The sequence below is a fragment of the Amphiprion ocellaris genome, chromosome 13, assembly GCF_022539595.1.
Source record: "Amphiprion ocellaris isolate individual 3 ecotype Okinawa chromosome 13, ASM2253959v1, whole genome shotgun sequence".
NCBI classification, from domain to species: domain Eukaryota; kingdom Metazoa; phylum Chordata; class Actinopteri; family Pomacentridae; genus Amphiprion; species Amphiprion ocellaris.
The window spans coordinates 16,717,410-17,005,767 of NC_072778.1; the positions used below are offsets into that span (position 1 = coordinate 16,717,410).

Here is a 288,358-nt window from a genome sequence, read left to right on the forward strand (position 1 = left end):
TACAGAGAAAATATTTCAGATAATTACACATTTAAAAAAAATACTTTTTAAACAAGAATAATATTAAACATTTTAAAAAATACGTTTTGAACAAGAATAATATTAAACATTTAAAAAATACTTTTTAAACAAGAATAATATTAAACATTTAAAAAAATACAAAACATTTAATTAGATTATTAAACCTTTAAAAAAAATTTTTGAACAAGAATAATATTAAACATTTTAAAAAATACAAAACATTTAATTAGATTATTAAATCTTTAAAAAAACACCTTTTGAACAAGAATAATATTAAACCTTTAAAAAAATACTTTTTAAACAAGAATAATATTAAACATTTAAAAAAATACAAAATATTTAGATGATTAAACCTTTAAAAAAATACCTTTTGAACAAGAATATTAAACCTTTAAAAAATATTTTTAAACAAGAATAATAAACATTTTAAAAAATACTTTTTAAACAAGAATAATATTAAACATTTAAAAAGAAGTTAATTTTCTTTTAAAAGTTTTATTGTAATAATTTTTCCCCCTTTGATTTAATTGCTTTTTGTTATGCAGTTTATTTCTTTAATCTTTTTTTTCTGTCAAGATTTTAACCCCAACATTAAAAATGAAACAAACCCTTAAATCACAATGAAAATACTTCTGTTGTCACAATCATGAGTTAGTCGGTTATTCAGTTTATCAATTCAACTTTATTTGTTTAGCACCTTTCACACAGATGACAAAACTAAACAATAGGGGAAAAAAACTATGCTAAAACTATAATTAAAACTCAAAAACATACTTTAAAAAAAAAAAAAAAAAGATTTAACACGGTAATAAAATATGTTGTGTCCAGGGGATGGAGGGAGTTTATTGAAGTCTTCTTGGGCTCACATGGGAAATCATTCAAAATATAAACTTGATATTCAGTCTAAGGAAACTGCAGAGTGACAGAAGAACCAACAATATCTCCTGTTTTCTGCTTTAATGAGTCGATTCTTGTGCTTTTAGACCAAAGAACTACAGACTCTTCACAACCTGCTCAAACTCTTGGTACAGGACCTCACCACACGGGTCAAGAAGGTTTCCGTCTCATTTCTACTCTGAAGCTCACCTTCTCCTGCTCAAACTGCTGACAAATGTTTCTGCTGCTCTAAAGTCTGCTCTCCAGAACTTCCTAAAAACTCTCAAAGTCTCTTCTCCTGCAGGTTGCTTTGTAGAACTGTTGTAGAAAACCTTACTAAACCACATGGAGGGGCCTCAAAATAGTCGTCCAAATGAAACAGTACAAAAACCAAACTAGCACAACCCAAACGCTAAAGTCTCCTGCAGCCTACCAGAGAACCTCTGAGAACAGAGAATCAGGACAGGAACTCTTACCTTCTGGACAACCAACGCTGGTTCTCAAACAAGAATACAGAATGTATCTGACCAAAAACCTCTAAAGACTCAGTGCAGCCAAGATAAAGACACAACTCAGCTGGAGCAAATCCACTAATCACTGCACACATTAGCACCATGTGCTAACTGTGGCTAAAGAACCACATTTACCAAGACAACTATCCAGTACAAAGCCCTAAAACACACCAAGAAACACATTAAAGACGATTTTACTGCTGGAAGCTGCAAGCCAATGCCTAAAAAAACAAACTAAAGCAACAGAGTCAAACCCGGTTCAGTGGTGAAGTGAAGCAGAGGAAATGTTTGGCTGCAGCTAAATAAAGCAGGAAGACACTGAGCTGCTCAGGTGTTCCTGATAACACCAAGCTGCTCAGGTGTTCCTGATAACACCAAGCAGCCACCTGGACAGCCAATAGGAACACAGCTTACTGGAAGTCCAGAGGACTGGGTTAGTGAAGGAAATTTAGTTTAAAGTTGAGGCAGAAAGTTAACAAAGAAAGTTGAAAACCACCTTCTGATACCTGAAATCTCTGAGTTTTCACACAAAGAACACCTGAACATGTCAAACTGGTTCCATAGTAGAACCATCATTGTAAAAACGTCATAGTATGGTGTGTTGCTCAAAAAACATTATGACCCGGCTGTCTGGGCTCGCCGAGGAGCAACACAAAAACAGGACAAATGCTGGTTTCCAGGGGGTTAGGCCGCTATTTATTTGAAAGAGGAAGTTTACAACAACACAACATGTAAGCAGAAAAATCACAAAGTCTGTCTTTAGTTCAACTGAAAATATTAGTTTTTGTCTTTTTTATTGACCAAAATTTTCAGGAAGTAGACGAAGAATAATTAAAGCTCTCATGTAGAAGTCCAACTTATTTTGAATCCTTGTGGAGAGTTTAATCTTAGAGTTTGTACAGCTGTTGAGTTTTTAGAGTCACATGGATTGTTTTGACATTTAATAACGGAGTCCTGAAATAAAATTACAGTTGTGGATTTCTGTCATTTAGTCTGGACTAAACAAATAACAGCAGCATAAATCTCAAATGTCATTATGAGGAATCTGGATTGAGGTTTCTCACTTGATAATGATCAAAACATGAAATTTAGGTTGGTTTAAAGGAATATTCCACCTTAAATCTTTGAATGTTGACCTAAAAGGTTGGTTTCAGGAAGTATTCCACCTACAAGGTCCTCAAACATCCACCTTATAGGAACATTCCACCAAAAATCCTTGGACATGCACCTAAAATGTTGGTTTAACCGAGTATTCCATCCAAAATCCTCAAAGAGACCTGAGGGGCTGGTTAAAAGGAATATTCCACCTAAAACCCCAAATATAGACCCGAAAGGGTGGTTTAGAAAAAATCCTTCAATGTAGACCAAAAAAGTTAGTATGGAGGAATATTCCACCTGAAATGTAGACCTGAGAAGTTGGTTTGGAAGAATATACCATCCTAAACATCCTTAAATGTAGACTAAAAGAGGTTTGGACGAAAATTCCACCTAAAATCCTCCAATGTAGACCTAAAAGTTGAGTTCAATGGTATATTCCACCTAAAATTCACTACTGTAGGAACACAGGAACATTCCATAGCTGTTGGAGTTCTTCCTGTCAGGCTCGTGGTAGAACAGCTCTGAAGAATTTTGTACTCGTCTTATCTGGAACAATCTAACAGCCTTAACTGTTAACAGCAGTGTAAAGAAGCAAACACACAGGCATAGATTAGGACTCAAACTAGACTTATTTTAGAAAACAAATCAGCTTAGAGGCATTTGTTCACACGTGGCTGAACAGGAGGCCGTCCAATCAGATTCGAGGTCTTCACTCTGTAGGTTGGTTGTTTGGTGAGACTCTTGGACCTCCATCAGCTGATGTGGATGTTTGATGGTCTTCCTCTCTAGTGCCAGATGATTCATCCATGAATTCAGCAGCTACAGACTGAAATGAAGCTCATGCTGCCGTTATTGAATTCCTGTTCCAGATCAAATGTTCAGAGCTCACCTTGAATGCAGCCGTCTGCTGTCTGATAGTTTTTCTCACTGTAGTCTTCAATAAAGTCTTTTTCCTCATGTCAGGATGTGGTGAGACTCTTTCTCAGTCTCTGCAGACGTCCCTCATTGTGCATCTCCAGAGAAGAAACAGAAAAACTGGTCACTGCTTCAGCATCACAAACACTCTCCAGCATTGAGAGTGTTTTAGGAATTAATTCATTGTGTTGTGAACTTTGAAGGAGCAGAAACTTTACAGCTGCCAAAGATATGAGCTCCAATTCTGGATGTTTTAGGAAATGAAGTTCATCAAATGAACACTTGATTTTTGCTGATAACTCTCATTAAATTACTGAAGAAATCTAACAAAAACCTGTAAACTCTCAGTCAGCTTTTGTTAAAGTTTGTCTATAATTCTATCATCATGTTCTGGAACCAGGACTCTGCAGAAGTTCCTTCAATCAGATACTTGTGTGTTTCTATTTAAGGCCTCAGGTTTCAACGTACAGCAGAGGATTAGAAAGGAGTGATTTTAATATTTAAATCAGTCCAGTAAATGTTTGGCGTGAAAATTATTAAAATTTTGATTTAGATAGATTTGTGTAAAATAATATTGTAGAGTCTCACTTAAATATATCCAAATGAGTTCAGTGTATTTACATTTTATAAAATATTTGATTTCTTAATCGCAATACTGTAGGGTCTGACCCTAAATACTATAATAATGATGTAAATTTAAGTAATATTTTAGTGCAGAGTCATTTGTTTAATCAGCTAAACTTACATAATAAATATCACTGTACAATCTTAACCTGAACATTCATATTATTGAGGTAAATTTACATAAATCATAATATTCTAGAGTCTTAACTGGAATATGTCTAACATGAATATTTTTGTATTGTGCTGATAAACAACAATAACTCGACTTTCAGATAATATTTGTTGTCTGTGATTGAGACTAAATTCCTCCACATTCTGGAACTGGACTGCATTTCCCAAAATGGAAACATGGACAGAATTTAACACTCATGTATCCATGGCAACGCTAACGTTTCTGCTTCTTACCAAAGTTCACAACACAAGTAAAGATTTCAATGTAAAACTTCAGGGATGACTGCTGACCATAAGTATTCTGATCAATACTTCATGATCAATATCAGGACAGATGTTACAACTCCAGCTGTTCATTAGACTGCAGTTATTCACAGAGAAATTAAAACATCACTTTCCTCATAAAAACTAGATAGGACTTTTATTAAATAAAGTGTTGGTGAATAAACAGTGTAAAAAGTGCAAAGCAGCTCCATTAAATCAGGAGATGTGAGACTTCCACAGCATGGATCACCATCTGCTGTGTTGATTCATAGCTGAATGTCAGAATGAACTGAGCTAGAAAAGCTGCTTTGAGCTGCAACATTACGGTCTGACAATCCAACACCATCACAGTTTTCATCTGGGTGTTTTGCTCCATCATGCTGTGAAGTTCAGTTTTTACCTGAATCAATACAGAGATTCTATTTCCAACTAAGACTGGAATAAAAATTAGAATGTTATGAGGTTATTAATGCAACTAAATCCTTTCAGATGGAAGGATTTACTTCTAAGTTCTAATTCAACTTTCAGTTGGAGCACATTGCATTCACAAAGAAAAACAGCAATACCTTCATAGCAACATTTAATAAACCTAAAGCTTCCCTGTTGGCACATTGGTGGAGTTTGTTACTGAGCATCTGAACCTTAAATCCAGTGAGACGACCATCTTCAGTCGAGGCCAGTCAGAGAACTTCAAGACCTTCCATCAGCTGGACCAGATGTGGCATCATCTCCCTCTGAACATCTGGATGACAGGAGAAAAGACAGAAATCAAACACAGATCACAGAAATACAATTGATTCACTTTCATCATTTTATAAAAGTAGCATGAACTTTATTAAAACTTGACAATATCAGTAATGAAAGTAAATGTTTTTATCTTGTGTTGAAGCTAAATTTAAAGTAAATTTTAATGACAGTTTATCCTGAGAGGAGTGAGAATGGAGCTTTTCTTTCCTTTTTAGAATATTCCCTCAAAATATTCTGTTTATTATTGGCTTTAGAAGCATTTTTCTTTACTTATTTATTTTTAAATACCTCAGACTGATACACTTTGCTGGTTTGCAGATAATTTCATGTACAATGACAATAAAGATCTTCTATTATAACATATTTTGCTAAAACAAGAACTGCAAACCTTCTCAACCATCTCTCAGGCTGCAAAATTCCAACTGCGACCAAGAATTATCTGATGTAGTTATTATTATAATCTTTACTGAACTAGCCCTGGAATTAATAAAAATCTGTATATGGCTATGATTTTCTCTGATGGGACCACTATAGAAGCCATAGTAATAATTAACTATCCTTTGAAGGGAAAGATTAGGTCTTCTTCAGGTGGATAAAAAAATGCTCTCCCTTTAAAAAAAAAAAAAAACTGCATCCAATAAAGTAAATCTCTTCTGCACTGCACACATACTACACTTTTGTATAACTCTGGATGTCAGAGTAAAGGCAGACAGATCCACCGATCAGCCACAACATTCTGACCACTGACAGCTGAAGAGAACAACATCCATCATCTTGTTCTAATGCAACGTTCTGCTGGGAAACCTTGACATTCATGTGGATGTTTGACATGTACCACCACCTAAACACTGCAGGACAAACAACCCCCTAGTCTCCATGGCAACAGCAGTCCTTGATGCCAGCTGCCACCCTCAGCAGGACAAACTAAACTGCTCAGGAGTGGTCCGAGGAACATGACAGAGCTAAGCTGTTCACCTGGGTTCCACACTCCCCACATCCACATCTGATGGAGCATCTGTGGGATGGTCCAGGATCAGCCTGGTCTAGATAGGACCCACCCTGCAACCCACAGGATCCACAGAATCCACAGGACATCCCCAGAGGTTCTGATGAACCACTGGGTCAGAGGAGTTTTAGCAGCATAAAGGGACCAACACAGTATTAGTCAGGTGGTCAGAATGTTATACTGTTATATTGTCATGCTGATTATATGATCAGTAAATGTTACCATCAATTATAACGTCCACATTGATCAGGAAAAAACAACTATCAGTTCATTCAGAAACTGTGGGGTTAAACCTAAAAACACAGACCTCAACAGCAGTTTGTTTCAAAGCAGAACACCAGCTGGTTTTCACTAAAGAAGCTTTCAGAGCAACAATTAAATGACAGTTTTGTTCTCATTGAGTTCAGTCAACCAAAATAATGTACACACATCAGGAAAAGAAAAACTTTTATAAATATTTCATTTGTATAAGTACTTCTACACATATAGATACCTCTTTCTAAGTTTGATCAAATCATGACAACTCTGTGTCCTGTTGTACGATGTTTTCCCAACAGATGGCGCTACCCTCATGAATGGAGCATCAACAAGTGACGTCTACAACACAACAGAAATGTCTGGAAGCCAGTGGCCACCACTTTGAGCACCTCTTGTAATTGTAGAGGCCAAAGATAACTTTTATTAATCTTTTGATGTCTGAATAAATTTGGTATTGAAATATTTATGTAAGTTTTTCTTTTCCTGATGTATGTAAACATTATTTTAGCTGACTCTGTATAATGGGTTTCTGACAAGTCACCAGGCAACATCTTTTTATAATAATGACAAACATACCTGCATTCTACAGGAGTGATTTTCCTCATGTGCAGGTAAAGATGTATGAGGAGCTTAGAGATGACAGGAGCAGGAGTCATCCTCGCTAATTCAGCTTCCACCTAGAAACAGAAAGACCACAAACACACTGATATACTCTCAAACGTTCAACCTCACAGCCTCAAAATATCTGTTTAGGAAGTGTTGTGTTTCTAAATTCTGCTGAAAGCATTGACAGACATTCTCTTACAAGGTTGTGTAAAAAGCAGCCTGTCCTCTGAGCTACTGAGAAATCTTCCTGAACAAAGTTTCTACATGTAAATCGGCTCAACAAAAACTAAAGCCTCAGTCAGAGATAACAGGTATCACAAATTATAAACAACTTTCTTTGTTAACTCAGACTTTCTGCTTCAACCTCACATAAAAAGGGGAGTTTAACTCGTCAGGTGACTGAAAATGAATGGCTTGTGCAGTTCTAGATCCAAAAGTAGGATGTTTCAGCTCATGTTTTACTACAAATACATGCAATAATAAATATATACAATGGCTGGTTGTTAGTTTATTCACTATTAATGTCATTTTATATACTGGATTGAACTTGAGCAGTGGAAGAGAGAAGGAATTTAATGAAATTATGGAGATTCAGAGAGGTAATGTTGCGCAATGTTAAGTTAAGCGTGGTTTAATTCAAACCAGCTGAATGATAAACTTCAGTGCAGCTGAACGGGTTTCAGTTAACCTTAAAGTAAAATAACTTTTTTAAAAGCTAAAATACACAGCAGAGAAATACAGGTTGAGAAGTTCATTCTAATAATGAGACAGCTGCTGCAGCAACTAACACAGGTGTTCAGACATAAGTTAGCCACCTGTAGGGTTGCCACCCGTCCCTTAAAATACGGAATCGTCCTTTATTTGACAATTAATTGTTGTGTCCCGTGTTGAATCAATACGGGACGCAAATTGTTCCGTATTTTCATAAATGCTCCATACACGTCTGTCACACACTCATCAAAACTGTCTAATGAACAAAATAAAACACAGGAAATATTAAGGGCAGCCAATTTCTTCCACGCAGGATCTACGTAGCAAGGACCCGCGAGGTCCAGCGGATAGATCTCAGAGTTCTCTGCGTGCCCAGTCCTGCCCGGTCCTGTCTCTGGTTACCTGGTTACAGACGGTGCTGCACCCGCGCATCTAAAAATGTCTACAAGCGAAACTCCACCATGTTCAAAGAAGCACGAACATTTTCAAAATTGCAGACGTGATTGGGAAGACTGGAACCCCTCGCAGTGGGTACGAGACAAACTGTGTTTTCTGTTGCTCAAGGACTGGCTGAAGTAAGGCAGCATCAGGAGACCAACATGTAAGAACCATGAGAACAGAGAGAACCCAACCAGCAGGTCACAGTTTTTCATCCCCAATCATCTCCTGAAGCTGATATGGTAAGGGACATCAGTATATGGTTGTGAATTTACCAGAGGATGCTTATAATCCTACTGATTTGGCCACAGACTCTACAGTATTTTAGTGACAATAAATGCCTAAGTTGTTTATTATTTTTTAAATGCTTTTATAGTTTTTAATAAACATTTATTAAATAGCCTATATGTACTCAATAAATGGATTTGCCTATCTTAAGAAAAACTCATTCAGCACTCTGATATGTTAACAGTACGAAATAAAACAATAAATACATGCATACACATAAATATGTCAATACATTAACTGTATTAAGATAAGATTTAGATGAAAAACAACTGTCTGCAGAGAATTTCTTTGTACAGTATTTTGCATTCAGTTGTTAATGTTTTTGTAGAATCCAGTATTGCCCACTGGTTGCTCATTACATTTCATTAGTTTGGTTTCACTGTTTAAAATGATGCCACTTATTTTCAGACAGAACCTGTGATAATAAAACAATACAAAATTCTTAGTATTGTGTTAATAAAGCACTTAAAGCATTATGTATGGCTAAATGCTTTTTTCAAAATTAAATATACCACTCCTTGGGTGGTAGTGACCCCGAGTTCAGTAAAGTTGGAAAGATATTCACAGATTCAGACTTCTGACATCAATAACTCATTAGATATACGTTGTCAAAACATAAACGATGCCTCTTTCCCATCGTTGTAAGGTGGACAATGTGCTACATGCCAAGTTTAATCAAAAGTAGCTGTCTTTCAAGCTGCACAAATAACCTTGGTGTCTATGGAGTGCACAGGGACCATTTGCAAATTGTAAAACCGCTGCAACAGTGAAGAGAGACAGATATTCAGTAACTTCACTCTGATTTTGTCACCAAAATCACTGCAGCCTTTAACTGGCTCCTGTTGACACCAATGTTATTCCTGCAACTTGAAAGACAGCTACTTTTGATAAAACTGGGCTTGTAGCACATTGTCTACCTTACAATGATGGGAAAGAGGCATCGTTTATGTTTTGACAACATTTATCTGAGTTGTTGATGCTGGAAGTCTGAATCTGTGAATATCTTTACAACTTCACTGAACTGTGGCCTCGGCAGCCGTGGTGGGTGTCCTTTATTTTCATTTCTGAAAGGTGGCAACCCTAGTCACCTGCGTTAATTAGCCCGCTAGCTAACTTAGCCCCTTAGCTAGCTAACGCGTCCGGACCAACTGCTCAAACACGACAAAACACAACTCTTCACAAGTCGCTGACTTAATGTACAACAAAACAACGCTCCTAGTTAGAAGTATTTATCTTCTTACCGTGTTTTACTCCAAAAACAAGATCAACAGCAGCCGGAGATGCTACCAGACGTACAGACCATAGGTATACATAGACTAGATACGCTAGCGCGCTGTCTTCTATCTTTGGTCTGACCAATCGCTGTTCTCTGGCTCCACCCTCTGAGAATCTTGTTGTCGTTTGGCTCCACACTTGCTGATGACCACTTCCGGTCTCAAAAAATTTAAAAAAAAAAAGACCTTTTTTCGTTTCTTTTATTGATTTTATTTTTTGTTATTCTAAATATAAAATGAAAATCAAAGCATTTTTAAAATTTCGTACATCCCTTTTTGATCATGAAAAGGAAAAACGCCTTGTATTTCAATTTTAATTTTTGTATTTTAAAACGAAGAACAAATAACCACTCGTTTTTTGTTTTTCAATACCCGTTTCAGAACGGAATATCCAATTGCCAGATAAATACACGGACCGTACACGGGCCACTTACCATTCTGAAAGAACAAATTACTTTTTGTAATGATTCAGATATTGATGTGGACATTGTGAGTAGTTTAAGTTTTGTTTTGTTTTGGGGTTTTTTGGTCAAAAACAATTACAACCGTTTTTGTTTCTATGATTTTGTTAGATATTTATCTGATTCTTTCAAATAACATCAAATGTTTGTAAAATTATATTACATTATTAATTAAATCTGATTTAAATGCAAATGAAATAATATTTTTATGGTAAAATGTCAACAAATGAATCACCATTTGTCAAAATGCAGATTTTTGATGTGGATGCTATTTAAAGTTTTGACTTTTTTTTTTTTTTTTACAGTGAACATGTAAATTATTACTTTACTTTTAGAGTGATTTTAATTGTTAATATCTGTAACTTATCAATATATGGAAATTCTGTAAAATACTAGTAAGATGTTAAAAGAAACTATTGAAAAGCTTTTATTGCATACTATTTACACATACATATATATTTTGCTATTTTATACAGTCATTTTTTCAGCAACAACATGATCAAGGGAAAATGCTTTGTACATATTCTGAATAAATTTCTCTATCTCTGCTGAATTCCTCCTCCTGCTGCTGCTGCTGCTGCTGCTGCCATCATCTGTTCCATCATAAATAAAGATCAGTGATCCAGCTCCAGAAGTAGCCGTACATGCCAGGCCATGACACAACCTCCTGCATGTTTCACTGATTTAAAGCCACTGTTGCATTGCCTTACATGAAGTATAGATTGGCATTTTACAAAATCTTCCAGATCTGTCATTAGAATAGTCTTACGTTCTTGGCATTGCTATCCGTCCATAGTGTTTATTTTTCATTCCTCACAGCACATCCCTACCAGAGAGCATCTCTAACCCTGACAAGGCAAGACACGTGGGTCAAGGACAGTTATTTATATCATGAGCTGTGTCCAATTAAGACAGCACATCAACCTGAAAGCATCTGCGGCTAATGGGCTTCCATCAGCATGAAAGATGGCTTGATAAATATCAAAGATGAGGGAAGACAAGAGAGGATACAGCTTGACATTAATGATAATGCAGAGCATCATTTAAATGGTAGTGGCTGTTGGTGCATGAATCAAATATGCATGGATCAAAGCGTCCTCATGGTTCACTACACAAAATTATCAGCTGCTTTTGCTTTTGACTGTGATCTCTCCATATAGAAAGAGTTATGTTGTGGGATTTAGATAATCAATCACTAACTTATGCTGCGTTTATGTGCCTAAAGGCCTCACAGCTCCAGAAAGGGGCTTTCTTTGTATTGCCTGTAATTACTGTAAGGGATGCGTTAACAAAGCTCACTTCTCAGCACTTAACCTCTAAAATCAGTCCACATTTACTCTCCATACCATGGTCACTCAGTGGAAATTTATTCTGCAGAAAGAGGTTGTTAACAACTGGCTGTGGAGTTCTAATGTTTCCATTTGCTGCTCTGTATAAGCTACTTGAACAAAGGTTATTCCAGTGATCCTCACTATCCTGCAATAATGTACGTGAGCGTATGCACAAATACTGACTTTGCCAATGTTTTTTATCTCCAGTCATCCATTTTAAAATAAACTGTAAACTGCAACCTCCAGATCCTCGGTAAGACAGAGCTGAGTGTATTTTCTTGAATCATTAACCTGTGAAAGTGGCTGTAGGGGATGATGAAGAGCTCCTCTGAGACTCTCTCCTCTCTAGCTAAACCAAAACCTCTTCTTGATTGTTTCATCCAAATAGAAGCACTCAATCTTGAGGACAGCTTGGTCAAAACATTGCACTCTGACTGCAAGTGAGGCTCACCAGTAGGTGTTTCAGATCCACTTTTATGGAACACAGCTGACAAAATAATGGGTAATTGATAGTTGAATCATTTTATCCTTCCCAGACACCTCAGATAAACCAGTAGACCCCATTAAAAGTAACAGTTAGGTGTATGAAGTCTGGAGAAACGTAATGTTTTGATATTACGATAAAAAAAAAAAGCCGCAGAGAGAGAAGATAAAGAGAAAGTATTGACTGTTCAGCCCACTTCGTTAACTGTCATGCTTTTCATTTTTGCACAGCATTCATAACCATGACAGTGCAGGATTAATGTCACATTTTTCACTCAACAATGAGTTCTTCATTAAAGGCTGTTTTAGATAAAAGAGAGCTATTCATTTAGCCAGCAAGCACTGATTTGTCGGTAATTTTGTCACTTGTTATTCATGATTTTAGGCTGTGCTCATAAAAATCTAAAACCCTAACTGATTTTATATCGGCCAACATGCAGACCAAAGTTGTCTCCTTGGGTGGGGATTTTTAACACTCCCTGCAAACCCCAAAGCCTGTCAAGCCTCATCTGTGACAGGCAAAGTGTCAAAATGGCAACGTGGCAATGGTGAGTGGAGAGCAACGGTTGTGTTGTTCTGACCAAAAACACATGCATGATCACCATACTGCGACTGGGTGCACAGTGAACAGAGCACCCATATGCCATCGCACCACTGTTCAGGTTGTCTTAACTGTTCCCCCATCAGACTTCCCATTGGATTCCTGGTGCAAAACCATGTGATTGTTGAAGAAACGAAGGAGGATGCTCTTGACTCCTGACTTGATGCAGTTTGACCAGTCTTGGCAACTCTGAGCTCCTCCATTGTAAAAACTGCTCTTTCCTCTCTACATGGTAGCTGCAGATGCCTCCTCTCATCAGCAATGATGCGGTCTGGCTTACCGGATGTAGATTGTGAGTATAAAGTTGCCATTGGCCTCGCATCTCAAGAGGCTTTCTTCTAGCCCTTCTGCTATGTACCCCCTCAATTCCTTTCCTTGATTCCTCTCCTCCTGTCTTGGTCCCTCCTACTAGAGATGTGAGCAAAGGGCACAAGGATGACACGAGGAGTCGAGTTAAAGGGCATTTAATAAAATGAGACATCCTTGTTTTGTTTTAATACAAAGTCAATTAAATATTACATGTGGGATTTTGTCACAGTTGTGGAAAAGATTTCATCAATCATACATCGGAAATTTACCTGTGCATCCTTGCTCATAGCTCCTCCAGCAGGCCTCCTTGATCCTGGATAATCATTTCTGGAGATACAGTTTTAGGAAGTGAGATGCCTTTTGTGTCCAGCTGGAGGAGATGAGGAGGCTGAAATTAGCAAAATAAGAGGAGATTTATGTGCTATCATTTTCAAAATTCCCTTCACTATGAGACACAACAACAATTTGTAGGTGACCAACGTACCACAATGAAAATTTAGAATTTTGTGCAGTGAGGCAGCACTGCTAGTTTTTAAGGTGAGTCAGACGTCTTACTCACCTCCTTGAGTGCAAATATTCCATCAGAATAATTCCTCCATGAATGTTTTGAGGGGAATGTTGCTGAATCTAGGGCGTTGCTACATCCAAGTAAACTGTGATTGGTTTAAAAAAAAAAAATTCTAACAAGCCAAAGCTTGTGACAGCATAAGAGAACAGTCTGGCTGTGTCAGACTGAGAGGGATAATCCTTAACATAAAAGTCGACTCATCACAGGCTGCTGACTGACACGATGATGTTTTCTCCTCCTCGCCTGGTCGCCGCCTATGAAAAAATTGCAAATGTGCATCGACCAAGTGACACAAAACGTGTGCAACATGTTGACAATGCAGTGTCACATGGTTTCCTCGTGACTCCGCACATTTGTGGCTGTGACACACTGCATGTATGTACACCACAACACTTGTGTTGTATTGTTGGTTTTTAAAATATTTCCAGCTGACTTGTTGAATTTTGCAAAAGGTGTCTTAAATATTTACTTCATGGCTAATGTTGCATGTAGTATTATCGTTAAAGGCAAAAGCAGTGTGTCCCAGGAAAAGTAAAGATATGGAAATAAGCAATAGTACAACTGGGCCCATTATGGTGATAGTATAAGAAGGAAAAAGACATATCAGACTGTTATTTTGTAGTGCTATGAGCCAATTTGAAAGCTTACGGTGTAGGACTGCAAGAGTGTTAACTGCAAAAAAGGATAAAAAAAGAAAATTAGAACTAATGGTCAAGAACAGAGAAAATGAACCCATTAACTCCCATCCCGCCCACATTTTCTCCACAGATCGTTCATCAGTGTGCCAGTGAGGGTAACAATATCTCTATGAAACACCCTGTCATCTTCATGTGGAAAGATGGAGGGGAAGAGATTTCTGCTGAGATCTCTCTAAAGCACCTGGACATATCACTCTCTTTCAGCAGGACCATCAAGCCTCCAGGGCTCCCTGAGATGCCAGCGGGTCTGTTGATTGATTCCACCCTCAGAGATTAATCTAGATATTGACTATGTGTGGTGGGAGCGTTAGAGCGTGCCTGGGTGTTTGAGTCTGAGCGAGAGAGAGGCTGTGTCTGATAGAGACAGAGCCAGTGGGCTCGGTGATCTACAGCCTATTTAGACCCTCATTTCCCAGAGTTCATAGCTCTCTTCCATCAACCCACAGGCAGGGAGCCAAGCTTTGCTCTCTCCTCCACGGTGGTCTAATTCATCCTCACTTAGTAAAGGTAAAGGCAGCCTCCGTCTGCCTCAACAGGTCCAAAGGCAACTCATTTTTATCACTTCACTTTGATCTCTGTTCTCTGTTTTTTCTCATCTTTGATTTATTGCGTGATGTTGCTTTTTTCTGTTTTTATGCTTCATGCACTCTGAGGAAAAGGAAAAGGATCATCAGTCTCTAAAGAATTTTCTCAAGCAAAGGTTAAGTAGTTGAAAATGAAGCCAAGAAAAGAAAACAACCTTATTGCGAGACACGTGCAACCACCCACATACAAGCAGGCACAAGTATGCACAGAAAACACACTCAGGATTGGGTACACTTGCGCTCCTACACACACTGTCAAAGCCTCCCATTTGAAAGCAGTTCAGTCTCTAATTCAGCCATATTTAAATAAAGTGTATGCTTTTCTCCTAAGCAGATGGTAATGAAATTAGTCTTTTTTTGGGGGGGTAGTGCTACGCTCTGGGCAGGTACTTTAGGTGCAGCTGGAGCAGGTGTGTGATGGTGAAACAGTGCCAGGGGCTTGATGCAGATTTGTAGTTCATTATATCCAGCTGTGCATTTGTAGCTCTGACAGACCCGAACTGCGCTGACACATTGCTGACACACACAGATGGTCCTTCACAGCTGACGACAAATCTGGCTGAATTTTGTCAAGGGGGCTAGAATTAAGTGAATGGTAATAGCACATTTTAATATTGGAGAGAAAACGCTGGCTTGCTGGAAAGACAAACGCTGCAGTGATTGGCCCCCCCTGCATTTAGCCTCTTTTCTACATCGGACGATGTGTATCGAAAAGCTGAGGAAGGGATAAAATATGCTAATAGCAGCCTAGTGATTGTGGGTGTGCATTGCTCTGTTAATGAGTGTTTGCACAATTTATTAGGTTATTGATGAGTTTGGAGGAAACACTATTAAGCTTAATATTGTGGTAATGGGACACTGTGGGGCAGCAGCGTGTGTGTGGATTTTCTGATTAATGTGTACTGTTTTCAGTTTATCTTTTATATATATATATATATATATATATATATATATATATATATATATATATATATATATATATATATGTATGTCCCTTTCAAATAAAATACAAATAAATAAATTAATAAAATCTGCACTGTTTATAGAGCTGTCACATTTGCTGCCTTGAATGAGCAATCAAGAGTATATAATTTCACACCAACTATGCCAGAGAAGCTGTAGCAGCAACAAAACCAACATCTGCAACATTAATGTCCTACAACTGACTGAGCTTTACAATGAAATAAACTCCAAATATCACGCAGCATAAAGTACTGTTCAACCGCAGAACGGCTGAGAGATAAATTTTTGCATCCTCAAGAAACAGGCAGTGCTTTGGCCTGTCTGCTGTCATGCCAGGAGCTTAACAGAGAGCTAAAGTCAGTTTCATCTGTGCAGATACTGTGTGGTGTGTCACAAGGGCTCAAGGGGACTGTAGCACTACCAAAAGATGAAAAACTGTGGCAGCAAAACTTGTCTTGTTTATGTTTTGTTCCTGTCATTCAAGAAATGCATCTGCAGTCCGTCCTGCTGCACCTCCTGTATGTTACTGTGGAGCAGTTCATAAAGGCAGAGCAGTTACTTAAAAATGAGTCATGTGACAGCTAATGGGACAAGGAAAATGTAAAGAAATATTTTGCTAAAACTACTACTACTACTACTACAACAGAATTCTGAGTTGTAGAGGTATAAACCTGACCTACTGTCTTTTATTTATTTATTTATTTATTTTGGCAGACCAGATGGGAGAACATTACAGTAATCTATTGCCTGCTGGTAATAAAAGCATACATTAGACTTTCACTGTTCTCTAGAGGGAGACATAACTTGAACTTGCTGTGTTTCAAAAGGTGAAAGAAGGCCAGATCTCTAACACTGTGGAAATTTAACCTCACATGTTGTGAGCAGAAGTTTGCAATCAGAATTTCTCTGCTTTCTCTATTGGCATCCCCAGTGGACAAAGCAATTACACAAGCATAATAGCTTATAATAACAATAATTATAATAATAATGATAATAATAATAATAATAATAATAATAATCAGGCGGCGAATTGATGACATATATATCAGACAAAACTCGGTCCACAAGTTGTGAAATGCTCCCCACCATGAAGTTTTTCAGTCTTTGTAATTAGGGAGTTGTTGTACGCCACATTAGAGGCTCTGGTGACAAATGACTTAACGAGCTACACAGGGAGTCGTAATTATTCTGCAATTAGAAATGTAATTACAGGTTGCTCCAATGGCTTGCTTGCTTGCTAGCTGGCTAGCAGTGTGAGGGAGCCCAGGCAGAATGAGCATCGCATTTACCTGCTGGCTAATCGGTCACACATGGAAAGGTAGACAGGGCTCCAATCAAAGGCCCAACACTTAAACCTGTTGACTGAACTGGATGCTGTTAAGTAACTGAGGCTTGTAGTCCATCACCACAAACCCAAACTGGGTTTAGAACAGCACAAAATGCTGTGCAATACCGAATGTAATAGGTTCCTAAACAGGTCTAAATACTGTGTGTGTGTAATATGCTTTTTGTAAACTTTTGAGGTGGAGTTGGAAGGTGATGATGTTGAGTGCTAATAGGTAGAATGATGTATTAACTATATGTACTATATATGTTGATTACCAAAAGGTTATCTCCTGCTTCACTTTAACATGAGTAATTGTAAATATAGCATTTTTTAATTTGCCTTTCCATTCTTCATATATGATGAACTCTGTCAGTCTGTAGACAATCTTCACATTTCCTCAGGGATATAAGCAACTTTTAAGTAGGAGTAGCAGTTCAGAGTTTGCTGAACAACATTCTCTGCTTTCAGTACTGTGTATTAGGGGATTTGTCATACAGCAGGGGCCATACTCCCCATTCCTGATATTTGAAAAGTCATGAAATGCATACAAAAGCTGAAAGAAAGCAGATATTCTCTCCTCAATGTGAAAGATTAAACCAAGTCTAAAACAGGCTGGTGCTTAATGTTGGAGTTCATGAACACAGCAGCTGTGTGCCACTTGCAAGTGAAGTTTTTGATCATTTTGAATTCTCCACGTGCCCTAAAATAATACGAGTTCTGAAATATAATACAGGTTAAAAGTTACACAGCTGCTGCAGGCAAAATCAGGAATTAAAATTAGCAAAAATTGCCAACTGTGTGCATGCAGAGGCTAATGGCTTTATCAATATCACTGCCCCATCACGAAAAGCCCAAGTATATCTGACTATAATGTCAGTTATATATTTCTTTAAATTAGTGTGTTGCTTAGATGTATCCTTTGGGAGTGTAGGACAACTGATTTATTTGCTGGCAACCCTGGTGGTGTTAAACGGTCTTTGCAACAATGAAAAACAAAAAATATGAATGATTATAATTCAAACTTCTAAGTAGGCACACTTATTAATCTTAAAAGGTCAATAACTACAAGGTTTTAGTACTTTGTCTGTTTAGGGAATATATTCATATGTAGACGATTGATATAGTCACTGTGACATAGCCTGATGGTTTGTAGAGTATGATTCTGAAGCTTCAAATTTGAAATTTGGTGGTCTTCTTGTTTTTTTGAACCTGAATATGATGAGTGAGGGATGAATCTGACTGAGAACTTGAGGACACGATGCCGACCATATGGCAGCGACTTGTCAATCACAAGATAGTGATGCGGTAAAGCATACCTTGCTTTATCACTGATTTTACTCTAAATTAGACCATCATTTACAAAATGAGTTTCATACTGTACTGAATTAGACTTGAAAATAGTGACTGAGATCTGAAACTCTTGGAAAATATTTATTGAGGTAACAAATCAAGTGCGGTGTAGGAATACTTTCTCATTGACTTCAATAGTCTTGCTTCTTTTTGCAACCAGAAGAGTCACCCCTTGTTAATTAGAAAGAATGCATTCTTAAATTACTTCTGCATTGGCTTAATTTGTCAGAAGTTGATGCTATGTCTATCTTTCATGTATCGTGGAAGGTTAAATTGCTAGACAGTGCAATATAGAGCAATGAAATGTTGACTATTTGAAATCGCTTGTAGCACAAAAAACTCTCCAAAGACACTTGAAGAGTATCTGCAGACTGAGACTCTCTAAGAATGGAGACACTTTTTAAAAAGTGCTTTATACAAGTTTTTCTGTTGTATTGAAACAAAACCTGCTCTGAAACAGTGTTGGTGTGCAGCAGAAGTTACCATGGTAGTAAGACGTGAACTAGATTTTTTGCTATTGGCAGAAATCGAGGATCACAGGACCAAAATGCATGCGTGACACCATCACATTATTTATCTATTTCTACATTTATATTTTTTTTATCATCTTATATGCTAATGAGTATAACCTTTAAATGTTTTAAGCAACTGAGATTCTCTGGTTCCCTCTTGACATTGTGAGAACAGTCCGGCTGCATCATCGGAAAGAAAAAAAGTAAAATAAGTGAGCATATTGCTCATCGTTTCAGGGTCAGTGCATGAGTGTGCCATGCTTGCAGGCAGTGTTGGGACCCATGCTCTGTAGTACTATGCAGTAATGAGGAACTTGTGCCAGTGCTGACAGATGAGGGCTAAGAGGGTAAAACCCCAGTAAATTCACCCTGAGCTCTGGACGACCTGCCAGCCTGGAGACCTTACTATACAATCATATGATCCAGGGCTCGGCCCCTTTGAAAGCTTTGGGTTGTGTTTTAAATTGGTACACAAAATACAGAGCAGAGTTTGGAGGCCTCTGTGAGCTGTCCAAGCACTGTTTGTGTATGATGTACCTCTTTATGCCTTCATAAACCAAACACCAGTACATTAAAGCCATAGTGTAACACGTTGAGAAGTAAACGTATTGCCTTTCTTCCTGGGAATTAGATGAGAAAATCAATATCCCTCACATTTGCATAATAAATATAAAGCCACAGGAGCGATTTCGATCCCTCTTATGGATTCTGTTTTCAACGCCAAGTACAAGTTGATTTCCCAACTGTGTCTTCTGCAAGTTGGAGGCAACACAACTGAGGAAGAGTCTTGACTCGAGTAGTTTTGGGATCAGACTTTTAATTGGACTTAAATTCACATAAATAACATTGGTTCATATATATTTTGTATATTATACAACTTTATATAATATATATTTCCCCCTATGATTTACATTCCTCTCTGGCTAAAATTATCTCAGTTATATCTATGGAAACAGAAAGCATTGCATGAAGGCAAAACTGCTCTTTTTGTGCTGTTCATCAAGGTCCAAATGCCAAAGGAGAGGAGCGCATTTCTCTTGAGTTGTAAAAAACAAACAAAAAATAACAATTTCCCAAGTTACACAAACAGAAAAGCAAAAAGGAGAATCTATTGCATTGTCTCTAGGGTATTACACTGCACTACAAGGAGTGGGTAGCTATTGAAAATCATTCACCGTATATATTTTACTGTATTGACTTGTGACACAAAAAAAGAGCACTGCAAACGATCTGATATGCATGGCAATGAAACGTTGTGTGACTGTTTCTGTCATGTTCTTTTTTTCCATTGTAAAAAAGAAAACAAAAAAAGAGAAGAGAGAATATGTTCGACTAGATAAAAAACCCCATCATGAAGATAAGGAAAGAGTTACGAACCTGTAGCAAGGTCACGTAATCATGCAGTGACCCAGCCAAGCACACTTGCACAGATGAGTTGAGCTTGTCGTTCCAGATCACAAATCAAAACTTGATCGTTCTGAGACTGGGTGGATATGGATGGACATCCGGAAATCAGGTAACATTCAGTAATCTCCCTGACGGAAAAAACAAACAAACAAAAAAACACCCTCCTCCTCATTCTGGAGCTCCCCCTGCTACCTCTGACCAGTGGATTATCACTGTAATGGACATCTTCATCAAATAATCAAGACTGATGCATCATTCAGTCTCCATAAATGAACACTGCAGGTTGAAAGGTGCACAGATATTGTCAGCCATTGCATGTCAGATCCTCACTGCTTTGCCTCTGCAGAGTTTGCTTTTTAAAGCTACGAGAAAATGATTTAAATAAGTATGAGTTTGCAGGGCTTTCCTGCTTTTTTTAAGACAATGAAACCGCAGCCTGTCAGAACAGAAATGCTAGATGACAGTTAACATTAAGCACAAACCTGGTGATGAGTTCAGGGAGTGAAAATAGCCACGAGGTGTAAGGATTTCCACGTCAAAACTATGATAATAATCTTTTTTCCAAACACAGCCTCCAGTGTCACAATCTCTCTGCACTTTTCCTGTGATACAACTCTTAAATCATCACAACCTATCACACACGTATTTGATTGTCTGAATCAGTGCCGCTACCTGAATATCAAACCACCGATGCCCACACGAGGCCTTCAAATCCAAACAAAAAGCAAGCAATGGCTCCAGCAACAGCTATTAGTTAAATAGTTATGGAGGACAAAAACAGTTTGAGGTCAAGCCTGTTTTAAGAAAATGTCCGGAAAACAAGATTTGGTAAACAAACTTGAAAGAGTTACTTAAACTACCCAGTGAATCGTGGGATCCTACAATGTATCATGCATTTACCACGACAAGGCCAACCTAAACGGAACATGTGTGGGTGTGTGGGTGTGTATGTGCATATGTGTGTGTTAACAAATCACAGAGGAAAAACACAATCATGCCATGACGTCGCGACAGACAGCAAAGTTAAGTGTTAACTCCCTCCTTCCCTGAAAAAGTCAACAACAGAGTGAACTTCTTAAAACAGTTATTAGTTCATCATCACATCATTGTGATGAAAAAATCCCATAAACATCATCATAATCATATCCCTTTTCTAAACAAGATACTTTTGTTATATGCTTTTGAAAAGAGCAATGGGGAGGGAAAGTCGCTGGTTGTGTTGAAAGAATTATTTTTTATTGCAAAGACCTTTGAGTGTCCAGATAAGATGACGGCAAAGTTTTAACAGTGTTTTATTGCAATAAACTTTATATGCTTAATATGATAATTATATTTAGTTTCTGATCACAAATTCTTTTGTAAAGATATACAGGAAAAAAAGGTGAGTTAACACAACCAGCAGCAGTGGTAACTGTCACTTCCCCTCCCCAGTACAAACCTGCCACTCAGCTCCATCTATTTTAATACTCATAGAGGGGAAATAGTGTTAATTAAAAAGTGCATCATGAATATGTTGCGATTAACAATAAAAGTAAACCATCTTCTTTGTCATAAATAACACTTTTTTTTCTCCTTTAGAATTCAATAAACCTCTTATTATACAAGTCGAGTAGTCACATGATGCAAATCTACCCCCTATGATCTTGTTAATACAGTATCTGGGAGCAACGTTAACACTTCCTGACACTCGGAAGCTGTGACCCATCAATGCAAACAGGACTGATGGGTCAACTCTGGGAGGAAGATCAAGGAAAAGACTTCAGCAACAACCACAATGACAGCCACTAAGGATACAACACATGAACAGTGGCAGCAGAATATTTGGAATCCACTTTACTGTAATGCCCCACAGAAAGTCCACATTGAGCAATCATCGGAATTAGCAAAATGGCAACATCTAGCAAAGCAGATTCAAAGAAGATACATCTAAATTTAAAGAATTAAATCCTACTTTCCTTGCCTGAGGTCTAAAAGAGAATCGATACCACTCTTGTGTCTGGACATTGGGTCATTGAGTGTTGCATTGCGTCAGTACACCAGGACCTAGAACTCTAAATATATCGAGTATTTGGAGTTTTGGGAGTGAATGTCACATTAGCATGACATGTACATATTATATCGAAGCAATGTGCATCATTTTGCTCCCAAAAGGTTATGTTGTCAGCTGCATAATTTGTGAAATTAAGAATTAGTTTTACTTAAACTTTCAGTGATACTTGTGTTTCATGCATTGTTTACAGTAAATACACCACAACTTGAGTGGAAAATGTATCAGTCAGTCACAACCTTGCTGCATGAAGCAAAAGCAAATCTCTGTCTCATAGCACTGAAGTGAATGTTGGAGGTTGTGAATTTCTTTCATACATGACTGCCAATTAATTTTGTATTACATAAAAGTAGCGAAAATGAAATTTTTTGTTCATTTGTACAACTTTGAGTGCAAGTATATGGCTAACTTCTGGAGGCTGCATGTTCTAGTGTACACCTGGTACACAAAAGTAGAAACCATTTATTTGTTCATTTTAGGCCCGCACTAGCCCATCCTGGCTCTTTGCAGCATCTCAAAATCTTATCATTTTTATTTGTAATACTTTGTTTGGTCAGTCCATAACAAAAGAGAAATGACAATTTGACACGTTGTGGTCTTCTAGGAGGTTTACATGATGGAGCTGGAAGGTTAAAGTTTTCAGTCTTAATGCATTAAGCTTATCTGGCTGCTGGTGCTAGCTTCATATGTGGTGCACAGACATGAGAACGGTATCGATCTTCTCATTCAACTCAAAAGATCATTTAAAATGTGTCAAATCTTATTACTTCCCATATCAGTTAAGCTTAATGAAACAGAAATATGGAAATTTAAAATCAATTTAAACTGTCTGGAGTTGCAGAATTCCAGTTATTTTAATGTCCTGATTCCTCTACATTATGTCATGTATTTTCTCTTTTTAAAATCTTTTCGAAAATCCATCTCACTGCTCATATGTTGCATTTTGACACTTTAAGTGGCTGACATGAGGATTTCCACCTTGGTCTTCTGCCTAGGGTCAAATCAAGAGGACAACAAAAGAAAAAGGAAGACCTTAAATGGTCCTGAAAACCAGGAGTCCAGCCCTGCCTAATGACTGATCAAAGCTCTCTGTCACTGACTCCGGGGCATCGCATGAATTTCACTGATGTTTGCAGTCAAGAGACCTTGTTCCCATTCACTGATGGATCTGCAAAAACATTGGATGGCCATAAACTAACAGGACTGACATTTTTCCAGACTGGTGTGCATATTTTCAACACTTTCTAAATCCGTAAGAAAGTAACCAGTTCACTCGCAATGACTGGAGAAGAGCTCAGTCACTCCATTGTCACCTTTCAGCTCACCATCGACCTTTCAGTCACCGCACCAGTCAGTGGCAGGTCTTCATCCCGGTCAAGTACGGCGATTCTTGTCGGCACAGGCCCATTTGCTGTTGCTGTTGCTCTTGAAGATCTGAAGCCACACCGTCGACAAAATCGGGGACAGGTAGCCCTGAGAGTATCATAACTGACTTGTTCCAGATCATGAAAGTGGGTACAACTGGCAGAAGGAAGGAGATTTCAAAGGTGTGAATGTGCTGGGAATTCATGGCATCATAAAAGGACAGTGAGTTGTTGTCGTAGTCCAGCAGGACGCCCAGCCGCCTCAGCTGCAGGCTCGCCTCCACCAGCATCTCCTTCCCATCGTGGCGCACCATAAAGTTGTTGTTGCAGCGCGAGAACACCCATGAGGATGAGTTCTTGCCGCTCCATTCGTTTTTTGGGGCTGATTTGTAAGCCACGCCGATGGCATACCTGCAGGGAAGGAACATTTTAGAGCACATTAGTGATCTGAAACTAGTGTCCTCCTTAATGACTTTACTTGCATAGTCAAGCTACCTCATGCTGAGGACACACAAGATAGGCACAGGCCCTTTGGGTCTTTCCTGCACGAAGAGGTCTACTTCACAGCCAATTAGTGAAAAGAATATAATTAGGATAAGAGTATACGCTGTGTGTGGTGTGCGTCTGTTGTGTGTGTGTGAGGGGAGGTTTGCATAACAGCCTAGATTTAAACTCCCAAAAGAAAGATATTTCAGTTTACCGAGCCTCCTTGCAGGCTTATATAATGCACTCGTGTGCGTGTTTCTTACCACGTGGATGCTCCCAGCAGCACCTCCCAGTAGTGGCACCCGCTGTCAATAAAGACATTACCGGCAGCTCCATAGGAGCCTGTGCCGCTGAAACGCTCGGGGGTGTGGCTCTTCTTTAGCGAGCTCTCGTCCTTCTCCATGGTCAGACAGTCATTGGACAGACGGAGCTTCTTGTGGGCTGTTTTTGGGTCCAACTTGAAGGGTTGACCTGGAAAAATTCATAGTTGTGTACTTTAAAGGATTTATTACTGTATTTTGTGATCCATAGCAAACCAGCACATTTTCCTGAACAAAAAGCACAGTAACATGATACAACATACGTATAAAACAATTAAGCGCATCATGATTAAAATAGGGTTTTCGCTATTCGTCAGCATAACCAATGACACTGATGCATTTCTAATTTTTTAAACCAGTTACACTATTTTTATTTTGTTCTAAACTGCTTCACCTCATTATAACAAATGTGTTTTGTTTCTGTTACTACATGACTACTGTGTCATGATGTCAGCCGTTCAGCCTTCAGTCATTGGTTAGTTGCACTCCTCAGGGCAACACTATTTGAAAATGGCAGCTGCAGTAGAATCTAACTTGGTTTAGAGTAAAAGTTTCCAAAGACAAAAGGCTTTGAAAGTGTGGTAATACTGTACAAAGTTTTGGTAGAACTAGTGCAATGCATGACCAGCTAAAGAAAAAAAACCCCACCCACACACAGGCGTTATTGTGGATGATGCACCACAAGAAAAGGCAAAACCAGGCTAAATGTTGTCTATTCAGTTGTAGTACGCTTTTTTAGACAAAAAATACTTAATCCAATAATCTGCCAAATAGTAGATAAGATTCATTGATAGAAATATTGTCTTTATCGGCAACCTCGGGATAAAAGTAGAAATGAAGATAAATCACATAAAACCAAAACAAATAAAATTGCCTGCATGTTCTTTATAATAATAACTGCACATCACAACTTTTTTTCCCCTGTAAATTTTCTGTTATATTATGAGATATTTGCTTCTTTCCTTATTAATGTGTAGGTATTCTGAGAAACTCCCACTACAGACAAGAGCTTTCTGAGTGTAGTCTCTGTGTAAACTTTCAAACTAAAGTTCTGTTCATTTTACTTACTATAGCTGTTGAAATTATGCTCTGTTCTTTATTAGCTGCAGAGCCTCAGGCATTATTGCAAATGTATTCTAAATTTTGAAGAAGCTGTTTTTGGCAGGCTTTTTGGGGCAACAACATAATCTGTAAACACAACTACTAACATGTTTCTATGATAATTTTCATCTATATTTCCCTGCTCCACTTCCAGTTTTTTACAGCTCAACAATAGCATTCATGTGCAGTCACATTACCTCACACCTGACCTGAGATCTGTTTCACCTGCCACCAACTTCTGAGGGAATATGTGAATATGTGGCTCGTTTAGGAATTGAATGCTCCGCTATGTTCACCAGCAAGTCAGCTATTTAGGGTTCATGTTCATTCAAGGTTGTCAAGTGTAAAAAGGCAGGAGATATAAGATCAAAGGGGTGAAAGAGCTGAGGACAAGAATAAAAATTAGAGCAAGATTTTAACTCGGAGCAGCAACCGCAAAAGAAGAAAATAAATAGAAAGCGGGGTGAGGAGTGCTTGCAGAGAACTCACAGGCAGAGACAGAAGAGGAGAATGAAATACAAGGGCGAGAGTCTCAACTTCAAAGCCGCTCACAGCCTTTGGTGAAAACATTTCGTAACAGTGGAGGAAGCCACCCGGCATTTTCCTCTGTGCCTCCAATCACACAGACTTGGAAATTAGCTGAAGGAAATAGCCTTCACTTCCACCGCAGTAGGTAGCGGTTGGGGCTATTCAGTGGAAATGCTGCTATCCGGCTGCAACAATTCAGTTCGCAATGACACCAGTAATTTGGGTGTAATGGGTGGAAAATTGAGAGGGCAAAACTAGGTGAGTGGCAGAGAGAGAGGAGCTAAAGAGTGAGGCGGAGAGGAGAAGTTGAGGGGATAATATGGGACTGAAGATTCGGTGGAGGATCCCCTCTCTACCTCCGTTGTGTGTGAGTGCATGTGTGCAGGCTTCACCGAAGTCAGCCACATCCCTTCCAGACCTGACATTTAACTCTGACACCTCTCATCTCATCTCTCAGCCTCCCTGAGCCTCCCATGGCTTAATGAGCGACACAATGAGGACCCTGACTCCTCCTCCCCTCTCTCTATCTGCCCTTCCCTTCATCTCTCTCTTCCCCCATTCTTTCATTCTCATCCCCTCTATCCTCTCTCCACTCTCGCACACTCCCCTCCAATAATCTGCGTGGTGAGTGTGTGTTACCGCGTGCGGATATGAGACGACGAGGCCAATGTGCTGCTGGCAGCCAATTACATTAATGCGCTCTCTTCTTTGAACTGCTTATCGCTGCCAGCGCAGCCATTTCCAAACACTGGGGCTCTGTCATGCCTTTCCAGGGGATGACTCCTGAGAGCCCCGGCCTGGGCCTGAGGTTGGGGAAGGGGAGACACACGTGATGGTAGAGGACAAGCAGACACACACTCAGAGCATCGAATACAGCCTACACAAAGGCAGACATACAGTACAGTAAATTGCCAAGTGGAAATGTTTTGAACCAGCGCCAGGAGGATTCTTGTAAATGGAGAAAGTCAAGCATAGTGAATTTGGATTTGAACTGTGAATTCTTGGTATGTGAGTAGAAATGTGCACGTACTGTAACAGAAGCCTGGCAGGCCGCTGCAAATGAAACTGGCAAAATGGAAGGTGTATGACTGAAAGAACTGCTGTGTTACAAATTTTCACACATTGTCTGTAGATTGTGATTTGCAAATGGTTAACAACGTGTTCATTTTTACTCCCGTCTTAAGGAGCAAGAATGAGTCACAAGCTCAAATTTAGTACAGTTCTACAAGCATTGTGTTTCAATTCTAAGCTACTTCCATTGTACCATAGTGTTTTGATTTTATGGGCTCATTCTTTACTTTTGATGCTTTTACCTGCATCTGAATGTGATGAAGTGTGTTCTTACGTTGTGGCGTTACTACTTTGATTTAAGTAAAGGATCTGAGTCTATCACTGAAGCTCCTTCATGTTGCAGAGTTGCCATGAAATGAACAGACCTAAAGTCACAGCGAGTGTATTTGCTTGCAGCACTCGGAGAACATGCCACATTTGATTTCTTCTGGAATGCTACACTGCCAGCCTAAAGGCGCAGAGAAGGGATGTGTGGAGTTATATATTAGGAAGAAGACCAATTCCAAAAAAGTGGATGTTTACATCTAAGAAAGTTCAGAAGCCTTTTCATATAAGCTGTCTCAAGAAACAACACAGACATTCAATCTATTCTTGACCAGAAAAACTGTGTTCACAGATACAGAGCATCTTGTTAAAGACATACAGATTGCTGTCAGATTTTAAAACACAAACAATAAAAAGCAGAACAGGATACTGGAACGGGATCTCCCATAGGATTTCTTTGCAGTGCCTGTGATTAGTCTCCCTCCACTTTGAAATAATACAGTATTAATTAGAGATATTTCTAACTGTCTGCAGAGATAATAACTGTTCTCTATTATACTGCCTCGGAGCTCTGCATTGTTATGGACTTGGAAGTCTTTAATGGAAACTTGTAAAACACAGAAAAGAAACCATATCAAGGAAAAAAAATGAGAAGAGAAATAAAAGAGGCTACTGTTGGGGGAGCATTTATAAAACGTAATTTCATTCCAGCTTCATTCTGTTGGGTCCTTGTTGAAATACTTGCAGTGGGACAGCATCTGGGTAATTGACTTTATTTCAATTCAGTCAATTTCACTCAAGCCTCTTTTGTCCTTGCTCACGATTTGTTTTTTGTTTTTTTTTGCTGAGGGATAGACTGAGCTGCCTCTGTAATGAGGGAGATGGAAAAAAGATGCATTCTAGTGCATAGCTAAACAATTACTGCAGTAGAAACAGCAGCATTAGAGGCACAGGGCGCTCTCTTGACACAGTAGCTGTCTGAAACAATCTTATATCTTTTCACAGGTTTCTGCACCCCTGTTGAACTTTAAAACATTCCTCTTGATTAAGATGAATACCAGCATTCCACACGGCTTCCAATTGTCTGATTCATATGTAATGGGGTTTGTTATCCAGCAGTGATGACTACTTTCATCTGCTGAAATACAACATGGCTGGGGACGCCCAACAGCACGACTCAAGTATGAGGTGCAGCAAGAGTTCCCCTCCTCACATCTCATCTTCCCACCTCTTACTGAGCAATTTTTGGCTCTTTTCACTGAACTTCTGCAAAAACTAAAAAAAATTTAAAAATCTCAGAGTAGTGAAAGCAAAGACAAACAGTAGTCCTTGATCTTCTCCAGCTTCACCCTTTAATGAACTAGGCAGAGTCTTCAGAGACCAGTGCTAGAAAAATTATTTTCAGTGAGGCTTCTAGGTCTGCTTAGAATTGCACTGTGATTAAGAAGCCATTTTTGGAAAGGAAGTTTCTGTGATGGTTCGTTAGAGTAACAGCATGTGAAAGAATTTTCTGTTTTCCGCCCAGAGTAAGTCGGCGCTCTTGGTCTTGTGTGTAAAATGCAATCATTCATTAACTCAGCCATACTCTCAGTTGTACAGGTCTTCTCTTCTGTTGTGTCAGTGCACACAAATGCACCGCTTTGCACAAATTGCATAAAAAGAGACTTGAAAGTGTTGATGATCAAATCGAGCCTTTCTTGCTGAGCTTTCTGGGTTTCAGCGCTCACATTCAGTCTGTTATCTGTCTTAGCATTTTAACACCCACCTCACTTTCGTAAAAATCCCCCTTCGCCTGCTGGCATTTTCACCTGCTGACTGATTGGAGGTTGGTGCTTTGAGCGAGCAAACATAAAACTAAATTCTTTGTTGTCAAGCCCCAAAAACAAAGGACAAAAGTGACATTAGTGAGACTGATATGATCGCTCTTTAACTGGCTTATTAGCTGCTGTTTTTCAATGGAAGGCCACCTAGCAGTTAAAATATCTAATTAAGAAAATAAAATAACCCTCCTATATGATAATGCTACAGAATCGGACATAGCTGTGTCTTGACCAACACCTGCTTTAGATTTTAAAACAAATGCCAATAAATCATGCGACATGCAGCAGTGCTTTTTTGTTTCTTTACTCGGTTTACAGGCAAATCCAATCCCACTGTTTTCTAAAGAAAGCTAAAATAATGTCCAAATATGTAGTTTAAATTAAACAGCTGGGCACTCAAGTTTTTATCAAATGTCATGTAGGAATAAAGATTCGATGGTGGGCCATTTTAAAGCTTGGGTTGAAACACATTTTTTGGTCTAGTGAGCACAGTGTTTCCATCAGCAAGAAGGTGTATGTGGGTTTAACTCAACATAAGTGTGTAATCATAATCACAGTGAAGCAACATGCTGCAGGGTTTGACCGTGTGGCTTTTTACATTAATGGAGCTCTATGGCACAGAGGAATAATATATGTCACGTTTTGGCAACATGAATATATACTAGCAAAATTGCATTATTGTTAGTTCTGGTAATTTCATGGGATTTCTAAATGCCCCTCCTCCCAAAAAGAATAAATAAAAATATTACCAGCCTTCTAAAATGATGTTTATCTTATTCCATTTTAAACTGCTGATAAACAGTGCCGTTCAGGGATTTAGCAACTTAAAGTAAAGTGAAGCTACTTCAAAAATAATGCCACAAATAGTTCGTTTAGCAGAATTTCATAGAGGCATTGTGATTGCTATTTGCTTTCAAACAGAACCAAATCTTGAAGGCACTCACAGATAGTATTTTCAGGCTCTTGGCAGGTAGACTGTTTGCAACGCTGTGGATTTAAGCTGCCTCAGTGTCCTCTGTCTCTTCATGTTATCTCAGAATGACTCAACGGTGAGATCAGAACTCTGTGGGGGGGCCGAGCATCTGTTACAGGACTACTGTTCCTCTTGCTGCGGAAAACTGTTCTTAGGATTTTGGCTTGATTTTTGGTTGTCTCCCGCTGCAGAATGACTTTGGAACCAATCCTGTGCCTCCCAGAGAGTATTGCATAATGGATACAAATATACACATCTGAAGTTGTGAAAACTTCTGCAGTAACTGCAGAGAAATTTCTAATAGATTACTTACTGACTCTTATTTTAATACCTATAAGAAGTGCTGCTCTACCCATTATTCACATTGATCTCTTTAAAAGCAGGGTCCTCTCTGACATGGAAACGTGTCAAAACTACTTTGCTTCTCATGCTTCTCTGTTCTTTTTAAAGATATCTTTTGGCATTTATTTTCCTTTATTTGACAGGACGTGGGTAAAGAGCAAAGGCACAGAGATACAAGAAAGGTTGCCACTTGGATTGAACCAAAGACATTTTAAAGGCACAGTATGCACCATATACAATGATACCCTCCTGTTCTTTGTCTCCTCCCCACCTCTGACTGCTTATTTTAGGGGCTGCATAGTAGCTCGAAGCATGCTGGATAAAGATTATTGCAGATCCTTTAACGGGAAGAGGGGCACGCACCTCTGGGGTACCTTGACATGCAATATTTTCAGGCTGGATTTTAGCTGCTCACTTCATACAGCGACTGAGCAATACACACATAATGGATATGCACATACACACAAACTCTCCAGAGTGTTTGCCCACTTTCTGCTTCATGCACACAATATGGATACCCAGAATAGTTTACCAACAGAATGATGAAGGCTGTGAAGTCAAAGCCCACCAGTGTTTGACTGTCAGCAAAGCAGATGTCGAGAGGAAGGCCACAAGCATTCAGATTAGCTTTTGTTGGGACACAAACAATATGCTCACTCAAAATAGAGCCCAGTCTTTACTTTGGAAACAATAGAGCTGTTACATGAAGACACATTTAAGCCTGGATTTATGTTGTTGATACTCCTCCTTCACACTATCCTGCAGCTTTGTACTACAAAAGGACAAAAGTGGATGTTGATGTTTGAAGGATTTACACCGTGGGACAGGTGCAAATGTCAAGCCAGGGTGCAGGAATTTCAACGGTGCTGGTTATTGTGGAAGCACACGATCACACCTCAATCCGAGCAGATTATCACCTGTCGGACTGTGTGGAAAAATATGTGAATCTGCAAAGGTTTAACCAGCCCTATTGAAATCTACTTTCAGAGCACACGGAGAAAGTGAAAGAATATTTTACATCAACAGCCTTCACAGAGACTTTCGACTTAAAAAAAAAAAAAGGCTACTCATGGTCTGGGCACAAGTGCTGAATTTGTAGCCGAGGAAATCACTTCTTGTAGTTGACTTCCACCTGCACCGGCAATCAAATCAGACACTCGGAACAGTGCAGCCTGCTTTCTCTGATCAGACCTGACAGTCTGTGGCCTGCAGTGTGGAATACTACTAAGCTCAGAGCAGAGACACCACAGAATCATAAAGACACTGCATGATAATACAGTAAGACCAATCTGCTCAGCCTGCAGGTACCACTCACTCTAAATCTGAATCTGTTTCTCTGCCCTCAATTAACAGTTTCCTGCTTCATCTGCAGCTTTGTTTAGTGTTGCTACGAACTCATTATGGAGACAGGCATCCAATTCACAAGCATAAACAGGCCACAGTCTCATAAAGGTTGTCTGGATTAATGTGGGTTCTTGTTCTGTCAGCCACCACTCTAATAAGTTGTGACCGAACTCAGATGCAAGCCTAATTCAATTTCACGCTTACGAATGAATAAAATATAGTGCTTTAAACACAAATATAATGCTTAATATGTGGTCAACCAGCTTTTTCAGTGTTAAAAAGCCTGGATAATTTAATAAGATAGTCCACGATTTTTGTTTTTGCAGAAAACAAATTCTTTTAGTTTGTCTTTGATTTTTTAAAATTGCTTACTCTTTGCTTGTTTTAGGACCACTTCTTGCATGTTGCGGAAATCTGAATTGTAACCGGACTTGCACAATGGCATTTTGTGCATGCGTGTGGACTGCTGCTAACCCTGGACTGTATTAATGGCTAAAAAGCAGTGGACTGAGGGCGCTCACGTCTGCAGACACTCATCCCTGCAAAGAGCTATTTGGTGTCCTCTATTCGCTCCACACTCTCCCTTTCTCACTCTCAATCCATCACTTCTCATCCACTTTCATACTCTGTAGGTTGCCCCCATTCGTTTTTGAAGACAGCCGTGTAGAGACCTGGTCACAGTTGGCTTCGAGGTAAATGCAGAAGTGTTGTCATAGCAATAAAAGGGCACACACATGCACACATGCATGTACACATTCTCTCTCTTCTTAACCGCTTTCTTCTTTGACATTCTTAATTCATATGTTTTTCAGGAAGCTGCGAGTTACTTCACATGTTGGATATGAGCATCTAACAGCACAGTGATATCTCCATCCACCACAGCATTAGTGCCACTGTTCACTTTCAGACACTCAGGAGTTCAACGGGTGGTTCCACTTGGGCGACCTAAAAAGCCTGTGAAAGCTCTAAGACATGATTTTAAATGTTGTCTCAATCAACCCAACTGAATCGCATGAGACACAAACACTCCACCATCTTAACATTGTACTTACAATGGACTGCTTAAAACAAAAAGGATCCAAATGTCTAAAGCAACTCCACTCCAAACCTCCAGATATTTTTCAGGTCTTTTCAGATCACTCTGATGTGTAAAGTTGGTGGAGTTCTCCCTAAATGTGTCCCGGCACCATGACAAATCTTCATCATACACTTTCATTTTTCATTACTTCTTAAATACTGTGTGTTGTTCGGGCACCCTTTGATAAGGAGAACGCTTTTAAACCAATTTTCAAGGTCTTGTGGGCTAATACGGCTGTCTGCTGAGACCAAAAGGTGCACTATCTCTGGGATGAATTGACAGATGGCATAAAGACTGAAAAAAGGGCACCAGACGAAGAGATCATATGCCATAGCCAGGGGTAACAGAGGACAGCGTGCCAAGAGAGGGGTTAGAGAAGGACATAAAGGAGGAACATGGAGGGTTTGAGGCCATGATAAGACATTTCATAAAAGAACAGACTTAAACTACGCCTCAAGTCCTGGAGAAAACATCAAGCTTGTGTCAAAATCCTTTACTGCACTTGAACTCAAGCAGTTCCCATAAAGCATCTTTTAGTACTGATGATGATACTTGATGTAATATATTACTTCAGACACCTGAATAAACTTCAGCGCGTTCAGTGCATTGCATTAGATTGCAAATTGTATCCTCTGAGGAATTTTATTCTGAGGAAAGTTATTCTGTTAACACCTGTGATTACAAAGAAAACTCTGAAGATTTAGTCAGTTTTAGTTGCATGTTTAGAATTTCCAGCGCAGTAATTTACATTATCAATCCATTTGGCCATCCATTAGCTTTAGCAGCTTTATTTTAGAGGGTCACAGAGAGCTTGTTAAACCCAGGACAGGTTACCAGTCCATAACAAGGCTAACACAAAGACATGACAAACAGGCACCATCAGCTCATACCTATGGCCAATCTAGAGTTACTAACTAAACTGCTATGCATGTATTTAGACAGTGAGAGGAAGCCTGATCAGGCCCAAACCCAGAACCTTCCTGCTGTGAAGCAACAGTGCAAAACATTGCACCACTGTGCCACCCTAATTTACACTATACAGCTGAAAAATGCCCCCCAATACTTTAATGATGCCATGCTGACACAGTTAGCTGCAGTCACATGTATCTTCCACATAGATAGTGCATTATTTTGGATGTACTTAAGAGTTACTCTCTATGAAAAGACAGGATTGTGACACATGGCTTTCCAGTATCTAGCAGTGCTACATGTCACAGCGTTCTTTGCTTTGCTGCTCTCTGTCTAAAGTATGATGAGCTTAGGCTAAAAGCCCCCAGAGCCTCTCATCTTTAAAAAAATGAGACAGCAAAACCTTTCAATCGAGCCACAGACAGAAAGAGCGGCTTAAAGTGCAAGGCAAGAAACTTGTAGTTCTCAGCTCAAAAGCTTGCTACTAGAGCTGATAGAGCAGCAGAGTCAAGAGGAACAACCTAATGAGCCCGCCAAAGTGAGATATTTGCGATCACTTTTGTTGTGACCCATTTTTAATCCAAAACACTACTCGCCCTCACCAGAATAGATGAGTGAGGCGCTTTAATCTGAATACCAATTCTTCTGACAAAAAAGAGGGAGGAAAAGGGTGGGAGAGAAGAGATGAGGGAAAGAATGAGAGACAAAGACATAAGAAGAATCTGACAAACACACAAGGTGCAGGTGCCATAATGAAAAGCACAAAACCTCAATTGGGGATAAAAATATTGAGCGTTGTTTTTGGTTTTTTTTGTGTTATTTTGATGGCTTGTCTAAGCCATTACAGCAGAGAGAAATGCTGGTTGCCAATCACAGGCAAAACCTTCCATTGCTGGCTGTGGGTGGACAAGTTTTCCCCCCTGACAGCTCAGGCTGCCAGAGGAGTGATGACAGAGTGGGAGTGTGGAGGGGAGAGGGACAGGTAGCATTCCCTTTAAGCTTGGCACATTGGTACTGCACATACATATACACTAAACTGTCAAAAATGAATGCTGTTTAAGGAGGTCATCTGTCACTGTGATTTCATTGGCAACCCAGGTTCTTCCTCGTCTGACCCACAGAAGACCTACCCAGCAAAAAAAAAAAACCAAAACAAAAACTAACGTTTTGATGCCATAAACAAAAGTTTATGGCATCAATTTACTGGAATAATCGGACTGGATTAACGCTTGAAAGGATAAAATTCACAAGCTATGTCATTTTTAATGTCCACTGTACATACATTCACCACATTTCCTTTGTTAAGCTTTTGGTGTAAAATGAAAGAAAAGCACCCTTGATAAAAAAGGAGATGTAGCAGAACTTTCTGAAAAAGTCAGACTACGTACTTGTCAGATGTGCTTCTGCATATTATGTGATGTAAGTAACTAGTTTTTTGCTTGCATGTCTACATCACTGCTACTTTTATGCATTGCTGTAGTTAAAGTGCAAAAAAAAAGAAAGAAATATTGTAATTTCTTTAAACTGTGTATAATCATCTTTGGCAGCATGAGTATTGTTTATGTCCTGACAATAAAGCTCAATTAAACTGTACTGAATGCAGAGATAAACCCAACAAAAGTGGGTCTTGGCAAAAGTTAATGGATGAAGGGTTCACTTCAAAGTACCAGATGGCAGCATCACATACAGTGGAAGAACAGGTGTACTGCTGGAGAGGGGTAGCCCTTTCTACAACCCCCTTATCAGCACTAACTATAAAAATATATTAAACTGACTAACAAAAAAGGAACAAAGTGTGAAGTATGCCTGTGTGTCCTCTTAGCTTAGAGCTACATTCCACTTTAACGTATTTCAGGAGATCACAGCAGATTTCTTACTTTACTAAACTGATCCTTAATCAGATAAACATCAACTGTGTGACACCAGCAGATTCTAATGTTTAATCAAATTTGAACAAATATAGCATAAAGCACATTAAGCTTGTCTTTTAAACCTGCAGTCACCGACTTTTTGTCCACATGATGGGAGCAGAGTCAAGCTTTGAACACAACATTAACATCACATTTTTAACTGATATGTCAAACTTGTTACCACGCATGCTGTAAAATGACACATCCATCAGCTACAGGGCAACACTGTCATTTACTTGGAGTTATATATGTTATGTCTGGCGAATGTATGTTCAATATTTACCCCCGTTTCTGTTCTCCACCAACTCATGGGAATAAGCGAGTAAATGTGTCACTGTTTGCCAGACAGTCAGTAATTGGAAAGAAGTTGCAGATTTCACTGATATGTGAGTGATAATTCTCACTATGAGTAGCTCCTATCAGGCTGTCACATTATTTTCACATTAGCATTTGAAACATTTTTGTAATAATTACAGCAAATAGATTGTAAATGATGTAGATGATGCATCACCACAGTCTTGCTTTTTCGTCTCACACTGAAAAAAAGCACTGTTAAAAAAATGCTGGTTTTCACTCATCTGTATCCAGACAATGGTTTGTTCAAATGTAGCATAAATTATTACATTAGCTCTATAGCAGTTATTATGCAGGCAAAAGCAGTTTAGTTTGTTAGTTTACAGCTGTATTTCTTTTTGTGCAGGCTTTATCTTATGACTTGAAGCCAAAAATTACAGATCTGATCATTATTTTTGTAGATGATGATGACTCAATATAAAAAAACAGCAATACAAAAGTTTAAAACTTTAAAAATGAAATGTATGCAAAACTATTTGGGCCCCCTGCTGGTTGAATGCCTCACTCTGTCTCTGCCCTTGTCCCCTATATGATGTGCTAACAAGCGGTGAGTGAGAACCAGAGTGAGATCATCCCTTGACTATGACAGTTTCCCACATACCTATTTTAACTGCTGAGTGTATCCAGATTGCAGTTAATCCTAAATGCCACAGTGAGACTCCTGACAGAAGCTAAGAGGAGTTGGCATATCAAGTCCATTTTAGCTCCACTGCACTACTGCAGCAATTTAAGACTGATTTTAAAATTTTATTGAGCCCCCCTGGGGCACATCCTAAATTAGCTACATCGCTGAGGTTTTAACTCATTATGTGCCACAGCTGAGCCCAGGGAATGTTTTCACAAAGCAGACCGTGGATGATGTGTACAGTCACATCATCTCCCTTTTACTCTTTTAAAATGTATATCTAAATGCATCACCTTTTTTAATCATCTGTGGGTTTGTTAGCATTTTAAGAGTATGCTTTCTGACTTGCCTCTGAACTGAACATGCAGCGACCAGCATCATTGGTTTCATGCAGTTAATTTGTTTATTTGCTCACATCTTATTCACCTTTACTTTGTGTCGCTTATTTCCTTTATTATTTACTGTGTACTGCAGAGAAGGGGAAGCATATCAGAGAAAACTCAGAGCTCAAGACTAGGACAAGATTGTGCAGCAGAAAATCCAACTTGAGGGAGAAATTGGGAGGAAAGAAACCAAAAAAGAAGAGGCAGGTAGAGAGGATGATGATTAAACATAATCTTTTCAAAGTGGAAAAAAAAGTAACCTAATTGACGTGCACCACAAAACAATTTCTTTGTTTGCGCTAGGAACCTTAAAAGTAGAAATAAGAAGAGAAGATGCCAAAAAGACAGCTTCCCCAGTGTGGAGACTTTCACTGAGAAAAAAGATGTAGGGGTGTATTCACAGAAAAAAAAGCAAAAACAAAACAAACAGCAAAAAAACAGCAACCGATAAAAGGGGGCAAACAGCCTGCAGTTCTCTAAAAGACGAGTGACAGAGGTGCGAGTGTTTGGTGTGCTGCAGGTTTAATCCCTGCAACATCTGCAGGGGTACAAATAAAAGTGGAGCCGCTGCTGAACTCACTGTAAGCTGACAGGTGTGGAAGAGAGTAAAATATGTAATGACAAGCTCTCTTACGCACTGTGGACTGAATTTTGCTACTAGCACGTTTTAAATTAACCATGTGATGCAAACTACAGATAATTTTGGCTATGCTACCAGCCTTTGCTGCTAGTAGAAGGAAGACATAGCACATCAGTTGTACATGCAAAAAGACTTAAAAAAAGTTAATTTAACATGAGGCCTTATACATACTCACAGAGGGGGTTAAAGCATGTGTTATCATCAAACTCAGTGTACTGTGGCTTAAAAGTTAGATAGGTTATTCTCCATAATTAATAACACTAGGGTGTCCGCCTTAATACTCTATGTACTATAGGCTGATGAAGTAGGATTTAATATAATTTTTGTAGGGTTTTAATTCCTATCATGTAAATGAATCAGGTAAAATGACACCATAAAAAAACAATAAAGTCACATTACCAATATTTAAAATTATTAAGTTACTTTTGTAACGTCAATCATAATCTTTTTTTTAGCATAAGGTTCTTGACACTTGTCTTAAATGTACTGTGCAAAAAAAATGTACACTTAATATTACTATTTACTCTTGTTCATATTGCATATTTGGGATTTCCATTCTGTATTTATGTAATTTGTATAATTTGTAACAATTCTTAATATATTTTTTTAAGTTCTATACAAATACAGATATTATTATTATAAAAAAAAGTGACATTAATGATGAAACAAGATCTAAACAAACATTCTGCTTCTATCTGTGATGTACGAACAAAAGTCCTGTGATACTTAAAGTCCATACAGGCAAGTCTTGTCACTCAGCACCCATCTTGGCACGTCCCCCCAGACAATTATTTTAGGCTAACAAGACATTGACATGTGAATGAACAGGCGGAGAGTCAAAATTGAAATTGTCACTCTAACATTAAAACCGCATCCATAGAATAACCAGCAGCAACTCGATTAATTTGACGTTTTGCAGTTCGACTGTTATAAAGCCACGTTTTTACGGGGAGCGGTGAGACGTGTCATAGAGTCGCCATCTTCAGTGTTACAAAATTCTTGTAACACTCTACTCAACATATATCTTAACTTGTTAGTAATAATTTTATTCACAGCAGCATTTTGGCAGCTTTTAGTTATTTAGTATCTTGCTTTTATATGCCTTTAAAAGGAAACTGCTTGTATATCCAATTTATGTTTTTGTCATTTAAGATGCAGCTGTGAAATCAGCAGCTTCTTGATTCTATACATCAGTGGAGGACGACAACCACCTTCCAAGAACATACCTGAAAAGAAATGGTGCAATATGATCCATTTTCAAAAAGTGCTCATACTCTTAGACTAAAATTATTCAGTGAAGCTCTTATGAAACAGGGAATGAAATGTTTTTGAAAGAAATATTTCAAGGACTGCAGGCACTGTCACAGGCTCCTCCTTTCACATACATCTTCTGGACAGAAAATGTAACAAACTGGAAACCTAAAGTAATGCATAAATGTTACTACTGCGAATCAGAATCTAATCTAAATGAGTTCTAAATCTGCTCCATATCTCTCATTAATAAATCAAAGACAACCCTCTGGGAAAAGCTCTGAGTAGTCAGCCTATAAGTTATGTTGTAAAACTGCTACAGACAGAAGAAAACTTTGTCTTGTAATAAACATCAAAAACAAAATTAACAAGGCCCGTAAATATTCATAGAAAAGCTGGCAGATGTCACATGTGCTTTCACTTACTGTTGGTTTTGAGGCGGGCCGGCTCACTGTTGCGGCTTCCTGCCTGGTTGATAGCCTTGACAAAGAAGATATAACGGGTGCCACTCTGCAAGCCGTGCACCGTGTAGTGGTTCTGCTTGATGTTCGGTACGATCATCCAGCTGTCTGCAGAGTTGTACAAACCTGGCAGAGCCACACAAACAAACACACACATAGCATGAGTAACAAGGTTCTGTGGAGGCTTTCAGGGTAAGCAGAGCTACAGTGCATCCTGCTGAGAGTCTTTTTTTAGTGATGTTCAAAAGAGGAAAATAAAATCCCCACCACCACCAAATCCGACCAGAGCAGAGTGTTATTTTTCCTCGCAACCTCGAGTGAGTCATCACACAATAAGAAGCTCGGAGACCACACGGCTCTTGATGTTATGCAACATTTATGTGTACATACTGATCCATCCCATTACCTTCCCATCAGGTTTATCATGACAGGCTCCCCTGAGGCAATATTGTGTGTTCACTAAGCTGAAACTATAAGCCATTACCAACAAGGTACTCGCAATATGACAAGAAACTCTCTGAAGTGAGCGCCTTGGGGCAAAAGACTGTGATCGCCTTTAATGTTCAAATGTATGGAAACATGGGCAATACCAACATGACCCCAGTTAGTGGGGGATTTGATTCTGAGCAGCTTGCAGTAGAGGGTTAGTAATGCTCACTCTGAAGTCACCTGCTTCTTAACACAGTCTTTTCAGTCTGTGAAATGTAGCTGACTCTGAAGGATAAAAAGGAAATCCCAGCTCAGGGTCAAGGCCTCTTTGGCCTCTACTGTTGTGTGAAATAATGGGAATGAATTTATACATTTACAGCATGGCTGTCTGCACTTTACCTGACCCACTACTCTATCACCACGAGCCTTTTGAGAAGCAAAGTTTTCTGATTTCTAAAGCTGAAATACACGCCATTCAACACAGGGTGAGAGGATTGCATTAAAGATGGCAGGGCTATGGTGGAAGCTTGTGGGGAGGATGATTGTTTAGTTCAAACAGATGCTGCAAGACGAGCTAAGTTTGGTTCAACTGCACTTTTGCTTGATGTGTGAAATAACAAACATGGTGTGAAATCATCCACTGGAAGTGTCATGCTGGCTTTTGCACAGAATTTATTAGCATTAGGACAGCTGAGGAAATCAATCAATAACTCTTAGCATTAGATTACAGAGCATCTCTAAGCAAATAATTTGTTGAAGAGCACAGATGAATATAAATGAGTCATTACTAACACTAATAGTTACGCCTTGAGCTTCACTAACAGTATGAGTTACAGCGCCATGACGCGTCAGCTGGAAACCTGACAGAAACTGGGTTTTAAAAGCAAATATTTTAGAGCCGGCTCTGTAAGAGCTACTGATGGCTACACTAGGAAAAATTCACAACGCATTCAAATCAAGCTTTGCCAATACAAACAAAGCATCTTGTTTAGTAGTAGTACAGCTGAGGTTAATGTTTGCAGACTTGAAAGTAGAATAACAATGCCGAACGTCGTCTCATCGCTCTACTCCCCTGCAGAATTGCAGGGAAATGGAAACCCTGAAAGGGAGAGAGAGCTCTCAGGGCCATGCTTACCTTGTCCCTTCTAGTGAGGATGCGTTGTGAATTATTGAGCGAGATGGTAGCAGCATGCATAAGTAATAGCAGAGAGTCTGATTGTAAATATAAATACTTCACAGGACGCAAACAAGGCCTTTAAAAGTGAGGCGGCTTTAAGAATGAATGAGGGGAGGCGACTTAAAGTTGGAGTGAGGGCTACATTTTTACACAAGAAAAACACATGAAGGGGGTTTCATCACCTTTTAAGATAAGAGAGGAAGGAAAAGTGAGTAAGCGTGATAGAAGCGTCTTTACACCTTGCACACATGATCCACTTCGTATGCAAATGCACTTTATCTCAGCCTGGACTCACAAATACAAAGACTCTGTCAACAATAAAGTCCTATCATCATTTTCCTTCACAAAAAAAAAGCAAGACTGTTGTTCTACTGTGACAGCTGTCCCTTGCTGTTTGAAATTTATGCCACCCACCTATCGTTTTAGCGGCATCCTGTAGAAATTAGGGAGGCTACAATGTTACGTGGGCTTTGGAAAAAAAGAGATACAGAGAAAAGATGAAGGAGAAGGGCTTCACGCTGCTTTCCACTTTTAAAGCTTTTGATCTTCATAGCACCTCTCCATTTTTGCTAAATCAAATTAGGTCAGTACACAGCAATATGCTATTCCTACTTTTGCCACTGAAAAGGGTCTTTCTGACACAAGCTGTGCTGCTTTGGAGAGCACTGTGACTTCAAAGTGCGGTGGAGGAGTAAGTGAATGTGCTATTGAGAAAGAGAAAGAAAAGGGAAACAGAGAGGAAATAGATCAGCTTGTGTTATGCATCCAGACATCAAGTGTGTGTTTGTGTGTGTATGCATATGTGCCGTAAGTGTGTGTCTTGCTATGACTCAGAAGCGGACAGATGAGAAAGGAACAGCAACACAAGGCATCCTGGGAATGGAAGAGGGTTTGTCTTTGATGATGCAATATAGCGTTAATGGTGACAGTGTCTGTGTGCATGCATGTGTGTAAAAATCCATTCATTTCTTATGGAGGAGCAGAGTGTGTGTGCATGTGTGTGTGTGTGTGTGTGTGTGCACATTTCTTAGTACCTCAGACAAGCTGATTGGTCGTCTGCAGTGCCTGAAACCTAATCATCATTTCATCCCGCATCACCTCTAAGATTGATCCTGCTAATGCTGTAATAAACTCTCTGTGGAGATGCACACAGAGAGATTTTTACCAACCTCTGGGGCTAACCTAACGCTCGCTGCCATCCTGCTCCACACCTGTGATAATCGTATTCATTTGTCACCACAGGCCAGTGTTTAGGAGTACACATTGAAGGCAGGTGGCAGGAAGAGACAGCAGGCAGATATTGCCCATTTAGAGAAAGGAACTGAAAAAAAAGGTTGTCATGTGGAGGTGGAAGCAGCGGTACAGAGTTTTATTAGTCCACATAGAGATACGTTACAATTATTTCAGCTGAGCAGTGCAGAAATAGCGATGTGTATGGAACCAGTTAAACTGTCTGACAAATTGGAGGATGCAGTTCTTGTTTTGCAAATTCAAACTGTCACATTATTTTAACTTAATTTAAGGTTTTCTATGAAAAAAACTGTTTCACATTTTGGTTTATATAGTTTCTTTTTACAGTTTTCTCACTAAGCAGCTATCCTGGTTGTGTCCACATGTACAAAATCCACATACACCTCTAAAAGCTGATTTAATTTGGACAACTATAAGTGTGAAAACAACATGATGATGGGGGTCCAGGTTAGTCTCACTTGGTCACAACTCCTTGGCATCACATTTAAATGCACTGGACACCCCTTCAGCATCATTTTTCAACATGAAAGGTAGACGAATAGACTGTTACAGAACTCTCCAGTGTCTGACAAAGACGCTATGAGACGGACGCCAGATGCTCTCTGCTTTGTTTCAGATGGGAGACGTTTTCCATCTAACATATCTTTAATTAATTTTAATGTTCTGAAAATGTTTATTTATGCATTTATTTAGCAAAAAGTGACTGACAACATGCAACACAATATTACCTCTTTGTGTTACTGTTGAAATGATTTGGAAGTGTGATTATTTAACAAAAATATATTCTAAAAAGTATTTAAGTCAATGTTAACAGCCTCAAAAGAGTGTTAACAACCTCTTTTGAGGCTGTGAACAGCAACAAGAAGGTGTTACAAGCATCAGTATCATAACCAAACAGTTACCTTGTAGAATAGAAGTTGTAGAAGTATAACATCTGGTTAAGTAGTAAAATGAGAAACAAATATTTATGAGCATATAACTGAATAATCCAGGATTTTACAGGTAACAAATGGGTTAATACCATCATATATACACAACTTTCAAAGGGCCATAGATGGCAGCTACACAGTTACAGCACAAGGCATCTTTACTTGCAGCCAATTTTGGCTTCGTGACACACCTCACATTTCTTCATGGTATTTGGTTTCACTTGCTCATTCTATTTTTCTGCCATTTTGCTCAGATGATCCTGCAAAGGCTGGGTTCATGAGACCCCATCGCCTCACTTCTATTCCCTGGGAGAGGGCCGAGGCTGAGGATGTGGCCAGGCGAGAAAAGAAGAGAGAGAAAGGAAGGCAGTAAAGTGGGAGCATTTAGCCACTTGGAAAGTTAGAGAAAAATACTATGACAAAACTCAAGTGGCATGGCAGGCTAAATGGGTTTCTCTCTTTCTCAGTTTCTCCTGTGAATCTCTGAGGACTCCGCTGAATATCTGAGTCACTCAGTCTATCATAGCTGTAATGTATCCTGATGTTTCAAATGGCTCGGGCACTTGAGTTGCATGGTTAGATGGAGAAATGTCAGGCTACACAGAGGAGAGAAGATGAGATGATGAAAGGATCAAAGAGGGGGACGAAAAGAGCAGAGTCACAGGTGTGTGTGTGTGTATACAAGCTTAAATGGTGACGATTATGTACATTAATCACATCCTCCTCATATCGGTAAGTGGCAATTTTCACCTCCCCTATGTCCCCATTATGCACTCGGATTTTCACCTTTTCCCCTGTTTGTCTCCTCCTCCACAGTGGTCTTTTTTCGCCCTTTCATTTATACAGTAATAGCCAATCAGCTGTGGTGCTGATTAGAAAAGCCAGATAGCTGGCAAATACACACACTTATATTCAAGAATATTGTGCATGTGTGTTTTTTAAATGGTACTGTGAGTTTATCAATCGGTTTTCCAAAACAATATGGTTCTTTCTTAGAAGTTGATGTAATTTACAATCTCTTCAAAAACAAAAGCACAAAAATCCATTTAGCCTCTTTGGCAGCATGTATAAACAAGGAATTTAGAATAAGAAGATGTTTTGCTCTTAACCTGATTGTGCAGATTTACTAGTCTGCATATACAGCAACATCTAGGTTATGTTAAATCTGAAGTCTGCTCTGAGATCTAACCATTTCTCCTAGAAACAACTACAATTTGACAGCTGCTCTGTATGGTACACCTCTGCTAATTACATATGTAACAAGAAAAGCACTGAGCGAAACACTTTCACCGTGGTCTCGTTTAGCCAGATTTTGACAGACTTTGATCTGCTTGTAAAAAAATATCAAACCACAGTGTTTTAACAGCCATGGAATAAAAATGAAATGGCCATCATGGAAGAATAAATGGGATGGTTTGGATGGCAGCTGTGATTTTAAATTTTTATTTTTTGTATGAATCTGTAGAGTTTTCACAGTATTTCAACAAAAATTAGCTCCAAAACCGTAAATCCATCTGAAGCATCCCTGTGTTACAATATGTAATGTCTGTCCTATTTTTATAATGAGCAGTCTTGATAACTCAGCTCCGTTTCTCTATAAATACGAGCGCTGAGGACAACAAAGAATAAAGCTGGACAAAAAAATCTAGGTTATGCAACACAGTTTGTATAAAATATTGATGATAAGAAAATAAGACTGAGGAATATTAAGAGCATTGTGGTACTTTAATTTTCTTTGTCACCGCAGAGAGGTCACAGAGGACGGTGTGTTTCTTTGTGCTTCTTTTCGGCTTGTTCGGCTCTATTTTTAAGACCAGGCTTAAAACCTTCCTTTTCGACAAAGCTTATAGTTAGGGCTGACTGGGGGACCCTGACGGGGTGAGCTGGTGTTTTCATTTGCACAACTGACTTCCCCTCTTGACGTCCCTTTAGTTTGCCCCTAGTTATGCTGCTATAGGCCTAGGCTGCTGGGGAACCTCTCTTGATGCACTGAGCCCTTCTCTAACTACCTATGTATTTACTATATATACCATTATTGCATTACATTCACTCTGTTTCTTTCTGTGTCCTTTCTCCGAGTGTCCCTGGTCCCAGAGCTGGATGCTGGATGCTTCAGATGTGTGGCTGTGTTTTATGGTCCTTGTGTCCCACCCCCCCACCTCTCTATCTCTACCCCTCTATCTGTATCCCTCTATCTCTACCTCTCTACCTCTACCCCTCTACCTCTACCCCTCTATCTCTACCTCTCTACCTCTTCTGTCCCTCTCAACCCGCCCGGCCAGCAGGTGGATGGGTCCCCCCACATTAGAGCTGGGTTCTGCTCGAGGTTTTTTTCCCTGTTAAAAGGGTATTTTCCTTGCCACTGTCGCCTTTTGGCTTGCTCTGGGGGTCAGGCATATGGGTTCTGTAAAGCGTCTCGAGACAATTTGACTGTAATTGGCGCTATATAAATAAAATTGAATTGAAATTGAAATTGTGTATGAGTGTATGGGAATTTGTATTTTGGTGAATACTACAGATAAAACCACCTTCTACCAGGTTTGTGCACAGGTGTGTATTGTAAAAAAAACTGCTTTGAAATGACTTAAAGGGTTGTTCAGTTCACATATGCCAAAGTTTGTTAAAAGCCTAAATGCTGGTAGCTTTGTAGAAGTTTTAGTTATATATCATGGGTGTCAATAAGGTGTTTGTCCTTTGAAAGTGTGGATCTAAGTCCTTTCTACATTCAAAAACAAACCAAACATTTGAGCCAGGTTCCAGTTTCACCACAAACCTAAACTTAAGGTATTTAAACACAGATCAACAAAGCATTTGATCCCCTTTGGCCCCATCTTGAATAAATAAATTGTAGAACTGCTCCTGGCTATTGCTGAAATGCATCCCAAATTGTGTCAACATAAACTGTTAACTGCTTGTGATGTACAGTACAGATATTATCTTCTGTTTTACCATACCTGTGGATATGTGTGTGGGTGTGTGTGTTTGCACTTGACTCACTGATGAAATTAGTCTGGCCAGTGTAGATAGTGTACTGCAGCTCATAGGAGGTGACGCTGAACTCGTCCTCTGACGTCCAGTGAACAGTGATGGTGTCATGGGAGGCGGTGCACAGCTCGTCTCTTATGGATGGCGGGTTGGGAGCTACGTGTTTAAGAAGAAAGAAGAAGACAACGTGAAATAAAATGAGTAATAAAATGCACAAATGACTCTAATTATTAACCATTTTAATTAAACATAGATGTAATCTGTAGATAGATAATATGCCATGTTAAATTTCCTTAAAGTAAATTTTTTAAAGTATAGGAGAGGAAAGGTTTTTCAAAAAACTCCTTAAAATTTAGAGTATGTTTAGACTAGTTGGCTGGTACCAGAAATATTCATTTTCTCTAGTATGTAACACAACTGAATAGAAGATCTTGTATAGTATTTACGTGTCAGCACATATGAAAAAGGATTTACTCTTTACAAGACAGAACTATTTTGTTCTGTACATAATTAACTGACCAGACAGTATACATCACTTACCTGTTAGGTAATCTAGTCCTTCCAGAATCTTCTTCTCTCGCGAGAAGTCAAGAGCAAAGTTGTCGAACGCCTCATTCAAGTTGACGTCAGGGATAAGTACCTGGGAGGAGGCCGTTGCCATGGCAACCCTGTAGAGCGGTCAGGACATTGTGGGGAAGGAAGAAGAAGGAGGGTAGAGATGTATAGTGTTGAGGAAGGGCAAAAGGTCACATGAGGTGTTGAATGGAAAAGACAGGAGAAGCAAGAAAAGGTGACGAAGAGGTGGATGAAAGTGAGAAGTGGAGGAAGTGAGGTGACAAGAGGGGAGGGGTGGTAGAAGTAATCAGTGACCCAAGAAAAAGCACGTGACAGAAAATATAGAAGAGTTGTAGTGAAAGAATACAAAAAGAAAATGCATAGTTTCCAATAAGGTGTCTGCGCCCCACCCAGTACAGAATCGCCACCTCGGTGTTGTCAAAACACAGACAAACCAGACACACAGTGACACACTTGTTCCACCGTCTACAGCTTAGTGGAAACTTGTGCCTACTTCTGCTTTGAGCATCAGTAAAGCTGGCAGGGTTACACTGCAGTGCACAGCGGAGCACAGAGCAGCGCGAGTCCTTAAGATGTTTGTTCCTCAGTTAAGAGAAACCAGTCATCAAAAAAGTGCTCGGCCAGGTGCAGGGGAAAAAAATCCAACAAAAAAGGTGGAACCGGGGCCAAATAAAAGATGCTACGCTAGCTGTAGATTTCTGCAAAGGTCTTTGTCTGTAAAAGAGACAGAGCAAAAGCTATTGGCCTGAAGCAGAGGAATGAATGAGGTAGGAGGAAAAACTGCAGTGCCGAACCTTTAGTGAAAGACGATTTTTCTACAGAGGCCTGACATTGACTGCAGGAGCTACAGACGTTTGATATAACTCTTATTTCACCAATAGCTCCTCAACTGGATTTCACAGAGGCAAAAATCTAATAGAAGGAATATCATGTAGGGCAGAGGTTTTGATTTCAAAAGTCAAAGAAAGTCAAATACATCAAAAATAAGGTTTATTTTGTAGACTGCAGTAAGATGACACAGCTGCATTTAGTGGACACACAGAGAGAAAAGCCAGAATAACTTGATTCTTAATTGATAAACTGAAGTGACATGCAATGTAAATGCTATGTTGCTCTTAATACAAAGAATTACAACAGTCCTGCTGAGGCTGTTGCCTCAGAAATGCTTTCAAAAAATGTATCTTGTGTGGATGCTACTGTGCTGCATGATCAATAAAACAGCTTTGTTACTGACAAACTGTTTGATTCAGAGAGCAGCAACTACCAAGACGCTTCCAAGAAATGTCATTAAACTAACAACACCACTACTGCTAACAGTGATGGAGGGATATGTACAGGAGTGTGGTGTGATTAAAAAGATCTGCAATGGTGCAGTTTCACCATGAAACACAAACTCGAGCAAACAGTAAAACATCACATTGTGCGTCAGTCGACCATCTGGCACGAGTCAATCTGCACATTAAAGATTATCACTGATGACAAGATGTGGGTCTGTGGCTACCATCAGGAGAAGAAACAGCACTGTAACTGAAAGCCCACAATCTCCAAGATGGGAGAATGTGTATCAGGACAGGAGTGTACTAGTATCAAGCTTGTTTTTCTCTTTCAACATTCATGTGGCTGATCACTGAGAATTTGTCTGCTGAGGTCCAAGTGACAAGGCAAAGTTCTAAAGCAGAATCCTGGGATGTCTGAAGGACAACATTCAACATGCAAATAACCTGAGCTGTGGGGCAATGGTGTGCGTGTGCTCTAACTACGCTGTAAGTCTGGTCATAGTGCGACATCTACGCAGCAATTACACAACATCACATCATTGCACTCGATCCTCCCTACTTTCTGGGGTTGGCTCCCTATGACTTCTTCTTCTTCCCTAAAATGAAATTCAAGTTGAAGGATCCCCCGTTTTGACACAGTTTAGGAGATTCGGCGGCCATTGCAGATGGTGCTTGACATGCTTACATAACCGGTCTTCCAGGGAATGTTACAGGCATTGCAGAAGCGCTGGGAGCGCCGTATCGCTGCACAAGGAGAATACTTGGACGGTGATGGCAGCCAAATTGCAATCAGGTATGGTTTTTGATTTTTATAGGCGCTGCCTCAGAACCTTTTGATCAGACCTATACCGCATTTTCTACCTTAATGTGTGTGTGCTGAGGTGCGGATGTCTATACTTTACATCACCCACCTTTCTGCTACATTTCTGGCAGTCTGGAGGAAGCGGGCGTGGTCGTTCTCCTTCAAACTCTGTTCGGCCTGTGTGATGAGGGCACTGGAGCGCTCCAGACACTGGCGACAGTTTGCAATCTGCTGAGCCAACTTCCGCAGTTTCATCACCTGGAAGAAACACAAAGGAAGTACACGTTTCTATGCAGTACATGAGACACACATGATTTCCATTCATATGCTTGGATATGTTTGGATAACTAGTTAAATTTTTCATTTATTGGTGAGAACACAGACAGCAATACCAGCTTAATATTATTTGGTTTAGTAAAAGTTTCACAAATGCAACCAGCACATTCTTCGACTATGCAGGATTTTTTTTTTGCCCAACACTGCCTTTCATTCCAACTTCCAAAAGTCAGACAAAAGTAGTTCTGCGGTGTTATTGATCTTTTGTGTTCATCTTTTGTGGATGAAAATAACCTTCTATCTGCACAGGGCAACACAAGTTCTCTCCACTGCACAAATTCTGAAAAAAAAAGAACTCCCTCTAAATCCAAATACATCCTAACTGCAGTCCATACAGGTGATAATCATGATGACAGTTGCTAATGTTCAAACATATCCACTTTCCAGAAAATACAATTAAGCTTCGCCAAATTGCTGAAAAATACTGAGTCTGTTTAAGTGACATGATTCCTCCAAGATGAAACCAAAAAGTTGTCATATTATATTGGTAATGGTGGCTTAAGCTTTAATTACTACTGAAGAGCAACACATAAACAGGCAAAAATCCTCCGTAGGAATCTTGGACAGATACTGAATACGCTGGACGCTGATCAGTTATTCTAAATTTGCAGACAGCGAGCAGGAGGACGCTACAGGGTGTGTGTGTGCGTGTGTGTGTGCGTGTGTGTGTGTGTGTGTGTGTGTGTGTGTGTGTGTGTGTGTGTGGAGTTGTTTAATGGAAGAACTCTGCATATGGATGTTATTTCATACTCAGCCTCGCCAAAAACGCATCCCTTTCTCTCAGTAAATATCCCACAGATGCAAGTACTTTACAATTTGTGTCTGATGGTTGAAAACACTCAACAATAAATCTGTACATTCCATCTAGAGGCAAAATCACACACACAGCGATGTGGATGCGTGAGCAGACAGGAAAACAGAGAGACAGGAAGACACAAAGAATGCAGCGGAGAGGAGAGAGTGCTGGTCATGAGGCCGGAGTTGAAGTGAGCTCATGGCCTCTTCATTCCCACACTGACCTTATTATCATGTTGCATAACAGAAGGGCAGACATTAATAGCACGGTGGATTATTGTCTAATACAATAACAGTCAGAGCATAAGGTGCAGCATTCTGTATGAGTCCGTGTTTGTCTATTAAAGAGCAAAACCTTGAGAAAAAGATTCACAGATATGGACCAGAATTAGTTTCGTAAACACATTGTGAGCACACCTATTGTATCTCCTTACACTTGGTGTGCATGTTTCAGATGTTTCATCACAGACTGCTGGAACAAAACTGAAATCCGAGCGGCAAGCAGATGATTTAGGACTGCAAATGCTCATATTAATTAGCTTCATCTTCATCACAAATAACGATGATGTGACTCAAAAGGAAGGACGGTCAGCCAGGTCAGGGTTCAAACACAAGCACAACCACGTTTTTGCAGTGCAGTCCCTTTTCACTGTGATTTGTCAGTGGGTGTGCTGTAATATCATTTCCGAGTGAGCATAAGGAAGCCATTCAGCGCTAATTTGAAATTAATCTATTTATCTCCACTGCGGCTCATATCCTGATTCTGGGAATGAACTTAGTTTGGTGAAACTCATCACAGAAAATAACACAGGCTGCTTGTGAGCCCTGAGACTGTCAACAAAAGGTAAGCTGCAGGAAAAAATTCCAGCTTTAGTGTGGAGCGCATTTCTGCAACAACAATCAAATGAAGCCTGCAAATTTTAAAAAGCAAACGTAAAGTTAGGTCACTTCAGTGTTTGAAAACACCATCATATCAGTAGCAGATAATGATTGGAGTCTGTACACACATTTCAAATTATCTGTGTACTTGGAGGATTACTCATTTATATTTTCAGCAGCACATTTCGGCTCGCAGGGCTTGAAATATGCATAGAATAAAAAAAGAAAAAAAAACACTGGGTGGCAGTTGGTTGAGAGCTTGCCATGAAAAGCTCTCAAAGAATCAAAACAGTATCTAATGTCCACTCGCCTTCTACTGGTGGAAAAGCCGCTTCGCTTAGAAGCCTCTCTAAGCGGGAGACTTAATGGAGTTTTCAATTGACGTCTCAGCCGCTCTTCCACTAAGTCCACCATAATCTGTTGTTGCTATAAACGACATTTGAGCAGGCTGTTGACGGCAAAGAGAGGAGAGGCGAGATGTGTTTAATGGATAGGTTATTATTTGGCAACATATGCCGCAAACAGCAATTTTAGAGATGATTACTCCTCTGCCTCAGAATAATGGACAATATGGCACAGTCTGTGTGTGTGTGTGTGAAAGAGAATCCCACCTTGTGTGAAGTCTGCCTCATCTAAAGCTGAAATGAAACAGTCTTTAATCACAGCTTAAATATTGTAGAGCCAGCCAATCAGTATTATAATTTGTTCTGTGGCCCTCCTTGGAGCTCAGTAGGTTTATGATATCAGGCTGAAACCTGTCTTCTCTGACCACATTACCTCAGCGCACAAAGGTGGATGTGAGCACAAAACAATAATTTGGAAGCAAACAAATTACATTATGTAGGAAGTAACTATTATTTATGTTGAGCAAACTAAAATCTGTTGCGTGCTCGGATTTGCTTGTGTGAGCTGTTCCATGTGGCTGCACAAAATAATTGTCTCCATTCCTCCTTTTTGTGTCTGCAAAACACACTCTCTTCATAATTTGCTTGCTAACATCTAGCAGTGGAGCAATGGGTAAATAAATTAAAATGAGTTTCTTCAGTTTGTGTGCATGCTTACTACATGTACTCTTGCTGTCCTATCTAACCAGAATGTACCTGTATGTCATCTCACAGTGCTCAGCATAGAACAGACCTTAAGAATTACAAAGAGAACAGAGAAACTCACAATCAAAAGTTGCCTTGGAGTAACCTATGAGTGACGGTGGGAAGGAACGAAAAAAACCCTAGAATGGGGGCGGAGACCTTAGACAGAACCAGGCTTGGGGAACACCGTTTGGGTGAGAGTGGGGATGAGGCGGGTGGAGATAGCTGGTTAACGGTTCTCACATCTAACTTATTTGGTTCAGGTAAAAAGAACTCTGGTCCATGTGTGCAATTTGTAGGAACAAGGTTTTATACTAGAAGTGAACCCAAACAAGATTTTTACTCTTGGTCAGGATCAAAGTTTACTCTGGAAATGGTTTGTTTGTGGTCTGAAAGCAAATGGAAAAAAGACATATCCCAATATCCTAATATTTAGCAAGAGTTGATATGTAGATTTGACTTAAATTCGTGTTCATTAAGTTAGGCTACTAATAAATCTAGCTGCCTTCGTGTGAACTGTTACCTGTAAATTATTTGCAAGCATGGAAGCATCTGAGCATGTGAGTTCAGGGATTTTACTCAGATCAGTCAGTCAAAAGCAGTTCAAACTGCAGTCAGTTGTCTTTGTATCTTTAGCGAACAAAGACAAAACAATTCCATAGTAATATTCCCAGAATATTTCTTCACAAGCCACTTCCTGTCTCTGTGCAATAGATTTGCAGTCTTTCTTTGTGAGACCAGATAAATACTGTATACATATACAGGAAGCATAGAAGATTAAGATGGAGAATGACCTGCTGTCAGTCACCACAGTTTGGACATGAATTCTGACTCCTCCAGCACTGAAATCATCTGCATCAGCGCAGCCAGTGAGTTACTGGTAGACTATAAGATTTAATGTTTTGCAGATTTGTTTCTTTCTCCCTCAGTCTGGATTAAATTAACCAAGCATGGTTAATGTGTGTTTTGTTTGGGCAGCCTCAAATTCCCAAAGTCAAATGCTTTGTATGCCCAACCATCTATGCTTAATTACACCTTAAGCCAGTCAGAGTATAGCAGGTGCATTGCCTCTAACAGAGAAGCGTATAAATTGCACAATCACAAAAGGCATTTGTCAAGTAAATGTAAAGACAGGTTGATTTCAGCATTCAAACAAATATCTAATTCAGTAGTTTTTCCTGCGAAAAATAACGTAGTCATAAGTTTGTAAAACAAAGGTAAAAAAGTAATTTGAGTTTTTAATCCTGAAGCCTCTAAAGAAGTTGAAGCTGCTTTCCGAATGAGAATGAACGACGGTCATCAGAGACGTGGAAAGCAGGCAGTCGTATGATAACACACAAACACGCATTGGGCTGTGGGAATAATGTGTGTTTTGTTTGGGCAGGGAGAGATTAAGCGTGACTGCTGAGTCGTCTTCTCCAGATACACAGCTCGTTAGGAGGAGGTAAAAGCAGCGAAAGAGGGAGGGAGAATGGGAGCATCTTTCACAGCTCTGCTCACCAACATCCAGTCTGTAGAATCCTGTTATTCTGTTGCAGAGTCACTTCTGAACACTTTGCTCTCCTCAGCAGGAGAGCGCATCACTACTTTGTTCAAATGTATAAAATGACTTTTCCTGACAACGTGGCTGCGTGAAACATCCCTAACAATCTCTCTCTCTATTCTCTCTCACTCAAACCTCAATTTTAGCACTTCTGTATTTATCTGACTTCCACAAGGTGCATTTCATTCCTCTTCCTTGACCTCTCAAGTGGTCCGCTGGTGTCTTAGAGGTGCTTTCTTTTTACTCCTGTATTTCACTGCAGCGAGACGGCCTTTTACAGAGCCAGACTCTCAGGAGAACAAGCCTTGCTCTTTGTCTCCAATCACTGAGGACACACTCTGACACACTTTCGCGGTCTCGCAAACACACCAGCACACACACCTACTTCGGTCCTCGTGCTCAGAGTTTGGAAATCTTTCATGTTTCGACAAAGCTCTTTCGCTCCACACAAGCACTTAAAACTTCACCTCTGGGAGGGCCTTGACGCTCTCGCTGTTCAAGAGGGGACAACCACCCATATACACACATCATCACGTGTACACACTCGCACACACAGCTGTCTGTACAGTAAGTCCCCCCGAACTCTCTTTGAAACAGAAAAAGGAGGCTCTGAACAGTCTTTTCCAGCCATCTCAGATTCTTTCCACACACATTCAGATTGGCAGTCTGCATGCAGGAGAGGCTGTTGCTGCTCATTCTCTCTCTTTTCCCTCATTTTCGATATGTTTTCCATCTCCCCTAAAGCTTTCATGTGATGTGTGTTTGGGTAAACAACTGCACCACTAACTAAGTAGCCCTGCAAATATATTCTGTCCACGACTGCTCTCATATTTATTCTATTGTGGGAAAACCCTGGAGGACTGTGCAATTTGGGCATGTTGGCTGTTTCAAATGACAACGTGAGTAGTTGAAATACGAGCTGGTGTAAAATGAATCCCAAAATTTACCAGGAATTCAACAATTTCCTTTCTGTCATAATAACATTTTTTAAATAGAATCACAGAACAAAATGAATATGTCTGACGTCACACTGACTCCTTGTAATGACAAAAACACAGAGGATCTATGGAGCTGTTTAGCCATTTTCAGCTTGGTGTTTTGAATTTAGAGTCGATGCTCTGCCTGTTTCTCCTTCACTGCTCTTATCAACACCATTTCCAGCAAAAGCTGAGGTTTTTTCAGAGAAAAGAAACACTAAAAAACCTGAAGCTAACTTCCTCAGCAGACTGACAAAGTCAGCAAATAGCTGGGATCTAGCAGATCATTTACTCAGGGATTTATGACAAAATCTGACTAACATCAATCCAGTGACTAGAAACATTGCTAGACAGATAATGTTGCTTCATGTCTTCTGGATGTGCAATCAGGAAACTAGTTTTTAAGACTAGCTGCTACACATTTTCTATAAATTTTGTTTTAAATAATTTTCAGTCCCTCAATGGCCAAAAATCTGTAATTTTTACTCACTGAAGCCATCCATCTTCTTAATTTCATTAAATATTCTAGACAGTGCTTAAAGGAGACTGAAAAAAGAGTTTAAAGGCATCCTGGGAATACTTTACCTTGGACTCTTTGATCTTCACAGCGATGACCTGCTTTCTCTGGCGGATGATCTCCACCAACTCATCACACTCTTCCACCAGCTTAGCTTCATGCATGGCTGTGTTAACCTAAAGACAGAAGCATGTACATGTGAACAGTTAAATTAAAACCTCTCAAAGGCTCACTTTCAAACCCAAGTGTATGCACACTCATGTACAAATTTGCATATTTGTAAAAAACACATTAAATTACAATAACTGTATTTTACGCTTTGTTTTGTCTTAGTAGAAACAATACATCTGCCACACATGTTTTTCCTCCCATCCTCTATCTATGAGGAGCTTTGTCAGCTTTCTGGATTTGACAGCAAAGACGATTCATATTATCACATACAGAGCACGCCATTTATTTTTCCATTTCATTATGTATTCTGCACATGAGGTGGATATGCCTCTAGCAACATCTGCACCTGGATATGAAAAAAAAACGAGAGATAAGTGATTTCCAACTCATTAATTGTGTCACTGGAAAGACCATAAATCATTAAGCTGCAAAGCACACACTGATCCGTGTGGGAAAAACTTTGACATATGCATACAGTTGGTAAACTGCTCGGGCCCTCAGTTAGTGAACATTGCAGGTAGAGAGGAAAAGACAACACACTGTTGAATGTAGTCTGAATTTCATTATTCATTTGTCAGAAATGTTCTGTTCCTTGCTGGAGGGAAGCCTATCATAGCTCATAAAAATTTGTATGACGGTGCTGGGTTCGAGCCACTGCTAGTTCTTGTGTGTAACACGAATATGTTATTATTCAGGGAAACCCATTATGTGCCAAGAAAATTCTGCATGACATTCACAGAGTTATGCTTATTTACAAAACATGTTTATTTCAATCCGAGTGAAAAATAGGCTGAGTATTGTTTGGATTCTCAGAGCTTCATTAAAAAAGAACTGAGAAAGAGCCTGTGTAGACAGTCATTAATTCACTGATAGAATATGCTTACACCATGCCAATTTAATAGATTCTGTGATTATTTTAGGACCAAAGTTGCCAAGGCAACTCATCACCAGTTCACCATTTCAGGCTAACACTAAATAAACAGCCGGTTTCAAATATGTGTGGGTGGGTGGGTGTTACTGTAACACTACGGGTGTTTGCTGAATTGCAACAATAAACCCTTACTAGAAGGTCTGCCAGTTGCAAAACCCACTTAAAATAACAGCAAAAGTTTCTTTAACACTTACAGCAGGGGTTCAAATTATTATTTTTTTTGTTTTCATATTGGTCCAACTTCACTGCTGAGCCAGCGAACAGACCAGAAAACCTGAACTGCAAAGTGTGCATCAGGACAACATGACCACACTTAGGGTTCATTCTGGGACTGATGGTTTACCTCTGAGTTAGCAGTGTTTACGGTTTCACTGGAAAATTTAATGTAAAGGTCCGCAAACATTAAATCACTGCACATTGCACAAGGGAAACCTTATCACTGTTATCTCTGCTCCAAGTGTTGTGCTTTAATTAATATTTCAACGAACAATCCACGCTGGTTTGCTGAGCGCTGGTGTACACATGTAAACATTCCCAAAGCTCCATCCAAGCTGTACTCGTACTGTAGTTGTACTGTAAGCGCGCCTCTTATACTGTGATGACAGAAGGTCCTACTATTTTGTCTCTGGCAGCCAGTTTAGACCATCAGAGAAATTACAGATGCACTCTAGGATACTCAGAAATAAAACATCCCAGCGCAGTCACTGTGGGAAGCTTTCACTCAAACCGGCAACTGTAGAGCTATCCAAAAAAAATCTACACAAGAGGCGAGAAATTTCACTAGCACTTCAGACAGAGGCCTACCATCAAGGATGTTCTTAAGGGCCACAAGGATCTTTTTACGCTTTAACTGCTTCCTTGCGTTTGTTGTCATAAAAAAAAAAAAAAAAAAGCGGTGGGTGAGTGTTTTCTGTCGACTGTAGCATGAGCACTCCTCAGCTGGCAACCATTACACAGAACTACACCAGAGAAAGCGCTGTGAGGAGACACCCTTCACTGTTCTGACTGAGCGCGGCAATCTAAAAGTGATGCAAAGATGACGTTTAAATCAAAGATCACAGCAGAGTTATGGCAATAAAATGACATCGGCGCAAAGACGCTTGCCTGTGCACGCCGTTTGACACTGAAACTCTTCAAATAGTCCTATCTGCACAACACTGACAGGTAATGTAAAATTTATTTCTGATGATAAAAGAAAGTCTACTTATTTTGGAACTGCGGGAACTTCAGATCGTTTAATATACAGTATGATCTCGTTTACCATTGTTTCATCATCTGTTAAACAGAATTCATTGGGCTTCGTGTATTTTAATATCACATGTGGATTTTTTTTCTATCCTATTAATAAAACAATGCATATATTACTGAAAATACTGCAGCAAAGTGCATTCTCATACAGGCTATAGCTTGGCACTGGTTTTGACTTTTATGTCCAGTGATTCATCTCTTTTTGATTAATTCCCTGTGCTTAAGTTTTACAGGGTTGTTACTTCTTGACATGCTGAAGACTATGAAACTACTTACACTAACAACCAAGTTCCACTCATCACTCCACAAAGCTCATTACAACATGACAGTCCACTTAAGCCTCATTATTCATATTCGCTCACTCAACACAAACACACATTTTGCATTCCTATCTCTGGGAGGACACTCATTGACAGAATGCATTCCCAAGCCCCTCACTCTAACCTTGATCATCACAGTGAAAGTCCTCACCCCGGCCTGAACCTAACCTGAACCCTCAAATCAAGCCATAATCTTTAAACAGCACTTTGAAAATGAGTCAGAAACTCACCTTCGAAAAATATCGCTGAAGAGCTATAAAGATTTAAACTCAAATAGTCCTCACAAACACACACAGACACAATTAATTCTGCAAAGAGCCACCTTATGACTGCGGGTTAGTAATTAAGCAGGATAAATGCAGCTGTCCAGGATCACTGTGAATTACAACCGGGCTACTTGGCAGCTTCGAGTTACGGAAACAATCTTCTCCTCTGCTCGCCCCCCACCATCATCCTTCTCTTTTACCTCACTCAAATCATCTACCTGCTCCTGACATCATCATCCACTTCCTGCTACACAAACGCTGTCACCTACTGCGCATCTCCATATTCATTAGGCTCCTCTGCAGGTGCACTGACATCACGTTGCCGACTGCACGTAAAAGTATAGATCTATTTCTGGAGTGTGTGAAGAACAACCACAACAAAAATGGAAACGCTTTCAGTGTCAAAGACCTACCAGCTGCTTCTGCTATAAAGAATGGTTGTTAAAATTAGTGAAAACATCATTGCCAGAAAGTGCAATAAAGGGATCTTACTTAATAAATATGATTAACACATTAAGCACACAAACTGGCATCACTTCTGAGATTATAATGAATGAGGTTACAACAAAATCAATCCTATGCATTGTGTTAATCTATTCTAACTTGGTTGGCATTCATCTTATGATAATGCAGCTGATATTTAAATATATCTTATTCAGTACTTTCTCTTTATTATAAAAAAGATCCTAAGCACATGTTGGTATCAGCAGTAATATTACTGGAAACGCAATTAACAACTGAGTAATTTTACAACTTGTTATAATTAGTAGCACATAATTCCCTTTTAAACTGTTCAGACATTTCTCTTTCAGACCAAAAAGCTCTCATCTTCTTCATATTGTAAGCCCTCTATTACAAAACACCTGGGAAAGAACCTAATTTGTATGCCTGATCCATCGCTGGCAATCTTCTGCAGACATGTCAGGACATCCAGCAATCATTGCATCCAAGAGGAAAAGATTTTATGACCTATGGCATCGAGAAATGTAGAGTACGATGAAAGAAAAAACAGCACCAGCCTGTTGTGGTAAAACACATCGGCTCACACTATTACTAAATGTTCTGGATTCTGCCTCACTTGCCTCCTTTCCTCACCTGCCGCAAGTCTTTGGTCATCAAAGAATGAAAATAGGGACACAGTGTTTCACGTCCCAATTAGAGTTGATGCATTTTTGTGTTTTTCATTTTCTATTTTTTTTTTTGCATGGAGCTAAACGTTGTAACTTGAAGTGTAATTTTCAGTAATTTTGTGTTATGTGTGAAGTGAATTAAGCACCAAGAGATGCAATTCTGCATTTGTAAAAACCATCTACACCATTAAGATCTAAACGTAGCCTAAATATTTCAGTCTGACAGCAGAACATTACATCAAAAGCATTGCAACAAATTCACATTTGCTTCACCACATCATCCACTTCAGCTTGTGGGTTCCACTGAGCACATATGCTCCCATATATCATTAGTTCAGCTGAGGCAAAATGCCAAGGTTAAATTTATTCAGCCATATTTTTATACTGTAGAAATGAGCACTGCATTACATACAGGCTAAAATAAAATAAAATGAACAGCTATGGCATGCAGGTAATTTTTCCAGCTTCAAGTGACTGACAGTCACCTTTAACCGTCTGCTCTGTGCTGTTTCAGCAAATAATTACGTGACTGATGTGTGTGGCTAAGCAGAGTGTCAATCATTCAGATGTTGTCAATCATGCAGAGGTGAGCTACACTCAGAATGAGTCTTTGCTTTCTAAATTCCCCCGATATTGTTATTCAGTGTAGTAATTTCTCACTATGCTATGATTCTGAGAAAATCTGTTGACTCCAGAGAAATGAGCTGTGGGTGTGAGTCTTAATGATGGTGCGACGCTCATTCATTCCTGAAAATGCTATGTGCACTTGTCACAAAAAAAAAAAAAAAACTCAAGCAGCTGCATCACCGTAATAGTATCACAAATGCTGGCAAATGCAGCTAAATTACCCGCCCACCCTAACATAAATCCTGCTTTATTTTCTTAAACTGCAAATTCTTACAAACTCCTGCCATGTTAACAAGCATTGTTCACACTGAGACGACTTCACTTTAAATCTTTGTACAAAAGTTCACCACATACTAACTTGATGTACAAGGTGTTAAAAGACATGTTACAGACATACGTTTCATATAATGGTAGACCAAAAACACTCTTATTTTGGAATATTTACTGGTGAATGCATTATAAAGACTCAAAGTCTTGAAATGTGTGTATGTCTGTGTGTGTGTGTGTGTGTGTGTGTGTGTGTGTGTGTGTGTGTGTGTGTGTGTGTGTGTGTGTGTGTGTGTGTGTGTGTGTGTGTGTGTGTGTGTGTGTAAACAAGATGTGACATCCTTTCAGTTGTACTCTACCCTCTATTGGTTTCAAATACAGAGCCTTGCTGTCTGAGATAACAGACAACAAAACTGAATGTGACATTTTAGCGTTTTCATTTGTTCATATCAGACCAAATACCGAATACATCTTTCCTTAAAAGTGAGTCACTTTCCTGAGTTTCTGCATCATGATGACACGATCACGCTGTGTAGTGTTTGTTTTGACAAAATTCTGTTTTGTTTTAAGCAAAGTCTATTTAAAAGTAACAAAAAGTGTCAAGACAGAAGAAACATAATTGCCATATTGGCCCAAATATTAGACCATAAATTACTTTTGACCAAGTTTTTGTTATACTGTATTCAGGGACTAGACATCTCTGACTGCACAAGTCAGTTTTTTGTTGAGAAAGTACCCGTATAACACCAGCTTCTACAGAAATAATTAGTGGCATGACTCATGAGGAGCCGTAATTAGGAGTAAAAACGTCTACAAAGTGTGTGAGTGTCTGACTTAGACACAGGCTACATTAATGTGAGGCATACAGCACATTCTGTCCTAATTGAGCTAACAGTATGCCATGTTTTACTTTAACAAGAAGAGGTTCTCAGAGTCTGAACACTATGTTTGTATCTCTGTTGCCCTTTTAAACAGGATTATTCTGAAATGTGTTGAATCTTTAGAGAATCTTACTCTACAATGTGGGTGTTGGAAAAAGGAGGATTGTCTTATATTTGTGTCACTGTCATCATTGAATTTAACATAAATTTTAGCATTTTAGAAATTAGCATGAATAAATTATATGATCTATACAGGATTGTGAAGGCAATCATTTACAAACTGTTTGCTATCAAGTGATTTACATTTATATTAGTAACATTGTTTATCCCGATTTAAAGTGAAATATTGCATTTAACTAAGCAGCTGAGCCCTTAGTTTGAAAATGTGGATATCTGAGGAAACAGCAGCAGAACAAGCTAAGACAGAACAATGCATGGCTCCAAAAGTGAACTACTCCAGCTGACATGGCTCCTGTTCCACAGTGAGGTCTGGTCCAGGTTCAGAGCAGCTGTTAACCTCTTACTGACACCAAACCTCTTACATCTTGAATCAATTCTGTGCTCATTCTACTCCCATCAGCCTCTGTTGCCTCCTATTTCTCTTCATTCATTTCCTCTTCTTTCTATTCCGCCTCTCTTTAACTGGCCCTGATTCCAGCTGTTTCTCGCTGACCGCTTTAATTTCTCTCTCACTGTCCCCTCTTTGCTTCATTCCCTCAGACATGACGCCCTGAAAACAGATGCAACGATTCAGTCTGACAGCTTTATCTTGGAGATTCTGGGATACTTCCCAGGGATTTATGACACCCGAGTGGCACCTGGCTCTAATACAGGGGAGAATGGCTTTATGTCGCACTAGAGTAAAAAGAAAATGCAACCGCGAGACGTATATCACGGATTATATGCCAAAAAGAGGTGATAATTGGACACGCTTCACTGGCAATGAATTTGAAGACTGTCTTTATAAGCCGACAAAGTGCTTTGAGCTTTTTATGTGCTAACCAGATTTACTTTCTTTAATTCAGGGTACATTAAATATCTGCTAAAATTCTCCTTCTCTTCCTTTTCAAAGGAGTTAAATGACATATAACATCTATCACTATTAATTAAATCATTACTCGTATTGTTAACGATGATGACATGAATCATCAAATTTAAGTTTGCACTCACAGTGTGTCTTTGTAGATACACCTACACAGTTCTGTTGAAGAGGCAACTGAACTCTGTTTCAATCTACTTTTCAGTGATGCTAGTCGCTACCTTTGGTCTTTTCTTTCAAAGGTTTGATCCAGACAGCTAAATCTAACAAATATTGGAAGGATTATCATGGATTTTTGTACGGACATTCAAGCCGCCGGATGATCTACACTAATGACTTTAGTAATCCTCCTTTGCGTTAGTTCCAACAGTAATCTGATGTATTGGTTGTCATTGACATAGATCTATAATTATTAGATGAGAAACATTGACATTTGGAATTCTAATAACTTCAGTAATCCTGTGACTTTCATCTAGGTGAAAAATTGAATATGTCCCATCCGGAATGACTAATGTCAGCATGAGAAAATGCGGAAAATAAGATGGTGAACATGAAAATATGAACAATATTGTCAAAAATCATCCTGTCCTCCTAGATGTCTTTTTTCATTTGTAATAAATGAGTCAGCAGTGTTGCGAAGGAGCAGCTTGTGTCACTTTAGAACCAAGTGAACCTGATTTTATCTCACAAGGACAAGGGAACTGTTATCCATGCATTGCTAATGGTCCCACCAATCTGTCCACTGTTTATGTTGTCTGTTTTAGTTGTCTGTTTGTCTCTGCTATATTTTTCTCTCTCCTTTACACCCTCACACCAGACGGCAGATGGCTGATCTCCCTGAACCTGGTTCTGCTGTCGGCCTCTTAGTGTATAAAGGAAGTTCTTCCTCTCCACTGTTGTCATTATGCTTGCTCATGGGTGTTTTCAGGTTTGTTGGATCTCACTATGTATAATTGTATAGGGTCTTAACTGTAATATTTAAATCACAAGATAAATTCACACAATAAATAATACTATAGAGTCTTAACCTTATTATTTAACTTGTGAGGTAAATTCACAATGCCAATGTCTTATTTCTCTACTGAAAACGCAGCTGTTTTAGGTGTGCTTGTGAAAGTAAAATCAACCATGAGCTGTTAGTTTATTATTTATTATCTGATTGTTAATTTATGTACATGTATCTTTGTTGTTGGGGAACAATTTTCATGATTGGAGAGTAACGTTGTGTCGCTTAATTATGGAAGAGTTACCTAATGGGTCATAAAAATTGATATGTTTACACCCCTAAAAGTTTTTTGTCTTTGGGAAGATGGACTCAGCATTTTAAACATGGCATGGGCAATTATATAACCAAGCAGTGTGTTTGTCAGGTAAAATTCAGTAAAAATCCAAGTGCATAAAATATCCTCGACATGCTATATAACTGACAGTGACTTGACTTTCACCACTATCAGTTAAAAATGTAATGTGTCCAACACTGGAACACTAACATTAGCATGATAAAATGGAAAACAAAGACAGTAAATATAGAAAATGTGATAAACACAAGAATGAATGCAATATCTCAGTAGAGCCTCAAAGAGCTGCTGTAGTCGCTTGTTTGGTTGTTGATGTATCATCTGTCCTCCGACTAAATGGTAAATACTGTGTACTTTTAGCGCCTTTTAACCTTGGCTTGGTTCTACAAAACACTTTACAATGTGTTGCTTATTCACCCATTCATACACATTCACACATTAAAGGTGGCAGAGCTGCTATGCAGGGCGCTCGCCTGCCATCAGGTGCAAATAAGGGTTCGGTGTTTTGCTCGAGGACATGAGGACAATCCGCTCGGCCAACCTTGAGCCACGGCCGTCCCACAAAATGCTGGTGCTAAAATGTTATAAATGTAAAGGCTGGACTTGACAGAAGGATGGATAAACACTGACATAAAAAAAAGAGAAATATATGGATTACATAACACGCCATTGGCATCTGTTAAAAGCATACACATTTAGCACTGACTGCAAAAAGGCAAGAAATTAATTTAATTATAAGCCATTATCCAACTGCATTGATGTTTCCATCTTCAGCTGAAAGGGGAACAAATGGCTTTAGAAATACAGCAAAGACAAACAACACCAGGAGACTCTTCGATCTCCCTGACGCTCCAGCAGAAAAGGTAAAGAGAGGCGAGACGAGACCTGAGACAAAGGATTAGGCAGCATTACAGCCATCACACACAGCTGATTCATATTCCACACGCAGTGGGATCAGCTTTAGTGTACACACACCTAGACAGGTCCCGGCTAATAACTTACGGCTCATTGTTTAATCAGTAGACATACATGTCTGAGTATTTAAACCCACCAGGCTTCTGTCTGATGTGATTCTTTCATTTTTCATACAACTTTACACAGAAATCCTAGGGGTTTGGAAATACTGGCTGCTACTTTGACTGCTTACTTCACATTAGTGGCGTCTGGACGAAGCTGCCCTACCATGAGCCAGACATCCTACGCCTTATTAGGAAGTTTATCTCTTTATAAAGTTGCAGGTGAAGGCGCACTGTGACAACACAATTTCTGTTCTATAAGGGGTAACTGAACCACGATCTGAGGTGAGGGTAAATATAGAGAGTTGGATAAATTAGGGCGGAAAGACAGAAAAGCTGATCGACTGTCAAATGCTGAGCTGAATTTAGAGGAGGGGGATGTTAAATGCAGGAACTTCACTACACTGACAAAGTTCCCAGTCACAAGGGCATAGGCCTTTGAGGAGGTACTATGTAAGTCTGAAAGAGGAGGCTTCCTTGGGAATTAAATGGAAATATGCAATGGTTTCAGTGCATCCTTTCAGATGTCTATTTGAAGAGGCGGGTGAAAAACTTTCACAATATAAAATTGGTGGCTGTCTTGGGTTTTACTGTTAAACTTTACAAAACAAATCAGAAAATGGAGGAAATATCTTGATTGAAGGCTGAAATGTTCATATCAAATGATCAAACTTTAAATGTGTGCAGATAACAGGTAACATATTAGCATGATGTCACTCTGGAAATTTTGTTTCACTTGTCACTGTATCAGCGTCTATTCAATGTTTTTAGGGAAATGCTCTTCACCAAACAGCCTCACTGAGTGTCTGCTCTCGGCTGACTATTAATATCCAAGCATTGAGTGAATAACAGTGATGTGTGTGAGCTCAACAAAAATCAATTCAAACGCCCAAAATTCACAGCATTTGCTCCGTATTCTTAAGAACGCTGAACCTTATTCCGAATGTCATTAAGCGCAAAAACCCTACAGCAAATATTCTGGAAAGGATAGAGGCCTCCCAAGACAGAAGTATCCTACACATCATCAAGTCAGTGCATCTTTTCCAAGACTGAAGAAAAGATAATTCCCAGAAGAGACACCCGGCAGAACGGGGCTGCATTGCTGCTGTGTGTGCTGACACACTGAAAGCTGATTCACACTGTGTTTGATCACATCTTCGGCACCAATACAGTGTGATGCAAACGAGGAGGAGAGGAATCCAGGTCACGCTCAAAGCTCTTCAGAGAATTCATATTTTGCACACACTTTTCGCACTCCATTAAAACGCTCACTTTTTTATTCCCTTTTTGTGTTGTGTTGCATTATTGCTGAGCGTTTTCTTCCCGCACGCTGCCTGTATCCGTTTCGGTCAAAAAGATGATTGGTAGTCACGCTAACGCTCGTGTCCTTTTTACCCCTTCCTCTGTTTGCCCTCTCAATGCCTGCTCTCTCTCTTTCTTTAATCTCCCCTTTGTGGCTCTTCCTCCTCTCTTGTCTTTATATTTCTACCATTTTCCATCTTCTTCTCCACATTTATCCTCCCCCTCTTCCTCTTGCCACTTGTAAAGAGCCACTGTGCATTAATGTGAACTCACCTGAAACAATTTCAGTCCCTCATCCTTCATGTAAATAATTAAACCAGCCTTTTGACATTGAGATCACATAGAAGAATAACTCTGAGTGAGCGCAAACAGAGTGGAAAAACATATAGTTTCTTTTGATAATTTGCTTAAGAGCTAGTGGAGCATGTTCCCCCCCAACGCGATCACTCCTCATTACTTTTTGATGAATAACTGATGAGACTGTGCTGTTGTTGGCGATGGCACAACATTGGTATGCAGACAGAGACAAAAGAAGACAGAGAGTTTTTTTTTCCCCTTCCCATGCACTGTTGACGAACTGTTTGTCTGCACTTAATGAATCACGCAGCGATCATTTAATTTTGATTGGGTGTGCGGTTGTGCGAGCTGCTGTTCGTGGACCTCAGAGTGACTCCGAGAAAATGGAGCCATGCCCAGCTAATAAGAAATGAACTACGCTCGGAGTGATGGCGGCACTAAAATGCATTTGTCCTCTGCCGCTATTAATGTCAAATTTCACAGAGAAATGATGGTGTTTATTAGAAGTGCTAAGACAGGAAGTATGCACTTGTGTGTGTGTGTGTGTTTGTGCATGCACGTGTCAGTGACTCTTAGCTGTCGAGAAAACACTCGATGGCATTAGTACTCCCCGGCCGACTTCACACGGTACCTCCATTAAATCACAGCATGAGCCCAAACTTAAGAGGTCAACAGTGACAGGGCTGGCGAAGGTATAATTTTCTGCAGACATCTACAGGTTCACACTGGGACACCTGAGTGCAAACACTCCCCTAAGATTGTCAGTAAATCGAGGTGGTTGAGCTGTGACACATTACTCGCTTGTGACAAGTCAAATAAAGCTTCCACTTCCAAGATATATGCCATTTGACAGATAATCTTATCTGATTTCACTGAGGAGAATAAATTTCTTGTATGGGTGGTGCCAGTGGGAATTAAACTGTTGAGTGTTGCAACAGTAATTCATCCTAAAAATCATATTCACCACAGTGAGATTAACTCAAAACTGGAGTTAAAGGAACAACCTGAGTTGAGACAACGACCTTGAAGAGGCACAAGATCAGAATTTATGACTCAGGTAAAAGCATTGCGTTAAGCTGTTAGCACCTTGACAATAAGAGGGGGTACTACACAAGATCTTTACTTGTGGCTTTGCCCACAGTAAAGTGGTCATTTCAATGTTTGGAGGAGTTGTCTGAATTCCATAACTACTCTTTAAAAGGTCTGAAAGTGGATGGTTGCTGAGAGTCACTCCAACTCATCCTTTGTTCTTGAGTCATGTTTTGAGACAGATTGTCTCGAGTGCTACCATCTGCAAAGGAAGAGGTCACTGGGATCCTGACTGGTATTGAGTATTTTCATTTTCAAGGCACTGCATTTGCACGAGTTGCTGGACTGAAGGTCAAATGACATAACAATCTCATTCAGACACATTTGTGTCATTATTAATGTCCTAGTGTCATTTTTTCATGTTTTTTGGCTTATAAATTGTAAGAAAATGCTGAGCTTTTATGATGATAAGAGACTGAAATCCACTTCCAGTGTAGACTACTCAATATTTGATCTGTAGCTAGGGAAGGAACTTAAAGAATTGAGTCCTATTTTACTAGCGTCACAGTTGTGGTCATGATCCAGTAGGAGGGAGGGAAATTTAATTAAAAAAGAAGAAGACTGCAACTAAAATCTAGGGTAGGTTCAGTCATCTGGAAAGAGAGCTAAATTCAAGCAACTTACTGGGGTTTTAGTCTCATGCATATTTCCACCCAGCTGAAGTTTTCCTCATTAAGAATCCATAGCAGTTCTGAGGCTTCTGTCTTGTAATCGACCCTCGCCTCTGACTACCATGATACCCGACAACAAACAAGACTACTTTCCAGACAATCTAACAGAATTTTGTAACTTCAAAAGTCACAGTTAAGGAAGACCACTTTATTTTTACTTAACTGAACCCAATGGCATTGAAATGTGTTGCGTACCTCAACCTGCTGACAGATCTGGATGAGCTTGGCCATTTGGTTCTCCAGTTCACTGTTCCTCTTAACCAGGTTGGTCAGGTTGTTCTCAAGAGTTTGCTGTTCGGAGGGAGCAGGAGGAAGGAGGAGGAACAAAGGGGCAGAGGAGGAAGACCAGGAACAAGGTGAAAAAGATTAGAATACACAAGAATATACATTGAGAGAACAGGTTTTGATACATAAATACCAAAATCGTAACATTAATAGGTATTAAAATGTAAAAAGACACTTGTGACAAATTGATTTATTATTACAACTTCTTGAAATACAATTCAGTTTTTATTCATTCAATTATATGAATTTTGCAAAGAAATACTTTCTGACATAAGTGATGTTACATGATGATTTTAGCATATCTTTGCTAAGGTTTGTGACATCAGTGCCTCGTCATCAACCTAATAGCCACTAGCTCATGTGCATGTTGTGTACAGATGTTAGGTCTTACAAATGGAGGTTTCGTTATTACCTTACATGCATCTTTTTGAGTGGTAAACATAACGTGATATGTATGATACTGAATAAATGATAACTATAAAGGTGTGCCTTCTGTGACATTAACAGAAAGTATTACAGTACTGCTTTGCCCTCATCTCCAAAGTGATGCTCGACGTTCACGCATGAACTTGAGGGTTGCTTTATAACAAATGAAATCCATGCAAACAAACTTCTTCACTCATTTTTAACTGCTGATTTTTGGCTACCTGCCATTTAAACTAGCTCAGTAAATGCTTTAAAAGCCTGTGAGATAGAGAAAAGTTGCCAAATTCCAGGTAAAAGTAATGGGTGAAGAAGAGAAAATATCTGCCACAGTAGTCAGGCACAATGTGCTAAAAACTGACCCATACTATCCTCCTGACATGAAAGCATGTTGAACAATGAAGAATGAATTCTGTAGTAGTCAAAGAGGAAGGATAAGTCTACATGAGTATTAGCTCAAATCAAAGTGTTCTTTTTAATGAAAAGGTTGTATCTCTTGAAAAGCTCATATTTTCTCATAATAACTTTGCCCACAATCTTAAAATTGCTTTCACAGCCAAGCAAAGGTAAATGTTATGGTAAGTATCATACCTGTAGTGACACATCAGCATTTGAAACAAAGTATGCATAGTGCTGCTAGTATAACGAATATTAAATTCAATCCAATACTGTTCTTTAACTTATTTTTACAGCTACAAATGCTTAAATTCCAGGTTTATTTGCTAACAAACTGTTTGATATGTCAGGATTTTACTGTCTAGCCTTATTCTTTACTTTAAAGACATGAAAACAAGCATATGATCCCCAACAAATTAAACCAATCAACCTCCACTGGCAATTTTAACGATCAAACATTCAATTATTATCCCTTGACTGTGACTGTTTGTCGGATGCAAAACAAAAGACACGCACACATAAATAAACTCACTCAAACGCATATACAGTACAAAAGATGAAAATGGAAACAAGCAAATGGGAAGCCAGAAATAGAACTACCATTCAAAGGAAGCAAATCAACGATGGTGGCATCACAACAACAACATTTGCAGCTGCAAAGTGAACAGCAGAACAAAGCAGCAGACAAGCGGCGGGTGTTTGAAGCATCTCTACTCATGCAAGTGAAGGGGAGGTGGGCTGGACGAGCACCTGGCCACAAGTCTGGTTGTCTGGCTGTGCCTCTGTCTGTCTGTCCTGTCTATCAGACATCCCCCGTGCTTTCCAGTATCTCCCCTACCTGTCGCTCAGCCTGATTTACTCAGTCTCCCTGTTGTCTGTTTGACTTTGCACCCACTTAATTATTTATCTGCTTGCTTATCTGCTTTCCTGCATCCCTTCCTTATCCGTCCAGGTGTCTACCTGTGTGCGTGTCTGTCCCTCTGCATCCCGGCAGCAGGAACAGAGGAGGGGAGGGAGGGGGAGGAAGGGAGGGAGGGGAGGTTGGTAAAAGGCAGCCAGGGAACTCACCGCAGCGCTTGTCTTTGAAGCCTCCATTACCGCATCTGACACTCTGCCCGGGCTCACCTGATAAGCCTACGAACACACACACATACACCTACATAAGTGCACACAGAAACACACACACACAGACAAGCCTGGTCGCACAACGGCTGCCACCCAAACGCACAGCATCAGAAGAGGGGAGCTCCTTCTGGAAAAAGTTGCCACAAACGCTTTTCTTATGGTTTTAATACATGCTCTTGAATGCAGATGAGTCGGTATGGATCACAGCAGCTGCTGATATTTACTTTCCTGAAACTAGTGCTGGAGTTGCATCACTGGAACGAGCACTTGGTTGTTGTGTCGCAGCCCTCTGTGTGTGTGTATGTGTGTGTGTGTGTGTGTGTGTGTTTGTGTGTATTTGTGTATTAGGGAGTTTGAAGTGGAACATCAGTGAGTGGGGACAGATGGGTCATTAATTAGCAAGCTGGAGACGAAGATGATTAATACATCAGAATACAGCTGCCCCCACTGAGACTGCAGGGAAACAAACTCCTCTGTCCTCGACATACATGCATGTGTGTGTGTGTGTGTGTGTGTGTGTGTGTCATTGGTAACACATTTGAGCATCCATACTGTCAGAGACATGTTGATGTCTGTGTATATGCAGATGATGTTACTACTTTGCAGGGTAAATAAACCATCATATGTGTTTGTTCAAGTGTAGAAGTGACCGCACAAAGTCTGTTGTCTGTGTGTGTGTAGATGTGGTTCTGCCTGACTTGTGTTGGCACTCCAGAGGCCTCGGCCTCGGAGGCAGGGCGGGTGGCAGAGAGAGAAGGAGAAGGAGAGGGAGGGAGGGAGAGCAACTGTCAACAACAAACTCATTAAAACACACAACAGACATCAAAGATAGCTTGAACCACTCAGAGAAGTCGAGCTGGAGCACAGAAAAACATAAATGGAAAGAGGGAAAACATGGATAAAGGGAGGGGTGGAGGCGTGAAAGGCTGGGATGGGTGGAAGAGGCTGTCAGCGAGGGTTAGATGGATGGTCATATGCAGGAAGTGGCAAAAAGAAAGGTCAACCCAAACCAGGCTAACATTTGTATATTGAATGATGACTTCATAAGGCAAAATCTGAGTGATTTAATATCCTCCCTGCTTTTATCATTATTACACCGTAAGTGTCAGGTCAGACATGTTGACTTTACTCTGTTGCAGTAAAATGCAAACATTGCATCTTTCATGCTGACATCATTCTGACATTCTTGCACTGCACATCTCTGCACTTTTAAACTTTATTTTTATTTTTATTTTTTCTGTTAAAAAATTTTGCCACCCTTGTATATATTGTAAATAAAGCTGCTGTAACAATGTAAATTTCCCCTGGAGTGGGGAGAAATAAAGAACTTTATCTTATCTTATCTTATGCTGAGTATTAACAGGTTGTCGGTAAACCCTCTGAACTTCTGAAGAATTTTCTCTCTCGTGCCACAATTTCACGCAGTGTGATTTCTCTTTTCACTGCAATACAAAGTCCTGCATCTCTATGGAGAGAACACACAATGGCTAGGATTACAGTGAAGTCAAAACTGTGTTCTTTGCAGTATAACATAGTTAGAATGTCATAAATCCTAAAAAAACAGGAAAAATGAGACTTGGATTTCTACTATTTATTTCAGAAAAACTGAAAAACAGTGCGGCTTACCAATACTGGAAAACAACGGTGGTTCTACATACCATAGATATTTCACTACTTTTCAACATTTACTTTAAACTTCATTTTTATCATACTTGTCTCCTCTCTATTCTGTGTAAACATAGCCTGCAGTTCAGCCTAGTTTATCTGAAAAGTCTTGTGTGTCATCACACTGCTTGCACTTTATTTTGGTCAAATTTTCAAAAGAGAAATATTACGATTTAAAGTTTAAATCTAATTATATTTCCAGGTGCACGTCACAGATGATTACTGAAAGGACTGTTGGAAAGTTAAAACTCCAATGATTTTATTTTTTGGATTTGTAGTTTCAGGCTCTCATAAATCGTGTCATTTTGGCGTTTTTAAATTTTTATTTTTATTTTTTAAGATGATTTGCCTTTCAAAGCCCCTGGCGAGCTGTGGAGTATAGAGGGTTAAAAAGCTAACAAGCTGTATTTGTTAGCTATGCAGTAACTACACTGATCTACCAGAAAATGGGTGTAAATACTGAATACACAACTAATCTCAATACTCTCTCTGGTGCAGCCTGTTCTCATCAAGTGACGAGGATTACCCGGAAAAGTTCAAACAGACATGGAGCTAATTTCTACGGCAAACCAAGAGCACAACCTTAACTTTTATTTCTGTGCCATATTTTTGTGGACTTAAATTGATGCTGGAGGCTGAAATCTATCAACTCTACCAACTGCCGTGTACATTTACTGGCACGCAAAGCAGGAAATTCAAGGATATAAAAAGAAAAATAACAGAGACAGAGAGCTGGAAGAAAGCGAGTGGAGGAATAATAAGAGTGGAGGGAAAATATAAATCAAACTGAGAGAGATGAGTGACGAAGTGCATTCCGCTTGCTTGAAGTCTGTGATGGAGCTTACTGGGGTAGGCAGGATTATTAGCATGAGGTAATATTCATTTCTGATTCACATTTAGCCATGGCACGTCAGGAGAGTGAATAGAGAGAGTGCGACAGAGATGGAGGGGGTTGACGGGATGGAAATAGGCTGGAGAAGGAAAGCTTGGCAGGGTGTAGTTCCAGTCTGGCCAGCCCTCAAATTCAGTCGTCATTCAGTCTCTTCTGCTTCTCCACTTCGCTTTATTATCCATCTTTCTGTCATTCACGAGCTTTCCCTCTCTTCCACTGTACATTTCTTCTCTCTTCAACCTGGCTTTCTGTCTCCTCCCTCACTCTGTGTCTCGCTATTCAGTCCTTATTCTGTCCGTCTCGGCTCACTTACAAGTGCAACTCCTGACAGCCCATCGTCTTGGGTTAGATCAACACCCCCTCATATGTCATTACTGTGTTGAGGGGCTCCTGGGTCTTGTTCTTTTACAGATGATCCCCTTCTCGGATCCCTATTTATACTACAGAGGCTAGAGAGACCGGAGAGACGGATTGTGGGAGAAAAAAAAAAGAGACACCTCTTTCTTTCTTGCAGGAGATTTGCGTGTGATTGAAGGGTTTATTGAACACACATTTAACTCAGACTGCTATCACAGTTAAATCTCCAGTCATCACTGCTCACAGAATCTACAGTTCCTTCACGGCGCTGCTAAAAAATGAAATTACACAGAATTACATCACAAAGTACAAAAAAAAGAAGTAGAGGCATTTGTGTCTACAAGGTGACAATCCGAACATTGTGCAAAAACTGTCGGTGTTGTGCTCCAGTTGTAACCGAGACAGTAACTATGACAAATTAGCAACTAGCAATTTCTGAAATTGTCTACAGCTAATCCAATTACAGGGTTATGTATTACTCTTCAACCTGGAGCAAGGGCTGAACTCACTGTTACTCTGTTAGAGAGACATCAAAAGACTTTTATCTGAGGCTAAATTCAAGTTCAATAATGTAATCGCATAAAGAAGTAACACACATCAAGAGAAGAGGAGAAGCATTCTGAAATTATACCTATCAGACATGATTCGAAAACAAGAGTGTGCCTTTGGGGGAACAATTTAAACAGTACATTATGCTAAAATGCATCTCTTGCCTGATGAGATGACATTGTCCAGTAGCTGAATTTGTGGGTCGTTACAACAACCTAACAACAAAAATGCAATTGCCACCACAACAAAAATGGAACAGAATGCCTCGAGGCCAAGTATCCAACTTCAAAGTCTTTTCTCTTAATTAATTCGGGATCGTCCCCCAATGTACAAGAGAAACAAGACACTAGGCAGACAGAAATGAAAGCGAGAGAAAGAGAGAGAGATTAAACTTGAGAAAGAACTGCACAAGCTCACTTTACAGCTGTTGTTAACAAGAGGCTTTTCAGAGTCTGGATGTGTCAGTAACACAAGCCTTCTGGGAAACGGGGTTTTTGACTGAGGATAATATTCCATAGGGCAAAACTCTTGAGACCGTTGAATTGTAGCCGGGTATAACAAACGGGGAGTGGAGCTTGTTTCATAACCCGCTGGCTGGAGCCCAATTAATGAGACCAGTAGGGACACTTAAAACTAGCTAAAATGTTAATGCTTTTTGTTTGGATCTCCCTGATTGTTGTGGACTGAGCTGACATGACATAAAGACATGGATATGCAGCAAAAACGCTATGTTCTACAGTGAAGGTAAGCTATTAGATTTAGAGTGCTGCTGTGCAGCTCTGAATTGGATGCCAGAGATGTCTGAACTCCAAATAAACTCATGTGACCTTCAAGCTGCAAGCAACTGCATGTTCATTGCAGGGATTTCAAAACAGCAGGGGTGCAGTGATAAATGGGAGCAGAACGCTAGAAGATGCTTACTTTTATTTATAACTCTTATCAGGGAATTTAAATAAATGAAAGGAAACCAGGGAAGGGTATGGAAGGACAGATCTACTGCCACAGTCAACCTCTTACAGGCCTTTTCTATACGACTCACATTTGCTTTTTTTTCCCTTAAGGCTTATTATAAGATAAAGTCATCCTAAATGAACACAAATTCAATAGTAATTCTAGTTTTTAGCCACATGAGAGGATTAGGATCAAGAAAATATCTCTGTAGGTTTGAAAGGGAATAATGAATCGACATGACTACTGAACAGCAGCAAGGAGGCCAGACACAAGCTGGCATCTTTGATATTCCACGGGCCTGCGCATGCTTTTAGCTTCCCAATTATTTGTTTGGATCTGTAACAGAGTGACCCAGGACTACTAAAGACAAGTAGAACGCACAGAGAGAATGAAAGGGATAAAACAAAAACAGAAATAGACTTTATATAAAGCAATGCCTTGTTCCTGATCATTTTTCAACCGTCTGTCTCTTTGTTATACAATTTCATATCAGATTACAGGCTGACGATACTGTGATATTTGAATGTAAAGAGATGGGAATGTAATGCTGTGGATTACGGGTGCCTGGGTTGAGATAAAGTGGGGTTAGTAGAAAACAGTGATATGGTTGAATGGGCTTAAAGGATCTTTCTGTTTCATTTCAATCGGCCTACACTGGATTGTTGGCAGAGCAGTGCAACAACGTTTCATGGATTAATTCACAGGGAGAAAAACAACACATATATGAGCAGCTCTGCTTTTGCTCAGTAAGATCAGTATTTTTGTTTCAGAGAGAGAGAGCAGCTGGGTTTTGACCTATAACAGAAATACACTAATTGTGTTTCGTGTTAATTAAGTAAAACTTCCAAATGTGCAGAGATTCAGCAGACCAATAAAGCAAATGTCTGACAAATTAAAAGAAGAAAAAAGTTCTGTAAGACAAATTAAGCAATTTATTTTACTTTAAGAAACAGCTTTACTGCAAATGTCACTTTTGTTAGCATTAATGTGTTGCACCACAATCATCAGTATTGAGCTTTAGTGTTATTAAAAGTTTTTGGAATTCCAGAACTTTCTTTTTAATTTCTTACACATCCACATTTAAGCAATCCAACAAGATGCAACAGATGCTTCCCTGCGGCTGGGAAACCACTTAATTAGCTGTCAATCAGCTGATACCATCAAATGATACGCGCATTTGTGCAATATTGAATGCCATGGCAACTGGCAAACAAATCAAACGCCGTGTGCCAAACTTCCAGGTGTCTCTCTAAAGTTACTCCAAGATTGTTGACTTTATGTCACAGTACTTCCTATCTGACACACCAAGTGGATGAAGAATGACAGCCAGCGTGTCTTCACAAAGAGGATTCTAACTCACAGGAATCTTCTAGGAAAATTTGCTTCTGCCATAAATGCATGAAGGAGACTTCCTTTGTGTGACGTCTTTACATGCTTTGAGGACAAGTGCAGGCTTTTCAGCCAGTTATAAAAAATAATGTCTTCACTGTTTTTTTTAACATGGTAGAACAAAAGGCAGAGCACAGATAAATTAATCTGATACAGAACTTTGAATTAAAATCTCTGAACTCATACAGTATGTAAAACGCTTTTCTCAGGTATTTATAATAGTGGTGTCACATAGATTTTGTCAAGATACAAAAAATACATTTAGCATTATATATTTGGCCTCATTTGACTCATATTTCATTTTGTTGATGATTACTCCTTTCAGGTACTGTGTATTTCCACAGAGCTGAATAGAACTAACAGCAAGAGACAACACTGATGGATTGGACCCATACCTATTACAGTTTTGATGCTCAAGCACAAATTGAAGTCTGACTGAAGCTGTTTCAACTCTTTGAGCTCAGTATGCGTGCAGTCTCATCTGTTGACTGTTCTCATTAATTTCTGAACTGCTCCCATGCCATACACACACACACACACACACACACACACACACACACACACACACACACACACACACACACACACACACACACACACACACACACACACACACACACACACACACACACACACACCTATGGTATATTAAAAATCAGCAGGTATGAGTGGATCTTTAAAGTTGTTTCATCAGCTGAATCGTATGCTGTGCAGCTCACAGCAAATCCCTGTCATCCACATCCAGCCTTATCCACAGCAGATGATATCATTAGGTTGGTGGTGCTACAAACAGTGAGCCCGATAAGGAATATTCCTGTCCTCAAGACTTGAGCTGTAGCCAAACACGGTGACTCCTCGCTAAAGACCTTATCGTCATCAGCTTGGCTGCTTTGTGGAGATAGCAGAGTTTTGATAGAGTGGCAAAAGTGTACTGAATAAAACAACAACATTTATGGTAATTTATAGTTTGTGTCCAACACTGTCAGTAGTAAGAAATGGAAAATACAGCCCTGTACTGATCATGATAGTTATGAAAAACAGCTCTGCCTATCTGTGACAGACATCTGAGGTGCATGTCTGGATCTGTTGTGTTGCCCTGTATAGGCGTTGACCACAGATACCTGACCAGACAATGACGATGTTGAATTAAATCAAGATATTTCCAGTGAAGGTAATATGTAGCTGCTTAGGGCAGATAATACTCGTACAACTGTATCCATATTCAAACGCCTGATAATGTCTGGGCTAGTAATACATCAGTGCTGGTCTTGCTGCGTCATGTTATAAGAAAAACACAAGAAAGGAAAAACACATAGACAAAAAGCTTGCAGCAGAAGCCTGAGACTCCATTGGTTCCTTTCACTGTGGTGAGCTTGGCTTATCAAGTCACAGCGCTACCTCTATTGAACGCACAGATATTAAATTGATATTGATCTACTCTCATGACTCTATGGCAAACAAGCAAATTCCCAAAATGTTGGAAAATTCTTTTTTATAAGAAAGGCCAAAAGGGTTTACTCTGATGTGTTTCACATCTTAAACTATAGGCCTTGACTGACAGTAGAATAACCTAGTCAACAGGGAAGCTGCCCTTTAACCAGATAATCCAGGTTCAATCTCTCAAGCCAATGAGCACGAGCTCCAATGAACTGTATTTCAGCAATGCAGTGAAAATACCTGCTGCCTCCAAAGATACTGTGTTGCAGCTGACCTTCACCTCTGACCTCAGTATGAAACGGGAAGAGCAAAATTGAGATTCTCTCTTTCTTTCTTGCTTTCTTTCTTTTGTGCTTGGAACCATTTCCACAGAGAAAAACAATTTGGTTCCTGAGGCATTATCTACAAAAAGCTGGCTTGTTATTCTTGCAGGCTTTTGTCAGGCTAACTGGTTCTACAATATACAACAGAATCTTGCTATTCTTTTGACAATCTCAAATACGCCATATGTTTCTGACATTTCTTAAGCGTTACTTATCATTACATTTTAGCCTGCTTATATAACATCTGACTAAGGATTGCATAAAAACAAATCTTTTGTCAAACGCTTGCACATGAACCGATTGTCATTTTCTTTCTTTCTTTCTTTTTTTTGTAGAAATACAGTATTGGGTTTGGAAGAAAAAAATGCTCCATGTGAGACTGAGGACACAGACCAGCTTGTTAGGTGGGAATTTCATGGGTTGTTACGAAGCACCTGTCATCTACGTTCACCTGCCACAGTTTCGGCTCCAAGAAGCAGCCGGCAGAATGACGGGCTTCACTTTCCTATTTACCCTCCTGATTGATTTCCATTGCAAATGGATTTTATAGCCACATATTAATATGGCCAAAAATGCCCGCATAGCTCCTGCACGAAAAACCAGGCAAGGTAGAGAAAGAGACAATGAGACTGAGAAAGAGAGAAAGAGCCACACAGGCAGACAAGCAGCATGCAGGCACATTTCAATGGCTGTAATACAATTATCTAGCTGCTGGCTCATTGGCATATTCATATGACACGGTTATTCGTTTTGTCTTATTTTCTAAAATGCAATAACAGAAAGAGCGGTGTGTTGGGTCTGAGTCATTCTGACTGATGGAAACCCAGAGGCTGTTGCTTTGCTGTGTGTATTTAAAACTCTTTGAGTCACTGCTACAATGAAAAATGCCAGCAAAGTACTGCTGACTTTCCACCAGTTATGCCCCACAAACAGTGGATGTAACAGACCGACTTCCATAGTTTAATTTAGTTCAGGAATGTTTTTTAAACATTTGCTACGCGTTTCTTAAATACACGCTGAACTCTGCAAACAGGGACATAACTAGTATCAGTGATGGACAGAACAGAGGATGCTCATTAGCAGACAGTAAATATTAGCAAACAGAAAACTGTGTGCAATTAAGTGACTGGAAGGGGAAAAAAAAGTTTTCCGACATTAACCTAGATTAATGTGAGCTGTCAAGAAGAAAAATCCGAAGTGCACAGCCAGGTACGCAGCACCACAGGGAGTCACGCTGTGCTGTTTGCACCCTCACAAATATTAGCAGCATCACGAGAAGCAGCTGAAACAAGTGGCTGCTTTAGGAGAGGTGTGCCAAGAAAAATACAGACACCCTGATTGCTTAGCTGGGTAACCTGTGAAGGTTTTTGTACATTTTGTAAATGATGTGGATGCGTGCACAAGCATTAAACTACCTCATGTTGTTTTTCCCCCTCAATGGAGCCACTGATTTCAGAGGCAATTTTATACCAGTTGTGCAATTCTACACTTGCTGCATCAATCTCCTACCGACATCTTTTTGCTTTAATAAATACAATCAGGATGTGTTTCTGATTAAGTTTTATAATCCTATTTGATCTCGAGCACTGTGCAAATAAAAAAAAAAAGAAGTTGCGACAGAAGTGAGATAACCACAGCCGTCAGCGCTGCCTGGTTAGCTGATCCAAAAGAATGCTGTGCTGAAACCAAGGTGTTGTTCTCACTAAGTCTCCCCTTAAGCCTTTAAGCACCACAGCACCCACCCAATGTGAGGAAGAGAGAAAGAGTTGCAGGAACGTCAAAGAAGCCACATTTACATGCGGGTGACAAATATCGGCTGGGAATTTATGTAGTTAAAAAGCTGATTAGATTCTGTGGCCAAAAAAAAACCAAACAAAAAAAACTCTGTGACCTAACAGAGGCATAATGTTCATTTTTTTGCCCAGATTTAACTTCAATATAATCAGTTTTTCTATGGCAAACAAGCTAATTGTCACACTCTCTCAGCCCACAGTTTGACACTGGAATGGAATAAGAAACTAAATATACAAAAGCTGCAAATAAACAAGAGCTCCAAACATTTTTTATACGATGTGAACATTATTTGTCACATTCGGTTAACATCTAACTTGGCCCTCTCTGGTTCGTCACCTCTACATTATGCTTGCTGTCTCTGTTTAGATTTTTCTCTCTAACGAAAACATAAAGTTATTGAAAGCCATTGGGAACGACTGACACAGAACAAATGTCTTTTTATTCCCTTTAGATACTGAGATTGAGTGTTGTGTACAGTTCGCCTGTGAAAACACCGTGAATAACTGACATGACAGTTGTGAAGTTTTCATTGTAGCCCCGCAGCTTTGAGAGTCCTTGGTGGTATCACTCATGGCAAAGTGACACACCGGATAATCTCACTTCCGACACATGGAGCACAGCACGTTAACACTCGTGGAAAATTCATGTGCACTTCTCAAATGCTGCATGTGCAAGGTTTTCTGGTTGAGCTGGTACATGCAACTCAAACCCACTTTCCCCCTGTGAGACAAGGCTGGCTGGAAGAGGCAACAGATTCAGGCTGGAGGCAGATGTGATTTTCTAGGAATGATCTCACTGCCATTACCATCATCACTGCATCACTCATCACTTCACCCTTGTAACCTGTCTTTCAGTAAATATGACAGCATGCGTCAACATACTGTCAGAATGTCAGTTTCCTTTCCCTGTAGGCATACTGCACTTTAATTAGAGCAAATTTTTCTTTGTGTCACTTAGTTTTATTCCATAATCTTCCAAAACACTTGATGCTGATAATTAAAATCAGCATCACCAAAAACCTGCCTAAAACGTAGCAGAAGACAGATCTCAGACAGGCACAAAGAGTGATATTTAGAAGCCTGAATATGAGACCTTTTGCTTTCTTGTCAAGACTTAGGAAAATCGATATCACTTTCACATCTACACAGTAAATATAAAGCTGGAGCCAGAGGCCGATTATCTCAACTTAGAATAAGAATCTTCATAAATAAATAAATAAATAAATAAATAAACAAATAAATAAAATTTCAGTTACCAAGCTTTAAATTTGCTGGTGCACAGAGTCGGTTAATATAAGTCTATTGAGTTTTACTTCACTTGATATAATTACTGCTTATCTTTTACTGACATATTTTCAATATGTCAGTAAAAAAGGGGAAAAAGCCAGGGGAGAAGGAGGTTTATTTGAATTTAACCACCTTCCCTTGAATTTAATCACACTGGCCTATTTATCAAGACACACATGTAATAACTTTATCACAAGAAGACCCAGCACTAGTGTTCCTCAGCATTCTGGTATAAAGTCCCCCAGCCCTTGAAGCAAGTCTCTGTGAGTGTGTCGCTAATGTGAAGGTGGCTATTTGAGCCCATCTTGCAAGGGAAAACCCCACTCCCTGCTGGGTCATAGCCTCCACCAGTGGAGGGCTGTGCAGATCTCCCTAGGTGTGGTCGTCTGTGACCACCTGGGCCTTTCGCCACCCCAGTCTGAACCTGCAGACTACCACACCTAAGGAGACCTGCAGAGCAGCCATGGAAAGACAAGGTTGTTATGAGCCAGGGACGGAGCATCCTCGAGGCTTGCTCATGAAAGTGAACATTTTGTTATAGATTTCATGCCAGTTTGCATCTGACATCATATTGATGAAGTGTCTATCGCTGCTACAACAGTCGTTCGTTTTGCTGCCCAGGTCTACTGGTATGTGAATTTCACTATCAAAGCCAGGCTAGCTGTTGACGGTGTTTGTGTGAAACCAAGATATGTGGCTGAGATCTAGATATTTACTTGGCTTATGGGAAAATGGTGTCAATCTTCACATTTAACTCTTGAAGAAAGCCCATATCGAAATTCCAGTTAGGCAATCTTCTATCAATTTTTAAACACAAATTTTCTAAGCATTACCTTGCATCATCTTTTCCTAACTGAATTGTGTCACCTGTCTTTGCAGTCAGAGATCCTTCTGATTCTTGCTTTTATTCCTCACTACTGACTGCCTGGCCTCATTGGTATTCTAGATAGAAGTGTCAAGTGAATACTTGAAAATCTAGAGCATACACAATTATTTCTCTAAGTATCTTGCATCCAATAAAATAGTAGAGAAAACAAACAAACAAACAAAAAAAATACACGGGCTGTGAGCTGAAGCCTAACCTGTGGGTTTGCTGGAGGCTTGTTGGGTAGACGTAGGGCTTGTCATTTAAATTTTGAGCAGCGACGTGTGAATCCTAGTAAATGTTGACAATGTAGAATCCCTATAGCTTATCATTCTGCTTCCTGCCGCCACTCCTCGCTTTTTCTTCTGTCCCACTTCTGATCTCTTATTCCTGCTCTTCTACAATGTCAGCTCTCGCTCCGTCTCTAACCCTGACCTTCATCTCCTTGTCCTTCACTTCTTCATGCTGCCTTTTGTAACTGTAAAAACTAAATAGCAGTGACAATAAGAGCCCTATCTCGAAGACTTAGTGATATCTCCACTTCTCAGTTTAAATTTAACAGGTTTTATTGTGGCAGTTGCCTAAAGATACAGAGCAGACATGACAGAACAGCTTCAGCCACCACTGCAAACAGCAGACCCATTCGAAACGACATATTTTATCTGATCTTGAATAATTGAAGGCCTACAAATTAATCTACTATCTCTTTGGACTTGGTCTGTCATCTCTGAGCCTGGTGCCGCTGTGCACGTCATATTTATAAACCTTCGAGCGCCACAACAGGAACAATAATCTGGTGTGATTGACACTTACTGAGCTAAAAGCTTTACATTTGTAAGCTTCTAGAAAACCTTCAAAGGAGTTCATCTGAGCCCATGGACAACAGAAATGAGGATTGGTTCTGTGAGAGTGTGATAAGGTTATGAGCAATTCAGTTGATTCCTTTTTAGGTGAGAGGATTCAGAGGCAGTAAATGGTGAATTTGTGCAAGCAGACAACACTGGTGCCAGCAGCAAGGGGATACAATGCACAGATCCACACCGGTCAAGGTGTGTGCTGGAATTTAGCTCGATGTGCTGCTGCCTGCTGATGAGCATCTTAATGCAAAATAATGTATCATTTTCTGAGTCATCATTTGTGGGAAAAATGAGGCACAGAAGGCTCAGGTATAAAGCATCTGTAACTTGAAGATCCATTTACTGCTGTCTAAAATTTAAATTCCAACCTCCTCTAACACTTTTGCTTATCTCGACAGATCCCAGGGAGGCTTTAACTCAATCTGCCACAAATATACTTCTCCATTTCATTGCCTTTCAGACTGAAAATGTAGCTTTTGCACAAACCTCATTTTTTGTGCAGTAGTTAATAGTGTGATTTTACAGCCATGTAACTTATTGAATGGGTTTCCTGAGCTTTGGACTTCAGGGAATGAATGTTCGAAATTCACTAGCGCTACATAACGAGCAAATGGGGTGGGGTGGTGGGGGTGGGGGGCAGAAATGGAGTTAGAAAGAGAAACAGTAGCTTTATGTTTGCTGCTGTTTCAGCGGTATTGAATGTGATCGTAGACAATGCCATCCAGAGGCCCGTTTCAGACAGTGAGGTTTCCACCCTGAGCGTTTTATCTTGGCCACCCTACTGTGACCCCCTACTGGGCCCTGCAGGCATTCAGATGTAGAACAGAAAAAAAGACCCTGACTCTCATCTGCCCAGGCTGCAGTCAGCAACATGCACGCAACAAATCAGACAAATGCACACACACCTGCACGCAAAATGCGCAATGACAAGAAAACACACTCCCCTCCTGTTTTGCAGACACAGTGGCAGTGGTCAGTGACAAGACAGATTGTCTCTATTAGTATCAAAGCAGCTCTGTCCACCATGACAGATGAACTGGCTTCTTCAAGGTGGGTGAAGTGATTTACTCTATCTCCACTGTACTTTGCCTTATCTAATTGGTCTGGCCCTGTCCTGGACGCAGGCCAGTAAATCATGTCACTATCATGTATTTATAGATGAGGTCATGTAACTCTAGTGCTGATGGCAGCTACATAACATCTATATATGACACTTGTTACCATGCCAGCTGCTGGCTAGATGCCCAAAACATTAGATGGACACTGCAGCAAAAGCAATGTGAGGAGGAAAGGGGGGGCCAAGAAAATCTAAGAGGCAGAGGTGATGCTAACAAGAAGAAAAACTGTGATTATCACTGTTCACATAAAGATTCTGACATATATCTTTGACTCTCACTGTGACAATGGACTCACGCTGGAAATTCAAGCTCCAGCAGACTTAAGGAAATAAAAAAATCTTAAAGGATGACAGCCCAAGTGCAAAATCACATAACCCTAGCTGTGGCTCAGCTTCACTGCTATGCATTGCTGATTTGGCCAGACACCAGAGTTATAGAGCTGGGAACCACTCTGGACAGTGTCTGCAATGGGCTCGCCACGAATACGAGAGACACATTCCCTGCGTTCCTGCATTTCTGTGCGGTTGGCTTTCTGCCGTTAATATCTGGAACAGACATTCCTTTCTGTAGGACTCCCTGGGGAGCTGCACTTCCTTTCCGTAACCTTAGCTAACCAGAAACTTTCAGGGACCGTCTTGCAGATCAGTGACGCCAAAATTGGGCGGATGGAGGTTACTGTATGGAAAGCAATGACTGTTGTACTAAAACACATCTACATCCGTCAGTAATTACATTATTGTTGAAATTCTATAATCGTGCATAAGCAAAATTAAGCTGTCACCTGCAGAACTGAGGAAATAAAGCCACACAACAGATGTTTTATTTCCCTGACATCCTCTCTGTGAGGTTAAGCCATAGGACAATGAAGGCCTCAGTAATGAATAAAAGGTAATTGCATCAAGTTAATGGCTTCTATGAGCACTGACAACTTTAATATTCCAAAGGGACATCTCGAAATAATACATACAGAGCTTCCTGGTAAACACCCAGCAGTATGAAATACAGACAAAGCCGTTCTTCCTTTATCAAACAAGTCAATTAGGAATATACATGCCACTTACAATAACAGAAAAATGCCATTTTTGAGCAAGAGTCTCATCTGTGTCTCTGGTATAAAGTGTGCATGAAAAAGCAATCTTTATATCATAGAATCTACATGAATATATGGATGCAGCCTCCATGTTTGTACCGTATGCATGACCTCAGACACACTTGTGGCTGCGTCTCAGTGGAGCTCTAGCAGACAGGGTGCTAGCTGCTGCTGTCACCACCATAGTGGCCAGAGAGGAGAGGTGATGTGTCCCTTTTTAGAATCCATAAAAGAAGCCCTGCATGCTATTAAGCATGCATCAGCGCTCTCCATTCTCATCGGCTTTAAGAGCGGGAAATCGGAGCACAGTGCTGTTAACCTGTGTTCTCAATCTCTCTGTCACGTGAAACGAACAAGCTCAGAGATAACTCAAGATTGGAAAGTCAGTTCATGGTCCTATTGTGTTTCCATTGCTTTCCTTTCAGCCCTCGTGGCAGAATCCTGTCCAACATTGTATGAGTCTGAATAAGGTGTACATCTTTCATTAACCCTCCAACTCTGGCTGGCTGCTGGATGTCTGGTTCCCCTCACAGGAGACCACGGTTCAGCACTGATCTAGTGTTCATGATGTGAAGAAATAAATCCATACTGAACACAGAGAGGCACAGGTATTTTTTTTCCAATTTAAATTCCAAAAAGAACAGCTTTATTTTTTAGAGAGACTGTTTTTCTTTGTTTTCTGCTGTAGCGCTGATTTGAATATTTCTGGAGAATAATAATTATGGTAAAAGCATAATCAGAATTGGTTAGATGGACTTTCCAGATTTTCCTGTAATACCTACACCTATGAAAAATGTTAACTTTACACAGCCTCAGAGCAATAACTACCCGACCTGTAGTGTGAAGAAAATGACACATTTCAAGTTCAATAGTACAATGTTGTATTATTTACAGACTTCATACAGCACTTCCTTGGTTCCTATTTATTACATATGTCACTGTGTTAGATATTGGTGCTCATGATAAAGTATCTGCACATGCTTGAAATTCATATGTATGTTTTAGGAAGCAAAAGATTCATAGGAATGGAATTCAAAAAGGAACATTTTGTGTCTGAGTTGCCAGATGATGTTTTTATTCTTTTTTTTTTTTTACGCCGGTGTGGCTGCAGGCACTGAGGGCTTCTGCTTACACATGAGCAATATTCTTGTGAAGGCACTCACTCACTTCAACTGTTGAATCACGGAAGAAAACAAATTCCATCCAACACCTCATCTTGCGACTTAATCTAAAAGTCTTTTTTCAAAATCACAAACCTTGAATTTGGACTGGATAAGTGTCTCCTGTGAGGCAACTGTAGCATGGCTAGGCTGAATGAAGTCAGAGCTCAAAGTCCCTCTTACAATGATAGAATTAGGCCTAATTTGATACTTTATTTTGTAAAAGAGTAAACAAGAGTGGCTTGAAATCATTTGTCTAACAATCGTGAGAAATACAGAGAAATACTGCTTCCCTTGTGGGAGCAGAAGCGGAGAAGGAGGAACCAGTGTAAATGCATACACTGTATTAATTCATCTAGAGGAATATTAAAAGCTTAAATGATTTCATTTACGTAGTTCTATACAAGACTTTGAATAAACCCCATTTAGGAGTGTGATGTTTTATAACATGAACCTGATGAGAATATTATCATGAATGAGCTGGGGCAAGGCAAAATTAAAGATATGTATCCTCAAAATGAAAACACGTTTTAAACATTTCAACTTTAACTTTATTTATTTATTTTTTTTACCTTAAAGGGTGATTTGCTATGCAGCAGTTACACAAGTGTCCACAATAAACAAACGATAAAAAAATATAAAAAACACAATAAAATATCACACAACACATAAAACAGACAGAGGCATTAGCAGCAAGAATGCTTGTTCCATGCTTAGGTTTCCCATGTATCTTTATCCATGTGTTCATTTTACATTCCTGCAGCCAACGCTACAAATCAGTAGCTCAACAACTGCATATGCCTGTGCTCAACTTTTCAAACTGGAAAATCTTTGATGAGCACCTTCTGCACTATTTCGCTCTTTTCAAATTTTCTATAGTTCACTGGGCGAGAGTCAAATCTTGAAATAATGGCTGCCCAGAGGGAGAAGATTTGGGGTTTTTTCAAAGGAATTCATCACAATACCTGCCAATATTTCCTTTTTTTTTCAATCAGCGCTTTACTGCTTTATTTTACTTGCTCTTCTCTCCTAGGTTTCGTGATTTTGTACTAAGCCAACTCATTCTTGACTGACTGGCCTTCACAGAGAAACTATTTTTCTCTGTCACAGTAATGGGATTGCTTAAGTCGGCTGCAATGTGTAGCCTTGTGGTGGAGGGATAAGAAACGCTGCTTCAGTGCCTTGAAAGCAAGAAAAAAAAAAGAGAAAACAAAATGTATGAGATGCTGTTAAACCAAGTGTGATTGTAAAGCAGATATGCAAGACTGGTATCTCACTAAGCTAGGCAGCCTTGAGTATTATGGCCTTCATCCAGTTTTGGTCATTTGCTGCTCTAAACAGCCAGTTTCGTTGAACTCTTCAGCTCTGTGATGAAAGAGAAATAATGTGTTTTACATTTCAAGCAGCTGCAGCAGTGAAGCTGCTAAAAAGAAAACCGGCGCTATTGGAGCCAAAAGTGAAGTGGACAGAGCTGCTGTCTTCCAAAAATGAAAAAGCACTCCATAATGAGAATGTGGGACTAAAAATGACTATCAACAAGATGCTGTATTGTTGAGTTAAAAAATCAGGGGGAATAATGCAAATGAGACTCAGCTTGCTTCCAGTTATCAGCTGTGCTCTACATTGTTTGGTTAGCACCTATGATAAACGCGATATAAAAAATTATTAAATGCAAAAAATCTCACAGAGTTTATTATCTACCTTAATTTAACGCCACAGTGTGGAGTTTGCATTAATAGATGAATGAGGCAACAAAGTAAAAAGAGTTTCAATCAATCAGGCTCAGACACTGAATGAAGCAGCTCTTTTTTGCTAATGTAAGTTCAATACTAAATCTCCCATTACCTTAGTTTTGGTCTACACTAATGCCCAAGGGATATATTTGGCTCTTTAGCTGCGTAATGCTCCAGTATGTACACCAGCTAGATGCTAACCTTGCATGTCTGCAGTTTTTGTTCTGTACAGTGGATTTATCAGGACCTTTTTTTCTGCTGAAAACAGCGACCACAACAATGAGCAGTAAAATGCAGGGCAAGCAGAGGGCAACTGCAAAATCATGTGATAAAGAGGCTGCATGCTGGTTTATCAGTATGAGTGACCCCTTTGTCACTACACATAGTAATTCCCCCCATTGTAAGCATTAAATCATTAATTAAAGTAGCTCTATAAACTTAAGGAATTGAGTAACTAATACTACAAGAAGAAAAAGAAAGCACAAAATGAAACCTAAAGTAATTATCTGCGTACTTAGAGGCAAAGCATCAGGTGAAATTGCATGAAATTCACTCTCCAACATTCAGATAATAGAGCTGATTCAATGCTGTAAACTGTTATTAACCTAGGATGATTGTTCCCTGGGTGCACCTCAGAGAACACTAACCACCGGGCTATTTTAAGTTTTAGGGATGAATTAGAGGTCCCCGTTGTCCTCGGGTCAGTGAAGACGTGCTGTTCATCTCACACTGGTGTCATTAGTTCAAACTAAGTATCTTCCCAGCGGCGACACGCTGTTCCTGCCTGGCAGCCTCACAGCAACATGCAGAATTCATCACGCAGACAGCACACACAAAAGGGAAGCGTCTGCACAGGCACTAAAACTTATTACAAAAGAGAAGACAGACAGTGACTCAATGGGCCTTTGTGTGAATGCATATACATACACAAATACCTCACTTCGGTGGATGTGTGTTTGGGGTAAACAAATTCAGAAGATGGATGCTGACATTCCAGATTTTGTATAAATATTCCTGTTATGCTACTTTGTCTTGTCCATTGTCCCTGAGCCAAAAAAAGCTTTGGGACGACGCAGGCACATGTCATTTAACAATTTGACTGAGAGAGCTCTTGTTATATCTTGATTAAAATCAGTCAGTGTCATCAAGCTTTCACGATCTCACAAACCACCCAGAGACACTAAAATGTAATTTCTAAATCAGGCCTTATAATAATGTTCACAGACTCTGTGTGTCATCAGTTTCCTCAAACAGTGCCCCTCCCTTCCCCTCATATAAATGTGATCTATGCCAAGGATTGTTGCAGATTAATACCAGCAAATGCTTGCTCATCAGATATTGCAGGCAAATAATGTGCCACTATGTGGAAGGTTGGAATCAAAATGCTTGAAAGTCCGTGGAAAGAAAGCATCAGCATAATCAGATGACTTTCTACTGTTGATTAAAGTGTAAATCCTCTTATGTTGAGGTCTATTGCTGCCAGTGATCTGACTAAAATACATAAATATTAATGCGTTTATGATCTGGCATGCATTAAACAATGTTTTATATAAACATGTTATATATAAACAATGTTACATGTGAACATGTATACGGTTACTGTAGCAAAACGAGGTCATGCGTTTTAAGAAAAGACACAAGTACAAAAGTCATTCTCACAGGGATGAATGCATTCTAAGTATGCATATATATGCTCCAAAAGTTGTGTTTATCAGCTGCTTAGTTAAAATGATTTTCCTTGAGTGTCAAAAGTGTCAGAGGCTCAGCTAAGCTTTGCTATGCTGTCAGCTTCTCACGGCTTTACTCGAAAATATACTCAAGCCTTCAACTGCCCGAATTCCAGTTTTAAGCCTTGTAACAGGCAAGAAAAAAATAAGAAGAGGTGGCAAAAAAAGGACAAAAAAAGCATGGTAAGGCCTTAAATATTTACTGCTGATGTTCAGCGTTTTAGAAGTTGATTATTTTAATATCTAAACTTCTTAGAAGCAATAACCCTAGAATTTTATCCTGGCAAGTATGAATGAATGAATATAGTTCAATGGGACACAAAACTCTTAAGACAAAGAAATTCTTTAAGGCTTGCAGACAAAGTAAATGTGGCACATATTTTATAATAGGAAAAAAGTTGAGGTAAATTAAGAAATTATTCAAAATAAATGTCACCGAATAAGTAAAGTGTCGTGAAAAAGTCACAGAAAAAACAGAACGTTTCTATGTAGCTGTACTGAAGAGTGAACCTCAGTTTTCTACATGATGAACAACTTGAATTGATAATTACCACTGGCCGGTATAAACAGAAAAAAAAAACCCGTGGAGTAATCTATACTAGATCAAGTTTAGTAAATCATATGGATCCTTCATTTATCAATGAATAAGACACTACAGCTGTCTGAACTGAGAATAACATGGACTGAGCTGTAGCAGTGAACCCTGTCCTCATTTTATAGCAGAAAAGTGAGAAGAGTCTTCCATTTATAATGCATAAATTGAATGTATAAATTTGTACACGGCTCTCAAACATAAACACAAAACCCAGAGATGAGTAATGTCGGTCATATACCTCTGCCTGAAACGTATTTTATCCCTGCTGACACTAAAGCTCTTAAAAGCAGCCCATCCTCTCTCTGCATAAGTTGTGCATATGCATGATGTAGCGGTTGAAAGTGATTTGATAAGCTCCTTTTTTAAAACCACTAAATTTTTATGATGAGCTGGCGTGACATACTTTCACAACACATGCATGATGCATTGATGGAGCGTGCATAGTGAAGTACGGGTTCCGGCTCATACACAAAGACACACATTGATGCATACTTCTTGATAACCACGTAGGCAGGAGCAGCGCACAGAGACGCTAAAAGCTTTCTACTCGATTCTTGGTGATTCTGTCAGCTTGACTAAGTGTGGCCCATCTCACACTGTTCTTCAGATGGAGCCTTGATTTCTAATGGCATCATACACTCAGCTCCCAATCACTCCTCACATGTTCGACCTTATCTTATAGCATCTGCTTTTGACACACATGCACACCCACACATGTGCTTGCAGGCACACAGAAACCTGTGAATACCGCACAGAGGCGCACATATTTGAAGGCAGTCATATACCCTCATGCACACAAACACACTGGAGGGCTGTGAGTCTCCCTCTTACCAGCAATATGCTGCTGCAGTACGTGTGGCTTTGTGGGCGATTGAGGGCGGACAGGAGTGGTGTTACTTAAAACAAGACAGACTGGCCACGGGCCAAATGAGGGAGAGGGATGTGAAAGAAAAACAGAGTTACAGAAAGCAGGTGGGAAGGATAATGTTCGTCTGTATGCTAAACTGACAAAATGAGAGAAACACAGCGGCAATGTGAGAGGAGAGTGATGGAAACAGTAGGGAATCTGTATATGAGGGCAAAACGGTAAGATATTTGTGACTGTATGAAAAATAAGGAGTTAGGAGGGGAGAAGTTGACACTTCAGCCTTTTCATTTCCTCTAAAAATCCTTGCTGTCAATGTCTGGCATACAATCAGATTAGGTGAGCTGTGCTTTCTTTTGTGTATTTTCCCGTGTCTGTCTCTATGATAGGAGAGTCATAAGGCACTGGCGTGTTTGCGGGTGTGGATGTGATTAAATGCGTATAAATGTGTATCTCGTGCACATGCACAAGCTCGCCTCTGGATTTAGCAAAGCAAAAAGGGTGTAAATACAGCGGGAGTGGAGTCAGCAGCAGGAGCAGACATGATGCACAGAAAAAAGTTAGACAGTGCCTTAAGGAGCTTAGATGGGGGAGCAGAAGATGTGAGGGGTAGGAGGGTGAATGAAGAAAACAGTGAGGATAAAGGAAAAGAAGCAGGACTGAAGGGACTGAAGGGAATGAAGAGAGTGGAGCGTTAGAGGGCAAAAGGGTGGTGTTGGGGTGGAGTCACTGTGCTATGACTTGCCTCTTCATAAACAGGAATTAATCCAATAATCGCCTGGAAACGTTATGCATATGTGTGAGACCACGAGACCTGTCAAGACCTCAGAGACACGCACAAGTTACAACAAAATCCCACAGCTGCGCTGCACGTGACGGCCCCGAAAGTTGAAGATCCAGACTCTTAAAGTTGATCTGCTGCTTATTGCAGGGTGTCACGAATGTCAGCTCTGTTATAGGCTTTGCAACCATGTCAGCTCATTAGCACTTGATGCTAAAGTGCACAAACTTCAAACCCTCAAGAGCACGAGTCAGCAATGACAGAAATGCAGTAAAGAAGAAGACGAAGAAGCAACTTATCCTTGTAATGTGATCAGTTTATCATTATTTCTCCATTTCCTTCTGTCTTTGTCTTGCTTCTTCTTCATCTGCTCCTTGCCGTCTCTTTCTTCATTTCAAAGGGCAGCACCACTGAGCCATGTTATATACAGTATAATCTACTATGCTACTGCTCTTGATGAATGCTTCCAGTCGGATGTAAAAGGCTCCAGGTTGAACTGAGTTTCACTCTGTCACTTGACTCTTGAAAACTGAGTTGATTTGTGACTAAACTGTGAGACTATGAAGTAACCAGGTTATCACTGTTCAGTTGGTCTAAACACATGGACGCTTGCAAATTGTGTTCACCAGAGTGCACGTTATCTATCTTTACCACTCTGTCTGTGTGTGTTTTGTCTTAATGTGCTTATGGCTACCTTCTACGTTCTACCTTGTAAATCTGGAGAAAAATTGTGTTAGCTGTAAAAACAACAACTCGACTACTTGATGGGTACCAGGCTGGACTGTTTCTTGGTAGGGACCAGTAACTTTTTAGGGTCACTGGTGGTTGAATGACTGCTCCGTGCCAAGAATTAATATTGAAAGTAGACTAGTCTAACTCACTGAAGCCTCCAGCTATATGTTTACTATACAGATGTGCAAGTAACCTCCTCATCCAATACTTGGCAAGAATAAGAATATATTCCAAAGTTCTTTCAACATACAAAATGCTGACTTGAATGGGAACAGAAATTCTTGCAAATTTATAATATTGCAAAGCCTGAATGTGCAACTCTTAAGCTGCGACCAGTCATGACGGATAGAGTGAACTTTTCACTTTCAGTGTTGCAGTTTTACACCTTTTCACTTCCACTGTTTGATCACACATGCAGGACTAAATTCCTGTGTGGAGTGTACACTTCAGCTTCTTGATTTTGTGTACCCAGCCTCTGAAAGTGGTTGGGGAAGAGGCTGCCACAAAATTGATCTAAATTACATTCTAATGAGCCTGCAACAGACACTTCCAAAGTAGCAGTTGATGAGATATTCACTGCTACAACAGAATGTATCTTAGCCAGGAGTGGTTCCAGTAAATCTGATTGTATTGCAAACAAAAATCTAAAGACTGGTACCTCTTAAGTGCAGTCTTTTATGTATATCAAAGTAAAAATACTATTACTGAGGTCTGTCAATTAGAATACACCAATTTCTATGCTTCTGAGCAAAGAGCTGTGCTCAACAGCTGCCTGGGGAATTAACTCACTTCCCTGCAGTTTCAGCTGCACCACATTTTGTCTTTAACAGTGCTGGAACTTGTCGGCATTTTCGCTCCTGAAATATCCACCCCTCTTGCCCAAGGGAAGCTTACCTTCCCTGCTAATGTGAGGGAAATCATTTTGTGATAGTGCAGCTCTCAGGGCACACAGCAGCTGGAGGAAATAATGTGAAAGGTATTCCGGAAGTCAAAATCAAACAGAGTGAGACAAGGGTCAAACAGGCAAGTGAGTGACTTTACTTAGTGGTACTAATGGCCAATAGGAACGCTGACCGGAGCATTGCAATGACCAATCAATGACAATATTAGTTACAGGTGATTAAAGATGGAATCGATAATGTTACGCTAAGTTTTAGTCATGGACATGATGGGAAAAAGCAGAAAAAGGAAAAGTAATGGAAGACACACACCACTTTCTGACCCACATCCCATGATTAGTTACGCACAAATAAGACTTCCTCTCCTCTGCTTGCCATGAGTGAGAAGGAGATTATAAGTTAGCTGCTACTGCCATTGGTGAGCTGAGCTGCAGCTTGGAATGGGGTTGGTGTGCTCCTAGATTTGGGGTAGATTGGGGATTTCAAAGTCGAGAAAGTTCAAAGCCTCGGCTGGGGAACGTTCAAAAGAACCACAGCCAGCCATGAAGTGGAGAGGAAAGGAGGGGGACAGCAAACTACTTACAGTAAACTCTCCCACAGCTGAAGAGAATGAGGTGGCTAACACTAGTGAAAATAAACCCTGCGCTCATGTGGTTTAAGTCAGCTGAGCAGGGTTTTTTGCTGACGTGCTGGTGCAAAACTGAAGGCGGCAGCCAAAGTTTTGGTAGCGCAAATCATCAATAATACAGAACGTGGGCTTGCATTTTCACTGAATTAAAATGGATGTCCTGAGCCATTGAGAACACAGTGGCTGTTGCTGCTCACCTCAGAGACCCAATGAGATGGATTTTTGTTGCACATAGAGCATTAACAACGTCTCTTGAAACGCTGCTAACATATTCTCACACCCACAGTTTGTACTGCGGACCAAATGTGAGGCCATTAAAATACATCCCCGGCATTCTTTGTGAAACACAACATCCACCTACAAAAGTACATGTACAAGTCTCATGTCTGGTAGGGTATTCATTTCTTTGTGTGTGTTACACAATGCCATTCATCCGACAACATCAAACCCTGGCAACACCCATCCATGCAAACTGGTGACTAAAAGCATCAATGGAATTCTCTTATTCTACGTGACTGAAGAGATTTAAATGTATGCACAAAGAATATCATGTTAAAATAGATTTCCTTTATAAAAACAAGTCAAGTTCTCTCTAGCAGACTACAAGAAAAATACCTCATCCTGAATCTTGTTTAGTTCACTACCTACATTAACATGCACACAGACACTGTGGCTTCTTCTTCTTTATGTTTTGTGTTGTTTTCTGTACTGCAACATATTTACACGGCATTACGGAAGTCAATGATAGTCCCAATGTATTATCAGTGTCACAGTATTTCCTCAGTACATTAATGTGAAATCACTGTGTGAGTGCAAATCCACCTGCTGGCTTGTCCCCACGTATCATAACAACGTTCTCCTCAATGCTGTACGACTGTACATTCGTTGCTTGATGTACAATGTCTAAGTTGTATTGTGTTATAGCTTTTTTATGCTATTGTCTTGGCCAGGATTTTAATCTCTATGAGATTCTAGATCAAATAAAAGAATCAAATGGTTTTGCTTTTAAAAAAGGATGCTTCCAGATGTCTAAATACACAAAAGACAGACACATATATGTACATATGCTCAACACATAATCATGATAAAAGTTTTCAGGCCAGCTGATGCCGGCTGACTGCTTTAGGCCTTTAGTGGTGGAATTAGCTCTAGCTAGGGCCTTTCTCTGTTGTTTTTCACCCTGATTCAGCAGTACTGGTCTTTACGCAGAGCCTCTGAAAGCTCAGTGGCCACAGGGAATGCCAGCTCATCGACTATTATAATGACGGCCCTCCCTATTGGTCTCCATCTCTCTCTGCCCCTCTCACCAGCTCACCATGCCAATTGTCTCCCCCTCTCTCTCTCTTTCTCTCTCTTTGCGTTTGTGATCTGTCTTTCTGTCCTTCTTGCTGAACAAAGGCTGGTGTCTATGATGCAATTTTTGGTAGTGCTGAAAGTTCACAGTCAACAGAAATGCACATTCCCAAGGCAGGAATGGATGGATTAAAGATTTTGCAGTTTAGCAAACTGCACACAAATATTATAATGAATGTTGCAGGCTATGTATGGGGACCGCTTTGTTAAGATGGGAAGAGTTTCGAAGCTTAGCAGTAAATCTAAATTATTTTCCATCAAATTGGTCGCAAGTTGTGACTTACCGTACTCCACAACACAGAAGTAGAACAACATAAACTATGGGCAGCACACAGAGACTGTTGCTGAACACCTTATCGCATGCTTTGTAAACTAAAGGACATGGAGGACTAACCTTGAGTTTGTCGAAGCGCTCCGTGAGCGAGGACACCTGGTGCTCTCTGTGGCGTCCCACCAGCTTGCAGAGGGCGCAAATGAGCTGGTCGTCCACCAAGCAGTACATGTTGACTTTCTCATTCTCGTGCTCCAGGCAGGTCAGGCCACGGATATGGGTGTCTGGGACCGGCTCCACCAGACGGTGGCTGGTGAAGGGCTTCTTGTTGGGGTGTGTTGCACGCAGGCAGCGGTCACAGTACGATACCTCGCATGTGACACATGTCTTGACAGCCTCACGTGGCGGATCCTGCTCGCAGAACTGGCAGCTGATACGCGGATCCATCTTAGCAACAACAGCTGGGCTGTGGTTTGCGTTGGTGTGATTGGCGTGATTGGTGTGGTTGGCGTGCGAGTGGGAGTGGCTGGAGGTGGCTGGGCTGCCACGGGCACTGCCTCCACTTGTGCCACCACCACCGCCAATCGTTCCAGCTATTGTACCGCTAATGGTGGCGGTGTAGGGCCGCTGCGGCTGCAGACGCCGGCTCTCAGTGGGGGAATTGGGGCCGCTAAGGGAGGCCTTTTGAAAGCGGTCAATGATGTTCTGCAGCGTCACATTGCGCTTAAGGCCCTCCAGGCCGCGGTGATTCAGCGTGATGACGTAACGACAAGTGGGGCACTGAAAGGCCGAGATGGATTCGAGGGGTTTGCTGGTGGAGCAGTGAGACACCAGGATGCGGTGGGCACAATTAAAGCACAGGCTGTGGGCACAGGGCAAGAGCAGGGGATCTTCAAACAACTCCAGACAGATCGGGCAGGTCAGCTCAGACTCCAGTGTTTCCATCTTCAGTTGAACCAATCTAAAGGTGACATCAAATCCCACGGAAGCTGGCCGATAACCTGTGTGAAGAAAGAAATAAATATATTCAAATCGGGCTTTAATTAGGTGGTACTTCATGGGCTACGTTTTACTGAAGACATCAGCATGAAAAGTATATGACTCATCAGTTTGCACGTTCACCCATTTCTGGTTTTAACTGAATCAGCTGCGAGATACTGGCTTCAGGTAAGACGGACTGACCTGTGCAGATTAAGCAGATCCACCACTAACACACACATTTCCTTGTACTATTACAGAAAAAACTGCTCAGTTTGCACAACTGTGGAGTCAGTTCCCTTGTTCAGGCTTTTAAAACATGATTTCTCTTGAAGAGTCTTATAAGAAGTGGAATGACTGAAGGAACACTGAGGAAAAAGGCAGAGGTTGGCAGAATGGTAGGGAAGAAGTAAAAATCAGTGGAGTGAAGAGACCAGCAGAGAAAAGAAGAAACAGATACGCACCAGAGCAGCAGAGAAGGACAGAGAAACTTGTAGAAAAGACCTTTGCATTTCTTTGACTTCTAACTTTACAGTTTTTATGGTAAGATCAGCTTGACTTATCAATATATGTTTAACTCCAGGGACAACAGCAATTTTATGCAGGGCAGTGAAAACTGGGGCAGAGCCAAGCAGGAAAATTGATTTAAGATCCTCCCCCTTGTTTTGCAAGCCCTCCAAATCTCAGTACCTGCCAGCCTGCATATCAAGCTGTTTCTCTGCGGTGGCCTTAAAATCACTGACATGAGAAATCACTAATAACCCCCACCTCCTACTCCTCCACCCTGCTGATTCAGTGGCACAGGTGCACAGCTTGCAGTGGCTGTCTATCCTTTAAAGGAAACAAACCAGGCACCATGAAACTGCAGTATTAAACGAGACAACCCCAGATAGCCGACAGTGACAATTTCATTAAGCGAGGTTGTTCCTGAACGACTGCCCTTGTCTCCCTGTGTGCCAGCCATGCAGGATTTACTGATGACTCCATTTTAGTGGTTACAACTAATTAAGATCGGGCAAAACCAGGTAGGCAAATACAAGGGACATTAACATGATTGAAACATTTTCTACATACATCTAAAAACTTTTCTCCGAGATTCAAAAGCAAAATGAGAGAAAGTGCTGGGATGAAATGCATGAGCACTTTCTCACAATGAGTGGCTAAAAGTATGTTCATCCAGTAATGGAGCATTCAGTCTCCTGTTTTTCCATTTGCATTCGAGGCTTCACACCTCTCACTTGACGAAAAGTAACTACAAACGCAGCCAGACATCACATTAATGTGGCATTGTTGGCTCTTTGTCAGTACAGACAGTCAGACACAGGGAAAGATGGTTCAGTGCATTGTAATCAGCCTGCTTTTTTTCTCAATCTGTCTTTTAGTGAATATAAAAAAATTTAAATTTTTCTTAGCCCAAAATGCTATCTTTAGTTTCCTAGTCCTGTCCAAAAGATAAAAACGATTACTTACTGTCATATGTGATAAAGACTGCATACAATTCTTACACAATTCATGTTAAAGCCAGAAAGAGTTTGGAGTTTATTCCCCACAACAACTATTTAAGAATAGTTGAGTTAGTTTAACTGACTCAATATTGCAGTTATGCAACAACATGCATTGCGCATTGTGCAGCTGGGTTGATGCTATTACCTTAATCAGTTCAGCCTGACACCAGATGGATAATAAAACTCACAGCTTATTGCCAAAACACCTTGCTGAAGAGTGACATCGTCCTCATTAAATTTGATTCTCATATTGAGGAACAATGAATTATCTGTGAGCTCCACAGCCCTTAAGTTTATTGTTCTGTGACACTATCCCAACTTGGCAGGACACATTCAGGAGAACTATTTGAGAACTTAAAAACTACCATCCGCAATCTGTGGAACCATCAAAGGACCGGCTGAGGACAGGCGTATATAAAGACAGAAACAAAGCAGAACAGCTTAAACTCATTTGTACTCACTAAAATCTCCTCCCTTCTGCTGCACCAGAAACGATGCCTCGACACTGAGCTGTGTTCAAAGCAAACATGATTTGAGCAGCACTTTTAGCGCTTGGGAAAGGCACTCAACCGAAGAAAGTAGTTACACACATGCAGTGGCTTTGTTACAAAATTCATTATCTGGAAAGGAAATAAATAACTGCCCACAGCCTATCATGCACATAATACGCTGATAAAAGGCAAAGGGCATTGTGTTTGTGTGCAAATAACTGTGTTGGAGTATATGTTCTAGGTGCGTGTCTGTGGGAAAGCTGTGCGTACGTGTGCACACACACATATCGTCCTCCAATAGCCACCTTGGCTGCAATTTATCATACGCTTTATGTGATTGTTATCACACGGCCTGGCTGTGTTTGGTATAAAGAGAGAGATTTCAGCAGCATGTTACCACTGAGAAAGCCAGCATTAGGTTCTGCTTCATCAGGCCAACAATAGGTCTAATTTATCTCCACTGTATCAGGTAGTTGATAACCCAAGGCAGACAAATGGGAATAACGAGAGAAATGGGATATGGGAGGTGATGTGGAGAGGCAAGGACAACTTTTAGGACTTGCTGATGACAACTAAGGTCGCTGGCCGTTTAGTGTGTAGACTCAAGGTACAAATGAGACATAATTTCTCACGTCTAGCCTTTACACTATACGTGGCCTGATACTCCTACTGTGCCATTAGTTTGCTTGTCAGCAAGATTATGAAAACACTGCCCATCAGACTTTCCTCAGACTTGGTGGAGGGAGTATTTTTTATGGTAATTCTGGTGCAGATCTGAATCGCTTGACTCAGTGTTTCAAGGCAGAGCATAGGTGGGGGACTGCACTCTCCAAATGCTTTTTTAGGTTTCTATTTCAATACATTTTACACTGGAAATAAAATTTAAAAATGTATTCATTCAGCAAGCCAGATGTGGGTAAGAAACACATTTGTTTCATATTGTAAAATATGCAAATTCGACTACTTTCTACTAGATCAACTTTCACACAAAACTGTGCCAAAAATCTGTGTTTTACAAGCAATGAAGTTTATGTGACTAAGAACAGATATGGGGTGAGTAGGAGTTCAGCTGCATATGACGGCACTTCGGTGGCATATATCAAGAAGAAACAAGGCACGCATTCATTAAGCTTCTCTGGACAGACGTTGATCCAGATCACTGTATGGTCATGTGAACTTTAATGCAAAGTTATGTGCTGATAGCAACAAACATGATTACCAAGAAGGAAATTCAAGTCAGTGAATCATTTTTTGTTAGACTTCGTTTCTACACACCATGCCCGTTAAATAAAACTAAGCCACACAAATCTCACAGTTCCTCTCTTGTACCCAGAAATAAACTGTATGTCAGTATGGGAATAAATGCCCGACTGTAAATCTGTCAAGGAAGGTGCATCATAAGAAAACAAACCCTCAATTATCAAGTCCGTTGGGTCATAAGACAGTGTTTTGTCATCAGGTTGTTTTTTTCAGAATTGTCCAATTCAAGTGTTGACTGAATCAGCAGTCTCACTTTATTCCTGAGGAAGGAGCTCAACAGCACAGCTTATGCTGATGTTAATGTGACTGTGTTTAACGGAGCATGGTGTTATAATTAACACTGAGCTTTAACACACCATCAACAGGCCCATTAAGCTTTAGCTATGTCACTCTGGGGAGACAATGCCGACTATGATGGGAGCCACTTAGGGACTGTAACGCCAACGTCATGGTAAAGGCGTTCTGTTGTGCAGACAGGCTGGCATGGACACACAAACACACACAGACGTCCACAAAGCCATAAGCACACACAGCCAGAGCTGCACATTTACAAGCACAACGTCTTCCTGTCTCGTTGTCTCTCTTCATCTGCCATTCTTGTTAAGGTGAAGTGTCCCATCTGGAAGGAGAACAGCTTGAGCTGGTGCTAGAAGAGAAACACACACAAACCCAAACGGACACACACACACATAGGCAGCCATAAAGCAGTAACTCTGATCTATTGTTTTGCGCTGATTATTGTAATAAGATTTTGGTCTTACTCAGAGCTTTTAGTGAAGCAGATAAAAAAAAATCGAGGACATGATTGATGATTCATTAGTCTGTGAAAAAGCTTGATATACACACACTCAGACTGTAATTTTTTTTATCTGCTTATACTCCACACCTTTACCCAGCAGTGGTCTTCTGTGTGACTACATGGAGGCTTATGCTTCAATTAGATCCAATAAATGTGGCACTAGTAATGAATTCCACTAACAGATTGCAAGACATGACCTTGGTAAATGCCCCAAAATAGAAAAAGTGATGTCATGCTTTCTGTCAGCTCATTATCTTGCAAAAACTGAAAACAATAAAAGAGGCTATTTATTTATTAAAAGCACAATCCTGCTCCTCTGGGCATATGCTCGCATGTGCGTGAATTTACTTTGCTGACGCATGCATCAGTCTAGAGAAACGACATTCGCGGAACAAAGATGATTATCCTTGTATAAACAATCTACTTGTAAAAGGCAAATTGCTCCCGTCTGAATTGTAGTCGCACAGCTGCAGAGCCAGAACGGGAGCTTAATGGACACTTGATGATGGTGGGATGAAAGGGGAACAGTAGAAACAAATCACCACACCTAGACCTCTGGGCCAGAGATACAAGTGTGGTCTCACTGCAGCAGTTATATTTATTTTCCAAAGAAGTATTGTCAAAAGCACAAAAGCTCAAATTGTTGCATTCCTTGTTAATAATGTCAGTGACTTTTATTTGCAATAAAGTTTTTCGTTTATAAATCACATACCTGGATGTTGCATTCTCTGTGTATTTTGTATATTTATTTATTAGGGCTACTTCATTACTTGAATAATCTAAAATCCCAAAAGCAAAATTACCTTTTTATTTAAAGCTTTTATCTAGGCAAACTGTATGTCATTGTGTAATGCAGCACGGTACAGAATTTAGACAAAAAGCGCAAAACTGCAGGTTTAAAATAGCAACTGAAACAACATAAATATAAAATAGGGCTCATTATTTAAGTCAGTAGTGCAAAGGAATTCCAAAGGAATCCAACTTTGTATCAAACATCTTAAAGAGAAAAGGTTTGGTCTGTATAATAAACAAAGTGAAACATGGACATAGTGGATATTTAAGCACAAACTGACTAAAGCAACTCCTTTTCTCCTTATTGTGTAACTGTTCTCTGACGCTTCTCTGATTTCTTTAATAAAAAAATCACAAATTCATAACATAGCTATTGTTTAAACTATATAGTGATATTGTTGTGGTTAAACCAGCTTAGCAGTGACTGTTGATTATCGTGTTTAGTTGTCTCTGACGACAGAAACAGAAAAATGCGTATTTTCTCCTCTAGGCGAATCGGTATGTCACAGACATTTTGCACAGTGCACAAACTTTCAATTTGCTTTGTGATCATTTGATGTACTCCTACACTGTCAAGACCTTGGGCCTTTAGAAATGTTTACAGCCTGATGCAGCTGCCATTGTCTTAAATAGTAACACTGACTGCAGCTGAAGAAAACATTGAAGAAAAATATTGTTATAATAGACTGACAGTAAGGAAAACATAGATGCAGATTTTTAGCATTAAAGTCATTGATTATACCAACTAAATGCAGCAGTTCTACTTTTAAAATGGTTTATATATATTAACAATTAACTACTAATCTAATCTAATCTAATCTAGACAAAAACACACCGTATATTTATTGTTTTTCCTTTAAAACCTTGAAAGATAGAAAATACAAGTAATGTTGGTATACCAATTTGACACAAGCGATGAATCTTATTTTCTTTACTCCCCGTATTTCACTTTGGATGGGGCAGAAGGAGGTGCGACCAGAGACAGATGTTAGACATCTATCAAGCAGACTTGCTCCCCTCAGAGGGAAGCAGAATGAAAGATTACTTCCAGGAAAGGCTGTGCTTCAGTGCAAGGTAGATTATATGGGTATTAACTAAGAGTTGGTAACGCATCTACATCCATATGTGTCTCCCTAACACACACGTGCTAATGACAGATGCACCCAGACGCTCAAACGAAGCAACACACTGAGGTTCTCTGAGCCCTCGGTCACTTCTCCAGTTCCAGCTGCCTTCATTAGTGGCAGTTGGCTCGGTCTCAATTCTGTGACAACCTGCAGTGCATCACCAGTTTTTATAGTCGGACTGACAGCGTATTCCTCCCCTCCACCCACAGGCCATCACACAATCTGCACTCCCTGCACTCTCTGCTGTAAGTCTACCTTGAATCTATCAATCACACTGGAGTGTGTCAATCACAGGGTTTATCAGAGAGAAGGAAGAGGAGCCCAGAATCACATGGTTGAGGTTTTAAGGCTCCGGAGAGGAGCAAGATGACAGTAAACAAAAGTATCACAGTTTTGACTCCTTTTGATGGGGCTTTGGAAAAAAAAAGGTTTATCCCTGTGGGATGCTAACCCTGAAGGGAAAAAAAATGTGTAGTCCCATTTGTAGCACTTTTGTTGTATAAATAAGTGTGTTAAGAAAAAGCTGACACAATACTTTTCAACAAATACTTTAAAGAAACTGTTAATTGAAGCCACAGGCAGGGAGGTAATTTACCACTTTTACTGCCCTCTAATTTACTGTAAGGGATGGAAAAAGTCAAACGAGGGCAAAACTTTCCTAAAGGTTTAAAACACTTATACTGTTTTGGAGTAAATACTTGTTTACTGTATGTCACAGCACACAAACCTATTTGAAATTTCATAGTTCACAGACAGATGGAGTAATTTGTGAAAAAAAAACAAAATGTCTGGAAATCTTGGATACTATGTTTATTTACTTTCTTGCTGAGAGTTAGAGAAGAGGATCCATATCATTTTCATGTTTGTACACCAAATAGCTTAGCAAAAAGACTAATGATTATTTATTTTTTTGATGTAGATAAACCAAAATGTAAACAAAAAGAAAAAAAAAAGTCATTTTTCCCCAGTTTCCTCTGACTGCCTGGCAATGTTCGTTGGCACACACTGACCAGCGTCTGTCACTTGTTTCCAGATTGACAATTTTCACATTTCACAGGACGCACATATTTTTGGTTCCATTCATTTTTTTCTTTTTTTTGGTTGTGTATGGACTAAACAAATGAGATATAATGTGTTAATCTACAGACAGCTTTATAGAGTCCAAATTAATTTTCCTCACAGGAACAATAAAGAATGTATCTGTCTGAACACACCAGTTTAATTCGGGATACAGAAAATGTTCCCGTTGCTTTAATACTTTCACCCTAATGTGCATAAGTACAATATTTGTTTGCTGTCAGGCTAATTCTCCACACTGGCCCGGCGCTAAATGAAGACATATGCTATTTAACTGACAAGCCCAGCCTGCAGTCTGTGACCTCAATCTGCTGTGGACCTGTTGTTATGCACAGCGCATTTCATAAATATCTCCAACCAGGGAAAAAGGTTAAAGATGCTAATAACAAATGAAAGGATTTCTCTGCTTGCTTGTTCAACAGTAACACATTACTAATTAAAAAAAAATGCCTGGCAGAAAACTGAAAAATGAGGCTTGAAATTTTTATGCGGCAGGGAAATTGTTGAACGACAAGACGGTGGTCTTATTTCTCCCTCTTGCTTTTGCACTGCGTTTCTCACTGAAACAAGGAGCTTTCATTCATTACTTTATGGGGTGAGCGAATGTTACGCCCTGAGCCAACATGTGCATTTCTCCAGAGAATGACTGTCCTGTTTGTGAGATGTTGAATCACAAACTTTTGCACATTTTAGAGAGGTGTGGGTATTAATTAAGGGTGCACACCTTTAACTGGCCAATAAAAACACCCAAACATAGCACTGCTGTATGAGTCCTTTCATTAGCGGCAGTGTTAGCAAACATAACTAGCAAACCCTTCCCATGGCATTTACCCTAATCACCTTAGCTGGGCGTTAAAACCAAAAAGAAACAGGACATTGTTTGAGCGGAATAAGAGGAATTCGGTTGCATTAGTGGATTGAAATGCTGACAATTTTGAAGGCAATTAATTTTTCACGATTGGGGTTAAAAATACCCCAAAGCATGAGACACGTCAGGACCAGGCACTGCTGAGTTTTGCCAGACACCAAGAGACTACATTTATTCACCACTATGGTTTTGGAAAGAGGAAACTGGGCCGCTCCAAAAATAAGAGCCCTCCAGCTGACCAGAACACACCAGGAACTGTGCATGTGATTATATGAGTGGAATCAAGTAGCACATTAAGACTGCCATTGCAGCTGGGAAAAAAAGAAATGTTTAGCACATGTGAAATTTGCCAGTGTTCTTTTGGTCAGCGCTTGTATTCTCAGTCTTCCTTCATATTTTCCTCTTTCCTTCCTTTACTCTCACTCTTCTTCCCACCTCCACTTGCCCCATCTTTCCTCCCTCTCCTTTTTCTGTCCCTCTCTCTCTCTCCCTCTCTCTGCAGCAGACCTCAGAGCAGGCTGGTTTCATCAAACATGCGATTCCTATTCATAGAATGTAAACAGTAATGCAGCCAAGCTGGTGTTTCCATTTCACAGTCAGCATAGTCGAGCAGTCAGGCTTAAGTTTAACCCTCTCACTGCCACATGGGGGGGCAGCTGCAAATCCAAAATCAATTCCAAAATAAATCTCGTTCATATCTCAAAGTATTATCTTGTCTCCATCTTATATCACATTTATCTTCAGATTCAATCTTCAGGATTGGTGTGTTTAGAGGAAATCTATTCATTACAGTTAGACTCCAAGCTGCTTCCACAATTAATTTATGTCCAATATTTGCTTCAAATGATCTTGTCTCAGATAATCAGGCAGAGCAAAAATAAATAAATAAATAAATAAATAAATAAATAAATAAATAAATAAAAATAATGCAATTGCCTGGCAAGCATGTGACAGGCATCAAGGTCAGCCTGCACTATTCCACCACTTTAACACATTATTAAAAAGGCAGCAGGCAGAGCTGCAGCGGTTAGCTTTCCGATTCCCTGGTTACCAGTGTTAGTGCTTGATGGGCAAAACATGGCTCAGGACTCTGGGGGAAAGTTATCTCAGTTCACCTTGCTATGCTTCAGTCGATCTCACGGAAACTCCAGTCATTACATAACAGTGCAAGAATTTCTGCAAAAGCAGCACAGTAAAGAACTGGTGCGTTAGTCTAGTTTTTGAAGTACAGATGGCACCCAAAGTAAGCTGAGGGCACTGACATAATGCGTGATAAGTAAATCTAATTATGGGTGTGTGTGTGTGTGTGTGTATGACTGATAACATACTGGTCTACTTTAGTTAGTTTTTCCTGTATAAAGCACACTGGTAGTACATGTCTTGTGTCCTGTTATGAATAAAAGATAGAGTTGAAGGACTGAAAGCTATACAGCACAAATAGAGATCAAAAGCAAATTAAATGTTTCGGGACAGTGTCAGAGACTAATGTAGCAATTTGATTTTTCAACTATATCTTACATTTTATTACTGTATAAACAAATACCAAAATAATTCATGAGATTTTAGTATATTTTTCATTTCTTTACTCAGCTCTAAAACAGGGGGAAGAGTGTGTATATTGATATCCTGCCTTCGTTTTGTGTACAGATTTTTAAATTGGATGTTGAGTGCTGCTACTCTGCCCTAACTCTATATAAAATTAGCTATGCTGGTGCATTAGGGAAAATGTATTTTCTTATTCTGCCTCTCTGAGTTACTTATGAATACAGCCTCTAGTGCATATAAAAGACCAAGTATTCGACATGTTGTGTTGTTTTTTTTTTTTTGCCACATCACATAAAAGTGCTTGTTTGGTCTATATGTTCAAATGCGACTGTGACTCAGGGTAACACTGACTTCCCTGCATGTCATGTGTGTATGTGTCTACATCCAAAAGTACCTCACTTTTAGAGCTGTGTTCGTTTCTTATATTCTCTTTGCTGCCTGACAGCAGCGCTGATGAAGGCTCTATTGTGTGAAGGACATTTGCTGATGCAAGACACTGAAAATGAAATAAACAATCAATTCTTGTCAAGCGCAAGGCCAAGCCAGACTTGCTAATTGGTTTAATACATTTATACTTGAAAGCAGACTGAAATGAGATTTGCACAGAGTTGTGACAGTGAATAGAACACACCTCCTCTCCTTTAGCCTCTACTTAATACCTCTGCCTGTTACTGCTTGGCAGCCTGTGGGTAATAAAGTTAATACTGTCAGACGTCGTCTCATCAGCTCTCTGAGGCTCCTTTGCTGTGCTGGAGAGCCTTATCAGGCCTCAACACAACACTGTAGCAGCCATGCCCCTGCTTCACTTCATACTGTTTCCATTATTCATGTGCATTTGCCCAGGTGAGAACAAACCCGGGATCAGAAGTTGGCAGAACAGCTTATTAGATATTTAGACGAGGCTGAGCATGCTGGAGGGCGCACAGGAGGAAAGGGGGAGAACAGAAGTGCCACTAATAGTCAACACAAGTAAAAACATTATTAGTAAAAAGGCTTCGGACCCACTGGCAAGAGTTTAGGTTGTAACCTCCTGACCCTGGCAATCAGTCTGGTCACACAGACTGCAAGCAAGAGGACTGTTCCGTGTAGTTCCTCTCCTTAAAATACACTCTTCCTTGTAGTTAGCTTATAGAACTTGGATACACTTGGATAAGGAAGCATCCTTGGGTAAGATGCTGAGCCTCAAGTTGCTCCCAGTGGGATGCTAGCACCTTGCATGGCAGCTCTGTCACAACTTGTGGGTGAGTGTGTTTGAATACCTAAGCAAGGAACACATTTTAAAGCGCTTTGGAATTTAAAGTTGAAAGAATGCGCTATATAAGCTTGAAAAAAAGAACACCATGTATATGTGAGTGTGGACTGTATCCATTTACATTACTAGTTTAAAACTGACTAAGAGATGGATCCAGTGCTGTTCTTAGACACAAATATAATTTTCTTTCTTTAGGTAAGTCAGTCTTATTATCTTGGTCTGTCTGTCTACGATATTTGAAAAGGTTTAAATTATGAACTTTACTTTCTTCTTGATCCTCAGGCTGCTAAAAATCCCTATAACTACTCAGTTGGCTTTCATACACAAACAATATTGACTAGCACTTTCAAAACCAGCTCACCTTGAACACTGTGCAAGAGACATATCATTATTCAGTTTCAAAAGCCTCCACCAAACTCCATCAAAACTACTATTTCGGAGCAAAACAACTCTCCTACATGCATCCATGAAGCTAAAACAACATAAAATTAGATGACAGAGTGAAAAAGCATAAACTGCAGAACTTGAGAAATCTATTGTCTTGCCTTTCAGAAAACAAACTTGCATCTACTGACACTTGACACCAACTCAGCTTAATTTTTTCTATATTTTTATCTGACTCTGTGTGTGGATATATGTGCACAAAAGCACGGTACCAAGTTAATGGCTTACCTTTTACTGGAATTTTCTATAAATATGCAAATTTACTCGGTGTCGTGTGAAAAAGCAATCTACGCACCACATAAACAGCACTCTCAGCTTCCGAAAAGAGAATCTTTTCAGCGGGAAATTGCATTCTTGGTCCCTCTGCACCTATAGAAGACTGGAAAGACTGTCAAGAAAACAATAGCCCTCTGAATAAAGATTGACCACATATTCCTGGAAAGTTTTCCCATTGCGAAAAACAGCTGACAACTTTAAATGCATCGTATTTGTACTCTAAATGAGCAGGCTAACTGATCCATGAGGTGCCAGCCACTTCATCAATAGCTTGCCAAACTGTATTAGTGAATGATGCCATCTATGCTTGCGTTATTGATTCCAGAGGAGTCAGATCCCCAGGTCAATACTGAGGTCTGAATAGTATGAAAAATTCTGACTGTCCATACGACAGTAATCCTTACTAAGAAACACGTCTCACAAAACAACTAAATAAAAAAATAGGCTGTGCTCGTAAACTACAACGCATTTGACGACTTGACATAGTAGAGTTTGGGGATGTTTGTCTTTTCACTGCAGCAATTTTACAAAATAAAAGCCAAAATATTTCAGGAAGAGAAGAAACTGCACTCTTGCTGCTACAGATTCTGGTAGTCAGCGGTGGTAAGATTGAGATAACGGTAACAAAGAGCCAAACGGAGAATGCATCGGTGGTGAATGAATGTGTGAGTCCTTGTGTGTACGTGCTACCTAATGTGCATGCTGCTTCCTAAATCTGCCTCCACCGGCAGCTGAGGTTCAATCGTCCAAACTGTCTGCGCAGCCTGCCAGCCGAGGGAAATAAATTTATACGCCTGATACAAAAGATAGTACAGATGAAAGACTTGTTGGAGTTGTCTCGGCTGAATCATCCATAACCCCATTACATAGAGATGGAGCAACTAACCTCGTTTTGGGGATGACTCTGTCTTCCTCTCTCCCGTTCTCAGTGGGGGTGGAGGCAGAAAAAAAAAAAACGTGTGAAATGACAAAATGAAATCGATGATTTAATATTTTAAAACCCCAGACGGATTTTTTACTCTGATATGTGTGGCTTCGGTGTAAAAGACCTGACTGCCTCATCTCAGGCTGCACATTGTGGGACCACGTGTGCCCAAATGTACATTACATGTTCTGCATTTATCCAGATGCAAAGGTAGATTCTCATTAAGTTGAACTGAACTGAACTGAGCTGTCAGTGGTGAGAACAGGTTGCTTGACCAAAGGCTAATAAACACCAGCCTTCTTGCTTTAAGTACAGCATTCACCTTGGGTCAAAGTCCATACATTTCCCACAACATCATACATCCAGGAGGGCTATTTGCCACTTCAACAGTAGTAGATGGCACCATTAATAAAGCAGGAGGCATTTGTGAAGTGTTACTAGGCTGTTCAGTTATTCATGGTGACCGGGTGTCAGGGAGAAAGACACGGAGAGATAAAAAATACACAAGCAAACCAAAGGGGAAAAAAATAAAATCTCAGGGAGGTCAAAAATAGATCACACACTCGGGGAGAAAAAGAAAAAGAGCAATAAAGACAGAGACGGTGGAGAGGGGGAGGAGAGGTGGGAGACCTTGCCATCAGCGTGACCCCAGGGAGGGGGTTCCTGTCCTCTATCTGGCTCTACAAAGTCAGAGCCTTCTATTTATACAGCACAGTAATGTTTGGCATTTCCTTCAAGGGGGGACAGTTGGAGCCATTGTTTTGCTTGGCTGCTGTTCGATTGGCTCAGCACGTTCCATGCGCCGAAATGTCAGCGGCCTGCAGCTCTATTTGTTCGATTAGCTTTATTTATCAATGATAAACAATCGTTTCTTCCTCCTCGAGATGGGAAACCATATTATTGTCAGTGGTGGATGGAGGAGCTCAGACAGCCATTTGATGGATTGCATTTTTTTTTCCCACCTTTCGTGAAGTATTGATATGAGACTTGTTGTGTGTATAACACAACACAACTGTCAAAAGGCAAATCTGAGCTTGCTGATTGCTGCTCTAGTACCAATCACGCTGCGATATGAAATTTATAAACATTGCAAACACATTTGCACTCTAAACTTAAGCAGCAGACAACTTCCCTGACAATAAGATTCTTTTCTGAAGTCACACAAAGTGAACATCTAGTAATGAGTTACATATGAAAAACACACAAGATGTCAGCCAATTATTTGCCCTCAAAGGCCACATTTGTGTTTTGTCTCCCTCTATTCACTCTTTCTTGACTTTTTAGTGCTGCTCATACATTGTGATATTAATATCATATATAATGTAGAATTGGTAAAAACAATAACTGAATTGGCCTTTTAAAAAAAAACAAAAAATATTTGAGGAAAACAAAACCAATATGTGCCAGAATCCAAAAAAATCTAATGTGAAAGTCTACAATTAAAAGGCAGCATTTACCTGGGGCTATAATGGAACTAGTTGTCACCCGCTCTCTAAAATATTCTAAATAATGTGTTTGTGAAAACAAAAACACACTCTGTCCTCGGCACAGCCCCACAACTGAAGCTGACATGAATCAATAGGTTGTTAGTTAAACAATAGCTGCCCAGCATTGCCGGCTTTTTAAAAATAGCCAGTCCCCAGGGCACTGCAAAACCAAAGAGAATAATTGTGAAGGTTAACAATGCCTACTGCTATATCAATATTGAACTGAACCGATGGCCTGGAGACTGAGAAAAGAACTCAGTCTAAGGGCTTTTTGCTAGCGGCAAGTTCACAGGAACTCCTACTCACAGTTTTGATGGGTCTGGATAAAATGGCCACCGTCAGTGGAGCAACATTATGTTTTAAGTAACTAACTGTGTCAAAATATAACCTGCTGCAGGCGCGGACAGCTGATCTAAGCATAGTAGAGGGTCTTAAGAGAATATCAGTCCTAAAGATCACTGTAACTCACCTATCAACTAGAAAGAGAGGAAAAGAGCTGCTTAAAGACGGAAGGTGTTTCTTAAAAATGCCTGCTGGGTGGATGAGTGCGTATGATGAAAGCCTGTATGTGTCTATATGTGAGTACATGAGTCAGTCATGGATTTTTCTTCTCCTTCTCTAACCCTCTGACTTGTCTTTGCTCTCTGATCCGTGTAGCTATTAACCCTCCCCAGAATCCTCCAAACGCCCTTGGAGCTCAAAAATCTTTTTTCACGCCTCCTCCTGTGTACACCTACCTTCTCGATCTGTCTCTTTATAGTTAATTCTCTTCCTCTGCCTGCATTTTCCCTGCCCAATCCCTCTATTTTTTATCACAACTGCATCCTGGCTTGTGCTGGGGAAAGGGGATGCTCATTATAGCAAGCAACACACATCTGTTAAATGACCAAGAAATAAAGAGAGTGAGACTCAGTGTTACAGTTTTCCATTATAGTTGGAAATGCTTGCAAAAACAATTTTCTAAAGCAGTGATATGTGAAGCAAGGTGGAAGTCTGTTTTAAAGACATTCAAATTCAGGAATGTTTGATATTATATGAAGATAATCCTTTAAAAAAAAAATCAACAACACCGCAAACCTAAAAACTTCACACTACTATACATATATACGATGTTGAACAATCCCCAGGTCACACCACTTAGAGAGAGGTGTGGTACAATCTAACCAACAGAGAGGCTTCTGGTGTGGACACCATGATGTCAGAACTGGGCCTGAACCCCGGCTACTGGTGCCAGCAGGTGAGATCATGGGAAACATGTGTATTGCTGTTGGATTCACAGGCAGCTGGCTTTTAACTGGCGTGGCTGAAGATTGGCCGCCTCCTCAGTTGCTGCCAGAGTTTTTAACAACACAAGATAAGGCCATGACAGTTCCTTTAGTTCAGCTCAGACCACCACACAAAGATTTCAAGTAATCGGGTCTTCATGCACACGTCACAATGGAATTAGGGGTAATTGTAAAGGTTTGCACCTCTGTACAATGACTGACAGCAGAAGAAAAGATGATCTAGGACACTGCCTGCCAGTAGAGGGAGAACAGACAGAACGAGGCCCTCCAAGTTGCAGAAGACAGCATGCAGAATTTGGCATGACAATACCTTTATATTTCAAGCAACCTAAGATATTAGTCTGTAAAACATCCGCTCAGGATCTATTGAGAGAAGCAGTTGGCGGCAGGACTGATCAGCAACCTGTGGGACATGGATTAGATGATGAGGCGAATGAGCACAACATTTGGATTGCAGCTCCAACTTGTTAAATACTGACCAAATTGAATGCAAAGTAACTTAAGTCTAGGACGCCTCCAGCCAAAGCAAATATCCATTGATCCTTGCCGGAACACAGTAAGCAGAATGAAGACAGTGGAGTGGAGCACCGAAGCTCAGCATTAACAAACAGGATCGCCTGAGGAGCACATATTTCAGCAAAACTGTTCCCAACTCTGGTGGGGTAGACACAATAATTTCCTATATTGTCTTTTTGTTTCAAAAGCACTGCACCTGTGCAGAATTCTAGATAACAATAGCTTTCCCTGGCACTAGTGTTCTCACTTGCTTAAGATATAACAACAACACAGTGGAGCACTCACCATGGTGCAGACAGAATTCTAACACCCAACCAGCATAAGCATAAAATCACATAAACATTGTTTCTGGCCAGAGGGATAAAGTTTAGCAGTGGGGTGCCACGCATGAGTAGTCTTTGCTGATCTACATGCAGTGCAAATGTATCTGGGAGACAGGCTATGCCTCTCTTGGCAGGGACCTTCATTGCACTCAGCGCAATGAAGAGATCAAAGGAGTCTGGAGACAAAAACAGGAGGCAATCTGCCACACCATACATCCATCCATGCAACGTCTGCGTCAACTCCCACATTCATTCCCTTGATCAATGCTATATCACATAGAAACCATTTCCTCTAATGAATGATCCCCAGTCAGACTTAGCAATCTGTTGGTTTCATTAAATCGCTCCACTTTTCAGAACTCATCACCGCCGCCTTCACATGTGCATTAATGCATATGAATAATGTGAAGAAATGTAGCGGCTGCAAAGAAGTAGGTGGCCAGTAATAGTAAATTCTTCCTCATGCATATCAGTTTGTTCTTAGAAGTAAGTTTATTGTTGGAAGAGGAGGGGAGGAGTTTTTTTATTCTTAATACACAACTATCAACAGGATGTGTCTCTTCCAAAACAGTGTCTGGATAGGGTCCTGCTGTTTTGACACTTTCCATTTAACATAGCTGCTTGTTAGAGATCCCTGTGGTTTTGTTGCACTTTTTTCTACGTTAATGTGTAGATGTATTTTGTAAAAAGAGTTTTTGTCAGTGCGTGTGCATTGGCATTTGCTGTATACACCTCATGGCACCCTGAAGAGCATTCAATACTGTGACTACGCTTACTGCAGTGCTCCCAAACCATCGCTTCTGCACTCATCATAAAAACATGTCCTCTTGGGAATTACTACAAATATAAAACATAGAAGAAAAAAGAGATGGTATTTCACCTTACTACAGTAACACAAACTATGAAACATAACAGCAAATTTAAACCAAAGCCTGATTTAGGTAAAACATTTGCCAATGCAGAACAGTTTTTTAGTTTGTGTGTGTTTTTTTTTTTACTTGCTCATTTACTATCTGTATGTTGCAGAAACAGGGTGAGTAGGAACATATAGCTTATTAACGGATGTCTGCTTGCTGGGATGATTTATTTGAACTGTTGAGAAGAATTAGTGGAATTGCTGTGTTCTACATTTGTTGCGGAAAGCTGGAACACCGTGACGAATGGTGAGGCGTGGAGCAGAGGGCAGGGGTTTTAAAACGTCAGGGGTTCAGATGCGTGGCTTCTCTTGGTATGTGCCTCGACTACATGAAACTGACCACCTCAGTGCAAACACATGCACACACTATGGCATTTAGGTGCCAGTTGCTGCTGTCATGAGGCTTGTAAGTATATTACTGGCAGCTGTAATAACCTCAGACTGACAGGTTGAAGGTATCAAAGTTTCTTCAAGGTAAACGGAAGACTCTTCAAGACATTTTAATGTCACTTGGAAGTAGATATAGGACTCATGCCACCTCTGAAATCTAGATGAAAAGAAAGTTCTCTCGGAGTACATGTAGACTTGTTTCTAAGCTGAGATTTTATTTTAAGTCCAGTATTCAAGGATTTTTGAGGACTTCTATATATATGAAATATATAAAAAAATTTCAAATCTATCTTACCGACATATGCTTACGTTCACAAATAACTGACTGAAAACATAACCAGAGGGCAATCATATTTATATTTGAAGCAGTCAGCCCTGTAACAGGTAAAGACTTGTCTACTGCTGTTTTCTTCAGTTCAGTGAACTGCTGTATAGTGCCATTAACACCCTCTTATGGTGAGATTGTTGCATTTACTGTACAAAAAGTCGGGAAAAGTGTATTATTAGTGGAATATTTCAGCTCTTTTTCGCATTTCTTCATAACAAGCAAAGTCTCTGGTAGCAATATTTTTACCAGCAATGTCAAACTTTCTGCAATCCAAACCATGACTGTTACAAGGCATCGTGGATTAAAACCTTGTGTTAATAAGTAATGGTAAATGTACCTCCTTTGATCCATTAAATTCAGTCTTACACCCTGCATCACTGGATGACAATGGCTTTAAAAAAAAAAAAACTACTACTTTCTTTTAATCCCTTTGCTTTGCTCAATGAATAGACACATATTCATGCACAATAGGTCAAGCAACACAGGTTACTCGCAGGTAAACAGTCAGACACAAAAGGGAGCTTTGTGATTTGCCTCAGGGCACCGACAGGGAACAACACCCACTTTTTCACAGAGGGAAAGAGAGAGTTGGATGGAAAGGGAAGTGAGAGGGGAGAAAAATGAGAGAGAATGAGAGGGATAGAGGGAAGGAGGATGAGAAAGAGGGAGAGATCACAGGAAAGCAAAGATAGGAAAGCGAATGTTTGGCATTTGAAGGTAAAAGCAGCAGCTCAGAGCAATGACTCTGCCTATCTGAATCGGAAACAAAGATGAGCATGCTGATGTGTAATCAGCCTCATGAGCCATGTTGTGTAATGGTATGAGACAGTCAGCTCCCAGGCTTTAAAAACAGAACTGGGTAAACTACTACTACTACCATTACTACTACTACTACTACTACTACTACTACTGCAGTGCACTTATGCACATTGCTAATTGGGTTTGTGCTTTTTATTCCACCTTATTGCGATTTTGCTTTGTTCAAACAGTTGGGATGAAGAGACAGAGAGAGAGAAAGACAGGCAGACTATCGATCTGGAAACAGGATTTAAGATTCAGCAAAGAGGTGCTGATTTAGGTTAAAGGTTACAGCAGCATTAAAAAAAAAACACAAACTACTACAGACGTCCAACCTGCCAGACAGTCATCTCATAACAACAGTGGTGACCTTCCCTGTTAATGCTGGCCAACACAACCGGCATACAGAGGCTTTCAAAGCAGCCCAACAACAAGCCTGTTTCCTCTTACTGTCAGCTGAGCTCAGCAGGATTATCAGAACTCTGCCGAGTTCAATGTTTGGCATTCGGCACCGCAAGGGATGAATTATGTGTAGTGACACTTCAACACTCTGCTGATGACTTTGTGCATCTCATCACTATTTGACAGGATATCAATTCTCGTGCAGCGGCTCAGTTCAACGCTACCCAGAGGCAGAAATCAGCTGGATTCTTAAGTCAGTTCATTGATTTTAAGGTGGAATAAAAATAGCATATACATTAGACTGTTGTGGCTTCAGGAATTCTAAAAATGTGAAAAGGGATTAAAATGTAATCAAAAGTCATAATAATACAGGAAGTTTAGTGATATTCTCAAAGAAAGTAATAATCTGCTCCTATCAACTTCACTAGTAAGTATCAAAGTCTCAACTTCAGCAAAAATTTGACAGCAAATCCTGCTTTTCTGTAGGAAACCCGCCGATCTGGAGAAAATGAGGATGCCTTAAAGACCCTTATGTATATATAATTCTAAACACAACCGAGATAAGCTGTAAACATCCCAAGTGTGTGTGTTTCATGGCCAGTTTACTGCTCTCCAGCTGAGCCTATGAACCTCCTTAAATAAGCAATGTGACAGCAACACATGATTCTCTCAGCTGAATCATTCTAACAACAGTCTGATGCGCAGGCTGGTGCTATGCGCTCATAGGAGTTACAGGGGACTATGAAACAAACTATAAATGAGGTTCACTGTCAATACACGTCACTGGATCATTCCGATAACAACAACAACAAAACTATATAAATGCAATGTTTCGCCACCAAAACGCGCATCAGTCGGAGAACCTCCTGTTCTACGCTCTGTCCCTACATGATCATATCAGCTGTAGATCCGCGTGTCTTCAGTGTTTTCCCAAACATAGGAGAAAATCTGCCCAAGCGCAAGTTTGATATCCTACCCCGGACATGTTCATGCGTGTTACAATCGGCTCCATGTCCAAAAATTTAAGGCAACACACGTCAAGAGAAATCCCAGTGGACGGTGGGAATAAAAACCACCCGGGTTCCCATTTCTGATCCCGGGCGCTTCTTTCACCCCCGCGGCGCGTCTGCCACAAACCCTGAACCCCACCAAACACAGCCAGACACCTCAGAGCGCGGAGGGGAGGGGTTTCAGACACCTACCAGCTTTACATGCCCAACACTCTTTTCTTCTGTCATCTTGAAAGTAGCCCCGGAATGAAAACACAGGAGGGTTGGACAGAAAAGAGGCTGAACAGAGCCGGGACTCCTTCTCTCTCCGCGTCTGATCCAAAAGGCGCAGCGGCAGCAGAAGAAGCAGCAGCGCAGCGCAAAAGGAGGAAGAAAAAAAAAGAATACACCAGCCTGGTGCGTTCAGTGTGAGTCGGGTTACACCGCTCCGCTGGCGACAGCTCCCAGGCAAGCGGAATATTCAACTTTGGAAAAATGAGAAAGGGAAAGAGAGCGAGAGAGAGAGAGCGAGAGAGGAGGGAGGGAGGCAGACAATCACAGGAAAGCGGCTCCTCCTACCCATACAATGCAAAAAGCAAAAGCCAGCAGATAGAAGCTTCACTGCGTTGAACTGAGCAGCTCTGGACACCAGTGCCACCAGTGAAACCCAATTACTAGTGCATGTGTGCGTATTCATCAGCAAACCACTAGCCACAGTTTATTTCTACACTTTATTGGGCAATCATATCTCAATCTAAGGGCAAAGTAGGTGATAATAAGTGTTGACTTAATGGGGCAGAGTTAACTTTGTTACCTAGCAACCAACACTAGTGAAATGCTCAGAGGTCACACAGAGAGGTCACAACATTCACCTCTACAGAAGCAGTTACAGATTAGTTTTTCCAGCCCCGGTGACGAATGAATTAATCATTCTTCATTTCTTATTCTGGAGAAATGATGCAACGGCGGGTAATAAAAGCAGGCCTCAGATATATTAAATATCCTGCGTTGCTCATTGTTATCAGTAAGTAAAACAGCTAAGTGGTACCACATTCAACTGCAAAAAAAAAGGCCCAAAGGCAGCAATTAGAATATTCATAGATTTAAACTTGAGCAAAATTGGTTTATATTAATGGAGATATCACACTTTAATATCCTGGATTCATTACGTGATTCTGTGTGTGTGTGTTCCAAGTAAAGCCTGTGCATTTTACTCTTTTATGACACTTTTTTTTTACTAAACAGCAGGTTATTTGTCCCTCTTTTTCCCCCTAAAACATTCCTATCACATTCCTACAGGTTCTCTCACATACTGGAGAGATGTGGAACAAAATATGCCAGAGAATCGCTTTAACTTTGTTCTGGAGAGCTGAGTGAGCCGCCTGTGTCTGCAGGTGTGTGTTCTGCTGCTTTGGTGTGAGTCTGTGTGTGCAGAAACAATGCAAAGGTTAAGTGGTTTTGCAGAGTTTTCCAGCAGACTACTCCAGCATGTTGTTGCTGCTCTCTGCCAGCCCTGCCCTGCACTTGTCTGGCCTCACACTCCTTTTATTAACATTTCACCCTCATGCACTGCTCTCCACATGCGCTGAGGTTGCCCTGTGTTAAAAGAAATGGTGCAAAAATAGCCAGAATAATGTATTATTGATGATTTGCCATGGTGGCTAATTTCGGTTTACCTGGAAAAAAAAAAAACGGACTGAAAGCGCCCATTTAAATTTAAATTCTGTGGTTCTGGACAGCTGCAGGGAGCTCACACAACTCGCCGTTAACAGGCTGTTTTGTGCACCTCCTTGAATCTCTACAGTGGAGATGAAGAGTGCAAAGTTAGCCCATAGAGCTGCAGCAGCCTCGTTAATGCAGACGCACAGTAGGGAGGCTGCTGTGGGTAAACAGCGCCAGACAAGGTGTGGCCTGACAAGCAGGTGTGCTCTCCGTCTGTCAACAAAAGATACTACAAAGCATCTGAGCATCTGTCTGTTCCTTTAAGCTCACTGCTTACTGTATGTATATGTTTCCCTGTGTTGGCTATAGCTGCAAACACAGCTGCCGGGTCTGTTCTAGTCTTGATAACCGTTTGTGCCTTACCTCTTTGCCAAACCCTGACTTCCTGACTGCAGCAGTGCTGACCTACCAGAGCGTAAATCGTTCTGCTGATCTGCTCCGCACCCTAAGATAGAGCCTACCTGTCATCTGTCTCTGTGCTCGGCCTATTTTTCATCAAGATACTGGAAAAGCACCGCGGTGTCAAGGTGGTATTACCTGACAAACAGGTCAAACAGTGTTTTAGTTTGATTACAGAACCAACAAACATCACATTTTGTTTGCTTGGTCAAAGAGGCCAACCTAAATTGCACCTTTGAAAACGGTATCCATCACGCCGAGAAGACAGTAAAGACTCACTTATAATTTTACAAACAAAAATCTGCAAATGTATATAGTTTGACTTGTTTGCAAATGATTATCATGTACTTAATGTCATAAGCGTGATGTAGATTACTGTACAATTCCTTTTTTTCATGACTGCCCTATATGTGAAGTTGTTAAAAGCACACTCTTTCTTGAGCATGTGGTTAGAGGAGCTACAAGTGAATATTGCTTTAATTCCCAGCGAGGGTATTTTGGAAGTTAATAGGTCTTTTACCCTTTGAGCCTGGCAGAATGGTTGACTGACTGACTGCACAGACTAAGCCTGGATTCAGCCTCAGGCATCCATCAGTGCTGTCTTCACTCACTGACTACACTGAACATCTGAATTTTGTGTAACTGGCTGTCATCTGCAGCTTCAACGCTGAGCACTCTAAATGAACTCAGCAATTTGTGGGTTGGACGGTACTAATGTATGTTTACTCAGAGTGTGTACAAAGCAGCTCCTTTCTCCTGCGCTGCGATTGGTCGGGGGATAGCTATTGACGTTTTGTTAGAAGCCTGTTTCTTTATTTTTCTCTGAGTCACTTGCATTGTATCATGCTGCTTTGTGATTACAGCAACCATATCAGCAGATATACAGCTGATAAAAATGGATTAGTCTTAGGATTTCAGTCATAAAGTAAAGCCTTTAACTTACTGAAGATAGTGAACTTGAGCCTGCCATTACATTCACATGACATACTCTTACTAAGCATTACACTGCACTCTTTTGAATGTGACTTAAGCCATTGGTCAGCCATCAGATAGCACACTTGTTGCCTGAAAGCTACATGTGTGTCGTCTTATGCTGCTGCCACCACTGGAGAGTCTCTTCATACTGTATCTCATAAACCACCTTGCACATGTAGCTTCTAAATCGAACTTCCCCTAAGAAGGAAACTATCCTCAATCCCTGCAGTGCTGGGTTTGCCGTTTCACTGTGGGAAATGATGAGGTCAGGACCATTAAATGTCAGTGACATACAGGACCTACATATACATAATACTGAATTCACCACAAGTTGGCTGATGTATTATTTTACAGTTTGAATGAACCCAATATCAGGCTTAAGTTACCAATTTATATATTACTTTTATGTGCAGCTGCTTCATTCATCACAGAACATCAAATTATCCTTGTAATAGGGATTCCATTAACTTTACTAAAACACTATTTGCAAACAGAGATGTAATCATGAGGAAGCTTTCCTCAGGAAAGGCACAAGATGGCACAAACATTGACAGGAACATTAAAAATTAGAGTGTTTCATTTCAACTGATACCTATATTCACTGCTCTTTTAAAACATATATTTCTAATCGAGATCAGCAGAAAAGATATGTTTATTTTGGATTCATCCACCTATATTTCAGTGTAATTGCTTTATATAAATCATTGAACACAGTTATTAATTTTAATGTTAACACGAATATGAAAAACAATGATTCTGAGTCACTGGGTGCACAGAGGGCGACCAGGGTGAAGTCGCTGCACCATGTTGAAGTAAAGGTTCCAAGTGGCTGACCAGGATCAGGTATCACTGGACAGAGATCCAAGACGCAGTCTGACAAGTAAATCAGTCCTTGGAGGGTGTTTCTTCGTTATGCATGCACAGGGGCAACAAGAGGCCCAGACAACCACGGACTAGCGCACTTCGCGAAACCTGCATGGAAATCAATGGGGAGAACAACGGATGGTGAAGAGGCTCCACTATCACAGTATGTTAAACTATTCAGAACCATGGTGGTAGGACATCTGGGGTTTGCTCATGTGACCAAACTTTGCAATTTTCATTTTGTGCCCATGGTAGTTTGCATCTGACGCATTTAAGTGAAACTATCGAACATTCTATTGGAATATTTTTTAATTGCTACTGATGAAGTGTCTCTTGCTGGTACATATGACTATCGTTCTCTCACCCAGCCTTACAGTAATTTCCCTCTAATTGGCTCTATTAGCTTTTCTGTTTCTGTTGTGTGCCAGGATCAAAAAGTCTCGACTGACATCCATGTTGTGTGTCAAAACAGTTACCGATAGCAGCTAATGAATATTACTGCAATTCTATGAGCTGTTCTTTATGTTGTTCGTGACAATGTTAGACTGCTACTAGATGAGGACATCAAGAGGGCAGACAACAATGGTGCTTGTTGTCCTCTCCAAATTTAGCCAATCAGCGTTGTCTTCTCACAGTTGAACCAATCAGCTTCGAGCCCCTTACAGCAGTTTTCCAGAGTCCAGGGTTTTTGGGTTTTTTTTACCCCTGAGTAGGCACTCTTTTCTATGCCCCAAAACAGCCCTGAGGTTCAGGATTTTTAGTGGGCGGTTCCTGTGATCTGAACACAAAAGTTCGGCCACAAAGCTTTTCCATTCGAAAATGGCTGATTTGTTTGTCAACAAAAACAACCACTTGATGCCACTGATATTAATACACATGTATAAGAAAAAATAATTGAAACCACTTTTGTTCGACTGTATATAAACAAAGGGGATTCTCAGAAAACAAAGACATGATAGAAACAGTGATGAATCCATATGAAAGGCAAAGGGCCAGTGACAGAATTAGGACGAGCTGGAGGACTGAGGCTGCTGTTGACAGTAAACACACTAGCCACTGGAGACTTGGCCTCACTATTGTGCTGCTGTGGCCCGGGCAAGGGGCATATTACATATCAAATTACCATCAGCAGCAGCACTTGACAATGCTTGTGTGTGTGCCTGTTGAACACACACACACACACATACACACAAACTCATGCACTCCGAAGTGCACACTTGCATGACAAATCACCAATACCACTGAACAGTGTGTGTCCAGAGGATGTGCATCAGCTCCTCTCTTCCTCTTTCCTCTCCCAGCCCACAGCTCATCAGGGACTTATTGTACAGAACTAGTCTGTCTGTGTACTGCAGTAACACAAAGTGATCAGGAAAAACACTCACTCACAGACATTAAAAAAAAAAGCCTTTGTTCCCTTCAGAACATAGGAATCTTTGGCCAAGTGCAGAAACCTCAGGAGAGGGAGATGTGATGTAGTTAGTATTCTGTGCCCGCATGCGCTTCTAACCATTGTGGTGTGTGTATATATATGAACTGTTCAGTAGCAGTCATTTTATTTTAATTTTAATCAACTGTAACCATTATTTCTTTGATTACAGTCGCCCATTATTAACCTACTGACATCTAACATCACTGTGAATACTTTCAACCATTTCTCTTTCATTTGGCACAAATGTATCATTAACACAACAGTAGTACTGCAACAACAGTTTTGTTGCATAGTTATGTTAAAAGTGGTATCTTCTAGCTATCTAATTCCCATTTTTACAAAAGAATTACACAAAAACAGAACAATAAACGCACAGAGGGCATAAACAAACAAGTTGCTGGGTGCGCCATCGCACCATCAGTTTTCCATTAGTCTCGCCACCTCATATCTGATATTTTTCACCAACGGAGTCGGGCTGCAAATATTCAGCTTTCGCATCCTACGCAGAGAAAAAAAAAACAATTCATAAGTGCCACAAGGACAAGAATGTTGTTTCTTTGCATTTGAAAAATAGAGACTATTCTGAGTCTTTAAAAGCTCTTCAAGTATAGGACTGAAGTTTATACAGTCATATTTGTAGATGTACTACCCTAAGTAGAATTACTGACTTGATAAATTCTTATTTAAATTCCTGGTTTGGTATGGATACTCACATTTAGACAGTAAAGAGGTCAAATTAGTGTCACATTGGTGAGAGGAGACCAGATGTGAGCTGGCAGTGTAAACCAAACCGGACATAGCGACCACCGTTTGATAAAATACTGCTGTGTCCATTGAATGACTGTGTGTGTCTGCACGCTGAGCAGAGAGAACGCTCAGACTTTCTTATCATAGTCACATTGCCTTCTTCACCCTCTGGCTGCACACCAAGACAGGCTGGAGCCGAACATGGGCTGTTTGTGGACATAGAGCAAAGTCTGAGGAGCAACTACGAACCACTGTGTTTGTTTCTACCAAAAGTAAGAGAGAGAGAAAAGAAAACCGACACATTTCCTACAAGGTCATTTGAAGGGACACAGCGGTGATCCATGTGCTGCAAGGTTAAGAATGTGTTTGTCATCCATAGCACAAAAAAACATGTTAGATAAAAGAGACTGTTCAAAAATTGCACAACACAAGGAATGAGCACAATTTCTATTAAAATGACTAAAATACATCAATTGATCATATTTACTGTATTCGACCTTTGCAATGTCATGTTAAGTGTGGAATTTATAGGACAATTTGATTAAAATGTTTCTTAACCCCTTAATTAGGGCTGAACAATTAGAGGAAAATATCTTATCTCTGTACTATATATACTCTGATGGATATTGCAATTTAATTTGCAAAACATTTTGTAAAGTCAATCCTCAGTTCTATATTCACTATTGAACAGATTCAAAACATATGGTGAAGCATTACCACATGAGATACCACCAAAAGCGTGACTGTCACATGAGGAGAACGGCATGAATTTGTAAAACCACTGACACAATAGTCTAACTCAGATGTGTTTCCTGCTATGTCCTAAGTTACAACCTTTGCAATTTGCTAACTGCATTGTTTCAAGTCACAATTTAAACCCTCAACACTGTCATTTTTACACAATTTTTTACATAATTACACTGCTTATCTAGCCAGTAATGTGCATGCATCATCATTTATATTGGATAATATGGAACATTACAGAATTTAGGAGCTTTGGGACACCTTAAGAGAATCATTATGCATAACCAGTTTATCAAAAAGAGCTGAAGAGAGACTGAGCTTGACATATAAAGCCAATCTGCACATTTTTTTTTACATTTATTTTATGATAACTGCTGAAATATGTTGTAATCTGTCAGTGAAGCTTAATACACTTGATGCATCAAAACATCATTACGGCCACAGTGTATATATATATATATATATATATATATATATATATATATATATATATATATATATACATATATATATATATATATATATATATATATATATATATATAAGGAATGACAAAGACAACCATAAAAGATGAGTAAAACATTAAAAATGGAAAAAAGGAGACAAGCCTTTTTTTTTTTTTTTTTTTTAAAGGAATCAGCTGTACAAAGCTGCACATCACAGCAACAACAACCATTCTCTTTGTGAACCAAACCAAAGTTTCATGACAACACTGTTAACACTTATGTAAGCTTTCATATTAACATGGCTGTCTGAAACCTTTAAACGGAATCCAGAGTCAAATCCAGCTTTAAAAACATGTTTCCATAATGTCACATTTGTGTTCTCTGCTTGAGTAGCTGCCCGGCTCTGGAACATCCAGCTCGATGTCAGCTGTCACAATCTGTAGGATCAAGGAAGCTGCGTGTTTCATCTAATGATGCAACAAGTTGAGTTTTGGTTTACCACAATACTGGTGGCCTAGTAGCACTAGACTGTATGATATTGAGCAGAGTGCTTTGTTTCCACAGACTTGAGGATTATTTGTTTGTGTGTGTTGTCGTTAATTTAAAATACAACACAGCTGGGAAACAAACGCATTAGTTCTCTGCAGTTAGTGGCTCCCACATCGCTCTTACTTTACTTGGGTGCTGATGTCTTCACAAAACCATTAATATTATGCATTTTACTTAGTCGTGGGCCACAGAGCTATGAGGAAGATTTAAAGGAGCTCACTCAACAGTTGGAAGCAGATGTGCAGAAAACAGCCCTTTTGTGTCTTACAAATGAGCGAATGTGGGTATTTATTGCTATATCTATCTCATGACAGCCTTCAAGCATCACTATATCAATACTTATATTCAATCCAAAAAAAATTTAATCAAATAACCGATTTGTAATTTTTACCATTTAACTGACTAACGATTGTAGTTTTACAATATATATTTTTAAGTGTATATGTTTAGATGTGTTAAAAGTCCAATCAATAGAAAAACAGATGGCAGGTTTCAGTGTTTTGATTCGTGTTTATTCTTGTAATAACAGGCCTTTGAAACACATTCCAAATTGGAGAGCTGCTTAGTATTGCTCAGTTACAGATACGGTGAGTCATGTAAAATCAGTATCTGACATCTTTTATGCACCACTGCTGTTGTTTAGGATTAAAGACATTTGGAATTGGCTCACTTACCTCCTTTCTGTTCCACTGGATCAATAGGGCCCTCCTGCTAAGCACTTAGAATATCATTCCTCCTATGGCAAGGATCGTATATGCTTCCTCTAGAAGGTTTGAAGCTAAAACTTGTGATTCAGTACATTGCATTAGCTGTAGTCTCAATAATATTTTTTTTTTCTGTTTGGAGAGCTCCACTGTGTAAAAACTGAGTGGTTTGCTGGTACTCAGGCTGAGAGGTAATATAAAAGGCAAGTGCACTGAGGACACTTCGTGACAGATGACTGACAGGTGATCAGTCTCTGTATATAGATCAGACTGCAGCGTGGGAATTAAAATCTCACTGGTACAGAGCAGATAATATTACTGACTATTGTTAACAAAGCATCTACGCCACTGCTGCTGCAAAAGGCAAGTAGCTGAAGTGGGGAAGATATAGAGAGTGAGAGGAAGACTGGAGACATAAAAAGCAAAAACACGGAGGAGGGATATGGAGAAATATGGGTCAGACAGAGAAACACAGGGAAAGCTCAATGTAAACCAGAATGTGTAAACATGTACAGGCCTAATCTCATTATCCCTCATCCTCCTGGGCCTGTGATCGGATGCTTGATTAAAGCAGGAGATGAAAGAGGAGAGGTAGAGGACAGGGATGAAGGTAGGAGGAAAAGAAAGGAGATATATGATGCTCAAGACAGACCGGGTATCTTATAGAAAAGAAATAAATAGCGAGTGAGAGAAAGTATGGAGCCGACAACAGAGGATAATTCAGTAAAGGTTCTACAGTGTACTGTCTGCTATAGCAGCTTTGCAGAATTCTTTAACATAAACAGAGACAAAGAAATATGAAAATCTAGCAGTTTATTAAAACATGACACATCATAATACATGAGGATAATATCATACTTGTGTTCATTACGTGTTCATATGTGATATTACTGAGGATTGTGTACATATGGACTAAGCAGACGTGCATGTGTGAAATGTAATAATTTCTTCCTGAAGGAAAAGACTATGAACAGAAAACACATTAGCATAATGAAATGTACTGATATTCATTTGCTACCTTTTTTGTCCTTCTCTCAATTCAGGACTATCGACTAAATGTTTTAACATTTAAGATCAAACTTATGCTAGTCAGCACAAATGAAGAGATTTTTTACCTGTGAATGCAATAAAATGACATAACAAGTGCTAATAAGACCATAACAACTGTAAAGCACAGTTGTTGGAGGAGTAAATGGAGGAGAAACTAAACCCCCCCAGAATGTTTCCCGCAATTTATTATTCACTTTCTGCACTGATTACATGTTAGACTTGCTTTCTTTATATTGCATAATTCTTGGTACAGCACAAATGATCTCATGACTTTTTAAAGAAATGTCAGGTAACTAAGGGTTTGAGGGATTGTTGTATTGACATGTACATATTTCTCTGTGTGTGGTGTAGTGGTGCATGTTGCCTTACGAGTCTGAAAGTCTTAATTTTTGGTGATCCCAGTTTGGGATGTGACACTAACTAGTCAATAGAGTTTAAGAAGATTTGAAAGGAAGGCATGCTGAAATGACTGCAGGCTTCTTGGAACACAGAACTATCCAGACTGTGAGTATTTAGACAGTTACACAATGTTTTGTTCTATAAGCCTTGAACTTCAGTGCATTCAATTTGAAAGAAAATAAAGGATCACAGACTAAAACTGCCAAGTCACAGTTGTAATTTCAGTAGGTACATTAATATAGAAAGAACTGTGGGGCAGATAAAACTCTTTTGCATCAGGGCTCAGAGTTCAAAAGTTTAAAAGTGACTGGACGCATATCAAGTCAAACCAAATCATTAGATTTAATATAGTGTGCGGAAAATACTTAGTTGTTCCGTATTTACTCCACCTGAATGTAATGCAGTGTCTAAACTACTATGTTTTATTTTTAAACTAATAACTTTCACAACAGTTCCACCAAGCCTAGTGCGATTCTAGGGTTGCATTTTAGTCCGGTCACGTAGAAATGGAGACTTTTGGAAATGGTGATGTCACAAAAAAGACAAAGGCCTGTGCCTAACTACAAAGCTCAACCCCAGTTCAAGTAATAAAGTCTTTCTTTGTTATTGATTAAACCCCTAAAAAACAACTCTCCATGTATCATTTTTTTTTCCACGACAACAATCATTTTGTCTTAAAACAGACCTGGGTATAAGTCCATGCCTCCCTCTCCACCCACACCTCTCCACTATTTGCTGCAGCTCGAGCACAGAAGCTCACATGCAACTCTTTTCAGACACTGTAAAACTAGGTTACATAATGGCGAGTTGTAATATTGGAGTTTCTTAGCTATATGTGTCTGAACCAGGTGCTGATTCTGGAGACAATGATTGTGAAAACCCCACCTGCAAGTTAATTGCATTACACCAATCAGGCACAACATTATGACCACTGACAGGTGAAGTGAATAGAATTGATCATCTTGTTATAATGCAACGTTCTGCTGGGAAACCTCGAGTTGTGACATTCATGTCGATGTTTGACATGTACAATCCACCTAAACATCGCAGGTCAAGCAACCCCCCAACCCCCCCAGTTCCCATGGCAACAGCAGTCCTTGATGCCAGTTGCTACCCTCCGCCTGACAATGCACCCAAAAAACTGCTCAGAAGTGGCCCGGGGAGCACGACAGAGCTAAGATGTTTACGCAAGTTCCACAGTCCCCAGATCAAAATCTTATTGAAGATGTGCCAGGATAAGCCTGATCTAGATAGATCCCACCCTGCAACCCACAGGACCCACATAATTCACTGCCACCATCCCAGTGCCACAGGACATCCCCAGAGGTCCTGTGTCCATGCCCCACTGGGTCAGAGGAGCTTTAGCAGCATAAAGGAGACCAACACAATATTAGGCAGGTGGTCATAACGTTATGTCTGATCAGTGTACTTTGTTTAGTTTGTTCTGTGTGAAACCCTTGCTGTCTAAATCCAGTTTTTTCAAACTGTCATCAGTACGCAGCAATTTCAGGGAAGAACTGTTCTGACAGTGGCATTGAGTAATAATTGTACTCACGATGTGCCTTCTAGCACTAAATACCATATGGACATGATGACAAGTTAAGAAAATTTAATTTTCATTGCAGCAATTCTTTAAAGAAATTTCTGGTCTTGCTTTTAACCATTGCTGTTCTTCCATGATAGTATTTTACGCAACTAAGCAACCACCATGTTTACACCAACACTAACCATGTCCATTGTACATGAATGGTCACGCTTATAGGTGTGATTACCTCTGAAATGATGCTAAAATGCTTGTATGTTTTGAATTGAACATTTATTCATGTGGACACAGCCAATAGAAACTCTCAGTTCCCAGTCAACTCTGAGTCACATATGGGCTGTTTTGTGCATGGACTAACACTGAAATGACACACAGCTGCCCAAGAAACATGTAGCTGCCAAATGGTTGATTACTTTTGAACCCTTGCAATGTCTGCATTGTGTTAAAGGGGTCATATACCCTATCCTTGTATAATGATGTCAACCTACATAAATTAAGGCGATGGCAGGTATATCCACATTAATTGTAGTGGAGCCCATCATGGAGAACAAAAAATGTGGCACTGTCCAAATACTTAAGAGTCTGGACTACATGTGTGTCATTAAATTCTCAATTTATATGACAGTCAGAAACAACAGTTCTACAGATGAACTGCTAATCAGAGTAACTCGGCAAGTATGGTACCAACTCTCAAAAACCAATGGTCCCATGACTATAAAGCTTATATAAGTCCTGTTCTGATATTTATTTCCCTCCATTTGCCCATTGTTGCAATTATATTTCATTAAGCAGAAAAGCCCATGAGATACAAGCTCCACAGTGTGTTCTGTGTTTAACAGAAACCTTTAAACTGCTGAAATATTTTTCAAGAGAGGATACTAGCATCAGTTAGGACATGTTTGCATGGATCTATCTTCATTTGCAGACATAGTGGTTATAACAAAAAGACTGCAAATACAGGTGTAAGCTGTTGCTGTCCATTCGTCCAACACATACACCTTAAAGTAGCTATGAAGAGCAGACTAAGATGTAGATATGTTAAAATTAATAAAAAAAAAAAAAAAGCCTTGCGATTCCAGTTATTTTTCTGTAAATTCATTAACATTCATTAGAAACTGTTACAGCAGCAGCGGCTGTTGTAAACAAATCCCATTGGACTTCGGTGCTCCTTTACATATGCATTTACTGTAGAACCAAGATTTTAACCCTGAGCAGAAAATTCACCTTGATGTATGCATTTTTTTTTTTTTTTTTAATGAGAAGGAGATTGACAAAAAAATTAAATCAAGTGCTCCGAGTTATTGAGTGTGAGCCAATAATGCAGTGGCATTTCACACTTGAAATACTTCCTCATATCGTTAGAGCAGACACCATGAAATAGCCTATAAAGGTGTTGTCAAAACACAGGCTCTGGCCTGCTCTAAAAAGTGCATGCAGTGTGTTAAAGTGCTGTAACAGTAACTGGAGCCACATCAAATGACAGTCTGACGAAAATGTCTTTAGTACTTTACTTCCCCTGATCTCTTCATCTTCTTTTCTTCCTCTGCACACTGAAATGCTGACATCTCCCTTCACTTTTGGTCAAATATCTATTCATTAACATATACAGTACCTGCACCCTTCTGCTTTTTTCTTGCCGGTTATCTGATTCATTGCCGTCATCACACCTTATCGTCCAACTCATCCCGAGTCCCCCATGGTGTCCCCTATCTCCCTCTCCCTCTTTTTTCCCAGCTCAGAGGAACAGCAGAGCTCTTCATCAAGCAGATGTCAGGCATCTGTCACAGTCCAGGCCAGTCTTGGCGTGATTGATTTTTGGCCCACCTGCGTCTTTCGTAATGACCAACTGTCAGTTGTTTTACTGGCTGCACTGCCTCCCCTTAGTATCTGCTGTCACTGCAGCATCCAAAGGCTAAATCTCTGGGTGCAGACCTACAGTGCATTATCTAGCCTGTCTTCAGATCAGATTTATGCAGGTTTACCACAGAATCAGTCTGTCTTTCCTGCAATCACAGAGGAGACTGGCTTCAAGGATGGTTATTTTAAAGAAACAAATTGTTTGCATTCTGGCAGCAGCTGCAATATCTCTTTTACACTTAAAGTTTTCAATTATTTCAAGGCAATGAGTTTTCTGACAGAAGCTGTATCTGTTTGGATTTCCGGGTGATGTGTTTGACTTGGTTTAGTAATTGCTTGTAAAGCAGTTTAGAAGATGAGGCTTCAGACTATATTGAGCGTAACAGAGCACTGACAAGATATATTTGCTGTGTTTTAAGCCAAATGTCTTTTTAAACTGGGTGTTAAGCTTTAACTGTAGACTCTGACTTCATCACAAGACAAGATGCTATAACAAGTCCCTAATGATAGAAAGCTGGATCTACCAATGCCAAGCTTTTCTGTGTTGAAAGTGGGACGTTGAGGTAGTTCTCTTGCTTCTCCACCTTATCAATGTAAACATCCCTTAAATAGGAAAAGAACACAAAAATAATCTAGTTGTAGGGTGGAGTTATTCCCTGTATTAACAGATATTTCAGATATTTTATACAAGCTTCCAACTGTATGTTTTGAATTTAGTTGGATTATGTCTTCTACTTTTACCCTTTAAAAAAACTCATCAACAAACTGTGATCTTTATCTTTAAATGTTTAATCATTTGTGCCTTCTTTGCTTTCTCCATTTCACCACTGTAGCAGCATGAGTTTCTTCTCATCCACTCATTTACACTATAAATTTTTAAAAAGCCTCTGAATTTTATGCCTCTGTGTTAGTGTTAGAGTAGTTGTGGTTAAACAATACTTCAGAATCTGAGAAGTGGATACACAGTGTTTATGTGCGTTTAGACCGTAGCACACTTGTGGAACAAATCCAGACTAAACATATGATGAGACCAATCCTGTCTTGATTGGGCAATGAAGTTAAACAGGAAATTTAGATTTCACCTTGAGGGATAAGGTTCAGTGGATTTTGTCGAGGGCACACGATGTTACTTCTTCAGCTGAACTCAGACCTCAGTGTGATTCCAAGACATCAGATGATGAAAACATGTCAGGATCGTGTTCAAAAACTCCTTCATGTCCTACGGCAGCATCCAGACTCAGTAAGGATATACAAGAGCAGCTTCAAACTGGAGGCAGAGCAAAAGAAGGGGCACATCACTTCCCTTAGCTCTCTCACCCGGATGTCAAGCTTCTTTGATGCTATACAGAGAGACGGTACAGCTTCCACATCTGGAGAAAGGGCAAGTCTGAAGATCTCACTGTCTCTTTACTTTCTGTTGCTGTTTGTCTCTGGTAACCTTAGCTTGACTCTTTTTTCCACTGCCGTCCTTCCTTTCCTCCTCTCTTTCCCTTGCCCTCTTTCTTTCCATCTGCCTGGCAGGGACAACTGAGTGCCCACGGAGAGCAGGGATGCAGCAGAAGGCATCTTTGAAAGAGAGCTCTGGCTACAAACCTTTCATCTACTGCTATACCTGGCCAAGGCAGGCTGCAGGGTACCTCGGCTGTCAGAAGGCACATACAGGAGAAGGGAGGAGGGATGAGACAAGAGGAGAGGAAGGGAAACGGGTGGGAAAGAGAAAGGGCCCCCCCCAAAAAACTTGCCTCTCTCATATTAGTAATCTATTTATGCTATTTCCAGGCCTGAAAATGAGGAAGTGAATGAAGATGAGTGAGAAACAGACATCAGAGAGAAAAAGGAGAGCAGAGAACGGTGAAGCAAAAGTGGAGACGATAAGATAAGAGACAGAGGACTCATAGAAGAGAGCCAATTTACAAAGATCCTGCTAATGCAGTTACTTGAACAGCTCCTTCTTTCACCTAAAATATTACTGTCCAAGACCAAATAAGTAAAAATTACTGAAAGTGCTTGAGTCTGCTTTTTGCCCTGTTGATTAGTATGCACAGAGAAATGACATGGTGGGAAGGAGAGGGGATAACATGGTACACACATGCAAGGCTTCTTATTCAACTGAGGGATTTTTAAAGTTGAAAGGACTGCAATGATTACTGTTCATTCAAAGCTTCAAACTCAGCGCTGCATTGAGCATCACAACTTTGGCAGCGTTACTGTCTGCATTATCTCAGCATGCCACTGCTTGGCCTCTTGCATCTGCTGCAGAGTATGCCTCCTTGACAGGCAAAGACTGAGCACTTGGAAAGTATGTTGCCACGACAGGAGGTGAGCAGGCAGAAGGGGAAGTTGATGTGTGCGTGTGTGTGTCTAAAACCCTTCTGAAACCTCCCTCTAAAAACAGGCTGCATGTTTCTTTTGGTAGGGCACATAATAACTCAAAAGCCTCCCATTGACAGCAGCTGTCTATAGCCGTGAAGGACTGTGGGTTTGACAAATGGATTCTCTCATACCTGTCTACCTGGTTCTGCTTGGGGAAATCAGGCAGGAATGCTGCGAGGCAGGTCTGTCCTTAGTCCTAAATGCCATGTCTGGGAACACAGACGAGGATCATTACCGAGTCAGAACGTGTGGTTAAGGTTGACAAAGCGTTGTTTACTTCAGACACAGCCAGTCCTCTCAATTGTCTGTATTACACAGGGGAAAATGAAAATTTGTCTTTGAAGTCAGCAGGTATTTAGAGTGTAATCTGTTCTTGAGAGGCCATCATTAAAAGCAAACAATGCTTGCCAATAGACAAAAGTCGGGCTTCACTGACTTTTAAATGGGCCTCAATCTCTCATTTTTCATACTTTTTTCCTCTCCATGTCCCTCTTCCCTTTTGTATCAAAGACAACCTTGACCAAGTTCATATTAAATGTAAATGCTTCACATCAAAAGACAAACAGTGTAACCATGGGAACCAATGCCCTAATTGACAGAAAAACATCATTTTTTAAATTTTTTTGTCCTCCATTAAGATTGACAAGCCCAAAGGTGGCAATATATAAACACTACATCACTGAGAATGGATGTTGCATTGCTCAGCCAACAGTACGTCTCTTAGAGGATCCCAGGTGATGGGATATATCACAAAACCTGTGTCTCCTTGACATGTACAGAGCTGAATCTGTAAACTGCATAATCATAAAATGACATTTTGTTTGTAATGGTAGTGAAGAGATCATCTATAATATCGATCTTCGGACCTATTTTCCCAAAAAACAGAATACTGTTTTTCTTAAAATAAATTCAGTACAAAAGCTTGTAACAGTAAGCCGGAAAAGTCAGTAAGAAAAAAAAAATGTTGCTACCAGGACTGTATTCTCAGTTCAATCCATGTAATGCTATTCTTTACCAGCAGCACCAGCTCGCCTGTGAGAACTGCACGCCCACTCAAGCTGTATATAATACAGTCAACATGCTTCTCCTGCCTAAACACAGAGAATTTGCAGAGTGTAGTAACCTTCCACTGGTGGAGGTTCTGTGCCGTTTGCTCTTGTCATGAGAATATGCGCTGGGAAAGCAGTCGACTGGTATTAAAAGACTCGTGGCTGCATGAGGAGGGGGGCTGACAGGGCCCTGGACTACAGTCCAACAAGTGCATTATGTTTACACTTGGTGGGGGTGCAGAGATGCTGCCAGGCTGCGAGGAAAGGTGGCAGCTTTACAAGGCAAACCATTTAAGACATTAATGAATATATTCTCTGAAAACACATGGCTCTCAGCAGGTTTTACTGGTTTGTTTGCTATTTATGACCTTGGTGTCTCCTCCCTCTCTCATGTCCTGCTTCATGTTCTCCACCTCAACTCACCTCACTGACGAACTCACATCTATAAAATGATGTGATAAAAGATAACAGGATATCAACAGCTGACAAGAGCATCTGATGTTATGGGGGGAAAAAAAGGGCATGCAGCACCACTCACTTCCCGCAGATCGAAATGTTCAGGCAGCACCTCTTCAATGGAAAAAAAAACAGACAAGCAGTGATGGGCATAAATTAATAAACAGGTATTGGTTGACAGTCTCCTATCATTTGGCAAGAATGGTGACAGTGATGTGAGTAGAGGGTTGTTGGAGTTGGGGTTGTAGAGTGAGAATCACGGGGAAAGATCTTGGAGAGTGGAGTTAAAAATAGAGCACAAAGTGGAGGAGGGAGCGGGGGGGAGAGGCGTACCTGTGGGCTTGGAGGCAGCCTAGTTAGCAATGAGCTACACCGCCGTGGACGTCGATGGGCTGGAGACATGGACGGGGGAGGACAGTGAGACAGAGACTCGGAGACCAAGGGAGGCCGTGAGAAACAGGGAGGAACGGCGACAAATGAGAGAAAAGGATGAGGATAAAGTGAGGTGAACATCAGACGACAGACAATGAGCAGCAGGAGGAGAGGAGGGGTGAGGATGGGGGAGGTAATGAGAAAACAAGTCAGATTAGCATGAAACCACGTGTTTGAGTGAAAAACAGACAATAATTTCACAGTAGGCTGCGGATGGAGGCAATGACTAGTAATAGTCCACAGCAGACGCACAGGCTGAGTTTACACACACACACACACACACACACACACACACACACACACACGCACACACGCACACACACACACACACTGGGTGTTAGACTGTAGGTGCTCGTGGTGGGGATTCCATAAATAATCCTTCTAACAGCTACGCTTTTATAGAGACAATACAGCCATATGGAGTAATGCATTATGTCATGGCATGTTGCCTACTATCTAAGAAATAGTCAGTCATAAATAATGTAGCCCTCCCACTTTCTGGCTCTGCTCTAATTTAATTTAAGATGAACGAATGACCGTGAAAAATGCATTCTCACTGACAGTCACTTCCATGCTCATACACGTTTTTTCACTCGCAGTGTAAGGCTCTGTTTGAAATCACCTCTATGTTGGCAATATTGAGCCAAATAAACTGAAATTTAGTACACTTACTAATCATTGCTATTTTGCTTCACCATTGACAGCCGTAGAGGCATATTCAGCCCCAACAAAACATAGCAAAACGCCCCGGTATATTGAACACCATGCTGTGCTTTTTGCAACTGTACTTGGATCTATTGTGCACACTGCCTTTTTAACAGAGATTATATAGACACTGCTGAGTGAGTAACACCTCTAACACATCTACCAAATGTACCTTAAAGCCTGTCACACCGTTTCACACTGTATTGCATGTCGTTTAACATGAAAACCGTAGCAAAATGGTGCACACAGTTTTCTGTTATTTTTGGCATCTGTAAAATGCGGCACATTGCACACTGCATTTTGGGAATGTTACTAGAAAGTAGTGCACATGTCATTTACCCCACTTTTTTCCATTGAAGAATTTTTGAGTGCACTAGTGGATACATTTACGCACTGATTCAGACACTCCAATAAATTGGCAGATGGTTGGATAAATGTAGTGCATTAGAGTGTATAGTGAATAATGAAGAATTTCAGACTCAGCTCTATATTCCTGTTATTTAATACCATGCTGAGTCTTAATGTGCACACAACAGTCTAATTTGACACTTTAGCTAATTATCCATATATATGTGTGTGTGTGTGTGTGTGTGTGTATGTATGTATGTATGCATATATGTGTGTGTGTATATATATATGTATATATGTATGTATATGTATATACATACATGCGTGTGCATACGTGTGTATACGTGTGTGTATGCATGCATGTATCTTAGACATAGTGAGATCCACTTAGATTACCTCGACAAACTCGTCAGCTGCTTCACAAATCAGACACATTAAGTCAAGTGCAGCAGATGAAAACTAAGGTCATTTAAAACACCTTCCAAAAAAATAAATGAAAATTCAACGCTCATCAAAAGCCACAATGAATAAAACTCTTTTGTTCTTAAATTCATTAACAGCCCTGGAATGATTTGTTCACAGCTTCTGGCAAGCTGCACTTTGAAAAAATGTTTCAGATGTTACATTACAACAATTCAAGGGAGACATGGCCTTACAGAGGCTACAGTCAAATACTGACACCAGAAGGCAGCCAGAAAGAGGCAACAGGAGACAGTCAACAGACGAATTCCCACCATCGACAGTCATTGTTTACTTCTGGGCCAGCCAGGTCCGATGTTACTTTTTTGTCAGTGTGAAATAATCGGAAAAAACAGAACACATGGCTCATCATTTGGTTCCTAATATGCTATTGTTCCCAGCTGGTTCAGGAGGGATTCCAGTGAGTCATCCACAACTGACAGAGAGGAGAACTTGGCAAGGATGAGCTGAGTAGCTGCTTTGAAAATACTTCCAGATTCCAAAGCCTAACACCTGGACATAAGATTTTAAAACATTCACTACAGATGTCTATATGTTGTTACTCCTAAGCTTGTTGATGTTCATGCACATCACTTTGACAACACTTGGATCTTGTGGAATATTTATTGTGATACAAACCAAGAACGGCAGCTCAGGTTTAATAAAAGAAGTAAACTCTGATAAAATATATGCATCTATATGTTATGATTTTAATGCCTTGATTTGAGATAATTTCATGGTCTTTATGGCACTAACAGAATGAGAATCAGAGTTCCAAACTGTTCTTACAATAAACTTGCTACATTTGTATCCACTTACTTGTCAATTACGTTTATTTGCTGCAGACTGAATAATGAATTATGATTAAAAATCACTCTGAAAGCACTCATTAATTTTCAATACAGCTCATTATTTAGCATAACAAATTAACACGTGGCGCGCTAATAAAACCATGGATAATTACGGACAAAGTGGCTGCTTGCTGCCAATCTCTTCTCCCTCTGTTGTCCACCATCATTCTCTCTTGATGTGCATCAGCGTGCCATTATTCACCTTATTGTCTGCCTAATAAGAGACAATTAGAAAAGAACAGGCCTGTCAATTGTTTTATAAAGTGGTGCTACAAGCTTTCATCTCCTCTGAATGCCAAGTAAGTAGTCGCCTCAAAAACAGAAGAGAGAAACAGAAAGAGCTAAAACCTTTTAATGAACAACTTTTAGTTGACAAAACATGTTTTATACTGCACAGCCCTCACAAATACTATACATTCAAATAACACAGTATGCAGCAAATATGGGGAAAAAATGCCTGTTTTTTCAATAGTTGAAGGTTTTCTATGAGTAGATTAAAAACATTCAAACTGCACACAGTTAATGGCTGTTCATACATTTTGTTATTCCGATTTTTATGTTCCAGATGAACCTCATTCTCTTAATTGTTTTCACTCGTTCCAGATGTGTGTTGATGTTGGTTCACGTCTAACATCTAACTGTAAATGTGAGATTAGTGTCTATACATATTAACCATCTGCAACGACTCCATAATGACAGCTGAGAATGGTTTGTTGGAGCTGTCATGTCAATTCACAGCTATAAACGCAAAATGCGATCAGTGTAATGCAAAACAAATCTAATGTTGCTGTCTAACAGAGACGACATGGATTAGAAGAATACATTATTCTGCTACCATGTCAACAGTTCAGTACGCTGCATGAAATAGCAGGCAGAGAGTTTTGCCTCGTCCAATGTACTTTTAAACAACTAAATGAGACGTTGTTTTGTCTCTAATGAGAAACCCAACAAAGAAAGAGTTAGTATTCAGAGCTTTTAAAGAATAAAGCAAAAATCAAAACCCTTGACTCTCTTATAAACAGATTCTGACATTTCAATTTGAATTTCTAGACACATTACTTTGGTTAGTAATGCATTTTTCATGTTCCTTAGCCAATGGTAGACAATGTAGTGTTTCGCTGTATGTGATTTTGTTAGGAAAGCTTTTCAACTACACCTCAAACTTAAGTTTCAAGGCCTTTGCAGAACTGCCAATTAACACTCTTTTGTTAATGTTACAAAATACGATCCGCATGTGCCAGTTGTGAGACATGTGTGTATGGGGGGGAATGCCTGTGATCACTAATATGCCAGAATGTTCACACTGTTGTAATATGTGTGGCTGAAGAGTTATATTTAGACCTTTCAGCATGTTCACACACCCACCACCGATCAAAGTAACAAGTTCACAGTCATTCTCTAAAAGCTGTAGAGATACATTTTCGGCGATGTAGAAACTAAATGAAACGAATGTAAGTAGGTTGGCAAGAAGTGAGCTGAAAAAAACATGTAAGCTACTTTACACACCAGCCTGCCCCACTTTTATCAAACACGCCCTTCACAGCAACCTCAGAACTCATCCCAGGTTAAATGAGATGGTTTTGTGACAGGATAAAAAATTATTTATGAAGAACTCTCTATATGGTAATTTATATCATCACAGAGTAACTTCTGGAATGCATTACTGACTGATGACATCCATCCATACATTTCCCTGCGCTTATCCACGGCTGGGTGGTGATGGCAGTAGGCTGAGCAGAAGTTAGTCCAGCTGCTCCTCCTTCCTGCAAAATCTTCCCATTTCTTCTGGGGGTTCCTGAAGCATCTCAATGTCAGATGAGATCTATAATTCCTCCAGTGTGTTCTGGGTCAACCCTACCAGTTGGATGTGCGGGTGAAACCTTCAAAGGCCACTCAGGAGGTACCCTTATCCCATGTCCAAACAACCTTAACTGACCCTTTACAGCGTGAAATAGCAGCACCTCCCTACAGATTTCTCAGCTTCTTCCTTGACCTCGGAAGGTGAGTCCAGCAAACCTACAGGTGTGTCACGGCCACCGGTATTTGTGTGCCGCCTGGTTTCTGAAGTGGTGTCCTGTTAGATCTTTGTGTGGGGAGATTGCATGTGTGGGTTCAGCTGTGGTTGGTTTCAGAGTCTCTCCGGAACCCCAGCTGCCAGCCATTCCAACTGACGACTCCGGAGTAGACGACCTGCACTGCCGCCTTGTTCTCCCCGCCTCCCGACCTTCCTGATTGGGCCACCATCCAGTTCCCTTCCACCTCTAACCAACCGGACACAGCCATCACCACACCTGCAGAGTATATACCTGCAACCAAGCTCTTAGTCTGGGCGGCTGGTATTTGTGACCAGTCCGCCCTGGTGCCTCTCTGTGAGTGACATCCTGTTTGCATTCCTGTGTTGTCTTTCGGTCTGTAGATACTTGTGGTGGGTACTACAGACATTTCGAGCTTCTGTTGGCGGCTCTTAATTTGATGTGGAGCCTACAGCCTCAGTGGAGACCGAGGCTCCAGTTAGCAGTCCGCCAACTTAGTGAAGAAGCTGTTCGGTATTTGGCGTCTTCGTGAACTATGTGTTCAGTATGTGAGTGTGAGGTACCAGTTTAGTTCGTTTTGTGCACTGTTGTATTACTTTTTGTTACTTGTGGTGGGTGCTGCTGTTGTACTTATGTTTGGCCAGGGAGTTCAGTTGTTTTGTTTGTGTTTAGACAGTTTAAAAACTCTGTTAGCCTTTGTTTTGTTACATTCTGTTCTTCAATTTAGCAACACTCACCAGTGTTGTGTTCTTTGTTATCACTTTTATGTTCCATTTGCTACTAAGCAATAAATTCATTTACCTGAACCAGTAACACTGGTTATTTTGTTGCATCCAGCCAACCCATAGAGGTTGGATCGTAACAAGAGGAAACTCATTTTATCGGAGTATTGTACATCATACTCCCACTATAAGCTTTACAGTTGCAAATCTTCTCAAAGTCCATAAAACACATGACATCTATCTAAAAATGTAAACGCTTCTTTTATTCTATGCAGTGTTTTTGTGTTGACTGTGAGTGGGACAGTTAGTTTCTCAGAACAGAAACAGGTGCAGTGATGAAAACAAGAAGTTAGCACATGTACAATGAGATGTTCTGCTTGGAAACCTTGGGTCCTGGCATTTATGTGGATTTAACTTTGACATATACCATCTCGTGACATTGCTACAGATCAAGCACATCTCCTCATGGCAATGTCACGACAATGCCAGGATTGAAAGTGTACCCCAACACTACAAAAACTGCTAAGGAACACCTCAAGGAACATGACAAACGCCCCACGGTGTTGACCCTGTATCCAAACTCCCAAGATCCCAACTGATTGAGGATCAACAGGATGTTCTGCAACAAGCCCAAGCTATAGAAGCCCCACCCAAAGGCTCTCCTGTCAATATTCTCAGCGCCCCACTATGTCAGAACTGTTATGGCAGCATACATGGAATCTTAACAATATCAGAATTTAATGTGGTTGATTGGTGTACAGTTATGGGCCTTCTGACAGCAAACAGGTACCTCTCAAAGGGAAAACAAGGAAAACTTGGGATCGTGTTGGTCATCAGTATGCGAGCAGCAGAACAACATAGCTTCCTCACTCACTCACCTCTACCTTTTTCCACTTGCTTTCCTCTTCCTCTTTCACTTGAATTTTCAACTGCTGCTGACAGAAATTACGGTATCAGCCCACCGTTCCTCTTCCTGTGGGAGTAGGGAAAGGAAGATAATCAGGAAGACACCCAGAGAATAAAAACCAACCCATGAATAAAAATAACTCAGGAATTCTGTCCATCCCTCGCAGGTCCAAAATATGCTCTGGTGTCAGAAAATGGGTGATGTTTTTTTCACATTGGATGGTGATTATTGTGAGAGAATAAAGCAAACCCTGTGTGAGGAACATGTGTTGAGCAGCAACAAGCCTGTGATGTGAAGGCCTTTTCTGACCACAAACAAGTTTGGCAAAAATATGCTATCATTAAATTTCAGAAGTGTATTTTCATGTCAACATTTTCAAGTTCAAGTTAGGAATATTTGTAAAGTCCTTTATGAAAGTATTAAAAGCCTAAATACAGACGAGCTTAGCTCAGTTCTCAGTGACTAGTCAATGAACACAGATAATCAGTATTATTAACAGTTATATTTATTTATTTATCGTGCTCAGTGTATGATAATCATTCATTATTAGATTATTACTCATTTCTTTTCCAGTACTGTCAATCACAGATTTCTGAAGGTGGCCGCTGGGAGACACCTGGTACAAACAGTCTTCTACTGCAGCAGCAAAAATTGCACAAATGCACCTTGACATTAGCTGTCCATTACTGTGCCAGTGGCCATATTCTTTTTTCTGGTCTGTGGCTGGAGGTGACAACTTTGTGGTCACAAACCTACTTAACACTTGACAAATACCATTAAATATTCTGCAGACACCCTATCTATCTTGATGAAATTAAATGACTCCCTTTTCTAGGCCATAACAAATCAACTATTAATATGCCAAAAGAGAGTATCAGGCACAGATAAATGTCACTGGTGCAATGTACATAGGCTAATGAGTTTTGAACACCGCTGACACAGTTTGGCTCAAATAAAACAGAAAGGACAAGAGTGATGACTAGTTCACTATATTCAATTATCCCGTCTGTGCAAAGGCTATTGCTGATGCTACGGCGGGGCGTCTTGCATTTTTCAAATAAAGAGAGTAAATTAACTGCCAAGATTTTGATGGAAAATCAAAGAGCAAGAGCCGATGATAGTGCCAATATTGCTCCAGAGAAGCTCTTGAACTACTTTCTTTCGTCTACAATCAACTTAAGTTAGTGTCACCCAAATCACAAGAAACTAATTTGGAGCATCTGTGTTTTTGGTGACATGACGTCAAAACAGTACAGCTAGAAATGGTTTGGGATGAAGCATTTTGGAAATAAAACTACTTTCTGATAAAGGACATCGGTTGTCTCTTCCAGTATTAGCGTAGTGTAAAAATAAGCTGCAGATGCATGGTTACTATCAGCTCCATCACAACAAACATTATCCACATATCCCCACCATGTTTCCTAGTATGACCTCATTTGCAGCGGGATGCAAACAGTGTATGTTAACCATCAGCATTTTTCCCTGCATGAGGCAATCAGTAGCAGGTCTATAAACTATGCTTGTGCTCCAGCGTTTCCGTAATGTGCATTGCTTTCGACATGATCAAGACATGATCAGGACTTTAAGCATTTTGAGTAATATGTTTTCATTAATCCACGGGGGACAGTTTCATGTGAGGTCATTTCCTGCATTCTTTTACTGTTTTCCAACACTACTTTCAACACCTTTTCTCAATCTTGGGTTACAGAGTATAACACATAATTTACAGTCAATATTAATACCTACAGTGAGAATCTGGAATCAACCTGTGTAGTTCAGCTGGATTAACACTAACACTGGTTAGGTGTTGAAGGACAGAATGTTAAATGAGAGACAAAAGCTGAAATCTAAGAAGCACAAGAAAATTAAGATACATGACTTTCCCTCCTGTCTTGTCTATATACTAACAAAGGTCTCCAATAAATAATTAATATGAGCAATGGTGACTGAATTTATCAGCCTGTTTACATGATGCAATGTTGTGAAATTTGACTGTTGGCTACTCATTCAGCATTGATGAATGACCTTCACAGAGTAAATTACAAGCCTACGGAGCCTTATTTTCTTTGGAAATTCATATATGTAAATGAGAGGTTTGGAAAAAGGCATTCTGGACATGCTGAAAGCAGCAGCAGCACTTTAACAACCACTGCTGATGGCGAGCATCAAATCTTGCAGCAATCACACACCAAGCACCTTCAGTCTGACATCTGTATTGTATTACATTAAGTTTAGTATTGTGAAAGAGAGATTCAGGGATTTAATAAACCTGGACCACAAGTGTGCACTTGTGGCTTATAACCAACCTTCTCTCTACTGGGATGTCATCTATGGCCAGGTCCCAGTCCCTCTGCAGAGTGTTCAACAAGGCTGAACCTCTCATATTAATGACTGTCGACTTCTTCCTCAGTAGGATGCACATTTAATTATCAGCTCGAAGGCTCTCTGTAGCATCTGTACTGCAGAGGACAGGTCTTGCCTTTTAACTAAGAACCTCCAACTTTACAGAGCTGGCTCAAAGTCAATCAGCCAGTCACAATGTGTTAGCGTTACTGAACGCACCTACACTGCAACCGCTGCATTAGCCCTTTCATGGCCACGTCCTCTTTAGCCTGGCTCCTACACTAATAGCCTCTTCTGCTGCTGAGCTGGGTTTTATCTTATGAGCAGCAGAGTGCCCACACAAAGCCAACAACTACAACGTATGATTTCTGACATGGAATGACAGCCTCCATGTAAATTCTGTGGAAAACTATTCCCAGTTTAGTTTTGGGTACACACATTTTAAATACTAATGAGAAAATCCTCTGCTGTGTTTGTTATACCGTGTAAGAGCAGTATGACCTTGAGAAGTCAGTTGGGAGAGCAACTTTAATGCTAAAATGACTTTAAAAAATCATGACTCATTCCAGCATGAGCCTCTCAAACACAGTGCACACAGATCACAGGGTCTGTTGGAATACTTCACATAACTGCACAGGCACTTGTAACACATCCTGAAAGCATAAAGCTCCTCTGTCTATTCAACATTTCGGCATCCCTATTGAAACTCTCACTGAGGCATCATTATTGCGGAACACATTTTCATTTATCAGCTTCTGAATGAAAATCTAATTTAACTGATACTGGTTAATGCGCAAGATATATTGTCGAAATACCAATGCAAACAAGTAACAATTCATTTTGTTAATCTTTAGGATTGCCATACATTATTTGATTAATTATTTGTGTTCTGTAAAAGCAGCTTTAATGCTAAATTGACTTTAAAAATCCTAAATCATTCTAGCATGAGCCTCTTTGTTGGAACACTATACATTACTGCATGAGCACATACAAGCATAAAGCTGCTCTGTGCTATTACACTTCTTATGACCATGACATATTAATACATGCAACAGATCTCATCAGAATGTGTCAGTCACAGTGAGGACTTCCTCGGAACAGACAGAAGCATAATCAGGCTGCAAAAACACTGCTGTGTTTGTCTCACTACAGAATGTGCATATTTTGACTATTTCTGTGCTTCACACAGACAAGGCAGCAACAATGGCTGTCTACCAAGCAGCTGTTTCTCTCTCCCTGCTGAAACTCTCATGGGAACATCATTATTGCGAAGCACATGTCCATTCATCAGCTTTTGAATGAAGCATCAGTTTAAAGAAAAACTGTGATACTGCCTAATGCACAACAATATCTTCTTGAAACACTACTGCATACATTTCTATTGCTAATCTTTAAGATCGTCATTTTAAGATATATTATTTCGTACTTCTTTTCCTAGCAACAGCTGTTAATGTATTCATGTTATGTAAATGCTATATTATGTGTTGTTTCACACTGTCTGTGGTGCATCCTGAGACTCCATAGACAATTTGCCATTTATACAAGCACCTTAATATGACCTTAGTTATGTTCAGTTGTGACAACGTCCTCCAGTAAAAATATTAATTGTAACAGAAGCAAAGAAAGAACTGAGGAGGTAGAAATCCACCAAGTGCTCTGGGTAGATGGATGGGTTGACAACACTTTGGATTTTAACACCAGAGGCTGCTGTTTGTTTCCTATTTGAACCTGTCAGTATTGTTTTTAACCATAATTGTCCCATAAACTTGACCATTTCTGTAACTGTAACTGTGATAACAAACAACCTTCTGGTCATTTCCTGTTTTAAACTGAAAGCTAATGCTTTTTGTACCCATTGGCCATTAGATAACTGAAACAGTTTATTATCACAATTATCCTAACCTCCAATCTTTAGCTAACAAAGTTATTTTTGAGGCTAAGCTATAATTCAAAAGAGGAGGAAAATACCTGAGCCGGACCATATTGAGATGGTAAATGACCAATATGTTTTGCTCATGTTAGAGAACTTGTCAGTAGCTAGCATACAGGGCTGTATCTGTTGGCAAAAGTGGTTGATTATGTACTTTTGCATAGATATGTCTGACGATTATTATTACAACCACAACTTCTGATGCTGTGATTGGAAAAAAATTCTGCTTCTCATCTCCGTTGCCCCATTCTGTCTTTCAAGCATGTAAGATGTAATTTTACATGGCATAAGTAGTAGTAGTAGTGGTTACAACCTGGTATCTAAATCAGTTGTTGGCAGATGATCTTGCTGGGTTCGTTGATGTTTCATTTAGCAGGTGACCCAGCTGAATAGGCATCTTTGTGCCTCTGGCGGTTCTTTCTCTACAGCTGTGTCAGATAACCATTAAGTTGGAACTGAGCAACAGCCTTGTGAGATGCTTTTTAAAAATAGGATCTTGCTCAAAAGATGTGCCAGTGGCTGATTTTAAACTCCTGCTTACCTGGCCCTGTTCATGGTTTACCTACACTGGTTTGTTCAGAGTAGAAGCGAAGTTTCTGCTCTTCCAAAGAAGCTCAAGTATATATTACAAAAGAATAGCATGTCCCTATATTGACCAAAACAGATAATATTCAGGGTTAAGACTTTGAAGTAATTATTATTATTAATTATTATTTTTTACAGTGTAAATGAATTTAATGTAAATGCAGCACAGACTTTGAAATGATTTATTGTTCATTTCCTAAGCATAAGAGCAAACAGTTCTGGTGAACAGTATCTCATAACAGATAAAAGCATAGCCTGAATGCAACATACTAACACTGGCTCAGTTCTACTACATTATTAATAAGCTTCTTATTTGTAACGACCATCTAAAAGCTTTTTTTTTTGATATGCAAATCAGACTTTGTGCAGCAAAATAAAGCACTAGTTTGTCATTTTCTAAAAAATCTCAAATGTGAGTGTGCTATTCAGAAAAATAGCTCAGTACTAGATTTTTAAAAAAGGAAGGAAAAAGCACTTGGACTAGTGAGCCGTCAATGCCAGACACTGAGCATGAGAGTCGTATTTGGGCCACGCAGACTGACGTGGATGGTCAGATATCTAACAGTGGTGAGAGTTCAGGAAGAGTACTAGAAGATGGGAACATGCTCAAAAGCAACAGGGGAAAAACAGACAGGAAAAGAAACCTATTTCAGCAGCCTATACAAGTCCACATCAGTTGCTGAGTGGGAGTCATCTTGTTCCTCTCCCTCATTACTCTTCCTGCAGTGCTTCCTGCAGCTCCCGCTTTTGCTCTGTTCTAGCTCTACTGTCTTCCTCTGCACCATCTAAATATTTTATATGTAGACTGATGTTGTTTCAGGCATGTGTCCCACTCTTTGATCAGGCAAACTGTCATTGATTTGTTGCTGGTGCACAGTTATGCATCGACTGTTTCATCACGGGGAAGAGGCAATGAAGACACATCAGTAAATAATGCACCATCAGCTTGTCCTCAGCCATTGTATCAATCTTTAAAGACCCAGTACAGTGAATTTCCACTATTAAAATGAACATTGCTCTAATTTGCATGTACATGTATCTGTAAATGTGCATTCATATTTATGTGTATGTGTGTCTAGCTGATATGTTGTGACTTGACTAAACCAAAACCTCTGCCACTGCAGCTTTGATGTTCAAACTGTGGTCCAGCATAACCAGGGGAAAAAAAAAAAAGTAAAAACGGGGCCTAAAATCTGCGAGTGAGAGGAAATGTTGCTGCTGCTGCCATAATCCTTTGGGTAATCGTTTACATTTGATCACCATGCATGAATATGAATGCTGTTCTGTGTGCCCTTGAAAAATCCCTCAACTTACAGTCAGCTGCTGGAGCAGAGGCACCGATGTGAACATTTTCTGCACTTCTTCCGGAACATGACAGCTATTCAGACGACTTATTTCAACCTCCAGCGAAACGGGTAAGTGTGAAACATAGTCACAAGTGGCATTCATTTACATTACTCAGCGTAAAAAACATGAGTGAGGCAAGCGAAGAAAAATAAAGAGATGAAGATGAGAGGGTGCCATACTGCCAAATAATGCCAAGTAGAGGACTACGCATGACTTGCTTTTTGGAGCTGTGCTTTTATAGGCTCTTTTTTCGGAGTAATTTTTCCCATTTTTTCCATGGGCACGCAGTCTGCGACGGGTCGGAAGGAGGCATGGAACTTTGTGGTACATGGAGACAGGAAGGCCAAGTAGTGTGAACATGTAGGCAGAAAAGGAGGTGTGATGGGGCTCTGAAAAGGGTACAGCTAATACCTGGCACAGAAACAGAAAGACAGAACATGTTTGCTGAAGCATACATGCATGCATAGACACTGACACATTCCACAATGCTTTGGGTTATTTGATTTAAATTGTGAATGACACCTCAACCTTTCTGCGAAGCCTAGTAAATAGCTGCAATGAGTCGTGGTTTTAGGATTCATTAAATGAATTCAGAAAAAAACTTGAATTTCAGTTCCACCATGGCACAGATAAAGATGATCTGGATGTGCTGGATTTCAAAGGCTGTATTAAAATTCAGTTTTAACAAATGGGGTAAAATGGTCAATGGACTCAAAAATGGGAAAATGGTTGTATAATACTATCTTTATAATGGGGAGAAATTGTAGGGACATGTTATTTTCAAGTAAGTTCCATTTCTTTAAATGTGTCAACAGAATTGCATTTGAAAGTGGCTCAGGAAGGTTAAGATCGTAGCAGAGTGGAATGAAATGATACAGAATTTTAGGGATGAAATGTGACTTAAACACATTTCATCATTTCACCACAAATTCATTGTTTATGAAGACTTATTTATATTCGGAGAATACAGATCATTAATAAATCTCTCAAGACGCCACAAGCAGCATTTGACCTCTAACTTTAGAGCTAGTTGTTCCTATCAACAATAGTCAACTTTTAGCATAATGGGATGGAAGTGAGGTGGAGTCTTTATACTTTCTCATCAATATCTATAACGCTCAGACTGAAGATGCCTTCAGTGCAAGAATTGAGTTTCAGTCCAGCATAGGATTTCATAAACTAATGATCATAAATTTCATTTAGATGTTTAAAATTGTCAGTCCCAATTACACAGTCAAATATGCAATCATATTCTTTTATTTACTTTCTAATGCATAACTATGAGACACAAGTTTGCCTCATCTATGTAGCTTCCAAAAAGATGTCTGCAGTCATTGGATCACTAATAGCTGAGGTAACTGTAGGTAACTAATTTCTTTTACTCAATTTATGCCTTTAACAGTCGCAATGGGCCTGCAGTAGAATGGAGATCGCTAAATTATGCCTTCCCTAATCAACAAGCTTTGGAGGACAGACAGCCATGTGTCCAAAAAAAAAAAACCACGCACTTTCAACATCTGTGGAGGCCAAATTTTGAAAAGGTACATGCCAGTGTAGATAAAAACGGAGCTACACAGTTGAAAGACCGTGTATTAAGCATTTCATATAACTTGATGTGAAAAAGATGACAGGTTTTGCAATGACTTCAATCAAGGTTGGACTCTTGCTTTGACACCCACCTTGCAAAAGTCTTGAAAGGATGAAAATTATAGCAATAGGAATGTTCTTGAAAACCTTTTAACATACATAGTTTAGTAAAATATGCATTCCTGTTGCTTCTGTATTGAGAGGTTAATCTTCTTAGGACTGCTTTAACACTTAAGGTAGTTTAAAAAAAAAAAATATTCAAAGTGACCTTAAAGCATGCCAGAACATCTACTCACTGGGATGAGAGTAACTACAGTTTCAGCTGAACCATCAGGACTGAGGTGCAAAGGAAATCTTCCCTTTGGGACATGCAGCAGTCAAAACTGATAGTAAAATGACCTGCAATGACTTCACACATATGTTATCTGCTCATAATGTGGGAATTAACACTATGATATGACTGAAACCAGAAACATGAAACTCACAAGTCACAACAGTACCTAGTTCCCATGAGTCAAACCAAGGACAGAAAGCCCCAAGCGAATCTGTCACAATGCAAACCGCTACCCACCCAGTCGCATTTTTGATGTATGAAGCTTCTAAAGAGCCGGGCATGAAACAGGTCCTTTGTGAACAGCAGCATTTTACAGAGAACAGTGTGGCATAATATCTGGTGGGCATTCCCCTTGAGTCAGGGGATGTCACACATGTTCACGACACACACAAAACTGGACACAAAGATACACACACACGAGGGCTATTCAACTAGCTGCATGCACAAAGATTCCCTACACTTGAAGTTTAATGTACCCTCACACACACTTTTTTTCTCCCCTCCACTCGCTTGTGACAGAATATGGCCTTTGTTCCATGTTCTTTGAGGGAGTGTTGGGGCGCTGGGCTGCTGGGGCTCTGGGAACGGACATGAATAAATGGACTGTCCTTCATAGCAACATGAGGAGAGTAGCCAAACACCCCAAGCAGGGGATCGTACATCCATTATCAAAGGACCTTTTCTAAAAGGCTAAAGCTACAACTACGGCACGTTTGAAGTGGTAGTTACTCACACTCCAAGTCTGCATGTATTTGCACAAGCATGTTGTGAATGCATGCACAGAAATGCACAGTCCAGTACTATATACAGACACAGTCATATTCTTCTCTGTTTCACATCCAATGAAAGTATCTACTGTGCATTCAAATTACAGCAACAAATGACAAATAAAAAAATGGACAGTACAAAAGATGTAGGGTGTAGCCATGTATGAATTATAGTTGCAACTACATGGATGTGTTTTTTTGACTTTTGATTGATAAAGTGTTTACCGGGATGTGAACCGAGACAGTCAGGTATTCAAGTATACGACGTATCAAAGTGTTGAGTATGACACATATTCATGTTCCAAAACAGCTCTTCAATCTATTTGGCATGTTTTTGATCAGCTCCTTAAAGCTTTTATATCATCATACCATGTAGACACCCAATAATGTTCAGTTGTTTAAAATATGGTATTAACAACACCGTGCCAACACATGCATGTACAGAACTAACAAAGCCAGAAAGTAGGTGTCAGTCATGTTAGATTGTTTACATGATACAATTATTCTGTTCACCAGTTTTTGAAATAGGCTTAAATTACCTTTGCAACCAGTTTAACTGGTTTGGGCCTGTTTATTCTGACTGAAATGCTTTAAGTCTGGTCGGCTTTTGAATAGACTCTCTAATCCTCTATCCATAGAAGAATGCTTTGAGTAAAGGATGTGGTCAGGATCTAAATCCCAGGGAGCATTCCATCTTATCTCTAGAAACAAGGCCCAGGTATAGCTGTGTCTCCACGCCTGAGGACAGGTTCTCAATCCTATGGAGGCCTGCAGATGACTTCCCTGGGACCAGCGTCTCATTCCAGGCAGACCTCTATGAGATCCCACTGAACCTAGACTGGGTCAAGTTGGATTTCTATGCCCCCCATACCTGAGCACACATTCCATCTAACATTATGGGGTCAGCAAACCATCAAGATCAACCTAAACAAAGATGAGTTCGCAAGCATTTCCATACTTGTAAAGCCATATTAGCTATAAAATATTAAGGTCACAGCTCTTCCCAAACAGCTTGCCTTCAAACTATGCCACATGAATGAGGTCAGAGTAATTTTGTTATTGTAACCAAGAGTACAAAAATGAATCCGGCGAGCACAAACTACAAACTAACTTTGCAAAAAGAATGCACTCAAGCACATACTTTTAATCAAAAACAAACCTGAGAATATTTTGCAAACACAAAGTTTGAAAATAGACATCATTTCCACATTTCCTTTTGCTTAAATTTGCCAAATAATAGGTCATATGATTATGAATACAAACAATGATACTAGTTAGGGTTAGCTAAGAAGGAGATTAATCCATTTCCCTACCTCCTAGAAGGGCATAATTGCTATTTGTGACCATGACCAGCTCTATTTCAGAGACAGAATGATTGGATCACACAGCCTAATCTGCTCTAGCATCTGAATTTGGGAGAGATTTGTTCATGATCACAAGTATTGATCTGTCCTAGACCAGCAAAGGAATGATGTGAATTCTAAAGCAGAGTCTGGTAACACAGTACTTCATGAGTCATGCAGTAAATGTGAACTATTTGAAATTTGAAGGACTTGACTATCAGTAAACTTTGGATTGAAATTTCAATTAACATCACATAACCTATTTTAATTTTGCGTTTTCATTGCAATCGGCCCTACTGATACTTTCCAGCTGTTACTACTTTCATTCCTTGTTAGAGGTGGAGAAATTGCCATGTCAGTTTTTTTTCTCTAAGGCTGCTCCCAAGTCTCTCATCTTTAAAATGTCGCTGGGCTGGCAACTTAACTCCACAACACCTTGAAGAGTGTAAGTGCCTAAAGCAGTCTTCTAATAGCCATCTTTATAAATCACTTAACCATCACACCTCTCTGTTACTACATTCAGTGTAAAGTTTCTTGTTGTGAGCTATCAGTGACAGTTTCTTCTTCCTGGAGAGAGTGGATAAGCTGTCCTTGTGCTGTTGTGTCACTTCTAGTGGCCTTGTTGTGGGATTGTACACATATGCAGAAGCAGACATACACACACTGCCAGACAACTCTCTTGACAATGAAGTGTTCTAATTAGTGTGGATAAACATCGGAGTTGAACAGTGTGCTTGTTTAAAGCTACTAGAGCTTCTTCTGTCATTGATCTGTTATCTCTGCTTGAGAAAAGGTCATTGAGAAGCAAATCCCAAGCTTTTTGGCAAGTGCAGGATGAATATCCAGCAGAAAAACAGCGGGTCAATCACAAATTAAAAAAACACACGTGATATAATTTAGTAATCAAGTAATGGAGGATGAGGATCATGTTGGCATTCTTCTATTAAATGCCACAGCACTACAGCATTCCTTTCCCTTTGTCCACTAATCAGAAACATCACATAATCTAAAGAACTCTTTTATTCACAGTAAACATAATTCTATATAGACTCAACTGTATGTTGTTGTCAGTTCTCAACAACAACATACTGCATAATATACAAGTAAAACAGTGATCACTGCTTAACAGTATTACACTGCAGTACGCACCCCATGTATACAGTACAGCTGGAACAATCCGAATACATACAGTGCTTCCCTCAAAGCTTTGCCATTTTCTTTTGTTGGCACAGTGACTCGGTGGTGAGCACTGTTGTCTCACAGCTTGAAGAACCCTGGTTCGCATTCCGGCCTGTGCAGAGTTTGAAAGTTCTCCCTGTGTAGCGTGGGTTTTCACCAGGCTCTCCAGCTTCCTCTAACAGTCCAAAATTAGTTAATGGGTGATTCTATATTATGCGTAGGAGTGAATGTGAGTGTGCTTGTTTATGTGTAGCCCTGTGGTAGACTGGCAACCTGTCCAGGTGTGTCCCCTGCCTTCACCCTAAGTCAGCTGGGATAGGCTAAAGCACCCCGTGAACCTAGTTAGCATTAAGCGGTGTATAAATAATGAATGGATGGATGGATGAATAGATGGATGGATGGATGGATGGATGATTGCATAAGTATTCACTCCACTTAAAATGACTCACCTTGTTCCATACATATGTAGCCAACTGGTGCTATAAGTCACAGAATTAGTGAATTGGAGATCACTTGAGTGTAGTGAATGTGTCTCAAGTGACTGTAGTATAAAGACACCTCTATCTGTAAGGTCAAGTCACTACTGAATGAGTACTCCTGGGTATAACACCAGAAAGACAAGAAGAACACGGCAAGCAATTCTACAAAAATGGTTATTGAAAAGTACAAGCCAGTAGATAAGCCAAGAAAATTTCCAAGTTATGAAATACATAGTTAAATCCATCATTAAGAAATGGTATGAATATGGCACATGTAAATCTGTCCAAAGCAGGATGTCCTCAGAAACTGAGCAACAGTGCAAAGAAAACAAACTTGTGAGTGAGGCCACCAAGACACATATGATTCCTCTGAAGGAATGACAAGATTCAACAACTGAAATGGGAGAGACTGCAGACTGTTGCCTGTTCTTTGCAGTCAAAGCTTTACAAGTGGCAGAGAGAAATCCATTGCTAAAATAATCTTATAATAAATCTTGACTAAAGTTCAACAGAAGACACATGAAAGACTGAAGTCAACTAAAAGAGGTTCTCTGATCTGGCAAGAATAAAATTGTGCTTTCTGGCCTTCAGACTGGACACTAAGTTCATCACAAACACACCATCCTGACCATGAAGCATGGTGGTGGCAGCACCATCACATGACGATGCTCAAGATTCTCAGCAGTCAGTCCTGGGAGGCTTGTAGAGGTAGAGGGTAAAAAAAAAAATCCGCAAAGCATAAGGAAATCCCGAAAGACAGCCTGATGTAGCCTGCAACAGAACCATGACTTGGGAGAAGATTTGTTTTTTCAGTAAGACAACGACCCAAAGCATACAGCCAAAACTACATGGAAATGGTTAAAAGACTAAAGATTTAATTATTATGGTAAAATTACTATTTGCATTACTATTTATTAAGCTGAAAGTACAGACAGACACATTGCTAACTCAATGCTGGCTGGCAGCAGCTTCATTTGTTAATAGCTCATGTCTGATAAGGGGTGAAAAACAAAACAAAAAAGAACATGTCAAAATAATACTAATGAAATTGCTACAGATTATACTATACTGCGCACACCTCATCAACTCCACTATAACTGCTCTACCAGAGTGTATGTGAGATTTGACTTGACACGTGAAAACATACAAGGAACGTGACCGTTTTCTGTTTCTCTCACAGAAAGGTGTCACTACATGTATTTTATGAGTCTGGACAGACATGAATGTAAACTTTAACTTGAATGGTTGGTGGAGGCATATAATCACCATGCAGCACGCCGTATTCCAGCACAACCGTTCATCAAACACATTTCTCATAGCATTTCACAATTTGTGCAGGCACCATTTTTTTTTGACATACTGCTGCTTTGGATACTTACAGCTGCATCAAAGCGGGGCCTGCTGGACTGCTTCGATTCTTACTGAGGGAGAATCATGTGGGAAAGGGAAGAATAGAGGAAGAGGGGGGCAATGAACGAGGAGAGCACTAAGAATGAAAATGAGATTTATATGCATAAGAAGAGGGGAAAACAGGAGAGACGGAAGGCAGATGCATGGAGAGGAAATAAGGTGTGATGTGGAAAGTAAAAAGAGAGAGAAACCCCTCTGTGGATGGCAAGGCTAATCCCAAACAGGGAACAGATTAAGAGCATGACACAAAATACACGTTTATGAGACAGAGCCCTTAGCTTAGGAACAGTCTGTTTAAAGGGATTGGAAGTACATACACATGAACACCACACACACATTGATTTTTGTCACTGCAATGTTATGAACACATAGCACCGCTTCACACAAACATACACACAACCCTCCCTGTGGTAATACCATGCAGAATGTATAAACGGGGCACAGAAACATATTTATAAAATTGCCTCAGCTTTTTTTGGCATAGCTGCAGTTAAACGCTGAAAAATTGTTTAAAGGTTCTATAGTGCATGTATTAGCACCTGATAAAAACTAAATAAGACCTGAGCAAGCAGAACCAAACAAGCAACTATGTACTGCTGTTCAGTATTTGAGATTAAAAGCAAGAAGAAATCAGGTGCAGAGTTCAAAACAAAAGCATGTGCACGTTCCCCCATGATTACACACCAAAACACACACATAGTTAAAGAATCAAATTCCCTTCTACAAAGTATTTGAAGAGGTTTTCTAAGCGTCCTGTTTGCATGACACAATAAAATCATGTTTGTAATTTTTTTGTGTATGAGAGCAAGACAGCGGGTGAGGGAGGCAATAAGATTTCTCAGGGATTATATATCCATAGTGCCATCTAGTGTCTCCTGGAAAAACACACACTAACACACAGGAGATTCCAGCTGTGATTATGAACATTACAGAAGCAGACATTAAACAATGTCATCTTTGTGGCAGCTTGCTGACGTATTCTTTCATATTTGCCTATTAATGCAAAAAGACAGGGGACAGATTAAAGCAAAAACCTGAACCTTTGACCCCAACAGTGACAGGTGCTTTGCTGCCATGATCGGGGTCCACCAGTCCCCTTAGAAGGAAGGGTGCAGATCAACACAGGTTTGCTCCAAGTGATCACATTTATTCGATGATGAAACCATCCATAGGATGCGAGGATTCACCAAATGGTTTGGGGAGTATGACAGTACTCTGAGTCATATGCTATGGCTTTCAGCGTCACCCCAGCCGCCTCCACCAAAATCATCAAAACATCAAATGCGGGGAATATCTTTGGAAGAATAGGATTCCATCCATTCAGTACAATTGGAGAGACTTGCAGAACCAAGGTGCACTGGAGCTGTTGTGGCCGCACATGGTGGCCCAACACCTTACTAAGACACTTCATACTGGGTTTTCCTTTAAGTTGTCACTCCACTTAAAGTATATACTCAAAAATACATTTCAAATCAGAAGACCGGGGAACCACTGGAGAGTGAATATAGAGAACAGCAGTACTGACGTTAAAGCGGCAGGGTCATCAGCAGTTTTCATTCGACAGTAACTAACATATTAAGATAAATAATTCACAAAGACGTATTACTAAAATGATTAATTATGTAATACGTTATGAACCTCATCACAAACGCATTACATCTGTAATTATGTATTTCTGTTTGATCTGTGTGTCGTAAAGATGATTACATATATCATTTATTATGATTTGCTATGGGTATTGTTTAAATATTTCAGCGCCGTCTGCTTGAAGAGTAATCTTAGAAAAAGAAAGCTGATTTTGAGATGCCTCGACAGAAGCTGCAAATGCTAAAGCTTTAATTAACCTGCTCTAATTTCCATGATAGTATTAATAAGTCAAAGTACAAAAAAGGCACTTAGTTGTGAGATTCTACAGCTTTGACCAACCACAAAGTGAGTGCCTGACCTGTAATTTGTCTCTTGTATGGTCATTACTGAATTAGCTTATCACATATGTACAGAAATAAATTTGAATCCCTCACTGCTACAGCCTAATTAAAACATCATGAGACTGTGGAGAGATTTTTTATCTACACCACAGACCATGAAAAATTTATTTTCAATTACATTTAGACATGGGACTGTCAGATATTCCTAATCGCTTAAATGTTTAAATATTTTTCCTCACCGTGACAGGACTATTCCTGACAACCTATATTTTGGAGCCACTCATCAAAGTAGAGCACCGAGGCTGCTCTCCCAACCAAGCACATATAGACATACGTGATTTACTGGCTACAGTATGCCCTAAACAGAAGTGCAACATAAACATGTCATCTATAGTGCTGAAACAAAATGCATAGTCCTGATGGAGCACAGAAAGCAATAAAATGGGCCACGTTCTGCTCTATTCCACTGCAGTATTGAATAGTAGTGCTATAGGAGCTGTTGTTGCTGTTGCCACTGAAATTCAATATACACCAGCTGGAAGGAGCCATGTCCTGCAAAATCTATTATGAAACAGGGCTTGTCTTTAGTGAACAAAGGCCACAGCTTTGCATGTCTATGTGTGTGTATACACTGGAACTGCAGCAAAGGGCACTGGGATTATAGGGGAACCTACTGAGTACCAAACTGCCCCTTACTTCCCAGCCTCCCATCTGTCTTCCTATCAGTGTTGCTCCTGTTCATCTGCTTCTCCCTCCATCTGTTTCATCTCTCCTCTGTCCTCCAGGCTGTATCACTCTCCAGTGCCTACCTGATTGTACTTCATCACACCCTCCGGGATTTAAATGACTTTAATAGCTGCACCGTTTTCAGCAAAATTAAAAGCTTGCTGCACTTACCATCCATGGTCTTCATAAATTTAGCATTAGAAAAGAGTATTAGGCATTGAATTTATATAGGCATTGAAATATATTGAAGAATGTCAAGTAAAGCTGACAGTTTAATGGAAATGTATAGCCAATAAAGCATCTAAGGTGTCTAGCATTATCAGTAATGGTGTTAGCTCTAACATTACTATTTGTGGTTCAGTGATTCCTGGTTTTCTCCTGTAAACAAGTGCATTGGTCTGCTTTTGTTTCAAATCAGTTATGCAAATCTTTAAATTAGACTTAGGTTTAACTTCTGTATTATGACCTTTCTTTTTTAAAGCTCTTCCTACTGGTGTCTCTGTATGAGCTGGAACCCAAAATGGGTCACAGAGATGTTTTTGGAGGGTCTGTGGTAGAGAAAAGAGAGAAAACATTACCATCTGATTCTCCTGCTAGAAAACTCCCATTTGATTCTCTGGCAGATTTTTTTGCCTCGCATGCTCCAAGCCATTTTACTTTCTTGCTTTTCCTCCCTGTGCAGTTTCCTCGAGCATCTTGAAAGAGATTTCAAAAATGTCATTAATTATTAGCATCTCCCTTGTCAGTGGAGTTCAGTGTGAGATGGAGAATCGGGCCTACATCTTTGTAAACATAAAAACACAACCCTAATTCAAGAATGAAAGTATCTCAACACACTGGAGGATATTTCAGAATGTCACTGCAAGAAACTGAGGCAATAGCACACCTCAAAAAGAGGCCAGTGAGGAAATGCATGAAAACATTATCTGAATATTACATCAAAATTTCAAACGCCGAGGGAGGCTGTGAACAACTTCAAGCTATTACAGAAAGAGCACAAACTGGGAGGGGAAACTGTTTAGATCCTTTCAGGTTGATTCACCTTGATAAGTATTAAAACCTCAAACTTTTAATTCTTTGTAATGAGAGACTCATTTCACCATTTGGTTCCCAAGAAAGACACGTATACACAAATCCACCACACGAAGACACACAAAATGAGGCATAAGATTAATAGAGCAAATCTAATTTGGGCTACATGTTTTACTTTGGAATGGGTTACTCGTTATCTACCTCAAGAGTCCCACAAAGTCAGCTGCTAATTCTCACCAGCTCATTTTTATTTTCAGTTTTATCCCAATTGTTACCTCGGCTTGGATAGCTAAAGCCTTTGGATGGCTGCGTAGCAAAAGAAATTACCACTTAGTGCACTCTTTGAGGTTCTGGTTTATTTAATGTGAGTCGTTTTAGTTATTAAATTTAAAATATTAATTAATATGGGCAAATAAATTTCTAGTGCCCACCATGGTCTGGCACAAAATCCTCCTAAGTCGCTGATTAATTTAATGTTAAAGTCCCTCTCTAGTCGTTCATTAAACCCATAAAAAGCTGAGTCAGTGCTTAAAAATGGCATATATAGACATTTTTTTCATAAAAAATAATGTTCCCCTTCCTGCATTAAAATGGCTTAGATGTAACTCTGCACTGTTGCCTCCTTTAGAATGTGCAGATCAGCTCAAGCACACCAGCTCCTCTATAACTCTGCTCAAACACAGGACAACTACTCTAAGCTACACGATGGCAAGTAGTAATATTGGAGTAATTTAGCCATACATGTTCAATGCAGACCTTATTTGTGAAATATGAAACCTCTTGCGTTCTGAATCTATGATTCATTGGCACACTGCAGTTTCAAAGTGGATATGCTCTGCCATGGCACTGACTGGAAATTTCACTTATGGAAGAACACCATATGTTTACAAGGCAAAACAAACAAACAAACAACAACAAAAACAGAGGAGGGCTCTACCATCAAATTCTAAAAATATTTCCTATAAGTGAAAAAAAGTTCAGCATAGAAAAGGTATCAACTTAAAGCAACAGTTTGACACTGTGGGACAGATATGTATTTGCTATATTGCATTAGATATGTTGGACAGCTGTTTGCTTCTCTTTGAAAAGAAAACTGATAGAACTCGCCAAATATAAGGTCAGAGCCAAGCGATGGCTACAGCAGAGCATAGCACAAAAATGGAAAATAGGGAAAACAACTTGCCATTTCTATCCAAAGCTAGCAACCTTTATGCTGATTAAACCAGGTTATAATTTACTGAAATAATATTACAACATTTATAATTAAATTTTCTGTCATCTTTAGCTGACATTTGTGGACACAAAAATGTAAAGTTCCTTTGTGCAGATTCAAAAAACACAGCAGTTCAAAAACTACCAGAGCTGTTCGACAAAGAAAACACCCGTTTACATCTTCAGTGTGAATTTTAAGTGGCTGATTGATTGACCTAACTGACACTAAGTCAGATCACATTGCTTGTTTGCTGCTCTCTCACCGGTCTGCACATGGGATGGGACAGCAGCTTCAGTATAAGAAATAAGTATAAAACCAAAAAACATTTTATTTGCTCCAAGAAAGCAGATGTGAGCGAACTGCACCCACACATCCGCAGTCTGACCAGTGGCAAAGGGCCGGGAACATGTCTTTGAAGACCGAGTCTCACTAGTGAGGCTTCCTGATCCTGTGACAAATGTAGCACCACCAGTCACTGAGAGGGCAGAGAGATCACAGCGACTCTGGACCGTAGTTTACATGCAAAGCAGTGAGGATCTAATTACAAAGCAGAGCGGGTGCAGATACTGCATGCTGGGCTCCATATGGAGGCACAGACAAGATCCCTTGGGAAAGATAAGAGAAACTCAGGCTTGATGTTGCTGTTCGCTTCTCTTTCAAATGCTGTCATTGTGAAAAAGATCCCTGGATGGCTTGATACAATATTGAGCTGCTTGCAAACTGACTGATGCAATTCTGTTTAAATTCTGTGTAGAGCGAACACTGGCTGAATGTGAATTCTGGCTTAATGTGATACAAGTCTGCACAGCTCACTGCAATCCTGAAGTAAATAAACAGTCAAGCAGCTTTGGCTGACTAGTCCAAGATTTTATGATTATTATTATCATTATTATTACATCATTGCACAATGATTTCATTACAGTTTTAACTCATGTAATGGGAAATGAATGTGAGGTTGAAGCTAATATTGCAGCTGGCAAAAACCAATATTAGCATCAAGTACCAAAGTAATGTGTCAGTCAAATAAGTACAAGTGTTGCTGATGCAATGTCTGTCAGCAAAGTAAAAAGTGTCTTAGATCCACTATGACGAAATGAAAAAGAACAACTCAGTTCATGCTTCTTAGAGCAGCGTTTGAAGGGAAAAAAGAACCTTTTTCGTCCCATTGCCTGCAGAAGATGAGAATCCGTAAAATCTATAGGCATATCAAAGAATATCACAAAGAAAATAGCCTTTAACCAATTCACTTGGGTCTATAGCTCTAAAGTGAATGTGTAAAGGGTAAGATTGTGTATGACAGAGGCAGGGGTGCTGTGATAAAATCTTTACATAAAGGCTCCCCTTCATTATCTCAACCCATTCAAATGCAGCCATCATCGCTATAGTTTCATATCTCAGCACGTATGAAAGACAGACAACACCCAGCCACATTCAGTGTGGTTTAGGGCATTTTTCAGATAAACATATCACAAAAACATGAGCAGAAATAAAGTGGGTTTTTTTTCTTTTGAATCTTAGATCACATCCTAAACAGCTGCAGAATGGTGGTGGTGGTGGTGGTGATGTGCTGGGGGCAGTGGGCTGCCGGCCTTTTCCCAGGATGCTTAGGCTGCGAGGGGTTATGCGAGTTTGTTTTTGTTGGGGTTTTCTAAGGTTAGGTTTCCTGTCTCATCGGTTGAGGAATTTAACCATGGGATCTGAAAAAAGCCACGATGCAACAGTAAGTCTTTATTTTCTGTGTGAAAAACCTCAGTGGTGGGCGAGGAGGGTCAGAACGTTGGAGCTTGTCCAGCCTCTGAGAGAAATAGGAGGAGGGCTAGTTCAAGATCATTCTCGAGTCCTGCTTCTATGATCACAGCTGACCAGGCCAGTCTCAGGGGATAGTGAGACCACGGCGACACCACAAGATCCTCCAGAGTCTTTCTTCATGAAGCACCTTCATCTATAATTCAGTTCAATCAGAGTTGGAAAGTTTTTAAACACAGATCAAAGTTTTATATCCAGAACTGTGCAAGAAACACTACTTTTCCATCTACACTTTTCACCTGTCTTAGAGTAACTTATTTTTGATCACGAGGTCACCTCCTAAATTTCAGGGTCGTAGCATCCTTAAAATAAAAGTGATAAGCTGACTAGTGCAGCTCTTGCGTACTAGAGAGTTTTATGGAGTTACTGTAGCTGACTTGATCATATGATCCCAGAGCTCAGCATTAAAGCCTCCAGCATTCTCAGATTTTGCCTGGCACACACTCTGAAAGATGTCACATCAGTTTAGGGAGGGAGACTGTCTCGCCCTGTATTTTAAGGTAAAAGTTTTGTTTTTGTCTGCGAGTCACGCCATGCCAAATCACTAGTCTAAGTTAGGTAATATCCCATTAAAACCCAATAATTAGGCACAAAATGACTGTCTGTGCTTGATCCTGCAAATAAATGGACTAGAAAAAGAACTAACTGACGGATTTATAATGCTGGTGACCTGACATCACTAACCGAGCATCTTTATGTCTCAGAATGAGGAGGTGAAATTACACTGTGGTGAACGTGGAATGTGAAATTAGCCTCCCTCTAAAGATATTTATGCAACTATAATTATGTGAGTATATGTATTTGATTATGTAGAAACAGATTACACAGAGAGAATTTATATATCAGGCCACAATTATGTGGCACATAACAGTCAAGTTTATCACTGTGTTTATGCCTCAAACCTCCATGACACCATTTAACAAACGCCTTAACGTAAATTTACAGGTCGATTAGAGACGCCCCTGTCTCTGGAGATTCAAATGAGTGTCAACGAATTTGGTCGGTCAGTTTGCTTTTCTGTCAGGTAAACTGGCTGACGATGAGGTTAAGCAATTAGCAGGGGTCACCGAAAAAGTGACCTTCCAGTTTAACGCCATATGCTAGCAACTAATCGTTTCTCTTCTCTATAAACCTAATAATTAAAATTCCCATGAACACAGCAGAGGACACATAACAGATAATCTGGCTGGAAACTGCCAGCGCTGCATGGAGAACGAATAGGGCCTGCTCGGGAGATGATTACAAACTACAAAGAGAAGATTTAGATCATGTTTGTAGGCGGGGTGAGTGTATGTGTGTCAAATAAATCTGATTGAGAAAGAGAGATACACAATTACTGGGAAAGGCAGATGGGAGGAGAAAGAAAGAGAGAGAGAGAGGAAGGAGGAGGAAGAGGAGCTGCAGTATGCTCATGCAAGCATGTATATGGAAATCCTTACATTGCAGTTTGGCAGCAGAGGTCAGCAAGATAGTGGGAGGTTAGGAGCAATTTACCATGGTGAATTAAGTAAAGAAGATGCCCATCCCTACCCTCTACCCACCGTACCCCCACTGTGTTTCTAAGTAGAACAAGTGGTGACAAAGGACAGGCAGAGGTCGCTGTCTTTTTTAATTCAGTTCCCGCTCAACTACTGTAGCCGCTACAGAAAGCCATTAATACATCATGCGATCATCTTGTGCAAATATAATGAATGCTGTCAATGAAAAGTAAAGAGAGAAGAAAAGAACAAGGACAGTTTTTTTTTTGTTTTTTTTTTAAACAAGCAGCCTTTTATGTATCTTAAGCTATGATATTTATGGGTGATTATTCCACAAACACATTTAGCCTGCACTGAAGACAGGCAGAGTGTAAAAATGGGATTAATCTTTACACAACCTGGCTATATTGGAGGCTTGTTCCAAATCTGTGTGAGAAGAAAAATGTCTTGTACATCATGCATTTCAAGCTAAAGCTATAAAAGGATACTTGCCCACAAAGCCCGGGTGTTTCTCAGGAAAGGATAAGCTGTGTTACTGTGGAGGTAAGCAAAGTAAGCAGCTGAGACCAAAACCTTTCCATTCCTTAATACGCAGCTAAATGCCTCACAGTATTTATGGCTGGTGGGTGAACACCATATGGACAGTTTAGGGGTATTTTAAGCAGAGCTCCACTGAGAATCACAACATCAGGCCACATCTCTGGTGCTTCGTTAGATCACTCAGTTATGCGCAGCTTCACCCTCCCTGCTCTAAATGCAGGACATGTCGACTCGGTCATGCGATCTTTCTCTGATGAAAACACTTCAGGGACGATAACATCACAGAGATTGACTTTCAGCCATTCAGCTCTGTGAATACTGAGACAATAGTAATCAACACGATACAAAAGGTACGCTTATTAAATTTCACAGGCAGATATACTGAAAATGAGAGCTTTACATGCTAAAACATATATGCATATATTTTGCATTCAAGCAGAGGTCAGTCAAATTTAGGCAAATTTGTGGCATCAACCACATTAACTCCTTTGCACAAAAAGGTGTGAGTTGTCTGCATCTCTTCCAGGTGGATTTGATTAACTCATCAAGCTTGTTTAAGTCATTTAAAGCCATTGTTATCCTCTTATAAATGTGACTGTGGCTCCAGTTTCCAGCAGAATGTTGCTTAGTAAGCAGCATTGTGATAGTGGCATCAGAACTGAGTGAAAGTGTCAGATGTCAAACTGTGATTCTGAGCAAAGACAGGCTTTCTCAGCATCAAATCACTTCAGGACTGAAGGTTTCTAAGAGGGCAAAGCATGGCACTCTAAAACACTCTGTGGAAACTGGATCAGTTGCATCCAAAGCACGATCAGGCAGAACCAAAAGTGACCACACCATCGGAAGATCAATGCATCGCGCTTTGTTCACTGAGAACAAGAGAATAAGCTTCATCACAGACAACGGTGTCAAAAGAACAGACGTTCTCAGACAACAAGTCTCCAAGCAGCTTCTTGGGGTGGAAACAAGACCAATCACTTACTCTAAGACAAAACAACATTTCACAGTGAATGAGAGGAACAAGGCCCCTTTTAGTAATGAATCCAGGTTTGAGATGTATGACTGTAACAGAAGGTGCACAGTGTGTCTTCTCTGGAGTTGGACACCTGCGCCATATTGACTCCACCTGGACCATTATTCAGAGATATGCTGTACCCTCTGGGTTGACACGTCTGTGGAGAAGGATTCATACTAAAGCAGCATAATAAGATCAAGCACAAGTCAAAGGTTTGAAAGAACTCTTTGAAGACCAAAGAAGACCAAAATGTCTCTATAGTCTACCATTATCTGACCTCAGCTCTATTAAATATGTATGGAGGCACAAGCCAAGAAATCCCGACATCACAGGAAGGTCTTTGGAGCATTGTGAGATCATGCTGGGATAACACAGGTTATCAGGTTAGAACAAACTCATAGAGACCGTGCCAGTTCAAGTATTGCTGTCACTAAAGCAAAAGGAGAGCAGACAAAATACTACATTTTCTAAAATTCATGTATTTGTCAGCTATTAAATTTTTAACCATACTGTGGAGGCAGTGCTGTCATTTGACATATCATTTGTACTTAAAAATGTAAATTCATTGCCAAATACAAATACAAGTATCTCCAGCAGTAGTCTCAGATTTCTGTAACCCCACTGGATGGCACTGTACAAATGTGGAAAACATAAAGAATGGGGTGACACTTTTTGCAGTAAATAGAAAGCTTTCAAGCTTCAATAAATAAATAATTGTCTAAGTAACTGTTCAAGCAAAAACACAAAACTCTAGATGATTTCAACTCCTCAAATACAAAAAGAACAAGAGAGTCACCTATGGCTCCAAGGAATTGTGACTGTGATAAATCCAGGAAATATTTAGACAACATTTTTTTCCCAGAGAAATCTGAAGTTCTTTCCCTTCTACTTCAACTGCTGGTTAGACAAAACAATAAATTGGATAATCTTATCTTGGTCTACTGGAAATTTTTATTATGATTAACCGAGAAAATAATCAGCAGACTAATCAAGTATGGAAATAATCATTATTTGTTTTTGTCAAATTTAGTGCTAGGGTTGGAGATTGCTCCTATAGATATAAAATATTCCAGTAACTTTAACAGCTCCCATTGCACTGTAATGTATTTCCCTACAGAGGCAATAACATATTAGTACTGGCTACTACAGTAAATACAGTAAGACAGAATCAGTGATCCGTAAACACTGGACAGTTAACCATGTGTCAGTGGTTCTGCTGTCTCCCTGTGTATGTGTGTTTGTGTTTTAGAGTAAATGCATGAACATGTGCATGAAGGGCATGGAGGACGCAGCAGTCTCCCAAAGGAGGAATTTATTTGAAAAGAGTCTCCCATGACCCGGCTTGATCTCGTCCCTTCATTCTTTGGTGGGGGTTGTGCCTGCCAGTGTGTGTGTGTGTGTGTGTGGTGTGTGTGTGTGTGTGTGTGTGCCCATGCTCAGTGTTGGGGATTTGCAGATCTTCCAAACGGCTGTCCCCCCCGAGGACAGGACTGCACTCCCACCAATGGCTCATAGCGCTAATCTGACTGACAGCTTGGTCCAGCTTTCAGCCAAGGACCAGCCCACCAGCAAGGTCCAAATACCTGACTGACCGCTGAAGAATCTTATCTGCCACGAGATGACAGAGGAGACGCTGCTCTCCCCACGCTGTGGCCGAGCAAATGCCGAACTGCCTGTCTCACTCCTTGTCTGTCTGCTTGTTGTTTGTCAGCACAACACTGAGAAGTACACTTCTTCGGACTCAGCTGGATGTGACAGTTTGACAGACTGTCTCCACTATAAACTGAAAGGCACTGGGACGCTGTCATAATATACTTCTGCAGGCATTTTGAAGGGACAATCTTTGACCCCTCAGTGCTTAATTCGTGCATATTTAAATGGATACATTTCTTTTCTTTGCTTTACTTCGACAGTGCTGCATGTCTGTTAGTTCAAAGTATTTAAAGGGAAGCAATATCACGATTTCACTTCAGCTCGATCTGATTGAACACTGACTCACTCCTGTGCAGTCTTGTGTTATTACTTATACACACTAATAAAGCAAAACTACAAGAACTCCTGCCACGTCAGTAAAAACACCCCCACAAGCCATCTGTCTTCTTCCTTCCTCCTTCAGGGTCAAACTGTGAGCTTATTGAGCTAAGATGCCCACTCATCTATCAGTGGGGCTTTTCCACAAGCCATCCAACACAGCTTGAACTAAAGGACCCTCATAATTGAATATTAAACCCCCGATGAGTGGGAAGGCAAACTACTGCGCTGTCAACTGGAGGCTGGAATATGCTGCTTGCCGTTGTGCTGGCAGAGATAGCGTGGTGGTGTGCTGTGTAGTGTCAGTTGCATCCTGCCTACCCGAGGTTATTCTGTCACACTGTCGTAATTTCAATCTTTTGGACAAGGATCTACAGACACTCATCCACATCCACACAGGAGTCCACAGATGCAAGCGGGCATGAATGTTCTTGGCACGCAAACATGTAAACACAGCTGGCATTAAATCAATGGTGGCACTTTGAGAAGGCTGCAGAAATGCTCTTTTGTTCAGTTACGTCAAGCAATACATTTGGCTTCAGTGCTTTTATTTTGGTCCGTGTTTATTGCAGCGTGCCGAGGAAAAAACAGCAAGGAGGGAGGAATCAGTACACAGCAACAGATCAGAGGAAAGATTAAGGAGCAACCCGTGACTGCAATACAAATTTAATAGTATCTCTCATGGGCCCAAAAGCAAAATAGGAGAGAGTTAAGTCACAACGAAATTGCATTTTTCTGGTATCCTGCCTACATAATCTGATGTATGAAATGGATGATTAGGTGAAACATGATCAGAGGCGGCACTCTTAAAAAGATCAAAGGATGCGTTGTGTACTGTTACAAATTTGGCCTCTTCAAAAGAAAAAAATACACTCGGCAACGGAAATGCAACTGCAAGAGGAAGCAGAATTGGGTTTTTAGATCTGCGTGTGTTGATATGGTGGAACGCAAGATTTTGGAGGGAGCCATGACTTAGAAACCATGCAGTTTCTCTAAAGGACTGCTAATGCAACCACTCAAAGTTTTCAGTAAAGGCTGAAATATCCAGTGAAATCTGTGACAGGAATATGTTTTTAAAAAGCTGTCAGACCACCAGATCCATCCATTTCACAATCAAGTGGGTTTTTCTTGAGTTATTTTAACTTTCGGTCGGATAACAATAAACTCTTGTAAATTAAATTGCACTTAATTGAGAATATAATGAGATTTGATTTTTTAATGAAAACAATCATTAGTTGCAGATTAAGTTGCAGATTAAGTTGCATATTTTGTTGAGGTTGAAGATTGATTCGTAAGACATGAAATATTTCAAAATCTTTAACATTTCACTCATAATCATTAGACACGATGCTTTTTTTTTCTTTACAGAGGCAGTAAACACAATGGATACTACAACACATGAAAATTGCAGGTAACATCCGTCAGCCATAAAAAAACAAGTGTTACAGCAACGTTTTCCTTTTTTTTTCTTTTTACCAGATAAAGCTTCAGTTCTTTCCATCAACCAGCTTCTACCAAAACAACATGCCAGCTCCCCTGCTGTTTTAAGAGGTTCACAGTGAAGGCATGGCCAAGACGTGGAATTGGACTAAGAGAAATGTGTCATTCAAACTGGTATCCGCTGTTGACAGACAGACCTGAACTTTAAAAATCCCATGTTGGATGTCTGTTTTGCCTCGCAGATCTGTGAGGATAAAGTGTTTGCTATGTGCAGAGAACCTCCATGAGCTAAGAAAGAGTGTAGCCAAGAATGTCTCAAGATTAACTACTGCAACAGACAGGCACAAAAAATGGGATTAAGATATTTTCTGTCTTCGCTGGAGATTAAATGGTCTCTGCAGTGTTTAGAAACTCTCCTAATCATCTGTGTTTAATAGAGTACAAAGATTGAATGCGATACTGTAATATTATGACCTTGCTAATGAAGCTTAATCAAGAGTGCACTAATTATGAAGGATGTTAAGTTTCACTGTACAGTATGTGGGTCAGTTACACATCAAACATTATAAAATTGCACGACTGCATTGCTAGACCAATGGTGTGCCAGTAATGGGAATTAAATTGCAGGCACAAACTAATCAGGATTATTGCTTCTGATAAAATACGTCAAACTCTGAGGAAGATCAAGTATCTGTCTGTTCTATTGTAATTTGATTTGATGGTTAGAACAACAAAATGGCAGCAAGTTAAAGGAAAAACCAACAAAATCCAACCAGAACACCTACAAGGCCCTTTTACATTGACACTACAACTTTGCTAGAGGGAAGGCCACCATTTTTCCAAAACGTACACCCTTATTTGGTGTTTTAATGATGGTGGTGGAAGTGCCAGTCCAAAGTCTCCCATAAGTTTCCAGTTGGGTTGAGATCTGCTGACTGCAAAAGCCAAAAGTGACCCCTCATTCCGTAGAAATGGAGGCATTACAACTGTGGAGGAGACCACTGCCATCAGGATAGAAAGGTTTCATCATAGGATTGATGACCCTTCAGAATCACCTTTCCCATCATTTAACCCCCTGATCACCTCACTGTAGGGGTCAAGGGTTCAGGTTTTGCTTTAAATTTGTCACCCATCTGTATGTTTTAAAAAACAGCATAATATAAATGCGTCTGAACACAAACACCACTCTTCAAATTCCTCTTAAGTCCTTATTTCTTAAACAAATAACATTTTGCAGGCCAATTTCTGGTTTGCCAGGACAGGGACATCCACAATCTGCTGGCAGTGACATAAAATTGGCTTCAAGCTGTGGAGTCAAACAGGTACACTACAGTACAGTTGGTGTTTACGTCTATTCTTAGAAATCATTGTAGCTGCAGCATCGACACAGAATGCCAACCTTCTGTCACGGCTATAATCATCCCAGCACATAGAAGCTGACACCTTGTCTTTCTTACAGAAAAAAGAGGCAGCGCTCTTGTCATCATCATAATGTCTTAATAATTATCATCTGAGGGTGCGACCGGGGAGCGAGAGTAACAGAGGGAGAGAGAGGGAGGTATGGAGAGACCGAGAGAGTGGGCAGCACCCTGTAGATGCATGATGAATGAGGGTGTCAGCTGTATTCACCCAGCTAGCAGTGCTGTCTCTCACAGTGCCGGGCCCCACTCGCTGAGACCTGTCTCATTAACCACTGTGATCATGCATTAACAAGAGAACGACTGACAGACGGGGAAATAAATCATTTTTTATAAGATGGTGAACCACCAGTTTTTTAAACTACAACAGATGAGGTTCCATAGGTTTCACAACTGATCAACATTGCTCTGATAGAATATCACGGTTTGGGGCGCATCATGTATTGTCACAGGTGTTGGTATGATAGGATTAGAATTATTTGCAATCCCTTAATGTAAATATTAACAAACAATTTGTCATTTAATATGATAAACGCAGCTTGGGCCGACACTTCCTTACATAGGACCCCACTTTCTGGCTCCCCATTGTTTTTAGCATCCTGCATTATTGATGAGGAGCTGACATTTTACACGCTGCTTTTCAGGAGCCAAAGCAACAGAGCCTCCTCTGTCACCTGCAGTACAGTCTCCACAACAACCATTCTGACAGACTGCTAGAGTCAAAATGATGAAACAACCCTGTGGGGAGTGTGTACAATTCCTATTGCACTCATTAGTGAGTTCTGGTGACTGGGACTTCCACTGTGCTACTACAATATTCATATTCTACTTCTCTAATATGCTATATTTCATACACAGAATAAGAAAGGGCATGCATTCACAACTTTGACAATACTGGTGATCTGTGTGATGGAAATTACATGATATATTTAGTTCTGACGGATAAAGAAAATGCTTTTCTACAGCATGTTGCTGTCAGGCATCAGGGCTGTGGCTGCAGCTCAGGTTAGTCCCCTGGGACCTAAACCACCACAATGATGGAACTGATAAGTACTTGAGACCAAAACACTACCAGCAAGACTCAAATATAGCAGCAGTAAAACCTAATACAACCAAATCAACAACAACGTCGCCCAGAGCAGTAGTAGTAGTTTCATCACTCTTGAACACACATCTGCCTTTGAGATACACACAAACTAACAGAAATGCATGGACATTTAGTGTGTGGTGACCACCAGATTACAAACTGACTTTCTCGCCTCGTTTTCCGAATAACAGCATCAGTCACACACATGTTGTTTATATGTTGCAGGTTTCTGAGCACATGCAGCGTTTCCATGCACTTATCAGCTGATACGCTTCATTATACTACTGCAAGCCTCAATCCAGAGCACAACACTGCGCAGCCCTGCACAAACTGGGATTATTTTAGCCAGCGTGTGTCCTCCCCGTGCACGTTTCTCTCTCTGTTCCACTAAAAAAGAAGCTCAGCCTACCTCGGTTCTCCGTGACAGCTCCGTGCGTCGACTTGTAGCAGTAGCAGGGGCTGGCAACAATGTGACGCTCGCGGTAAAGATTACAGTTCGTAAGCGCAGAAGTTTTTGACGAGTCAGTGAGTCAGGGATCACGGTGTCACCGGATCTGTGTGGTCACACGCCGCCGCGGAGTGTGCACGACAACGCCCCAAAACAAAACCGATCTGCTTTATCCGCCCGCCGGATCATTAACGCTTGTTAAAGATGTTGCTCTCCAACTCGGCTGTGCGCAACGGCGCGCTCCTTCTCCCTCCCGACGTGCTTTCCAAAACCAAAACGCTCCCCAAGGACACGTGACCAAACCACGGGGGACGGGAATAGAGCTCGTTTCCCCCCACGGCAGCAGCTGGGATCGGTTACACCGCTGCTCCAGTGCCCGCGCAACAAACCCGAGCTGTGCGCAACCATACTCCTCCTCCAGCCGCCCTCCATCCCCTGTGGCCTCACGGTGTCGCTGTCATTTGTCTGTACCTTGAGATGCTCCATTTGGAACATGTTTGGATGAAAGTACACCTGCTTTATTTGTTGATTGATTATTAGGAAATGATGAAATTGTCATCAGACTTGATTTGCCCTCATAGAGACAGTTACCATAGAAGTCAATTTAAAGTAGGTACCATGCAAAATATATATACGTGGATATATGATATTCATTTAGTAGAATTTACAAAAATGATCATTGAAAACAATACTTTGTCACACACAATCACACTTGTAGAAGAGAAGAAAGAGCTATTATCTCAACCTGATCCTTACAATGAGTGATCCAGTTCAACATGCACAAATATTCCACTAAATACAGCCTAGTTTTGTGTCTTTCTCTTCATTTTTTTTCCACAGGAAGAAAAAGAATTTAACATTTCAGTCATAATGTGATGACATTTATATGGCTTTCAGGCCGCTGTCTACATATCTGATCAAATCACACCACATTGTCACAGTCCTGAGAAAGGAGATTAAGTGAAAGTTAAGGGATGCTATCACATTCATGATGTTTTGAATATTACACATTTCGTGATGAATGGAGACATACAAGGAAAACTTAGATAACTGCTTCTGATTTTTAAATAATTAGAATTTTGGGACCCTGAATTTTCCACAGTTAAGTCGATGTTAATTCATAAGTTTGGCCACTTGAATGTGACTCTGCTGCTCCATTTCTGCAGGACAGATGGAAGATTTATTTCACATATTTCTTCCTCTGTGACGGAAAACATAAGTGACTCCTGTTAAACTGGATTTACAAGATGTACTTAACAGACATGCTTTAGGTCAGAAGAGAGTCAATTACTGACTAAGCAATGTTTACTCTTTAAACAACCCATAATACAGTTCTCTTAAAGTAACAGTGGGTAAAACAGCTTTTCAAAACGTATTTGTCATTTCGTGGCACACTGTGCTTGTTGTTATTCCCATCTTGTAATTGTATTTTATCATATATACAATAAACTCATTAAAGCATATAAATGCATGTGCTGCTGTATGTTCAGCTGACACACCCTGCATAGGTATGGAACAAATACTGGACATTTGTTTGGGTTGACTCTAATACACACTCCATTGAAAAGCAAAGGGCACATTTTCATCAAACTACAAAAAAAGTCTCTGGAGAGATGCTAGGAAGACTCATAATATGGTAATGATGAGCTTCTTTAGAAGCTTGAGTGGACTTTTAGCGCCACGTTCATTCATCTCATTATATCGAGTAAAAACATACAGTTCAGAAGAACGTGTTTGTAAGTTAAAAGGTGAAAATAAAAACTAGAAAGCTAGTAGTTAGTTGAAACAACTTGAGTTATTAATTTACATATTTATGTTGAATTAAGGAGACAGTATTAGTTAGAGTCAAGTAATTGCATGATGTTTCACAGTTCAACAAGAGACTGCTCAATACACAAAGACCTCCTTGTTCCATTTGATACATTTTGACATAGCAGTTTACCATATTCCAGTTTTGTGTAAAGATTCAGTCAAAAAATTTGCAGCAAAAAAAAAATTTTGGTCGTAAATTCAAATTTCTACATCTCTGAAAAGGAAGAGTTGATGTATTCATCTCTAATGTGAAGCTGCTTTACGCCCACCTGCAGGCAAAGCAGGTTCAACTAAATAAAATTCACCACCAGCCTGATGTATATTAACCTGTGTGATTGTGTGCTATATTATTATCCTTTATAGATGACATCATGCACAAAATTTTCACACTCAGATAAGTCAAACAAAGTTAGTGCAAATGCAGCAGAGCAACAGCTTGAAGCCTTTTTAGGCTGAGTTCACCTCCTCGGTTGCATGTCGTTACATTTTGAAAGTGGGCAAATGGGAACAACATTACCATTCATTCGCATGCTGTGCACATGTAGGCGGAGGAATGTCACGTCATCACTGTTGTTTGTCTGCTCTGCATGCACGGTTTGAACAACTTGTAACTGCACTGGAAACCTCAGATCTATGGCGTAATAGGACAATAATTTTCAGATCCACTAAAACTTGAAGGTTGAAGGCCCAGAATAGATGCTTGAAATTTTAGCCTTTACTTCTAGAGTGAGATGATGTTTCCAGGGGGATTAAGAGATTCATTTTTTCAGACTGTAATGACCAGATTGATAAATGCTTAAGTGCCAAGTGAAGAAAAAAAAGAAGGCTGGAAAATATGTGCATCTTAAATTCCTCTGTCACTTGACTCAGTTCCAGTGAAAGCGTTACAGAAACGAGGTTATGGGCCTGAAAATGAAGATGAGAGGAGCTGTTTTTTTTTCTCCAGGCCTGTAGGTGAGCTAACGTGGGTGTGCTGATGAGAAACAAGGATTTGTCTGCTGAATTACTGCCTTCAAACAGCTCTCAAATGCAAATGGGACAGATGCTGAATCGTGGCAGAACTGTAGTGTCGTACAAGTTGCCATCTTAATTAGTTCCTCTGTGACAAGCTGCCCATTCAGTGGAGACAAGAAGGACAACTTAATGCTGAAGGGAAACTGATAGGTGGTCTTTGTCTCTGTCTGTGTCTCTCTCAAATCCACCCACTGCCCTCCCACACATACTGCCACTCACCAGCTCCCTAACACACATCATTATTGATCACATTGTGTTACACAGCGAATGTGCCATGTTCGGTGCACATCAGTGTATTTTCAATGTGCATTTTCAACTCAGCCTATTCAATAATCAATCTCATTTGGCCTGTGAATATCCACTGTGTAAGAAAGATGGATTAAATCCTCAGTGGAGAGATCCACGCTGGAAAATTGTACTGAAAATGGGCTACTGGGAAACCTAGCAATCTTCCTGCTGTAGTATGTGTGTGGTGTGGTAAGACAGGCAATGCCTGCACAGGGATGCTGTTCCTTCCCACCTTACTGGCAGATTCATATACGTCCTCCACATGTTTATGCAGGAAGTAGATAAACTGGAACCCCGGGGTTTAGCCTGTACACAGGACTGAATATTAAAGGTGGGAGGTGGATCTTTATGCTGGTTGGTCCCTCGTGGACATGTGCTCGCTCGCTAAGCAGATTTCATCTCATGGTATGAGGCACAAGCATAACAAGCCAGTGTGATTTAGAAATATGCATTAAAGAATGAGCATTTCTGAACCCACTCTGACTTTCGGTGTCACTCAACTCATTAAATTGCTAAGAAACATCCCATCGTCAGTTTCAGTCAAAACACTCTCAGCATATTCATCCTTTCAAGCAACTCATAATCAGATGTCCTTGTCCTTCGTTATATTGGTTATATTAGAAATAGAAAACATTTGATCTCGTCTTTTTGAATCCAATGACATCGAGGACTAAAAAATAATTGAGCCATTTCATCTGCCTGATCGACAACAACCACACACGATATATGAAGTCGCATAGCTTACATCATGATACTTCTCGCCACTGGTTCACTCACTTTGAGAAAAGGCTTGAACTTGAACCTGAGGAATGATAGATCTTTTATATTTGATTTCAAGAAATTCGGACAACAGTGAAGTAATCTTTCTATACATGGTATACATCATCATGGAAGGTGTTGGCTGCAATGATGGAAAATTCATTGCTCCTAATTTTCTCATGGTGGCAAAGATATAGTGCAGCTGTCTCCTGTCTCCCTTCTGCTTCTCATGCAAGATCAGTCATCTACTGCAGCGAATGGTTTTAAAAGGATTTGACAGCCTTATCCGACATAAAAGCCAAACTGACAATGCTCAAAATTCTCTACTGATGTGTCCAAAGCCACTGTGTCCTTCTTGATATCACTGCTGAGTGTGCCAAGATCAGAAATTTTGCAAACCTACACCAATTTGCACATAAAAGAGACTTTAAAGCTACCTTGTGGAATATTTGTTCATTAGTAGCGCTATGGAGTGATGTTTTTCTGAGTGAGTCCCTGTTTTGTTTGTTTCCCACCGGGAGATGAGTTGATGGACAGTTGCTGTGCGAGGGAGCATAGCAACAAGTCTGCAACAGCAGTGAAGACTCAAGAACACACTCAGTGTGTTTTGGTGAGTAACACTGAATGTAAACATAGCTGTGTTTGGGCTGTGTAAACTCCAGAGGGCACCTTTAAGCATCGAGGCTTTGCTCCAGCAACTGTTTTCTTTTTCAGAACATACTGTTGGTTACACAAACTCAAATACAAGTAAAGACAACTGCAACCACAAATAAGCGTCTCCAAATTTGCACTTGCAGCAGGAGAAATGTACAAAATTTAATGCACACATCTGCTTTTCTAGCTCTCAGGCTAACTTTATTTTTGTCAACATTAACTTTACTTCTTGATCAAATTCCTGTTAGCTACACAGAAAGATACATTACAAATAGTGGCAAAAAGAAAGCTAGGGAATTATCTTTCCACCTTTTAATGAAGAGAAGACCAGATATGCTCTAAATAAAACATTAACCCTCATCAACCCTGAGCGCTTGGAGGTCGATGACAAGTATTTTGTAATGTGTGCAGATAAGCGGTACGCTGTATTATCTCTTACAAACCTCCCTTCATTTACATAGAGATTAGCCCAAAACATATTGTTAATCATTACAGGGCTTATGAATTCTTAATTGAAGAGGGATAACTGAGGCTGGGGAAAAGTAATAATTAATGAGGCTGGGTACAGATGGGACAGTATGGGATACTTAATTACATTTTGGCAGTGGCAAATGACCCATTTTTGAAGTTGGATGGAGTACACATAAGTTTGAAGTCAACTCAGAGAAATCCCATTTGCATAAATATAAAATTCTGCTCATTGTAGACCGACAAAAGCTTATTTTGTATAGACAAAATAAATGTGTTTTCATGATGTGTTTTATTTAGGAAGTTAACACATTTGTACTAAAAAGTACAACAGTTTCAAAAAGTAACAGCAGTGAAACAATGACACACAGATCTGTCAGAACTTATAATCAGTGCTGTCTGCCTGCAGGCTGTAGCAACAATATCATGCACAGTGGAGACTTCCAAGGACTGCATAATACTGTATATTATACATTATGTAACTATCTCCGTGACTAAATCTCTGGTCTCCAACCGTGCATGTATTAACATCTGAAGTTTTAAAAACATTCCTTTGTCGAGCGGCTCGGAGGATTTGACTGTTTGTTGTCTGGCTGTCTGTACATCTGGGGTTTCTAAGGATCAGTGTTGATGTAAGTAGCTGCCAGCTGCCGTCTTCCAGTTCACCGTCCAGTCGGTTCTGTCAGACCGTGAGCCAGCCACAGATAAAATCCTGCAATCACACTGGCTCATAAATGTCTAAGCAGGAAGACGTCGGCTTGCAGGTGGTTGTCTGCTGAGCTGCTGCACTGCAGGAACTGTTTCATCTGTTTTGATGCCTCAGCTGGGAAACTGCCGATCAGCTAAAGCAGCAGAAAAACAATCCACATTACAATGGGTGATCAGGAGGTCTCTGTAAATTGTTGATGAAATCTGTGTGCAATCAAATGCATTATTCACATCTTGATACCATTTCAGTCTGCAATTTTCTTTTTAAAAAAAATATGATTTAATTACATGTTTAAAAATTGTGCCCTCTGTTCAAGTTTGGTCAACCCAACCTCCCACCACTCTTTCAATGTGTTCTCAGATTTTTGTACATGATAAAACTAATTTTGTAAAACTGACTCAATACCCATACAAAACACATAATAACTGTGAATACAAATATGCCACAAACGCCCAAGGCCACTGAGAAAAGCATTCCCAACTGAAGTTCAAAAGAGTATTTCATGATTATAAAAAAACACCGCAGAGACACTGGCGCCACAGAGCTGCAGTTTGTGTCAGCTTTCTTTGTACTAATTTGATTAAAATCTAAAGTGGATTTTTATATTATAGAAGGCTTGCAAGTGTAAACTTTACCCTTTAAAATAAAATGCTAAGTCAAATTATGTCATTATTAGTTTCACATCAAAGGATTGTATATTCAAAGAATCATGACTTTGTGATTGAAAATCTGAGTTATATATTTGACTTTTCTCTACTTTGAAGTACTTTAAGAATTTTACTGAAGCTCTGGTCTGAAATTATCTCCCCTGCCAGTAGGTGCACACATTATTTATAAACTCTCTTCAATTGCTGCAGATTTGTAGCAGATTGCATGTCACTGCCTCATCATGTGCATTACTAGAGGCAATTTTTAATCATAAAGGTATGGAAAACAGTGATGTTACAAAAGTGGTTGACTGGTAACAGATTGCATTTGGATTAGCCTGAGGATTTGTCAGCTAGGAAAAGGTTATCTTGCTTTATAGACACCTGCTGCATACTGATACAGTTCAGATAAGGTGCTGACAGGAATTTGGATGTGTCTGACAATTTAGAAGGAGATATGAGGTAGATAAAGGCAATGCTCAGCAGGTTGCACTGAGCTCTAAAACTATGGACGTCATAGCATAGTTAGCACAGCAATTGAAAATAGTCTGTTAACTTTCCTCTGGAAAGCGTTAAAAAAGTGAAATAAATGATGAGACTAAGCAACAGTGGTAAACTTTGTTCGGCATGTGAGTTAGGATGAAACAAGATGCTGACACATTTGACTAACCCTCAGTGAAATAATGAACTTAAATGATCAAATACAAGTTTGAAATAGTTGTCTTTGATTAATAGATTCGATGAGAAATCTTTTTTTAAAAATGTTAAAGCATTTTAAAATCTTGTGTTTCTTTGACTCACCAAATGCAACAAAAAATTTAAATTTCCTTACAATTTGTCACATTTTACCTTCTGTATTCTGTCTTTGTGTAGGTGCTGGTTTATTTCAGGGTTTTCAGGAACCGAATCTCTCTTTATCAGGTTACACAAGTGAGCAGTGAGAGTTTACATCTGAAGAATAAAAATGAGCTGGGTAAAGCTATAAGTATAGGCTAACATGGTCTCATATAATTCTCAGACTGATTAAATATCTCAGTCCGTCGCTCCTTAAGGGCGCCTGACTGCAGCCTTATATGTGCAGGATAAAATTTTGTCCAGCTGCAGAGCCCTGAGGCAGGGGTCTCATGTCACTGCAGAGTAGAACAGAATATCTAAGCATCTGCTGCTGCCAGCCCAGGAAGCATCGCTAGATTAGAAAACCTGAGTTTCTCTGATTATCTTGAGGCCCTGTCCATGACAGAGTCCTGGCTGGCAGTGGCCCACAAGCCAGTGTCGCCATCCTGAAATTGAATTGGGAAGGATTTGATGGGTTTAAAGGCTTTGGCTCTCACTGTGATAGAATCAGATAGCAGTGAAAACTCCAGGACGTTGTGACAGACGGAAGGTTTGATGGTTGAGCGCGGAGTGAGAGAGAAAACTGGACATAGCGGAGGCAAGCTGCTGGAAATAAAGTATCTTACCTCATTATGTGAAGGTCATTTTTTTGTGTCTTTATGTCATAAGTTCATGTTTATCTGAACTACCTCACATAAACAGATTTTTGCCTTTAGATCACAGCAGAAAGAAGAGTCTTAGCATATCCACACTGCTTGCTTTATCATTGAAAGTGAGACATGAAGCTCTAGTGACTCTAAACTGTCAACAGAAAAGTTAAAATAAAAATTGTTATCATGTGTATGAAAACAAATGTGCACGCTGAATTTTATTATGTGATAATGTTTTCTTTTGTCCAATAAAACTCATGACTAATTTCTACCACTAAGTAAGATTTTTTTTTTGCTACTTTGGCACATTTCTGACTAAGTAAAAATATACATGCACCTCACAGAACGTAGATGTTCTATCATGCTCAGTGAGTGCCTGTTTTTTATATAGCACATTTAAAACAACAGCTGTTGAACTAAAGTGCTTTCCAATAGACATATAATAACAATTGCTTTTGCGAATGTACCAAACACATTTAAATATTAAAGTGAAGACTTTACAGTGTTGTTTCTGATGTGAATTTACAGTTTAAAGTCTTCAAAATTATTTCAGTGGATGAGGAATTTAAGAATTCAAAAAAACGAAACATGGAAAAATCCAGCAAATCCAAGCATTCTCTATGATCAGACATATTTGCAACAACGAAGAGGCAGAAATTCCCTTCAACAGAAAGAGAGCTCCAGCAGAGCCAGGTTCAGGGAGGGCGGCCATCTGCCCCGATCTGTTTGAAGTGAAGGTAAAGTAGGGGGAGAGAAAATGATAGCAGAGACAAGCGAGAGAACAACAACACTGGAGCAGTTGGTGGGACCAGTAGCTGCTGATCAGACCAGTGCAGCTCCAGAGTCAGAAATACCCGCAGAGAGGTTCAGGGAGAGGGAGGACAGAGAGAACAAACATGCAGTAGTTATATAAATACACAAAAGAAATAACAAGAATGAACTGGGGATAGCTAAGGTAAAGCATATTGGCTGGACTAAAAAAGAGTAAAAGAAAAAAATGGATAAAATCAATCAATACAAAAAAACAGGGCAATAAAAAAGAAACTAAGAGTGCACACAAAACTTCAGGAAGAACTAAATGCAATGGGGTTTGTATTTGAGATCATCAGTGGTGGATTTAATGTCGCACAGGAGGATGTTCTAGAATGTGGGTGCAAAAATCAGAAAAGTCTTTTCCCCTTTTGGTTTTCAGACATGAGTGAAGAACTGAGGGGAGTAACTGAAGATGACCTAAGTGTTCTTACTGGTGATATTTACAGAACTAAAACATCTAAGACTGTATGAACAAACAGCAAAATGTTTAAGTCAGTGTTGTCTTTCACCAGTATCTGATGCAAATGAACCAAAACCAAAGTGATCTGTTGTCTTTTCTTTGTACTGACTCAGTCTGGATGCATCATATCATTTTGAACTAACTGTGGAAATACTTTCAAGGATGGAAGATAGTCTTCAAATTAAGAAAAGAAACTATTGACAGCCTTAGCTACTGTATATAATTCATCAATTCTAATGGGGTAGAGAGACACAAGCTTTACAGAAAGCAAGAAAACTGTGTTTTTGTTCCTCTGTGACGCTCTTAAATATTAACTAGACAAGCATGTCAAGTTCCACGTGACTCGATAGGATTGACTATTTCATATGCTTCACTTGCTGCTTCCTTCAAAGAAAATGAAAGGCATTTGTAGTGGTGTTGTGCTGCTTGATTCATGCTCAAACTTTGATGTCTACTATATGTCTTTATGATTTTGTTCTCTGTTCTCAAACCAACCCACTGCCCTCCTCAAAAATACAATATGCGGGACAATAAGCTGAAAATCAAAGATTTTTAATGGAAAAAATTTCACTAAACAGAACTCAGTGAATGACTGCTCTTTAGGCAGTGCACAATTTAGTGGTAGTCAGTAAAGACAACACTTTGGCCACTGTGCTATTTGTGCATCTTTCTGTCCTGCTATCAAGGGAATGTATCGACTGTATGGTGTGAAGAAAAGAAATTTAAACAAGAAAGTGTGTACAGTTGTGCAGCATTCTCATTGCCAGTGAAGCATAGAGCTTATTGGATATCAATATATCCAGCTAGTGTTGCCAGCGATAAGGAGGCTTGTGAAAAGACGCAGCGTGTACAACTGAAATATTGAGGTGTTTAGCTCAGTGCATGACACCTTCTTGAGGCCAGCAGAGTCATGGCTGATCATTGTCATGGTTCCCAAACTGTCAGTCCTCTGGGAGCGACTGTCTGCCTTTAGCCGGCCACAGAATCAGCTGGCCTCGGGCAACACTGGAAGACGTGGCTCAGAGGGAAAGATGGAGGGAAGAGGACAGAGAGAGGCAGGAAGCACATCTTTCTTTATGCAGCCCTCATAAAAAGTAATAAGGAGAGAAACTCACTGTAAAATACATGAGCAAATAACAGAATCTTGCAAGCAGGTATCATAAACTTTTGAAAACATTTCTGTTTAGTGTTTCATGGAGGGACGAATCCATTTAAATTTTTGAAAGCTCCCTGAGCTTTCAAGAGCAAAGAGAAAAGAGAAAAACAGGGGCATATTTAGGTAGATCAGCTTCTGTAGATTTCTTATCAATTAACAGTAACTGAAGGGTGACTGAAATGAGATTTTTTTTTTTTCCCCCCGGTCGAGTTACAAAAACAAAAAAGGGCAGAAATCTGTCGTGAGCTTCAGTTGGGAAACGATGGGAAACGGCAGTGCTGCACAGAAATGTTGTTTGTCACGAAACCATCAGCAACCCAACAGCTCACAGAAGAAGATCATGCTGGGTTGTTGGACAAACATCAAAGGCAGAGGCCTCAAATAGTTTCTCTGTCACACTGGGTGACCCAGCAGCACTTCGCTTCCTCCATATGTACACAGACAAGTTGATATCCATAAACCCCACTGGCACGCACACACACACACACACACACACACACACACACACACACACACACACACACACACACGCATATCACGCGCACATTACTCCTGTGTGTTTATGCAGCAATCGGGTTCCAGCACTCTCTAACCAAACTACCTGTTCTTGTTCTGCTTTCTAAGAAGTTGCTTTTTACTTGGGTGCACAGTCAGTTGAAGCAGCATCCAAATGCAGTTGGAGACAGGAATCTGTCACAGTTGTCTTGACCTTTGATCTCTATGTCTTTGAAACCTGGTCGCTCTCTGCCACCAACACCACCAACCGCATGCATGTGGCATCTGTGCAAAAGAACACCAGTGTGTTTGTTACTAAAGTTAGCTTAAAGTGGAAGTCAGGCCACACAGGGAGGGAAGTGAGGATGTTACGGCATGATATCACTGGTATATTTAACTCACAGCATATGGAAATCACAAAAGAAATCCCGTGGCGCTTGAGAAATCATAACAAGAAACCTGACTAGACAAGGTTGTTTTACAACTGTCCAGCTGATAATCACATAGCTGAAAATGTCAGTTGTCTTTACGTCAACCCACAAGAATCTGAAAGCTGTGAATTGTTAAGCCTTTGATGCGCAACATGTGTCAACAGATGCCCATTTTCCATTGAATATGGGTCACTTTTGACCCATGTCGTGCATCAAAGAGTTAAAAGCTTTTTTCTCTGACACCTATCAGGATTCATATCGTGCTCTGATATGATGCCTGACAAAAAAAAAAGCACAGAACTGCTAACAGTTCTGATTACAAGCTTTGATGAATAAACTTTTAGCTGCTATAGAAACGAGATTTCCCCTGAGAGCATATTAAGACACGTCTTTCAATATTTTGCTTCAGATATGCTGACTGTCTCACTCCAGGGACTCCTATACAGAAAAGAGAATGATGTTCAGTCGGTATTTTATTACGGGAGTCTTTACAGTAATTGACAATCTACTTCTTGTTTCCTAAAACCTGAAGCATTAAGACAGTATGTAATAAAGGAGTATCACATCATTATATTGCCTTTTTCCTTTTTTTGACTCTAGGAGTTAACAAGATGTTTTTACTGCAGATGGACTGCCTGGTATAGGAACTCAATCTCACACAAAATGTATGCAACACACACACAAGCACGGAGAATATAAAAGCACATCGCAATTAATATTGTTCTCCCAATGCAGTTTAAAAAGCCGAGAAATTATACAAAACATTGTCTTTGTGAAAAAAAAAGCCACAAACGGGCTGCTTCTCCTCTTAAATGACCTGAGAATTCATCAGAGACAACAAAGCACTTGAGAACAAAAAAAGAAAAAGGAGGAATAATTTCACTGTGAAGATTCTCTTTGGAAATGCGTGACTGTGCAAGTGGATGGACTTCAGGCCACCTGCTGCTGCCTGTGTGCTTTGTCTAATGGTGTTTGTCCAAAAAAGATAAGGACCTCTCCATGGACCAACCGATGGGATTTAATTAACAGCGAGTAACAGAGCCTGGTAGCTGTGATGTTGTCATCTCCAGACTTTAAAATTTTTTTTAAAAATTGTCACGCAAGAGACAACCCTGCTACAGAAGGTTTTTGTGGTTGTGGACTTGTGGGAATTACTTGAGGCAGTTTTTCTAAGTATGGAAATGAAAACATAGCCTGGTATCAAGTATTAATATATCAGACAGTGTGACTAAGTAGACACAGTTGCTAACCCTGGATTAGTGCCTCTACTGTAGGGGGGACTTAGTCAGTGACACCAAATGTTTTCTTGTTTAATTATTCTTAAATGTTGATGCGTCACAGTCTTACTGACCGAAAAAGTCGGAGTTGACCTCTCTGCCGAGGACAAACGTCCTCTCTGAGTGGCCAAACAAATACTGAGTGCCGCAAGTAGCCTGAGGAACAAACAAGCACGCATTCAGAGGCAGTGTCAATCAGTCACTCAACCATCCACAGACAGCCTTTTCACTTGAGTCCAGATTGTTTTTGAATCAAGTTTTAACCCTCATCTCCGTCATCACCCCTGTAGGAAACAAGTGACACTGGAAAGTTGTAAATAAACACATCCATTGTTCTACCGCGCTAGTGAGGTCTGTGCTATTATTAACTCAGAGGAGGTGGATTTTAAAAGTCAGGCGAGGCCAGTCAATGCTGATCCACAGGACAGTGAGAATCAGAGGTCTCCTCTTAAACTCTGGCCACTGAGGCTGGATAATCAAGGAGAGTGCTGCTGCCATTTCAAGTGGAAATGCTGTCCAACATAAAAGGATGGGGCAGGACATTTGTCACTTCATCATAATGTGTTTTCTTCTGCAAGTTGGTGTTTTTTCTTATTGAATCATGATCAAAACTAACTAGTCCTACCATGCTAAGTAGATGCGTTTTTTTTTTCTGTATCACAAGAAAATGAAAAAGATTAGATGTCAGGTCTGAAACACCTTGGCCTTGATTTGGAGATGAACTCTCTAAACTGTGTGCGATTAGACAAATTTAAAAGGCGGCACATCTTTTATTGCATGCTTTTATCTGCAGCTGTTTCATTTATTTTGCCTCCATTAAAGGTAATCAATACTTTATTGATTGCCATTGCCATTTTGCTCCATTTCGTGAGATGTTCCCGCACAGTTATCCTGGCAGCATAGCCACAGCTCAGTGATTATGAGAATATGTCGATATGAATGTGGTTAAACCGTTTTCACGTCTTAACGCCTCAGATTCTATTTTCAGAAATGCCTCAAGCCCCTTTGATCACGGTCTGCCTGTCCGTGTTTTCTTGCATATTAATAAATCTTTCATAATTGCAACTACATGCAGTTTTAAGCAACGGGGATGCTATTAAGGTGATGCTTGGAGTGTGTTGAGCAGCAACCAGATTAGTCTTTGCTAATTTCTTTCTTCCCACACATGTTGCAATTTGTGGAATGCTTCGGTGCTCTTTTCTACTTTTGAAAAAGACACGTCCTGCTAGAGTTAAAAACCAGCACATTACCAATTACCATTATGTAGGCTGCAACCCAAATTCCTATTTAGTTGTAATCTTTCACAGAAGACAGCAAGACCATAATGAACAGAAAAATGCTTTCACAGAGAGATTGTTAGAAGTGATATTTAAATGCTGCTATTGGAAGTACATTGCCTGCTAAGCACAAATCTGTTTGAACTTCAAATAAACTGGAGACAAACGTAGTGAGGAGATCAAGCATATAAATCAAAGCAACAGCACTTCAAACACTGACTGCAGGGACAAGTGAATCATGAATGGGAACACTTATGTGCTTTTTATAACTTCTACCAATGTTCTGTTATTGGGTTCTTATCTTTCTGGTTCCCACATATCACACTTGCCTTTTTTCATGTTGAGGTTGGACTGTAAAGTATATTTGACATTTACATTATGGATTGATAGAGATCATGGTTCATTCACGGAAATCCGTCAGTCACCTTAGTAATTCTCTGGATGTCTTCTTAAATAACCCTCTTACATTATTTGGTCCAAATGCTAGATTTAACCGAATGTCAAATATTTCTCCAGGCATCTGTGAGTGAGATGACAAATGGAGAGCTTGTCAAACAGTATCATCCAAGGATGTGCAGTTATTTGTGTGAATAAAATCACCTTGGGCCTAATAAGTCACCTTACGAAAAAGCAAACTAAATCCCTTTTAGTCAATTTCTCTCATGTTTTATGGAAATTCAAGTGACTGAAGAAGGTTTTTTGGGATTGTACCACAGACAGCAAAGGTAGGTGATGAGTAAAGCCCTTGTTTCAGAAAGAAAGTTGGAGAAAACAAAGCTGAGGGCAAACAGTATTAGGTACTGACAATGAGTCACTACAGATTTCCTTAGCCAGGAAAACAAACTGAGACAGAGCAGAAAATATGCTAAAGAAAAAAAGGGGGGAAAAAGTGAAAACATAGAATTAAAGTTGAACAGTGAGAGAGAAGGTTGGGTAGTGCACTAGAGTGCATGAAGCTGAGTTTTGACAGTCTGGGGGAAGAGAGTTCAGACCTCAGTTTCCTGACAACGGTAATTACTTCCCTGGCTTAACTCATGGCCTGAATCTCCTTCACAGCCAACTAATGCTCACCACTTAGGTTTGGTGCTGTATGTCCCTGTGATGAGAGAAGAGTTTGTGCTTTACTTTTCCACAATCCAAGCCTAACCAGTGGGGCACATTTCTTAAAGATGACTGGACAGCAAATTTAATCCTCAGAGGGTGAGAGAGGCTTAGGATTATGTGCCATATCTCACCAGCCAATGAGAGGATTTGAGCCTGTTGGGTTCTGATGTCCTGGCCAATCACAGCCTGAGGCAGAGGATCAAATGCACATGGGGAGAAGTAGTGGTAAAGAAATGATGCACGATGATAACTATGGTGTTAAACAGTGGCTCTTTATTGACCTGTAAAACACAGAATTGCAAAATATATGATAGATTATATAAATTTAGTAGATTATTATCTATCACTTTGACTGTCTCATCTGAAATGCTAGGTTTAATTTGTCATGTTGAAAGAACCAGATTTTAATGGATTTAAATGATTCATTTTGGGAACAAACAAAAAAAACATTTTAGTGGGAACATTTTGCACTTTATGTCAATATCTAACTGATCAAAGAAGGGCGTGAACGCATGATGGGTTTTTTCTGTTAGGCTTATTGTAGCATCTATTCAATAAATCATGCATTTCAATATGCTGTGAAGGCTACAAAAATGTATAATTTTTGTCTTTTCTTTTCCTTGTGCATTGCATAGTCACTATCTGTGATCCTTGCTCATCCTTGGCCGTTATATGAAGTGCCGTGCACCAAAACAACCTAAAGTTGTAAAGAGAAATGTTAAGGTTTGAAGAGCAATTATATCCTGCAACTACAACGGAATGTGCAGAAAAACAAGACACTTCCAGTTTCATAGAAGCAGCAGTTGTGAAGCTGCAGCAACATCTTTTCTAAACAGTAGAAAGGGAAGGACCTCGCTCTGTTAGAGAAGTTGTCTTTTGTTTGCTTTTACTGCCCTCTAGCGTCACTTACCTGGTGACATTGGTGTTTGGCCGCTGTATAAAGTTGCTACTGGGTGGCATGTGGAGACTTAGCAACAGATTGTTAACCTATGATTATTAGGATATTGTGCACACATATACAGAAACCTTTCTGTGTCAATTTATACATAGATAGAATAATTATAGTCCTTGTTGACTTTGGAAAGTGACTTTGCAAAGTGTAAAAATTATACCGGTGAAAAAGAATATTTCCTGTGAAAATATATCAGCAGCTTCAGTAGAAAAGTACTTCATGCACAGAGACAACTTTTATGTATTTTTTATGTATGAATTTTCTACATTTACAAGACAGGGTGACAACTGAACCTTCTTCTGTAACAGTGTGTCAGTTCAGGAGGTCAGGATTACTATACAGATGTGGAAATTAAGGTTAATTTATAATTATTTCTATATTTTGACAAGTTGTTTCCATCATGAAGTAAAATACGATATTGTTCGGTTCCAAATACTTGCGACTAAATGTTTGGTGCTTTTGTAGATACATGAAGATCTGTAAGTTGTAATGCACTAAATAAATACATATTTGGAGTTGTTATTCATTATTTGTAAGTTATGCTGTGATTTTACTGGTCTGGCCTACTTAAGATCAAATTGTACCGTATGTGGCCCTTGAATTAAAATGAGTTTGACACCCCTGGTCTAGAGGATTCATGTGCAATCATAGATACTCTAAAACTGAAATAATGAAGGAAATTAAATCAGTTTGTAACCTTGGTGAAGATTAAGTTAATGTTACATATAGTTTTTAGATACTCTGCTCTGTACACCAGGTAGACTTTGCCCTCATCTATTAACTGGGTCATCTCTCTGAACTACAGTCACACATACTCAAAAGAAATCTTACATTTTGTAATTACCACATTTGTCATGTTAACAGGACGTTTTTCATTGGAAATACGTGTTTTTAATATGAGTCTTGCATATAGATATATGGATTGTGCACAGACAACTAAAACATCCTAAATCTGTGGAAATTGGAAATTCTTTCAATATGACTTACAGAAAAAAGATCCAGCTGAAGTAAATAATGTTTTAAAACGTTCTTATTTATTTGTAGGAGCCTCAGTAGAAAGTTGTTAGTTTAGTTGTTGAAGATGTTTCACCTTTTGAGAACCAAGAAGAGACATACAGTTGTTTTATACTGAAGCTCCACAGACAGCCATGACCTGGATGATTGAGAATCTACACAGACATACTCCGTATGTTTTTGCTTTGGCTGATAAGTGAATGACCCAGTCAAGGACACACTTCTGGGTTTTAAAATGAACTCTGTTCCACCATTTCAGAAAGATAACCGAGGTAACACTGACCTCATGACCTCATGTTCACCATCTACCAAAATATATTTGACGTCTACCATATCGGTGTATAGAAATCACTGTTCATTCACAGACATCAGTCACGATTAGCACTTCCCTGGATGTCTTTCTCAATAACCCTCTCACCTATAATATTTGGTCCAAATGCTAGATTGACTTTGACCTCAAAAGTTTCTTCAGCCATCTGTCACTAAAATTTTTCCAGATTTAGAACTCGTCAAAAAGCATCATCCAAAGCTGTGCAGTTATTTGTCCGGCTTAGATCACTGCAGGTCTATTTAGTCAGCTGCAGACAGAGCAACAAACAGGACAGACAAATACAACTCTGACCTGAACACGTTCCCACCTGTTAATACTCAAATCACCTCTCCATCAGCATTTCTTTTAGTGGCAGATAGATGTGACTAGTTCACACAGCCATGCTGAGGATGTGCCTCACGACAACTTGTGAGAATTTCAATCCTTATGCAGCACATTGCAAAGTAAATCAGCTGCTCAGCCCACTGACACAACTCTCAAGTTATGCAAAGGCGTTGGATTCTCTAAATTCTGCAGTTCTATGTAATATTTCATTACAGGCCTGAACTTGGCAGATGAAAAAGCTGCAAATGTGCTTTTCAAATATCACTTTTAACCCACTATGTGTTGGTCAGTTGTGTAATAAAGCATTCAAACCATCCTCATCAGTTTGTAAAGTCACAGTCAGTACTCTGTCATGATCATATTTTGCAGTTATTTGGCCTGTTGATGTCATAGAAAACCTGAAATAGAGTATATCAAGATACCACAACAAATCAAATAGCAGCAGCAGGTGAAAACTATGCCCTAGTTGTCTATAATGTGCAAAGAGAGACATTTTGACCTATATTCTACACTATCTGTACTCTGTCAGCTCTTTGAGAGTAACTGTATGTTGATAAACTAGGACATGTTGGACATGAAGTCGGGGATCAGTATCACAATGTACTATATAAGTTTTTTTTGTGCAAAAGACCTGGTTCAGTTTGATCTTCGTGTTGTCTAATAGACTTTGCATCATTCAAACTAGGACACAGTTTGTCCTCTATAGAAATGTAGAAATGCTATTGCGGGTTTGAACTGTCTTTTCCCCAGAGTGGTTGTCTTGAAAGATAGCAGTTCTAATGCCAGGAAAGTCTTGCAGCATAAAAATGGAGTCTTGACTAATGTCCATGTTGCATTATTTCTTAAAATGTTTCTACAGCACATGTATTGACACAAGCAGAAAGAATGAATTAAAGCCTACAGTGAAATCCATCATAATATGTGCATCTATACAGTTATAGATGGAAAAAAATGAGATTCACTTTGACTCACTCTGTGCAGGCCTGGTTACTGGCAGCCTTTAAAAAATCATTCCAATAAACAAGCCATCAGTAATTCCACTTCTCATAACTTATTGGGAACTGGGAAATGAACCAAATACTACCTTTTCCCAGTGCTGCAGAGTGTGTATACTACTTTAATGCCAAACATTACACACTCAAAATATCCACACTGGCAAAGCTCCTTTGGTTTCCTGTAACGGCTTCAAGCAGAAGAAACAACATCCTGAGGTTTGGAATGGCTGTGTCAGAAGACTTAAATATGATAAATATAGACTTAAAGTAACATATTCAAAAACATTCCTAGAAATAAATGACATTTATTTTATATAGCTATTTGAATAAAACCAAATAGCTTCTTGTACAAAAATACTGTTGTGCTCCTGGAGAGTACCATAGTTAAGTATAGCCATGGGATCAAATTGCACTTCAGCCTTTTATCAGTGACTACTTGCTTGAAAAAAAGGTATAATATTAATGTACTGAATAAATGAAGATTATTAGAGGCTTTTATTAACATAATTACAACTCTTATCGCTTGTCTTACTGCAAACTGCACCTGAGAACAAAATGTGGTCATGTGCCTCGTGACCAGGCTGGAGTTATCAGCAGTGTTTGGAAAGATTTTAGGTATGTAGCACTGATAGCAAAAAGCTTCCACTATCCTAGTTTCACTGACCTAGTTGAGGCAGCTGTGGGAGTGTGTCTGTAAAAGGCAATCCTCCTCAAATTAATATTTTATACAAACTGTCCACATTATTTAGCTCAGAGCAGTCTATATTTCTAGGGATACAATTTTCACCCAAAACAAACTTGCAGAGAATCTGAACCCAATAAGTATTACACATTTGCAGCTGCCAGAAGGACTGAATCTGACAATGCATTCATGAAATCAGATCAGCTTATCTTTTTTGCCCCTTTAAAACTGAAACAAAAAGTCTGCCAAGGGCAAAGAAAACAAAAAAAAAAAAAAATTGAAGAGCAAGAAATAAATTATGTGGCTACATAGATCTCTGTGGTGTAAATCTTTTTGTCTCTCTTGTGACACCTCAGTCAGTGATGTTGGTGTTTTTGGTAACTCTTAATTTCCCACGGGTGTAAATAGTCTGTCATTTGTTTTTAGGTGCAACCTCTTGCCCAGTGATAGGTGGGATATTCTTAAGCTTTACCTGGCCCTTAAGGATTAGCAGATACATCTGATGGATGGACAGAAGTATTTCTTTTCTATTGTCTTCTGCAAATGCCTAATTCAGTTTTTTGCGAGGTAAACTTTGAAATGCACCAAAAATTTGCAGTTCCACATACACTGAGGGACACTGACCTTTGTTTTCAGTGTCAAAGTTGTGTAAATAATACGTGTCGTTCGCTGGGTTCAGGTGAGTAATTAAAATGGTCCACACTTACACTACCAGTCAAAGGTTTGGACACACCTTCTCATCCAATGGTTTTTATTTAATTATTCTATATATTGTAGATTAATACTGAATACATCAAAACTATAAAAGAATACATATGGAATTATTTTGTAAACAAAAAAAGTGTTAATCTTCAGTACTAATCAACAATGTAGAAAATAACACAAATAAATAAAAAGCATTGAATGACAAGGTGTGTCTGGTAGTGTATATAGGCATTTTTAGCCTTAGCTAGGTTCTACAAAGTGCTTTCCAGTGTGTTTTGTCACCCACACTGACACATGCATCGTGCTAATTTGCCATTGCTATCAACTTGGGGATACGTGTTTTGTCCAGGGATACTTGGTGTGAGGAGTTGGGAATTGAGCTGTCCCCACACTGCCACCTGAGACCAGCTACTACTGGAACAAAGAAGCTGCAGGTTAATGGATGTATTTGCATCCAGCTTTTAATCCAGGATCTTAACTCCACTTCCAAGAAACCCTTGTTCAACCATTATCTGCAGGTACTCTGCTCTAATCACTGATTTAGTGGAATTAGCTTTCCTGCGAAAGTGTTGCTGACGCAATACTCTACGTCACTGTTCATGTCGTTTTATTTTTATTTTTATTTATATTTATGAATTCTTTACAGATGCTTACAAGAGCATTTAGTTCCCTCGGGACAGAGGCACTTTTTACCCCATTTCTTGTTATGCTAAGCTAAGGTAACTAAAAATGGCTTTAGATGTGTAAGAGTGGTAACTATCTTCTCAACTAACTTTTATCAAGGAAGGAATATGCATATTTCCCCACTGACATTTTTATAATGAAATTAAATATTTCACTGGTAGTACAATGTAATTAAATTGACAGTGTGAGCTTTTGTGAATTTAGTTGCCTTGTTTCTGTATTAATTTAATTTGTATATTCAACAAATTTGGATTAACCCTTGTTTATTATCTCCACTTTTCCTAATTTCAACTCCATGTCATTAATTTTGGTATTTGAAACAGCCTAACCCTTGTTTATTATGTCTGCTCTTTATAATTTCCAATCTATATATTTGACTTTGTTATTTCAAACTATTTTCATAGTTTCATATCGCCTTCAGCCATTCATGAAAGTGTGCTTATCCTGTTGGGTAGCTGTGCACCCACACACACAAACACACAAGATTAACTTTGAGAGAAAATGATTGATCAACTACAACTAAACCAACAAAATTCAAGACCTAAGCTCATTGTGCAGTTTTAAATGCCACTGATATATTAGACCAGTGTCAGTTAAGATACCGAAAATGATTTCAATTGTAGCGCTTTTGGTGGAATAATGCTTCATTTTTTTATTAGCCTATTATTCTGAGATCATTTTAGTCATATAATGCTCTCAGGAACATCTACATCACTAACTCTAATAATAGTTTCCCACTAGATGGCAGCCTTTACTCAAACTAGTCCGCAATCCCCGCCGTTCCACCAGCTCAACTGTAGCAACCCTGCTGCCCGAGGACATCATTACACACTCAATAAAGCAATAGTCAGTCATTTTCTCTGCTTAATTGATCCCTCTGCTACTCAACAATAGGTGGTGTGACATATTTTACTGCAGCAGAAACGGCAGCATGCCTCAGAGTGAGACATGCTATTTGTAATTATCTTGTTGTTGTGTTCTTGCCTGACCTTCCATCTGCAGACAGCATGCAGTGCACTTGTTGGTCAGCGGCTGAGGTCAGAGGCTCAGCAGCAGGGCCATCCTCCCGGAGCGTCTGCAGGGCTCTAATGACATTGTCCTGGTATTCACCACAGCTTGTGAAACACTCGCCTGGACGACAAGAACACAGCGGGCTGTTGCTCAATCTGAAATTATTTGGGAACAGATATAGAAATTGTCAACATCGTAATCAAACGCAGAGGCCTGATAAGATAATATTTATGTTTACTATGCAAGTTGAAAGCGTACAGTCAGACACACACACAGTCGCACACACACACAACTACATTAACATGCATTATGGATGTCATGAGATTTATTATAGCTTTACTTGGGGGGGAAAAAAGCACAATACTTTTGGCTTTGGATTTTATTAAATCCATTGCCTTCCAACAACTTGCTGCTTATCTGAAGTGCTTGGGGCTGAGCTTTATGCAAGTTCATGTGGGGTGAGAAGTGAGGTAGAGTCAGGACAAGTTGTTAGTTTATTACAGGGCTAAAAACTGCAGACAACCATTTGTATACCCATTCTATTATTGAACAGTCTGGAGCTTCTAATTCACTGTACCAGCCAGCATGAATTAAGCCTATAGTCCCAACTTTAGAGAAAAAGTCAATGAAGATTTCTATTGGAAAACAGTTTTTTAGTCTTAATCCATGTCTCGCAAGCAGAGTTTAAGTGTTTTGCCTGTGTGATTACACAAACACACCTACTTAAAACATTTATATGAAGCATAATCTCGTGAAAATAATTGTTATGCTGCTTTAGGCCTGTTCATTGTGTTCTAAACAATGAAATCTTGTTTTGTTGTAAAATGAAAAAGCATACCATTGGATATATCAAACCAATTTAATAGAAACAAAATGGATAAAAGCACTCAAAACTCAGCAAAATACCATTTGGTGTGAACACATAAAACGCAGTACAGGCATATTTACTGGATTTGTATTTTTAGATCAGTTATTTTATTTATTTATTTGGATTTTGTCACTTCTTTTCACACATTAGCACAGGACGTGTTATCATTGCTTTGTGTGTGTTCCTGCAGCCTCCCTGACTCAGCCACTCCTTGTTCTGTCAGCATAGCAGGGTGGAGCTGACGAAACTGCACATGTTTCAAGCATGCTCTGAAGCTTCCCTCCCTCTCTGTCTATTTCCCTTTCCTACCCTCAGTGCGCGCATGGGTAAGCCAAAAAAGAAAAGAGGAGGGCCTAGTGCTTGTAACCAGCGATGCTTTTTACCAATCACAGGGGTTTCCCCACCCTCTCCATCGCCTCTCTCCCTCCCTTCCTCCTCTTTTTGGTCCCTCCTTCTGTCTCTAGGCACGCCAACCTCAGGAAAAAAAAAAAAAAAAGAGTCCAGGGAGAAAAGTGATAAGCAGCAAGCAGCTTCTGGGTTTTGCTTTCAAGCGGACTCCTGCTGAATCGGTGTGAGTGAGTGTGTATATGTGTGTGTGTGGTGCGTTCACTCTTTCTCCTGCCACAGTAGCAACACACTGCAGCAGCATCGGCCCTGAACAAAAGGCTAAACGCAGCTGAGCCACAGGAGGGGAAACTCAGGGATAGAAGCAGAGTGGCCCAGCGTGACTGCACTTCTCAGGGAGGAACTCAACCTGCCATTTAGCCCTCCTGGCCCTGGAGTGGAGACACAACGGTGCACTAGACGGCCCCAAGCTGCCTGTCTGTGTCTCTGGCAGGGCTGAGGAACACACCCTGGTGCTGACAGGTGTGTCTTTCACTTTGTCTACCATTTATACACCCGAGATCCTCTGCTGGCATTCCTACACCTGCCCTGGGCGTCTTTCCTCTTCATCCACCTGCTCTTCAAGATGTCAGATGATGACTGCCGCTCGCCCATCGGCCTGGACTGCTGCAGCTGCTGCCTGGACCTGGCCAACGGCTGTGATGACTCCATAGCCAGCGGTCCAGCTCAGGGCCTCGGCAGTACAGGGGGGCTGCCAGGAAGCCCCACCAGCCCCAGTGTAAATCACTTCCGCCAGCTCCGCAACCAGCTGATGTACCAAAACCTCAACACAGACAAGCTGAACAACATCATGAGACAGGACTCCCTGGAGTCAGTGGTGAGGGACCCCTGCTTCCTGCTCAACGAGGGGATCTGCAACAGCAACATTGACCAGACCATGCTGTCTATACTGCTCTTCTTTCACAGGTATGTCTGCTGTCCACTTAGCAGATAGGTACCCGCTTGTCTGATAAGCTAACGACTGAAACTAAGGGCTTCCATAAAAATACGAAATTTGAACTTCAGCTGAAAGTTATTTTTTATCCCCTTTAAAGGCGCCTTCAGTACAAAGTTCACCTTTTCACAGATGGATCTGCATGTCAGATCTAGTCAGAATATGGGAAACATATTTTGTTCAAATGAAGCAGATGGTAAACGGAAGCTAATCAGGTTTACTGGATCTTCAAAAAGGCTGACATATGTGTTTACAGCCATGGATTAAGTATAGGCGAGGAGGGGTGCATTCATGAAGGTGAAATGACAGTTTCAAAGCACCTTATGAGCTTCCCAGAATGTTTGACAACATATTGGGATTTATTGGCAGATTGTTAAATCTAATTTGGTTGCCTGCTGATAAATGAAGCACTGTGCTTTTTATGTTAGTTCACATTCAAAAATAATTGGAATGTAGATCCAAAACATAAAACAATAAACATGTGGTTATTCATCTCTTAGTGCCCATTTGCATTCACATATCCATGTTTTTAATGCAGCATGTTACATAACACAACTCATAATGATATGTGTATGTGCTGTACAGTATTACCCCTAATGTGTTTTCCTTTAGTGAAAATATCCAGCTGAAGGGCAATTATTGCTATTTGTAAGGCATACAATTTGTTTATAGATTCACCATGCAGAAAGGAGCTTTTCTTCCAAACAGCTAAACGATATGTGGAGAAAATAAAGCCAGAGAACAGAGGTAAACAAAATCTAACCTAGAAAGAATGCCTTACAGAAACACAAGGTTATTCTAAAACAACAGTTTGTTGTCATATTGATTCAATTAAAACAATCTTTTATAGCTAGAGGTCAATTAAACCTGGCTTGACTCCTTCTCTTGTCTTTGCCAAACACTATTAATAAAGCAGTGTTTGGCAGATCACTGCCCAGTGTTTGTGAGGAGGAGAATGTCCTGCTACAAAGTTATTGCCAGTTGGACAGTTTGTTTGGCAACTACTGTCAAATGACTTCAGCCTCAAATTAACAGTTACCATCTTTCCAGTCAGCTACAGTTTTGCTGAACTCCTGAACCCGAGCCAGCCGCATGTAATTACATATGGTCTGTCTGGTGGCGATCTATGGCAAAATACCTGCGAAAACTAATATAACGTATCTTATCAATGTGAAAGCCACCTTTGAATGTCATAAATTGTAAAGCTGCTGTGATTTGTGTCAGTAAAACAGAGATATGTGTTAAAGGATCATGGTGTATATATCAGAAACCCGTCAAACGTGATAACAAGAGTTTGTGGTGGTGTACAGATCGAATCCTGATATCAGAACTGACCTTTGGTTCCACTCTCGGTACAGGCATCGATTTTCTACAGACTCTTGATAATGCTGCTCTTAATTTATTTTGTCAGCTCTGATTATGAAATACCTAAACAAACAAAGTTTTTGCTCCAGTAGCATTTTAAAGTAAAGAAAAATAAGCCGGAATGCAACTATGAATATAGGTTACCACTGTATCTTCATATATTTTTTTTATTATATCTACAGCAGAGTGCATATTCAACTTTTAAACAAAAATCATCATCTGGAATGTGAATCCTCATATAAAAATGCAATTTGAGTGACATGGAAGCAAATCAGGGGAACCCATATTTTCTCCTCATCTACTCACATAAAATATCTGTCCTAATGTCTGTCCTGATAAAATTTACCTTGAATGAAAAAAAAATGTAAAAATGTAATTGTTATCATTGATCCAGTTATTTGCAGGTGTTATCATATCAGTAATGTTCTCTGGCCAAGATGCGCTATCTGTATTTTATCAACTTCTCCAGGAGCTGGACTGCCTCAGAATATCCAGATAAGTTAAATTTTAACCTGCCTTTACTTTCCTATAGGCTTTAAGACCGTTCTTATCTTCTGCTGTGATAATATAAACTGCGTGAGTACAGACTGTACCACAGGTGTAAAATCATTTATTGTACACTGATGGAGGTGATGACAGCGATGGCTAGACCTTAACAAGATTGGATTTTGTAGTTTTTGTCTAAAAACATATCAGGGGTCATACTCTCAGACTGTATTAGTTTTTTATATGAATTCTTTATATCTGACAAACTATAAAGCAAGGCAAACTCCTGGTTAGTAAGACACCAGATATAAGGTATTTGGAGAACTTACACACTCACTGTATATTTTCCATCTGTTGAGTTACGTAACAGGTGCTTAAACGCTCATTAACACCTTTTAAAGCAGTTTTGTTCTTGGTCTGTATATAGTGGTTGCTGTGGAGCCGCATATTTCAGTGAACAGTCTTTTCTTGATTTATTTATGATAGTGAGGGTGTGTCTTTATGATACTGTCACATGAAGAACAACAGTCAGAGAAACTTTGGTTTAAGTACTGCAGCTGCAAACTGTGCTTCAATTCTGTATAATACTTTGAACGTGCCTTTAGACTACGTGGATAGGCTCAGATGACTTATTATCCACTACATTCACTGTTTACACTGTCACACCTTGAATAATGCCTGCTGCAGGACTTTGTTCAAAGTGTAAGAAGCTTCTCTTTTCAGCTTTGCTATTCAGACTTAGTCATATATATATATTTCTTACGTAAGTACCAATATTTTTGACATTTCTGGCTTCGAGGCAACAACTTTTACCTGTGCCATTGGCCACTGTGGCCGTCCACCCGTCTGCGCCAGCTCGACTGTTTGCCTGACAAACAGAGTCTTTAGCCAGAACACTTTGTTCCTGAACCTTCTCTCCTCAAGAGGGAATCAACAGACATGAATCATGTGGCTTTCATGGACAGGCTTTCTCACAGGATTAAAACACCGATTTCAAATGTGTAACCTTGCAGTTTCTCATGCAGAAACACAAACACTCATTCATTTGCACATGTACTCACAGTATAATCCTGTCAAGAAAGCCGCCTTGCCGAGCTTAAGTTTGCAGAACTTCATGCATTTTTCAAGCATTCACTTTCAGAAGGCCTGGCGTCTGATGAAAGCCTGGCTGAGACTGACAGGCTGACCTCACCCTGGGTGGTCAATCTGCCCAGCAGCTATCATTCTAATTTGCCACTTGTTAGCAGACTAAAATGTCCAGCATAGCCTGAGGAAGCATGCCAGGACATCTTTTGGACTTGTTGAATATCAGTGAGAGCCAGTGGCAGCGGCCAGAAAACTTGTTATGTAAATGATTCAAGGGTCAGAGAAATGTGCTGAGAGGAGAATTTCAAGTCATAAGTCCTATTTGGTGTTTGAGGCAGAACCAGAAACCCCCCGAGGGGTGCTGGATCTGTGATTTCCACAGGATAAAACCAGAGGAAATGTGTTGATTTTCTTTGAGGCTTAGAGGGATACAGTTGGCGGGAATGAGAAAGGTACTTCTGCACACCTTCACCACAGGCAGCCAGTCAGTACTTAGCAGCCACTAAACACCATCACATGCCGGGGTGAAGGGAGGTGAAGAGCCTGCAGCGATGACACAGACATTTATCACAGAACTTCAGGTCTGTGACCAGCCAGTCAAAACACGACAACTTCAAAACCAGCGATAGCACGAGAGATGAAAAAGAGCGTCAAACACCTCATAAAATAATTTTCTGTACAGCAACCATAAATGTGACTGTAGGAAGTGACTGAGGAGGAGAGTTGTACCCTTGACACAAGATTTATAGGCCAGATAACAACAATCTATCTATAAAATCTATGCATTAGGGATGCAAAGGTATGCAGACCATCATGTTCCTCTCTGTAACCCATAACTGTAAAAAGTTCAAATAAAACGGAGCATTTTTGCTGTTAAAGTGTTTAAAATAAACTGCCATATCAGTGTAGGAAAGAAGCTGCATGATGTGTAAAGATGGAATAACTGTCATCTCCTGATTCTGGTCTACAGACTAAAAAAGAAGAAAGGATTTTCTAGCCGTGTTGGGGAAGACTGGAATTTCTTTGTCAGACTAATATGACTGTCAGTCTGTGACATAGGATTTGTACCTTTGTACAATAAACTGTACAACGAAAGTCAGCAAAAGGATTCTGACAGGAGAAGCACAAACTCTAACTCAGATTTTCTACAGCGATTTATCCTTCTGATATTTTGTGGCCTAGATAAACTGACCTCATAAAAGCGGTAGAAGGTTTCTCAATCTTGCCAGAGATCACTGGCCGTTGGCTTTGGTCCAGTGGCCAACTGAACATAACCTAGCACTCCCACAGTGGAGTGGAGGCAGAATCCAGCTGTGTCAGACACCCTGCTGGGGATTAAAGCACCACTCTGTGATCCAAATATAAACCACAAAGTAGCTTTGCTACAAGAAACCCAAGTTTTTGGAGTGAAGGCCTATATTTTGTGATCCACTGTGGTGGTTATGGAAAATGTCTTGGCCATGTGTAATCCATCCAGGAATCCATACAAAAGTACACTTAAGAATCCTAACATCTTCAAAGTTAAGGTGTATCTGTGAAGCTACTGGAGAAGCTTCTGTAACTGACAGGATTCCATCTCTGCAAATATTGCACAACGAATTGGATTTCTTTTTTAGTTTTATAGCATAACAGTGAATCAGTAGAATAATATCTACTTAATCCTGGGTGTGCCTCGAGAGTGACCTGCATGTCACTCCCTGAAAAATTGTCTCCTATCTGTTGGGATGAATACAGAGCAGTTCTACCTGCACAATCTTTGAGGCTAATGATTTTCATGGAAGACGATACACATTTTGGGTGAACTCCCATAGAGAACATACTGCACCCTGTTTCACCCCAGACTGTGGGCGTTTGAATTATGTATAACTACCTTACAGGCTTGATGTTTTACTTTTAATAAATTAATTTAGAATTTTTATCTACATGTGTGATCACATGACACACAAATGCAGGAGAGAGAGGAGAAACAAAGCAAGGTTCAGATTCAAGTTTTTAAAAAAATATAGTTGTATTATTAGTATGTCCCAGATTGCAAATCACACATTTTTACATTGCTTTACAAAAGCAAACAACTTGTGACATGGTCATTAACTGGCACCTACTTACTGACTCCCTGTGTGTTTAGGTTTGTTCAGCAGATAACATTAAGTTGGTAAAGAAGCTCACAAATCAGTCAGGAACGTAGAGATGAGGGATGAAGTAAACAAGGTGTTTGCTCTTTATTATATATTGTTTTGTATTCAGCCAAATTTGCTAGATCAGTAAAAGACATTACTAGAGAATGAAGCACACTTATCACAAAAAACAGTATTGTCTATAAATTTACATAAGCTCTTACAAGCTGTAACAAGCATAGAGATCAGGCTGATCAGAGTGAAACAAACTACTGCAAATTTCACATCTCCTCCACTCCTACAAAGTAATTCCTGGGAGAGATCAGTGTAATCTAAAGTCATGCAAAGATACCACACAATACAGTATGAGGGAGGAGAAATGCTCTTCTCGTTGCTGTTAACTTTTCCCATGCTGCCTACATAAAAGGCCTAATAACGTCAAACACGTTGCTGATGACAGAACCTGTATCCAGTTGCATTTTTTTTATTCATGCCCTGTTTGCAAAAATAACGCACAGCAAATTACTGTCTCCTGGTAAACATGCCCTATAGAAGTCTGAAGACAGCTATGACTTCATGAAGTGCAGGTGGCAGAGATGTAAACAAAATTATTGGCAAGACAGCAAAGGGAAGGATGTTAGGGTAGGAGAAGAGATTTCATGCCCGGCAAGTTTTAGGAACCAACACAGACAAACAAAGACCATGAAGGTCTGAGTAGCGTCAGGGGAGAGAGAGGAGTCAGAGGTAGTCCGTCAGACAGGAGGCCGGAGCTAAGACAAAACATAGCCAGAACTTACTAAAAATAGCAGGCTGTTGACGTTTAGTGGAACTAAGATATAGGCAGACTGCAGATGTCTGTGGTAAAGGTCACAACATTTTTCTTTAGCTACAGGAAGTCATTCCTTAGTAACGGAAGGAAGTGAAAAAATTTTTTAAAAGTGTTTGTTTTACGGCCGTTTTTATGAGTTTCCTCAATAACGTAAGGTTTGACCACTTCTGTGTTGAAAAGACACTCTGGGAGGAAAGGATGATTGATCGACAATGTTAGTAACAACTAACACATATCGGCATACATTTGGCACATTTGCACCTTGATTCTATTACTGAGGGACCAGGTACAGAGGGATAAACAGTAATAGCTTTTTAATGGACCTGTTGGCTTACAGCCTGGTTGTTGGGTGACTGTGTGAACAGGCCGCCCCTGGTGCTCTGCCAGAAGATGCCTGGAATCACAGCTGAATGCTTTTGGGAAAGCGTCTTTAAAGGGATGATCTAGTTGCTGATCCTTTTAAATACACAGATACAGACAATAACTGCCATTATTACCATCCTCTTTAGCAGACAGATTCAGAAATCTACAGACACACCCTGTACCACAGGTTGATGCAACCTCCTGTGGACAGCCTTTTCTTACAAATACTGCCGTTGTTCCATGTTTATTTGCCCCTAGCAACACTGCAAACACAACATGTGCTTTAGATTGATGTTACAGTATCTCTACTTTCTGTGCATTTAGTTTCAGCTACTGCAAAAGGTCCTCTCCATGTAAAGAACCTTCAATATAGTTAGTATAACTCAGAAAATCTTCTCTTTCCCCTTATTGGCATACAGGTACTTTGTTGTCATAGCACAACAGACCTACTGGATTAAAAACAAGTCACGTAAACTGTGTTACAAAATAATAACTGCATAAAAAAAATCAGCATTTCCTATATTTAGGTCAGCCCAGTCACACGCACACAAATAAAGTTTAACAGCTACATTGGTCCACAAAATGTAGGATTTTCACAGAAAAAGGCTCTAAAATTATGAGATGGTTGCATTTTTTTTAGAAGCTTTTCTTGTGGCGGGTCTCATCACCCTAGCAACCTAGAAAACAAACAGAGCGCAGTGGTTAGCATTTAGACGGGTGTATTTTGACTCAAACCACCTAACCAAGTAGTTTCGGTGCCTAAACTTAACCAAGTAGTTGTGCTGCAAAAACACAAGCAAACAGCAACTGAAAGTGACCGAAAAGAGAGACGGAAAACAACCACAACTGAAAACCCAACAAAGTGTTAAAATATTGGAAAAAGACTGCGTAAAAGTCCTGTGGTCTCTATACACTTGCAACTTCCTAATGGGAACTTTGTGTTCTTTTTATGGACAAAGCAAGAAACTCATGAGTCATGTCACAGGGATGCAGACAAATAGAAAACAATAGGCCAAAAAACGTGACCTAAATCTCACCATTTTTATTACCACACATTGTGAAACCAACATGTCTAGTGCTATGGACCAACATTTCTCTTATGCATTTTAGTGTGAGTCTGCATTGTGTGGAAAATCTTTTTTGAACTTAAAGATCTGACTACATTTAACATTTCTCTTATTGCCAAAATCCCATAAAGATGCCAAAATCAAGGAACTCATCGTACTGCCAAGTATTAACTGTGTTGCTAAAACCTAATGTAGCTCAACCACTGTGCCATAGAACCCTATGTTGCCAAAAAACAATTAAAGCCCACAGTAAACCACACAGTTGTCCTAGGTGACATTTTTCCTCTCATTATGACAAACACAGATGTGGTGATTTATTTTGATGTGCCACCCTAGTGCTATAAATATTTTCTGGACTATAAATTCAAAATAGTCTCCAAAATACTCTATTTAATCTTGTTTGAGAAACTTTTGCTCCGAAAATCTTACAATGATTTATTTTTTTAAGAAGTCATTTCTGAAAAATTAATCTCTATAGTCATGGTTGTTTTTCATACATGTATGTTCTCAGCAGTGACTTCTGCACAATTATATGGAGAGGAATGACAACTTCAATGAAAATAAATATAGACTGTGTGAAGACATGTACTTTCTTTAAGAGGAGTGCTGGCCAAGTGAGTGTGTCCTTCAGCTTTTGGTAAGCAGATGACCAGAGACTGCTCACTAATTGGTTGCTTCAGATTTTCCAGGGACAGAAGACATAGCAAACTCCAACAACGCAAACACAGACACACACACACACACACACACACGAACACATTTGCAGAAGACAGTACACAAAGGTGACCCATTGCATTATGCTGCCGTTGACACATCACCACAGCAAAATCCAGCTAAGCTCTTTTGTCCTGACTGACTGAGTCCAGACACAGTATGTACCAGAGGTGGATTAGAAATCTATAAGTGACACACATTGTCATCCAGGTCAAATCCTCAAGATTGAAGTGTGCTGTGAAACTCTTTAAGAATTATGGGAAGGAACTGGTGACCCCTGTTTTACAACTTAGAAGATTAAATCCATGAAAAATAAATAACTTTAAGCGCTTTGAAAGTGCCCAGGTCTATTACCAGTAATTTTATAGTTACTGCTTGTTCTCCTCAAAAGTCCAGTGTCCTCTCATTCACCATTTCCATGTATTAGGAACCAACTGAATGTCGGATTATAAGTGCAATTTTTGGACAGTAAATTTGGGAAATTTTAAATTTCCTCTATGTCAAATCTACTGTGCTATTCCTGGAGGTTTGGGTTGTGTTTCCAATCGTCTGTACTGTATGTGAAGATTCACCAAGATATCTGAAGTCATTGGCATCACCTAATAAATGTGTACAAGTAAAGTATTTGCACCAGTCAGACTTAAATTGTACAGTTGTATTGGAATATGTTGCATAGAAATAATTAGTAAATAATACTTTCCTCAGTGAATGTGCACATTTGAAAAGCACTGTATTCTGTATTTTTATCTGCCAGACCATCACAATAGGGGTAGGCATAATAATACATTACTACAAAAGAGAGCTGGCATGTCAGATTTCAGCAAAAACTCAATATTGTGCATCCCCAATTGTATTGTATTGAAAGTGCAGGATTCCTGTGCGGCCCAAAAAAGTATTTTCTCTATAGATCACCACTATAAACACATTTATGTAAAACTGTTGATAAAACACTTCCAAGTGCAAAGAAGGTTGTTTTTTTAGTAATCCACAAAAATTTACTACAGCTTTCAGAGCCCAGGGGAGTTTGTGTGATGTTTTCCCAATGTAAACTCTATGGGCAGAAGAAGAACATGTGGGCGAGGCAGTGGTGAGAATAGTAATGTGTATGTGCAGTGGGATGCACTAATCAGAAGCTGGAAAACTTTGGTTTGTCTGAGGTTTCTAAATTTCATTATTAAGGCCAATAAAACAGAAGTAATGTATTTTTATAGCCTCCCAGTCCTTATGAGGCATGTGCCCTGTCAAGTTGAATGGCACAACATCTCTGCCTATAATACATCTTTGGGTCTTCTGCATTTGATCTGGCAGCATCTAAACTACGTCTAAACAACAACATTCACAACCACACTAGCGGGAGTCTGGGGGAGTCAGGCACGACATCTGCAACATGTTTCCATGACTAATTCCACCGGTAAATGTTTTCATCTTTCTGTTACATAATGTCAAAGTTAGTACTGATGCATAAACTCTACAAACCATGAATTTCACATGTCATTTATTGTTATAAAGCAGCAGCTTGCATGGAATAGATTATACGGTGAAACATTTCAACATGCTTGAAGGTGGAATTACTCAGCTTACAAATAAACTTGCTTTGGAACTACATTCCTGGCAAAAACAAGTACTGTGATTAACACAAACCCTGGTAAATAGATGGGAGGGATTTAAAAGCCTGGTTCGTTTTACATCCTGGCTTGGAAAATATAAAGAAAAAAAAGGTGCCTTATGGAATGAGAGGAATAAATCACAATTACAGAACAAAATCTGTAAGTAAAGTGAACAGTGATCTGACATGTTTGCTGTAGTAGCATTGTTTTAAAATCTATGTATTTTATCTCTAGGTGATAGTTACTGAGACATATCTGGTGGTTGACATTTACCTGCATTATTTTGAGTGATGAAAGTACTTCAGCATTCTTTTTTTTTAGTATACTGATGTATTCCCTGTTTCTATGGCAAAATCTGATTATTTTTCACCTTGCATGATCTTTATATTTACGGTTGAACTGCGGGAGTCCTTGGTTGCGATGCTCTGCTTCTCCAAATGTGGAATCAAGTAGCACAGTGACTCAGCACTGTCTCCTAAAAATCACACTCCTGTACAGCTAAACTGCATTTTCAAATATGCTTTCACATTTTCTCCTCCTGGGATTATGTTTGTTAGATATGTTAACAACATATTTTTGCTATTTAGTTTACTGAGTTTCTGTTACTTCTTTTCAGCCGACCAACCTTGCATTAGATGGGGTGGGACTTGTGACCATGGCAACCCAGAAAATGGCTGAAAAGCTTCACACATGTTGTGAAATGGTTTTATCTTAAACCAGACCTTGATATTTTCTTAAACTTAAACTAGTTCTGATACCTAAACCTAACAAAACAGTGAAAATGAAACAAAAGGTTAAGGCTCCCAATGTACGGAGTGAAAGTCTTGTTTTATTGCCCGTAACTAACACAGGCTTTGCGGCACTTTCAATCGTAGCATTTCTTATTATGTCAATCTTACGTTTCAGGGTGAAAACACATTCAAAATGTAAATGAGAAAGCAGTTTTGTTGGATAAGAGTAGCTATTTGCATAAAACTGATATTTCCAGCTACTTTACCATTTGTCCAGTTTGTGTGTTGCTCCATGCTGATGTTGATGATCCACCTACAGGTAGTTCTGATTGGACAGATTCTGCTCCATGAAGCAAACCACGTTTCTGACCGAAACATTCTCGCTACGCTGTCCACATCATGCAAGCAATACTTCATCAACAAACAACACCAAAAGCATTCTGCTGTGGTCAACTTTGGCATGTGTTACAACTAAACCACCAACTTCTGTTCGTTCAAGAGTCCAGTAATCTGACTGCTCTGATAATGAAGCAGCAGTGTCCACAAACTGCTCCTGCGCTACAGCCACTTCATAGAGACCATAATTGCCCTCTCCATCAGCATATTGGCTTCTTCATACTTTATTTTGCTAACTGCTGTTTATTTACTGACTGGTGTGCAGACTTTCGTGCTTTAATCATCTATAATGAGAGTAGACATCATGAGGTTGACGTAGAGGAATGGAGCATTTATGCGCTTGTGTCTATATTTCATTATGATGAATTAGCTTCAGTGAGCAAGTTTCAAGTCTCTGGGAGTTGAATTTGATGGTGTTCTGATGGAACGCCCATGGAAGGAAGGAAAAAGTCATTTAAAAAAACAGCTCCGCTTGCATTAGTTATGAAGTGGCTGGCAGTAATGTTAAGTTAAGCACACAATTTACTGAACTGATTGTGCAAAACCACTGGAACTGTCCTGTAATAATGCCTAGGTCATGGTTGTTAGCATGCTGCAGTTATATAATACAATATCCAAGTAAGATTTGTTGTGACAATGCATGGAGAAAGCTGTGGTTTCTTTTGAAATCTCTTTTTTCTGAAGGCCATGGGGCTTAGCTCGGCCACGCAAACATGACTTCAAATAAACGGGGAAGAATTTCTCCAGGAAGTCCATTGAAAATAAATGCAAAGTGAAAAGAATGACAAGGATCTCTCCCCTTACATAGCAGCTGTGTGCAGGCACCTGTTTAAGGAAAAGTACAAACTGGGAAATATTTTAACAATGTTCTCAAAAAGAATGATTCCACAAATACTTCAAAAGAGAAAAGCAGTACCACACTTCCATTGAAATCCTTTCTTTTATCGTACTTTGTGTTTACGTAGCTGTCTTTGTCTTTCTCACTTTTATTTGCCATATGTCTTCCCCCCCGTCTTTGTCCTTGTTTTTTTCCTCCCTGGGATTTTCTTCATTTTCTTATTCCCCATTTCTCCATCTTACTTGTCCTAGTTGGCAGCTGTTGGAATTATATAAGTGTGTGGGAAGGGGGGGGTGGTGGGTTGGGGTGGAGTGGCCATGGCTTGTGCTCACTGCCTTATCTGTTTGGACCATGTCAATGGCGCCTAATTAGATAATAAAGAAGCCTTCAGCACTTGCCACCACACACACTTCCTCATACACAGTCCTGCACTTGAGAGTGACTAATAGCATCACAAACAGTCAATAAAATAATTCAGTTTACTTTAAATAGACATTAGATAGTATAACAGCCTGTATATTACTTGATACCGAGGATGATGCACTGTGGTTTGCTTTTTTTCTATAATCCTGCATGATGTGTGAAGCAACATAAAATATCGGTTTTAACAGAGTAGAGTTCATACTGTAGATGAGGGAAGCTGAAAGGAGTTGATAGACTTGTGCTCTTCATACCACCCAGGCTGAGTAGTATGAGCTTCTGGCTGAAGGGCAATAAAATTTTCATTCTGTACTGTTTTCATTAGCATGGGAAACTCACTCTTTTTCTTACTCCACGTGAGAAGTGAGAATGTGGTAACCCACCCTGCTACCGAGGGCCAAGTTAAAGTTTGGCTGAAGCAGAGATCAGTAGATCTGCAGTGGAAACAAATGCTTTTCATGAGCCTATTGTGCCCTTCACCGGGGGGAACCAGTGATTATTCTGCCTGCATATATGTATGTTTGTAAAAGCCTGAGAGACTCTTTATGTAGCTAAATTGTAATCATTGGTACAAAAACTTGCTTTGGCACAGTTTCACTTTCATGCCTGGAAGTGTCCCCTAAATGGACTGGCATCGAGAGAGCTTAATCTGATTAATTTTGATGCTTGTTCCATCTGTTTCTGTCTGGATGTGTGTTTCATAATCCCAAGTGTTGCTATCCCACACTGCATCAGTTTTTTTTTTCCTTGCCACAATAGTCGGTCACACAATGCAGCCAGACAGCGCTTTTGTGGAACGGGTCTGAGGCAGGCCTATCATTAGCCTATCTTTTTCTCCCTGGACACTTTTCACACGTAGGTTGGGTACATTTTGTACCCTCAGCGTATGCACACACACACACACACACACACACACACACACACACACACACACACACACACACACACACACACACACACACACACACACAGATGCATGGGGTAGAAAAAAAAGATGCTTAAAAATTAGGATGCACATCAGAACTCACCTTTCTTCAGCTCAAAGCACAAGCAAACGTGTACAGCCATATCGGAATGTACACACTTAAACAAACTCCTACAATGTCTTTGAGATTGCAAGGTGTGAGGTTGTTACTAAACATATTTAAGCAAGGGTGTTGCCACAATCTATTACTGAGAAGTGCTTCTAGAGTCTCAGGGAAAGAAAACAATCATTTCTCTGAACTTCAGCAGCAGGTCGTGAAGCCATCTCCTTCCAGGACGCAGCAAAGGTTACAGCAGCTGGACCAATCACATCTTCTATTTTTAAAGTTACTGGACATCTGCAACTTGGCAACACCCGTGTTTTTCTTTTCTGACTGAACTTCTGTGTTCTCTAGTAAACAGTTTTGGGTTCTTGGGCTGGAGGTGTAATTTCTGAGCCACGAGTTTCCCAAACCCAACTCTGCTGTCATGCAAAGGGAAAAATTGTAATGAGTTTGGTATTAAGAAGCATCAAAGAGCATAATTTTGGTCAGGGAGTTCATGTCAAATTGAATTAAATGCTACTCAGTTAAATAAGTATTATGTTGCTTTGCCACATTAAACAATTATGTAATGTGGGTGTTTTAAAGTAAATGTACATTTAATTTAAATTATAGGGTGTCTGACATGTGCTTTCCATCACATCATACCCTTAATTTAATCTACAGCACCTTTAACATTTAGTTCAATTAAAGCTTTCTGAAGTGTTTACTTAATTTTGAAAAATGTGTCACCTCAACAACACCCATCTCACATCTGGGAACTCCTGTGTTACTCTCATCGTTAATTGCATCATTAAATGGAGCTTTTGCACAACCTTGACACTTTACACAGCTGTTAAGATGGGAAACTGAGTGAAGAACATGTTAGGCAACATGCTTGGTGTAATGTGTTCGTTTCAACAGATGCATCCAAGTTGCCAATAAACTTTTTTTATAAACCAGGGAAGTTTTTTTTTTCCCTGCGACGAAAAACAAAACTTGGCAGAAGCTGAATATAATATAACTGACACTGAATTAAGTTTACAGTTTACATGCAGCAAAAAACAAACAAAAAAAAAACAATCCATCAAACTCTGACTTCAGTGTAATGAATATGGTTTCCTGTTTGTTCCTGTTTGTGCTTCCAAATTTCCAAAATCTCTCTGGCTTCAAGCGTTACGGCACAACTGAAAGGGCTCCTTGTGAGGAGAAAAGAAAACAAAATGGCAGAAAGATAGAAATTAGAAGGAGAAAAGGAAAAATACACAGAATAGATTTATACAAACCGAAAGAGAAAACAAAGAATGCAGCAGAAGCCTTGTAATGTACCATTTTTTCTATGATGACAAAGCAGTTATTCCAAGGCCTCAGACAACATGAAAACAGAAAGATGATTACATCAGCATTTTTTTTGCACACTGTTGTCACTCCTGAAAGCAAGCTAGTTCACTTCACTGTAACTCTGAAGCGAGGAGACGTATGCCAGACTAAGGACAGGTTTTCGGCCCACTGACAGATAGCAGTGGTGGAATGAAAAGGTGGACCTGTTCTGCCAAGCTCTTTCTCTCTGTCTGCATGCCTTTCTGGCAGACAAGAGGCTGTGCGAGAGCGAGGAGAAAAATGAACGTATGCGCCAAGTTTCAGTGAGTCTGTGATTGTTTCTGGCTGTTCCCCAGCAGAGAGTGAAAATAACAAGATGCATCCTGTCCAAGCCCTCACTTCTGTCTTTGTATCACTGCTTTTATAACACACAGTTGTACCACGGAGCAGTATGGGGCAGTTGTATCCCTCCACTGCCATCTTGTAGCACCATCATAAGCAGCAATTAACACCAGTGACATTAAACGGCCTCCTTCTGCATTCCTTCCAGTATGGTGTCATGGAGACGAGTGAGTCACAGATTCATCATTATGTTTGCAAGCTGTGCTGTTTACTCAGCCTGGGATCAGGCTAAACAGCAGTTCTCTGAAAACACGTAGATGCTTCAGGAGCAAAGTCATAGAGCTCTGATGCAGGACTTAAAAACCGGTGAGGCCAGTGCCAAAACAGTGTTGGAGTGAGATGAACTCTCTTCCCTTGCCTCTCTTCATCTGCTCCTCCCAATTATTTCTCTCTTGCATCTACTAGTGCACACAGATTCCATCCAGGCTGCCATCCACATCCTTGACACAAGTCTTTCAGGGGCCAGAGATGCACACAAAGGCCTATTTATTACCAGGCTCAATGCAAGGTGTCACATAAGGGGAAGTGGAGCCTGCATCGGTCTGGGAGAGAGAACAGAGGGAATTTATGTAACACTGGAGGTCGTAACCTTTCAGTACTTGTGAGCCGCCAGTGTGGAAGTTGGTTGGGGTCAGGAGGATTTTCTTGCGTCAGTGGAGGCGTCTTTTGCTGTAAGAGAGTCGAAACCACACAGGAAGACTGACAGTTGTCCCCCTATTCACCTTTAAAGTCACAGCTCTCTGTTGAGTGAAATGTGTTTCTGCAGTACAGATTCAATGGATTTCAAAGGAATAAGAAAAAAAAACTATATATACAGTGTATACTGTAAGCAACAAAGTAGTTTTTTTTTTTTAACAAAAAGGCTTGTTTTTAGTTTTGAGTGTTTTTTTAATAGTTTTTTTTTCATGCTGCTAAAGTCACTCACATCTACAGGAATCCAACAGGAAAACATCTGAGCGGTGCGTGACTCTTTCCCTCTTTCTCCTACACATTTCCATCTGTCAGTTCCACACACTTGCTCTGCCTGACCTTAATGTTTTTACTGATCCATCACCCTCGGGCTTGTTTAACATAATTTAAGCACTGCTTTGCTGCAGGCTGCTCTCCTATGCCAGGTCATGGTGTGGGAGGGAAACAGTGCACATACAGAAGAAACTGTTACAAAACTTAGCTTTTTGTGTTGAATGCTGATGAGATATCAGCATTCTTGGGCCAGAATGTAAAGTTAAAACCACGTGCGTAGCTTTTTTTAACATAGAGTAACTGTGAGGTTAAGTGTAGGCGTTTAAAAATAAATTGCTGATCTCCACACCGAGGGAGGCATCTGTGCAGGTAAAGCAACTTAACGGTCGGTATTCAGGCTTAGTTTTCAATTTCAAAAACAGACTTAACTGTATACATAAAGCAAGACAGCAGCTGAGACAGTGCTGTCAAATTAAATGCCACATGATGCATTGATCAGAAGGCCCATGATGTAGGATTTTGACAAATAAATGTAATGTACTTGGAAAAGGAAAGGCATTTAAAGAAGACTATTTTCCACTGTAGTGTCTCTGAAGTGCCATGAAATGAAAGCCCCCCCCCCCAAAAAAAGTCACACTGCCATCTTTAAATCCAATTTGCCCTCCCTACATGGGGGATGAGGGTTGTCTTGGATTAGAGCCTGGAAGTCTATAGTTGAAAGCTCTGACCCCTCAACCATGAATAATCTGTAGGTGCACTATATGGCCAAGTCAAGACAGTGCCCTGTTCTCACCAGAGGTTACATAACAAACAGAAAGGCACAACAGTCCGAGAAGTTTGCCAAAACCTAGACAATCATTCTTTTTTCCGTGATTTTGTCAGCAGAATCTTCAGTTTGAATGAATGTGTTGTTATCTGATCCATTTAGTGGTTTGACTGAGCAGTTTGGTGTATTTCTAATGCTCTTTTTGTTCATGGCCCCACTCCCTAGGCCTCTACAGGGAAAAGGATGCTATTGTAGCTCATATCAGTGGGAAATTCAGAGAAACACCCTGATACAAAACAAAGTCTCCCACTGTTATTCTAAGACAGCCAGCAAGGCAAGGATATAAAAGAAAAAAAACCAAAAACACAACTGAAAGACAAGCAAGATACTTCCGCCTTTTCATATTCAAATATACTTTCTAGAAGAAGATATCAGATTCAGACAAGGCAGTACTTGTCCCATGAGTGTTTTGTTTTTCTTGCAATATTAAGTGGCAATCATATCTAGGCCATCGCATTGAAAACAGCATCACTAAGCACCTCTTCTGGGGCATGTCTTTTTGGGAGAGTCTTTCATTTCCCTGTCACGTTGGCATCTTAGCTGGCATTTGCATTTCATTGAAACAGATGGAAACAAATGCACTGGTTCAGATTGGTCGGTCAACAGGGAGCGAGCATTTTGAATTCGTCTAAGTATCTTTGGGATCCTCATTTTAAGATTTGTTTATTAAAATAGCAAAACCCACACCGCTACTGCAGATATCTATCAAAAGCAAACTCATTGTTATTCATGCCAGAGCCTTAAAATGTCAGTTACATCACTTGTTTGTGTCTTTCGACAGCTGGTAAAGCCTGACGTGCATTTTAAACGAGCCTCCACATTGTCTAAGGCCATAATGGTAATAACAATAGAGCGCAGTAACTCTAACAACTGTTGGCCTGCGGTGAGAGTCTAAACATTCTATGGCACCTGTTTTCACCAACACAATGAGACGTGCTGTAGGACCGATTAAAGACTTAAATTCTTCTTATCACCTTGATCCCATGATAAGAGGCTAACACGTTTTGCGGATGTCTGCACTGTTGCTCCTGCACAACATCCTACTGAAGAAGCTCAAGGACGTGTCATTATAGAAACACAGATGAGGTTCTGAGGTGGTGTACCCATTCCTTAATTTAAGGAGAAATCATTCTTAGTGCCCTTAAATATCTATATACAACAGCTGCTATCAAATAAAATGTTGTGCCTTCAAAATTTGCGACAGTCTGTTGGCTTTTCGGTTGGAAATCACATTCGTGCGAGGTAGCATTCTCCCAACCCACCAGAAGAACAATTGAGTACATATATGTTTTTGTCTTTGTCATTTTAAGTCTTTATCTCGCTGGCTTTTTTTTCAAACACACCAGCATGCCCTCTCATATCTCAAGGTAACCATGTTTTTTTGACAGTTTACCTTAAGAACTGGGAGTACAGCCAAAGCCTCCTATCAGAGGAAACACTGCTTGACAACAGCTGTGAAAGCCCTCTCCTTCCTCCCTTACTCCCTCCCTCCCTCTTTCTCCTCCTCTCATTTTTTCTTCCTCATTTTTATATTTTCCTGTTTTGGTGTTTGGTGGCTCTCTTCTCAGTCTTTGATACAAAGCAAAGGGGGCTGTCCTCGGGCGCCACAGTGCAGACAAACAGTATCTGGTGAGCTGTGCTCTGGTGAAAGGTGATACTGTGGGTTCTTGTTATTCCACCAATTTGTGCTTCTGGCTTGCTCCACAGTCATGCATCTTTCACCTGAGCTGAGACATAAGGGGAATTAAAGAAGCAAGAAAAAGTACAAAGAAGATTCTATAGCTCCACAGTTAAACAGTGTCCTTTAAAGCAGGAAATATTGCATCAAAATATATATATATATATCTATAGGAAATATATGTGTCTTGCAACACTTCCCACACATCCATGGGTGTGTGAAAAAAATGTTTATACAGCCTTTAGATAAGGTTGTGTATGCAATGTATGTTGGTTATGATATATGCTCATCCACACACATCTACTTATGTGTGTTAGTACAAGTGTGCAGTTTTGTCTATCTAGTCTAAATGAGAAAACATCTACAAGTCGCTGCATGGTATTTTGCTTTTAGCAAAAAAACAGATGTTGCGTTTTTAACTTTTATGCTTTATGTTTTTAACAACAAGGTGGAAAGACATGACCAGGCAGCATCACTGTGGGAGTTCACCCTCACGCAGGAACACAGCTCGGCTACGGTACATTGGCAGAGCAAACACACATAGCTATATGCACAAGGCTGATGCTTTTCCGCCATCAGCCTATATGCTGTTCACAGTTGCATAAACATGGCGCTGTCTCACACTCACTCAACCTCTCGTGGCGCAACAGCAACCCCTTTGCCAAAAAAAGTGGGTGAGTTCGTACCAGACAAGAGCTTGGAATATGACAAGACAGGTCAGAGACAGGATAATTATCTCGAGACTGAATGAGGGTTAGGCTGTCCTGTAGCATGCCAGTCAGATAGGATTTACTGCAGCGAGACGGTGTGAAAGGACAGGAATAACAATAGCTGCTTGAGGAGGAGGTGTGCAGGGCAGACAGAGAGGAGGAAGAGAGGAGGAAGAGAGGAGGAGCGAGACGAACTCAACCAAACAGCCAGATGACACAGACAGCAGGACAAACGACCATGCACAAGGTGGCAGACAAGACACACAAAGTTACCAAGCTAAATCAACCAGACACTCGCAAGACACAAGTATTTGCCTTTCTAATGAACAATATTTAAAAATGCACATGCCCATGTTACCACTTTGATTTGCTGAAGGGTGTTTGCAATGTAAAGGTTGGTAGATGCTTTGCAGGCACCACACTGGGCTCCCCCCTTGGCAGTCGGGGCTGTAATTACAGTCTTTACCAAGAAAGAACACCACAGTCATTAAACCAGTGTGAAGAAGACAATCAGTCTCAATAGGGTGCAAAACAAAGATAATGACTTGTGGATGTGTGTGTCAGGAGTTATCATGGGAACCTGTGAAAAGTACAATTTTGTTTCAGTTCTGCAAATCCAAAAATAGTTCCTCAAAGTAGAGCTTGTATAACTTAACTGACATTAGTTTCCTTTATGATGCATAGGTTTGTTTACTGTAATGACAAAGAATGCCAGATGCTAAAAAAGAGGAAGTTTCCTAACTTCTTTGGAATTTATCCAGATGTCAAGAAATCTAACGCTAAATAAATTCACTGAAAAACAACGAGATCAAATTTGCATTTGCAGTACAAGAATCACTGTTGATCACAAAACTGGGGCATGTTTACTGTTTGACTAGATTAAGAAGTAACTCTAGCCATCTATCATAAAACGTGCTGGCACACACCTTTGTTTCTGTGAAATAATTCTGCAACAACAACGCCTGGCATGATTCTCCCACAGCGTGCTCTTGTGTTATTGCAGGGTTGAAGCCAAGGACAACCCTAGATCAGTATGCTTTTCTTTAGTGCAGTGCCTGAGTGTTTCACCTTGTCGACCTCTCCCAGTCTCCTACTTTCTTGATCATCCTCTCTAGATTGCTTTGATTGCTGTCCATATCTGAGTCCTCAGTGCTGTACAGTGCACAGTAAAGGCCTCCCTTATTACCAAGACGCTGTATTTTATACTTCACTGTTTTCATGCGTTCCTTCCTCACCTTGCTGTGTCGGCATAAAGCTGAGACGCTGCCATTGCTGGCGAGAACCTCGTACATCACTTGTTGATTTGAGCGTGAAGATAAGGTGACAACTCGCCAGCTATCATACACTGCTTATGGGGGCAAATCTGTCCATCTTCGAAACAATAAAGGGCTCTTACGCACTTCTTCATGTTGATAGGCCAGATCTGATTAGAGATTTTACGTCAGCCTCGGCTTTCATCGCAAGAGATTCTCATCTGCTTGTTCTGTTAGGCGCTTTTGAAAAAGGGTTTGATTGATGACAGAGAATGACGTTTTGAGTCTGAATGTTTTCCTCAACCTCAGCTTCTTTCATTCTTAATCCTTATAACTCCAACAACATTTCTTTCTAGGGTGTATTTAATCCAGTTTAATTAAATCTCAGCCTTACAAAAGGTGCCAAGTTGGTTACGATCTCTCTTCTTCAATGTCTTAACAATGCGTGAGGTGGCCTGCCAAAGGCCATAAATGTGCGTGTCCAGACAGAGACAGCAACAAAGTGTATAGCACACCGACTTGCTTGTTTGTCTGCATGCACGTGTCTGAGCTTTGTGTACAATACATCAGTGACCTCAAATTCTCAAATTTGTATGCAAGTTTGTCTCTGTGTATGTGCGAGTACGTGTCTTGATGCACATTTGTCCTTTCTGCTTGTATACATAGGTAGGAATCTCTCAGTGTTGTTGCTTTCTACACTCGAATGCACACCATTACTTGCATCAGAGTGTGACCAGTGAGCGTACCTGTGTGTGCGTGCAGAACAGATACAAGAGTGTTCTGCAGTTTCATAAGAGAACTTTGGACCTCTTGGGTACACGCTGGAGGCAGGCAAATTTAGCCTACATTGTTTACCTGAGCCCCCACACAATGACTGGGATGGCAAAATCGTGTTTACTCACTCTTCTGTGCTGCTTCGAAACCAGGAAACTGACAGCTCAGAAAGACAATTTGTCTTGCGTCTGCTGACCGAATCCAAGTTCAAGAGTCACTTCGAGTGGATGTATTTCCTGTTTGGTTCTAGGAAGAAGAGCTTGAACCTGTCAGACAATCATTCACTGTGTCGTCTTCATACTGAAAAAGGCAGGTTTCATCAGTGAAAATGAAAGTGATATGAAATTGAACCTGGATTTAGGCTGATACTCAGTGGCAAAAACTATACATTTTGTGTGCTTGTATTTAAAAGCAGCTAATAAAATAAAACAACCTGACAAAACAACCCAGTTTTTGCACATTGGAAAGTAGAACAACATATTGGCTGAAAAAAATGGCATTCATCAAAAAGCTGTGTGCTGTTGCTGAGAGGGGATTTCAGATAGCACTGAAAACAAACCAACTCTCCGCTTTGCTCTGTCATAGTAGCAGTTGAATAGCTCAAAGGAAAATGAAAACCATACAGATGGAAGTGGAATCTCCAAAGCCAGCAAAAGCCATACATTGCAATAGTGTAGATGCTTTTATAATGATCTTATTCTTAACATTTTATGCTACAATACTTTTTTTTTTTAAAGTCAGGATTGGTGCCAAAAAACCTGAAGTCAGTTTGTTATTCCAATTTCTACAAATGGACCGTGACCAAAATAAAAAAAAAAAACAAAAAAAACCCACAGAACTTCCAGGACCAGTCAGTGGGGCTTACAGGACTTGCGTCTGTGTTGGAGGGGCAGGCCTTTTGGCTCTTTGAGGGCAGGATAGGCTGGGGTTCCTGTAAACTCCCAAACAACCTTTCAGCTCACCGCCCCACAGTGCTGGATATCATCATGTTCCCAGTTTATTTGGATCACATAGCAGAGTTGATGCAGATCCTTCCCCTGACTGAGTCACATCCTGAAATGCTGCTCTTGTGTTACAATATAAATCCGGATGAATTGATATCAGACATAAAAAATAACAAGAGCTGAATATTTGAGCTTGTTGGAGACTTTGACCTGCCTGCAAATGTAGGGACAACTCAAATCACTTATGATTTCACTGGCTGACATGTAACTGTAACCTTGGTTAAAAGGGTGAAAGAGAAGTGGTGTCTACATGCAGTGTGGCAATGGTCACACTTGAACTTTTGTCTCTAAAGACTAACTGTTTTTCAGCATTCAGGCTGAGCTCAGTTTGATTACCTGCTTTTCCAGTGGCTTGTACCAGACATTAGACACTACACAGTTCATCAGCACAGCAGAGGGACAACAAGTAAATAATTCTTCGTTAATCAGTAACCATGTAGGCATCTCCACAGTTGAGTCTGACTTACATAAATTGTCTGCACAGTGACAGTTAATACACTGTTGCAAATTACTGGTATGGGGCCTTATAGTCGGTTGTATAACAAAGTAATTTTGCATGATTACGGCATGCAAGTCTGGAGATCAGGGGCAGATGTTGAAATAAACCATGAAAAACTGTACATGACGCAAATGAGGAATGGACAGCAATTCTAGATAAATGTACAGCAATGTAACATGTCGAAGGCATAGATAATTAAATGCACACACCATCAATAACAAAACTTATGAAAACCTTACAACTGTTACATCATCAAACATCAATGAAGTTCTGCTATTATATTATTCATTTTCACGAGCAAATAAATCATCCTCAAGACTGAAATTACTGCAATTACTTTTTTTTTAAGCGTGTTGAACTGAACACTAATGCATCCCCATTACTTTTCTAGAACTGTACGAATGATGGGTTAATGTGTATCTTTTTAGCCTTGGTTTTATGTTGTCTGCACAATAGTAGACGACACCTGGACATACATTTCAGTTTTTCTCCTGAAACAGAAATGTCAGCCTTTAGCTTTCTTCTATTCAACAGCAACATGGTTCCTTTAAAGACTCGGTACTAGAGGGGCCTGCACATCTGGTCCAGTCCTCGTCTGTCAGGCTGTCCTCTGTCAGTAGGGGATTCTCACCACGCAGACAGCCTGAGGAAATATTGTGTACACCATGTTCTCTCTGGCTTCAGCTCGCCTCTCTGGTTGCATGTGATCTACACTGTACCTCTGTGGGACCACACTGACCTATTGCACCCATGGTTTTTCAGACTCCAGAGTTGAATGGTTTTAATCCGTGATGCTACTTGAAAGGGAAAGTTATATGAGGTGCTGAATATACATGAGTTCCCCCTTACACAGCTGCACTTTGAGTTATATCAGGTTCCCCTTTGAGAGAAAGCAAAAGTGGCTTTTTTTTTTCGTTGAATGGTTTTAATACAACTGTACAGCTAGGCTAAATTTATGGATATATTTACATATGAACGTGCCGTAGCTTGATGCCCTGCTGTACGGATTCTGTGTCTGCAGCAATCAATCAAGAGTTTTCAATTGTGTTGCCTCAAGTTGAAACACAAACGGGGGGGGAGGGAAGATCCCCGGAGTGAACGTTAAAGATCTGCAGGGTACATTCAATACAAATGACAACTGGTTCTTATCCTGTTTCTGTTTATATTCCAAATCCTGCTTGGGAGACTTAGACTAGTGTTAGCTTATATGTGTGTATATATATGTTCCATTTATGTGTATGCCTGTTCCCAGTCTGTTTAAGATACCATATTATTGCTACTTTCTAAAAGCATTTGTGCATTTGAAGGTGCTACATAATCTTGCTTCTTCCCTATAAATCTCAGCCTGGTTTTAAAAATGGAATTTGTGTAAATATATCACTGCAGCAATAACATGTTGTTCTACCATCTTTGTTTTGATTTACAGCTCAGAGCATCTTGTGATATGGCTCATTCCTGTGGTCTTGTTGAAGGAAATTAATATACCTTGTTTGGCTTGTAAGATGAGGGAAAAACAGGGTGATGAAACTTCCTGAGGCTAATATGAGTAACAGAAGAAGCGCAGGCCTGGTCATTGCTATTGCTGTCTTAGACGCCATGACATACAGCATTGACGCTAAAAGTAAATTTACAAGGACATGAGACGTATATCTGATGTTTTGTTTTCAGATGACAAGTTTTTGTAGGTGATAACATCATAAAACTTGCATAGTATCATGAAGCCTTATAGATGCCAAACACAAAGTTTTAGAAAACATACTACGTAGTCAGTTCTCAGGTGTTGTCATACAGCAGATATTGCATGTATGACTTATAATTCCACTGGCAGAGGTTAGTGCAACTGTTTCTGAACGTCTCATTACAAGAAGGCGTGTTCGATGCTCACTTGTGTGGCCGTTGTAGCTGTTGTTGCACTTTCCTCCACAATGACCGCCAATGACTTGTCTCAAATTATCCATGGGAACTTAGTCATTGCTCCATCATCATCTCGCAGGTGACAAAGGATTAGCTTTAATGCTCAGCGGAGAAGCCTGCAGGAGTCTGTGGGAACGACTCCGTGTTTGGACGACACTGACAGTGAGAGTTAGCAGGGTGCTTATCAACCAGTTAAATCCAGATCGTGCTGATGAGGCCAGACGCGCATGAGCCTGCACGTATGCAAGCGTGTGACCGACTGTACGCGTCGGCATACACACAGGCGAGCGAAAACACAAGAAAGCACAATAACACGCATCAGGGGACGGCTCATTGAGGGCCCAGTTTCCTCCAGTGTTGTCCCAGTTGTTGGTGACTTGGGTCACACAGCTGCAAGATCAGCCAGATACACGGCTGGGAAAAAAAAAACGTGGAGGAAAGTGGAAAAAATGGGAAGATGGAGAGGTGGATGTGTGCACTACGAGAAGAAAGTGGTAGCATCAGAATGAGGGATGATTTGATATTATATGTGCATTAAAGCCATCGGAGAAAGAAGGCCGTCCTGTTTCTTTCTTGTTTAACTTGAACCAGAGGCCGCACTTGGTTATTTCAGACCTGTTTTTCTTTCAATAAGCAAGTTAGAAAACATGCTTATTTATTTGCGTATCATTTGTCATGACGATAGCGTCACTTCTTGTCAACAGTCACTCCGTTGTTTTCGTCTGAATTATATTTTCAAAGTCACATTTTAACACGTTTTTGATTTTGTTTCTTCTTAGGCCTCTTGAAAGATTTATAGATTGTTCATGCTTTGGGTCCAAAAGGCGATTAAGTGGCTTAAAGATTCCATTATTTAACAAATTTTTTTACTTACAGTGTTGCTGCTGGCAACCATTTCAGTCACAGCCTTGCTTATGATAACCATACAGTGCCACAAGAGCTTTGTAATCACTTACTGATGCTCCAACAGATTAGAGTTAGCAAAATAAGCTAGGGGTGATAGCGTGACGTACCCCATCGGATTTCCTGGGAATGAGCCTATGTGCATCAATCAGCTTCACAGCATATCAAGTAGTCTTATGATGAATTTCAGTGCAGTATGTACCCATTAGTCTAATGTCAGCATTCCATAGTTGAAGTCAACTTAGATTAGACATAGATACTTACATCCACACCAACCTAGACTGAGCAGCTGAGGTATACAGTACACTAAAGTAGCCATAGGCAGATGAATAGGGACAGATGGCACTGAACTCTGTAACCTTTTGTTCTGGGACATGATCCAGCCATGCAAAGTGTCAGCCATTGAAGCTCAGTGTGTTTTGGATCTTGCCTTTGAGCATAACCATACATGCTGTCTATTAAGTAAACACAGAATGCTTTATGAGGTATGAGTCTTGCTTTGTGCTCCTTTTTTTGTAATAGAGGTTTGGGAGAAATAGTGGGGAGAGGCAGGAAATGCAGGAAAAGGGGAATCATGCAGCAAAAAGTTCTGCTGAGCAGGATTCAAACTGGGAACTCTCTGCTCAGGCCATTAGCGCTCTAATCACTCAGCTACTGGGCTGTCCACCCACATTTTTTTTTTAATGTCAGAAATATACACTCATACCTATTTTTGGATTAAAAACCCAAATTGCTTCTAAGTGCTACAGCAGAACAGAAAAAATAATTAGCAATCCAACAGCTCTCCCATAAACCTCTGTAAACTAGGTGACCCATAACAAGTGAAAAGGCTCAGACGTGGCTCATAACAAAGTTCACCGCTATTTTACACTACGTGGACCACTGAGTCCACAACCTTTAACCTTTTGGAGAGCATCCATGCAGCAATTAGCGAGATCACTTAACTGCACCTAAACTACTCTGTAAGGCTGATCCCTTATCTTTCAGAGTCTACAACACTGTGTGCATGTGTGTATGTGTTCTCATATGTACATATGTTTGCAGTGAAACGCAGATGGGAATCCTATGGGCTATGACCTAGAACATGCTGTTATTTCTTTATTTTTGGGAGGGGGGTGTGTGGAGTTGGGATATGAATGTTGCATGACAAGGCTTTACCATACTGTGATGCTCGCTCAACACATACCTCTGGGCCTCAGCGCCACTTCGGTATCTTCACAGTAAATTTAGCCAGTTCTCTGCCCATTAGAACACAAGGTAAATCTTTACATTGTGGCCTAAAGCTGTCTGACTCTTGCTGAATCGCAGCCTGGTGCCAGATGCTGTGAAGTCCCCAAGCTTGTTAGCTGCAATATACTGCACACAGCACCATTTGCTGTTGCTTGTCCTGCTATTAGTTCCAGCAAAAGCTACTGCAAATGAACTGTATATCTTTTTTTTATTTCAGCAGAAATTAAATGTGGTAATTTCAGGTGAGCAAAGCATTAAAGTGGGCCTTTGCGTTGTCTTGAGAAGCTGAATCAAGGCATGTGCAGCAGTTATTGCCTAGTCTTCTTTGTGGTAATGAACAGAAGTTAACATGTCACCTGGGCAGCTGTTACATAGCGGAGGGGATTCTCTATCAAGGGACTAATCAGAAAAATACAGCTCCTCTCAGATGGTGGTATTTACACATACCTGCTTATGGTGTCTTTCGTAACATTTGGGTTCAGGAAAAAACCCCAAGGAAGAAATAATCCTATGTTTCCTACCCTCCAAATCATAATGAAAACTTTTGGTTGCTAAGTACACCCGATTAAAAGTCTGTCGTTTGGTTCCTGTAACTGTATATTTAGTACAGCCGAGGGAACATTTTGTCAGCAAACTGACAACTTATCCCAGGCTGGAGGCATGGAATAATAAAAATACACACTTCTATCTATAACAATGAATATTACATGATAATTAAGAGGAATAATCAGTGTAAATGTAACAGAACTATTGTCCTGAATGATGTCTTTTAATGTATCAGAGCACAAATGTGACACCACATGAAACTGTAGATGATGCTAAATACAAAATAATTAAGTATTGTCTAGTTTAAATTAATTGCTCCTGTTGTGATGGGTGTAAACATGCGCATGCTGATGTTGTACAAGCCCAATCAGAGCCATGCTGTCCCAGGAAAATAATGATTGTGATTAATGATTGTTAGAACCTGAACTGAGTGAACCTGAAATTCCACTGTGACAAGGAAATACAAATTGCTGACTTCATTGCTGTATGATAAGTGGACTGGAGCAGCTTATCTATACTTTCTTAATGTCTATTGCTATTAATCCAGATCTCGTCAGTTAGTAGACATATTTTCCTTAAAGTTTGCTATCGACTCACAATTCTAAACAATGTCAAATAATTTTTTCTGGTTGGTGGCTTGAAGCGCTAATCACGATGCAGAAACTGGCTGTCTGCCATGTAAAACCACACTTGTCAGTGCATCACTATCTGTATACACTATCAAATTTCCAAACCCTTCAATTGCCAACAGCCTGGATTAAATGGAGACAGAGATGGGAGACATTTATGCAGAGCTGTCAAACTAGAAAGGAGCGTACAGTTAGTCACGGCAAGAGCGGCTTACTTTTCTTGTTACACCTTTAGCAGCAGCAAAAGCTCTTCAAACAATTACACCCCTGATGACAAAAGAGGCTCACGGCAATTGACAAACCCAAAATTAAGTGTTAAAGGATTTTAGAACACCACACGCATAACAACAAATGTGATATAAGATACAACTGAGCTAATTCATCAGTCTCAGCTTGGTTTCCGTGCAAATCACGAGCAGTTGTATAACAAAGTCTCCAAAACCATTCTTTGCAAGTGACTCTCACAGTGAATTTGCTCTTCTTTGACTGCCTTTCGTGTATTAGAAAATCTGGTACTGAATAAATTCATTATACGTGCATTAAGTTCCTTTCACATAATGCAACAATGACTCAAGTTTTATTACACATGCCAGTGATTAAATGAGGTATGTAGACAGGCATGATGATTATTCCCTACAGATACAATTAGAGAAGTATCTTTTGCTTTGTCTGCATGAAACAGAAACTCCAGCAGCGTAGAGATGAAACAACTGGCGCCATTTCAGAAAACTGTCATTTTCATTGTGACTCTCAGGCCATTGTGTTCCACTGGATTGAAGACACATCATTTAAGTGCCAGTCTGAGCATGGTACTCATAGTTATGGCTGCATAACCAGGGGTATCGCCAGAGCTCAATTGTCTCTTTGTGCTTTGAGAACACAGTCGTTGAGAACAAACAACAGCAGTGCAGTGAGCAAACAGTCAAAGGGCTCCTGCCTCTTGAGCAGCCCCTTCATTTGGAAGCCAAGATGGGACAGTCTCGGACAAGGCCCGCTGAAGTTGCCCCTCTCGGGGCTCGGCCGCCCTCACCCAGGACGGTGTGCGCCCTCCGCCTGGCTGAACCGTCTCAGAGATACTGCTGTCACTACCAGCACTTCACCTATCCTGAGAGAGCCATGAGCTACTCACCCCCTTACTCACCGAGTCTGTTCAAGAGGCCAGATCGGCGGTAAGTGGGGCAGCAGAGGATAGTAAAGGAATTTGTCTTGTGTGTGAGAGAAGATGTGACATGTGTCAGTGACAGATGTGCACGATAAGGACAGTTAAGGAGAAGACGGGTGGGGAAGACTGGCAGAGCGTCACCGTCGAAATGATTTAGAGTTGTGGCATTTTTCATGTGATGGCATGGATTACAAATCCTTTAAAAATGGAACAAATACTGCTGTCACAGTTTTCATAGTGTTCAGTCTGGTCGAACGGGGAGCAAAAAAATGACCCAGCAACCTATTTTTTATACAGACATATGTAAAGAGATTATATGTCATCGTAACACATCTTCATTTCTCTGACATATTCCTTGAATTTCCATTAATGCTGAATTCATAAAATTGATATGTACATTATTTGTTGCTGTGCTTGGAGCATTGAAAGCAGGCAGAGAGTGATTTCTCTACCAGTCCTTGGGTGACAATGTCAGTCCTGTCATCCTCTTCTGCATGCACTGCATGTTTGATGTAATATATCACATTCACTAATATTACATGCAATTTCGGGGCAGAAATTGACAGCCTGTTAAATTTATTGAAACATCTCATGAGAAAGACCAAGGCCGTGTACCTTGTTGCTATTCATGGCTCAGGAGAGTAGAGGTGATGTGATAATAATGACTGCCTCTGTCCCAGACTATGTAGAGAGTTCAGTATTCATTGGTTGTAACCAGTCCTGTTGCCCACACTGACAGCTTCCTCTGAGATTGCCTCTGGCTGCAACCTATGGCAAGCATGTGTATTCTCAGCCCATCCTCTCACACTGGCCATGCATTCCTAATTCTGAGAGTCCACATGACACATAAACAGTAAAAAAAAGAATAAAGCAACGTTTTGACTGAGAAGTGAACACAAAACAATATAGCTGCCTTTTTTCTCCTCCTTTTTTACTGTGTTGATTTATGTGCATCTTGAATTTAAAATGTCAGAACCCCAGAGCGCTGCTCATAACAAAAGCTGGAGGGGTAGCGCTATTTCTCAGTCTCATTCTTCTTCAGCCATTGGTGCAGATGAATCACAGTATTATATAATGCGGGTTGGCTCTTGCGCAGTGGACATCTGATGGAAACTGTGGCCCATCGCCTAGCTTCAGAGTGACTCACTGGATTTGGCACATGCCAAACATGGTCAGGCACTAAGTGTTCCACACAAATATGAGCAGTTCTATTTTTTGAAAAGGCAATATGTGTGACGCTTAAGTTGTTTAGAAGCAGATACGATTTGTTTGTGTGCCGTGTAAACGTCTTGCGTTAGAGGTTTGTACTGGAACAGCTCTGGAACCGTGAATAAAGCAGGAAACGTATCTAACACAGTCATCATCTCACTTCATGTGGCTCATTTGGTAGATTTGACTTGCACAGTGCAGGAAGGCTCTCCAGTGTCTGCAGCTTCTAGCTGAACATCGCTGCTTAGCCAAAGGCAATCGGTGTGACTCCCACCTCCAAAATGGGACTATCACAGCAGGGCAAGGTAATTCAGCTGCCTCTCACTGCTCGAACAGGGCTTGATATTAAACCTGGCAGCTGTACTGTCACAGCACGAAATCTGAGACGACAGGCGCTATGGGCCCTAATACCCGGTCAATGTGCTTTCTGCTTAGCCGCGTTAGGCCTACCAAAAGTCATCCCTTCCACTCTAATTGTTTTGTTACATAACAGAACTCCCTTTTCTCCCCCCCAAAAGTGTTGATATCGAGGAATTCGGTTTATCTTGCAGAGATCAGAGGGTCCTGGGTCATTTATCACTTTAAATTTCACTTTTCCAGTCCAGTGTCATCTTGCAGGAAATTTGTCACTATGGTGGGTGCAGACATTATGAGTACAAATTCATATTCAGTACTATTTTTCCTCATTAAAATAGAGCTAAAATCAGTTCAAAAATATGACTGAAAACTTGAATTTCACAGAGTTGAATGGCTCCTAGAGTTGGATGTAAAAACACACGCAGCAGAGAATTTGTATAGTTCCAACTTATTGACTAGCTAGTGTTCTATGAGAAGGTGTTTTGGAGGACAAATTATTATTCAGAGGCTCTCTGGTAAAATGTAATTGGCTTATTATCAGTATTGAGTCAGATAATTGCAACAGCAAAATGAAACATAATGCAACAGCTGAGACGCTGTGGGCAATTACATAAAAGCCATTAAAACCTGCATGGACGCAGCAGCAAAAACAAGGTCTATTGCTCAATAACAGCTTCAGTTGTTGAGTGGAAAATCCTGTGGAGAAACAAGAAGACAACAGGTGTGCTTTCTCTGTGTGTTCTGCAGCCGGCGTCTAGCGCAAATTGTTTATTGTACTTCGGAGGTGATGGCACAGTTGCGTCACATGTGGTTACATGCAAGTTCAAAAGGCTTTGAGGAGAGCAAGAGGTTATAGACTGGAGGACAGTGCCTCCATTGTAGAACCACGTGGATGCAGTCTAGAGAGTGGATATTAATACTTAGTGTTCCTGTGACCCATGGGAATATAGGCTACACAACGTATAGGTGTACTACCCTACAAAACCCTTTTGTTTGGTTGAGACAATGTGGTTAAATGCACGAAAAGAAAAATTCAAGTAGGCTACTAAGTCAAATCAACAGTATGCAACAAATCAATAAATGTATAATGCGGAATGTCCTTGGAGAATTTTTGTTTCTAAGCAAGGGAAATAACCAGGAATTTCCGGAAAGGGTGTATGGAAAATTCCTTAGTAAACACTGGCCATGAACAGAGCCCCTGTTATGAATATTGTCCTTTATGGATATTGCTGCCTGCTTCTGCACCACTAGAGAGCAGTAGTGTTCAGACAGAGACTGTTGGGAAATTTACTGGGTCTGTGCATGGAAAAGTACCTGTGCAGTGTATTCTTAAGCATACGTGCAGATAGTGTTGGACATTGTGTTATGCCATATAATCTACCTTGGCAAACAACAACTGCAACAAGTCACACGGACAAACTGTTATTGTTTTTATTACTACTCAAAGACGTGCGGAGTGGAAAAGTTCAGGCAACTCAAGAGCTGAATACTTGCATAGTGTTCAAATGACAAATATCTACAAATCACGTTTTTAAATCATGAACGCCTAATGAATAATTCCCTTTAGAATCAGAGGAGACAAAACATTGCAAAATATTGCGTCAAATCGACAGATTAAATGTAGTTATTATTTGCAACACCAGCGACTTATTTATGCCCCGGGGGGGGGGGGGGGGGGGGGGGGGACAAATGTTCGGCTTGTTGTTTTGTTGCAATTACTGCAGATTTCGGACTGTGGGTTAACTGCAGAGGCAAGTGGCGGAGTAGAAGTTCAGAGGCAGGGCAGATGAAATTCTGCATTCACGTGCTCGAGTCAAGCTCGTAATTGGGAGTTGCAATTTTGTTTACCAGCAATGGGAGCTGAAACTCTTTGTTTTCGTCTGATTAAGTTAGTGAGAGGTGAATTTTGCACAGTTGTTTTTCTTATTTTTGTATTTATTTTTTAATCTTTGATTGGTTGTTGATGTGATTTAACAAACAAACCAAAAATTAAATCTATCAGACTTTTAAACATAATGGTGGATATCTGAGTATCATTTAAATCGTAAAAGCATGATTTGATTCCATAATTGGCAACAGATTCTGAATAAAAATGTAAATAAAGTTGAATTTAATTGTCACATAGATACGTTGTGAATTTGTTCAGCACCTGCAAATTTGCAGACTGTGTGAAATGATGCATCAACCTAGTGCGAGGTTGCATTACGTATTATACTTTAATTTCTATTCTGTCTCACAAAGCTGCAACAAACGACCAGAAGTAGCCTCGTGGATCGGTCACTGGAGCACAATAACGTACGTGACGGAGCCTTGTTTTGACTGATTATATAAAAAAAAGGAGAAAAAAAAGGGAAGGCGGTGGATGTTTATCAGTATCGGACACGGTTCACTTGCAGTTTTTCTTACGGCGCCTGAAGGCACCATAGACCCCGCCCCCTCCTCCCGCGCGACTCATTTGACTAATATATGCGCGCGTCAGGTGACGTCAGGCGGCCAGTCATTCAAATAGAGGCCTGTGGCAGAAATAGCATCAGACAGTCGCTCGTAAAAATCAGCGAAGCTCACGCAAAACCGACACAGCACCGACTCAGCCAGCAGCGAGTTAGTGCATCGCTATCAGAGACATAACAAAAGAAAGAAAGGAAGAAATTCCCGGATCTTCTTCTCTTTTGGGAGGAAACAACCAGTCGCAAACGTGGCGAGAAATATAATCCACACGAGTCTGGTACTCAATATGAGCACGGAGATGTTCGCTAAAACCCCAATGGAAGTGGCCGTCTACCAGTTGCATAACTTCTCCATCTCCTTCTTCTCCTCGCTACTCGGAGGAGACGTTGTATCGGTCAAACTTGACAACAGGTAAATATTTTTTATACTGCGATCTGGTCGTCATATGCTTGAATCCGATATTTTCTTATTATTTGATTTGTTCGAATCACCTAGGAGCCTTTTCTCATTCTGCTGCAGGCCTCTCGGTGCTTATTATAGCCGTTCAAAACAAACACGACCGTCTGATATTGTTTGTACTTATCAAGTGCCTCCATACTGCTGGATTTGGACTTTGCTGTTTGCTCTGTGACTTGGCCATTGGCTCATATACTATGTTACATTGTAACCTAAATTAAACTCTGACTCTCAAAGCAATCGACAGCACTGCAGTTTATGTTGCACAAAAATAAACTAGATAACAGGAGAGTAAACAGTTTTCCTTTCTGTTTCTGCAAGCTTTCTGTTTCACTGCTGGAGACCAGTGAATCCAGGAAGCACCAACACTTCTTTTTGTTAATAATTTGTAAACTGAGGTGACTTTGAGTAAAGTTATGAACTGTTTCATTTATGGCTTCTTTCTTCTTCTCTTCTGCAGTGCCTCTGGTGCTAGCGTTGTGGCCATCGACAACAAGATTGAGCAGGCGATGGTAAGCTGAGATAACACACCAGACACAGACATGAACAAAGGCTGCACTGCACAGTACATACATGTGTTTTAACACACAACTTGTCCTAAAATCCTGACTGACTGACTTCTACAATGCCAAGTCAGGCATTGCAATGAGTGCATGGTTTTGTAAATTAAAAAAAAACAAACTTAAATTTAATTGACTTCTGGTAGATCACAGCAGATACAATAATTATCCCAGCAAAGGACCTGTGACCATTTTTTGGTAGATTTATTTACTAGATTTAGTCCTAAATGCATCCTGCACAAAACCAGCCCTCTACCAATGTACTGGGAAGTCCCTGTTACGTAAAAGCAGCACAGGCCTTCATGCACATGGCAAAGTAGAAGAGTGCAGAAGATGATGGCAGTAGATCAAAAAAAATGGTCATTTTAGCTCAATTTTTGCAAACAATGTGGAGTTTAGCCTGTAACATGTACATTTCACATATTCCATTGGGTAAACCCAGTGGCAGATATCCTCTGATGAAGCACTTGACTGGCAAACCCAGTCATTGTTTTAGCACGTGCATCCGCTGTGCAACCACATCAGCCTTGCACGTCTGAACATGGCTCTGTTTTTTGATTTCTGATCTCTCCTTTTTGTCATGCCAGGATCTTGTGAAGAACCACCTGATGTACGCGGTGCGTGAGGAGGTGGAGATCCTCAAAGAGCAGATCAAGGAGCTGGCAGAGAAGAACAACCAGCTCGAAAGAGAGAACTACCTGCTGAAGAACCTGGCCAGTCCAGAGCAACTGGAGAAGTTCCAGTCCCGCATCCCAACTGATGTGCTATTACCTCTGGACAATCAGAGCGTCCAGGTGACCCCAGACCACCAGCAGCAGCAGCAGCAGAGCTGCAACCACATCACTGGCTCTGCTGTATAAGTGGCTCTGCCTTGGGGCGGGCAGAGCCACTGTCTCTTTCCAGTAATGGACCTCCATTTAAAAGTAAGCGTTACTAAATCGCCGCCGCCGAGAACCCTTCGACAAAACGAAGGTGAAGCATCGGAGCTGTAAATGATCGATGGGACATAAATGAACTGCTGACACTGACAAGCACAAAACAGAACTTAAGACGCTCTGACTGGTGCCATGTCAGGCCCGTCCTCTGATACCGTCCAACTCTTTGTCATAGTCTCTCTTTTGTAGACAGAAGTGTTAAGAATAGAAAGAGGGCTGACTAGACACAGACGAGTGCATGCTTTCAGACAGAGGGGAGCTTTCCCTGCCTAGCCAAACCCTTCCAACAAACACCCTTTGCTCTAGAGAGGAGGGTGAGGAGGTGTTGACCGGGCTGGCCCTGCAGGTGCTAACTTGGAAAGCGTAGGGACTTTGCTCCCTCACGACCCAGAGGAGACCCATCTGAGACGGTCCTCCAAGTCTCAACGAGAAGAGCCCCATCATGTGGATTTGTCCAGCATCAAAATACAAGTTTCAAGGACTTCCAGCCTCACATTTCAGCCACATAACAAGGACTTTTCCTCTGCCTACAATGTATTGCCCATGTGTTCATGTACATTTAAGCATAAAAAGAGTAATCAACAGAATAAGCTATGGCATCAGAGGTGGAGGTTAATACAGTATAGCCTGTTAGAGCTGGTGAACTACTGCAGCAGACCGATCAGTATACTGAAATGATTCATAAAATGTAATCTTGTATTGTCTGCAGTTGGGGCTTGCTGCTTTTGGGGGAAATTAATCCTGCTATATCTTCTGCTTTTGTTTGTAATTCAGAACAAAAATCAGTTGTTTGTAAAATAGGAGCATAATCTAAAGGGGCGTACCTGCCCATGTTGCTTGCCTAACTCTTCACAGGAAAGCTAGAGTGTACATAAAGGTTGAAATGCCCTGAGGTAAACACCGTGGAGACGGTTAGCAAGCAGACACCTGCATTTCTTGCTGCAAATGCACTCCTGATTTTAGCAGCGTCGTCCAGTATCTGGTCTGTTTTCTTGCTCAGATGCCAACTTGAGAACAATGGCATGACAACAGTGCCTGTAAGTAGAGAGAGGAACGCATTTCCACACTGAGCTCAGTTGTTGCTGTTGTTTTCTAGCTACCAAAGACTTTTGCCTTTTTATTTTTTATTTTTTATTTTCCCCTTAACAACAACAACAACAACAGAGGCTGAGCAAACCAGGACCATGTGTAAAACTTCACAGGGAGAAGTGTTGTTTGTAGCTAGTGCTAAAGTTTATATGTTCTTTGTAAAGATAACGGTATTGTTGCTGTAAAGTATCCTTGAAACAGTTGCTCACTATGGTGTTTGGATACAACTGCACATTTGCAATAAACCTTATGTTTACATAATACTATACGCTGACATATTGTCTTTTGTTCATTAAATGTGCCTGTATAGCTTAACACAGATATACATTAGGAGTCACGAAAAAGGAAAATGTATGATTTGGTATGAGAGATTTGGTAGATTCCTGGTTTAAAAAAAAAGTGAAATTCATGCAATACATAATCTTTTTTAAGTCCTTAACAACAAACAGATTCAAGTGGGTGCAATAGGAAGCATCGTGAAATAGTAAAATAACATATTTTACTTGCTGAATTTTACACAGCACGAATACACTGTAATAACGGGCATGCCACTACATCAGACTGCAATTTTTACCTTTCTAGTTCTGTTTTGGAAGTTACTTTCTCTGTGCTATAGAGAGATTTATTCGTGAGAAACCCAGCCAGGGAAGACACATGAGACAGCTGTAACAACAACACCCGACATGATTTCATTTTGTGGCGGCGGAATAAGAGGACCACTGTGCAATCCGTCTCATTTGAATTTCGGAGTAAACAACCCCGTTGTCTGTTCTCACAACTAATGTTTCGTTCTTGCATGTTCCAGCCACTCCATCACGAAATCTCCCGATATGCGTCGATGTCTACCCAGCCTTGTGACCCTTGTTTGTGTTTACAAGGTCAGCCTGAGAAACAGCATGTGATTCGTAAAACGCAGCACAAAGTCGCAGTGCAACCACAAGGCCCCTGCTGCACACAAAGGAACTTTTAACTTATGATTAACTTTTAAACACCAATCCTGTAGCTATTGAGACTTTGTAGAAGAAAATGTTCAGTATTAGTAAGCATGTAATATTTTTCTTCCGAAGTCAAAAACAGCGCAACCACTAATGATAGAGAGGTAATAAGAGCTAGGTTGCGTGACGACTGGAATCTGCCAGAGTGAAAAAACAGTTTGTCCTAGTAGCGTTTTCCCTCAGACAGATTGGCAGCCAGTCATTGCAGCCTGTGTGTAACTAGATATGTTGTGGCTTTCCTGGTCCAGCAGACCAGACTCCCATCCCTCCATCGCTGAGAACAAGGAGACTCAGCTCTGGCTCGGAAACATAATCACAGATCAAATAGCGCTCGAAAACACAACATTGTTCCCATTGCTGCCTTTTGCATATGAAACTGTGGCCTTTCCAGGTGCTTTCTGTCAAAACAACTAATTCAGTGTGAGGCTGATCGTCTTGATCAATATACCTGCTCTGGAATGCATTCTGCATTTAATTAGTGGCAGCAGGGATGTGCTGTTTATTGTCTGGGGAGGAGAATCATTTAAGAGGACACAGGCAGGTTTTAATTGATTATTTCTCACGAGGTGGCTGTAGTCAGCCTTTCCTAGCTCATGCCCAGATACCTGAGCACCTCATGCATGCCAATAAAAACAGACTGCAGGGTCAACTATAGCAGAAAGTGCTAGTGCAGATTAATCACACTTGTGCTAAAGGCTAATGCAGCATCAACAACAGAGGAAAATTACTCTGGCAATAGAGCTAACATGCCAAAGAATCTGGAAGCACACAAAAAGCCTCAAGACAATTAGGACTTTAGCTTAATTTACCACTTTGCTCGTAATGTCATTCTATTTTGGGATCGGATTAGGAAACTTTATGTTATGGTATCACATTAGTGGCTTTTTTATTTGAAACTGCTTCATGGTGAATTTACAGCCATTGTCCACATCTGAAGGATTTCAATTAAATAATGCTGAGAACATATTTTTCTCTTACGCAATGCTATGCTTTCTGTTAGGTTTTTTATTATTATTATTATTATTATTATTATTGGCTTTTCTGTTCATTTGATCATCCCAGTTCATATAAAAAATGATTTAGCCATATATTGTAGCCATTTAGTTATGTGCATAATTTGGTTTTGCTTTTGTTACTTCACTGTAGCAAAACCATGTATATGTATGTGATTATATGCACAAAGCGCTTAATATGTTAACAATTTTAACTCTTCTGACCAAGATGTTTAATAGACGTAACGTACACAACCTATTCCAACATGTTCTTTTTTAAATCATATACCAAACGTTGACCTCACCCTGGTGAACTTGTCACCAGCTGACGTATAGAGTGTGCGCTTGTTCCTTCATTTCTTAATGACTAAAAACTCCTTATTTGGCTTAAAATGGAACTTCTAAAAATTGCAAAAACAGAAACTCGGCATCAAACCATCACTGTTTCCACATCACTTCCTATAAAGTGCAGTTAAATAATAAAAGCCTGGGAAGAACCTCATGTGTGGATTTAACTTTTAGACTGCTTGAAACAAGGCAGCCAAGAGAAGACTTTGTGTTGGATTACTTATGTTATGCAATACAAAAAAAAAAGAAAAAGAACATCTGCTTCAGATTGAAATCGGGGGTGGCGCTGGATAAGTAAGCTCTGCCTCAGTGTGGTTGGGTTTGCATGCAGTGGAATAATTCGGTCTTACTGCTTTTCATGCAGATATATACAACTTGTGTGTCTTCTCAGCGTCAGCATAGTCAGCGTGTAAACATTAGAGCCGGAGTTGAACGAAACAAATGTCAGATTTTGGATTTATGCGATGCTGTTATGCAGCGTCACGCACGCCACATTTCCTCTAATGTGAACAAGACATAGCTTTGCTTTTTCCTAAAAAGGCTACGAATTGCCAATGACAGATGGTTATGTAATATATATTGAAAAAAAATGTTGTTGTTCTTTCGCATAAGAAAACTCTTGGAGGTTTGCTCAGCCTAAAAACATGACTTCGCTGATATCTTTCTGCACGGTACGTATTTTATCTGTTGACCAGGTACTGTGACCTATTTGAAGTGGCTATCACTGTTGACCTCTGAATGACAGTCGCAAAAACAAAATCTATTCACATGTTCATACAGGGGTCTGTTTCCTACTTAGTCCTGTTAGCAATGTGCAAAAAATGCATTTTAGTCATACAAGTGCTCACTAAGACAGATGTATTTACTCTTTGCTTCGTGCGAGTGTTACACATGAGTCTATGTGTGAGTAAATGCTTCCCCATACAACGTTAAGTGGACACAGTTCTTTCCACAGTTTCAGCCTCCTTAAATTTACAAAGTCTGACCACGCAAACAAAGAAGGTGTTTCATCGGAGACAGAAAGGCTAGCTGGTTGGTCGGGCCTTGAATCATGCTTAATCAAATTAACCTTTGGCAAAGGCTTTGTAGTGTAGCTATGTTTGTCCTCTTACACACTGTATTCTATATGTGACATGTAGGCCAAACAATGATCCCCCAAGTTGTCAACAGTAGAAATGAGGTCAGAGGGCTGAGTGGGTTTTTGGCTGGAAGATAAGACGTGCGCTAAAAACGGTGGCTGAGGTCGTTTTTTTTTTTTTCTTTTAACCAACAGTCATGACCCTCTTTCTCACACTTTAAAAAATGGAAGATTGGCATCACAAACCTTCAACAAATTTCTCTGGAATATATATATTTATATTTTTTAACAAGACTCTGAAATGTATGCTAATATATATGTATTATATGTTTGTACAAATACAGTTTGGTTTGAAAGGTCACAAGCTATAAATATTTAGAGATGTCCTCTGGATGATCCCACATGAATTTTAAACATACGCAAGGGAGTATGTGGGTCAGTCGTCTGGATTTGCCATGTTTCTGGAGAGCTCAGCTCAGTTAAATGAAATTGTGCATGTACAGCATGCCAATGTACTTCAAAGTTATCACAATGCAGTGTCATTTTACACCATGTGGTCTTGATGGATGACCTCAACCTTAACCAATTTGAGTGTCATTTCAACACTGTAAAATAACACTCAAGGGAGGCTGATGTTTATCCAAGCATTGGATTTTATGTATTATATTCAATAAATTTAGCTAAGCCCCATCTATCTCAGGTAAAAATAAAACATGAACAAGTCATTCCCAATGCTGTGCCTTTATTGTGAAATAAAGTGTTGTGGAATAAAATGTTTAATTTTACAATATTTGATTGTATTATATCAACTCAAAATGTATTCTGTGGTGGAATCTTGCCATATGCATCAAATAACACGCCTAGTGTGACTGGATTGTTTTGCAGGTTTTTCAAAAATTTATCTTAAAACACAACACACTCGGCATTTCAGAAGCTTAAAACGTGACCGCTGTACGTGATCACCTGAGAAGCCCCTTGTTTTTGTTCACAATGTGGTCAGCTGTGTTTATATCCCAGCTGATCAAAGCCATTTTAGGAATGTAGCCAGGCCAGAACATTTTATTCATACAGACAAAAGGTCAGGAGCCACTGGTTTCAGATTTACGGTGATACCCTGGCTCATGGCACCACAGCACAGCAAGAACCTGCAGAAAAGCCCCACAGACCCCCACTTTTTTAACATGTGACACATGCAGGGCCATAAGAGACCGGGTTGCATAATCTGAACAATACAGAAAATGTAGTGTGAAAGATTTCCCAAGAGATTTCACCTCTATAGCAGTGGCCACTGATCATGAGGATGCCATTATGATTGTTGAACACATTAAGACACTACTGAAAAGGGAGCTAATGAATAATATACATATATAATTATCAAATGAATTGAAACAGACCAGGATTTTCTGTATCTCACATTAAATATTTGGTTTGGATAGCTGAAAAAAAAAGAAACCAGTAGGCCCTAGCTCAACTTTTTAATCTCTTTTAGGGGCCTCTGGGTGTAGCTCTGTGTACCAAGTTCCGTCAAACGTTCTTGGAAATTGAAATGAGGTTAAGCAAAATGCACAGAGGAGCAATCTTGTAATTCTAAACACTACAGTTTACAACTGTGTCATGCAGCTATAAATGTGGAAAAGCCTGTCTTTGATCTATAATTAACTCCTTGTTCAGGCTATGTGACAGATGCTAGAAGAATACCAGCAAACTTTGGAACAAATGAGTTGTTTTGTGGAAATCCTTAACAATTGGAGAGGTGAGGGCAGTTTGCAATGTTGAGTTTATGGAACAGTTTACTACAGCAAGTTAGGGTCATATTACTATCTAGCACAAATATGGGTGAACAGTTATTGGGTAGAGTTTTGTGAACCATTATGCAACTCTCCCTCCCCCATTGTACTTTCTGTGTGCATGTGACTGTTTCTTATGTACAATAAACATCCCTCATCCTCTGCTCTAGTTTCGGCCCGTGTGAAGGGAGCTGTCCGTGGGCTGCAGGAAGTTTAAGATGTAAACAGAGCAAGAAAGAAACTCCACACAACCTTGATAGAGTTCTCTTATACAAAGCTTGAAGAGAATGCACAGAAAAAACACTGTTACTTAATATGTGATCAGATTTTGTGTGTTGTCTGTTACTTGTGAAAAGATGAGCATAGATCTCAATCCTTGGGGAAGAGAAACTTTTGGATTGTAAAATATGACAGCATCAGAAATGTCAGACATGTTAATGTGCAGGTTGAAGTGGGATTGCCTCCCTCATTTGCGAGCCATTATACCTTCTTTATACAATGTTCCAAATCTGGGTTTAGTCTCTTTTATTATGTACTGGGTGGAGCTGGCTGGGTGGGCATGGCAGCAGGTCATGTCAGCAACAGGCAAACAGATGATGATAATAACCTCTATACAGCGACTGCTCTATTTAGGGTGGTATGTAAGGAGGGGAAAAAACCTCCTTTGTTGTGAAAACCTGCATGGCAGCAAAAAACACAATAGAAGTGAAAGAACTTCGGTCAATCTGATGCAGAAAAAGTTATTGTGGCTTGTTTACTTAGACTGATTCTGGGGATGAATCTGTCTAGTCTGAACAGTATGTATTAGGTATTACAGTTTCCCCCAAGATCACAGATTTTAGGACATTTTGACTTGCAATAGTAGGACAATAATAATAATACTAATAATTACTTTATTTATATATGACCCATTAAAAACAGAGTTTTAAAAATGCTTTACAGATGGAGCAAGAAAGAAAAGAAGGATACTCAGGAAGAAGACTGAACAGCAGAAGGCTGGTCAGTCCAAACATGGTAAAAGATCTGCAAGACAAATTAGTACAACAACACCAGATAAAAAAAATAAAATGCCACATCCAAGTTTGGGAAATAACAAGTGGAATAGAAGAAAATAGAGGGTATAACAATAAACACAAGGGTAAAAATGATAGTAATAGTAAATGAATAAAATTAATTTGGAAATAAGTAAATAAGTTTAGGGTAAAAGAGAATAAAATTAACAATAAAATAAATATTGTTTAAAAAAATGAACTAGATGACTAAAACATAAGATAAAAATAGAAATAAAAAATAGAAATAGAAATAGAAATAGGAATAAGTGACATGACATGAAAGCAAGCCGATAAAAAATGGGTTTTTAGAAGTGATTTAAAAGAAGATACTGTGGTGACGTGCACATGTTTCACAGGATTCTAGTAAGTCATGAGCTCAGTTCCCAGATGCCAGGATCTTATAGTCAAACTTTAATTGGCAACCATGAAAAAGACCTATTATATTAAAAAACAAACAAACAAACAAACAAACAAAAAAGAGTGGATGCACTTAAACTAGCGCAACAGATTACAATACAATATTTCTATGTTACACTTTGGGAAAAGTGCAATGTACAAAAGTTGCTTATATAATAGAGAACACAGATAAATTTGCTGTTTGTTCTACTAAGGCTGTCAATCCCTTACTTAACAGTGATGCTAAGATTAAGAATTAATGCAGCAGGTATTTTTAAGAAGCCAAAGAGGTCATTTCAGTTAAGTGTTTTCCATGACATGGCAGTGATGTAAGGCAGACACTAATGATGATTTAACATTTCGACTTGTCAAAAACACAGGTGTGACTGATCCCCTCTAATGATGGCTTTATTCCATTAACTGTTGGTGAGTCAACCACAGTAGCTGAGCCTTGGAATCAGCTCACATAGATGCAATAAAGTCATAAGTGATATTTTAATAACACCTTTGCATTTGCAGCTGTTACATGTAAAATGTCTCCGGGGTAAAAGTGTTGAGGATGGTTGAAGATGCGAAAAGGTAGCCGTACTTTAAATACAGTACAATATGCAATGCGGTGGATATTAGATAATCACCAGACTTGCTTCTTATTAAGCTCCTTTACTACTGGATTCCTGCTGTCCATCTGAATGGGATGTAGCCGAACAGAATTTACAGTTCTTGATACGATTTCCATTTCATCCTGTGTTTGCTGAATGTATGGAAAAATCCTTGGACCCAGTCTGTGATGCCAGACGCCTAACCACCCTGCCCTGCTGCCTGTCCCAGCAGGTAGCCACTCCAAGTTGTGTCTTTGAGCTGTGCATGACAGAGGCCCACGGATTAAGGCCAAGCCACCAGCGAGCTCCCCTACTGGATTCATCCCCAGGGCTTGATCTCCCTTTTCCAGGTAAGATATTGAAGCTAGTCAGTTTATTACAGGGTGTTTGAATCAGTCTTTCTCTGGTCCTTCCTCTAGGTCAAGTTTGCCTTAGGAGATCCGTCAATGGGCTGTTGCACCTTAACAACATCTTATCTGACTTCCAAGAACCGCAGGGACACACGCATTTCTTCACGGCGATAAGGTACCGATTCTTCAGGGGAATTATTATCAGTAGTCTTTATCTGAGTCACACATTTTTAAAAAAACATCTGCGGAAATTTAATTAAACACAGTGTGAGGAAAGCACAATGTGTTTTAAACATGACTTTCAGTGATTTCTTCTGATGTTTAATAAGAAAAACATGTCATTGTATCACACAAGCTGCATTTGTCTTCTTTCTCGTAACTTAACTGTTTTGAAGTGTCCGGTCAATTTACAGTTTTGTGGGCAATTATAGTTCCCACTCCGACTTCTTAGAGATTTTCACGAGAAAAACTGTAGAAGGAAGAACAGGATGACTCAGCTCAACTCATCTTGCTTAAGTCTGTTTCAGCTTTATCTGTTTCTATGAAAAATTGTGACAGTCATTTGCAGCTTGTACACAGTTGTGTGAGACAGACAGAAAGTGGACCAATGGTCTGAGGACAGACAGCACCGAATAGAAACATTTCACCTTCCACATTTTTCGCACGTGTGCCTGATTAGGTGATGTACCAAAATTATGCAAGCAGAAACTTGCATGGTGATGCCAAACCGTTACACAACCTTGAGTGCGACACCTCCTGACAAATTGGAATGAAAAATATTTTATGTAATGATCCACACTGTGTGTGAACCAGAGACGGTTCATGCTGTTCTCAGTGCACATCTTTCAAACACATTTTAATCTGCATATTATTGTTGTCGTAACTATTATTATCATGATACAAAACAGAAGATCAGTAAATCTCTTTCTGAAAAAGTTATCAGTTCAGTGTGTTTCGTTTTACTTTTTTGCTTTAGTGAATCTTTTTTTAACAATTGATTTAATTTAATTTGAACTTAATGTCTTAAATAATGTACAGTTTGTCATACGTAACAGTTTCTTCACTAATTGTTCCACTAGTCAATGGATAATAAATCATGAGTTTACGCTCAGCTACACAACAGTTAGAACTGGATCGAAAAAGTTGGGCACATACAACCATATAATTAAATTCTACTACTGAACACATATAATTATATTATATATTGACACTCTGGCACACAGAGAATAGTGAATATGAGGTATCCTGGGAGATCCCACCTGTTCTGTTCTGCTTCCATGTTGGGAAGCCGCCTCCTTTGAGCTACTCTTGGATTGGAGAACAGCATGTTCTCTGATGGTTTATTGCCTTCCTGTGGTTTTCCGGGGTTGTGAACTTTATGAGGATTTCTTTACAGCCGTTTAACCTGTCCCCAGCTGTGTGGAGCTATTGTGGATCAGAAAGGATTGTTAGAGGTCCAAATCTTTATGTTCCTATATTGGCAGCTACAGTACGTGATTATGTTTTTCTTAAATTACAACTAAGGCCACCCCTTAGCTTGCTTTATACTGCTGTTGCATTCCAGCAGCGATTTGCTGCAGATGCTGCTTCTTTGAGCACAAACAACAAACAAGTTTAGACTTAACCCGCAACACTGCTAGAAACAATCCAAATTATAAGCTTTCCGCATTTTCAGGACCCAAAACAGAACTTCAGGGCAACTGTGGACGACAGATTACAATCGTGAAGCTTTATCTCATTCATGCATCAAGTCGAATGAAATCCAATTAAATCTCATTGAAATTTAATAAAATATAATTGCTAGAATCAAATGGAGGGCAAATCTCATCTGTTTTATTCAGGTTCATCTATAAAACACACATAAAACAAAACATAATGAGTGAGAGCTGTCTTTTGCTTTAGCTTTAAGCTCAGAATGTAAAATGTGCTTTCCTTTGAATGAAGGGAAATACAATGCAGAGTGAGGCTTTTGTAAATCTTAATTAAGATTCTCCTTATTTATACTTAAATGTTTTCATTTAAGTGTCATGTCACCCATGCAAACATATGGGTTTTAAATTTGGTTTAAATATTCAGCATGGAAGCAGAACATTACGACGGCTGCCTTGAGGTTTCTCTTCTGTAACTGTGTGCCTTTGAGCTACTTCTGTCATCCAGACCTGCAGCATGTGTGCGCTTTAGTTTTCATCGCTGCACGTAATTTTTAAGATTCAGTCCCACAAGTAGAGTTCCTCGCTAGAAGGAAAAAGCCTGAACTCAACTTCTGTCACTGGTAGGAGATGAATGAGCATTGCTCTGTGCATGTGTTAATAATTGAGTCTGCATATAAAATACCATTCATTGTACATAGTGCGCATTCTGGGACAAATCTGTCACTGCGTGGTTAATTTATGCCATTTTAAAAGGTGTGGATGCATCGAATAAGGCATAAAGAAATTAATAACTTCAGATTAGTGTCTTAAATGAATTACTGTATGACTTTTGGCTTGGTAGTAGCAATTAATCTAACATCTACATTTGTATAATATTCCATCAGTTTTATTTATAGTTATCTAGAGCAAAGTAAAGAAATGCAAGTATGTGTTGAACTGGAGTTCCCTCGGGATGAAATGCTTCGCCACAGTAGTTCACGCCTCATATTTGTTACATAACACCTTTAATCATCGGCCTTACAAATTAATGCGCTCTCACGCAGTCTGAACCTGACTCCCAGGTGTGTGCAAGCACGTAAACATAATACCTGCAAAGTGTTTACAGATACACTGAAAATGACATCACTTGATCAGGTGCCATCTTGACTTATAGTAAATGTAACAGCGTAAACAAAGCATTATGCTGTTTTATAATAATGGCACATCTTTCAGCTTTAGGGTAATGGGTAACGTTGATAGTACAATAGCTAATGGAGCCAAATGTTCACCTAAGATGCCAGTGACAAGATGCATTTGAGTGTTTACAAAATTTAAAGGATCTTGCTTGTGCAAATGATACAAAATGATTTTAAATGCACCAAATGCATTCAAAATGAAAGAAAGTATTGTGCTGATGCAACCAGCATAATTTGTCAGTCATAAATATGTGCATGTCTACAGCCTCTTTAATCTGTAAATCATTTGCCGCAAAGTGGTGTCGGTGAGCTTTGAGGCGGCGAGGTGTCGATTTGCAGAGGAGACACATCAGCAAACAACATTCCCAGCTGTCTCGGGTTCAGGTGACTGACAGTCGGACAGAACGATAGTCAGACAGATAACTGGCCGCTAGCGGAGAGCAGTGCAAGACATTCATAGCTCGGATGATGAGTTTGACAGGTTTGTAGGAGGCAGACATTCATCAACACCTAAGAAGCACATATACATACCTCACATATTCAAATTCACAGCTCTGCATTGTAAAATGAAGTCCTGCCACTAGGTTTAAGACCCCTGAGATGAACTTGAAGACCTCAGGAGTGAAAAAAAATATTCGCAGTGAGCTATCACTGGAAGCTGGAGTGCAGCGTTTTTATTTTTAAAGATAAAATGTTCTGTGCAGAAAGAATAGCACGTGAAGAATGTGTGCTTTGTAGGAATTAGGCAAAAAATTGGAAAAGATATGCTGCTTTCAGCAACAGTTGAAATGAGTTATGTCTGAAGGTCTGAAGGCATCAGTTTATTTGTCTTATAGCTTATTTAGGCAGTGTTGTTGTCCTCCCAGACAATATATGAAAAGCTGCTGAACATTGTGATCTAATTCTTGCTATCAGTGCTTGCTATCACAGTTACAAATGATAAGGTTTAAAGTATAAACATAGCTTGGCTTGGATTCAAGTCATTTATCTGCAGGACAACCCTGCTGTATTGACCTGCAGACAAATGATAGCATAATTATTATAACATGGAAAACAACAGAACGCTCATACTCATGCATTGAAAATTAAAAACATCAACTGCGAGTGCTTTTCCGCACAAAGATTGTACTCAAACATGAACACACCACCACATATGCAAACCAGCATAAACACAACTAAGCAAATAGTCAGATTCACACAAACAAACATACCTCTGCTGCCGCACACTTGGTGCACTCATGGTGTTTTATACAGTGGTTATTAACGATGGAAGGCTACTAACATGCGGCTCGTTTTTTGTGCTATCTTGTACTGACCTTCAAACCTGGCCATTAGTTTTGATTGTCAGAAAGGAACTTGTCCAACTCAGTGCACACTGCCCTTGACTTCGATGATTAGAGGGAGCAAAAGTGTTCAGTCTGCAAAAAACAAGCAAAAAACGTCTGTCTGTTCAGATACACATGACCTGTGCACACTGACACACATGTTGACACTTTGAAGCTTTATGCAAGAGTTACATTATCTGTAAGATAATCCCTCACAAGACGTTATTATCATGACAAGGAAGATGAGTCGTTGATTTTGCCCTACAGTGATATGTGTCCTGGTCTCTGAGTGTCAAACCATCATTCTGAACATTCACTTTCAAATGCTTTTAGATGACGTCTCAAGTAGCTGTCACGCTCAATGAATGCAAGCTAAGAGTCGCACAAACCATTTGCAGTGACAGGGACTTAAAAGCTTCAACCTGTTGCCACTGGGCTTTCAAGTGGTGCTCAGAGATTTGGACTGAAATAATGGGTCTTGCGATTCTTCTAATCCTTGTCTTCCAGCTCCCGCATCAAAGGACATTTTCGCTGTGTTGTCGACTCGTTTTTCGAAATCTTTTGCTGAAATTGCTATGAGCCTGCTGTGACATTTATCACATGATGTTTTTGTTCCTTTCACTCTATAAACTGTTTAAAGCTAGCAAACACGTACTTAGATATGTGGGCTGCAGTTGTTTTGGTTTCCACCTTGCACTTCCATCAGTATGCATGGATTGCTTTTATTGATTTGAATAAAAAGCTATGTTGCATTTAAAGTCAAGTCAAGGTGTATTCTCCCAAAAGGTATAGAAAAAATACTGATTCAAAACTTCAGGCTACTAGTTTGAAATACAATTACTCATCTAAAAATCTTAAAGGAATAAAAAATATGCATGCAAAAAACTTGTTTGTCTGATCTAGAGAGTTAAGTCAGGAATTGTAAGCACTTGTTGCTTGAACAGTTCCCAAAATTGTGATCAAGTATCATTTAAGATACAACTAACCTTAATTCTTGCCATGTCAGCTGTTGTATAAGTTTTCATTTGCAGGTTAAACAGCAGCAGGCCAGACCTTGCTCTCTATATTTAGGTTCCATGATCCTAGGCAAAAGAAACATGCAGTGCAAAGCAAACAGTACTCAGAATGTACACATGCAGTCGTGCACGTGTGCTGGCTCGTGAGCTAACAAGTATGCATGTGTGTATGTATATTGACAATATTGGAGAAAAAAAAAGCACACGCACTCCTGACCCTTTGTTCAGCTCGATTGCTAACCAGGTCACAAACAGCTCACTTCCCACCTTATCCTTCTGCACTCTTTGGTAACACACTATGACATATAAATGAATCCTGTCACCTCATGAATAAATCAACAGAGACAAGCTTTGGCGCCTCTAATGAATTACACCGACTGAGAAATCGATATATACAATTTGATATACTGTATGCTGCCTGAGAGTGTGAACACTCCAGCACCTCCTGCTTGTATGGAACATGTTGGATATAGATGACTCTTTGTGTGCGGTAGAAGTCCGACCTCATGTTTGCTCTTCTGCATAATCACGCAGTCTTCGAAACCAGAACTCATATTTAACCTCTTTACGTTTGCCAAAGTGCCACCTCAGCATGCGCTGCAGAGGTTACAGTGATTACAAAAGCAATGCATGTAAACAACTGTCCAGACCTCATTTCCAGTGAAAAAGGCTCATCACCTCGAATAGTTGATTTATTTTTTTGCAGCAGCAAATCTGTAGCCTGCTATGTCCATTATAATATTGCAAATAAAAGCTGTTACCGTGCAGATAAGAAGACTCTAGACAAAATCATTTTAAAAAATCTAAAAAAAACCCCAACAAACATAACTTCTATGACTTCTAATTTAGGACACGTAACTTGTGGTCAGAAAAGATATCCAGACTGTCAGAAGTCAGATTCAGTGAATCGACAAGATGACTGCAAAAATCTCAAGAACTGAGAATCAATAAGATGATGCAATTTCTAAGAAAAGAGCTTCCCAGGTACAGATAGCTTGTACAGGGAGTGATACCAGGCAGGTCGCTGCCCTCAGTGGTTACCATGTAAAGCTTGTATTTGGCATTAAGTAAATGCCCTCATCACTGGTCTTGTGTTTATTTTAGGTGGTGACTCCCCTTTGGACTGGAAGGCCAAGGAAAGTGACAGGACTTTTGATTGATTCTTCGTCTCTCTGACATGGATTAATACTGATGTGTTGACCATTAAAAGGACAGACAGGCAGGAAGGAGATGCACCTCTAGGTCACATCTGTTCCTGCCTCTCCTGTTCGTCAGCAAAAACTGCTGTTTGTGCTTATGTATCAACCAGGAATAAAATAAATTCGAAAGCAGTCTGCTAACACAGTTGTTTGTTAATGAAACATCTGCAGCTTTGGTAACTTAGCAGAAAGAGAAGCAACCATGATGTGATTCAGTCTGTCGAAGCGTACACATCTGTGCAACATATGTCAACACCTTGCATGAGTCTAAACATACAGAATTTAAACCCTATTATTTTCTCATTAAGACAAAGTTATGGCTTCCCCCCTGATTGGCAGCACTAGACTTGTTTGTGTGTTCTTTTCTTCCCTTTTTGAAAAAGTGCACTGAATACTGCCTCACCCTGCAAAACAGAATTAGAACAAGAAGTGAAAATCTTCTGCTAGATTTCAGGACTTTGTCAAAACTTTCAAACTCCTCCAAGGTTTCATTGCACTTTTTCCCAGAGACATCATGCCTGCATCACAAAATAACATTTTACAAAGGTGTTAGTCTTGCCTTTTGGCCTCTCAGGCAAAATGCCACGTGAAATATCCAGTGCAGATCTTTTCATCTCTGGTGGTCCATGTTGTTTATAAGCTGTAACCAGACTGAGATTAAGTTTTTTTATGGTTACATAGTTGAGGACTTTTCTGAGGCTCTGGGCTTAGTATTGCACTCTATATTTGGTCTTGGATGAAGAGGTCAAATAGAAAAAGAACATCTTTCTCATGCATCTCATAGCAGGCATAAGTGGAATTCAGATTCTTATGTAAGACAACTTTTTTTCATTTTTGACTTGTCACACTTTTGAAGTGAACTCCCATCTTTAATTACACTGTTGAAACCAGATCCCGGAGGAGGTTAGATTTGTTGATTTAGCTTTGAGTGTCTCCTCCTTTTTTCTTTATTCAGTTAACCCAGTTTCCTCCCTTCCAGAAAACTTAATAAGTATTCTTTTGCTTAAGATCTCCTCCTTCTCGTGTGTCCAACTGCCAAAAAAAGAAGACAAAAACACGCCTTAAGAGGGGAGATTATGAGGAAAGATTTCTTTCAGCGCTATGGATGTTCTAAAATGAAGTGCAGTCATTCAAAACAGCCCTTCTCTCAGTCAGTTGAACTCCAGATAGAAAGTGTTTCGAGGGAGGGGTAGGAAGGGTATTCAGATTGCTCAGTCTCACGAAGCCAATCAGAAGTAAGCCTGTGGTGCGGCCGAGCCTCTGTTACGTAACTGAGGCAGACAGAGCCCTGAGCAGAGACTGTCTGGCTCTGCAGACTCAACAGGCTTCACACTCAACACTCCCCAACCAAAGGTGTACATGTGTGTGTGCTTAAGCGTGTGTGTGTACTTAAGTTTTGCTTACTTTGCTCTATTTGCTTTGATTTCCTGAGGGAACCGTGCCATGGTGCACACATATGAATTGTTTTATAAGGCCATTATCTAGGCTACTAAATGTTTGTATTTAGAGATGTTGTGTCTTCATAAACTGTAAGATGTATTGACTATTGAGTTTAGTCAAATTGCACAGTGCACCACTATATTAAACTACATGCAAAAAAATTCCATCCATCCATCCATGATCTATACACCGCTTAATTCTCATTAGGGTCGCGGGGGGTGTATTAAAAAAAATATTAAGGAAAAACCTTCTGCCTGTCTAGATGTTGAAAGGCAAAAAGCAAATGAATACATTTTTGTAGATTGTCAGGGTGTTGTCATATTTTATTTATCATAAACGGTAAAATTTCTTTCCTGGCATTAAAACAATTTAGACCTTTGATTCTTTCTGCAGTTGATAATAAACTGAGTGCTACATAAAATGCAAAAATGCAAACTGAGCTGTGCAATGTCTGTTCTTACTACAAAGACAAAGCTCTGTATGTATGCACCCCCACAGTAAACCATGCAGGGCATCTTTGTAAATGATTCTCCCAGCTAACGCCATATGATACAGATCAGTGCAGTAACAAATGTAGCTGAGTTAATCAATGCCACATATGCCGAATGTACTGTACTTTTCTGCTAGTGAGAATAGAGAGCCTTTGTAATACATTATTTATCCTAAAGCGTTTGAATGTAATGTCCAGACAAGCTGAGGCAGGACTTACGTAGCTCCCTGCCACTAAACAGATAAGGACAGAGAATGAATAACTACATGGGACAGAAAGCTGCATTTTTCAGTACAGTAACCGTGAAATGTAAGAGAGAGTTAACAGCCAACAATTAAATCCACTTTTAGGAAACTGCTCTACCAATACTATATATAGTATAGTATAGTATAGTATAGTATAGTATAGTATAGTATAGTATAGTATAGTATAGTATAGTATAGTATAGTATAGATATGAAGATAACATTGAATTAATCAGAAATACAGTCTAGACATTGTTAATGTGGTAAATGACTATTCTAGCTGGAAACAGCTGATTTTTAATGGAATATCTACATAGAGGGACAGAGGAACATTTCCAGCAACCATCACTCCTGTGTTCTAATGCTACATTGTGTTAGCTAATGGTGTTGAAAGGCTAATTAATGATTAGAAAACCCTTGTGTAATTATGTTAGCACATGAATAAAAGTGTCAGCTTCCATGGAAAACATGAAATTGTCTGGGTGACCCCAAACTTTTGAACAGTAGTGTATGTATATCAAATAAACTTTGCACACATCAGACATTTTATCAAATATCTTTGCTTTGCTTAAGCTTCAGTGATTTTAATCTGACATTTCCACTGGTGCTGTCAGCGTGTGGGATGTTTTCTTTAACATTTACCAGAGGTGCTAGTGAAAGTGAAAATACTGGACGACTGCCAGCTGGAATCCAGACCACAGTCTGAACTTTACCAAACTCCAGGTTGTGTCTGGTCTCTAAGGGTCTCAGCTGAGTGCTTTACAGAAAAAAATAGAACCAAGGAAAGTCTGGCTCATACTGTTTGGTGGGCATTAAAAAGACAGGAAGTGGTCTGCTGTGCAGCAAAAACAACATATGGAAAAATACAATGGCCAGTCCCTATGGAACAGGGTTTGTACGATTGAGTTAAACAAGGTCAAGGAAATGTTAAGGACCTCAGTTCTTTGTCTCAGTGGCCCACATTGGTCTGGGACAAAGACTGTTCTTACTAAGGTGGCACAAACAGGAGTTACCATATGTGTTTTTGCACATATGATTACATAAACCGAAAGAGTTAACAGCTGCTCCTTAAATCAGTGCTCTTGTTACAGAGTGAGGACATTGTAGGGGCTGTGGTATAAATAAAAGATCAATTTTAATCAGGATGTTTTCCAGCCCACATTAAACCCATGACTAAGACCTCAGTAATGATCAAGTTTCAGTTGCTCGATATTTCTGTAATTTCCTGCTGTCCGAGCTATCTATTAACGATAGGTCACAACGCTGAAAATAAACTGAGGAAAGATTTGAAAACCTTCTGACTTTCTTCCTGCTGCTGCTTCAGCTGCAGCGTGGGACTCACAAAGCAGCATTCAGGTCTGACTTTGCGTTTTCAAGGAGTTTCCTGAGGGAAAGCTATTTTGGCTCACTGACAAGACAAACATGCTCTCCCTCTCTTCTGTGGCCACAGAGACTTCTGGGCCTGTAACTTGGATAGGAAGGATCACCAGCCTTCTTCACAATCATTTCCTCTCAGCTGTCAAAGCACAGGTCGGCCACTGAAGAGTAGGTCAACTCCCTTATAATGTGGAGGTATAGCCCTGTAGGCTTAGGGCCCAGCTGTTTCCTGTATCTGATGAAGATGGACCCTCTGTCTCCATCCATCCTCCCTCAGAAGATACGTGGAGTTACAAGCAATCGTATGCTGGATGTTTTTATTGCCATGAAAAAGCTATTTCTATTTTACAGAAAAAAAATGCTCCTGGATTAATCTAATGGATGCTTCACAAAAATAAAGACAGACTTATTTTAAGACTAGAAAGTTAGCTACTCTATTCCTAGGCTAAGGCGCCAATTAATTTTCCATATGGTGGTTTTTTTTTGAGCTCCAATGTCATTTTTCCAGCGAAAGCGTGTCAACCTAACACAGAAAGCACCCAGCTTTTCTTTCCAGAATGCTTTGCCTCTTTTGTGCAGCTACCCTGAATGTGTCAAACTGAAAATTTCCAAATGTTTCAGAAAGCTGCTGGTGTGATCACTGCAGCTCATTTTCAGGTAGTCAGTCATATGGGTGGGACTCTTTACTTCAGAAATAAAGGACACACTTGTTCTGGCTCTGTATATCTATTATCTCAAACAGAAACGATAAAAGCTAGAGGTGATGCTAGTTTATCACGTAACAACGATTAGATCGGTGATATGTTGTCAAGGTATTGTTGTCATAGAAACCAAACTCATTCGTAGTGTGAATGTGTGTCCCAGTGCCTTGCCGGGGTTTTACAGAGAGAAACGTAACATGAACACACGCCTTAACTTAGAACTAAAACCTACAACGTGCTTCCTTGTAACACTGGGCGACACGCTAATCGGTGACTTCGAAGTGCAACAAGGGAAAAAACAAGTTTCTGCTAGTTGCCTAGTGACCACACAATCACATGAGATGTATATTGTATGTAACTTATCCAATAATAATGATATGAAAACATTCTCAGTCACACCATTTTGGCAACACTGACTGATAGTGAGTATAATGACAATTACTGGTTTGAGGACTCTGGACTTAATGGTTCCACACTTGGAGGTTTTGTTTGTTTCCCTTACTAGTACTGTAAAACTGATAAGATGATTAAGTCATTATAGAACCACACACGATTGTGCTACTGCTCAGGTCATGGTTTCCCTTTGTCCTACTCCCTGACATGTTAAGATGGATGTCTTGTTCTCCTTTAGCTGCAGTGATATCACATGATCCAACATCAGTCGCACTGTGAACTTGACACACGTGTGTTCTTTATATGTGTTCATTCTAGAAAGCAGGACTCCAAAGAGCAACTCTTGACAAACTCTCACCCCTCGACTTAAAGTTATGGCATGTGACACTCTGTGGTGTCGGATCGACTGACCTACATTCATTCACATGTTGCATGTTAACCTCGCACTAATCTCTGGCTCAGTGGGTTTGTTTTTTAGGTCATGTGGCTCACAGACGACTGGACATTCCTGCTGGCCATCATTAGGTTAAATGTGTTTGAAGTGTGCCAATATGGTGTGAACTGGGTGAGTGTATGTCTTCTCTGAAGCACAAATACAATAGACAGATTAGGGGCATGATTTCATAACTTGCTCTCTGATGTCTTCCTCTGGCGTCCATGCATTAGTCCTTCTTCACCCTATTGCTCTAGTCAAGCTTTATCAGTAGTTCAACTGAAATGTTTCTTACCCTCTACTGACCCCCCACACTATAATATTAATCCATTCAGAGCAGAGGTTAGCTTTTCCTCTTATCCCACCACAATTTATGGGTTAAAACAGTAACATGCCTGGACAATATTTTCATCCTTGACTCATAGCAACGACTGAACGAGAGATGAACAAATCCTATCTATGTATCATCAAACTTGATTGATATTCCACAGTTCACACCCTTTTATGTCTACTCTGCACTACAGCGACCCATTTTCTGTTAATAAACTGACCACGGTGCCATTTTGGTTTTTATTTCCCCATTCCAATGTCTATTCTTTTAATGAAAAACTGTTAAAAACTGTGTTACTAAAGTTTATCTGTCATCTAGATTTTTCCACAAATGTATTGTAACAACTGTGCAACATTCAAATTGGCAAAACATTGGTTGTTCGGTAAAATTTAAAATTTATATATGTACCAGAAGACAAGAATTTTTTTTCCCTCCTGCTCTCGATGTGCTGAAGCTTTCCTTCTGACAAACCCCAATCAGTCAGTCGCACTATCTTAACCTGATAATAAAAAACTGGTTACAATAGCGGAAGAATCACCTTCAAACAGAGGATGAATATTGCATATCATTGCTACAAATTAGAGCATATATTGACTTTTGGAGATCCAGATCAGGCAAGAATTACTCTGTAAAACTGATTGTGTTAATTTCATAAGTAAAGAAAACATTCTAACCACATCAGAATGTTCTCTGCCTCTGGGGATCAGTAATTACATCCTGGTCGTGCTCCACCGACACTCGCTGTGAAGTGTCTAATCATCCTGTTACAGCGCCATGTTCTGTTGGGATAAACTGAAAATTGTTGCAGACCAAACACAAACATGGCCCTGTAAAGGTCCTACAGTCAATGTTTCAGTGTCAGACAGACTCCACAGGACACCCAGAGAGGTCAAGAGAGGTAAGGGGCTGTTTTAATGGCAGGCGGTTTTAATGTTGTAGCTCAATCTGTGTGTGAGGCCACTTTCAATATTTTTTGCTTCTGTGCATAATCTGATCCAAAACTTGAAAGCGGATCAGAGCAAAGTTTACCTCTTTTAATCTCCCGTGTAAGGCGCTCAGATGTGCTTATGACCCTAAATAAGTTCATTTGTAAATAACTGTGACACTTTCCCATGGTGCTTAAAGACCAGTTCTGTGCAGCACATTGTATTCTTTGCAGTGCAGACCACTACAAATACAGCACAAATGTGTTCTCAGATTAATAATGGTTGATTACGTGGCGCTGCAAACATTTGTGCTCTCTATAGAAGGATGAAAAGCAACTTTTATTTCAAAAAGTATGTTGGGAAAAACCTCTGTGATTAATTGACTTTGGTTATATGTGCAACAAATGCCACTATGAAAGAGAGAAACATTATGGTTTAATTTGGCATAAAATGCATGGGGAGTTTTACACCTCCATTTAAATTATTTTACTGGTTGTGGAGAGCAAAACATCAGATGCTCGAAGATGACAACATGCCTTTTGGAATGAATTAAAATTGCTTCGAAGTTTCGAAGTCCTCAACACACTGACATGCATCCCATTTATATACCTATAAAGCTAGTCAATGAAAACTATTGCTGAGCTGGCAGAAAGCTTCTTTTTAATGAGTCTTGGATTCAATGTGTGCACAGTGAATGGTCTGTGTTCAACGCAGGTCTGAGCACAACTGAAGGCATAATTTCTCATCTGCTTTACGACTATTTTACTGTCCGCCATATAACTAATTGCCACATCTGAATAAGTATGCAATATCAAACACATTAAGAATTCTTTGGGAAAAACAACTTCATGAAAACTGTTTGTCTCTCTAACCTTCACCGTGGATGCTGAGAGATAATCCAGAACAAAGGTGTTCATCATAGCGTGTACAGACAGAGAATGTCACCCTGCATGTTACTGGACTCTGCCCATGTGGGAGTGCTTTCATAATAAAACAGTGGCGTCTCTTGTTCTTACTGGCTTCGACTGCACCACTGGGAGACACTGATAATGACAGTACTGGCTGAGTCGTCTCAGCAAGTAAGCCAGGATGAGTCACTGGCTAACTATGCGTGAAATGTAGCTTTGTTTCAACAAAGAAATAAGCAAACAAAAAGCAACAAATTGAACAAGTAAAAGTGTGTGCTTTGGACACAGTATCAACAAATGAGAATTTGTTGGGGCAATGCAAAGCAAATTGTATTCTGCAGCCTGGATGGCCTCTTGCTGAGACTAAAGCATGTTAGTGCAAAATTAACATCAACTGTGTATTGATTTTTTTTTGCAATATAGTTGCAAAATGATTCATGTAAGCTGCTCTCCAATTACAGCATTTGCTCAATGTGTAGCATATTATTACGGTGGTGATTATTACATAAATTCAACCTTCCTGCGTTTTAAAATGTCTTTCTTGTCGCGGCATGAAACATATCCAGTACAAATGGTGGCTCAATGAAGAGTATAACCTCATTCAGTTATATAATTGTTTCTATTTCTGAGGCTGAAGCTGTAAGGATTAGTCAAATGAACCAGTCTTTTGCACTGGTTTCTATACTAGTGGAGTGCTTGTCAGTGGCTGGTGGTGTTGGGGCTTTAGTTTGGTCTGCTGCCTTTGAAGGAACAACTTGCTTCATTACAAGCGGTGGATAAGCTTAACCTCCTTGGCACAAAGATGACTAATTCGGTTTGGGCAAGTATGATCACATTGCTATTATAACCAGAAATTTTGAACAACTGCAGGGTGTAACTTGAACTGCTTTGCTCAATGTTTTACCTCTGCAAAGACACATTTTAAATGACCGCAGGTAACACACTTCAGGTTGAAGTTCACATTGTGTGTAGTGTTGCAAACTTCAGAGATACTCTTAAACAAAGACGACTGAAACCCAAATAAACACAATCTAAAATTCAGAGTCTTGCTGTGCTTTCTATTGTTTCCCTTAGGGGGGTTTGAGGAGTCAGAGTGGGGGAGAACACCAACAATGACAAAGAAAGAAAGAAGACACTGCTAATCTTTCATACATTCACAGCACCAGGACGGCGTGTTGTGTTTGGTTCACATGTTTCATAACAAAATCTTCCTGTGAGTCTTACTATAGACGGCGCTGTGTGTGTAGTCGACACATGTCTACCGTGCTGATGTAGCATCTGGTCGCGGGGCCTTGAGGGAAATCCCATAATTCAGTGCAGAAGAGATCGCCTAACACTTCCTCCTGCGCCTTGGGCTGTTGAGCTTGCAGGGATTAATGCTGTTTTTAAAAAGGCAGTGGTCTGTAATTTGGAAAATTCTATAAGTTAATGTTAAACCTCACCAGCGTTTTGCATGTTGGTGGCCCAAAACAAGAGTGACAGTTTGATTGTTTAAAATTTAAGACTGTGAAACCCCCAAATCATGTACTGTGACAACAGTGCAGTAAACTGCACACTGCACAGTCGTGTTCGCTAACCTGCCAGTCTTCAAGGGACAGAATGGTGATGTAACGCTTCACTATCCAGCTTTAGCTCTCTAAATCCCACTGTTGCACGCCATTAACTCGCTATTCTCTCTCTCCTAGTAAACTGGGATTTTTTTCTCTCTCCCTGTACCATTCCACTGGTACTTTTGGCTCCAGAGCTGCATGTTACCAGCACCATCAACCTTTCTTACTAAGCAGGGTAATATGGTACATGAGCACTATAGTTAGTGTTTTTTTAATTATATTTTTTAATGAAAAATCTTCAAAAGAGATGACTGAGCAAAAAAAAGTTAAGGTCACTAAGGCACCAATGTTTTTCTGTCTTTCTTTTTTTTTTTTTTGCTGGAAGAGAAACCCTTAGATTAATCCTCTGAATCCTAAAACCCTGGTTTGAAAGGCATGTAATTTTTAAATAAATTGCCAAAGCTACACTATTTATCACAACCATAAACTGGAAAACCAGAAAAATCCTCGGATTTTGATTAGTAGTCGGTGATGTGTTGTTCCATTGGGACACGTAACCAAATTTCATCTTAAAATCGTGCTATTTCATCAAAATCACTTCATTCTACATGTCTTGTCTTCACCAAAAACAAACCATTTGTTGAAACAAAATTCTGTAAAAAACTAAAAAGTCAGCACCCCTCAGCACAGTTGTGCTGGGTGCTGTGAAGTCGTTGGTGAGCCAGTTACACACAACAGTCATGTAACAAAAATAAATAAATAAATAAAATCAGAGACTGTTTGCACAAAACAGGAGAATAAAAAGCATGAACACAAATAAAAATGTGAATAGGTAAATATCTATTTTATGTAGAGAGAAATTTTTGTTGTAACACCTGTTGGACATGTTAATTCTAGGTTTTTCAAAAAAAATTTCAGTTTTGTTTCTCAGGTTGCACAGAAAGCATTTTTGACTTCTCTCTCTTGAGTCCTTCTCCCCATAGTTGTGGTGTTTTCAGAAAGATCCAGGACTTTATATTTTAGTAGAATATCCATCCACGGTGAAAAAAAAAAATGTGGCTGGAGTTAAAAAATTACAAAGAAACTATTTGGGGTTCAATTGTAACCTTCTATAAGCAAACATTGTGCTGCATTTATGTTGCACATTGTCACAGCGTTTTTTCCCATGTAGACTGCAGCTTTGCAGATTCCCCTGGAGTTGCAGACAGAGGGAGACTGTCCTCTCAGACTGCTTCAAGGCCCTGCTGCCTATTTAGACAGCTGCTCACAACAGCCTGATCTCAACTCTACTCCTCAGGGTTATATCAGATTAAATAAATCCACTGCTTTTGCAGAGCTCATTGCATAACAGGTACATGATCATGAATACACTTAAAACCAGGTTTTATTCATTAAAGGCCCATTTCAGCAATGAAGTTAATCCATCTGCTTGTTTCAACGAGCCTAAGTGGAATTATTGTTTCTGGCCACCAGCACCGGCCTTACCGACACACTTTGTACAATAGCCACCAGGCACTGAGTGTGTATCAACTCAGTCCAGCTTTTCTATTGAAAGAAGCCGTGCCAGGACTCCTGGTGACACACATCTGTGCTGAGTTGGATTTCCACAGCTGACCAGGGCGTGACCCACTTCCCTTTCATTTTTTATTTCTCTCTCTCAGGCCTGGGAAAAAAGTGTCCGATAGAATCATGTCCAATTATCACTCTTTCATACAACAGTTCACACCTCCGTGTTCTTCTTTCCCACTCTGTGCTTCAGTACATGACAGAACAAACCACGCCTGGGATCTCAAGGACTTCTATTCTGGGATACTGTTGGTTTTGCCGTCACAAGCGGCAGAAGAATTTCTTAGTCAGATTTTGTCTGCTGATTACGGGTTTCCCTCTACCGCTGTTGCCATGGAGATTAAGGCGAGCTCAGACACAAACAAAATTTGCGACAGTGAGATGTGAGAAGCGAAAGGAAATGAGGACTCATCCCTGTTTGAGCTATTAATCTTAAAATAGCCCACCACAGGAATGAGCTATGTTTTCATGTCACACACTGAAACTAGGTGTGGATGAAGGAAAGAAACACTTGGATGTGCGTTTGTCCCATGATGATTCTTTTTCCGTGGGTGTGTTTCGTTGACAGCTGGGATCTATTTTGCTTCACCCCTTTTCCTTGTAAATTCAGACAGACGTACAGAGCTGAGTAAACCACAGATCAAGTGCTCTCCTGGGATGGTCTACAGATAGATGATAGCTGCTAATTACCAAACAGGAAGAGAAATGAGCTCATTTGTACACCAAAACCTTGAGCAATGTCAAGTCTTGAGTTAGATGTTGACTCTAATAAAGTCTTAGAACACACTCAAAATACCAGAGATCCTTATACTGTACACCCAGACATATAAACGCACTCTCTGAATGTTATTTCATGTATTATGATTGTAAACTAATTTGTCAATTTCAAGCATATAGGCCCAGTTTATAATGTGTGAGCATACGCAAGAACTAATTCAATAGCATGTTATATACTCTACCGTTCAAAAGTTTGGGGTCACCCAGGCAATTTCATGTTTTCCATGAAAACCCACACTTTTATTCATGTGCTAACATATTTGCACAAGGGTTTTCTCATCATCAATTAGCCTTTCAACACCATTAGCTAACACAATGTAGCATTAGAACACAGGAGTGATGGTTGCTGGAAATGTTCCTCTGTACCTCTAAATGGATATTCTATTAAAAATCTGCCGTTTTAAGATAGAATAGTCATTTACCACATTAACAATGTCTAAACTGTGTTTCTGACTCATTTAACTTTATCTTCATTGAAAAAAATGCTTCTCTTTCAAAAATAAGGACATTTCTAAGTGTGTAGGTTGCAGATCTCACACTGAATACTTAACCTTCCACATCTGCAAGACTAGGTAGACCAAAGTGAGGGTTTAACTGAGCATCACATCTTATGTGACTGATAAATACACAATGAACTCTAACATGGCTGCAATGACATAGGTTTTCAAACAGATGGTTTTTAAAGCACTCTTTCTCACACGTACACACACACACACACACACACACACACACAGACAGATCAGCACACCCAAACAGACTTAAGTGCAAGTGTATTTGTTCACACACACACACACACACACACACATAGACACACACAGACACACACACACCAGCCTGAAGCTATTACAGCTTCGATGATGCGATATTTACTGTAATGACTTGCATCAATATGCTATTTGAATTTTTAAACCATGCATCACTATTCAGTTCACTCACTTATTCAGGCTTTAGCAGTGCAATCTACATACAAAATGTGTTTGTATGTGTTTATCACAACAAATTAGCACTACGATCAGCAAATGATGAATTAATCATGACTGCTGTTTGTACATTTGATCTCATTTATATTCAGTTTTTCCCATGCAGCAGCAGTAATAACAAGGCATGGTATTGACCCATTATACAGTTACTCATATGTAAATGCTGTACTATATTTTCAATGTTTTGAATGAAAAAGAAATTCCCATGCAGAAGTGTTTTTTAATATTAAAAACAAACATGAACTTTTTCCTGTAAGAGCAAAGGTTCATGGTGTTAGGAATGCCTTAGGTTATATCTCTCTTTTTATCAGTTGACCTTCATGTTGTCTATCACCAGCGTGTGTTTGGTCCTGAAAGGAATTAGTCAGTGATTACAGACAACTCTATACTGTTTCCAGTTCCTTATGAATCATCTTATATAAGCTGTCACATTACCCTACATTTACAGCATGCGAACAGACAGCCTACATAGCTCTTAAATGAGGCAGAATGGCATTTTCTAAGCATAACAAAATGCACCTAATCCAGTAAGATGAGCATGAATATGTGCGACGGCTGCTGGGCTTACCATTAGTTATGCAACAGACGTACTTGTCAAAGTGCATGGCCTTGGGCAGGTCTTTGCCTGTGTGTGGTGCGTCTGACTGCAAACAGATGGGAATGTAAACACACAAGGGTAATGTCTAGCACTGTACACACGACAGGATAACTGTGGTTGGCTTTGAGAAAAATATAGGGTTTGGAAAAGAGATTGCAGTTTTAGTCCTTTTAGTTTGGGAGCAGTGGGTAATTAGATAATGACAACCACACAAACAGAGAAGCCGTTAGCTTCATGATCTGCAGTCACTGAGGCAGACGACTTACAACTTTCTTCTTTGTCCATTTCATAATAATTTCCGCTCACTGGTCAGAACTATTATACTTATTTCGTTTATAGTGATTAGGCCTAAGTTGACCTACAATTTCCTTTGATGTTGACAGTACTTGCAATGAAGCAGGGGGCGAATGTAAGCATTAAAATGTTTAGCTTTGCATTATAGGTTATGACAAAACCACAGCACACATGCCAGAACACAATCAAGTAGAAAAAAACTGTTGCAAGATATAAATGGAATATGTCATGCAAATACAAGAATACACAGAGCAGATAAACTGTCCTGTCAAGTAAATTTTGGAGGAAAATCACAGAAAACATTCTCCTCTTTGGTCTGCAAGACAAAATCAAACATTTCTTTCCAATCATGGCTTATGAGACAACGTGAACCCAGAATTCTTTTTGTTTTTTCACCATACGACAGCTTATGTAAGCTAGAACGTTGCCCTACATTGTGGCTGACCACAGCCTACAAACACTCCAGCGAGCTTCCTTGTGGCAGAGCCGTGTTAACAACAGATACCATGGACACACTGTAGTACACCAGCAGGCTGTGACTGCACCAGTGTTATAGGTGTGACAACATATGGCCTCCATCTCTGCATGATGCATGGTGACACACCAACAAGTACAAGTACAAGCAAACACGGTCAGAAAAGAGAAAAAGTGGACACATCCTGGCAGAGTTAGGCAGCGCGTGTTAAAGTGTTGCGGATGCAGCTTTGCAGCAGCAGTAACACAATGTGACAAGTTGACCTCTGTGTTTAAGTGCCTGTTCCCAGTCATGTCTCATTTTATTTTAAGTGTTCTCAGCGCTTGTCTCTGCCCATGCCGGTAGCATGTTGTCAGCGCCATCTGGCACTGTTTACTCTGTCCAGCATTGCCGGCTGACATTTAGTGTGTTATGTTTTGTCAGCCTTTCACAAGTGTCTGTTTATGTGTATAGGTTAAGGTTGCTTTCACAAACTACTTTAAATTATTATAACCCTGAGCTATAGTGTATTTTTAAAACCCCCTGTATTGTTTGTTATTACTCAGTAATTTGGTCATTTGTTTGCAGGAATATTCTTCACTGCATAATAAAATCCTACACTAAGTAAGTCATCATTCTTCAGAGAAACCTGAAAATTTACAGTTACAAGCACAATACGTAATTGCAGCAGTTGCTAGGTAACATCAGTTGGATTTCACAGTAGAAACTGTGATTAGATGTGAACACTAATAGAAGGAAGGACCCATCATTTCACCATCTACGCTGTCTTCAGGCAAGGAGAGTGTGAGCCACTCTCAGTATGAGTCATTTAGCCTGCACTGTACTCTCCCTCCATGCCTGGTTACCAACACCAACAATAACAGCTCCATGCTGCTCCATGGCAACTGTGTCTGCTCAGCGTAGTGTACATTTACAATGCAAATGTGGAAAGGTGTCACTTTTTACTGAGCAAGGGTGTAAGCCATACAGTCTCTGAGAAGTCAGCTCTTTTAGTGTGAAACATGATGGAGCATTCTGTTGTCATATCTCTTTTGCATCCTGAGACTAAATTCTCAGGGCTCTCGTTCTTCCACTCATCATGTTCCCACAACTCCGCCCTCTTCACCCACCCTGCCCTCTCTTTTTTCCCCACTTGTCCTGTTTGTTTGCTTCTCGAGAGGGTTCTTTCCCCTCTCCTCTTTGCTCTGTGCTTTTTCTAGTAGTTTCTGGGTTTCTCTGACACGCTACTTCTAGTGCATCATTCAAAATAAATGCAACCGATGTACTCTGCACCATAACACACAAAGTCAGTGTTGATCTAAACGTAAAACAAACAAAAATGGTGAGAATAACAATTTTTAAAAATTTTAACTAGCACTTTCAGTTTAGCAACTATAGATCCTTGAATTTAAAAACTTATTATATGTTTGTCAGATGCTAAAACACAACCAGGGATCCATGTATACTATTAGGCATTTCACTGCTCAGGAAAGATATAACGGTGGCATCATTTTGTCTTTCATCTAGACGGTCTGCTAAAATATGTGCTCATATTACAAAGTAGTCTAGCAGACATGTAAGACATCCAGCTGTGTGATGCCTTAAAATCAAGGTTACCCTCATCAGCTGTTTGAGATGTTGTTCTCATCACAGCTGGGTCGTCCCCATCCGAGTGAGGAGGTCACATCCCTTTTGTGGCTTCTTTGTTTATTACAGTAGATTAGGTCCTCCTTTCATCCCCTCTGCTTAAAACTTAGAACACCATATTACCTTGAGGGAGCAGATGAAAGGTAATTAAGAGGAATCAAGGGATTTCCCAGGAGCTCTTTGTGCACTTCGCTCGCTGGGATGCCTGGTGATCCAGAAGCCTCATTACATGGGAGGCACGTGTGTGAGGTTCAACGGAGAGGGGTTTGACTATGAGGAATTCACCACAAGTGTCCCAATGGAGGCTCTATGCCTTGACGGTATGATGTTTAATGCTCTTTATTTGTAGCTCATTGTAGCCTTCTTGTAACTTAAATTTGTTTTTTAATAAGATTTTCTGTTTAAACCATTTGACAAAGTTTGATAAATCCCAGACAAGTGAAAAATATGCATCAGTGAAAACAGTCACGGTCTAATAAGAACCTTTGTGACAGGGCTTTTGCTTGTTAAGAGATTTTGTGATAAGTCATGTTGTATAGTCAGCACCTCTTTCATATTTAATGAACTATAGAGGTTTCTCAAACAAGGTAAATGAAAACTAAAAGACATTTAACAGAAAGAGAAGAACAAACTCTTTTCAAACATGTACCTTCAAGCTCTACAGGTGATGTTCTGTAACATTTCTCATGCAGTTTTTGTCGTCATTACTAAATGAAAATCCCAGAAGTGTTACTTTGAAAAGCAAAACTGGATAAAAAATGATGCCATCTAATCTAGAGTAATGCTTTTAGAAAAGTTTTGTTGCCAATCTCATGAGCTACAAAGAAAAACACAGAGGCAGAAAGAGGGAAAAAAGAAAAGTCAGCATAGGATGACAGAGTGTAGAAAATCACAGGCCCATCCTGCTGAGCGAGGCAACTTTTTCTTTAACAAGCGTCTTCCTGCAGACAGACCAAAGCCTAAACCTTAGAAAAGAAGTTGGAAAACAAATGATGATGTCAGCTGTGGGAGCTCAGCAGCGTTTTTTATCTGCTTCCTGTTTACCTTCTCCTGCATGTCATTGGGAGCACTGGGAAACACCTACTGCTCAGCTCCATAGGAGAGCTGGGGAACAGCGGCGAATGTCAACAGCAGATATTGTCTCCAGAAGCCTTATCAGGCCTTATAAGGACAGACCCCTGTGGGCTCCCACCTCTGAGGGAAAGTAGAGCGGAGAGACACAGAGGGCTGGAGGTAAAGATAGGGGAATGATGGAATGGTTGAAGAATGGCAGAAGAAAAAGTAACATTAACATAAAGGGGGGAAAAAACAAACAACAGTTAGATGGCAGACTGAGGAAACCCCCCTTAGTGTGAGTCACCATCAGGAAGAGAGCCAGACCCAGACAGCCTTTCCACTAAAATCCTCCTCAGCCCCCCTCCCCTTCTCTCTTAAAACTGTCTGGCCTATAAAAAGCGCAAGCTGCTCTTTGTTTCTTGAAGAGACACAAACAACTGAAGCGACTTTGAATATCAGATGTATCTGTTTGATTCAAGAGGAGTTGTTTCATTTTCTGTGTGAACCTCAGCTGGGGTACTTCCCTCTATTGCACCTGTATTTGTTTTACTTTTTTGTTGCTTGTTTGTTGTCCTTAGCATCAAAGTTGCGTGGTTTCTATGGTGACAGTCAGTGGTGATCAACAACAATGTGAAAAGAGGAAGTGAAACCTTACTTTAGGAACAAAGTGTGACTTTTTGTACTGTAACTAAAAGCAAACCAGATAGCAATTGAAAAAAAAATGGGGAAGTCTAAGAAATAATGTAATAATTTATTCGTGTTGCATGTCTTTATAATTGGCACATTGCCATTTTCTTTTATTTTTTTTTGGAAACTTATTGTGCAGGAAATGACTTACCAAGATAGAGACAAAGTTCCTCCTTCAACCAATTCACTGAAAACTGCTGAGCCCAGCCCTGCTTTCATCATTGGCCATACTGGGTAAGAAAAAAAACAAATCTGTGCAAAATGATTCGTTGTTGAAGATGTCATACCACCCCATCGTCACAGTGGCAAGCTCACACAGCAGTTTCTAAAGTGGGCACATTACGTCGCGTACCGCTTCTATATTTGGCGTTAAAGTCAACACTGCTGGTTGTCAATGATGCTGTTGATGCAGAAGTGGCGGTACACGAGTTTCATTCATCTACTCACACTCCTACTCCACCCTTCACTACCAAAAATGACCCCATTTCAGCACCACAGGAGGTGACGGGGTTCAAGGCCAGAAAGTTAATCTAAACATGCTCAGTTAACTGATAAACTGCTTGTTTCAATGTCGCCGCTTTGCCCCTCAGAGGAATTCACCTCAATGTTTGGTTAAATTAGTGCTCCCATAACCACAAAATATTCTTTAATGCTTTTGTTTACTTTTAAAAGCTAGTTTGATATGTTATGTCACAAGTCTCTTTTGATAAAAATGCATTTTGATACAAAAATTGTAACCTTATAAAGCTTATATTGTGGGAAATATTAAAGTAAAGTTGATTTCTGTCTAGGCATACAAACACAACACATGCATTTCTTTTTCTCATTAGAATGATTCTCATCTACAGCACAGCTAATGTTTGTTTTCCTTCAGGGAGTGGAAGAAGCACCCATTATTAGTGCACCAAGAGAGTTGGGGGCCCCATAATTTCTTTTTCCAGTGATGACTTCACCTCAACAGTATGGCTCTTTCTTGGCCTCAGCCTCAACTTTTCCCCATTATCTGAGTCAGCCAGTTCCCCAGATCCATGTGCTTCTATTTTAGGGCTCTAATTTCCATCGTTTCACCGGTAAGCAGACATATATAATGTGCTTTTTAAGATGGAAACGGAAAATGACTAGACCCTAAGCAAGATACTTTTGGTACTCTATTTTGACAAAGGCGCAGTCAGGCCAAAGAGGTCAGAGGCTGTGGCAATGGGATTAACCGTACAAAGATGTCTGAAGCTACCCCTAGGTCAGCAGCTTTGGATTCAAGTTGCCTATGCTGTAGCTGCCAGGGTGTTTAAGAGACAAGCCATGACCGAAAATGTGGGTCAAACCCAACACCCTGTAAATCCACATGTCTGAAAATGGAATGAAAGGATTCATTAAAGCCCCTATTAGCCCATGCAGTATAGAAGCACAGACATCCATAAAACTCTGCGACTAGTTTAGGGTATGATTATTAGGTATTAGGTAGGTTACATGTTATAGGGAATACATATAATATCAGTCAGTGAATTGGCACTTTTATGACCTACATAAAAAATTAAAAATAAAACTCCTTTTTATTTTCCCTTTAGTTCTGGCTGGCTTTTTTCTTCCTGTTAGTCAGACAGTAAAACATGACACAAATGTTTTATTTTCCAAATGCTCCAATTTCTCCGTTTCAGCATCAATTAACAGGATGACCAGTGTCTCTAACTGAGAAGCCAGTTCAGGGCACCAGAGTTACTGCCTGACACGACAACCTGGCAGGTAAAATGTCCGGCTCTTGACAGATGGTTGCCAGCAGCCAAAACAAGAGCTGGCAAAGTTCCAATCCCATTAACAATGTCCTGAATGGATGCTTCACTATATAAATAGTGCTGTTTTTTCCAGCACAGGTGGGACATTACACATCAAGTACAAACACGGTAATTTACATCCTTTGCCAGGGTTGACTTAACTTAGAGGAGGGGCAGGAACACTCTCAGGATGGGGCACACCCTCAAAGCAGTGACTACAAGTGTATTTCTGCAGAAAATGGTTCTAAAAAACAGTATACATCAATGCCAGGAGCAAAAAAGCGTGCTGAAGTTGGTTCACAGGAATAATATTGTATGTAGGAGCTAGAAGCCATATGGTTTATATTATTTTTCCTCTCTAACAATGTCATTTCAAAGCAACTTTTCTTTCTTTTTCCCAAAGCAGAATTGAACTCATTTTACTGGGAAAAGGTCACAATATAGTAAAATGGAAACAGAATGCTGACTTAAATTAGCTGTTTGTTTCAGATATGTGTGCAGTCAATCAGCTGATCTAGTGGCAAATTAACAATAATTTATCTAAGCATCACTTTGAATTACTGTCATATTTGAATCTAAGACACACTATAGTAAGGTCCCACATGGATTGCTTAGGATCAATGTCAAGCAACCAGACAACGTGGATTCACAGATTTAACCATCAGGGAAATGTACAGTATGTAACTTACACACACTGATGACTCAAAACATTATAACCACCCTCGGCTAATCTGCGGTTGGACCTGCATGGTGCCAAAAGAGCACCAACCTGCTGAGGCATGGACTTTACAGTGTCCAGTGTTATCTGGCACCAAGACCTTAGCAACAGATCTTTTAAGTCCTGTGAATTGCAAGGTGGAGTCACAAATTAAAGTGGTGAAAACGCATTTCTGTCGCTTCATAGTTTGTCACCAATCAAACCACCGTTGGTACCACTGCTCCCCACAAGACCTGGACATGTGGCCATAGAGATTTGGTGCTTGTCTGAGCTGCTCAGGCCCATTTCCTTTGCATCCAACAATTATTCACTTAACATTTAACATGTCACCTTCTAACGAGATACATCCAATAAATTCAGTTCATCTGTGAGTGGTTATAATGGTTTTGCATTTGTATAACCCCAATGCTACTGTATACCCCATAGACTGACATATTATTACGTAAGTACAGGACTGTACTTGAGCAGTTAGCTCAATGCTGACTTGAGGCACTAACATGAAACAGTGTTCTTCAGCTTCAAAGTCTTTGAAACCCAAAAACATGTGGCACAGGTTTGCGTCTCCATCCTCTGAGGCTCTACGCCCATATTTGTGGCACCATGCAATAATTAAAAAAAAATCTTAAATAGCATGATTCAGTTTCAGTATGATGTCTGAAATTTTTTTTTAATAATTGCTTGTCATGGGAAAAGGTGTTTTGAGAACGTCGTAAACTTATTCCACCGATTTCTACAAATACACAATTAAAAATTCTAATTATATGATGATATCAAAGAGTGAAAAGTTTTGGTGTGTTGGCTTACACAAGTCACAGAAGAAGTAACAATTGGCGGGCTCCCTGAAAGTGAGCTTCAAAGACAAACCCTGTGAATATCTATGCAATCCACCACTTCCATCCTTTATCATACAGATCAAACAGGGCTTTGATCCACTGGCGGGAGCCTCTATTCTCTCTGTATAGCCCGTCTATAATTAGTGCAGCGGAAAACCTGTAATACTGTACCTCAGATTAAAAATCACCAGTTAAGAATGCGTATAGCACTACTCTTTAAATAAATGGCAAATGCAGCTATGTACAGCTGCAACCCCTCCCACTGCCTGACTCAGCAAGATTTAAATCACAAAACAAGCAGTGAGCAAGATAGATGGGGGTGGGAAAAGAGGAAATCTGCAGACCATTAGTGACCATTTTATTCAGAGGAATAAGCATAAGCTATTATTAGAACAAGACACAGGGGGGAAGTAACAACAATGGTATGTTCTGCAAAACAAAAACAGGTATAAATGTGACATAACACCTTGTATAAATATAGCTTGAAATCTAGCTCAATTTTTTTTATTCCTACCTCCAAAAAACAGTTGATTGTATTGTGAGATGTAACGTATGTGATGCTTGACACCAACAAGAAGTTTTAGACAGAAAAAGGAGCAAAAACAGTGGGACATGACTAACATGACTTCTGCTGAAAAGAATATTTCTTTGGTGTTCATAACCAGAGTGTCTAGGGAACCACTGAGTCACTCTTCCAAAGGAAAAACACAGCACAAATGTTTTGGAAATGAGTTCAAAGGAAATTCTGGAACATATGATCGAGACATTTTGATGGCTGTAACATATTAGCGTCTGAAATGAGTGTGGTTTAACACAGAAAAAAATTAGGTCAAAAGAAAACGTGCTGGGCAGGTTGGCATCACAAGCATGTGGCTGTGAGAGCCATAAAGCTGCTGGAGAAGGGAAGTTGGGTAGCTTTTTGAAAAAAATGTTGGTAGCGTTTTGGCAGATTCATTAAAGTGACGCGGGAAGACGATGACAGGAAGCCATGGAGGGAGGGGTGAGAGACAGAAAGGAACAGAGAGAGAGAGAGAGGCTGGTCTTTGCTTTTCTGCTCCACCTAGCCATCTATCTTTGGCTATGCTCACGCCCCAGCTGCTGCTGGTTCAAAGTACGGTCATTGGCAGGGAACCAGCCAAAAGGCTGCGAAAAACACCCACGCAGCCACTTCACATACAGAAGGAAGCAAAAAGAAACAGAATGTCTTTGGAACAAATGAAAGTCTCAGACTCAAGTCCAGTGATAAATATCAGTTTTAAGAAGTTTGGTAACACCAAACAACAAATTTGTCAACCCAGTGCAACAAAAGTGGAGCAGCACATTGTCTTATGGTACATAAGACTAGAACGCTCACACACCCATATGCACACATGTTAATCAGAGTGGGAAGCATTCAGTGGTCATGTTTAGATAGTTGTGCACATGTACTAGTTGAATTATTTACACAATGGCAAGCGGCAGCATGGAGGTCACTTGACATGGTTTTCACAATGTCCCCAAAGCACTGCAGTAAAAATCCTGCTTTGAATAGAAAAAAAATGCATCTGTTTTTGTTGCCTGGCCTGATTCCAAGCTGAAAAACACTCCCCACTAAAATTACGAAGTACGGACTTTAAATCAGTTGTTGAATTCTCTCATTCACCTCAGGTAACAATGCGGCCAAAGTCTGGGTGTCAGTGTGTACTTGAAGTGCTGTGGTACGTGATGTGGGAAAGTGAGCGTAGATGAGTGTGTGCACTGCTCTAATACTTGTGTGTGTGCCAGTGTTCTTTGGTTTTCTGGTGTGTGTGTTCTCCCATGCACGTGCCCCTGCAAACACATTGCAGGTGAGCAGACAGTCAAGTTCGTGAAGCATGCAAAACCTTACACTGGTGGTAAGACTGAGTACAACAATATAAACCCAAACGTACACACAAGTCGGAAGGTTTCCTTGTAAGGACTGACTTGTTCCTGGAGTGTGAACGTGACTGTGCCAGTGTTGCTGCACCTATTGTTTGGAAATTGTCTGACAGGTCTGGGTCACGGCTGACACAGTGTTCTGTTTTGTTCTTCTTTGGCAATATGGCTGATTGGAGGTGTGGAAAATGAGGCGTGAGGGGTGGGTGAGTGCCAGTTTTAGGGTGTGATCAGTAGATCAACACTAATGAGGGTAAATTCATCCAAAAAGAGAGACGATCTTGGAACTCTACCAGGAGGTGAGGCCTGCTTCCTGTGGCAACCAGTCCTGGTTTGTTTAATAGCTGAGTTCCAGGGAAGCAAGGCTGCGCCTGTTAATTACTTCCAAACAAAACATGGTTGTGAAACAGTTTTGTCTTCTTTTGTTTAGTCGTTGCTCAAGAGGAGGGTCACGGCTGATGAATTTAGAAATTACAAAATGAATAAAAAGGTGACTAGTATTATTGAAAACATACATATTTAAGGATTTTATGAAGGATATAGAGAGATGTAGGATACATTCCTACATTTGTATATACTTGTTTATGTGTGGTGTTGCTGCTACTGAATGATTTGTTGCTAGCAGGGATGATAATGCCCCTCTCTGCCCCTTCTCAAGTCACAGTATGGAGGTCGATAGTAGAACTTGCAAAGCAATACACTTATGCACGCCTTAAGTCGACTTCTCCACATACTACTTTATCTTTGTGATCTGATCTTCTTCTTAGGTGAGAAGATAAGCAGACCGTTTCATATTTCTGCCGCTTAATCTGATCATGTTGTTGCATGACCTCTCTGAGAATAATCGTGGCCAAAAAAAAGTGAACTGTCTCCTTCGTATCAGTGAATTTTCCCAACACCTGCTTTGAACTTTTGATAAACGTAACATACCTGCGAACCAAATAAACAAGTTTGCACAGTTGCAGAGGAACAGTTTAAAGGCATTATGCAATTTGATGTGTGTAATGACCATGAAAACCTCACTTATCAATGTCAATGAGAATTCATCAGCCTGCTTATCTGTCTGAAAATTTTACTTCTCCGGGCAAAGACACCCTCTGACAGAATTCCAAATCTTCTCTTTAATTAAGTGTGAGATCATCTCTAATCTAACTGGGATTTCAACACTATGTCCTTCTCATACTTCAGTAATTAATGATAATAGTCTCAAAAACCCATGCACTTAAAAATCATTTCTCTCAGTCAAAGAAATGTTCTTACTAAAGGGAAACAATAAGTGAGCCCTGCCCTTTCACTTCCTTGAATAGACCAGATAACAGTTTCATTACACAATCTGGCTTCATACATGATTTTTTAGTCTTTCTTATCCAGAAACAGAATAAAGTGCAATGATTCAGTAGGGTAAAAACCATGCTCAACCAGTACTCTAACCAAAAGACAAGGCATGAAAGACATGAAGCAACAACAGCGGGCAGATTGAGCATGTTGTTTATGTTACCATATTCGACTAAAACACAGCTAAAAGCAGACTTCTACGAACACACTAAACATGTCAAGCAGGTCAAAATACATTTAGTGCTGTATACTCTTCTTCTTACAGCCAAGTGGCCTTCATGGGAGGAAAATGCAAAGGCCTCTAACTGTGTGTGACGCACTGCATTTCCCAGCCAGGCCCTAGGAGGCTGAGCAGGCACAGTGAGCTGTATTCCTGCTCCTCAGATTAGGCTGCACCATGCTGCTGCGTGCACGTAGGTGTGTGCTGCGTGGGTGTGCGTGGAGTTTGTGTTTGTGTGGGTGTACCGAGTGCTTGCAGTCGTGTGCATGTGACTCAGGAAGGAGTTGTTTCCAGTGTTCTGCCCAAGCCTTTTCCTGCTGATGCTGGCACATTGGCCGATGACATCTAACTTCCTGTCCTCACGATGGGTGATGCTTCCCGGGGCAGGATTGTTACACCTGCCAGAGGTTTACTGGCAGTCTCATGGGGGTAGGACTACAGAAATACACCCCCACCTTTTCTCACCTCTTTGTGAGGTTCTCAGGATGGAGGCAAGACATGTTCGGGGACTGATGCATGGTGAGGAATATGTAATAAAATGAGGTAGCAGATGTGAAGAAATACAAATAATTATATGTATATGGAAATGTTTATTATCCTCTTAGTTCATTTGTTAAAGAGTTAAGTACAAGCACAACTATTGGTGCTATGGTTATATGCACTTTAATATGCATGCAGTTTAATATTTACACTAGATTTTGCCACATGACTGATAAACCCCCTTGTCTACAGTTTTAAAAGTGTTTTCATCACATATGCATGTATCTGTAGATTTCTGGCCACAGGTCCTCGCTGCAATCAGCACATGTGCCTACCCACGCATGCTCGACTGCAGCAGGACATTCTTGAATGCCACATCAACCTGACTAGGACATTCAAGCCTTGCCTAAATAGACAGTCTCCCGCCTCTAAACCCTTATTAACTCCTACCAGCTCATGGATTAAGTCCTGTGATCCAGACAGCTAACAGCCCTGCATGTGTCTGGTAAAAGCTGCTCACCCATTCACAATGCTTTATGACTGGCTACAACTCACAGCCGTCTTCCACAACCTCCCGCAGGGGGACATTTGCAAAACAAGCGCTTAGTTTGGAGGGGACAGTGGTGGAGAGAGAGGGGAGTTAGGGGTACATTTCAAAGATTAGTGGAAGATGGTTAAGGAGGAGGGAATAACATGACCTTGTTGACTGGGCTTATGAAAGCTGGACTGTTTGCTCAGAAGGTTAACTTATTTAAAAGATAGCCCTGCTTTGGATTTCCTTCTTGGAAACAATTTTAGGAATACATTAAATCAGAATGCAGTGCATGCTAGTAATAATGGGTTGACAACCTGCAGGATAGATGCAAGAAATAGCTGATAAATGTATAAGCCAAATGGCATATTGGTGTAACTCAGAAAGCAGTTTCTTAAGAACAGAGAGAAGGGGCAAGAGGCAATGCAGCACTATGTACTGGGTTTCTCACGTGTCCCAGAGGCATGAGGCAGTCCACATGGAGCCCTCCTGCAGTCAGTGTTCAACCTCTCTGCTCTGAGAACTGGAGATTTCACAAATGACTAAAACACTCCTGAATCAGAAACATTGCCTAAGATTTCACTACGGATGGAATGTGACTTGCTGATAACTAATACAAACAAATCTTACGTAGAAAGTGTGCAGACATGACAATAATAGACTCACATTTTTCTTTTTTTGCATGACATGATTTTTTTTTTTGTCAGTGTGAAAGATATTGATGCAAGTTGCACTGTCACTTTCCACTTGGCAAATATTTTGCAACTTATTTCAGGGTGTGAGAAAATACATATGCCTTGCACAACCGTGTACTGAAATTCTAGTCAGCAGTTGCAGAATGATTGCATTTGACTGTTTTTTTTTCTTCGAGATGGACAAATAAAGGTCTTTTACAGAAGGACAATGATGATATTATCTGTTAAATAGGTCACTACTTGTGGCTCCATCTCAATGCCTAGCAAGACCTACTATAGAGATTTAACATATAAATGGGAAGCTCAGCACAGTACATCAGGCCACGGCTGTGAATAAAATGTTTGAAAGAAAATCAGTCCCCTCTTTGGTGTGTGCCAACTGGAGCAAACGCTCAATTATGGCTATATAACGATAAATTCTAACTAGGTTGCATACTTCTGTGATAAGGGAATTGATTACAAACCAAAAGCAACAGAGCAACATTCGCCCGTGAATGAACAGATCTGAGAAATGGTGTAATCCAATTAGTTGCAGGAACAACCATTCCAGGCTTGCAGTCTTATACACGCAGAGCTTTGGTCAAAAATCTTTGCGATAAAACATTCAGGGGATTGAAAAATACAGAGTATTTCCGCATTGTTTTTAAGAGACGTTACTTGCATCTACTATTGACGTTGCATGTCTCAAAGTTTATCTTACCCACAACACGAGTGCACAGACCTATCTACTTTTATGAGGTTGTAAACATGACTCCAACACATCATTTTTCACAAATTAACTACACACAGCAAGGGAACTGTTTTGTAACCACATTAGCGGGCCTGTCTTGCGAACAGTAGGTAGATTAGGGACTAATGTTTGCCCCCGCGTGAGATTTTGTGACCTCGCTGCCAGTTTGCTGAAGTTACATAACATCGCCAGACAGGTGAAAAAACAAAAGACCAATTACCAGTGTCTCCCTGGAGAGTGACAACACAGCCGCTGCTCTGACGGCTGCAGTCAGTCAAGATCAGCACAGCTGCAGGTGAGAACATGGTTTGTTTGTGTATGTGGTGTGGTGTGCACTTGGGAGTTGCAGATTCCATGCATGTTTAGGTGTGCGCATAACACGGAACTGTATGTTCAGTTTGCGTGGTCTTAGAAGATGCCACCGCTGTAACCCAGAGGCCAAGAGAAGTCAGAAGTGATATATAGCTTAAATTACATTATCAGATTTTCAGACACTGTCTAAGGAAGCTTCAAAAGCTTAACTGATAAAGCACAAATTACTGTAACACACAGAGAAGTCCAAGCAAAACTAATGATGTAGTCTGTGTTTACTTCTGTCCGGGTTTTGGGACAGAGAGAGTTCCGTTCTTATTATTTTCGATACTACAAACCTCAGAAGAGGAAGAACAGATCTTCAATGTTCCTATTTGTGTGTTTATGTCTGTACTTTATGTGCTTCATCTGCCATTCCGACTGAGACCACAGTAGGGCTGAGCAGAGAGCCAACGCCCAGCTCAGGTAGCGATAATCCTGAGGTGATGACATTTCAGTCTGGCCTCGCAGGTATGTCAGTGGAGCATTGCTTCTGTACAGTTCTGAGCTGGGATGGGTTCATGCAATATAACAATGACACATACCGATGCTGTCCTGTAGACTGAAGTTTTTGAGTGACATGATCATTTTGCAGATGCGTTGCTGTCTATTAGTACATTTGCAGGAGCGTAGACTGTGTGAAATGCTAACTCTGCTGTAGCTTAACAGTCCAGCCTACTTCTGCAAAACACCTCTGCAAACATGTCCTTACCCTTGACACAGTAAATACTTTGTCATTTTGCGGTCGACTGCAATATGAATTCAATTAAAAAAAGAAGGATAAAAAGAAAAAAGAACAATCTTGAGTACTGCCTTGTAATTTAATTTCAGTAACTTGTGTGCTATGAAGGATACGTTTTAATATATTTTCTCAGTAATGTAATCCAGCGTATCAGCCAACTTCTTTATGTCAAAATGTTGCCAGTGTTCCTGTAATAAAATAAAAAGCACCCTTTATATTATAATCAAACCTTTTCATGTCAAGCCTGTACTGTTTTATAATGTACTAACATGAAGTGTGCTTTCTGAACTGCATGCCAGCTGCATCACTCCTTGACAAATTACACCCTTCTACTACTCCAACGGCTGCTCTGGCAAAGACAGTGGTTAAACAGTTATACAACAGCAGACAGCTACACTTTCTTTTTGCAGAAGTCTAAATTGGGCTTTTAGTAGTAGCATAGTGAAGGAGAGAGGTCTTCCACTCCCTGCAATCTGCAGAGAAAAGACAAATCAAAGCAGGAAAGGTTTTGATTTGAGGAGTTTGCTTTGGGTTGCCTTTGGTCAAGAGGTTAATGTGTGTTTTCATCCACAATTTTCAAGGCACAATGCAATGCTGTCTGCTCTAGTAGGTATAGAAATACACATATCCATATACTTACACCTAATTTTGCACATGCAACACACATAGTGTACAAGTACAGAGACACATACAAATACTTTAACATAATCATAGGAGTCGAAGCAGACATTCACACCCACACTCATACAACCATGCAGACATACAAACAGTACTGAATTCCTTCTCATGTTAATGCCTCCTCTTACAAAAGGACTCTTTTTTTTCCAGGAGTCTAACAAGGAAAAAAAAAACCCAACATATTCCTATAGGTTTGACTTTTTGTTCTTAACATAACAACTATGTGATTAAAAAAAAAACAAAACAAACTTGTGACTGTTCCACAGAATGCTACACATAAATTCATTTGTATTGCAATTTTGACAGCAAATGTTTTTTTCATAAAATATTTATTTTCTTCCGCTTTTGCAAATGCACACATCTCTCAGTTTTAACTTTTTAATAGATAGTTTATGAAGGTCAGCGAAAAAATTTTAAAAATGAAAACAAACTTCCTTCTTGAGTTGTTACAATAACATGGTCTTTCTTATATTTGCAAAATCCCAAGCAAAGCGCATACTCAACCTGTTGTTCTGTTGCAGCACAGACGTGCTGTGAACACAAGAATAACTCCAGCAACTCTTATACCTCAGTGAAATGCAGAAGTGGACCATGTGACAGTGAGGTGACATCTAAAGACGTTTTCCCATCACGCCCTGCAGATGTGATGTGCAGTGTTGAGGCACTGAGGTAACTTTTGTGCGACCACAAACTTCCCCTATCAGTGACAGCAATCAAGAACGGTGGCGAAACAACACCAGCCCAAGGACCCAACCTTAGGGTGGCTCTGCTTCCTGTGATGAAAATATCTCCAGTGGCAATTTTTGAGCTACGTGATGAACCACACATAAAAAGATGATTTAGAATCAGTGTTGGACTTCCACTTTCTATGGAATAAAATGAACTTTCGAATCGTATTTTGGTTGATTTAAAAAACAATGTCTTTTGCCTATTAGGGGTCTTTTATTTTTCTGTAACCAAAACATCATTTTTAGAGCTATTTAAAGGCAAAAGCCAATGCTTATCTCAATTTGCGCTTGGCAGAGGATGCCCGGACTCACTCCCAACTCGTTACTGCTTAGTCAGGACTTTAGCATCCCATTTGACTGCACTGAGTATCCTTTAGCATCATTTTTTCATGCGCATGGAAGTTTGAGAGACCTATCAAAATACATGAATGTCAGAAATAGACTCGATGAGTCCATCGCTGAACATTCTTTTCTGGTGTGGTCACAGAGGCTCCTTCGCAGGTAACAAGATATCTGTCTTATAGCATGTGGTTAAGGTTGTGACATGGTATATCCTGACTCAAATCATAACCTTTTCCCAGTGTTAAATGAGTAGTTTTGGTGCTTAAACGTAGCCTTATAGCAAGTGAAAAGGAGACTTCGGTCATAAAATAAATCAAAACTCGATGAAAAACCTTGTCTCTTGTGTAAAAGTACTGCATCACTTAACCCTCCAGTTTCCTGATGACGCTCTTTAAAACTGGAACAACTCTACACGTCTGCTGGTGTCAAATATTAACATGGATGTATCTCAGGACGAAACAGCAATATTTGACACCCTGGAACTGAGAATGGGTTGACACAGCAGACATCACCGATCCATCGTAGGACATTGTGTACTCTTTCCAACATCATTTCTTAGACTCTAGTACAACCAAACTGTATTCATCGTCTTTATTTGTTGTCTTTGAAGTATAACACACTGAGGCAGAGTTTGACATGAATAGATAATAAGACAAATAGGCGTGTGAATACGTGTGTGTTTTTGAATCATGCATAGCCTGCATTTGATGTACTGCATTTGCCCTGTGACCTTATAAGCACTGCACATGAAAAACATCTCTGCAAAGCCGCAAACAGCCTCATGGTCTGTCCTGTTTAAGCAAGCCTGCAACTTCTCATCCTTCCCCCCTCAAACCTTAAAAATGATATTCACTCAGTAACTGGAAGTATTTGTGAAGTTAACCACTGTGTTAATAATCACATGACATCTCGAGCAGACGGTGAAAATGAAACTGAATCCATGGGGTTTTCCAGCAGCAGCTCACAGTACACTTCGCTAAGCCCTTCGGTGTGCAAACTTATTTCGGGGAAAAGGTTTGGCCTTGTGGTACCCTTTACAGCTTTAACAAAACCTGTTTCCTTCAAGCAGTTTGGCATCATCAAAATCCAAGCAGGGGCTTATTGGTCTGCCAAGGAGAGGAGTCTCATATGGGAACACTAAAAGCCAAACAAATTAAAAGAGATTGGGTGAGATTAATGTCCCAAAAAAGCAGCTTTATATGGGAACTGTAAAATCATGGCCAGGCAGAGTTTGTTTGTGTGCAAGTTCAAGAGCTCCTGACAGCTGGTGGTAAGTTGTTTTCAAGATGCTGGCCAAGTTGCTACATGACCTGTAACATTATTGACAACGTGGAAACAGGGAAAACATTAGCCCACACACATTTAGTAACAAAACAGAAGCACACATTCTCACCTTTAAGCACCCATATGTTTACATATATATGTTTGTTGCCTGTAAATCTGTAGTTGCCTTAATTCCCCCAGAACTCCATGCTGCAGTTTTCCTGATATTGGCCAACAAAATGTTTAATGGTCAGCTTGACCTCCACAAGTCTGTCAGAGACATAAAGCAGATGCAGGAACCTGGCTCACACTGCACTTGTCAGGATACGGGAAAAAGAAGGCCACGGTAACTGCATGCTGGCACAACTCAGTTTGGCTGCTCCACTAAAGTTACCAAAATGTCACAGCTTTTCAAACACCGCATTCAGCTCATCAACAAACCCACAGATGTTATTCCAACCTTTGTACCTCCAGGAAAACTTCATCCAGGATGCGTTTTCTTGCCAGCAACACCTTGCTTCACATTCATTCATTTTCACACATTCACACTTTGGCAATGACCAAACTTCTGCTGATGGACCCAGGTGTCAAACATATTTGTCATTGGCACTGGTGGAAGTGGTTTTTTTTTTTTTTTTTTTTGCTGGTCCCAAGAAGCCAACTCTAACACATGTAGGCACATATTGTGGGTGAACGGGAACATTTCAATATGCTGCTTTAATATACTGTGCAAATTCATACAGTCTAATGGAAATCTCTCACATGGGAGGCAAAATCCACCTCTAAACTGATGCAACATCACCAAAGGAACACAGGTAGCACACAAAGAATCAGTGGGCCCTCTAGAGGCCTGAGATTCCAACAGTGAACAACAACAAAAAAAAAAGTTCAACATGCAACTCCGGCAGAGAAGTTGTAAATAACAATGACTGATCAAGGCCTCATTGTTTAACATTTATCCTTCAGTCTTGAAAGCACTGCTAGTTTTCTGTCCTTACAGCTAGTTAACTGCGTGCATCTGGCATCGTCATGACCAGAGTGAGAAGCAGCCAAACATTGAACCATCACAACCTGAACTGAAAAGCAACTACTTGAACTGAGCTTTCTCAAAGTAATTACTCCAGCATGAATTCTGATAAACCCTGTATTGTGGTTGTATAATCTATGTAGTAGCACATTGGTTACACTTGTTAAATAATCATTAAAGTCAATTCCTGCACACTCAGGTGTTCTCTCCTGCAGAGCAATGAATCAGGAATCTTGTACCAGTGAGCCCCCTACAGGTAGATATTTCAACTGCACTCTTGTTCTTTGTAAGAGGATTTTTATCTGTTAGAGCCAACATGCCAGAGCTCTCAAATAGTATTGAAACAAAACTCTAGACACATTAAATGCATTCCTCTTAGAGTAAGCACCTGAGTGCATAAGTATATGCTGGATCAGTTTCCTTATTATTATCCTTCAATATCTTTTGTGACACTTCATCCTCAAGTTTGTATTTACATGATAAAACCTGTGAGTTTCTTCTTTCTTGAGTGTTTTTGCATTATCAGCTAGTTCTGGGCATTTCCTGGTCTATGCAGCAATAATTTTTTTTTCATCTAAAGAGTTACACAAAAACACAAAGCAGTGCTTCTTGCCGACACATTCAACTATTGCAGCTATCAAGCACTTTTCTAACAAAGCAATGTGCAATGCAGCATTCACTTTCAGTGCTCCTGTTTTCTGTGCTGCACATCAAGCTGCTTCTGCACGCACTTAAAGTCTGTATGACATGATATATTATTTTATGTCTTCTTTTTCACACATCACATGCACCTTCTTCTTAACCTCATGCCTATAAAACCTGCTGAGTAGGAAACCAGCATGACCTCGTCTGTCCGTAGCACACTGCGTCTCCTTTTCGTGGCTTGGCACGACGCCCAGACGGCTGCTGCTTGCGTGCCACCACTGTTTGGGTAGATTTGCATCTGGACTCGAGAGACAACTGGGATGATTCAACAGTCATTGTGTGTGTGTGTGTTCTTAGATGAGTGTGCTGTCTCACTGAAGTGTTCCCTCTGCCTTACTCTCACTTCCTAGTGGGACTGTTTTCTCCAAAAAGGAATCAATGAGCAAAATTAAGTAAAATAAATAAATCAGTAAAATAAAGGGAAAAATAATTACCACTGACTGAACCTAAACACAGACGTGTGGAGCCCTTACTGCAAGCAAAGTAGCACAGACTCAGTAAAGTAAGAAAAAAACTATACACAGGATGGCCGTGTGATATAAATGGAGTGGACATCCGGACGACAAGAGCAACAAAAAGAAAAAAAGACCTAAATGCTTAAAAAAAACCTTTAAGGGAGACAAGCTGCCCGTTTTGCCACACACTTGGGAAGTCTATTCATGACAAATACATATAATTTATTATGTGAAAGTCCACCGGGGACCACACCACGAACACCTGCGAAAACACTCCCATTCATCACGAGGGCAAATACATGTCAGGAGCTTTTATGTAAAGTACAGTATATACAGCGCCAGTGGATGAATGGAGAGGCTGGCAGCGGTAGAACGTGTTATTGTCCCGAAAGGAGGTTTAAGTCATTGTGACCTCATTTCACTTTTAGTTTCATAAAACACATAAGTACATTTAAACTTCTATGAAAGTTCTAAATGCAATAAAGTGTTTCATGTCACAGGCAAGTGATTTTACAGCCTTGTTAATGCAGTTGTCATAATTTAGTTCCTAGTAAAACTTTTCTGAACTTTTGAGAGAAAGACTTCTCACTGTAACAGTTAGACAGATAGAAGGTGTACATATTAACTAAGGTCTTTCTTTATAAATAATTTATTTGGTTTCCTCATTACATGGCAGCGGACAGTGGGAGAGCTGCAATGAGGGCAAAATCTGCAGAGTTCATATTGTAATTATTTGCTGATTTTCATGAACAGCGTTCAATTATTGATATTCTGAAGGCATATCAGTGCGCTGCTCTCTAGTATCTGTCCCTTTTACCCTGTGACCTTGTATTTTAGGTCAAGATTTGTTCACCGGGCATTAAAACAAACAATACAAGCAGAGCAGAACCATACTGGGAAAACTTTGTTGACTCTAAAGCTTAATGCTTGATTTATTAAAATCTGCCAGTACATGTCTCTACTGTGTGACTTGCAATCAAGTTTGGAACACGACAACCTCAGTGTGAAAAACACAGCCATGATATTATGCTCAAACACAACAAGTGCAACCAAACAAGCAAAGAGTACGCACAAATGAGGGGTTTCTTTTGAGCAGGCCCAACAGGACGGTCTTTGCATTCAATGTCAAATTCTCTACATCCTTAGATGAAAAAAAATAGATCTATAAAACATGGAATTTACACTACTTTCCTTTAAAACTTCATCCGTAACTTGTTGCAGCCACAGTTAACTTCATATTTGGAAAAAATTTCAACCGCTGTAGAATTTAGAGTTGGGCTTCACATGTTAGTAAAGAAGCTGACATAGACTGACCACTATGCAGCATTTATTTACCTTGAACTACCTGCTGGTATTTCATTGTACCAGATGGTCAGAAAAATAAAGTTATACTGTGGCTCTTTTGAAGAAAACGTGAAAAATTTTCAGTAGAAGTTCTGTCTCTTATCAGAGGAAGTCTTTTCATATAACCTGTATTAACTGTATTAACTAAAGTTTAGAAAATATGAGGCATTCACCATAAAAATCTTTTCAGCTTAGATTCCTTTCACTGTCAACAGATACATGGCTGCCTGTTATAAATGATGTCTTTCTGTAAGTGAAGGCTGGTGTGTATGTGTGTAGGTGGCTTTCAGCCACTTCCTTTTGTAAAAACCAACCAAGGACAGCATGTTCTGAATATGACTGCTTTCACTTTACAGAGCAGCCACAGAAAGGTTGATGACGAACGTACAAGAGACATGTTTTGTGTGAAAGAGACAGAAGCTTCAATAATCAGCCTCAAGGTGATCTAAGACAATTGCGCAGCAACCTCCATTTACTGAAGCCGATGTGTTTATATAATCGTATTGGTTTGTGGTCTACTAAGATGTGTGCAGAACAAAAAATGCCAGCACGGAAACACGTGTCTGGGTATTGGCAAAAACACAAGGACTTAACTGTCTAATGTTGTTTGTCAGTTGGCTTTGTTAACATTGACTAGTTAATTTCACAACATTTCATCCTGCTGCTCATTTCCCTGTATGTCTAATCTGCATTGCAACCACAAGGGTGGTAAGCACAATAGGCTTCATCCAACGGTTTGTGGAAGATTAGTGATAGAGTGAACAAAGGCTGCTGTTTTGGCTGACTGGCAAGGCTTTTCATGGGTTTAGTGGTGGCTGCTCTGTGCATTTTGTGCAGCTATGGGATATGTCTACTGACAGCTTTGGCTGCCTTATTGGTAGGTATCATAGAACCTCTTTTGGTCCTGCACAGACATACTGCTGGAGATTTGCTAAGCCTAAATATCTTCCTGAGAGACCACTTTTGCCAAATGGGCTTTTTGCTGAAAGCTTCATCTTTGTGACCATTTGCTGCTGTGGAATCAGACATGACCCACAATTGCTTGATTCTAAAACAAAGCATTTTCTGGGCAAAAGCAACCTTTAAAATTCCCTGTTATCAGCTACATCAAAGGTGCTTCTCTTAGTCTATCTCTCCCTGATGAAAACCTGGTTAGGTTGAGATAGCTGGGATTCTGGTTACTCGTGCATCAAGCTCAAAGGAGGAAGAGAACAATTGCAACATGAACAACACTGAAGTAATTAATATATGTGATACCCTGTATAAACACTTGTAGCTATGGATCACTTATTTCCCTGAGAGTAAACTTCTTGAGATTTTGTTTTTCTTTTACAGTTATGTAAAAGTAAAACAACCAGATACAAATTTTGAACACCGGTCACTTCTGACTGAGCTTTATGATCTTCACATGCGGGCCACAAACCGGCAGGGCAACACTAAAACCTCTACTGGGTGATAGTTTAAACAGCATGTTCGCATCACCCCAGCTCCTCTTCACGTAGACACCCACATGATCCAGCTCTTGTGTTATCGCTGTTTGATCAGCAACACTGATAAAGATGCATACACACAAACACAAAAAAGCTTTTACATAACACAATCCTCTTACTGGCGAACTTTTACTAAACTTTCACTCCGTGTGCTTGCACTGCACTGAGCTATACAATACAATCAAAGTGTATCTTCAACAGATGCGTCCACAGTAGTGTGTAGTGCGTGTGTGAATGTGTTTGTGGATGCTTGCATACAGCAGTGTTCTCTCTTTGCCCTCACTACAGATACATTAACCCACCAGAATGAGTGTTCTCACACACACACACACACACACACACACACACACACACAGTACACTAGACACAGATACAAGCAAGTTCTGTTCAATTAGCATGGACCAGTGGAAAAATAAAGATGTTCAGATTCTATAAGTGAAGAAAATGATATGGAATCCTGTTTAAATGCATTTAACAAGTTGCCGTGGTAAAATATTATACAACTAAATAGGTCATATAGAACAACAGAACACATCTCAGTGCATGCTTGCTGGATTTCATTTTTCCTTCTCATAGGTTCATTGAGTGCTCAATCTTTAATTCCTCAGTAAAAGTGAACACATCAGTTCCACTGTTTACATGAAAAAGGACATTCCTTCCACAAGCTTTGCACATGAATGTGAAATATGTTCTCTTTCTTTGGCTTCAGTTGCCCGAGTTGTTGGCTTTCAAGCTACTATAAACGGTTGACCTCATGTGAAAAAATGGGGAACGATGGCTGAGACTAGAACAAAATGTTCTAGACACTCAGTTGAAACTAGGTCAGGAAGTTTGGAGGGAAAGCATGTGCTTCCTCCTACTGGTTGTTAGGTGTATTGTAAGTGGTCGCAATGGATTTAAAATGGTTCAGTGGATGAACTTAAGTGTGATTTTCACTGCGTGTCTAAAGCTGATTTATCTGATGCAGTGCGTTTTTAACCATTCTGCTTACCAAATACATCCTCAAACTGTTTGAATTTACATATTTATCTGATTAAGTGGCAAATTAACAATTAAAGTTTGAAGTAAAAAGAAATAAATAAGATGCTGATCTGAGTTTATCTTTGTTTTGCATCCTAGTTTAATACTATGAAGAGTTAAATATGTTTTAAAAAAAAAAAAAACAACTGAGAAACTGAGCTGCTGTATAATTTTACTGAAATTTTTATAGCTAAGTCCATAATTTATGGCACGTGTAGCTTTTTTCCGGGATGTTACCCTGCAATTTAATCTGAGTTATATCTTTAAAATTAATGAAATAACAAGTTAATAAAAAATACATGTAATGTTGTGCGCAATGAACCGAATAACCCAAACTTTCTCCTTACACATCATGGCTATCGGGGGATTATCCCATTCCACTCATACAGCCATGTTCCCCAGATGAATAATTCCACAGGCTGTTTCTTCATGTCCAAGCATGCACACAAGAAATACCTCTAAAAGATATTGGCAGGTAATTAAATATAGCTATATTCTGTAAATAAAACCTGTGGAGTTGTGGTGGTGACTGTGAAGAAATGCTGAGAAATGGTCCTGCCTAAAATCTCAGCAGACTGTTTCAACTGTGCCTTCAAGGTGTAGATATTTGATGGTACAGGCATCAGAGCGCTCAGGCCAGAAGAGTGTTTGGTATGCTACTGCTGCTTTACTCCATCCACTTCTGGGTTTGACACGTTGTTAGATTCCCATCTACACATCAGCATTGTGCTGAAGCTTGCCTGAGTCATACTTTTGCTGTTGACCTGTATCATCAGCGATGTCTTGTTTGATTTCTTCGTTGTGTGGATGTGTATTGCTTTAAATTCTAAGGGGCCAGAATCCCTGTAGAGTGGTTCCATCTGAGAGGCAGCAACTGACATGTCTAGTAAGAGCTATTATACCATATTTAAGCTCCCTTAGATCACTTAGCTTGCTCATTTTGCGATCAAAACCATCAGCCATTGCACCATTGGACCCTGGTGGCATACGTGCAGGCTGTATTGGACTGAAGCACAACAATATAAACGCTGCAGGACATGTTATCTTCCTTGCACCAGATGTGGGTAGAAACCATGTCCGTTGAAGTAGGGGAGGCCAGTGTGTGTATGTGTGCATGCCTTATTGTGTTATCTTACTGATGATAACATATTCATCCCTGATTAGAGAAGCCTTAAACATAGTGATAAACATTTCTGAGAGAAAACTCCTACTTACTGAATGTGACAAGATGCGGTCACAATGCATTTGCGGGTCATGATTAGTGCGGTTATTGATCACTTATCCCGATGAGAGAGAGAAGTTACAGCAGATTCAGTGGGTTGCTGAGTCATTATCATGCCGTGGGAGCTTATTTGGACTCTATTTAAGGTCAGATGAAAAATAGACAACTCGATACACGCATCTGAGCAAATCTGACAAATGAAACATTTTCACATTTAATCTCAGAATTTGCTGCCATACTTTACTTTGCTGTACATTACAAATCAGATAGTGAAAATAATAGTTGCACATTGACTGGCATAGAAAATGTGTGGCCCACTATATCTGCAATATTTGAAAACTCAAAATGCTTTGCAGTGGAGGTGATGGCAACTCTTATCCAAACAACCTGTTGTATTTCTCCGGTGATCATTATCCACTAAAGCAAGGTGCTCTGCAGGAAATTTTTCATCAGGCGAAGAGACAACAAGAGGAGAAACTGACAGTGGAAAGAATCTATTGCAGAGGCAGAGATACACGGGGAAGTGAGATTAAACTGCCCCTGCTCTTCATCCAGACACTTTGTAGCCCTGACCTGCACACAAACCAGACGCACAGTTTTAGAGAGAGGTTAACAAGGGGAGTAATTAAGGAATAAAGTGATCTGCCTGCGCTCTCTCTCCCTTTCTCCCTCTGACTTTTCCCTCCGCCGCCGCTCCTCCATCAACTCTACTTCCCCTCTCCCAAAGCCCTTTGTTAGCTCTGTGCTCTGTTCTAATCTGGGAATCCGTTTCCTCCTAATTTGGGGACTCATTACGGAAGTGATTATCTCACTGCACACTATGCGAGTTTAGAGGAAAGACAATAAAGGTGTAGGTCGAGGAGTTATCTTAGTGCGTAGCTTGTAGCTTAAAAAAATGTATATTTCAGTGATTTCATGCTCAGCATTGTACAGAGATTATCGGTGAATACGACAGATATGGTAATATAAGAGTAATTGGGCCTCATAGAGTCACTTTCTCAGGCCTGCTTGGTGATCATCCCTCATGCTGGTTCAATGTGAAAGGATTTGCTATATAAACAATGAGAAAAGGAACATGACAACTCATGATTCCACATGACTGGCTTATGAAGATTATATAGATTATATTCCTGCATGAGTGAGGACTAAAGGCCAGGATTCAATTTTATTAACACTTTTAGGGCAGTAGATTAAAACAAGTTACAGCTAATAATGAAATTACAGTGACAAAGTCAAAAGGATAAATTCAAGTAGAAATGAATCTTCTCTATTATGTACTACACAGATGAAATAAATTAGTTTAGAACCGATTGATTTGACTTGATTGGTTCAAATTTGTTTAAATGGCTAGAATTGTATTCAATCTAGAAAAATCATTTTCTTTTGATTAAATAAAGGGACAAAATGCGATTATCTCTTGTTGTTAAGCACACATTAACACGATGATGAGATGCAGTGTAAGAGAGAGCTGTTTAAAAGATGTTCACAGATGGCAATACATCATTTTGAAGACGGTAATAAAGGAGTAATCTGTACGGAGATCAGTGAGTTGTGGTCAAACCTGCACTCTCCCAAAAGGATTTAACATGTTCGCCTATGTTACTACTGTTGTGAACACATTTTAAGGCAAACAAGTGAGGTGTAGACTGAAGATCATTCATGAATATGAACACTAGTGACCGTCAAAGACTAGACTTCCCTGTGCCTGGATGGATGCAGGGCTTGGCACCAGACCGCCTGATCACCAAAGAGATTTAAGGGAGACCTAAAGTGAACGACCTGCAGCAACGAGTGCTTTATCACATTCTTGATGCAGTGATGTGACACGAGACACTGTATTTCATTTTGCCACATGGTGGCACTAGAAAGCAGTGCTTATGCTTGTGTTTGTGATTTCATTCCTCCACTCATCAGGAGCCATGTTCACCTCCAGGAAAACCAAACAGAAATGGGCTTACTTTGTGCCGGGCGCTGATCTGCTGCAATTGCTTGAACTGTGCAGTATGAATGGGCACTAATTCAAAGAGCACTGTGAAAAAACAGCTCAGAAGAAAAGGACTATTAAAGCACTGATTTTGGAATAACTGCTGCTTTTACACCCATAAAGTATTGAAAAGTATTGGAATTTAATTGAATTTCTATTCACAAAAATGAGAATTTGGCCTTTCTTTCAAGGAACCGTGTTTCTAGAAATACCAAGAATCGTTTGTATTTGAACTTGAAGATAAAAATAATTAATATGAATTATATTTAATATAGAAGCTCCTGTTTTATTAGCTAAAAGTGACTTTAAAGGATTTAAAAAACATATCTGACCTTGATAACACTGTGCATACTTCATGATTATAAAATATACATCCAGCACTGTGAAGATGACAGCTATCAACATGCTGTATATCATTTAGAAAGGGGAGCAGTGCTAATTCTACATGTGGCCTCTGTGTGCGGCTGCCTGAGCAGTGATTGAACTAAATTTTCAGCTCCATTATTGTTGAGGTAGCTCATTATCTCCCTACTGATGGCAAACACTCATGAGCATGGGAGGATATTGTGTCAGAGTCTTGCAAGAAGCAGTCCACTGCTTACAATGAATTTAACTAATTAATCAAATGTCCCATTAAAAACATGTTGTTGCTCTCAGTACAACCTGAATTAAAATGTGCAGAGCTGTTCATGCCCAAAGGCTTTAAGGGCAGCCTTTGTTTTCTTTTAGTAATCAAACATCTATTTGTGATAACAGACTTTTTCATTCCTGCACACTCAGGATTTCCATCCTTTGGCACTCTCTGTCTGCAAGCTCGACATAAGGCAGCAATCAATTGCTAATTCACACACAAGTGGACAGGAGTCTTCAGTCAGGCCAGCAACTCAAAGGCACTAATTCAACAACTGCTCAGCCTATTTGTATCCCAAGCGGCTGCTTGTAAAGATCCACGGTGACCACACAAATACTGGGCAACGTGATTAATGTCCCCCACACACAGGCCCAGAGTCACGGATAAAGAGACGAGGATCAATAGCAACTTTATAGATAGGGCCCGCCAAATAAAGATGACATTTGCTCTCTTCAAGAGATCTTTTAATTTGTCATGGTAAGTGAAAAAATATTTTATTCCTAACAGTGGCACACCCACAAAAGGTCACATATGGGGCAAGCAAAAGCAAGTGAAAGAGAAAAATAGAAAGCAAAACAGAAAGAATGCAATACAGGGAACAAACTATATGAGAAAAAGACGGACAGGCGGAAGAAAGGATGGAAAAGGGGACAAGACATTAAAATGTTGCTTTGCATTCAATATATTTTTAGACCGCCCATTGTTTTACCTCTGTCGCTCACACACATGCACAAACACAGACACACATACACACTCTTTATTCTGTATTTAGAGGAAAGCCTCGGTGTTTGAACAGCTTTGGTATCAAGTTTGAGCGGAATAAAAGCGCAGACCTCCCTTTGAGGCAGTACATGTCATACAGGGAACATTGAGCCATCAAGCCAGGCGGCCAGAAGCATTGTTGAGAAATTTCACATGGGGGCTTGTGATTTGGCCTTGGTTTAACAAGGGAGAAAAGGGGCGGAAGGATAGGATGGAACATTCAGAATTTCAAAGCTCTAGAAAGAAAAAAAGATTCACACATCCGAGGGAGGTTGCTCTCTTCATCTGTAAACAATTTGTAGTTTATACAGAAGATAATGCCCACTTCCACATTTCCTCTTTGTCATCCCATCCCATCCCATCCCATTTCATCCCGCTTTCGCTACCATCCAGCCGTCCTATCTCTGGGCCCTCCCTTCTGTTATCAAAAGCTTTGTGATCTGGGCGCAGTGCGGGAGCCTCCCCATGCCAGCGTGCTGTGATTTGAGCAGCTTGCTGCCGAGGACGTGCTTGTCGGAGGCCGGATCAATAGGCAAGGATTCCACACACAAAGCTGAGGTGACAGGCAGAGACTGTGAGAAAGGGGAGCGTGACCTTTGGAGAATACAATTTAAAACGTCTCTGCGACTCCGGCTAAGTTAACTCTGGCACCATGCTGCGCCTGCACTTGCAGATCGTTTATTTTCCTGGACAGTACCAATTGAGGGAGTGGAGGGGAAGAAGGGCTGGGATTGGGGATGGAGGTGAGAACAGCAGCAAGGTGGGGCGGCGGTGGGAGGGGATGCGGGGAAGAGCACCAATTTCAGCATGTTGTGCCAGCGAATTTACTTGTTTTTTTTCCCCCCACCTTTTCACTGTCCAGATCTCTCTCTCTCTCCCCACTTGTACCTCGTCGTGTTTTATCACTCATTCTGTAAAGGTTGTTTAAGTGAGGCAGCTTGGATTTCAGGGCTCAAACATAGCCTGAACACACATTCTGCGTTGAGGGATTCCCTGAAGCTCATTTACATCCCACACACCAAAGACACGGTCCGAGTCCGTACATTTACAATGAAGCTCTGACAGAAAATCTATATTTATGTGCCTTAATGATAGTTTCTCCTTTCTTTCTTTTCCTCTCTAACCCTCACATTTGTGCACCATTCCTTCCTTTTTCCTAACTCTCTCTATCTGCTGCACACCAGTGGAGATTGCAACCACCTCTTGCCGGGTATTAAAGTGCACCCTGACGTCCAACTAGTTAAGACCATCAGGCAACGAACTAACAATTTAAATGCAATTAATGTATGTATTCGTGCAGCTTTAAGCTTTTCATGGTGTTTGGATGGAGCGGCCGACTGACGTGTGCAGCTGCAATCACCGTTTTTCTCTCAGAAGCAGATGCTCTTCCTGTTTCCAGACAGCAGGGGGCAGTGTTAAATGAGGTATCTCTTTCAGGGGTGACTTTTTGTCCTCTCAGACTGATGGGGCTGCAGCAGTCTTGTCTGGAGGAAGAAGGGGAGAGAAAGGGGATAGAGAGTGAGAGAAAGAGAGAGAGAGAGAGACATGGAATGAGAGTGAGAGAGAGAGGGAGAGGGAAAAAGAAGATTGGGGGGGCTACTGCATTGCACAACACAGCAGTGTATCAAGAGGGGGACTGAAAGGATGCTGGTGGATTTACGTTTGCAGCCTTCTTCCCTTGTTTTACATCTCAATTGTGTTTAGACAGGCCCCACTCTACATGTGTAATTACCACTGACACTGTTACTTTTTCCAGACACAAGTTCAGGCCTCGCTTGGGTGATTAGTATGCTTTGTGTCCCCGGGGCACTCGTAAATACAAAAACCCAGGGCCCTCAGTGTGTTAGCCATATATTTGTTTTGTTTCACTTTTACTCTCTGTCCCCATTAGAGTGAACTTACTCTTATTAATAGCTCTCAAGGACAAAAGGGGATTCATATGCAAGTCTTATTTTCTTTCTCGTGAAATTGCTAAGTGGTGAGCATATCATTAGATTTATGAATAATTCTGGGGGATTTGCCATCTACATTTCCTGGTTCCGGCATTTTGGATTGAAAATAACACCCTATCATTGTAATCACAAATCATTTGATCTTCCTTTCAGCTGGGACAAAAGGGAAATGATAAGAGCCATATTCCCTCCAACAGAAGGGGTTTACACTAATGTGTATAACAAACCATTCATGGCAAAGATTACATCTTCTAGGAAAATTAACATTCATTGCCATGCCGCTGAAGATTAAATCAATTTCTCTGCTTCCGTCACATCATGTTATCAGCCTTGAGATGGTAAACAGACAGTAAGTGCCATCTTCCTCGTGTTCTAGAGGCATCCTAACACACATCGTAATGGGCCTAGCTTACGTGATACTGTTTACAACAGAGACATGCCATACATCAATATTCACATGTGCTGAATTTATTGAGGAATCATTGTGGGGACACTATCGGCAGCAATTGGGAATTAAAAGATCCCCTGATGACAGCAAATTATATTTTGCACTATGAAAGAGTTCATTTGCACATGATCTGTGTGTGTATGCATGTGTGTGTATATATATACACACACACGCATATTATATAATAAAATAAAGATGCCTCTTCCCTCTTTATTACGGGTTGGTTTGTGAACATGCAGAAAAGTGACCCTTATTTAGCTCCAAAGCAAACTGAGGGCGTCTTCTAAACAGCAAACATCCCTCTAAGAAGCACAATATTCTTTCCACTTTCTCTGGCCTTGAATCTATTGCCCACAAAGCAGGTGACACATACGGTGACAAAAAACAGACTGATTCAACAGACCCCAGGGAGGTCTTACATTTCCTTTCCTCCCATGAGTCCTCCATTTGGCCCCCACCACAAAAAGCCATGCTGCTATTTGATGTTCCACGAAAAGCAATTAGCCGGTCGCATTTCCGCATGTAAATGAAATGACTTGTTTCCATGGAACCTGCAGGACCTCAAAGACATATTCCCTCTGCTGGTGCATGTGACATGAGGTCTGCCAGCATTAACATTTGATAAGAAGGGTCGTTTACAACTCCCAGCTGCTTGCCAGCACCAGACAGTGACCTTTCAAACAACAGTAAATTTTACAGACCTTTAAAAAAATGCACCCTGCCTTGCCCACGCTCAGTCTCATCATCTCTAATGATTTCCGCATTTTGACCATGGCACGTAGGTGTTTCTTCTCCCTTTACATAGTCTAACCCACGCAAAAATATTCCTCCATTCCTCCTGCTTGATATTTCAATTCAAGCCCGCACTGTCTGGATTATTACTCATGAGGAGCTTATTTATTTATTCTTTTTTTTCTCAGCAGAGACACATTCTTCACCAAGCTCTATTGAGTTACATGGTGAGGTGAGTTTTTCTTCTTGCTTCTTTTCTCACAGATTGCCTGTCTGCATCCATGGTTGTCAAAACACAACCTCTGTACACACCTCTCACAAAGCGTCGATTTAGAAGGATTATGGCAATGACTGATGTTCATCACTGGTCAGTAGTTTATCATTCCTGTGGTAAATTCCTCTTAACACAATTTGGTCATGTGAATTGCAAAACATATTGCCAACGATGCTTGATAGAGAACAAGAACTAGATTAGCCTTGGAGGGCAAAGAATGCATGGACTCTTTCAAAGGACTGGGTGAATAATACATAAATACTGTTCAACTGCAGAGACTGTTGAAAAGGAATAGGATGGGCAGCCCATATCTGCAATGATACAACAACCTTGAGAGGCAGGAGACATCGATTGAAAGAGGCAACAATACTCATCCATGTGGGTTAAAAAAGCAAAGGAGCCATTGTATAAGTGCAGCTCATTCTATTATGCTTTCTGCTTGCCATGGCAACAGGATGTTCAACAGTTTTTGTGAAATCCTTCAATCTGTCGTCGTGTTTGAACTCCACTGATAATCAGTTAAAACTTTTAAGCGGCTTTATATTAATGTCATAAAAAGTCACCCATAAATCTGTCTGCTGCTGCTATCACATAATGATTGTGATGTACTATAACCCCAACAGCAAGAATATGACATAAACTGTGTGTCTGATCTCAGATATCACGTTATGTTCACCGCAGTTGTATTTCTCTGTACCCCGCGATCCCGAGACCTATGAATCTAAGGTTTTTTTTTTATATTATATTAAAAAATATATTAAAAAATAACCCTCACAAGTTCAGAGGGCCAGCAGCGATAGCTTCCTTTGTCTGATGAACAGTCCAAAGACAAAAATGACTTAACTTACAATGAAATAAAACTGAGGAGGTCAGTTCTTACTTTTGCTTCTTACACTTATGGAGCTGAAAGCATAAAATTCTTTGCAGTGTTTTTTTTAAATGGAAGCCCCGATTAAAACCGTTCTGTTAAAACAACAAATCAGTCAATAGACAGATATTTTTTGGCACTAATGGATATATTTCTCCTGAACTTTTTAATTCGGAGGCTATTTTTTGAAATTTCCACCTGACAAAACATCCTCAATTTGAACACGCTTTTGTTGTCACTTGGGCAAATCGTGAAACACAGTAAATCTACTTACCCAGTCAACAGACCAGAGTAAGATCTGAACAACTTGCAAAAATGTGAAAATTTTTACCGCTG

General features: G+C 40.1%; 2 protein-coding genes and 1 long non-coding RNA gene across 11 annotated transcripts; 1 reads left to right on the plus strand and 2 right to left on the minus strand.

Moving 5' to 3' along the window:
• Positions 1-2,167: 2,167 nt before the first annotated feature.
• LOC129350286 (uncharacterized) lies at positions 2,168-9,900 on the minus strand. Of its 3 annotated transcripts, XR_008603631.1 has the most exons (4): positions 9,777-9,900; positions 7,069-7,169; positions 5,123-5,223; positions 2,168-3,520 (listed from the first exon to the last, which is right to left on the minus strand). It is a non-coding gene; the product is annotated as an uncharacterized LOC129350286 (long non-coding RNA). The 3 variants fall into 3 exon arrangements; XR_008603629.1 differs by having other exon boundaries at positions 2,168-5,223; XR_008603630.1 differs by lacking the exons at positions 7,069-7,169; positions 9,777-9,900 and adding an exon at positions 6,204-7,028 and having other exon boundaries at positions 2,168-5,223.
• A 9,896-nt stretch (positions 9,901-19,796) lies between these two features.
• On the minus strand, positions 19,797-169,735 carry mid2 (midline 2). Of its 6 annotated transcripts, none has more exons than XM_055016618.1 (12): positions 169,302-169,735; positions 139,852-139,940; positions 95,458-96,335; positions 69,961-70,026; positions 67,984-68,079; positions 55,304-55,411; positions 49,210-49,358; positions 46,986-47,113; positions 46,458-46,601; positions 39,639-39,800; positions 24,564-24,771; positions 19,797-24,225 (listed from the first exon to the last, which is right to left on the minus strand). In XM_055016618.1, exons 3-12 carry the CDS (start codon positions 96,277-96,279, stop codon positions 23,802-23,804), a joined length of 2,307 nt encoding a protein of 768 aa, XP_054872593.1. In that variant the 5' UTR covers positions 96,280-96,335; positions 139,852-139,940; positions 169,302-169,735; the 3' UTR covers positions 19,797-23,801. The 6 variants fall into 6 exon arrangements, with proteins under 6 accessions (XP_054872593.1, XP_054872591.1, XP_054872595.1 ...); XM_055016616.1 differs by having other exon boundaries at positions 139,846-139,940; positions 169,302-169,734; XM_055016620.1 differs by lacking the exon at positions 139,852-139,940.
• A 22,516-nt stretch (positions 169,736-192,251) lies between these two features.
• tsc22d3 (TSC22 domain family, member 3) lies at positions 192,252-229,246 on the plus strand. Of its 2 annotated transcripts, none has more exons than XM_023278427.3 (3): positions 192,252-193,065; positions 226,857-226,908; positions 227,544-229,246. In XM_023278427.3, the coding sequence occupies exons 1-3, from the start codon at positions 192,725-192,727 to the stop codon at positions 227,814-227,816; spliced, it is 666 nt and encodes a 221-aa protein (XP_023134195.2). In that variant the 5' UTR covers positions 192,252-192,724; the 3' UTR covers positions 227,817-229,246. The 2 variants fall into 2 exon arrangements, with proteins under 2 accessions (XP_023134195.2, XP_023134196.2); XM_023278428.3 differs by lacking the exon at positions 192,252-193,065 and adding an exon at positions 226,018-226,351.
• Positions 229,247-288,358: the final 59,112 nt, after the last annotated feature.

Coding starts and splice junctions, on each gene's coding strand:
- mid2 (XM_055016620.1), bottom strand. CDS start 96,279: ATGGAAACACTGGAGTCTGAGCTGACCTGCCCGATCTGTCTGGAGTTG. Junction 49,359..55,303: donor TGAAGATCAAAGAGTCCAAG/GTAAAGTATTCC, acceptor TGTTTCTTCCAG/GTGATGAAACTGCGGAAGTT. Junction 46,602..46,985: donor AGGACTAGATTACCTAACAG/GTAAGTGATGTA, acceptor TTAAACACGTAG/CTCCCAACCCGCCATCCATA.
- tsc22d3 (XM_023278427.3), top strand. CDS start 192,725: ATGTCAGATGATGACTGCCGCTCGCCCATCGGCCTGGACTGCTGCAGC. Junction 193,066..226,856: donor ATACTGCTCTTCTTTCACAG/GTATGTCTGCTG, acceptor TCTCTTCTGCAG/TGCCTCTGGTGCTAGCGTTG. Junction 226,909..227,543: donor ACAAGATTGAGCAGGCGATG/GTAAGCTGAGAT, acceptor TTGTCATGCCAG/GATCTTGTGAAGAACCACCT.